This window comes from Elgaria multicarinata, chromosome 5 (genome assembly GCF_023053635.1).
Source record: "Elgaria multicarinata webbii isolate HBS135686 ecotype San Diego chromosome 5, rElgMul1.1.pri, whole genome shotgun sequence".
Taxonomy (NCBI): Eukaryota; Metazoa; Chordata; class Lepidosauria; order Squamata; family Anguidae; genus Elgaria; species Elgaria multicarinata.
Window position 1 is genome coordinate 93024098 of NC_086175.1, and position 288358 is coordinate 93312455.

The following is a 288358-nucleotide window of genomic DNA, read 5'->3' on the forward strand; positions in this document are numbered from 1 at the left end:
ATATACATTTCAGAAGCAAATGTTATAAAAAATGGGTGTCTCCATTTATACTCTTCTTTGGAGATGTATTTTCTCTTTTTCAGCAATGTGTAAATAACCAACCTAGATCCAGGTCTGGATCCAAGGTCACTCATTTGGCATGCAAAATATTTCCACCATGTCATGGCGCATTCTCTGAAAGATCCCCAAACTTGGGGGTGGGTATGGTGTGGATGCAGAGGGCATTCACCAGAAGCAAGAGCTGAAACCCACCCACCCCACAACGTGCACACAGAATATTTCATGCAGTACTTTGGATCCTGACCATTAACATTGGTTTGGTTTTCATAAACTGAAGAACAATTATCTGGAAAACTGATAACATGATCTTTCTAAAAACATGTCTTCTAATTTTGAATACTGTATTTGGATTCCTTTCTGGTTCTCATCTGTATACTTTAGGAACATATTTGTACCATCTGTTTCTAGTATTATCATGAATACAATATGATTCACATATAGGATACTTCTAAAAAGCCAAATAAGAAATTTAATGGAAATTTAATTCAACAATTAATGTTTTAGAAATAGAAAAGAATGAAAGAGAAAGGAGTAGATAAAGAAAAGCCTAAAAGGCAAGTGTTTATTAAAATATTCTGTAAAATAATCATGAGATGTAGATAATACAAAATGTAACAAAATTAATTGGGTTGGTGTATTGGATCCTATACAGATTGTATAAAAAAGCTAGGAGAGTAATTAAATCTTTTTGGAATTGTGATAAAGGGTTGGACTCATTCATTCATATCTTTTGTCTTGTCCAGTAATAAATTTGCTATGACAATTTGATGCTGAAGCATAGAATCTATGGAGTGGCCAGTTAGCACTTCTAGAGTATATTGCATTGGTTACTTGCTGAAATATTCATTTATAAAGCTGTATTACAAATTGGAAAGACATGTCTGCCCTAAAACCTAAGACCTATCTGGACTGGCTATCTGAAAGGAAGTTATGCACAATCCCAGAATGAAGTCAGAAATACTTACTCTTCCAATTGGACTATATATAACCATTTCCCCAATCACCATAATGTGTTTCTTATTGTTCACTGTAGGGATGAACAAATCCATCTATCCATTTTTGCCTGATTTTATCAATAATTCCATTCCATTTCACTAATAAGCTGTGATTTAAAAATAAATCCTCTCAAACTATATATTTAAATGTGTATATTTGCTCAAGATAAGTATTCACATGGTTATTTTGATACATTTAAACTGCTGAGAACTTTGCTGCAACATTTGGAGAAGTGCCAAATCTGCTAATAAATAAGTTTGAATCTGCACGTTAGACTGAGGCCTTAGCTAGACCTACCGTTTAGCTCGCAACAGAGGAGGGAAGATCCCATGATGTTTTTATCACGAGATCCCTTTTCTGTTTACATGCGATGTGCAATGACCTCAGAAGGAGAGGCATCACGCCCGCCATTTTTTAAAAAGAAAATAAAGTTGCAGCAGCACACGAATGCTCATGCACTAAAGGTAAGTGTTTTTTTAAAAAAATTAAATTAGTTTCCCCGCTCCCCACCCCCACCCCCAACAGGCGCAGCAGAGCCAGGTCAACCTGCAGAGCCGGGTCAACCAATGGCATGCGGCCACACATTCCGTGGTCTCGGGCTCAGCCCAGGACCGTGGAAAAAGGGGAGGGCAAGATCCCGGGGCAAGGGAGGGATCATCCCTCCCTGATCTCAGGATCCCCTGTGCATCATGTGGACACACAGGGATGATCCCGGGGATCACCACGGGATTTTGCCCAGTCTAGCTATGGCCTGAGAGGTTTAGATCAGACCATTTCATTATACGACTTCACAAAGAACAAATTCTTTAAACATCCAAAGTTCAAAGCTTATTAAAAAAGAAAAGATATTCAGGAATAGACACAGACAGCTTTTGCACAGCTACCTTGGACTCATGATTGTGTCCTTCTTGTTTCTTTGTCTCTCCTTCCATTGTTTTTCTTTTCATGCTTTCTCCATCTTTTTCCTCCTGGGTATTTTTTTTAACCTAGCAAACTTTTGTAGCTTGTGCCCTTTTTTATCTAATATTTCTTGCTTTCTCCAATTGTACTGTTGTTTGTTCATTCGCTTGTTCAATGGCTGAACCAAATACACAATGAAATATGACTAAAAGTAGAGAAATTCAAAGGTTAACATCTGTAATCATTACACAAGCACATAGTACAATTAATCAAGGTGAATTACCTCTGGAAGTCACCAGAGAGAAATAGCCCAATGCAGAAAGCCAGCAAGAGAAAGTGACATGTAAACAGGCATTTATGTGGATCCTTCTTCTGAATCAGGATCTATGCATGTGCAGTTCTGTGCTACAGACACACAACCTCTGGCTTGATGTCTTCATCCAGTTATCAAGGTTGTGCATCCAGTGCCTGATGCTCATTCAGGAGCCATGCATGTAACCTCTATGCAATGGAGTATTAAGATTGTATACAGACATGTGTGGTGTGCCTGGTATAATGCACCTTGCCTTGCACTGCAGATAAAAATATGCACCCCCATCTACAGTTTAGGACCAGAACACTCAGTTATTAGGACCACTATCCATAGTTATTGGACCAAGTACTGCTAGTTGTTCAGAACACTTTGTTGCATATTACTGTCTCTAGAACAGGGCCAACTTGTACCTGAAATATCCTTATCTGTTCACTGGGTGCATTCAACTCCACTGCTTAGCACCCCATATGTATGTATTTACTAGTATTATGGGAGAAAGAGGGAGAGTAGAAGGCAAACGTTTGGTGATTCCTGGTACCATTTAATATGGGGTTTTCATATGCAAAATTCAGTCCCAGCTCCTCATCCTCTCTTTTCCCTGGCTATGGGCAGTATCTAGGCCTGCTTGTGACAGAAGGGACCACTGCATTTTTCTTCCATCTCTGTGATTTAACTAAATTTAACACCAGAACAGCAACTGTGGAAAAGAAACCCTCAATACCAGAGAGAAAAGTTCATTGCTATTGCCATTCACAGTCAATACTTCCAATTTTCCTTTGAGTGATGGATGCCACCATGTGGTTGAGCCAGGTAACGTTCCATCAGCCTTCGGCTTGGCCAGCTTAACGCTTCTGCAATTAGTAAACACCCCCTGATGGTGGGGAATACATGTTTTGGCACAGGCCAGAAATCACAATGCTTTCGCTCCATGAGGAGCTCTTGCTTCACTGGCAATAATAGCTCCTACTCTACTTTAAAGCTACCGACAGACTTAATAACAGGCATCATGTTAGCTTCTCCCGATAATGATATTGCCTGTGCTACAAAAATAGAATCCTGAATGCCTCCACTGTATTTTTCAGCCAGTTCTATATTTCTAATATATTCCCTTAAAAAGAACCAGGCAGTATTATATCCCCATGAGTCAGAGAAGAACTCAATCCTGTTTATAACTGCAGAGAGAGGGAGCTTACTGCCCACATCGCCAAATGAATCAACCTGATTAGCTGTCGAGTGGAGAGCTGCTGAGGGTCTAACATGGAGCGGTCACCTTTACACATAACAGCACAGGAAAATTACAATTTCAGAAAACATTTAGACACTTACACCAAAGGAGCAAATCCAGTCATTTCCTTGAGCATTGCTTAACACAATTTCATGCCCTCCAGCCTGGCTGAACAGCATTATCTGCTGCTGTCTCATGATGATGAAGCCAAAGTTAGCGATTAAAGCTGGCTGAACTAGAAAGTCTTGAACATCACTGGCTTGGAGATGTGAAAAGCCACTGGTAGGAGACTGTGTTGGAGAAAGCAGTGATAGCTCATGTTTAATTTGAGAGGAACGTGTTCGTCTCTTGGTTCCAGGACCCATGAACAGCCAATAAGGAGCAAAGGCTGCTCAGCACTAAGCCCCATCTAGAACTCTTGCAAGGCCATTTTTTATTTTAACTATTAAGGAGAGGGAACTACTAGGTTTGTTGTCTCACCAAGCTTCTAAAAAATGTACACCTTAATAACAAGGTCTTACAGGAAGGCCAAGTTGAGGAAAGGATGGAGAGTGGTGGATCAGCCTTCCATCCTCAGTACCACACAGGGGTCTGCCCGACATCTCATTGGGCTTGTTCAGTCAATATGCTAAGCCATGGTTAGCCCACTAATCCTTTTGCAGCAAATTGTTAGTGAGCATTTTTAAACCATGTTTTATATGGCCACATCATGGTTAGGAACCACATCACGGTTATTCTGCTAACCACAGCATGGTTATTTCTGTTAAGCCTGAGCTACATTTTCTTTGTAGCAAAGAGATTTCACCAAAAGCTTAGATTGTAGATGGAGTCAACATTGCTAAACCCATTTTTGTTAAAGTTTTGGTGAGCTGGCTCTAACTAAAATGTATTAGGAATATTGAATAGAGACCTCAGGTTTGTTTGTGTCTCCTGTAGTTACAGAGTCTCTCTTCCTGGATTATCTATTTTTCATTTTGTTTCACCCACCACCACCTTCCCCAAGGAGGGGAAACTTGTACAGCAGGGATGTTGAACCTCAGGCCCATGGGCCAAATCAAGCCCTCTGAGGTTTCCCAGGTGACTACGCCCCCTTCCTCTGCCCCCACCCCTTTTCCTATGACTTCTGATCGTTTGATGGTTTTCTAGCTTTTACACTTTCCCCACCCACCCCATTCTAAAAGGTTTAACCCTAAGGATAAGTTACTGGTGATAAGAGCTTTAAACTAAAATATGCCAGGTAATTTTGGCACCACCTCTTTTGCTTTTGGCCATGCCCATCACTGGAGTGCCACCACAAAAAGCTTCTCCCAAATTGAATGCAGCCCTTAAGTGGAGGGCTCCTCTCACTCCTCAGATGTGTGTCAAATAGTCATAGAATCATAGAATAGTAGAGTTGGAAGGGGCCTATAAGGCCACCGAGTCCAACCCCCTGCTCATGTGGATCAAGGTAAATTTCAAGTGAGCTTTAGACAAAGGATCACCTAATTACTCTTAAGTCTCCATTGTTTCCCATTGACAAGATGGACCCAAATTTAAGGGAAGAACCATTTAATATGTGGCAGAATAGCATGGCCCAAAACATTATTTTTCATGGAGATTCATATAGTCAGTAAGGGTTCCATATATCTCTTAATGCATCTATTTTATTCTATAGCCTATATTTTATATTGCCTTTCAGAATGTTATTGTCTGCATTATTGTCACGGTCCATGTTGCTTCAGAAGATGATAATTTATCCCTCCGTTGCCTTTAATATGAAACAGTAGGGACATTAATCAGCTGTCTATTAGTCAGTGCTCTCCTACTGCTCAGTTCTACTGGATTTTCACTTAAAAGGAAAATACAACTGCAGTACATTAATTTTAATAATTCTGAGAATGTTTTCACACCTTAACAATGTGTTTGTTAGTATAGGAAATTATTGCCATATTAAGGTCCAAAAGACCACAAAATAGAGGGTTATCTTTTACAACTACCTTCTACTGGCATTGGTATATATCAACTTTTGAAGGACACAGCATTCTTCTTCAGACACAGCATTCTTCTTCACCTCTACACTCCTCCCGCTCTGCATAGGATGCCTGTCAGCCTCCAAGTTCAGAGGGTGATGGGCAGCCTTATAGGACTGCGATCTAAATCTGGATCCAACTCATAAAGACTGCATAATAGGCCTACCCTCAAAGGTTAATCTATACCGAGTCTTAGGGTGATGGTCTTATTCAAAGGGTTAGTAAGCCAATTCAATTAACCAGAAATTATGTGGCAAGGCAAAATTAAGAACTTAATATTACTAAATAGAGATGTAATAAAAACATTACAGATTAATAATATATACTCTGAGCTATATATGTAGCATATGTTCCTGTCTCTTCAGATAACTCTCTCTCTCTCTCCCTCTCTCTCTCTCTCTCTGTGTGTGTGTGTGTGTGTGTGTGTGTGTGTTAAGAGAGAGAGAGAGAGAGAGAGAGAGAGAGAGAGAGAGAGAGAGAGAGAGAGAGAGAGGAGTCATAGTTTGGGAGAATAGCACCAATCCTGGATACAGGAAGCAAAGATGTTACCATATTATCTATTGCAAGGGACAAGCTTCTCTGTCCAGATAGCAGCAGAAGGAAGCCAACTTATAGAAGAGAGATGGACTTCCACTTCAGGTTTGACTGGGTCACTGTCCAAGCATCAGCCATAGTTGGGAGGTTGCTCACAGGGCAGTTGGATGGAAAAGCCTCTGTGAGGGGTTTCCCATTGACAAGGGGCCCACTTATAAAGCAGCAGCAGCAGGTGGAGTAAGCAATGGTGGCAGGTCACATGGCCCATCTCACCTTAGTCTTCATTGTGGACTTTGCATAGTGGATGCCCTCTTAGTAAGTGCAGTTCATCTTCCTTCAGGATGCCACCATATTTTTACATTGACACATTACACAGACAGGTAGAGTTGCTATCTATGTAATAACACATAATGAAATTCATAATGTTATCCTTACACAGGATCTAATCCAGCCCATCTGCATGTGGAGCACACCACTCCTTTCATTCCGCATGTGGCCAGCTCCACCAATCCCATTGTGCAAGCAGACCCAACCACTTGCGCAATGGCAATTTAGAACTTCCAGGGCAGAAATGGTTGTTTCTGGAACAGGGCTGGCCATCACTGGACACTGACCATCATGATATATATTTTTTCTTTCACTCACCCCAGACACATGAAGCGTTCTGCATATCCACAACCACGACCATCTCACCTGCACACTTGAAAGGTTTGCCATGTATTGAGCAGCTGACATTTTTGTATTCTTTATATACATCCTGCCCTAACTAGGGCAGCTTTTCCAACTTCCATCCATTCAACGAAAAGGCTGAATAGCGTCACAACCTAAAAGACTATCATTTTATTGACTGAATCTCGTTCACTACACAGGAAGAGCTGGTTAACGGTTTAAGGATACAAAGTGGGTCATGCTAAACTTTTGTCCCTGATGTACAAGTCTACTACATATTTTTTTTAATGTGGGGGAGCATTCAGAGATATTACTTCCACGTTGAAAAATATTACATTCCAATTCTCCAGTTTCACATGTCTAGAGTTCTGCCATCTAAGGTCCCAAACAAACTTAACTTTACAGACGTAGCTTTCATTTTTTACTCTAGAGTAGAAGCAGGGGGACTGATCTGAATTAGGACTCTAGCATGGGGTTGGGGAGGTTAATCTCCCCCCTTGCTATGAGCTCAGATTTTGAAATAGTGATCCATAAAGCATATGTCAACCATCTCATTCTGCAAAGTGTGTAGAATGTTTTTCAGTGGGAGGGATTCTCCAAGATGGCTCTCAAATCCACCAGAGATTTTCTGATAACCTGACATACCTTTGCCAATGTAACATAGGTTGCTGGTTTTTTACACAAAACAAAACCTTAGAAAGCCTCTGCACTGCAGAAATCCTTGAGTTCAGTGAATGTGCACTTAATCGTGTGTGCCTATTTTCTGCTTAGAAGTTCTATGCAAGTGATTTGTTGTCCCAAGAGCAGAGTACCACATGCTCAATGGGCTCTGTTGCAGGACAGGAAAGCTAGGATCCGTGCAGTAGGCCTAATGTGTTTGGCTCTGTAGCCGTTTTGCTCAACACAAAGGTCCAATTTCCTTGACAAATGATGGATGCTGCCTCCAGAATTGGAACTCTGGTCCCAATGGAGACTGTGTTATTATAACATAAAAAATGGTTATTAAGTTGTCAAAAGGTTAATAGTTTCATCTTAATAATCATGATAGATGGCACACATTTTACTTGCACTCCAATGTCCCACAATGAGGTTTAAAACATTTTACTATTGGCTTGCCTTTCATTTCCCAAGGAAATAGGAGAACGCTTCATGCTAATAAATAAACTCCTTATCACAACAGCTGCTTTTCTTGCTATACATCCTATGCTCACTCTGGCTGATTAATTTATCTAATTTTATCAACAAAATTATATTCTCTCCTTTCTCTACAAAGTTATTTTAAAAAGCCACTGGGAGACCTTGGTGCCTAAACTTGCTTACAGTTCTGTCTCACAGTCAGCCTTACTATTTTTGAAATGGTTCCCCTTTGAAGGATTCTCCTTAGATATTGAGAGCATTTATCTTTCCTGAAGAATTTTAGAAAGATGAATGAGATGACTTCATGGCAGACCTCACAAGATGGTGGGGAATCACCATTATACCTAAGGGACTCTGTCCAACTGGACAGTATAAAGGAGTTGTGATCATTTAGATCACACTTTGTAACACTTGCAGTTTGATCCTATGCATGTTAGAAAGACACCCCATTGCACCCAGTGGGATTTAATTTCAAGCAAACATAACTAGGTTCAGGCTGTTTAACTAGAGTATAATTCTGAGACTGCAATCCTATATCCAACTAACTAGGGTAAGCCACATTGAACGCAGTGAGACTTACTTCTGAGTACAGATGTATAGTGCAAGACATTGGAAGTACATCCAGTTGAACTCACAGGGTTTCTAAGTGTAAACATGGGCTGTTTCTACACTAGCCTGAAAATGCAGGCTGGTCATGGCTGAGTCCCTGTGCATCCAAATGATGCACAGGGATTCCCAGGAGGAAAGAGGGATGAGAATGGGTTTTCCCAAGGATAAGTACTCCCTGTTACAATCCGATTCTTCCCACAGTCTCGGGTGGTTCATCCCGAGACTGCAGGATGTGTGGCTGCCCGTCCTGGATTCTTCTCTCCTCCCCACAAGCAGTGGGGAGCAGTAAAGGGAAAGAACCAGGCTGGGAGAAATTGGGTGTGGGGGAAGAGCCTTTAAAAAAGAAACTCACTTTTCATTGGAGCGCACGTGATCCTCACAAGATCCTCCCCCCTTCCTCCCTCTACACCGGGCTGGGGTAGAAATGGCCATACATGCATACGTGCATACAGCTATAACAGTTCAACCTTGGTAGGATTATTTGCTAGGGGAAAAAAATCCAGTTCAGAATTGAAAGAGCACTGCTAGATCAGCCAAAAAGCCTATCTACTCCAGCATTCTGTTCTCACGGTGGCCACCCAGATGCCTGTGGGAAACCACTAAACAGAGCTAAGCACAATAGAACCCAAAACATACTACCTTGGATAGTAGATGTAGCATATAGCCATCATGACTTGTAGCTATTGACAGCCTTATCCTACATGGATTTGTCTGATCTCCTTTACCAGATGATGATGCTTTTCCAAAGGAACAGATTTGCCAGTTAATAACTTTAAGGGGAAATTTCAAGCATCCTTATGTCACAGGGTTGAAGCTGCCTGCATATTTTATCTATGGAAGCTGGAAGGCTAAAACCTGTGCCCTTGATCCATGAAATTTGAGCCATCTGGATATGGCATAACCGTACTAAAGAACAACCCTGAGTAATTTGCAAAATATCACATAATTAGGAATTGAAATAAAACCAGAAAACAGGGCGCCAGATTATCCAAAAATTGCCTGGTCAGTTCTTGTCTAAGACATTATATCATCACCTACAGAACTGGGTCAGGAGTGTGAAATCATGAGTTGTCCATCTTGGTCTATGGAAGGACTACTGAAATGATGATGATGATGATGATGATGATGATGATGATGATGATGATGATGTTTATAGCTGTAAAGAATTGGCATACTACAACAATGACTGCAAATAAAATACAGTAACGTCACAGGCTGCTCCCGAAGGATAACTGTTCAGATTATACTTCCAAATTTCACCACTGTGAGAAATGATCAGGCTTCAAGCATTTATTCATCTGCTGCTCGCTTACATGCCAGCTACTCAATTATCCATGTGCCTGGCAGCATCGTTGTTACTAACATAATTAATCGCATGCTATTATCTAACTTACAGCATCAAGAATTTAGGAGGTACAGTATAGAGGGCATAATTATATATTTGTGTCTCTTTCCTTCATAGTGTTTACAGAACTTTTCATATACTATCTTTTTCAGGCCAGGCCAATGTCTTGCCAAGATCTGTACAACAGAAAGATAGTTAAATAGGATATAACTACAAGTTAGGGAGCAAAGCTATGTCCACTAGAAAGCATCTGGAGGACAGGGAATTGTTCAGTTTCATGACTCCAAGCTTTGAGAAAAGACTCTGAGCTTGGACCTGGGAAACCATGCTCCCTGCCACTGGCTCCCTCTCCACATTCAGAAAATGGAGCACAGAGATGGGGGAAAGGGGGGCATTCCCAGGATCGGGGAGAGGAGAAGACCATGACAGCTGCATTACATTGTTTCCTATGAACCGCCCCAGCATCCTTCCCTCCCTCTCTGAGCACCACTGCTAGATGGGCATAATTTCTCATCTATCAGAATTGCAGGGTGGGCTGGAGCAATTCTTCATAGGATTCCCATCAGCCTCTGAGAACCATAATAGGATTGTGCCCTTAAGATCTTCATTCCCATTGATTTCAATGGAGACAAAGTATGCTCAATGTTTAGTGTGTTGGGCTCAGACCCCATTTCTAACTTGTACTCTGTCTTTTGGGCAAGTTACTTATCTTTTGCCACACCTCCTATGGCAGTCATTTTACAGTAGTGCCCAAGACATTTTTGTCAAAATGCCAAATATGCCCATGGGCCCAAAAAAGGTTGCTTAACCCTGATTATGGTTTAATGAAGCACTACTAACCTTGCATGAGGGTGGGTGGGTGTTCATGTGCATGTGTTCAGTCACACAACAATGAACAAGGGTGGGGAGAAAATCTTTGTTAGAAACGTTCCAAACTTAGGGATGTCCATTGCAGGAAAATCTGTTCCTTTTTTTAATTCAACAGAGGTCTGCAGTGTGTACTTGATGGAGTTCTGCAATTTGCATTTGTGAACTGAGTTGTGGGCTTTTGCCCAAATTCCAGGAACTTTTTGAGCATTTTTGGCAGGTTCTGCCATTTTTGCACATTTTTGGCAGGTTCTGCAATTTGTGTGAATTATGGCCAAATTTGTACAAATTAAGTTGTAATTTGTGCAAATTGCAGGAGCTGCGAGGGGGGAATGTGCAAAAAGCCCCCTGCAGTCAGAGTCCAGGGGTCCAAACCTTGGAAATCTCATCAAACTCCACTCCCCAAATGGATATCTGTGACATCCCTACCTAACCATCAGTTGAATATGGCCCTTGATAACTGTCCCAAAGTCCTGTTCTGACTGCCCTGCTATCCATGTGTTTTTATAACACCTGAACAGGGCTTGTACCAAACAAGTGAACAGGGAAGGACTAGGAGACTCTTGAGAAATGATCATATTTCTGAAACATGTGGCTGGGTGGTGGTGGGGGGGACAGGGTACTTTATTTGTACTCTCAAAGTGACCAAAGAGGTTCCCTGAAGGAATGGAGGGTAAACAACAGCATCACTATCTCACTCAGCAAGACTACCTCTGTGATGTCTAAAATCTAGATGGCCTATTACATTGACCCTGGAAAAAGGGATTTACGTGGTTGGGGCATGCTGTGTTGGGGCATGCTGTGACTGAGCATACTGAAAGGCCCTTTGCCTAATTAGCTTTCAAGGATATATATTAATATCACTGATCCTTCAAATATAGATCTGTTTCAAGTTGGATAATCAGACACCACAGTGTTTCTGCTATCGAATTAGATTTTCTTCAGGAAGCCTCTACTTCTTCAAAGTGAATGTATCGATTGTAAATGTGAGAGTGATAACCCTGGAGATGCAAGCTTTCTGATGATTTAGGGAACGGCTGGCAACACACACCATGACAAAGTACAAACTTCCTTATTCCACTTTGGCAGTCTGCCTCCATCAAGCCAGGTCTAGGAGTTAAAATGATAATTCAGTCATAAAGCCCTGTCAGGCCTCAGCCTTCCCTGCTGAGCTTACCAACAAGTGAACCAATTTGTTGAATCTGTGGCTGAGTTGGCTATTGTGAGTTGGACAATTGTTCAGTATGAACTGGAGCAAAGTAACTAAGTCAGTTGGCACTAGTGTTTGACTACTAGGCAGACAGTAATTACTTTCAGTTACTGTTGATGTGAACAGAATATAAATTCCATCTCACATTGAAGACTCTTTCTTGTTTTATTTACCAGATCTGGGAAACAGCCATTCCCGGATAGCCTTAAATATGCCCAGGCACTATAAGATTTGTGTTTATCTATTTTAGATAGTATAAGCAAAATGTGGTGTAAATAGTATAAATAAATAAAAGTTTTGATCAAATCCAAACCATTCCAAATTTGGTTGAATAGAACTCGTTTGCCACCAAGGTAGCAGAACTTGCTCTTTTGGGTGATTCCCATTTAAAAGAAATAACTATATTTAGTAAGGCTGTGCTTTGGATTTGGCCAAATCCCGAAAAGTATCAGACGGTTTTGGGGGATGTCCAAATTGAAGTGAGACTCTTCTGAAGCAGACCAAATCCAAATCTGTACCAGTACACACTCCTAATATTTAGTAAATATACAGTGGGTTGTTTCAGACTTGTGTGTTGTGCATTTGAGTGTTCAAAATCCTTCACATACATCATGCAACTAATCCTCACCTAAATATTTCAGGTTAGGGGCTAATGCTAACATAAGGTGAGAGGTGAGATTTGAACTGGGGATTTCCTGCATAATTCAGTCTCTTATCCAGTACATTGAACTATTGCTGCCTGAGCTGCTGTCTATGCATTTTTGCTGGTAGTGACAAAGAGACCGTCTTTCTCCGCAGTGGCGCCTGCTATGTGGAATGATCTCCCCTCTGAGGACTGTCAGGCTTCAATGCTGGCATGCTTTAGGCATTTACTGAAAACGTATCTGTTTATGTTCTGCCAGCCATAAACCAACCTCATGATACTACTGTATGTGTGTGGGTTATGAGTCTGCATAAACAAATAGCACTAATTATCAAAAGTAAACAAATCCAGCAAAGCTCTCTAGAACAGTTATGGGGCACAAACATCTAAAAGCTACTAGACTCAAATAAGAAATGTCAGAGAGTTCTGATGCTATCAAATCAGAGTTAAGCAGAAATCTTTCCTGTGTAAAGAGGCATCAAAGAGATAGGAAAAGGTTTGCTAATTTTCTGGGCTAGGGAACCTGGGTTTTAATCATGGTCTAAACTGAATTTTTTGGGGAAGGTGGGTATATAAAACCTCTCCAGTCTTATAAACTTGATATTTTCAGTACTGCAATTACAGCTACTACCTGGATGTGCTTGCATGCCTTAGGATGGCAGGGAGATGTCCATCCCATCACAGTGCAGCCATTAGAAACCTACCAGCAAGAAACAATGGATATCACTTGGACTGTGTGAAACATTTCCATACTTCTTATAGCTATTTTTCTTTAAAATAAATAAATAGATTATTTTTTATACTTAGAATAAGCCTGCACAGTTTTTCAGTGACCCACCAAGCCAAATGCAACCCACTGGCCAAACGTGGTAGCTCAACAGGGGCTCACTGCTGTTTTCATAGGACTGCAGAATCAATGGATCAGGAACAGTAAAGCTCTTAGCACAATAGATGGCTGGTAAGCTGTGCTGGACATGGTAGCAATGTTTTCGAGGGCCTCAGGGCAAGAGGTCCACCATGCCCCCCTTTTTCATGTCCTCCTCGCTTCTCTCTTTCCTGCATAATCACAGATTGGGCACTCTCAACACCCAATCTGTACCACTGCCCAAAGGGAGAGCCCAAGGCAAGTGAAGGAAGCTATTGTATCTCTTCACACTTGCCACTGCTTGTGGGGCAGGTGAATAAAAGACAGTAAGGAGGAAGAGCAGAACCAGCATGCTCCAGGTTGCATTTAAAGTGGGCCCCCCGGGGCCTAAGCATGTGCCCAGCAATACCTACCTTGATGCCAACCCTGGTTGGTGGATTACATGTTGTGTATGTTGGGAAAATATAGCCGTCTGCAAAATATAGCCAGTGTTGCAGTTAGTTATGGGCATAACTAGGCTTAGGATCTCCACAGCCTACATCACACATGGCGCTCTCTCTCTCTCTCTCGCTCTCTCTCTCTCTCTCTCTCTCTCTCTCTCGTTCCTGCCTGTGTAATGGGACAGAAAATGGACTGAACAAACTGTTCTTGAAATTCTACACTGTACCTGCATGCTATGTGCAAGAGTACTTTGAGTAAACCGTCTTTCTTTCTTCACTAAAAAAAACAAAAAAAACTGTGGTCTTTTTGTTTTCGCCTTGTGTGGATGTGGGACTGGTAAATGCTCATTGCCTTTTAGTTTTTCTCTGCTAACTGCCTTTCTAACAAGAGGCAGCAGTGCCAAGTAATTCCCATCAGTACAGCCAGTAGGTAGGGCAATATCTACAAAATGGATTGCCAACAATCCTGGAAAAAACTAGTACTACTACTACAGCAGCAGCAGCAGCAACAACAGTCTGGTCTCCTCCTTGAACAATAGGTGATCATGCTTATCTCCATGCCATGAAAAGTTTTCCCTGCTAATTCCTGCACATCATACTATTTCTAAAGGTACAGCTGCAGGGGATGGATGAGAAGGTGGCAACCCCGTGGCCTATGCAATGATAAGAACAGATTTAACTGATCCTTTCCTGTATCCTTCTTCCCCCTACCTTTTTCTTTTTCAGATGTGTGATTTGACACATAACAAGTGGAATAATCAGCCCACCTCCTCATTTTCTTGGACAGTTTCATGCGATGCTGCCTCAAAGAATATGAGTCATCATTGAGCAACCTTTTCAAATCGGCAGAGAGGGAACATATAGTTCACATAAAATCCTTGTCTGCTGGCAGGTGGCCTAGTTTGGATACCATGCACAAGAGATATAGAGCAAGTTTTTTCCAAGAAGCATTTTCCCTCTATAGTCTGTAGCTGAGGAGATAAAGAATGCTTTTGTAGATCCAAGAAGGAGAGAAATATGAGCTGCCGATTGATCTTATTCACTAGAGACCAGGTGTGGCATTGTGCTCTCTCACTCTTTTGTGCGGGAAGTCAAGCAAGAAAACTACAGTGATTTCTTAGTATCTTAAAATAATATCAGTCTGAAAATATGGTGGGTGATTTTCTTTTTACAGTACCAGAAGATTTTAAAAACGACCACAACAAATCTAATACCTCTTGGAGGTACAACAGTAAGATTAAATAATATGCTCGCCAATCCTACATATGTTTATGGTGAAGGAAATATGGTGTGTCTCTACAGTAAATGGAATCACGTTGCTTTCCTGGGGCTTCTATTTCCTCGTTCTTTGACATGACTGTTATGGGCTGCATTACACAGACAGAGAGGGCAACCACTTGCTTTGAATTGAATATGTCCCCTCCTTTCACTGCTATTGAGACAGCACCATCTGGTGGCACAAGATCCCACTTTTCCCAGCTATTACCACTTTAAAAGTGGTCCTTTTCACACTGGAATTTCCAGAGGATACCACAGATGTCCTGATCATTGGCGACATCATGTAACGAACCTGAAAACTTCTGTGAGTGGCCAGTCATGAAAGTGCAATAAATCACTCATTTAGATTGTAGCCTTAAGGATAGCCTGGGTGTCAGCAGCAACATGTTGGGTGTGTCCTTAGTATTCTGACATTTCCTGGAATCTGCATTGGAAAGGAAAAAATGTGACTGCTTTCCCCTTTTTGCTGTGATTTTGAATAGCTTGAAGAACATACAGGATTATGTTCCCACTGTTTCCAAGGCATGAAATCATGAGAATGTGTTGAGGTAAATTACAAGGTGATTTAATATACTTTGCACAGCATATTACATTCACAAGAACATCCTGGCCAATGCAATGCAGGAATCCTTGGGAAATTAACAGCCAACATGGATTGAAAGACTTTTGGGGCTAACATGCACTTTTTAAAAGAAAGGGAAGAGGACATAGAAGAATAAGTGGTCAAAATGTTATTGGGGTTGAAATGCAGTTTCACTTTGATTTACCTGTAGAACTGGGCAGGTTATAACAACTGTTTAAGAATTGCCTTCCTGGACCAGTTCAAATTTTACTTAGTGTCAGCTTCCTGTTTCCTCAGCAGTTTGCTCTGGACCCTTCTAAATAGGGGGTAAGTAGGTAGCCAGGTGGCCCACTTTACAGAGAACAGGCCTTTATTCTAGAGAACTGGCAGAGGACAGCACTCGATTTGAAGGAGTCCTTTGTTTGAAGGTGTCCTCTATTTCAGTGGTCTCTCACCAGTGGGTCACAACCCAAAAGTGGGTCATGAGATCAGGGCAGATGGGTCATGGCAAAGCTGTTGGACAATTGTGAAATTGTGAAAGTGGATCCCAGGTTGCAGGCTGGGAATGTGAGGTGGGTTTCGGGTCTGAGCCAGGTGAAGACCACTGCTCTATTTAATGCACTGTTCAGCCTAAGTATGGTTTAAAGTCAAAGAACCATAAGGAGGGAGAGCCACCAGAAACCTTGAAGTGGTCCAACAACATTTAACACCTGGACAGCAGACTGAGCAAGCTCACAGGTCACCTGGTCAGTCTTCGCCACTATGGTGAGATGTCTTGCATTTCTATTTTAATAATAGTTATTATTTCTACATTTCCACCTGTACATATACATTTGCAAATTGGGGTCCTCTTTTTTGATTATGCAATTCCTCTTTTTCATGTAAGTGGCCATGAAACCACTACGGGTAACACATTGCTAACAGTACAGTCCTGCGCAGAAGTGAGGTCCATTGAATCCCAACTTAAATATGTATATAGCACTGCAGGCTATGTGCACTGCTGCAGTTTCATAGCCCTTAAAAAAAGTGACATTTCAAGACTTTTCCAGAATCTTGTTTGTTTTGCCAGAAATACAGAGAGGAAGGAGGTGGTGATGGAATTAGCCATGGCTGCTGATACCCATCACAATGGAAAAAGCCAAGGAAAAGTGTAAGGGAACTGCACCTGTTAGGAGTGGCCAAAAATACAATTCAAACGGAGAAAAGGTTTAAAAGGATTATCTGAATGACTGTCTGCACCGCTATGAACCTGCCTGGGCCGTGCAGTCAACCTCAGATCAATTATTTTAGCAGATACCAGAGACAGGACTTTTTTGGTGGTGGGCCCATATTTGTGAAACTTACCCCCAAAGAAATTGGCCCCATCTTCATTGGCTCTTAAATAGGCCTTGAAAGCCCATTTGTTTCCACTGAATTTTCGTTGAAATTTTAGGCTATTTGATTATTTAATGGTCTAAGTGGCTATTTCCACTAAATTGCTTTAAAATGATTTTATATGAACACTGTGCTGGTTTCTATAATGGTTTGTTTTCAATTGTAAGAAGGGACGGTATGTGAGTTGCCTTGGCAGGGCCTCAGCCCAAAGGACGACATGTAAATATTTGAAATTAATAAATAAACAAATAATATGTGTAAAAGGCTATTCCCAAATATGTTCAACTCAATGGGTGAGGGCATGGTGGGTGGACGATTAGACACATGCATCAGAAAGAATGCATCTGTTCACAAAGGACACAAAAATTACAAGAAGGTTGTGAAAGGTTGTGAAGTGACTGTCTTCCTTAGAATCATAGAATCATAGAATAGCAGAGTTGGAAGGGGCCTACAAGGCCATCGAGTCCAACCGCCTGCTCAATGCAGGAATCCACCCTAAAGCATTCCTGACATATGGTTGTCCAGCTGCCTCTTGAAGGCCTCTAGTGTGGGAGAGCCCACAACCTCCCTAGGTAACTGATTCCATTGTCATACTTCTCTAACAGTCAGGAAGTTTTTCCTGATGTCCAGCTGGAATCTGGCTTCCTTTAACTTGAGCCCGTTATTCCATGTCCTGCACTCTGGGAGGATCGAGAAGAGATCCTGGCCCTCCTCTGTGTGACAACCTTTTAAGTATTTGAAGAGTGCTATCATGTCTCCCCTCAATCTTCTCTTCTCCAGGCTAAACATGCCCAGTTCTTTCAGTCTCTCTTCATAGGGCTTTGTTTCCAGACCCCTGATCATCATGGGCCCGATCTACACCAAGCAGGATATAACACTTTTAAAACGTTATGAAAACAGTATAAGTAATGTGTCCTGGGCCTGAACAGTTGTCATAACCATTATAAACCGTTATAAGTAGTGGTGTAGATCCTGGTCTGGTTGCCCTCCTCTGAACATGCTCCAGCTTGTCTACGTCCTTCTTGAATTGTGGAGCCCAGAACTGGACGCAATACTCTAGATGAGGCCTAACCAGGGCCGAATAGAGATTCTATTATAGAGTAGAATATAAAGAATGTATAGTAGAATATAGAATATATTCTATAACGAATAGAGATTCTTTATAGGCATCCATCAGTTGAGCCAAGTGTTTTCAAAACTGCATGCCAGTTTTTTGTATATAGACACCAATAGCAGCTCAAAAACACTTCAACTGGTACGTGGTAGAACTGAAGCATTTCAGAGAGAAATGAAGCAGTGGAGAGGGAAGTTAACCAAGAGTATCTCCAAATAAGTTCACTTCGGATAGCTGCCTGAGCTGATCAGATGACACTGATGAAGTTAACCTTCTGCTTAAGAGCTTTGCCAAACAGACGTTGGTTTCAGTGAATTCTTAAAAGCTTTCCAGCCTCAGGGCTTTGGAGAACACTTGTTGAGAATGGGAATAGATTTGCATTTCTTTCTTTCTTTCCCCATATCCCCCCAGAACTTAATAGATTTTACTTCTGCTGCTAAACAACCCCAAAACGTTACATTCTCTTTCCCAGTTTCCCCATCTACCCAGTACATTTTCTTTTGAATAGCCTTTTAGAAATGAGGAAATGAAAAACACATTAGAAATAGGAAATACATCTCATGAAAAGTATAGCACATTAGAGAAAGAGAAAGGATACTCCTGGGAGAGACAGTACTAGGAAAAGCATGTACTCTTATTAATTCTTACTATTAAAGCTGAAGCGCTTGTGACAGTTCCAGGTAAAATTGCTGTAGAATTTCTGTTCTGAAGACTTTTCTCAATTTTTACTTATAACTTTTGAAGCTTTTATAGTTCTACAGCCCAACTTCTAACAAAACTTTTGCTTTGCTGAGTAAAAAAAAAAAAAACAGAGAAAAGTTCAAGATTATAAGTACTGGAAGACAATAATATAAGCTTATAAGTTCAGATAGAAATTTTAAAAACACATGTAAAGAGGATTTTTAAAAAAGAAAAGAAAAAAAGAACAAAGATTCCAGTCCTTAAGATTTTAATGTGAAACGAAGCAATGGAATGTGTAGTACTTTAGAAACCAGTGGTGGCCTTTGAATGGGACTATCCAAAATCTTTAACCAGAAATCCGTTATCCGCCCAGCTGGCACGGCTTAGGCAAGAAAAACAGCCATTGCAGGTGGGGAGGAAGGAAATAAAGGCCTCGCATGTCCGATGCACGTGCGCCACGTGAGGCAAGGGTGAGGGCAGAGCCTATAAACCCTGGCCCCACCTTCACTCACCCTCTCTGGCTTTCCGGCTCCAACCCTCCCTCTCTTCATCTAGTATTGGATTTAGCCAGTTGCTCCCTTTGGAGGGAGGTCTGAGTAGGAATTTTTTCCTCTAAGTAAATGATGGAGAGGTTTTTGCCTATCCATACTTGAGGTTATATGAGAAGGGTGGATAAATTGGTTGATTTGCTGTAGGGATGTGCAGGAATTTGCTATAGCAGAATATGGACAGTGACCACTCTGGCACCTTCTGGCAATTGGCATGTCCAGAGGTCCTGCTATTTGTGAGTTTTATGTCTCCCATGTCAGGATATGGTATGCCTGTGGAGAACTTCCTGCCTCATCTACTCAGAGTTTTACAGCTCCAAGTGGGGGTGACATGGAGTGGTCTCCCCACACTTTCAAAGTGTTGCATAAGAGAGGGTCTGGGTTTACCCAACTCCGAGCTTAGGAGAGTGGATTGTCCATAAAGACAGGCAAGTGGCCTGAGATAAGGACATAAGCTCTTTCTACAACTAAGGGTTATCCCAGGATAACCCTTAGGGGATCCCCTGTGTGGCATTTGGATGCACAGGAATGATCCCAGGATGTTATTTTAAGTCTTTTCACATGTGAAACATTTCAGGTAGGCACAATTAGAAATGAGAAATTATTGTTCAGTAGCCTTATGTGCACTGAAGACCCAAAAAATGAATATATACCAAGGCTTGAAACTTTAAAATGGTCAAATAACACTGGACAATTTAAATACCTTGTTTCCTCCCCGAATATCCACTGACCTATTAGTAGAAGAGCTAGGACAGACTATCCTTCAATCAAGGGATTCTCCAGTTTTGGCTAGTATCAACACCTGTCATGTAGTGTATTGAGTGGGCACTTCCTTGGGGCAGATACTTTCACCCTACTCTCACTTTACAAGACCATTCCAAGGAAAAAGTGGGGTGATTTATATCCTTGTGTGTCACCCTTAACTAAAGCTTCCAAGTCTCTTTAAGTCTGTGGGCACATCTAGAATTTTGCGTAAGTGTCATGACTGCCCATAAAATGGCTGCCATGGTGGGTGTGGCCAGTCACAAAACACTAATTTTCCAGTAGGCAACTGAGAATACTAAAAGAAAATTAACTTCACCAGGAACCTAAGCACAAGTCAGAGATAGGGACTGAGCTAGCACAAAACAACTCTCTTGAACCCAAGTCAAGACAGTGTTGGAAGGTAGTCCTGCACTTCTCAGCATGCCAGTCTCCCAATTTAAAAAATAGCGAACACGGTGGATGCTAAGAGAGGTGTCTGTGGGCACATTGTTGCCCGTGGATACCACACTGTGGTCCCCAGCCCTAAGCTTAAAAGAGGAAGGGAAGGATATAAATGTGAAAAAAGTGACTGCAGCTTGAGCAAATATTCAACAAATGGGTCCATCTTTTGTTCCCAATTGTGTTCAGGTCCCAATCCTGAATGAAGTGCTAATTAGCTCTTGCAAACATCTTAGTAGGAGAGGGGTTGTTGTTGTTGTTGTTGTTGTTGTTGTTTTAAAAAAGATCTTGCTTTCTGATGCTAGCCTCAACCTGTAGCATGTCTACACCATCCATTTATCCTGGGGTCATCTCGAGGTCATCCCTGTGCATCCAAATGATGACCTCTCACTTTCCCCTGGATAAAATTGATGACACTTATCACGGTATTTCCCACAGTCTTCGGACAACCCTGAGAACCATGGGTGATGTGTTGCAGGCTCTCCCTCCTTCCCGTGAGTAGTGGGACTTTGCAAACAGGCACAGAGCTGTGTGAGGGGGTGCTCCATGCTCGTGGGGGTGGGGAGCAGTTTCACCATCACCAGGATGGCTGCTGATGCTTTTTGGAGGTTTGTTTTACTTACATTTTGCGCAGGATCACTCCCCCACAGTTGCACAACTGGCTCCTGTCTTTTTTTAAAAAAAGTGGCACGGCGCATCCCTCCTGACTTCCGGGATGTCATGGGATCTTCCCCCCACCATCTCGGATAGCCAGTAGGTATAGACATGCCTGCCACACAACACATTCTCTGATATTTGCCATACAAGAATCGTGTAAATATTAACTACAGAGAATATTTTCTTCTGTTGCCCCTTATGCCTGGAACGCTCTTCCAGAACACTTGAGAACTACAAACTCAATCACAGCTTTTAAAACTCAGCTAAAAACTTTTCTGTTCCCTATAGCTTTTAAATATTGAGTTCGTTCTGACTCTATACTGTTTAGCTTCACCCTACCCAGTGCCTGTTTACACTTCCCTGTGCCTGTTTGCATTCTCTTTCCCTCCTTATTGTTTACTACAACTTTATTAGATTGTAAGCCTATGCGGCAGGGTCTTGCTATTTACTGTGTATAATCTGTACAGCACCATGTACATTGATGGTGCTATATAAATAAATAATAAATAATAAATAAAAAAGAATCTTCACACAACGAGACAAAGGATTTTAGGAGAATAATTTTCTCTGCTCTCCTCATCTAAAAGCTTCCCCAGCTATTTCTTGCTATCAATTTAAGCAAACCAAAAGAAAAAAAGGGGGGGAACCAAGCCCATTACAGAGTCCTTGACAGATGGAAAACCCTGTTGTCTTGTTGGCCTCTGAAACACTTCAAATAATTCAGATGGGGTGGGAGGGATAAATCATATTGAGCAATATGGTGCTTGAAATGATCAGCAGGAATACGAGGCAGATCAAATTAGTGATGCTTTCCCAAGTGCTACTGTGCAACTAACTTCATCAAAGCATACTTTTTTTCCTATAAAAAAAACCCTTTCAAATAGCCCAGAGGCATTCTTTGACCAGCTGTACGCTACATCCGTAAAAACGAGCTCCAAGTGGAAGAGATTCCCTTAACAGAGGCACCTGTAGGATGAGCTGCTTTTCACTTCTGCTTCACAGATTTCTTCTGTGCATCCATGCACCACCACAGGCTCATCACTTTCATTCACAATGGACAGCTGGTGCTGGCTAAATGAAACACTCCACTTATTTGTGTTGTCCATACTTTAAAAGAAAGGCCATCTTAAGGTATTTTTCCATATTTGAAAATGTTTAATTGCACTCCACAAATGCAAATCCTCCTCCTCCTCCTCCTCCTCCAAAAGCAACCCTGTTTCCATGTATAATAAGGACTAAGAAAAGCAACCCTTTGAATTTGCCAGAATAGTGATGCATCAACTTGCCAAATCAGAGGCTTAGAAAAGGAAGTGTTATTGTTGCAAGAATCCACTTCATTAAGATAGCAAGATTCTATGGAGAGCTGGTGTAAGAGACTGAGCTACAAGTCAGGAAATCCCAAATTCATTTCCTGCTTCTGTTGTGAACTCACTAGGTAGCCTTAGGCAAACCACTCTTTCTAAGCCTCAGTTCCCATCTGCAATCTGAGGAATGGTGATATTGACTTAATGGCAATGAGAACTTTAAAGTAACATATGCCAGTATGGGCAGGGTATCTTGGTCGTCATCCTTTTATTTATTTATTTATTTAAAACATTTGTATCCTGCCCTATATCACTAGGATCTCAGGACGGGAGATCTTTGCCTTTGACCCAGCCCAACAAAGGAATGTAACCACCACCAAGAGCTTCTCCAAATCAGAATACAGTCCTTTGGCTGAAAGTTTCAACATCCCCACCCTAATGAGAGACTTCCTTAATCCTTCATGCATTCTCTGCACCAGAAGGATTAGGGCTTGCACTGGCTCCAAGGCTTGGCTTGGCAGACTTTTCAATATCCACAGATTCAACCACACTGTAGAACTGCCAACATGTGATCTTAAAAAAACCTGGCAAATGGGGTAAACAGGTTGGGAAAGGGCTGTAGTCTGCTGCTTGGGGCGGGGGTGGGGAGAGAGACTAGTCAGAGGAAGTAGCCTGCTGAGATGGTTGTCTTCAGTTCCCATCACCACCAGGTGACATGGTCTGGCCAATGGTCAAGAATGCTGAGAGTTGTAAACCAAAACATCTGGAGGGCACCAAGTTGAGAAGGCTCAGTTAGGGGATAGAGTATGATGGATTTTGGCAGTTCAGGCATGAGCTTCCTTGTCTGAAATTTATTTATTTATTTATTTATTTATTACATTTTTATACTGCCCAATAGCCGAAGCTCTCTGGGCAGTTCACAAAAATTAAAACCATAATAAAACAACCAACAGGTTAAAAACACAAATACAAAATACAATATAAAAAGCACAACCAGGATAAAACCACGCAACAAAATTGATATAAGATTAAAATAGAGTTAGAACTGTAAAATTTAAATTTAAGTTAAAATTAAGTGTTAAAATACTGAGAAAATAAAAAGGTCTTCAGCTGGCGACGAAAAGAGAGCGCCATACGGACAGAAAGTCCTCCTCCTAGTAGCCACCTTCAGTAGCTACTGAAGCTACTGTTATTCAACAAAGGAACTGAAACAGAGTTAAACTATATATTACCAAATGGGCAGGTTAACGTACCTGATAGTTGGCAAGCTTCCTTTACTTTTTTCTAGTTTAGATCATAAATTCCCCAGTATGGTGGCTATTCCTTTTCAAACAACAACTCTGTTCTTTTACAGTAAAAAGTCCCATGTCTTTGTGCTGAATGAAGAATGAGTAAGTAATAAACCCCTGCACAATGTGCATCACACCGTATCTTTATGGACTGGTTCAAGCAGCATCTTATATGCACTGGGACAACAGGGAGGAGGGAGGGAAAGCCAGTTTGCAGAAAATATAGATAATACCATGTCTTGTTCTGAAAAGTGTCTACACTTGGTTTACATAAGCTGCAAAAAAGTATGAGTATGAAACAAGGCTCTAAATGAATTTGTATAAATGGCCGCTCTCACAGTGAAGTATGCTGCGGCAGGGTTATGATCTTTAAGTCATGCCTTCCCTCTTCCATCAAGTATTGCTACCCTCGGCTCTCTGTCATATCTGAAGTGAAAAGTGGTGCTGAAAAAGAAGAAGATTGGAACAATTTGGGCATCTGCTATCAAACTCAACACAAAAGAGAATCTTCTCAGTGACAAAAAGCAAAGAGAATGGAATGGACTTACTTTGCCTTGAAAGCAAACCGAGTCAATGATTTATTTATTTTTAGCTTTTCACTATTTAGTTGAAGAGTAAAAAAAAAAAAAGTGTGTTCTTACAGACGACAGGAATACTTAACAAATTGCTGAATGACATTTTAGACTCTCTTACAGGCCGATTTTGTGAGTGCATTTGCTAAAACACACACACACACACAAATAGAGTAGTTGTTTGTAAACGGTAGGAGCTACATTTTAATGAAGAATATTGACTGGCAAAAGTTAGCTAATCCCAATTAACAAACAAGCTAAGCCAGTGTATTTGTAATTAAGGCAATTTAACCTAATACATAGGGTTCTATCTTTCAGTAATTTCTCGTAATAGGGTACTGAATACTATATTGACATAAACTGCTGTATTACCAAATTACCAATGTATTGTTAACCCATGCTATGAAATGAAGGGATATATATATATATATATATATATATATATATATATATATATATGTATGTATTATGTATGTGTCTAAATATAAAGATGCCATGTATGCAACAGCTGTGCCCTGCTTTATTTGTACTCACCCCAACCCAGCAGCAGAGATGAAATAGCCATGCAAATGTAATAGAGAGAGTGGTCTCACTGCAGTGGGAAAAGCCTGTTTGCACTTCAAAAAAACAAAGTATGCAAACACCCAAGGACCTTGATGGGAAAGAGGAAGAAGGGCTAGAGCACCCTGGGATCCTGTGCGGGATCCTGTGCGGGATCCTGTGCTCCCTCTGGTATTTGTTTGGAATAAGAAACCTGAATGCACAACTCTAAGACAATAATCTCCTAAAACTCCAAAAGGGAAAGCATGGAAGTACACACAGGGTGAGGCTCATTACTGTAATGGAAGTCAGGGTCCACCTGACATCCCTGCAAGGTAGGCTCCTGGACCAAACGTCCTAAACTTCCAGGCAAGCCGCCTCCCTAGCCCTGTCCACAACCGGGATGAGCCAGATGTTCCAAGAATAAAGCAAAAACACACATTAGGGACCAAAGCAAGTTTATTAACACCACTAAGACTAACATGTAAGGCCTTGGTCAGTAAAAGCTAAGCAAAAGAGAAGAGGGAACGTTGGGGAAGGGAGTGGGGGGAAAGGAGTGAGAAACGAAGCTGAGGGAAGAAAGCTAGCAATTACTCCAATAAAACCATCAGTCATTCCACCAGCCAGCCGCAGCGGCGGCTGACCTTGTCCACAATACCCCAATACTTAACATAAGAAAAGCCTAACTAACTCCAAGCAGTCCCCACCCCCTGACTGCCCGGACCTGATCTTCCCTTGACATGTGTGTCATCCAGCAAAGAAGATGGAGATGCTTCCACACTAGGCACTTAATCCCTTTTTGGTCCCATGATCTATCCCAACCAACCACTGCCCTTCCCGGGCCTCTGGCGATCCCTCACAATAGGAGCGAGACCCACATTCTTTCCCACAGCTGAAACGAGTTGACTTCTAAGCACTTCTGATAATCCCCAGGTGCTACAGGGGGAGTTGGAAAGGCCTGGCAAAGATTACCTTGGCAGGCGCTCCCAGCTCCTTCCCTCCCACATGAGCCTGGGACAGCGAAGCTCAAACCACATTAATGTACACATTTTGGCAGACACAAAAAAGCAACATTGAATTAAAGCAAAACCCAGGTCAGAACCCTTGTCCTTCACAATTACAATACACAACATGGCTTTAGAGCAGGGCTGGGCAATTGGTGGTCCTCCAAATTGGCCTACAACTCTTATCATCCCTCACTATTGGCCATGGTGGCTAGGGTAGATGGGAATTGCAGGCCAAAACATCTGAAGCCCACCCCTGCTTTAGAATTTCAACAAGTGTAATAAGCAAAGTAAGGACTTGGAAAATCTCCACTGTGGAGCAATGCATGATTGTAGGATAAAGGTCTATACCCCGAAGCTGAATCATGCACACACAACCATTTGGTCTAATAAAGAAATAATTGAATGGATTGGAACTTCTGTGGATGATAGAGGGATTGCAAGATATTTGCTCCATTAACTGCATATTCACCCATGGTGTGTTCTACTCACTCCCTCTGCTTATAGAGCACAACTCTTTATCTGATAGACCAGAGATGCAACAACTACACTGCAGCACGTCTCTGTATCTTGTGACGGCCATCACATAGACAAGCAAGGCTAACATGAGGTTGGTCAACTTGCAGCCCTCCAGATGTTTTGGCCTACAACATGCAGCATCCCTCACCATTTGTTGTACTAAGTAGGGCTGATGGAAGTTGTAGACCAAACCATCTGGGAGTGGGTAGGAGAAGTTACCTACCCCTGTGGCAATGGAAAGGGTTTATGAATTAAATGAAGTTACCTGGTCCTATTCTATTCTCAATCTTCACTCAATTGCTATTTGCAGCAGGTTAGCCAGACATAAACACAGTATACATAGAATCATAGATTAGCAGAGTTGGAAGGGGCCTACAAGGCCATCGAGTCCAACCCCCTGCTCAATGCAGGAATCCACCCTAAAGCATCCCTGACAGATGCTTGTCCAGCTGCCTCTTGAAGGCCTCTAGTGTGGGAGAGCCCACAACCTCACCAGGCAACTGATTCCATTGTCATACTGCTCTAACAGTCAGGAAGTTTTTCCTGATGTCCAGCCGGAATCTGGCTTCCTTTAACTTGAGCCCGTTATTCCATGTCCTGCACTCTGGGAGGATCGAGAAGAGATCCTGGCCCTTCTCTGTGTGACAACCTTTTAAGTATTTGAAGAGTGCTATCATGTCTGCCCTCAATCTTCTCTTCTTCAGGCTAAACATGCCCAGTTGTTTCAGTCTCTCTTCATAGGGCTTTGTTTCCAGACCCCTGATCATCCTGGTTGCCCTCCTCTGAACACGCTCCAGCTTGTCTGCATCCTTCTTGAATTGTGGAGCCCAGAACTGGACGCAATACTCTAGATGAGGCCTAACCAGGGCCGAATAGAGAGGAACCAGTACCTCATAAACCTAGCCTCCTAGTACCTTGTCATGTCACTTGATGAAAAACATGGTAATATTTCTTTAGGCTATATATGCCCAATTTCCTACTAACTCAGTAAACGCCCTAGCCTTCCTTTCTGCATGGTCCTCTTGAATTGAGCTCACAAAGGAGAAAAGAGGGGAATACGTTCACATACACTGAGCTCCACAAATCTCTCCCCCACAATATAGCTACATGGGTCCACACTTTGCACATTAAACAGGAAGTGTGAGATGCCCACTCATAGGCCATGGATAGACCAGGCCTATATCTTGGGATCATCCCGGGACCATCCCTGTACATCCAAATGACACACAGGGGATCCCAGGAGCAGGCAGGAACGACCCCTCCATTTGCTTGGGATTATCCTTAGGTCTAGCTAAGGCCTTAATCTGTTGCATGAATGTCTGACACCATCATTTGTTTTCTTGCAGTGGAATGTATAAATTGATCAACCAAAAATAGCTGTAACATGAAAAAACAATGGGCTGGATCCAAAGGTGACCTTCCATGAACAGAAATGGGAGCGAGCCTTTTTTCCCCCAATTTACATTTTTCCCTGCATGCACCCATGACACCTTACACACTGTTCCAGAGGATCACCCAGACCTATAGAGATTTTCAAGGGGCACTGAAGGTTGCTATGGGAAGAGAGAGACAAGAACATCAGATTCTGTGACCAGAGCAATCATAGAACTCTGGATCTAGCCATAAAAGAATGACATTAACATTGGGAAGATTTTATCTACCCTATTAATCTGGTTTACAGATTACAGTGGCAATTTCTGGGTTATTTAATAAAGGAATTGTGGGGATGAATGGAGTGTATGAGCCATACACTCGTATTTTCCACTGTAAATTAAGCACCTAGGCATGCACCATTACTTAGTTGTTTCATGACAGGCAAACCCAAGATCTCTCAATTGGTTAGGCATCCAACAACCCAGAGATAACCTAACAATTGCCCATGGTTTGTTGTTGGGTTAAATCTGGGTTCTTTAATCCATAAACAACCCAAAATCTCTAGGTTCACACAGCATGAAATCACCCATTCCTGGGTTATTAATTAAAAGCTTTTGCTAATCCCTGCAATTCCTGAGTTACAACTACCCAGAAATAGATTGTGATGTGCAAACTGGTTCAGTTTCTGCTGTTATTAGCAATGCTTCTGATTTGCCACATGATTGATGTTTGTGTTCTAACTTCATAGATTTTGCTTTGAAGTGGGATTGTAGTACAGTGGGAGAGCACGTGCTTGGTATGCAGAAGGGCCAGGGTAGGGCTACAAAGAATCCTACCTGAAACCCTGGAGAGCCCTTGTTATGATAGTACTGGGCTAGATAGACTAATAGCCTGACTCAGTGTATGGAAGCTTCTTATGTTCCTATAATACTAACGGAAATGAAGAACGTATGGAGGTGGCTTGCATTTTGTATGGGCTGGCTTCTTTTCCCTAACACCCAGCAGTGCCTTTTCCACCTGTGTTCCATCTATAATCAAATTGTTTGTTTGCTTTCCTTTTACTCGAACAATGTTCCTCATGTATCTTGTTAAACAAGAATGTATAGCTACAAACATTCCCGCTGTAGGAGACCAGAGGAAAATAAATGTGATAGATACAGAAATGCTAAGCAAGGCATGCTCCTGCAAAGCTTTTCCTAACCATGTAGATGTGCATAACACATTGCTCATGTTCTTTATGCCCTTAAAGAGCCAGAGAGACGTTGCAAACCTATGAGTCCCTGCAAATATATAAAACATTAAAGAAATAGCTGTGCTCTCAGAGCAGGAAAAGGTGGCTTGGGCTGATCATCTGGCTGTAAATATGATCAACCTGCAACAGCATTGAAAGAACTTGAGCAGAGATGAATGACCCTGGCCGTTGCTAGACCAGGAGCTAACACGGTGCGAGGCCCGTGCTCGTCCCTGTGCGTCCAGATGATGCACAGGGGATCCCGGCCTCAGCCAGGACTCGAGCCGCCCTGGCACCGCGCTAACAGGAACCGCTTGTAGCATGGTTCTTCCCGTGGTCCCGGCCTCAGGTCGGGCTGAAGCCGGGACCGCGGGCATGTGGACCGTTCCACCACTTTTTCCGGCTACTGCACTTACGCGCAAGTAGCCAGGAAAAGCGGTGGGTGGGCTGCAGCCCTCCCACCCCCCTGCCCCCAATTCCCCCCCACAACTTCCCCTGCCCCTGATTCCCCCCCCCCAACTTCCCCTGGCCTCCGATCCCCACCTGCTGTGTCCTGCTGCCGCCGATGTCCCCAGCCGCCCTGTCCCGCTGCCGCTGCTGCTGCCACTGTCCCCAGCTGGCTTTTCCTGTTGTCACTATGGCCTGTGACAGGGTGGCTGGAGACATTGGTGGCAGCAGGACACAGCAGGTGGGGACAGGGTGGGATCGGAAGCCAGGGGAAGTCGTGGGGGGGAATTGGGAGTTTGTGGGGGGAATCGGAGGCAGGGGTCCCTATTTATTGTTTTTTTAAAAAAACCTTACCTTGGCCATTGGTGCGCTCCTGCGCACACGGCCGCTTTAAGGCAGGGGGGAAATGGCGGAGGCGACGGGGCTTCCCTCTGCCCCGTCGCGTCTCACGTGTGGACAGGGCCTACAGGCCACGTTACTTCTAGTGCGGCTTGGCCCCTCCTCCCACACGGATTCTAAGGTAGGTCTAATAAGGCCCCCAGGCCAGATCTACACTAAACAGGATATAACACTTTGAAAACGCTTTGAAGACTGTATACGGAGTGTGTCCTGGGCTTCAACTGTTGTCACTACTGTTATAAACCATTTTAAAGCAGTAGTGTAGATCCTACCCCACTCAGACATTAGTAATACGGCCTATAGCAGCTGATGTTATCTTTACGGAAGTGTATTATTCTCTCTGTGTATCATGCATATGGGTATACATATACACATTGCAGAACAGAGAACATCCAACTTGCATATCACCATTGATGAACACCTGCTCTGATCACAAAGTGTTCCATACTTCAGGCTTCTCCAGCCATAAGCTGTTTAAACAGGCCCCTTGCGAATTAGAAGGGTGGGAAAGAAATTCTTCAACCAATAAATGAATAAAATTAAGATGTTGCTCCTTTCCCCAAAGCAGATATGGCAGTGCTGCTGTGATATGGGCAGTATTCATAGGAAAATAGGAACATGTCCTGAGTCATATCATTGGTTCATCTAGTCCTGTGTTGTCAACACTGACTGGCAGCTTTCAGGTGGACAGTTTTGCAGCCCTACCTGGAGATGCCGGCAATCAAACCTCGGCCCTTCTGTGTGCAAAGTGTGTGCTTTACCACTGAGCTATGGCCCTTCCCATGGTTATGTACTTAATTTAAGCATTTCAACTCTGCTGTTCACTGACAAGAAGATTCAGTTCAGATCCTGCCTCATTCCTCAGAAAGCAAGTTGAATGTGCCTGGATATGAAGCTTCAGAATCTAAGCTTTGGTACGATCCTATTAACTATAATGGGAATATCAACAAATGGCTATAGAGTTTTTGTTTTTGGCGTAAATTGATGATATTTGCATCAGCTTCCTCAGACTTCAGCCAAATTGAAGACAAATAGGTTTGGGGTGGTAGTGGTTTATTTGTGCTAAGTCTGCTTTTACACTTTCCCTTTTCTGCTGTTTTTATTGTTTATTTGTTTGTTTTAAATGTGTTTACACTCCCAACCTGGGATTCGTAACAGGAAGGGGAAGGGTGTATTTAAAAAAAGAAATGTTTGCACTGAGAGATGACTCAAATGCCTGCTGTGGATATGGCGGCCACCATTTTCTTCAGCCTGTGGCTATGTGGCATCATCATGGCCATCCATAGGGGAGGGTCAAGTGGGCAGATGAACTACCACAAAGACCTATCTTTTTAAAACCTTAGAGCAGGTGTGAGGACTTCTTGGCCCTCCAGATGCATTGGCCTACAATTCCCCTCAGCTCTAGCAAGGATGGCCAATGGTTAGCAATCATGGCAGCTGTAGGCCAAAACAACTGGAAGGACAGCAGTGGCCCAACCCTGCTTTAGAGCAACACCATCGCCAACAAAAGAGCTCCAAAATATTTTTTATGATCTTCAGAAGTAGGCTAGCTGTTATTGTTATAAATGACACAGAGACACAAATGTATTGCCTGTAGAATAAGGTTAAGAACTAGGGGTGGGGGTGGGATGTTAAAGACATCAAGGAACAGAAGTCAGGTTCTAAATGAGCAGTGTACAAAAATCTATCAAGCTCCACAGTCTCCTCACGCCTCACCTACTTAATAAAAGGCATGCAATCAAGCCACCATTCTGAGCTGAATGCCTCTAACTTATTAATTCCTCACAGACAAGATAAGGAGAAAGAAAACCTCTGAAGCATGTAAATTCCATTGTTTTAAAGCACAATCACTTTTAACCCTCTGTAGTCTTGCCAAATCTTTGAAGCCTGTTCCATCATCCCCTGAAAGTCAAATGTGATAGTGTGATGGGTATCTCAATGTACTTGGTACTGAGGCAAAGAAATCAGAACAGGATGATAAAGAATATGAAGTAAAGAAAGGTTTATGGGACAAAGATTGAAAGGGCACTGGGAAACCACAGTTTGACAAAACAAGAAGAATATATATATATATATATATATATATATATATATATATATATATAGCCAAGTAAATATGAGTTTGGATATTGTGCAAGGTAGATTGATACTTTTAAAGGCTATGGTCATTGCTGCTTTTCTGTTTAGCACACAGGTCTTAGTTTTAGCACCAGTGTCAAGGGAATTGCGATATTTGGCATCAAATAGGAGACTTTTATTTTTCCAGGTCAGACTAACAGATCATTTTTAGCCATGATACCTAAATGAAAAATTATAATTTATTATAATATAATTAAATAATTTATATAATTTATTTAATGTCGTGCTCTTCTGCCAAAAATGGCACTCAAGCCAGCTAACAATAAAATACAGATTTTTAAAAAATCTTAAAACATAACATAAAAACAGATCCATTAAAATAGATCACAAGCTGAATATTAGCCAACAGTGTGTTGTAGCTGCAAAAAAAGCAAATGCTATTTTGGCCTGCATTAATAGAAGTCTAGCTTCCAAATCACGCGAGGTATTGGTTCCCCTCTATTTGGCACTCATCTAGAGTATTGCATCCAGTTATAGGCACCACACTTCAAGTAGGATGCAGACAAGCTGGAGTGTGTTCAGAGGAGCGCAACCAGGATGATCAGGGGTCTGGAAACAAAACCCTATGATGAGAGACTGAAAGAACTGGGCATGTCTAGTCTGGAGAAGATTGAGGGCAGACATGATAGCACTCTTCAAATATTTAAAAGGTTATCACACAGAGGAGGGCCAGGATCTCTTCTCGATCCTCCCAGAGTGCAGGACATGGAATAATGGGCTCAAGTTACAGGAAGCCAGATTCTGGCTGGTCAACAGGAAAAATGTCCTGACTGTTAGAGCAGTATGACAATGGAACCAATTGCCTAGGGAGGTTGTGGGGCTCTCCCACACTAGAGACATTCAAGAGGCAGCTGGACAGCCATCTGTCAGGTATGCTTTAAGGTAGATTCCTGCAATGAGCAGGGGGTTAGACTTGATGGCCTTATAGGCCTCTTCCAACTCTACTATTCTGTTTCTATGATTCTATGACAATAAAAGAAATAGCATCTCAGCAATTAAAAAACCACCTTCAGCAATAAACTAGCTTTCATGTCAAAGGCCTGTCTGATTAAAAATGTTGTTACAGAAGGACAACAGAGAAATAGTCAAACTAGCCACCCATGGCAAGGAGTTCCAGGGGTTGGGAGCTGCCACCGAGAATCATGTTATTGTGGAACTCTCTCTCTAGAGGGTTTCAATTCCTACCCCCCAACTTTTAAACTTTAGCTGTTTAAACATACGCTAACGCTAACCCATATCTAGAGGTTCAGTGTAGTTTGTTGTTGAACCGTGTTTTTTGAACCATGGGTTAGTATGTTGTCTGAACCCAGGACATTTTTCTGTAGGATGGCTTGTTAACCACCGTGAACATCCCAACAACAAACCATGGTTTCTTAAGGTGGCTTGTTTGAGAAAAATAAGCTATGCTGCATGGTTAACAACCACATTTTGGAAAATGTCCTCAGTTTGGACAACACGCTAACCCATGATTCAGCAACAACCTATACTCAACCACTGAGTGTAGGTTAGCATGTTGTCTGAACCCAATCACATCTGGGGTTGTGTGTATATAGATGGGACACACAGAGAGAGAGAGAGAGAGAGAGAGAAAGAAAGAGTTCTTTTAAAAAAATCTTAGCTATAAAATGTTTGTGAAGTGGCACTGGATTTGGTCCCTACCATTCCCTCTTCCTTGTCAAACAGCAGTACTTTTATAAGGGATTCTTTGCAGACCAGCTCTGGATCAGGGTGATGCATTTTCCTCACTTTGTTAGCTGCCAGAAGGAATGGAAAGCATGTAGAATGGACTTACATTTGGTGCAAGTGTGCACCATTATTACATTACTTAAAATAGCAGAGAATTCCCTAAACTAATATTGATTTACTGCAAATAGTAGCAGAACTAGGCAAGATTAATTTGGTGGAGCTGAGCTGTATTTTATGACAAGGGGGCGGGGGGGGAGCAGAGGGAGACTGTTCAATGAATCCAAAAGGTATTTTGATCAAACTAAAAAAGCAAGAATTGCTACAGCAAAAAAAATACAACATTTCCTGTCCCATCTCAAATGACAGATTTATTTATTCATGTTTATGTATGTAGTCATCCCTGCCATAGAACTTTCAGAGAGAACAGCACTTCAGATGAATACATGACTATGACCCACTGCCTAACCTCTTCTGCCTTTAGGGTATTCATTCATTAGTGCATGGGGTTTCAGTTCCTACTCCTGTAAAGAGACTCTCAGCAGGGGCAAGAACAAATTAATTTCCCAGAGTATTTGCAACGGCATGCAGCCACACAGTCCACTTTTCAAACAAGGCCTGGCCATGCTCAAAGAGCCCTAACTGTTTGCAGGGAACAACATTCCAAATTATCAACCCCTACAGGGGTCACTTTTGTTTTTAGCATGCTGCATAGTGGAACTATTTATTAACAGCAAGCCTGAAAGAAAACACATGTGCCCCAATCCAGCAATCTATCATGGACTCATATGGCTGTAACCTCATTCAGTACCCTTAAAAGTAAAGGCATGGTCTTCAAGCAAGGACCACTGGAAAACCTACTCTTATCAGGAAGATGTGTAAGTAAACAAGGAATGCAGTTGTTACAGGGACATAAAACCCTGGATAAACCAGATTATCATGTTGATAATAGGGTAACATAAGAACATAAAAAGAGCCTTACTGGAGGAGACCAAACCCCCATATAGTTCCGCATTCTATTCCGCAGTAGCCAACCAGATACCTATGGAAAGCCCACAAGCAGGATATGAGGGCAATTGCCCTCTCCTACTGTTCTTTCCCAATGACTGGCATACTGAGGAATACTCCTCTGATCCTAGAGATAGCATATAGCCATCAAGACTAGTAGCCATCTATAGCCTTGGCCTCCATGAATTTGTCTAATCCCCTTTTAAAACCATCTACGTTGGTGGCCATTTCTACATCTTATGCTAGAGAGTTCCATAATTTAATTATGCTCTGTGTGAAAGAGTACTTCCATTAGTCTGCCTTGAATATTCCACCATTCAGCTTTTTGGGTGACATTGGTTCCTGGTATTATGAGAAAGGGAGAAAATGACTCTCTATTCAGTTTCTCCATACCATGTATCATTTTATACACCTCTACCATGTCCCCTTTGATTTACCCTTTTTCTAAGATCAAACCCCCTAAACATTGCAACCTTTCCACATAGTTGCTCCAGTCCAGTGGTGGATTAGCCCTGCAGTGGAAATAATCTACCTACAATCCTCTTCCTCATCCAAGGTAGTGATGGAATTCACTACCACAAGATGTGATAATGGCCACCAATTTGAATGGCTTTAAAAGGGGGTTGGATAAATTTCTGGAAGAGAAGGCTATCAATGGCTACTATCCTGATGGCTATGTGCTACCTCCATTATCTGAAGCAGCATGTCTATATGCACCAGTTGAAGGGGAACATGGGTGGGAGGGTGCTATTGCACCATGTCCTGCTTTTCAACAGCTGGTTGGCCACTGTGAGAACAGAGTGCTAGAGTAGATGGACCCTTGGTCTGACCCAACATGGCTCTTCTTGTGTTCTTACGTGTTGTCATTTGAACATATAATAGCATCTGGAACTGCTCTTACGCATAACACCTACAGTGTCCTGGTTCGGACAACACGCTAAACCATGCTGTTTAGCCACAAAATGGTAATGCATTCCCTTAACTATTTTGTGGTTAAGCAGCATAGTTTAGCGTGTTTTCTGAACCAGGTCATTCTATTCTGTAGGTTGTATATTACTTTTTGACAAAAGCATAATCTTACTGTTCATTGTGGTATTCAGTTCTGATTTAAAGAATGTTGATTATTTGGATAATAAGTACTGGAACCACACTGCCTGGCGCCTACACTGTACTCCTTTCGTCGCCAGCTGAAGACCTTTTTATTCACTCAGTATTTTAAAACTTAATTTTAACTTAAATTTAAATTATACTGTTTTAACTCTGTATTTTAACCTTATATCAATTTTGCTGCGTGGTTTTATCCTGGTTGTGCTTTTTATATTGTATTTTGCATTTGTGTTTTTAACTTGTTGGTTGTTTTATGATGGTTTTAATTTTTGTGAACCGCCCAGAGAGCTTCGGCTATTGGGCAGTATAAAAATGTAATAAATAAATAAATAAATAAATAATAAATACACTGAACCAGTTATCATCTCAAATGAAATTTAGTTCCATCAGCCTATAGCATCACCCAAAATAATGTATTTAGTTGTTGACAAAGGAAATGCTGAGGACTCTTCACCTCCACTTTGAAAGTGTGGAGTCTTAATGGACTGATTGTACATCCCAGATAAGTGTTTATATCCTATAAAAGCACTTAACATTCAAAGAAAGAAAAGAGAAACAATTTAACTTGTCTTCAAGCTTAAAAATAGTCTATTGACAAGTTAAATGCATCTGACCTAAATCAAACATTTGAACTTCAGATGTTTGGTGGCAATTACACTTAGCTCCCCCACCCCCACGCTTATGACATACCATTTCAATAAGAAGAAAAAAACTCTCCACAAAAACATCAATTACTTCCAGCTATCTAAAGCAGGACTTGGGTGAACAATCAGAAGGCATTTAATGCTTTCTGGATTTTGAAGTCCTCCTTTAACTGAAGACTTGGTATGGGAAATGAAAATATAGAAATTTTAAACTTTGCTGAAGTGGTGCTTTTTTCCTTAAGAAGTTGATATGTAAACAATGGAGAGAAAGAGCAATAAAATATTCTGAGCCACAAGGAATGGGAGGGATAGGTGGAATAGAACCCTGGCTTGATGGAACGTGGAAGGCATATATATATCTAGTTTCCTTTTTGAACACTCTGTTTTATTCCAGTATCAATTAAGGGTGCAATCCTAGACCCACTTACCAGATAGTAATCCTCATTGAAATCAAGTAGACATGTATAGGATTGCACGGTAAGAAATTGTAGAGCTGTCAATTAAATGAAGAATATATAGCTGAGTAATCATCTACCTTTTAATTCACTCATTTCATTATATTTAAATATATGTGAACATTATGTAAGTGCTGGTGACTGAGACACAGAAGAAAGTTTAAAAAGAAAACTGTTAGAAGAAAAGGCCATCTTTATTATTTCATTCCTCATTACAGTTACATAGACGTTTGGAAATAAATAATAGATGTTTGGAAATAAATAAGAGTATGTAGATATGTCCACAGAATTACAAAAGCAATTAATGACCCTGTTCAGATGACACACTAAGTCATGGTGGTTAAGCATTTTGAGCTAAACATTGGGCCTGCTCAGATGACACTACTGGCTCTGTGGTTAGCCAAACTGTGGTTCTCTGGGGTTAGCACTAACCACAAGCTGTGCTGTCGCACACAACATTTTAAGCCATGGTTAGAGCCACTAACCCTGCTGCAGATGGTCTAACTGGTTAGTAAGTGAGCAGGGTTTAGCAAAATACATTGCGCAAGACACCTTAAATCCTACTGCTTAACCAAAAGCCTTAACCAGCAGGGTTTAATGTGTCTTCTGAACAGGCTCATTATGGCTTTGTGGACCATTGTGAACCATTCTTAACCATGGTGGCTACATAAACTCAGTTTAAACATGCTCACTAACCATTTGCTGCCAAAGAGTTAGTGGCCTAACCATAGCTTAATGTGTTGTCTGAACAGGCCCAATGTATTGGGAATCCTGCTTATTAAAAACATTGAGAGTTTTCGGGAAGTTTAAGAGTTTTGTTGTTATTTTTTACCAGATGTGTATTCAGAAGAAAAAACACACACAATAGAAGAATCACAAAGATTGTGGCTGCAATCCAATGCACACTTACCTTTGAGAAAGTCCCACTGAACATAGTGGGAATTAGTTCTGAGTGACTTTATACATGGGATTGTTCTGTAAATCACTGCTTACATATCACACCAAAGCTGCTGAATATATGTGGGGCTCTGAGAACAGAATAAGATCCTGGTTATTTAATTAAAAGAAAATGGAATCTTCCTAGAGAAAATGGATCATTCTCAGATGGCTTGTAAAATAAAAATAAGATCAGTAGTCCCAAAGATACAATCTTACTGGAAGCCGTTATCAATCCGCTCTATAGCTTTTCTTAAGATGTGTACTATACAGAGAGATACATTTGGGCAACTCTTTGCTTCAACTACTTGGGATGCTCTCCTTATGCTACTCTGAAACCAAACCCTTGGAATTGTAGGTCTGCCTTCCTGTTTTATGACACCCATTACCAGCAACTTAGCAGTCATCTAGCCAAGCTCTTATGACCCTAGTGGGTCTCAACTTTCCATATGGGAATATAATTGACTTAGCATGCCACATCTCTGCCACATTTAATTTCTACATTACTAGTGCTACTGGACATATAATGTCTCTGATTTTGTTGCGGTATCAATGCAAAGATGCCTGAAAGCCAGAATCACCTAACAATAGAATACAACTAACTCTATGGAATTCAATGGAAATTATTCATATCCTGCTGGGAGAAGGGAAGGCCTTGGTATCAACCTCTGACATTGCATCTTTAAATCTTCTTGACAAGTACAATATACCCATCTGTGCTGCTGTCCCGAAGATGAACCTGACTGGCCTAATTGACTCTCAATCTTTTGCAAAGAGCAGTTGAAAATAACTTTATCTCATGTAACTTTTTTGTTACAACTCTAAAACATTTTCCAAGAGGCATAGGGGAGGCTGCTTAAGAAATAGCATGCATATAATAGCCAGTGTGAGAGATCTAGGGCAGTGTCATATTTCCAGAGTCTGAGGCTAGCGGTTGCAGGCTCAAGCGTCCAAGAGATCCAAGGTGGTCAGCACAAAAAGGAATCAGGCAAAAGGCAAAGTATCAGTAGTCCAGGTAACAGGCAACAAGGTTCCAAGGCAACCCAGCAGACAAGGGTAGTCAGTTCAGTCCAAAAGTACTCACAGTTAAGACAGCAGTCTGGAGTCAAAGGGCATGTCTACATCATACTTTTATCCTGGGGTTATCCCTAGAACATCCCTGGGTGTCCAAATGACAGTTCTTCAAACACCTCAGACGTAGCTCAGGCGTGGGCAACTTCTGGAGTTGGAAGGACACATTCGGCCCTGGTTAGGCCTCATCTAGAGTATTGCGTCCAGTTCTGGGCTCCACAATTCAAGAAGGACGCAGACAAGCTGGAGCGTGTTCAGAAGAGGGCAACCAGAATGATCAGAGGTCTAGAAACAAAGCCCTATGAAGAGAGACTGAAAGAACTGGGCATGTTTAGATGTTTAGCCTGGAGAAGAGAAGATTGAGGGCAGACATGATAGCACTCTTCAAATACTTAAAAGGTTGTCACACAGAGGAGGGCCAGGATCTCTTCTCGATCCTCCCAGAGTGCAGGACACAGAATAACGGGCTCAAGTTAAAGGAAGCCAGATTCCGGCTGGACATCAGGAAAAACTTCCTGACTGTTAGAGCAGTGCGACGGTGGAATCAGCTACCTAGGGAGGTGATGGGCTCTCCCACACTAGAGGCCTTCAAGAGGCAGCTGGACAACAATCTGTCAGGGATGCTTTAGGGTGGATTCCTGCATTGAGCAGGGGGTTGGACTCGATGGCCTTGTAGGCCCCTTCCAACTCTGCTATTCTATGATTCTATGATTCTATGATCCCCCTCACCTCGAACTCACTGTAGGCTCCACCCCATCATTTAATTTGCCAGGATAGCCAAAATTGTGGCAATTTCCCATTAAAACAAGGCACATGGTGTGTATGTGTGTGTGCCTTGTATACAATCACACTTCCAGATACTTCCTGGAAGTGTAATTTACTTGTACAGAAGCCACATGCACCCTATGTGCCTAGTTTCAATGGAAAATTGCCAGGATTTTATGCGCTGCAGTTTTGGTAGCAAATTCTGTGGTGGTAAGGGAAAAGGCAATGCCTGCAAAAATAGCTGGGAGGCACATGCAGTCCATAGACCATGGGCTGCCCTGCCCACCCCTGACCTAGATCATTAAGGGTATAATGTATATTTAGACGGAAGAAGTCTAACAACTCCCAGCATCCCTCACAGAGCCAGTCTTTTATCTATTTATTTATTTATCACATTTTTATACTGCCCAATAGCTGAAGCTCTCTGGGCTGTTCACAAAAATTAAAACCATGAAGAACAAAATAAAACAACCAACAATCTAAAAACACAAATACAAAATACAGTATAAAAAGCACAACCAGGATAAAACCACGCAGCAAAATTGATATAAGATTAAAATACAGAATTAAAACAGTAAAATGTAAATGTAAGTTAAAATTAGTTGTTAAAATACTGAGAGAATAAAAAGGTCTTCAGCTGGCGACGAAAGGAATACAGTGCAGGCGCCAGGCGGACCTCTCTGGCAGACCTCTCTGGGGAGCTCATTCCACAGCCGGGGTGCCACAGCGTAGAAAGCCCTCCTGCTAGTAGCCAGTCTGGGAATTGTAGGGTTTTTTTCTGTTTAAATATGCATAGGACTGCATCTTAAGAGACATTTGGATTGCAACTGAGCATGTCAGTCTTCTTATTGATGCTTTTACCATCAGATTTGGGTTGTGATCTGGAAACAAGTCTAACCAGAAATGTATTCAACATGCCAAATCCACTGAGAAAGTGAACATGTTCTCTTCAACGCACTAAAAATGGTGGCATGAATGAGGCTTTAATCATAAAGGAATGCAACAAGAACTAAAGACAATTATCTGAAAATTTGGTCCCCCATAATGTGAGGGAGGAGGGATTTATGAACCAAAAAAACCCCAGCTATACTGTTACATTTCATAATGAAATGAGTAATTACTCTTCTGTTTCAAATTCAGCACATCTTCTATCTTCTTTATTTTTTTAATTGAAAACCTATAAATACTAGCATGATATCGCTAATCTGTGAACCTCTGAACCTCTCAAAAGTATCTAATTGGTGCCATTTTGTATCAGTCAATATGTTACAAGACCTAATATGCAGCCCTCCTAATCACTGAAAACAATCCATGCCAAGAAAATACGACTGCATTGAATATTCATATGTGAGTGCAAAGGTTAATTCATGCTGTACTTGTGTTATACTGGTCTAATTATCTACTGAAGGAATCCTTTCAAGCTACATTGTCAATTCTACAACCTAGGTTCAATGGAGTGAAACTCAATTGCATGTCTTTCTTTCTTTCTTTCTTTCTTTCTTTTAACTAAATGCAAAAATCCACCTTCACTTGCTTTTAAAAGTGGATAGGAAAAATAAGCCTCAGGCCTTAGCTAGACCTAAGGTTTATCCCAGGATCGTCCCTGCCTGCTCCCGGGATATCCTGTGTGTCATTTACATGAACAGGAATGACCCCGGGATGATCCAGGATAAACCTTAGGTCTAGCTAAGGCCATAGACACAGGCTGCTAAACAAGGCGAGGCTTGTGCAGTTGCTATCATTTCAAGAGGCAACTTCTATATCCCCCCAAGTCTTTTACAACATGGCATATGAAAGGGTTACTGCTAAAATAATTGTTTCCTCTTTTCTAAGCAAGGGCTACTTCTTCAGAAGGATTGCTGTTATGCAATAATGAAAACCCGAATGAAGGGACAGGAGTCCCCTAACATCAGAGAGAATATTGTGAAAATTTTAACCCTCCATTGATAAGAGAAAATCATCATACCAACACAGTCCCAGGGTCAAATGTATCCCAAGAAAGCCATATAAATAAAATACCTGATAAAAGTGATTAAGCATGGCACCATTTGCAAATTTAAACAAATCATGCCTTTCTTGAGACCTTTCCATTTCCAGTGAAACAATAGCGCTGCACAAAAGTAATTGGGGTCAATAATTGAACAAAATGTAACATACAAAAACCTACATGAATGGTATGTGGGGTCTAATTGACCCCTCTGTTTTTTAAACATATAAACACATGTCCCATTAACATACATAGAGAATAACTATAACTGTTTCACAACAGTGCAATAATCATGAGTTGTGAATTACCAGTAGTAACAATAAATAGCAAACCCAACCTGAGTATCCTATGCACAATTGCCACATTTCACAACTTCATGTGTAGGACAAACCAAATAGTCATATGAAGCACATCATTACTGTGATCGCATTAATTGCAGATACTTTCCCCTTCTCTTGGTGACAGGTAAGCAGTAGCATGTTCTAGCTGCCTTTCTTGATATCCCAGGTAAGCTGGGATATGTCCCTCAACCCAATCCAGGGTTTGATCACCTATGTAGACTCAAATCTACTAGGAAGCAACATATTTTGGGATGTTGACACCATCATGGGTTGTTCAGCTGCCAAACAATATAGGCTTTTAAACAGATGATGTCTACTATCTTTGAAGGGAAAACAAACACTAACGGCCTCCATTTGTTTTTTATATTTACCAAGTTGTATTGCCAAAAGGCAATGGTTCTTTTAGACATATTCAGAGGCAATGAACACACCAATGGGACAGAGCTACAGATGTTATGGAATGGCAAACTGAAGGTTAAACAAAGACTTTCACTAGAACTGTGCTCCGCTTCTCCTCGGACCGGAGAAGCAGAAGCAGATTGGAGTGCTTCACCTCCCCTTAAGGCAGAGGCGAAGAGGATCGGGGGAGCAGCGAAGCATCGCGGATCGAGGTGAAGGCAGATCCTTCGCCTCAATCCGGAGCTCTGCAAAAAAGTAAGGGGGGGTTACTTGGCCCTGCCGCCACCGCCCGTGCGGCGACAGTGGCAGAGCCAGGTAAGGGGGCAATGGGGAGGGGGCTCTTACCTGCATCCATCCGCAGCGCCGCGGCTGCTTCACTAGAGCCTGAGGACTCAAACAGGAAGACCAGGCCGCAACTGCGGCTTGGTCTTCCTGTTTGAGTCCTCAGGCTCAGTTGAAGCAGCTGCGGGGCCGCGGATGGATGCAGGTAAGGGGGAGGAAGGAGGGGGTGGTTAACTGGCCCTGCCGCCACTACCTGTGTGGTGACAGTGGCAGAGTCAGGTAAGGGGGCAAGGGGGAGGGGGATCTTACCTGTGTCCATCGCGGCCCGTCGCTGGCTTCACTAGAGCCTGCAGCTCAACCCAGAAGTGTAGGCCGCAAGTGGGGCCTACAGTTCCTGGTTGAGCCGCAGGCTCTAGTGAAGCTGGCGGCGGACTGGGATGGAAGCAGGTAAGGGGGAAGAGGGAGGGGGCCTTACCTGGCACCGCTGCTGCAGAGCTCTGATTCAGAGCCGGAGCTCTGCAGCGGAGAAGACCCTAGGCGGATCAGGGCGGGGCGGACCCAATCCACAATTCGCGGATTGGGAGCGGGGCGGAGCGGGGAGTCCATGCACAGCCCTAACTTTCACATATCAAGAATTATGGGTTATCTCCCACTTCTGATTTCAGGAACCCCATGAGAACAACAGAGATGGACCGAGGTCTGCATCCAGGTTCTCCTGGGGCAACTTTATTTTATTTATTTATTTATTTACAATATTTATATACCACTCCCCATTCAAGAATTTTGGAACAGTGGACAAATCGAATAAAAGAATAAAAACACAATTAAAAATATGTTTTTAAAAGAAACAAAAATGCAATACAGCCACAGCTGGTCATTAGGGGAAGGCTTCCTGGAACAACAACATTTTCAGGAGGCTTGAAAAGGAATACAAAGTTGCCGCCTGCCTGACCTCCAGAGGCAGGGAATTCCATAGGATGGGGGCTACTACAATGAAGGCTCTGTTGGACTCCAATCGGACAGTAGGTCTATGTGGGACCGCCAGGAGCATGCCCTCCGATGGCCTCAGTGATTGGGCAGGTTGATAGGGGAGAGGGCACTCTCTCAGGTATCCTGGTCTCAAGTTGTTTAGGGCTTTGTACGCTCATACAAACTCCTAGGGACTTAGATAAGTGAGTCCAACACAAGCTACATGCTGTGCTTGAGAGCAGTGATATTAATCACACCTATTGTTTTGGTAATACTCCCATAGCCTTAACTACTGTATGTTTATACATATGGCAACGTCAGAAGATAAATGAATATCTGGCACACAGCCAATATAGATAATGGTGCGATCATCTCAATACTCCCTAAACAGGTGGTTAACTTTGAGATTCTTTCTCCAGCACATGCCATCTTGGACAGATAGAGACATAGCTAGCCCTAAAAAAATAATGAAGACAGCAACATGAAAAAGATTCAACTCCATGAAGAAAGCTGGGCATGAAAAGAGCCATTGCTATGTATGCCTCCTTGCTTATGTTGGTTATTTTAGCCAAATAACCAACTGCTGGTTAAAAAAAACTCCTGCCACACAACACAATTGTGGTTTAAATAGTCTACCATTAGTTATTTAACCTACTGCAGGTTATCGTGTTCTGTGGGGAGGGAGTTTTTTAACCAATGGTTGGTTATTTGGCTGAAATAACCCACACGAAGAACCAATGCTGTGCAGAGTTGGCTATCTGAGCCACCATTGATTATTGTGTCATGTGGAGGGTATTGCTGGTTATTTCCTCAGCTATCATTGGCTATTTTGTTAGCCACAGAATCACAAGGCAAGAGTGGTCAAAGTGGTGCCTGTCTCTCTAGCCAGCAGGATAGATTTTTTTAAGCAATGCTATGGAAGAGTTGTCAACTCCTCGACTATGTATGCGTGTGAGTGGTATGTTGTGCATGTGATAGTAGTAGTATATATGAATATTGTGTAAGTACTGTCTGTCTGCATGTGTAAATCTCTTTCTCTTTGAGCATGATATATTTATCATAAATTCTGTAAAACTGGTCAAAACCACAATTTTCTGTTAATAGGATTTTTTTTTTAAAAAAAAAATCAAGACAAGTTCAGTGCCCAAGGTGATCATAGTGACATTACTATACATGACATGTACACCTCTTTCTATGCTCTGAAGTGTTTTAGTAGCAAATCCTATTTTCCCAGCAGCCAAGTAATACTAGCGGCATTACACTGCAAGACAGCTTATAACACGTATTTAATGGGCTCATTTCCACAAGTGGATGACACAGCAAAAAGTATTCATAACTTATGGACTGATTTTGAAAAGCCACATTAAAACACTGCACTTTGTCTAAGGCTAAACTTATTAAGTTTAGGTGGCAGAGCAAACCACTGATAGAAATTGGCAATGACCGACCAGCAATATCTAGAGAGAATATTGGGGGGTTGGCGAAGGAAGGAACTAAAATATAGCCAAAATGTAGATGAAAAGTAAGAACAGGAGAATATTAAATCATATCCAGTGAAGTAAATCAAAGCCTCTTAAATAGTAATGAAAATATGTGGGAATATAATACCAGAACTTAAACAAGGTCATTTATAAGAAAATATCTGTAGCATATTTTCAACCTAGTGCAGTAGGGAAAATTCATGAATAATATTAGAGGTATTTACATGATCCACTTTCTTCTGGTACAGTGTTTGCTTAATGTAATGAGATCTGCATTGCTCGAATAAAATACAAATTTCAGAGTGATATACCTGAATCTTACAGTGCACACTTTTTATTATTTAAAAGGTAAACAGGAAGCATTTATGCATCTAATACTGAATGTTAATATTGACACTTGCCTGCATTAATATTACAGATTATTGTGAGTGAATTAGCAAACCTTCCAAATTAACAAATTTGTAGATTACATGATCCCCTTCAGGATACTCTGCAGGATTAGTTTTTATTCAAGGCAAGGCCTTGCCATTCTAATTTCATTTGTGAATTCAAGTTTTATTTTGGGAAGCAGAGAGTGTATAGATCGCATTTGCAAAGTTGAGAGGCAGATTTGCCTTATTCACATAAATGTCAAGTAAAAAAAATATTTTTGAGTCCTGGCCTTCAAAGTCATATTTCTTTAGCTCTACATTTATGCTTGCAGAGAGAGAATTTTAATCCATCCCATTCCAAAACTTTCACATCTTCTCTTTTTAAAATAGTGGTTCTACTTCCATGGTGACTATCCACGTTCCATGGTGACTATCCACATTGTGCTATCCACGTTGCCACAGGTTTTGGGGAAATGCCATAGATATGCTAGGGATTCTGTCCTGTGCCTGCCGATTTGTATATCCATTAATGGCCCTCCAATGTATACCGTAGGGGTGTGCACGGACCCCCCGCTCCGCTTCACTTGCAGATCCGCCATTTTTCGGAGCGGGTCGCTCCGCCCCGCCCCCGCTCCGCCCACTTCCGCTCCGCTCCGCCCGGAGCTCCGGATCGGATCCGGAGCTCCGTTTTTGCCCCCCCATAGGCTTGCATTGAAAGCTAAAAAAGTAAACAACTTTTTTTCCGTTGAAGTTAGAAACCTCACGTTTGGCACCATGACACCTCATGGGCGTATACACACACACGCCAAGTTTCAAGGCAATCCCATCATCCCCTGATTTTTGGCGAATTTTTGAAAATCGGGCACCCCATTCACACCCCTTGGGATAGCTCCGTCAATTTGCATGTTACAAACCTCAAACTCGGCACCAGGGCAGCTTATCCATGTGTCCACATGCACGCCAAGTTGCAAGCAAATCCCATCATCCCCTGATTTTTGGCGCGGCTCTACCCTCTAACGCACCTCCCATAACCCTAATTCACACCCCTTTAGATAGCTCCGTCAATTTGCACGTTAGAAACCTCAAACTCAGCACCATGATAGCTTATCCACGTGTCCACATGCACGCCAAGTTTCAAGGCAATCCCATCATCCCCTGATTTTTGGGGAATTTATGAAAATCGGGCACCCCATTCACACCCCTTGGGATAGCTCCGTCAATTTGCATGTTAGAAACCTCAAACTCGGCACCAGGAGAGCTTATCCATGTGTCCACATGCACGCCAAGTTGCAAGCAAATCCCATCATCCCCTGATTTTTGGCATGGCTTAACTCACCCCAAATTGTCCCATTCTACAACTACGTCAATTTGCACGTTAGAAACCTCAAACTCAGCACCATGATAGCTTATCCACGTGTCCACATGCACGCCAAGTTTCAAGGCAATCCCATCATCCCCTGATTTTTGGGGAATTTATGAAAATCGGGCACCCCATTCACACCCCTTGGGATAGCTCCGTCAATTTGCATGTTAGAAACCTCAAACTCGGCACCAGGAGAGCTTATCCATGTGTCCACATGCACGCCAAGTTGCAAGCAAATCCCATCATCCCCTGATTTTTGGCGCGGCTTAAACTTTTTAACTCACCCCAAATCAAGTCCCATTCTACAACTACGTCAATTTGCACGTTAGAAACCTATCCTTTGGTCCCATGACAGCTTACCCATGTGTCCCCATGGACACCAAGTTTCAAGGCAATCCCATCATCCCCTGATGTTAGGGGAACTTTTGAAATTTGAACACTCCAGTATGTCAGGGATTTAAAGTTGCAATTGCAGACAGCTCAATGGGGCCAGTTCCAAGGCAATCCCAACATGCCACGAGATAACCCTAAATCTTCTGGCACATTTGAAAAAGGGATTATTGAATTTGATAAAGTCTAAGTGAGCGCAGGAAGGACTTCTCCCCTTAGTCAAAGCAAGACACATACACCATCGCTGCAAGGCGGGAAGGGGAGAATTATTATTATTATTATTATTTATTTATATAGCACCATCAATGGAAAGCAGGCAGGCAGCATGCATTGTAGTGCCGCAAGGATGGCTTGAGCACTAACGCATAGCAAACCAACCCATAAGTGGGCGCAAAGTGAGGCAAAGATGGCTGGTTGTTTCTTTCTAAGCCAGCAGTTACGCCTTGAGGGGCACAGAGGAGGACGATTGGGAGCAAACCAGGCACCAGGCGGGCAGAGAGGCAGGCAGAGTAGGCGAGGAGTCAGTCCTGGCAGATGCCCCACCACAGCAGCACCCCGGGGGAGGCGGGCAGGCAGGCAGGCAGGCTGCGGGCATTTCTGGGGGCACAAGGAAGTGATGGCTGGTTTCTAAGCCAGCATTGCAGTTAGTCACGCATTGCAAACGCAAACCATCCCAGCGAGTCGGTCACCGAGGAGGACAGGCTAGCAGAGGGGCAGGCAGAGTGACATGTCATAGATCTAGTATTGGGGAGGAGTCAGTCCCGGCAGATGCCCCAACACAGTAGCACCCTGGGTGGGCATTGGAAAACGCCATCTTGTGGGTCAATACTTCCCCCACCCCATGTCCTGCAGGGTTGCCTGCCTAACCCTTGTGGGGATGGGAGATGGAGAGCTTAGAGTGGCAGTGCCAGCAGCAGCCTTCGGCTTTCCCCTGGAACCAGTCGCCTTGCCCGCCTCTTTCCCCAGCAAGATCGCCTGGTGCTGCCTATGAAGATGCATCTTCATGCTGCTGGTTCCATAATGCCCTGTCGATGAACCCCTGCTTAGGCTGAGTTTGCAGTGGCGACAGACAGCAAAGCGGGGATCCGCTCCCAACTCAAAGTGGTCCCACACGATGCTTGTCTTTCGTTTCTGTGGTGACACCACCAATTGCCCGCCTGAGCTCTCTGGTGTTGCCACAGAAACAGGGGTGTGGGATGAGACTGGGGAGAGAGCCTCGGCCTGCTGCTGCTCCTCCTCAGCCCCCACATCCTGGAGGCCCACCGCCTCCTCCTCCTCCCCCCCCTCCACTGTGCTGAGGACCTCGTCTAGGTCCATCAGCGGGCTCGTGGGCTGAAAGGAGAATGAAGGAGTTGGGGATACTCCTCCTCCTCTAATGGCACTGCTGCCACGTGCCTCTTGCAAACGGGCACTTTTCCCATTCCCACCCTCAAAAAGAGAACGCCGGGCACAAGTTGCAGAAGAGAGTGGCTCTGCCTGCTGCTTGTCCTGCTTCTGTTTTGGAGCAGTCAGCCAAGGAGTTGCCCGTTTGAGTTTCACAGGAGGAGAGGAAGCCCTGCTGGCAGACTGAGCCTTGCTGCTTTCAGCACGCCTGCTTTCTCTTTTCATGATGACTAACAAAATATTAATACTACTAATACTATGTATAAGGTACTACTAAGAATATGTATAAGAAGAATATAATATGTTTAAATGTAGGGAAATGGGACAAGAACAATAAAATATACTACTACTAATATGTATGAGAATATACTACTAAGAATATCTACAAGAATATAATAATATGTTTTAGAATATTACTAATAAATGTAGGGAAATGGGACAAGAAATGGGACAACCACTACTATAAGAAGAACAAAATATGAATACTACTACTAATATGTATGAGAATGTATACTAATAGACTACTAAGACTATGTCAAAGAATATAATAATAATATGTTTAAGAATAGGGAAATGGTGTGCGTATGCTTTCCCCAAAATGCTCAATCTGTGGCTGCCTGTTGAACTTGACAAAAGCAGCCCACTCCGTCGAAGTTACACAGAGAAGAAAAAGAGAATCCAATTTTTTTGGTATATTTGGTATATAGAAGATAGAAGGAAACACAATCAGGATTTAAGAGAGGGGAGGGGGAAAAAGAACCAACCACTACTATAAGAAGAACAAAATATGAATACTAATATAATATGTATGAGAATATATACTAATGGACTATGTGAAAGAATATAATAAAATATGTTTAAGAATATAAATGTAGGGAAATGGGACAAAAAGTGTGTGTATGCTTTCAAAAGAAAGCTTTCACAAAAGCAGAACAGTCAGGCTTTAATACAGGGAAGGGGGGGGGCAACCAACCCAACCACACACTCCAAAATTCAAAAATAAAGTTTATATTAAATCAAAGTAAGGGGAAAACACAGGGCAAACTAAGCTACAAGTCAGAAAGAAGCAAACAAACACACACACGCGCCAAACTAAACCTATATTAAATTAATCTATCTCCAAAGCAGGAGCACTAGCTAAGTAAGTGTTCCCTCCACGAACGCCAACCCACAAAGAGACACAAAACAGAAAGTTCTCAGGGTGGGTCTGCCTTAGTCCCCCCTCCAACGCTGGGATTGGAGGAGGATGCTTTCTGAGGAGATGAATTCTCATCAGGATTGGGAGTTGAATGTGCCTGTCATCGCTTCCAAAAAAATAATAATAATAATAAAAAAAAACCCAAACCCCGATTTTTAAAAAAATATTGCACGTGAACCACAGCACGCAGAAAGTTGAGAGTGGTCTCAAAATGACCCCCATCCACGACTCTCTGTGCACAAGAATTTTCAGAACGATAGCTTAAACCCCCCCCCAGTTATCCCCGATTCTTTCCCTCAATGCAATCCTATGGGCGAAAAGCCGAAACGGAGCCCCGCGGTTGACCCTATTTTTAAAAAACTTCTAGCCCGCGACCCGTACGATGCAGAAAGTTGAGAGTGGTCTCAAAATGACCCCCATCCACGACTCTCTGTGCACAAGAATTTTCAGAACGATAGCTTAAACCCCCCCCCCAGTTATCCCCGATTCTTTCCCTCAATGCAATCCTATGGGCGAAAAGCCGAAACGGAGCCCCGCGGTTGACCCTATTTTTAAAAAACTTCTAGCCCGCGACCCGTACGATGCAGAAAGTTGAGAGTGGTCTCAAAATGACCCCCATCCACGACTCTCTGTGCACAAGAATTTTCAGAACGATAGCTTAAACCCCCCCCCAGTTATCCCCGATTCTTTCCCTCAATGCAATCCTATGGGCGAAAAGCCGAAACGCAGTTTGAGCCCCGCGGTTGACCCGATTTTTAAAAAAATATTGCACGTGAACCACAGCACGCAGAGAGGTGAGAGTGGTCTCAAAATGACCCCCATCCACGACTCTCTGTGCACAAGAATTTCCAGAACGATAGCTTCAAAAACAACGTAGTTATGCGCGATTATTTGCCGCAATGCAATCCTATGGCGAAATGTTTTCAAGATGGCGACCGGAGCGCTCCGACTGAACTCGGAGCTCCGAAAAATGGTCGCTTCTCTTCGCCTTGCTTCTAGGGGGTCCGCGGTCCGCTCCTACTCCGCCTCTGGGTAAGGCGGAGCAGGCCAATCCGCTACTGCTTCTACGCTCCTAATCGGAGCGGAGCACATCCCTAGTATACCGTGTGATGTACATGTACATTATGTAGACTTGTCTAATATGATTATGTTGTCTAATATGATTATGTTGGAAGGATAAATGTTCACCTGCTACAATAAAATGGACTGAGGAACTAACAAAATTATCAATGGTTGAATAGGTGTATATTTGGTCTGCTTTTCTGGAAACCTATGCATAACTCTCTTTTTAAAGAAATGCCTTACTTCCACACCCGCCGCAGCCTGGGCATGGCGAGGCTATTCTGGGCGGGGATGGGAGTCAAGGCATGGAGGCAAGCCATTTGCAGCCTCCACGTGGTGCCACCAGAGGGGGGAGGGGGAATCCAAACCCATAAATTGACTCTCACCCCTCCCCTCATCATCATCTTTGAAACATGGCTCCCTCCCTTTGTTTTATAGTTTGAATGGTTTTCATGGTTTTAATTTTTGAAAATCGCCCAGAGTGAGCTTTGGCTATTCAGCAGTATAAAAATACAGTAAATACATAAATAATAAACGATTACACTAATTCTGTGGCTACTGGCTATGCTCAGTACTCATGTGGTTATTAGAGAGTGTTGTTGCTTTTGCTGTTTTTAAAAAACACCTTCCTTGTAATGTGTAAAAAGGAGCATTATTTTATGGGTGTCAGCCACATTGTGAGGGCTTCTGCCCTGAAAGGCGGCCAAGAAATGTTTTTAGCTGATAAATTTATTAATTCTGCAAACCTTGAGGTTCCCCTGAGCATGCTGATATTTCCCTTTTGTTTCTCAGTGGTCATGTTTTGGCAATAATCCCATCAGCACACACTATTTGAGAAGGAATGAGGTGTTCCCCCACCACCACATTTTTAGAATTTCTAGATAATTTTTCTAGTTCAAAGAGTCCAAGATGATGTACAAAAGTAAGAAATATCACATCCTTAAAATCCAATCACCATAATTATGTTTCTATATTTTAGAAATATTCTAAAACTCAGAAAGAAGGGAAACCGAGGGCCTTGCTAGGCCCCTGTCGAAAATCTGGGGGAGAGGAGGGGAGAACTCGCGTTATGACTAACAAGAGATCTCGCCCTTATGCACACGTGAGCTGCAACGAGCTCTGGAGGAGAGCCGTTGCGGCCGCCATTTTTTTTTTAAAAAAAAAAAGCACCACCAGCAGCGCAGGAGCCAGAAAAGCTAAGTGGTGTTTTTATTTTTTAGAAAATTATTCTTCCCCCCCACATTCCCGATCTGGTCACCCTGTCCCCATTCTCCTTCCCCCACCCCTGTCCCCGATCTGGTTGCCCTGTCCCCATTCTCCTTCCCCCCCCATCCCCGATCTGGTTGCCCTGTCCCCATTCTCCTTCCCCCCATCCACCATGTCCGATGCCCTCTCCGCCCTTCCAGTCCGTGATCGCCCCACCCTGGCTCCGCTCTTCCCCCCATCTCTCCCGCCGGGTCCGTTCTTTCCCCCCTGGCCCCCATCTCCCCCCCATGTGATTTTCCCCCGCCAGCCTGATGGGCACAATGCTATGGAGCGCTGTGGCCCGTCCGCTGCTTTTCCCGGCTACTCGCATGTAAGTGAGCAGCTGGGAAAAGCCACAGAACTAACTAGACCTTCCGCCGCTCTGGGCTCAGCCCGGGGGCTGCTGAAAAGCCGGGCCACAAGCGGATCTGGTTATCCCGGGTCAAGGGAGGGTTTAGCCCAGCCTGACCCCGGGATCCTCTGTGCGTCGTCTGCACGCACAGCAGTGAGCCCGGGCCTTGCACCGGGCTAAACCCTCGTCTAGGAAGGCCCTGAGGGTGTACATTGGAAAGACTACTTCCAATGATCCATAATAAAAGAATAAACAAAATCAGATGTCACTTCCCACGGTCTAATTCCAAATATTCAAAAGAAGCCCATGGGAAGTGACATCTGATTTCATTTATTCTTTTATTATTTGGAACTTTTAAGTCAGTCCCGTGAAAAAATAGCGCTTGGTCCCAATCAGCTTGGCACACTGGCCACTGAAGAAGATCTTGAGTTGAAACGCGTTTGGCCAAAGGGAAAAACTCCACTGAGCAGTTTCTGTATAGTAGTTTGATTGTTTGATTGTATTATTGTACGTGTGATAGAATGCTCTGTATATGTTTTTTTAATATTATATTTTAATTTATAAAATTGTATTTTTATCCTCTTTCCTTAACTTCCTTGTTTGCATTTATATTGTGTTAGGTTAAGGTCATCACCTTTTTGTTGCATTTATTTGGCCTTAGACCTTGGCCGTTGAGTCCAATCCTGGTTGTCAGTGGGGCAGAGCAGCACCTATCCCAGTGATGAGTTGCTCAGACAAAGTAGCTGATATAGGGCTTTCATGGCCTGTCAAGCCTGAATGGACCAGTTAGGTCAGCTGACCATGTGATTATGTTACTTTTTATTTGCATGCCTGGTTTGCTGATGAACTACAGTACTGGTGGTAAAGGTGCTGGAGTTGAAGGTTGCACTCTTAGGTCGGGACTCTTCCCCACATCCCCCACATTCATTTTATCTAGCAAAAATTTAGAAAACAGTTTCATGGAAACCCTGTTCATGTAGCCGATTCAGTATACTGAAAGGGAGCTGGATAAGGAATTAAAATGGCGGTGTTAGGCTCCACACCTAGAGTCCATGTGTTAACTGACCCTTCTGAACAGAGCTCACTTTATACCCAGGTGGTCTCCTAAATAGGGCTTATGGAAGTGCAGAGAATGGAGGGATTTTTTTTATTTATTTACTTTTTTTGACAATCATTGAATGCTCTAGCTATTAAGACATTGTGTTTCACATTTTTACTTTCTGGAACTGATCTTATGCTATCTTATTTTGTAACAAAAACCTCCAGTCTGCTCAGTTTATTTTTGTCAGACACAACAGTCTCTGGGTAATTTCTTAACAAATTCTTTACAAGTGTTGTACCATACCTGCCAACCTTGATAATGGAAATATGGGATATGCAGTACAATACATCTCCAGAGAAAGCAACAGGGAGTAGGAAAGACCTCCCGGCATAGAAAGGCGATAATGTTTTCAATGTGACTTTGGAGCAATGGGAGTCAGCACAGAGAGAGAAGCCGTTAGGTAGAGTTCTACTCTATCATTTGTATTGACATTTCTTAATAGAACAGGGTAGCAAGATAAAATATATTATAATATGGATTCTAGGACACCATTGCATGAACTGAAATGAGAAAGTTGACAAGTGTGCATTGAGAATCTTGTAGTTCCTTCCCCACCCCCAGGAAATGGAACAGAAAGTGAAAGACAAGACTAAAGGTGGTTTGATATGCTATCTATTCCATATGTGTGTGTGTGTGTGAGTGTGTAGCAAGTTGCAACTGTCTAGAGACTAGCTGAAGCTTGAACTGATTTTATGCAACACAGGGCCTTGCTAGATCTGGTGGAAAATCCTGGGGAGAGGAGAGGAGACCTCGTGTTATAAATAACGTGAGATCTCACCCTTATTAACACGCAAGCCGTGATGAGCTCTGGAGGAGAGCCGTCGCTGCTGCCATTTTTATTTAGTTTTAAAGCGGCAGCAGCAGTGCAGGAGCCAGGAAAGGTATGTAGGTATTTTTTGTTTGTTTTTAATTCTCCTTCCTCCCCATTCATGATCTCCCCCCCAGGCCAGTTCTCCCTCCCCCCCTGCCCCCCTCCCACAATGTCTTATCCCCCACCCCGCCAATGATGTTTGATCCCTGCCTGCCCCGCCCGCGATGTCCAATCCCCCGCACACCTCCCTGCCCATGATGTCCAATCCCCCGCCTGTGATGTCTGATCCCCCGCCCAACCCCCCGCCCGCGATGTCCAATCCCCCACCAGATGTCCCCCATCCGCAATTCCCCCGATGTCCTCTAGGCCGCGATTCCCCCGATCTCCCCGGCCTCCGTTTCCAGCCCCCCATGTCCCCACCGTAGCTCTGATGGCCGCAGCACTCCTGTGGAGCTCTGTGGCCCGTCCGCCGCTTTTCCCAGCTACTCAGGAGTAAATCCGGTAGCCGGGAAAAGCAGCGGACCTGGCTACATGCCTGTGGTCTTGGGCTCAGCCCGAGACCACAAGAAAAAACGGGCCTCAAATGGTGCCGGTTACCCCGGGCACAGGGAGGGTTCACCCCTGCCTGAGCCTGGGATACCCTGTGCATCATCTGGACGCACAGGGGCGAGCCCGGGGCTCGCACCGGGCTAAAGCCCCATCTAGCAAGGCCCACAGTCACATTTCTCTAAATTGGGGAAACCAGTTAAAAGAAAGCTGAAAGAAGGGGTGTCAAAAGTTAAATCTCTTCAAAATGCTTGGAGGTTACTCAAAACCACAATAATAGAAGCTCACCTAGTATGTAAACCGCAGGTTAGGAAAGGTTGTACCAAGCCCAAGAGGTCACCAGCATGGTTAACAAGCAATGCCTAATAGACAATGTTCTACTAGAGAAAAGAAGGCTTCCTTTGAGAAAATGGAAGTCTTGGCCAAATAAGAAAAAAAGGAATGCAAACTTGCACAAAGGAAGTACAAGCAAACAATAAGCGATGCAAACAACAACAACAACCTACACATACATTTTGAGGAGCAGCATATCACTAACAGCATCAAGGCCAACAATGAAGAATTCTTTAAAAAAATCAGAAGCAGGAAACCAGCTAGGGAGGTAGCTGGACCATTGGCTGACAATGGAATTAAAGTAGTATTAATTAGGGGTGTCCACTCTGCCCTGGAATTATACAGTAACCGCGAATATCCGCAGAGCATTCAATCTTCCAGAGTGGAGATTGGCAGCTTCCAAACCCATTGATTAATATCAGAGTGGAGACGTGCCCAAGCGGAGCTCTAAAGTCTCCAAAATTATCCTGCTGTGTGTGTCTAAATTGAATATGTCCATATTTGGAAGATGCTGAGTGGGGTGAGGGGTAGCTTTGATATTGACTTCTGTGGCTAACCAATTAGGAAATGCTGATGGCTTTAAAAGCGAATTCTACAAATTCATGGAGGAGAAGTCTATCAATGGCTACTAATTTTGATGGCTATATGCTACCTCCAGTATCAGAGGCAGTATGTACACCAGTAATGGGAAACATGTGTGATAAAATACTTTTGCATGTGTGAGAAAATCCTACTTGTGTTTTTTCCACCAGAAGCTGTGATAACAGAATGCTGGACTAGATGTACCTTTGGCCTAATTCAGCATGGCTGTTTTTCTTAGCAAAACATTACACAAGACATTTCTTGTGCTCACTTTGGCAGCACATATGTTTTTTTAAAAAAATTGAATAAGCTGTTTCTTTTTGTCAAACCTTTTCTTTTCTTTTTGCTTTTGATGAAGCATATTTTGGCACAATTATATTCAATTATATACTCCAAAAATATATATTAAAGTTATATAAGTGTTTTGAATTTTACTAGGGGAACCTTCCCCTACCTGGGGCCTTGCAAATATTTTGGGCTACAACTTCCAACATTCCTCATCATTGTCCATGCTGCCTAGGACCAATGGGAGTTGTAGTCCAAAACTTCTGGAGGATACCAGTTTGTGGAATGTTGTAGTAGGCTAATGCCACTTCACAGAGTATCAAGCCTTCATGATGCCCCACAATCCTTCTGTTATTGGATGCTATTTATTTACTTACTGCATTTTTATACCGCCCAATAGCTGAAGCTCCCTGAGTGGGTTCACAAAAATGCTGAGTGACCTACATTATTTCCCTCTTCTTCCTTAATGGCTCCTTTAACTCTCTAATCTGAACTCTGATTTATTCCTTGCCTTGACAAAAAACTGTCCCTCAAGACGTTATTTCCTCACCTTCTTCCTCCTCTTTTCCTATTTCCCCTTCACACATTTCTTCATTGCCCTTTCTGTCTTGCGAACGTGAGCACTTTATAACTCTACTCTTCTTGGCATTGCTATTGATTGCAGAGGTTAAATTTGCCATGGGGATTCCACCACAATGGAAGCCGTGAGGCATGTGTTGCCACAATCAGGTCACCTCCTACTGTATTTCTGACAGCAACTGCCAGAAACAGAGTAGGAAATAACAATTAATCAAAACTTAAATACTTAAAACCTAAAACTAAAAGAACAGAAATAGATTTCTCTCTAACCCAACCCCATTTTTGCATAAATTAATCATCACATTTAGTATACTTCTTTGGATAAAGTTTGTTTCTTTGTTTATTGTATTTCTATAGTACCCAATAGCCAAAGCTAAACTTGTTTTAGTCAGAGATAATAATATGTTGGAAATGTTCTAAAAGGTCCCCAATGAAGGTGAACTTCTCCTGACAGTTCATAAAGACCAAACAGGAGAAAGGAATCATAGAATAGTAGAGTTGGAAGGGTCCTGTGAGGACAGCAAGTCCAACCCCCTGCTCAATGCAGGAATCCACCTTAAAGCATCCCTGACAGGTGGCTGTCCTTGTCGATCAATTTTATTTCATTACATGCATTGCATGTGTGCAGAGAAACTTACAATATAATGAGATTTTAATAAAGCTGGATCAAAATCTCTGTAGAACACTTGCATTGGTAGTGTCTACATATAGTTAATAAACGAGCTACCTCTGGAATAAGAATGAAGACAGGCCGTGGCATGTGATTGTTTGTTCTGCAAACTTGTAAGTTCTTTAGCATAAACAGACTTACACATACACAAATAGAAAATTCACAAGGGGAAGATGAAAGGGCCTGCATAGCAGAAGAGATTTTAAAAGCAGCATTCTGATTTATTCTTAGAAAACATTAAAACGAAACACTGTTACAGAACTGTTAAAAAATCTGGACCTGTTGAGCAGCAATTATTTTGCAATCTGATTTGCATTCTTTTTTTTTTTAACAAAATAATTTATGCGTAATAATTCTATTTATGTTACTTCACATCCATTAAAAGCCATGTGATTTCTTCTCATGTATTGAATGAGGCTGCAAAGAACAGAGAGCTGAATTTTGACAAGGGAGAATTTTGACCCAAAGTCTTGAGTGGCCCGCATTCTAGAACACCAGAATGAAGTAAAAAAAGAAATGCTTTGAGGCTTGAGACACAACATATCTTAATTCCAATACTGGTAGAAAAAGGAAAGGAAACAATGAACAAAACTTCAAACAATTTACACAATAAACTAGATTAATAGCAGAGCTAATTTAAAAACCAAGAGTGCTTCCAGACGAGGCATTTATTGTGTAATCTCACTGCCTTGTTCATGGAGTTTTACAAGGGACCAAACGACAGTATCTTCTATTTGTTGCCTTCCCCTTTATTTTCCACTGCTTATTCTGCCTTTTTTCTTAGTAGAAAAGAATCTATTTATGAAGAAAAGATGAAATAGCTGCACGATGCCTTTTGAATGTTAGCAACAGGACCCCTTCATCTGGAAGCACCATAAGAAAATGAAATTACAAGCCACTAATAGCCACATTGAATAAACGTGTTATTTAATCACATGTACATGAGAATAAAGTGAATAATGAGCTCCATCAGATGAGTGTTTTATTGCATGCTAGTTACTGGGCACTCATGGAATTTCGCAGGTCCCTCTCACGACATTGTCTACCTCCCGTGCGCTTCCTGCCCCTTCTAGCCTTCTTCATGCCACAAAAAAAAAAAAAAAAAAAACACCCCAGTAAGTCCAACTTAAAATAAAAATGGAAGTTGCCACTATCTCCTGAAATGTGCAGGAGCAGCAGCGGAATCAAAATGGTCCATTGAATGGCCCAGTTTCAAAAGAGGAAGTAATGAGGGACGAATGCGCGGGCGGAGAAGCGACGGTAAGGAAACGAGATTTTCCCCTGTGTGATGACACTGAATATTTCTCAAACCACAAGAAAATTATTTGGCTTTAGGGAAAAATAGGGTAGCTCCTGTTCACACAGTTTTCAAGCCATTGGATTGGGTATTGAAATTGTCAAACAGATAATTGCTATTGTTGTTGAATAGTAAGGAGGAGGAGAGCATCTATCACAACTGATATTTGCTGCCCAACCTTCAACCCAGTTAAATTCTCATACTGAAGGAACAGTAACTGGGAGGAGGGAAGTGAAAAAACACTGTTGCTATATTCCAAGCAGCTGTGAGTAAGACTTGCCTATAGATATAGCTATTCTATAACACCATTCTATATGTTTACTCAGAAATAAATCCCACACGGTTCAATGGGTCTTGCTTCCAAGTATGTTTGCAAAATATTGCAGTCCTAATTTCCCTGCCCCTTCCCTCATGCATCTTGATAATGATGATGATCCCACTTTCCCCCCCCCCCCCCAATACTGGGACTCAAGTTGGTTTACAAGATTACAACATATACAATTAAAACATTAATAAAGAATTATAAAAATTAAATAGAATTAAACTCCAGTAATATTAAAACATTTTTTAAAAATTAGAAAGCAAATCTCAATTAAAAAAATCCAATTCATTAACACAGGTTCACAGTATTCCCAAAGGTCTGCCGGAACAAAAAAGGATTTTGCCGGCCTCCAAAAGTGTAACAAGGAGGGAGCCTGTCTAGCTTCCCTGGGAAGGGAATTCCAAAGCCTTGGAGCAGCCATTGAGAAGGCCCTGTCTCACTTACCCATTTGGCATGCCGAAGATGATGGTGGGACTGAGAGAAAGGCCTCCCATGAAGATCTCAAGGCATGGGTAGGCTCATATGGCATATGGACTTTCAGATAACCTGGTCCTGAACCACATAGGGCTTTATAGGGCATAACCAGCACTTTGAATTGTGCCCAGAAACCAACTGAAAGCCAGTGAAGCTGTTATAACAGCGGAGTTGTATGCTGGCTGTAACCAGTCCCAGTCAACAATCTGGCTGCAACTCTTTGAGGCGCCAGCTGAAGTTTCCGAACACTTTTCAAAGGCAGCCCCACATAGAGCATGTTACAGTAATCCAATCGGGATGTAACTAAGGCATATGTCACCATGGCCAGGTCAGACATCTCTAGGAACAGGCACAGCTGATGCACTAGCTTTAACTGTGCAAATGCACTCCTGGCCACCGCCGAAACCTGGGCATCCAGGCACAGGGCTGAATCTAGGAGTACACCCGAGCTGCGAACCTGTGTCTTCAGAGAGAGTGTATCCCCATCCAGTACAAGCTGAATCCCTATTCCCTGATTTGCCTTTTGACTAACCAGGAGCACCTCTGACTTGTCTGGATTAAACTTCTATTTGTTTGCCCTCATTCAGTCCACTACTGCCAACAGACAACGGGCTCCATCCGACGAGCATTTGCACACTAGTTACTGGGCACTCACAGATTTTTTTGCAGGCCCCTCACATGACATCATCTACCTCCCACACCCCTTTCACCCCTTCTGCCCTTCCTTGCACCACAAGAAAACCCCCAGAAAGTCCGAAATATTTTTAAAACCAGAAGTTGCTGCTCTCTCCTGCTGTGTGCAGGAGAAGCAGCGTGATTAGAACAGCCAACTGAATGGGTCTCATGCTTGTTGTTTACTTCCTGTTTTGAAACAGGAAGTAACTGAGCAATGAAACCAGGGGCCTTGATAGACCTGCCGGCTTACGCCGGCAGGGAGGCGGGGCCGAGGTGCGCTGAAGTTAGCGCGCCTCCCCCAGGCTACTAGACGCACGACGCGCAGGGACGTCGCGTCCCTGCGGCGTCCGGCATTTTTTTTTTTAATTTTAAAGGGGCCGGGTGCGGCCCGAAGACTCCGGAGAGGTAAGTGCTTTTTTGGGGGTTTTTTTTACCGGGGGGGGGAAGGCTGGGAGGGTGGGTGCCAGGGTGGGTGGCACGGGGGGAGGGCGGGTGCGATCGCGCCGTGCGCCGCCCGAGCCCGGGCATTGCCCGGGCTCGGGCGGCGCGCGGCACGATCGCACCCGCCCTCCCCCCGTGCCACCCACCCTGGCACCCACCCTCCCAGCCTTCGCCCCCCCCCGCCAATGGGCACAGCGCTACTATAGGCGCTGTGCCAGGTCCGCGGCTTTTCGTGGCTCCTCGCGAGTAAGCGAGGAGCCACGAAAAGCTGCGGAAGTCCCTAGACGTTCCCCAGCTCCGGCCTGAGGCCGGAGCTGGGGAAAAGGCGCGCCATAAGCGAATTCTCTTATAGCGCGTTGGAGGAGGCCTCAGCGCGGCCTGTCTCCGGATTCCCCTGTGCGTCATCTGGACGCACAGCAGGGAAGCCGGGACAGAAGGCGCGCTAAGGCCTCGTCTAGGAAGGCCCCAGGAGTGGAGAAGCGATGGTAAGGAGCATATTTTCCCACGTGTGATGGAGCCCAACATAGATTGTGAGCCCTCCCACAGGAGATCATCTTTTTATCTTAGTTTATATTTCAGGTGCTATTCAAATAATGATAACCCTATGGAAAAAGCCACACCTCAGAATAGAAAAACTGATCTTATGGTGTATTTGCCCTGTTGCCTTTCTGCAGTGAACCATCAAGTCTCACCACTTCTCTCTCTCTCTCTCTCTCTCTTTCTGCACAGCACTTTCCCTTCTCTGTGATGATATTCCTTCTTTGGGCAACTGTACTCCATTTATTTGTGCTGCGAGGCAGCCTGTGCAGGATTTCAGCAAGGGGAACAAAGAACTGCAATGAAAATAATCTTTTCGTTTATTGGAAGAACTGAATTGGCTCATGTCAGAAGATATTGAAACTTAAAGCTGTTGGTAAGAGGAAAAGGCAGAACAGAACGGGTATTTGTTACAGGACCAACCATTCCCTTAATATAAAAATAACTTTGTTTTTTTAATTTATTTACAGCTTTGAGTTTTGCTAGTTTAAATCTCTGAAATCTCTAGAGCTCACAATATTTTACAGCCACCACTGTGGCATCTGCTACTGAAGGTAGAAAAATTAATTTGGAGACTACCAGCAGTTGCTCTGCATTGCCAAATAGAGTACAAGATGAAATGCCATAACCATTCCCTTGATGCTGGATTTCAACTACCTCATGCAAAAATAATCATTTTCTCAATTAGCAGCAAAACATGCCATCTAATAAAAATATACTGTCACAGTTATTCTAGTTTTAACTGACAGGCATGTGATCAGAGTGGGATTTTAAAAATGCTGTTACATCCAAGGGGCACGTTGGTTTCAAAGAGTATCTTTCAAACACTCCACAATCTGGTCCAACTAAAGTTAGTTTGGGAAGGATAAACTAAGTCCAATGACATCATTGGCATTAGTCAAGAACATTCATTACATTTATTTGTCTGAAAGTGGAGGGGAAGGCAGAGTGGAAATTGCATTTACCCAGCAATAGTGGCATATCATTTGCATAAATATAAATTCCTTGCAACTGAGGCACTAACTGGGGCAACATTTCTATATCCTCAACCAGCTTACTATTCTAGGGAATATTGTATAGCTGCTGTACATATCTTGTGAGCACAGTGCATTCCTAGCTAAAGAAACCCTAATCTGAATATATATATATATATATATATATATATATATATATATATATATATATATTTGAACACTTTCCCTCAAACAGCAGCACTGAAGGCATCACTGCCCAAATCACATAGACTTTCTCAGGGAACACTCTTTGCCAGGCGAACTGGATCCGTTTTACAAATAGCATCCCCATCTGCTCCAGCCAACATACATAGTACCCAAGACCAGTCAAGTCATTTTGGCACCTCAAGCAGAAAATCCCATAATAACCCCTACCACCACCCACCACCACCACTATCCCATCAGTAAAACTACAATGATAATAAATAAAATAACTAACAATTTGCTCTGACTTGTTATTATGAAGGTTATCTGAACCTTTAATAAACATATTTGTGAACTTATCAATATGACACTTCTTATATAGGCTTCATCTCTCTAATTTGTGAAAATATCCAAATTGATTTTTGAAAGTTTGTTTCCTGCATGAGTACAGCACTGAGATAGTACAAAGGTAGTGAATTAGTATAAAATCATGTAAAGTTAATTCTTGTTAGCAAGAACTTGTTAACTGCTGCCAGCAGTCACCATAAATCCCAATCCAGGCTCTGGACACTTTTCAACTACAATTCCCAGCCAGCACGGTCAAATGTTGGGAATGATGGAAATTATAGCCCATAATATCTAGTTCACCTAGGTTGGGAAAGCTTCTAAATATAATTTCCACTTATCTGTCAGGCATATATTCTCCAAGGGGAACTCAGCTAGGTGGTGGCAATCAGTGCCCCATTACATGTGGATGGATACCTAAGAGCTTAAACATGTAGGGATCATCTACACCAAGCAGGATATTCCACTGTGAAAGTGGTATGAAAGCAGTATATAAAAGGCAGGAGCCACACTACTGCTTTATAGTGGTACTGATGACACATCTACACCAAGCAGGATATAATACTATGAAAGCAGTATGGACGTGGTATATGGTATGTGTCAATGGGCCCCAACAGTTGTCAGTGCACTTCAATACCACTATAAAGCAGTAGTGTGGCTCCTGCCTCATATATACCGCTTTCATACTGCTTTCATAGTGGAATATCCTGCTTGGTGTAGATGAGCCTGTAGACTACCTTTCAGAGGTCAACTCACAAGATTAAGCTGCTGGCCATCACTAAAAGTTAACATCATCTCTGTGGGAGGCTGCCACAGAGCACATCTATGTTAAAGCCCTACATGGTTTGGGTCCAGGTTACCTGCGGGATAGCCTTCTCCCATATAGTCCGACCCGCACACTCTGGTCCTCTGGGAAGAACTTACTTCAGTCAGCCAAAACTAGGCTGACATCAGTTTCCCAGAGGACCTTTTCTTCTGTTGCCCCCAGATTGTGGAATGGCCTGCCAGAGGAGTTTCGTAAAATTAACACTCTCTGTGATTTTAAGACAGCTTTGAAGACTAGCCTTTTCTGGCAGGCCTACCCAGATCAATGTAAAATCAAGAATTTTTTAGATGTGTTGATTCTTGTACTAATGTTGTTCCCCGCCTCGATCCAAAGGGAGAGGTAGGTAAGAAATTATTATTATTAATATTAATATTATCATCTATCCTGGCTTGCCTTTTGGAACCTTCGACCATGTAATAAGAGCCACGTGTAAAAAGAGCCACATAGCAAGCTAGAATAGGTGTTGCAGTAATGGAAAGTATAAGCAGTTCCTACAGGGATACGGTCCTATCTAGACCAGCAAGGAAGCCATAGAGAAGCTAACATCTTCAACAGACAGCCGTCAGTTTTCAAACCCTTGAGCTTGCGAATTTCCATCCCATGGTTATTCCTGGAATGCTGAACTGCTGGCCACAAATAACACGAGTGTTCAGAATTTAATACTGAATATTTAATGACTATGAAATATTAATAATAAATATCCAAATTGAATATTAAATTCTGAATAAGATAAGTGTACAATTAAATATCGCCTCTCTCTTTGTTGCACGTTAACGGGGAGGCTGCAACGCAGAGCAAAAACATCTACCAAAAATAAGTTCCGTGCACATGCATATGAATAATGAAAGCTATGCCAAGCTCAGTTTTATCATTTGACACTAGCCCCTCCCCTTGAGAATGGTTTCACAGCTACTCATCCATGAAAGAGAGTTATGACATTTTTGCGGAAGAAGGGAGTCGTTTTATTTTAGTTACTACCTACAATGCATTTTAAATAGGGCCCTGTGAGGTGGTTGCCACACTCAGCATGTGGCTCTGTAAGCTGAGTGTACATAAGCAGGGTGTGTGGAAATATTGCTAGGCCTACTGTCCGACCCCAGCCAACCCCCACCACCCTCCCGGCTCCACAGGCAAGTCGAGAAGGCTGGAAAACTAGCCGATGAAAGCACTTTTTGACAGATGTCTCTTCACTGTTAAGCAACAGTTTATACAAAATTATCTCCAGTCAAAATCATGTATGGGAGAGACACAACACCACTTTCAAAGATAAGAGGAGCGAGCGTCTACTCCCTATGCTTGCCATCTCAGCTTGACAACCTGATTACTGAATAGGTAAATAAATTTCACATTTACCTTCATTTGTATTTAACAATGAGAAGCTGTCAGAATTTCATGCATCCCTGCTGCAAGCAAGACATGGGATATTAGAAAACGAGGCCAGATGGACCGTTTTGTGGTCAGTAATACTTTGTGGAGCTCTGGTGAGCTGCAACTTGGCCAGCTCCTTTGTTTTCAACAGAAATCCAAAAATACCTGTTGGGGCATAGCAAACTTTTTAGGATGCTTTCAGATGACAAATTTATACACATTGGCAATAATGGTACTTAAAGGTGTGGTGGATTTATGTGCAGTGGGTGTTCAGACATTCTTTTTATCAGCTGGCCTCATGGTAGCTGTGGAGAGGCTTGTTGATATTTCCAGCTCCAAGGTGGAAGACAGGTATGGAGCATAATTATAGGCAGTTTTACCAGATTGGGGAGGGGGTGGCTCTGGCATTAGGTAGATTGATGTAGAGCAGCTTATGTGCTGGTCAGAGTGAGCAGCAGCCAGGAAGATGGTAGTACACATTTATTTAGTTAGTTAGTTATTTCTCACATTTATAAACCGCCCCACAGCTGAAGCTCTCTGGGCGGATCAGAACAGTTAAAAATAGTAATCATTAAAAAGTATACAAGATTTAAAAAACCATCAGAAACATAAAAACAATAGTATAAAAACTACAGTATAAAAACAACAATATAAAAACACATTGTGGGCAAGAAGAAAATATTTGGATTGTCTGTGCCGGGAAAGAGCAAGGGAGATAGAGAACTAGTGACTATCCCTAGTTCCTTTCCTTTTCTGAACTGATAAAACTAAGGAATTGACATCAATCACACCTTTTCTCTCAGATGCTGCTATCTGATGCTTCATTTGGCATAAATAGTTCTGAGTGAAAATATGCCTGAGTGAAAATCTAACTGAAGGGGTGCCACTTTCCTCCAGAAGCTCCCTCCCCAAAGAACACTACATCAACATGTAAATTGTTCCCCAGGTGATTTTATGAAAAGAAAATGGCAGCCATGAGGTGTTGGTGGCATTGAATTTTGCACCCACACTTGGCATTTGAACACCACCCTTCAAATTAAAAGTAGGCTTCAGGACTAATCAGCACCAAGCAGGATATTGCACTATGAAAATGGTATAGAGTCACACTACATCTTTATAGCAGTATTGAAGTGCATTGACAACTGTTGGGGCCCATTGACACATACCATATACTGCTTTCATACAGCTTTCATAATGCAATATCCCCCTTGGTGTAGATTAGGCCATAGTCTCCATTTTGTCTACCATGCTCCCCCTCCCCTCAAACAAACTTCAAATTTCATTTGTGAACTTTTGGATCAGCACTAGTAATAAAATAGCTGTCCTGGACACTCAAGTAGAATGTAAAACTGAATCAGGTGACGGGGGCTATCCTGTCTGAAATGTCCATATGACAAAATGAGCAAAGCTACAGAATTTCATGCATCCCTGCTGCAAGCAAGACATGGGATATTAGAAAACGAGGCCAGATGGACCGTTTTGTGGTCAGTAATACTTTGTGGAGCTCTGGTGAGCTGCAACTTGGCCAGCTCCCCCTCCCCTCAAACAAACTTCAAATTTCATTTGTGAACTTTTGGATCAGCACTAGTAATAAAATAGCTGTCCTGGACACTCAAGTAGAATGTAAAACTGAATCAGGTGACGGGGGCTATCCTGTCTGAAATGTCCATATGACAAAATGAGCAAAGCTACATTTTCAGACGTACATTATTTATTTATTTTCTTTCCTGGAGGGCCTTTCCCCTTCTAGAACAATATGTGAGTTAACTGTGTTGTGGCCCAAACATTACGAAGACACTTCTTATGATCCAACACATCTTTAATAGAAAGGAAGGCGTTCACATTGCAATGGAGAGAAGACATACCTCTGCCAAGTAATATACTTCTCTGAGGATTGCTGGGTGTGCCAGCTGTTTTTATTAGTCAGTTTGGCAGACACAACTAGAGCATGTGCAGAAAGCTTGTTTTCAAAGATATAAATTCTAGTTGACCATAACCTTCCGGAGGCAAGACAAGCAACCAAGAAAAGCAGGAAATCTGGCCCAGCTACTTAGGAAAAAAAGAGGAAACCTTGGCCCGGCAAATAAGAAAAGCAGGAAGTCTTTTATTTATTTATTTATTTATTTATTTATTTATTTATTACATTTCTATACCGCTCAATAGCCGGAGCTCTCTGTAAGTCTAACTTATAGTTTTTGCATACGCAAGGTATTTTTATTTATTTATTGAAGTTACTGCTATTAATACAATGCCCGGTGCCTGACTTTTCCATCTTGATTGATCAGATTGATCAAACATGGCTTCGCTTATAGATATGCTTAAAGCCATTACAACTGGTTGCTGTGTATCTATTTTTTATTGATTTTATGCTGCTGAGATGGTTCTTGCTTCACTTACTTTATATGTTGTGTTTGCTGGCTTGTTGTTTTATGATATAATTTGTTCTTTTATTGGTTACATTTTGAAAAAACAATTAATTTTATTGTCACGTTAAAGATATATGAATTGTGTGGGAAGATGTGGCACCAAGTGCATGTCTGTTTACACGTGAATTTTTAGGATTATCTTAGAACATGCTTTATATTTTTCTGGGAACATAGAAAAGACAAGTGGCTTGTTGGGTACCAGTACTGCCTTAAGGTATTTTGGCACCCTAAACAAGGTGGTACTTTGGCCCCCAAAAGCAGACACTGCCGCCCCCCACCTCGCATTCCAGCTGCTGCACTCCTACACACATTCCCCTCCTACCCACCTCTGGGCAGGCTCGCCAGAGAGATTTCCTGCTCTGGCATTTATCTCTAGTTCAGTGTTCCTAGAATTTAGTGCTCCTAAAACTTGACACCCAGGCAGCCGCCTGGTTTGCCTCCCCTGAGACAGCCCTGCTAGCTACAGTGTAGCCCAATATATCCACTTCTTTGTGGCCATGGAGTAATTTGGTAATGGGAAATGCAGATGGGAAAGAAACAGTTTGGTTATGTATGCAATTAATAGATGTCAGCATGATTAACAACCTTGAAGGAAAGATAGAGAAGACTTATGGAACATTAATTCAACTACTGAGGCTGTGTACCACCCAATACTAATATATTTATTTACTGTATTTATATAAGGCCATCCAACAACATTGGGCTTCTTTAAACGAGTGATTTATAACATGCTGGTGACTGGCCACTCATGGAAGTTCATGGGTCATTTTGACAATGTCAGGAGCCTCCTTCACGTCTCCCACTCGTTCCCTCAGTTATTCCGTTTGAAAATAAACCTTGGAAAACCCGATTCTTCTGAAATATATTGGGATTTCCTGACGTGTGTAGTCGAAGTTATGCTAGAAAACACCTACTAGGAGGTGCTGTCCCATTGAACTATATGAGCTAGGTGATTTTAATTTACAGACCACATGGTCACTGCTCTCCTCCCATGTAATTCAGCTCAGTTCAAATATGGGAAAAAAGCAGGAAGTAAAGCGATGGAAAGCAAATGTGATTCCACTTTAATCTAAAGGGTTTCATTGTTTTTTGAGCAGATCACAATGTGAAATGATTTAATACCATATCATAACAGAGCAGTCGGAAGCATTACGATTTTCCAGGCAGAGGATGCATTAGTGTATTCTGTATGATCGCCCGCTCCTTTATTTCTACTTGTATAACCTCCTGCTTCATTTTTTCTAGCCAGGTAGGAGAAACAGTGAATTACTCCACATTAGTTGCCATTACCTACTTTTTTCTCTTTCTCACCTTCACCATGTGTCAGGAGACAGAGGGGAGGTCATGTACAAAAAAGGAAAAGAAAAACATCTACCTCAAGAAACTATGGGGAAACTGTGGTAGAGGAACAGGCTGCAGATCATAAAAGGGTGCAGCAGCTAATGCATGGTATTTTTCTTGGACCTATATTTGGGGCATTGCTGTTCCAACTGATTTTCCCATCTCTTAAGATGTTTCTACACAATGCACTATTGGACTCTAATGGGTGTGCGTGCACGTGTGTGCCCATGTGCGTTGTGAATGATTAATGGCGTTTGTAACATGGAAGAAAGCCCTAGAAATGTGCTTATTAAACACAAGATAGAGAGAGACAGGCCTTTAAAAAATCTGCTCCATTGATACCATACAAAAGACATAGCAAAGAAGTATCTGCCCTTCCATATATCCAAGTCTTTCCAGTTACCCTGACAGAAATAGCAGCCTGGCATTCCCTGTGATGCTTCTGATGTTGCTGTATTAGTCCTCCCCTTCTCAAAGGCAAGGCTAAGAGTGCAGCCTGGCAGCTCAGCAAAAATCTCTGCTTTGTATTAAGAAGATCAATCATTTTTCTGTCTCCCTGACAGGATCACTTTAGACTGGGAACTAGAAACTGTTCCTAGGTCTGAATAGGATGCCAACTGACTAGATTTGTTCCTGACCTGGCCAGGATTGTTTTTGTTCTGTTGTTTTCCTGCCAGTTGTCAGAATTTTGTTGTTTCCCTGGCTTTAAGTACATATGCCAGGTTTCCCAACCTGGGCCAGAGCAGGATATAACCACGCAGGGTATAACACGTTGAAAGCAGTTTGAATATGTTCTATGGCATATGTCCTGGGCCCCAGCAGTTCTCAATACCATTATAAACAGTGATAAAGCAGTAATGTAGGTCCTGCCTTGGTGTTTGGAATATTGCAACCTTGTCTGCAAGTTACTGGAAGGGGTAACTGCTGTACTTAGTTAATGCATGGGAATTTAGACCACAGCTAGTGTTAGGATCTTTATAGACTACAATGTGGTTTCCTTTGCTTGTCTTATTCCTACCCACTCTCTCACTCTCTCTCTCTTTCTCTTTGAATTCCACCATTACTGGGAGAACATGTGTTTACTTCCTCACTTTTGCTAGTGTAATAAAACACAAAATAACTCGAACGAGCTCTTTTGAAACTCTAAGCTGTACATGCAATGTATATGCAAGTCTATTTGTGAATAAAATGGTTATCTTTTATTTACCGAAGTAGGGTGTGGTCTCCTTTATTGTGATAAGATAGCCTGTGGGCATGTGGGACTGGTAAACACTCTTTCTATATTGTCTTTTTGTTTTTTCCTCTGCTGCTTGCTTTCTAACAGGAGGCCTGATTACTAAATAATCACATCACCTGGTTCTTTCCAAGTGTCATTGGCTATGTTGGCTTGCGAAGGTGGGAATTCCCATCCAACGCGTCTGGAGAGCACCAGGTGTGAGAGGGCTGCCATTTGTACACATGGTTATAACACACATGCACATTAATGACATAGCATAAATGGCATAGTTTCTACAGCCATGGTATATGCCCATACAATTTGAGACAACACATCACCTGCTTATAGATGGCATGCTGGTGACACCCATAATACCTGTGGAAATATGGTACATAGCCATTGATCTCCCCAAATTCCATGGGTGGGATATAAAGCGCTAATGCTACAAGTCAGAACAACTGCCATTCAAAGCATGAGCACTCAAATGCCTATGGGATTTTGTCCACCTACCTGTTCACATCTGCAAGACTCTGCCAAGGCTTCCATGATTTTTGTAATCAAAAGTTAGCAGCCTTAGTTCCAAATCTGCCTCTCATTGCACCACAAAATCTGCCTATTGACTATGCTATTTCCTTTTCTGTGCTCCTTTCTTTAGCCTAGATGGACCAGAATGTAGCTCTTCATTTCCAGGTGTGGGCAACTTCAGATGGTCCAAGGGCCAACTTCCACCCAAAATTGCCAGTTTGCTGCTGACAAAAAATTGCTGGTTTGTTTCCAAAATTCAATGGCAAAACATGACAGAGACTGAAAAGGACACTTTTAGCTTGAAAACAAGACAGCTGGTGTGATGTAGTGGTTAGAGTATTAGAATGGGAGTTGGGAGATCCAGGTTCTAGAACCCACTCAGCCAACCACTGGGTGTCATTGGGCCAGTCACACTCTCAGCCTAAACTACCTCACAGGGTTGTTGTGAGGATAAAAATGGAAAGGAGAAGATTTATGTATACTGCCTTGAATTCCTTAGAGGAAAAAAGGTGGGATGTAAATTCATAAAATAAATCAATGAATTTAGCATTTCTGGGTCTCCATAGCAGTTTGCAGTTGAATTTTGGCTGCAATCAACTATTCCCCTTTCCACCACCACATTTTGGTGTCGGGGTGACAGTGGGAGTGGAAATAGCCACAAGGCGAGCCATATGTTGCCCACCCCGGTCTAGCTAATCAGAGCTGATGGGTCTTGTCCAATCACTGTTGTTCTACACAGGTGTCCTGTCTCCACTGTCCTTCAATTCTGTCAAATATCAACAGCCTAGATGAGAAGCTATGGATCATGAAACACAACAACACACATGCACACTCAGAAGTACCAGAATGAATGCAAACCATAACTCAAAATCTAAGTACAGACCAACAGCCCCTCCGTTCTCCTCTTTCTATTCTATATTTATCACTACTTAACCATTTTGTGGTTAAGCAGCATGGTTTAGAATATTGTCTGAACCAGGCCATTTGGTACAGTCCACTACTTTAAATCTGTGTCTAGCAGCAGTGCATTTTGCTTACATTTACTGCAGAGTAAGTATAGGCCCCCCAATCCAGATCTTTAAAAAATAAAACCCTATATACCCACCGCCATGCTAAAATCCTAATCTGAAGCAGTGTGTTGGTGGTGTTGGTGTTTGTAGCTAATCTGTAGTAAAATGAGAGAGAAAACCAACAACTAGATACAGATTTAAAGTAATGTATGTTTTGACCCAAAGTACATCACTTCTATAGGATTTTATCCTCCTATTGTTTCTTTACCTTTGAGGTAGATTATTAAGTAGAGCACATGTTTTGCATGCAGAAAGTCCCAGGTTCAATTCCTGGCATCTTCAGGTAGGACTGGGAAAGAAGCCCTGGAGATTGCTACAGTTTAGTCTAGTCAATAGTAGGGTGACCAACTGTCAGGATTTCCCTGGATTTGTCCTGGTTTTTGTTCTTTCCATGGTGTCAGGGGGGATTTTCTATAATTTTCAAAAATGTCCTGGAATTACACAACTTCCTCTTTAAGGCTGCCATTAGCATGGCAGGAGGGAATGACATGCTTTCTTGAGGCACATCATTCCCGCACCCCGAGCTCCAATTGAGGTATTAAAGGGCAAAGTGGGTCATTCCTGGACATTATAGAAAAGGCCCCAATTGGAGTGGATGGTGGTGGTGCAGAATGAAATCCTTTCCCCTCCTCCACTCCAATCGGGTTCTTTAAGGTGGCAGGGGAATAACGTACTTTCTGCAGGACTCAGAAAGCTGCTTACCCACACACACACTAGGTGTCCTCTTTTTTGGTTTCCCAAATATAGTCACCCTAGTCAATAGTGAACGAGAAGGACCAATGGTTGGAGGGTTTATACGTAAGTCCATTTTGGCTGTAGCTCACTGATCCCTCAGAGCAATATAGAATCTGCAGAACTATCCTTGAAACCTGAAGAATAACCACATGAAGCAACACAGTTACTAATGCATTCTGATGACATTCTGAAAAGTAGCAACATCACTAATCCCCAAAATATTACATGTAATATCAGGATTTGGAATCATCTCAAGATATACATTCAGCTGGGTGAAATCACAATATCCTGGCTGCAACACTTTCCATCGGTTTTATTTACCATGTAGAAAGTGTAGGAAAAAAGCATGAATATATTTTATTCAGAACGCAAATCAAACATGGATAAAGTATACAGCTGAAAATAACTTGAAGCAGTGTAGTCCAAAGTACATCTGAAGAATGCCTGAGAAGCTGGTATTCATTATAGAATAAGGCTGCATTCCTAGCTGCACTTAACGTGGGAGTAAGCCCCATTGAACTCAATGGGATTTCAGAACATATATGGGCTGGAATTGTACTAAGGAATTGCACTTCCTCAGCAAGTAAACTATGCGTACTGCACAATTAGGCCTATAAATGAATTATTTTGGTTGCTGAATATATAAATTGCATTCACAATCTTTTCTGAGCACTACCGAGGAGCGGCGGTTGGGACAGGTGTGCATTTTAAGTCCCTCGGTAGTTTGTGACAAAAAAATTATTATTATTATTATTATCATCATCATAGAATCATAGAATAGCAGAGTTGGAAGGGTCCTACAAGGCCATCTAGTCCAACCCCCTGCTCAATGCAGGAATCAACCCTAAAGCATCCCTGACAGATGCTTGTCCAGCTGCCTCTTGAATGCCACTAGTGTGGGAGAGCCCACAACCTCCCTAGGTAACTGATTCCACCGTCACACTGCTCTAACAGTCAGGAAGTTTTTCCTGATGTCCAGCCGGAATCTGGCTTCCTTTAACTTCATCATCATCATCATCATCATCATCATCATCATCATCATCATCATCATCATCCTTATTCATCAGTTTTATGTTAATGTGATTTCTCTATCTCTGTCTTGTGTTTAAAAATATTTTGCGGCTTGATGGTTGCTTCTAATTGTTTCAGAGTTGTTATGTGGGCTAAGAGAGCTTTTAAAACATGCTGTTACTGAATACTGTTACCTTGGAGACCTGCCCAGTCCATTGGAGTCCAGTACAGAGGAGTTGTCAGTCTGAAACAACAATGGGAAATGACACTTTTACTTGGGAGTAAGTCCCTTTGAACTTAGTGGGATTTACTTCTAAGCAAATATGGTTAGTATTATGCAAAATGTCACACCTTAAATATGAACAAATGAATTGTGGCCAGCAATGCAGGGAGGCAAATTTTCCAAAACCATTTCCCCCCCAGTGCTTTATTTTTTTTTCTGCAGAAAATTTTGTTTCCTCAGTTCATTAATAGAAATGACTGTATGCCAAGATTAGGCAAGCTTGATAAGTTTCAAAGTTGTAATCAGTGTTTTTCAGGAGATTATCCCTAGCATACATATATGTCATTGAAATACTTATATGTCTCAGAGTGAAATGGAACTAAGAGATAGTGACAGCAAAACTGAAGGTGCCCCAACAACTTCAGTGGAAGAGAGTCAAACTCAGTTTTAGATGAGTGGTTGTCAGTAGGGGTGTGTGCTTCGCTCCGCAAAACTGAGGGTCCGTTGGAAGTCCAATCTCACGGAGTGGATATTGGATGGTTTTAAAAATGGCAGATCCTCGTGGTGTGGAGCAAAGGTCATTCGGAACTCTGAAGTATCCAGAGGTTTTTAGGCTTTGTGAGGGGTTGTTTTAATTGAACACTATTAGGAACATGCTGATGGGGGAGGGAGGGGTAGTTTTGAGATTGACATCTATGGTTAACCAATAGCCACAGTGTCCTCCCTGTCCCCTCCTCCAATTACAGTGCTTAGCGAGAGGGATTGCAAATGATATAACCCAGTGGTTCCCAAAGTGGGAAGTACTGCCCCCTTGGGGGAGGTGGGATTGCATAGGGGGGCGTTAAGAGGCAAAGGGATGGCAGGGGGGCACTGGCAGGGGGCAGTAAAAGGCAAAGGGGCGGCAGGGGGGCACTCGAGGTGGTCTCTCCAGAAGGTCCTAAAACCCAGGGACCGAGCAGGAAAGAGCAGCAAATTCAGCTGCTCTCCCCACACCGCTCCTGCTCAGGAAGGACTTTCTCACTCACGCAGCCGCTCTCTCCTCCGATCTCAAGCCCACAGCGGCCTCACCAGAAGTAGGGGGTGGGGGAAGCGCCCACAGGAGGCAGCAGAGCAGGAAAGAGCGGCGAATTCAGCTGCTCTGCCCACTCTTCCCCTGCCTAGGAGGGCCCAGGGCTTCTTTCCTGCTGGAGCCACCGCCGCCTGCACGCTTGCTCGCTCCCTCGGCCAGAGCTGCTCCCTCCTACAAGCTGCCCCGGCAGACCTCTCGTGATAGTTGCTGCACAAGGCGGGGGCAGCATCCATGTGGTGGAGAGGAAGGAGCATGTGGAGGATGGCGGGTGGCAGACAGCTGCCAAGAACAGCAGTCAGCTGGCAGGCTGGGTGGGTGGGGAGCAGGACTGCTTGTGCTGCTGCAAGGTATCACCAGGCTCCCTTCCCCTGTCTGGAGTTGTAGATTGGGGGCATCTTCCCTCTGAGCTGCTGCCCTCCTGTCGTAATCAGCCCGGCAGCTATTGTGAGGCTTGTGGGGAGGGGGGGGTTGGAGAGAGAGGGAGAGGGGGGGCTTGGAGAAAGGGGGGTTGGAGAGAGAGAGAGAGAGATGCTGTGTGTCTGTGTGTGCTCCCACCCCCAAAAAATCTGGACTACAACAGGATTGGGAGAGAAAAGAAAAGGGGGTGGGAGAGGGAATTGGAATTCCCCAGGTCCTCCTGGCTAAAGAAGATTCAGCAGCACCTTTTTCCAGAACGCTTGCTGAAACCATTCCTATCTGCCCTTGCTTATTTCAGGGTGTCCAACCCCCTTTTTTCAAGCGTTCTTTTGGTAAACATGGTGTGTGTGTATCTTGTGTCACCATAAAAACAGAGCTGCAACACAATCCTAAGTATGTCTACTCAGAAGTAAGCCCCACTGAGATCAATAGAACTTACTCTGAGGTAAATGTGCATAGGATTCAGCCTGAAAACGAAGAGAGGGTGAAGAAAAGACAGGAGAAAATGAATTGTAGAAATAGAATAGCAAGGTAACTGTGGGATATTTAACCATATTTAAAGACAATAAGTACAGTAAAATTAGTGCCCCTCTACTTCATTCCCAGCCAGATTTTCCATAGGAAAACTCTGTACCAGGTGGCAGATAATTATTTTAAAATTTTAATTAAAATACATTATCCTTTCCTATAACAAAATGGTGCTTACTCCTAAGTAAGTGTGTTCCACTGAAGAAGGAAATCCTATTTGATTCCTGTATTCATGCTAGTGTGACATGATAAGTTAAAGGCACAATTTTATGCATGTTTAGACAGAAAAAAGCCCTTCAACTCCTAGAATCTCCTCTAAATGGGAAGCACCTGCCCCAGGCTTGCTGAGGGAGGGAGGGAAAAGAGAGCGAACGCCTCTGTTTGCAGCCAGCGTGGCAGGGCACACCAATTGGATTTTGAATAAAGTATTCAATTAATTGTTACTGTTTTGAATTTTATTGTTATTATCTTCCTTGGTGGATCATTGAAAACCACTATTCTGAATAATGATTTTTATGGTGTAGGGTAGGGGGCGGTGACCTGAAAAAGTTTGGGAACCACTGATATAACCCATTTTTCCCACCCTGGAACTCATTCGTTTGCTAGCTCATGGAGTGGTAGGAAGGAAGCAGGAAAGAGAATAATTGCGACAGATCTCCTGCTTGCTTTGCTGTTTGCAGTCTCTTTCTGATTCTTTCTGCTTTACTTTGGTTCTTGTATGTGCTAGTTCTTGTTTTCTCTGTTCCAAGTTCCACTTCCCATATGCACTTATTTATTTATTACATTTTTATACCGCCCAATAGCCGAAGCTCTCTGGGCGGTTCACTTCATCTTCTCTCAAGAGGGCTTGCAGAACTTTGAGAAACTAGAATCTCCTACAAAGGTCAAAGTCTCCATCCATGTGTGTCGACCTGATACCATGTACCACATGTTTAAATTATGTCTGAACTAGAATGAAACTACAACCAATTTTCTTCACTTCTTGAAAAACTGATGTTGGCTGAAATGAAGGATTTAGGAAAAATGGCTCACATTATAATGAAAACCATTCCATGTAAATGAGTTGTCCCAGGAAGTGATGCATGCTTTTTAGCAGGCTTTTGGAGCTACTCTGGACCTGTGTTAATGTACTAGATCCCCCCTTTTTAATCTGTTACTGTTTTTAATTTTTTTAAAACATGTTTTTAATTTTACTGTTGGTTTAATTCTATTTTAACTTTTGTAAATGTATATATTTTAATTGTACATGTTTTAATCCTATAAACCGCCTTGAGTCCCAGTACTGGGAAAAAGGTGGAATAATAATAATAGGTTTCAAACAATGGATTGTGTTGGGTTACAACAGCAAAGGTACATAAAATGAAGCCTTCATAGCACTTCTTCAGTTGAGAATACAGAGCTTTTCAAAGCTGGACTTTGGACAGGAAACTGCTTTAAAAATGATAAGCTACTCCATACAACAAAGTTACAAGCAATTTCACAATATTATATTAATTAATAAACCAACTGCTACTGTAATGTGTACTGGAAGAATAAATTCCATTATTGTATTTAAAGTAAGTTGGCAGCCATTTGATAAAGGAATGTGTCCCCCAATAGTGTCAACACCTTTAGGGTATATTCTGAAGAAAATCATGGAAAGTTTTCTGTATCATGATTTACTAAGACGTAAGATACACATTTTTAAAAAAGTATGTTTGTAATGTCTTGCAAGAATAATTCATAACAATTCAGTCTAGTAAAGAAGAGTGACTGAATGGACATTTGCTTGAGAGCATCATTTCTTTGCTTGAGAGCATCGTATTCAGCATAGAATTGACATCATTTTGCTCAAATCATTTGTTCAGATTGTTTATACCAGCAATTATGGCTGCATTTATGTAGAAATGCTCTTGTAATACTGTACTGACAATAGGTGAATCCAAATGGAAGGTCCCTAGCACTACAAATCAATTGACATTGTGCATCTAATCCATCGTTCCCTGCTAAATGATCTTTTTTTCTGGTAAGAAAAAAGAAATAGTGGGAAAACACAGATTACAAATGAAATAAGCTGTCACCTGTACCGCCTGTAAAATTTGAGGCAGGGTGGTTGCAGAATCAAAGCCTTTCAAGGAAACAGTCTATACTATAGCTATTTATCATCGTAGTTTCATTTCAAAAATTTGTTTTGCAACTGCCAGATAAAATGCATTTATGTCCCAAAACTGCATACTAAAGCACCCCATATGTTTGGCAATCAGCTGTTAATAAGGGCCTTTTGACACAATCAACTCTTTTATTGTATATATCTGACACAATAACAGTAAAATGGCTTCAATCTAATCTAATCTGTGACCTTCAAGAGTGACAGAAAGCAATCCTTTGTAGGAACAACAGAGAGAGAGAGAGAGAGAGAGAGAGAGAGAGAGAGAGAGAGAGAGAGAGAGAGAGAGAGGGAAACTTATTCTCTTGGAGCATAGCGTAGCTTCACAATAAAAGGAAAGCTTCTGCATATATAAATTTGTCCCTGACTTTTAAAACGTGCCTGATGTGATGCATAACTTGCAGTTGTGGTTAAAAAATATAATTCTGGAATTGTTCTGCCAAAATTTTAGTAACATTAGCTTAGAAACATGGGATTTGGACAACCACAAAACCAAGTCACTTTGGTTGTGTGACAGAAACACTATCAAGTGGTTAGACCTGGGCCCTTTCTACATCTAAGGGTTATCCCAGGAAAATGGAGGGATCGTCCCTGCCTGCTCCCGGGACCCCTGTGAGGCATTTGGATGCACAGGAACGATCCCGAGACAATCCTGGGATACAGGGCTAGTGTAGACATGCCCCTGGTGTCTAAGTGTTTGCTAAAGAGCAATGGTGTTTTAGCTGATGTTTCCAAAGAAGAGGTGGAGAACGTGTGGTGCTCCAGATGTTCTTGGACTTTAACTAATTTACCTTGTTTACTGGCTGGATTTGTCAAACAAAGATGGCAAGGACCTAACAGAAACAGAAGAGATCAAGAAAAGGTGGCAAGAATATACGGAAGATCTGTATAGGAAGGATAATAATATCGGGGATAGCTCAGACGGTGTGGTCAGTGAGTTAGAGCCAGACATCCTGAAGAGTGAGGTCGAATGGGCCTTAAGAAGCATTGCTAATAACAAGGCAGCAGGAGACGACGGTATCCCAGCTGAACTGTTTAAAATATTGCAAGATGATGCTGTCAAGGTGATGCATGCCATATGCCAGCAAATCTGGAAAACACAAGAATGGCCATCAGACTGGAAAAAATCAACTTATATCCCCATACCAAAAAAGGGAAACACTAAAGAATGTTCCAACTATCGTACAGTGGCACTTATTTCACATGCCAGCAAGGTAATGCTCAAGATCCTGCAAGGTAGACTCCAGCAATTCATGGAGCGAGAATTGCCAGATGTACAAGCTGGGTTTAGAAAAGGCAGAGGAACTAGAGACCAAATTGCCAATATCCGCTGGATAATGGAGAAAGCCAGGGAGTTCCAGAAAAACATCTATTTCTGTTTTATTGACTATTCTAAAGCCTTTGACTGTGTGGATCATAACAAATTGTGGCAAGTTCTTGGTGGTATGGGGATACCAAGTCATCTTGTCTGCCTCCTGAGGAATCTGTATAACGAACAAGTAGCAACGGTAAGAACAGACCACGGAACAACGGACTGGTTTAAGATTGGGAAAGGAGTACGGCAGGGTTGTATACTCTCACCTTATCTATTTAACTTGTATGCAGAACACATCATGCGACATGCTGGGCTTGACGAATCCAAGGCTGGAGTTAAAATTGCAGGAAGAAACATTAACAACCTCAGATATGCAGATGACACCACTTTGATGGCTGAAAGCAAGGAGGAGCTGAGGAGCCTTATGACAAAGGTGAAAGAAGAAAGTGCAAAAGCTGGGTTGCAGTTAAACCTCAAAAAAACCAAGATTATGGCAACTAGCTTGATTGATAACTGGCAAATCGAGGCAGTGACAGACTTTGTATTTCTGGGCGCAAAGATTACTGCAGACGCTGACTGCAGCCAGGAAATCAGAAGACGTTGATTTCTTGGGAGGAGAGCAATGACAAATCTTGATAAAATAGTTAAGAGCAGAGACACCACACTGACAACAAAGGTCCGCATAGTTAAAGCAATGGTATTCCCCGTAGTAACCTATGGCTGCGAGAGCTGGACCATAAGGAAGGCTGAGCGAAGGAAGATAGATGCTTTTGAACTGTGGTGTTGGAGGAAAATTCTGAGAGTGCCGTGGACTGCAAGAAGATCAAACCAGTCCATACTCCAGGAAATAAAGCCAGACTGCTCACTTGAGGGAATGGTATTAAAGGCAAAACTGAAGTACTTTGGCCACATAATGAGAAGACAGGATACACTGGAGAAGAGGCTGATGCTAGGGAAAGTGGAAGGCAAAAGGAAGAGGGGCCGACCAAGGGCAAGATGGATGGATGATATTCTGGAGGTGACAGACTTGACCTTGGGGAAGCTGGGGGTGGCGACAGCCGACAGAAAGCTCTGGCGTGGGCTGGTCCATGAAGTCACGAAGAGTCGGAAACGACTGAACGAATAAACAACAACAAAAGCCACCACTGAGTGCCAAAACGGTCCAACTTAGCTAGCAGACAAACTACAGGTATCCCTTTAAGCACAATTGAGCAGCTTGCTACTGAAGTTTGGCAGCAAACCGGCTATTTCCCCACCCCTTTGCATTGTGGCCCACAGCAGGTAGGATCTGGGTGTGTGTGTGAAAGTGGCCCTTGGACATCCTGCAATTGCTCACCTCTGACTTACAAGAACTAGACAAGAGTCATGTCAATCATATTTTCTTTAATTTAGATATATACATTGGTCCCCATGCTTTCCCCCTTTCTGGAAGTACTAGAAGTTCATGCTGCTGGACACCTGAAGCAAAAGTGAACTCGTGGGATGCAGAACTGGCCAGGGTGTGCAGGTCCATGGGCAGAACGTTGTTGCAGGAGTCAAGGATGTGAGTTACAACGTCACTGTTCTCTGCCTTGGAAAGAGTGCATGTGGAATAAACCAGGGATCCGCCAGGACGCAAGGCTTTAATCGCAGACCTGTAAGTAACAGGAACCAAATAGGTTGACTTCGATTTCCTCAACATACATAGTTAACACTAGCAGACAGCCTTGCAGCAGAAGGCAATTGTTTTGTGAATTAGGTATTATCCAGCATTTTAGCAAGAAGTCTTATACTTATTAACATAAAACCATTGAATGTCAAAGTTGTTTTACATTACACTACAGAATCCATTAGTGTATTATTTGCAAACAAATATTTTAAAGTCTTATTTCATTATTTTTTGCATTAACGTCCTGCCTTTTTTGCTCCAAGGAACCTAAGACACCATTTTATCCTCACAACAACAAGCCTTTGAGGTAGGTTGGCCTGAGAGTCAGTGACTGGGCCCAAGGTCACCCAGTGAGCTTCTATGGTTGAATGGGGAGCAGAACCTGGATCTCCCGACTCCCAGTCCAACAGTCTAATTACTATACCACACTCAGTTAAAAGCCATTTTATATATAGTCTTCATATAGAGGACATATCAGATATTAAACTGATAAGAACCGATACTACACTTGATCTTAGCCAAAAGGCCAAGAAGTAATCCTAATCGTTTTGAAGTCTTAATTATTTTAGTATCAATAAGACCTCTGTTTGAACAGAACTTTGGGGTACTTATTAATTTATAATATCCTGCTATGGTTGTAATTCTGATTTTGTACACCAAAATCTGTACAGCGTATGTGTTACAACCACATGTTCAGAGAAAAAAGAGAGATTTCCCGTTTTTGTGTGCAATGGCTGCAGTAGAGCAGAAGCAACGACTCACACCTTTACAAAATTTACACCCTTTGTCACTTTTCACTTGAAAGATGCCCTTTTATAATCTGGCTATTAGGAACTCACCAACTTGATCAGACATATAGTATTTGGGGGCTCAGTTGGCAGGCTGTCAGTATGCACTGCTTTTGTAGGAATACTATTACCTAAGCAATTACTATTTAAATTCTGTTCTAGAATAGGCTGGGCAAGGTAAGATTGCCCATTGGTTTTGTGTGTGTGTGTTTTTAAAGAATTTAGCCAAAATGTTAACCCATCAATGAAGTATGATACAATGCATTTGAAAGAGATCTCATCCTGTTGAAGATCTATACTGAATCAATTTAAGCATTCTAGGTTCAATTAATTGCAACTTTAGCACATGTTCAAAGAACCACAGTTGAACAGGATACTAAGTCGATCTAGCTGCACCCCAGGGAAGTTGAAGAATGTGGATTAAAACCATTGGATATCAGTAGGGCAATAAATAGATTTTATTCTAAGGATGAAAGCTGTTGAGACATTCTGAATTTCCTTTAAAAGCTTCCATTCGCAGGAGCTGAAAAGGAAACTTTAAAAATGGGACGAAACAAAGAATACAGAATATGGGAGCAATAAGTATTGCTTCACGTTCTCAACAACTATGAAAAACTCAGACATCTTAAATGTCACCTCCTTCCACCCAATAGACTCTTGCTGCTACAAAATGCCAAAAAAAGCAAGTATTTCACATTGCGATAAATTGAACTTCGTGATAGGTTGCAATTTTTGCTTGTTGTAACATCTTGGTGTTCCAGGCCCTGTTCTTTATCTCACTCACTCCTATAGAGACCTGGGTGTAAAGAGCTATAGGCATACATAGAGATAAGGAAATAATACTGGTACAATAATTCATGTTACAAACTCCACTTCCTCAGCCCACTCCTTCAGAGACTAATTACATGTACTTCATCCTGTTAGAAGGGCCGGCATTAATTATCCCACTAATTTATCCATTCTTTGTATTTTAAAAAAAGAAGAGCAGCAAAAATTTCAGGACAAATTATGAGGACGCCGTGCTGTATTTCAACACTGCCATCTTGTGTTCACTCTTAGAAGTCATTTTCTGGGCATGCTGAGCTATTTCTGATCAGCAGGAAAGCAATCCTCTCTAAGCCACTCAAGCAGCTGAAATCACATTTGCTTTCATCCCCGCATTCCTTCTTATGAAGGTGATCATAGATTTTGTTTTCCTTTTAAAGATCAACCTGGCCTAGCCACATCATAGTCACTCCACTTATATTCCTCAATTGTTTCATACAAAATCAATCTGGGAAAGGCCAGAAAATCCCTCCTGTATCAACAATACACAATTTATCATATGCCTGCAAAGTGAGGCAACATGCTGGCACTGGGGATATTCAGCAGTAGCACCAGAAAGCTAAGTACGTGTTTCTCCTCTCATTAGAGAGTGGGGGCATTTTTGTTGTAGAGAAATACGACAGCATAGAACAACATTCTGGTTTTAAAATGGAATTGCGTCCAGTTTTTTTAATAGGAAAACAGCAACTGAACTGTTTATTCATAAGGAGAGCCATGATGGATCAGATCAAAGGTCCATCTAGTCCAGTACTCTGTTCACACAGGGGCCAACCATTTGCCGACACACAAGGAGGACATGGTGCAACAGCACACTCCCACCCAGGTTCCCCAGCAACTGGTGTATATTGGCTTTCTAACTCTGACACTGGAGGTAGCGCATAGCCAGCAGGAAAAGTACCCATTGATAGCCTTCTCCTCCAGGAATTTAGCCATCCACCTTTTAAAGCCATCTATATTGGTGGCCATCACTATACCTTGTAACAGCGAATCCCATAGTTTAACTATGTGCTGTGTCCTTTTATCTGTCCTGAATCTCCCACCAATCAGCTTCATGGGATTACCCCGGCTTGTAGTATTATGGGAGAGGGAGAAAAATGTCTCCCTATCCACTTTTTCCTCACTATGCATAATTTTTTACACCTCTATCAGGTTTCCCCTTAGCCTCCCCAAGATACTACTTTTGGTGGGATAGTTTAATTTTCATTCATTTCATGTTTTCGCTATACAGGTATTTCCCTCATAACTGCAATATTGCAAAAACCTTGCTGACTTTTATTCCAACAAAATTAGGTGAGGCCCTCTGTCCCTAGGGCAGTTATCAAGCTACAATGAAAACAAAAGCTTTCCTGGCAGCTGGAGCATTGGCAAAAAAAAGGATATAAGGTGACAATGTCCCTTCCTATGACCAGTAGCAGAGGAGCGAGTGTGCATGGCAAGTGGACATACGAATATACATGAGAACATACAGGGCCAGAATTTGAAATACTTTGGGGGGACACTACAATGTGTAAAACCTGAAACTCAATTGAAGAAATTTTAACTGATTAATAGTATGAGTGAGTTGGTTCATTGATTATATCTGCATATTGGTAATGCACCCAGGTTTGGATCCGAGCACTTTGTCGGCAGAAGTGTCCCCTCAGTGGAGTTCTGCTTGTGGGACTCTCACCAGTGGAAGATTCTTTCTTTCCCGGCACTTCCACTTCCATCCCCAGAAATCTGTTCTACAGGCTTGGAGAACCCCCAGGAACACTGCTGTGTTTGGACAGTTGTGTTGGTAAAAGAAGCCAACGTGGCTTCTCCCTCTGCCCCCATAGGTGTCACACGTGCACCCACTATTTGCATAATCCCGTAGAATACAGTGGGGGTTGGTGTATTGTCCAGACCAGGTGCACAGCGTGATGGGAGTAACTTCATAGCCACTCTAAAATCCTTGATGTGCAGCAGAGATTGTAGGGTGGGTATGAAGCTACCCCTGCTGTGTTGTGCACTCAGTTCGGACAACATGCCAAACTGTGTGGCATTGCAAGGTTGCGTGCGCACATGGCACAGAGAAACCGTTATGATTGTCTAAACCTTTTCATTGTGAGAGTGTGCAGGAGCCTGCAGAGGGGAGAAAAAATAATTGGAAACTGCCTCCCCATCTCTTCCTGCAGCAGAACTCAGTGCTAGACTGAAGTACCTTCCACAGATGGAAGGAGATCTTTCTGCAAAAGAAGGTTCAGGATCGAACCTCAAATACTTCCGAAGCAAGGAGCACATTTTGTTTCTAGAGGATGCACACGTGTCATAAGTGACATCATCTTAGAAGAGTCATTCTTCCTCTCTGTGTGAGAAGGGAGGATGCCTTTTCTAAGATGGTGTCTGGGATTTGCGGTTTGAATAAGCAATTGTATTAAAAACAACATTTAAAAATATGTGGACAAATTACATTTTTAGTCATTTAGATGTTTTAAAATTGACTAATCTAACCTATTCTGTACATCACCTGGAGAACAAATATTATTGAATGACTAAAAAATATAATAAATACCTAGAATATTAGTTGATTAAATGCTGCAGCCTGAATTATGATCCCAGTAACCTTTGTATTCCAGGCATACATTCAGTCCCAATCCTGAAGTCCAGCACAGTATTTCAGTGTTTTTATCTCTTGGAGCCTCTTCTGGCAGTATACTGGAGGGAAACTAGACCAGGGGAGGGCTACTTGTGGCCCTTCATCTCTTGTTGGACTGCAACTCCCATCAGCCCTAGCTGAATTGTAACTCAACTAGAGCTCATGGGAGTTGCAGTCCAACATCTGGGAGTGGGGGATGTTGACCATCCCTGAACTAGAAGCTGAAGTTTTATTGGAGGCTGAGCTTCAATAAGGCAAGTAAATAGATAGGAAACAGGAAATGGTAGCCACAAATTGATATACTTGTTATGAGATATATTTGCAGCCTTCAATCTGTAAGCAAGAACGGTTGGGTTCACACGATCGGTATGACTCACTGTAGTTTATTTAAACCACGACGAGCTATGGAGTACAATGGCATTCAAGCTATGACAGGAACTGATGGTGTCATCCGAAATTGGAGGGGGAGGGTTGTTTTCGAGTTATGCGAGGGTTGTTTAGCCCTAACACAATCCATCACCCTCAGGTTTGAATGACACAAGTCACGGTTGCAGCTTGAATAATCAAAATGGCTGCCGGCACATACACGTGCCAGCGGCCATTTTCATTATTCAAGCCACAACGGCAGCTTGCTGTGGCTTAAGCCACCATGGGCTGTTTGATCATCCATATCACCCCCCTCATTATTTTGACAGTTGTTCAAGAGCCACCTTCACAATCTCGTTTAATATGTGCTCTTTAGTCTGCATTAGCATGACATAACTGCTGGTACAGATTTTGATTTATCTATACCAGCCCTCTTACTTCATTTTACTTTAATGCCTCATATATTTCTTACACTCCTGTGATTGCAAGCTTGCCCTCCCTTAATAAACACCAAATTTGAACAGTTGTGTCCATAAAAATCCAATGAATTTAATAACAGGTGGCAAAGCGGGAGGATGGAACTTGAGATATGTTTGTAAAAAAGCAGGGTCTGGGCTCATGAATTTTAATTTCTTCTTGCAGACAAAAACAGTGCGGCATCCAAGCTAAATAGAATTTAGGTACCATGGTGGAAGGTGCACTGGTGATGATAAAACAGGGAGGGGGATTGAAATGGGCAAGATCCAGTAAACTGTAGGTAATTTCCCACTTGTGCAACAGACCTTTCCTTCATCTTCCTTCCCACTGCAAATCCTTGTATCCCTCTTAAAAGCCACTCTCCATAGAGGCATGGGCTGTGTTACTGGAGGTAGTCATGGGGGCTGTTGCAACCCAGATGTGGGGTGGAAATCGGCAGAAATTGGAGAAGAAATGCCTTCTTGTGGAAGTGGCTTTCTGGGTGCAGCCCAAAGGCTGCAATAGGAAAGGGGGATGAATGGAGCACATTGGCCAAGAAGAAGGACAATGAGATACTTTAGTCCAAAACAATTGTTCTAGAGAAGGGGTGAGGAATCAGAGATGCTTTAAGGTGGATTCCTGCATTGAGCAGGGGGGTGGATTCGGTGGCCTTATAGGCCCCTTCCAACTCTACTATTCTATGAAGGGATGTCAACCCATGGGCAACGTCAATGGGGCACCAAAGCCAATGATGGAGACAGTTCCAATGGTGGTTGAAGCCACCACTGGGTGGTGTTTGCAGCACATCATGGCTCTCACATCTCTCTGTGCTATCCCATCCTCTCTTTATATGTTCGCCACCTCCCTTCCCTCTTTCCATTTTGCCCCCCTTCTCTGCCTCTGGGCTCCCTCCACTCTAAGGCTCACTGCAAGGCTTCCTATCTTCCCTGCCCCATATTCACCCCGTAGCAGCTACATCTCCTCCCTCCCTCCACCTCTGTCTCACACACACACAAAGCAGAAGAGGAAGTGATTCCCAGAGGGGTCTGAAAAACAAGAGGGGTTCCCCAGAACTTGAGCTTGCACTTCCTTTCATGAGCTATACAATTTTACATGAGAAAAACAGGAAATGGATTACAGCGATAGGTCACACACTGCCATATGAGGTGCACCTTCCTATCACAAACATCTCACTGCACTAAAAACAAAGCCAGTCTGGATCCTTAAGGCTCAGTTCAACCTATTTATTTTCCCCACATAGTCAGACATTTATCTCTACAGGCTCTAAAACTCTGCACATCAATGGTGCATGTAGACCAGAAATATCTCTTGATGGTTCAGCAACTGCTCATGTAGCCCCATGCCCATTTTACACTATCCCTCCCATCTTTGGCCATGCCTGTATTTATAGAGATACAGACAACTTATGCTTATGCAATATATATTAACATTCAGGTGTTCAACTACCCCCACCCATCGATTAAAATTGAGTGTGGAAGCAAGCAGAGCCACGTTCACTGGCCCACGCCACCTTCTGTAGCCTTGTAGGCCTTCCACACTGCCTTCCATGTGTTGGAAAGGCAATATCTGAAACAGAGATAGGCCTCCTGTGTAGGCCTAATGTCATTTAGAATCTTGATTGTGCAGGGTTCCTGCACAGGTAGAAAAGACTCTCCATTTCCCCCTCCAACGCCTGGAAGGCAGTGGATCTGGGTCATTGGGGATGCAACAGAGAGAGAGAAGGCCAACAAGCAGAGCCCCACTCCCCTTTTCCCCATGCAATTGGAATCATGTAGTGGGGTTGAGTGCCTAAACCGGGCTATTGTTTTCATAACTCCAAACCACACAGAAAATGGTGCCATATTTCACCCGAACCCTACATAAAATGGTGCCCAAACAAAGGCAAAAAAGTCTGAAAGATTATAGGAGGACTTCTGACTGCAATGTGCATCATTCACATTCACTACTGTACATCCCATCCTTGAAACTACTCAGAAAATGTGAGAAGAGTCAATTTAAGGTCACTGTGATCCTTTGAATAAAATACAGTGTGCTTGGCTCAGTTCATGCCTCCTGGGCAACTCTTGCTGTGTCTCTTCTTGCCATGCCTCAGACTTGAATGCTCTCTCCCTTTTTCCCTCACATGCTCCAATTCCCTTCCCCACTTCCTGGTTTGCAATAACTATAGTTTGCCATGACATCTGAATAAGGCAAACTATAGTTATGGCAAACCATACTTTGCCTCCATATCACAACTGGACACCCACTGAGAACAGTTCAATTTTAGTTTGAAAAAAAGTTATGGTTTGTGGCAACCATAGTTTGCTGGATTCAGATGTAACATGAAACTACCGTTATCATGAACCAGGAAATATGGGACAGAATTATAATGTGCAAGGGGAGGAGAGAATGGGTGAGCCTGAGAGTCGAACTACACATTACATGTCTTTACTTTAAGAGCCATAGCAAAAAAAGTGAAATATTATAGTTGTTTTACTACAAATGTTATAGTGTTGATAACTTACTTTAATGTGTTTTAGCCAGGGAGTGCATTAAAAAAGGGGATAAATAATGGATTACTCATGGACCACTGAATGAATATTCAAAACCATGATGGAAAAGTTATTGTTTTGCAGCTGCTACTGTTGCATCATTCACCTAGTTGAAATGCTTTCAACCAACACACAATTTTTCTCTCTTCTAGATCACAGACCCAATTGGATTAAATGTGCTTTTGGGAGATGGGCAATTTTGGGTTGTTTGGATTTTTCTCTACCAACAAGGTTCTTTCCATCAAGAATGTTCCACTTCAGGATTATAATCTAGAATGATTTATACAAATCCCCCCCACGCACACACGCACGCACACACTCAATGATGTATGCTTCTTTGAGCCAGGAGTTCACAAATTGGATTCCACATGTCAAATATTGGAAAGAGAACACTGAGGGAGGTCAGTGTTTTAAATGTGATTGATTTCTCCAAAGGAAACGGGTGACATGATGCATTACTGCAATAAGACACTCATATTTCGGTTATAAATCACATACTTCCTTTAGACCTTTTCCTGAGGAAGTCATGCAAAACACACACTGCACACACACCTCACCTTCTTTTGCACTGCCATTATAAGAGTGTTCCATAAAGAACACTACTTTTAGGAAAACAAACTATTTTATTTCTCTCTCAATTCATCCTGACAGCTGGGATACTTCTGAGGTGAAACACAGCATTACGTTAAAGCGCTTTAGTATTTCATCAATAGCCATAAAGCAATATATAGCAGGAGAAAATGGCTGAGGAAGAGAAAGACAAAACAAAACAAAACAACTTGCTTAACTTACTGCCCTCTTCTCGCTCCACTATTCTTATCATATTATATGGTTCTACATTTAAACTTCCTAAACTTTCCTGCTTGTCTCTATAAAATATAATGCAATGGCTGCAATTTAAGCAATAGTAAACCAAAGCTATAAGTTTTCCTGAGGACAGATGTAAAACAAGATAAGTTATTTAGGTACTATGTTTAGGGCATAAACCTCTGCATATTTAGACAGAAAAAGTCCTACAACTCCCAGCATTCCCCAGCTAGAGGAATAGGGTTAAGCCCTTAATTGTAAAGATTTGGCCAGTGGTGACCAATTGCTTAGCAAAGCTGCAATTCCAAAAGATGTAAATAAGGATATGCCACTCTCAGGGATTGCGGCTTGTTAAGCCATCTGAATCTGACAAACTGTGGTTAATGTTTATTATGGGTGGTTTGAAACAAGATAAATTCAAACTTTGGTTTACAAAGCTGATTTGTTTCAATAAACCATAGTTAATATTAACCACAGTTTAGGTTTCAGATGCAACACTAAACTGTGGTTAACTGGAACTGGAAAACAAAAGCTTCTGATCTTCTCCTCTTTACTGTGGAGGAGGGGCAGGCTAAGCTCATTATCCTGGATTACTGTGACATCTAACCACAGCGATTGACTCAATATTACTTGCTTTGCATGAAGAAGGTCCCAGGTTCAATCCAGCATCTCCAGATAGGACTAGAAAACCTCCTACCTTAACCCCGAAGAGCCACTGCCAGTCAGTGTTGACAATATTGGGCTAAATGGACCAAATGCCCTGACTCAGTCTAAAGCAGCTTCCTATGTTCCTTTACAGCTGAAAGGGATTTGAAAATTAATCTCCCTGGCCAAAGTGTGAACTTCTGTCCATTACATCATACTGTAGGGAAATGTAAAATTGTGGTAGCCTTCAAATCCCGAATGAAGTGAACACTATCCACCTCTATTTACTTTCATTTCCTATAGCAGCATAATTTGTTCTGGACCCTTCAGTTTGTTTCCTTATTCTGAATTAGGCTTAGATCAATAGGTATCTGGTATTTTCTAACTTTCACATTTGCCAAACTGTTAATTATTTGCTACAGCTAAACAATTCAGAGATTTTTAGGGTTTAAGGAAAAGCGGTTCTTAAAGATTTCAGAAATTGTATTTTTATCAAAGTACATTAAAACTCCCCTGGTTTTCTGTTCCTCCACCCTCTGCGAATGTCCTAGTTACAAGCTTATTGCTCAGCATGAAAGGGAAATGGCCCTTTCTATACACAACGGCAGTTATCGGGAAAAGGCAGTATAGCTCTATGCCTTTTAAAATGATGACTGGCTCAGTGCGAGTGCCTATGGAGAGGAGAGTATATGGGTCAGAACAGATGCAGAGCTTTAGAATATGATTTAGCATGTCTTTCAATCCAGGGCCTAGCATTATTGAATTTCAGTCGGTTTCCCTTTGTACTTCTTACCTTAGCAGCTCTATCTGTACAGCAGATAACACCTTCCTTTGTGCTAATCGCAGAGTAGCCTGCTGAGTATTAGAAGAAAATAACCAACTTCTATCATTTGAGCAAGGAGCATCCACTAGTACCTGAATGACCAATAATAAAAATGAAATGAATATAGAAACTGCCAGCATATATCCAGAAAAAATATATTATGTCTATATAAGAGTGGACCTGTTAACAATATATTATAAAACAATGGCACCTGCCTGTTAATGAAAGTCAGCCTACTTCATTTCAAGCGATACATATATTTTACACAAATGCAAAAGTCACAAACCTCTTGTTTAACAAACATCTATAGAAGTATCTATTCTTGGGGTAAAACACTTGCTTTGCATGCAGAAGGTTCCAGGTTCCATCTCAAGCATCTACAGGTAGGGCTGGAAAAGAACCCTGGAGAACCATGTCCAAGTTGGAGGGCTCAATGGCCTGATTGGGTGTAACAACTTTCTATGACCCTCTTACAAAAATTAACGGGCAATGGCCATTTATCTGCATCTGATGAAGTGGGCTATACTCCACAAAACCTTATGCCAGAATAAATTTGTTAGTCTTTAAACTGCCGTAAGACTCTTTGCTGCTTTTATTGTAAGAGGCTAACATGGCCACACTCCAGAAATGACCATTTAGTTGTTACTTATCCTCCCATTTCTAGTTCTCACTAGGATACGTAGTTTCCAACATGACATATGAAATACTGTGGAAATAGGTCATGCTGGAAACTACGTATCCTAGTTTTTAACCCTGATTTATTAGTTATTGCTTCCTAAATAAATTTTCTGCATACGAGCTTGTATTTCTGTGGTGTCAACATTAAAATAGAATAGTTTAATGATAACACTGATAATCATTTTGTGGGTCCAGAGCACAATGGGATCTAGCTAAAACGCTAATGCAATCTTAGCTTGCATAGACAGAAGCATAGGGTAGTATCCAACGTTAGTCCTATGTAGAATAGACCCATTGAAATGCATGGGACTGAAGTTGGTCATGACTAACTTAAGTTTCAGTCATTTCAATGGGTATGTAGGACTAACATTGGATACTACTCCAGATCTTGAGAAGTAATAGTTCTACAATGCATTCTGTGTTGGTAACGCCCCTTCTGGAGTACTCTGTCCAATTCTGAATGCCACCTTTTAAGGATATTTACAAACTGGACTGTGTCTAGAGGATGGCAAGTGGGATGGTGAGGGATTTGGGCAGATCCCAACAGATCATTCCACAAATTCAAATAATGCTAGTGGAAATCCACCTAATCTTTCAGTTACGCAAGCGATTGCACATTACGCTTGCAGAACTGGTTTTGCAAGTGTAATGCACAACCAGCTTCACAACCACACTTGCACAAACGTAACTTTAGTTGGATTTTCCCCATGGCCATATTTCAGAACCCAGTTTCTGTTAGTGCAAGGTCATTTGCGCTGGTGGAGTAACAGAATTGGATGTTCCCAAGTCCTATGAGAAATGGTTGAAAGAGCCAGGTATGTTTAGCTTGGAGAAGAGAAAATTAAAGGGAGATATGATAGCAGTCTTGAAATCTCTGAAGGGCTGTCATGCAAAAGATGGAGCAATTTTGTTCTCTGTTGCTCCAGAGGGAAGGACTAATACCAAGGGATGGAAATTGCAAGCAAGCAGATTTTGGCTAAACTAGGGTGACCATATGAAAAGGAGGAGAGGGCTCCTGTATCTTTAACAGTTGCATAGAAAAAGGAATTTCTACAGGTGTCATTTGTATATATGGAGAACCTGATGAAATTCCCTCTTCATCACAACAGTTAAAGCTGCAGGAGCTATACTAGAGTGACCAGATTTAAAAGAGGGCAGGGTACCTGAAGCTTTAACTGTTGTGATGAAGAGGGAATTTCACCAGGTTCCCCATATATACAAATGACACCTGCTCCTTTTCAAAACAACTGCTAAAGATACAGGAGCCCTCTCCTCCTTTTCATATGGTCACCCTAGCTAAACATATGGGAGAAACATCCTAATGGCAAGAGCAGTTCGCAGTGGAAGAGATTGCTTTGGGAAGTGGTGGGTTTTCCTTCACGGGAGGTATTTAAGCAGAGGCTGGATAACCATCTGTCAGAGATCCTGCACTGAGCAGGGGATTGGTCCAGATGACCTCCAAGGTACCTTATCCTTCCCTGGATGGGAGCCCCAGCGGAATGCCCCGTGAGCTTTCTAAGTGGAGGATAAACTTATAACTAATAAATAACATTGTTTGTATACTCTTATTTACTTCAGTTTTCACAGGGCAAAGTAAGAACTACCACTGAGAATTGTGATGAGCTTGATTTATAAAGGCTGGAGTGAGGGTGGGGGTGGGGAGTACATTAGAGACCCATGAAGTTATAGGGCCATTATAAAGGTACCTTGTCAAATCCTCCAGGCTGCAGGTTTCCAATTTGTCTTCCGTCCAACTGAGAAAGAGTGACCAGGTGCATCAATGATTCTGGGATGAAGGATTCTAGGGTCTGCTTCAGCCATCGTGATCTCAAATGATCGTATTCATTGCAATGCAAAAGCCCTAAACAAAAATGAACTCAGACAAATAAATACGTTACATTAATTTGCCACCTGTCCAATGCATTTTCCAAGGTGCTATGCAAACCAATGAGAGGGGCTTTTCAGTGGTGGCACCCTGGTTGTGGTCATTTTTGCATCAGGTGAAGACTTTATTTTAATTTTCTCAGACTTTTTAGTCCTTCAGTTTTGTTTTTAAATGTGCTGTTGTAGTTTTAGAACCAGCGGAGGCTGGTGGCTCTGATTTTGGTAGAGCAGTGATTCTATTCTGGGTTTTAGCCAAACCCCTAAAGGAGCTATCCAAGGTGCTGGAGCCTATTCCCCCCCCCCCAAAAAAAGTGTTCAACACCTTGGATAGCTCTGAATTTGAAGCCACCAACCCAGCTGTTTAGAACTTCATACTGCTGCTGGCTTTTACTATGGTTTTTCATTTGGCTTTATTCTCTTTTAAACTCTTAAAGGAGTTATATTTTATCTAGTTGTATGGGTGGTGGTGGTTTGTGAACCATCAAAACAGGTTTTTCCCCCCTACTGGGTGTATAGAAATGTAGTATATAATAAATAAATAAATAAATAAACAAATAAATGAAACTTTAAAATATACAATCAAAACAATTTCCATGAAATGAAAAGCAACAGAGAACCGCCCAGAGAGCTTCGGCTATTGGGCAGTATAGAAATGCAATAAATAAATAAATAAATAAATAAGCTAGGGGCAGCAACATTATGGCAATAGTTAGGGCCAGTTCAAATGTCCCTTTGCATGTGCAGACATGATCAGCTGCATGCTATGGGTTGCTCCAGAGCCAGATAGTTTGCCAGTCCACAATGAGCGGAGTCAAAATAATTAGCTGGCAAATGATCCGGCGAGATGGTGATCTGGTTTTGAACACATATAGTCCATGGGGGGGTGGGGGGAAGGGAACATAAAAATGGCATCACAGGGGAAAACTACATATTATACTACAGCCATGTGTAATGAAGCAACGCAACCTTGGGAAGGGATGGTTTCTTTTGAATAGGGATGAAAATAGTTCAGGGGAAAATCAGGGAAGGGATAATCACACATTTCCCACCTAAGCCCTCGGCAAAACACCTTCTCTCAAAAGTGCTTTGAAACAAAGAACAGGGCTGTCGGGAGTTCATTGCACATGGCTGCAGTTTGCTCTTTAGACCCAGCCTAAATCCATCAGGGACTATCTTACGGTGTACATAATTTTCCTCCGAGTTCAGGGATGGGCAGCCTTTTCTCTCTCAAGGGCTAAAATCCCTCGTGGGTAATCTGTTGGTTAGGTGGGTGGGGGTGCATGTTAGCGGTGAGTGGGGCCGAAGCCAGCAGTAGGCAGGTCCAGAACCAAAAGAGTGTGGGGGGGGTATCACCCCTTTCTACCACCACCTTTCCTCTACCTCTGGCCATCTTCCTTCCCACGCAGCATATGTTGCTAGAGAAGGGGCAGGTCCTTTTTACAAGAAGTCCGGATTGATCGCATGCAGAGGTCTTTTGAAATGAGGCTGAGGACTGCACAGAGTCCTAGGACTGGAGGTTGACCACTCCTGTCTTAGTTTCATGAACTCCGCAATGCCCTGAGGCCCACTGCATTTTCTCCAACTTCACTGAAGCACATTCACGCCCATGATGGATAATCTAATCTCCGTAGAATCTTCGCGCCTTTCCTTTCCGTGTATCTGCGCCGCACCTCGTGAGCACGCTGAGATTGCTTTGTTTTTTCGCTCTAGCTGACCTTGCAAAATTAGAGCATCTCTGTGATGATATGAAAATACCAGAGGGCCGCAGAAACCTTCTTTTCATGTGCCTTCAACTAATGCACAGGAAAATTGGTGCCGGGCAGCAAGGGCATAATATGCAGATTGCATTCGAAACAGAAATGAGTTCCTGATGTGCTGGCTTTTGACTGCAATAGGGTAAAGGGATGCCACAAGAGTTTTCTTAATGAATGCCTCTGAATAACCCACCTAATGGGCTATTTGAGCAATCTACAAGCCAATTTGTGTGTGTGTTCTAATTGGTTTAAGAGTGCAGCGGTTTACCTGGCCAAGCATACTGAAGCGTTGCTATCGATTTACCCCCCGGAGCAGAGCACATATCCAAAACCTTCTCTCCTTTCTCTACTTCCAGGGCCAGCACTGAAAGCACTGATGCCGCATTCAGCAGGTAATATTCCTTCAGTTTACCAGCTCTGTGTTTCTGAGCAGGGAATCTACCAGGAGTCCTACTGACGTAGCACTTGAATGACTGCTGAAAACAGGACGTGCTTCTTGGGAAAAGGAGGTGATAGCCCTTCGAACGCAAATCATTCTCCACTTCAGAGGAAAAATTGAATTTATTAAGGAGGACGGCGTACTGCCACCACTGGGGAGTCGTAAGCACTTCCCTGGAGGTGAAAAAAAGTAATATACGTGTTATTGTACACATTTTGCACGTAGCCATGCACTGACATATAGCAAAAAGGGCAGTAGCATCAGTTAAAAAGGGAAGGAAAACAGTACAGCACCTGAAGGCCTGCAGATAAGATTTATACCAACTGATGAGCCACAGTTAGTTTGTAGATTGAGTTACATATAAATACCATTTCATTGCCATCATTTCAATCAGTGCACCTAATAAAAGGTTAGAACACAACAGCATATTGCACCTAGAAATGTGACCCCCCCCACACAAAAAAGCCAGACATTTTTTTTTGGGGGGGGACAGTCTCCCCCCCCCCCCACATTTTGTTCCCAAGGTCTGTTTTGTTTTTTTCCTGAAAAATTGGAAAAACTGAACAGCTTTGAATTATGAAATATTTTCTTTTAGAATTTAACTCAAAGTATTTATATATTATTACCCAACCTTTGTTACCCACAAAATTATTTCTAAAATCTATGTTATAAAAACATCTTTATAGAAACACTAGAGATATAAAATGTCTGGAAATAATGAAGCCATGGGGAAAATGTATTTTTAATCCTCTTTGTAAGCTTCCCAGCATAGTGTTTTCTTTCATTCCTTATTAAAATTATTGATCTAAAGTATATTTTTGATAGACATTTATGCTGAATTTCCCAACATGTGAACAGAGTCACCATTGTGCATTCTTGACAGTAAATGTACATTTCTGACAGTTTGGGTTTTGTTCTATAGTCTTCTGTTTCTGATGCTGTAGCAGTCATTTAATGTAGTTCTAATTTATTCAGATAATAATTTCAAATTTACTGAGTTTACTTTTAAAGGTTTTGAAAAATAATGATAATTTTATGAGCAAACTCAGTTATACATAATATAACTTTAGGAAGAGAACTTCATAATGCAGCCTGCCCTCCAGATGTTTCACTATAATGTCCAGCATTCTGACCATTGGCCATGCTGCCTGAGGCTGATGGGAGCTGAAGTCCAAAACATCTGGACAGCACCAGGTTGGGGAATGCTGTCATAAATCAACCAAGAGACTTTACATCTGTAAAAACCACACACACACACACACACACACACACACACACACACACACACACACGTATAGCTTATTTTTCCATTTCCCCCCAGATGTCCATGTTTTTCCCCACCATGTTTGTGTTCCCCCCCCCCCACACACACACACACCAGCCTCAAAATTTCTGGAAGTTTTACATCTCCAATTGCACCTAATTTTTATTCTGAAATGAGTCACTGTTAGTGTGGGAGGGAAAACCTCAGCCAGATTCTGGAAACTGGGATCACCATCCGGGGGGAATCATGGCATATTTATTGACTCGCCACCTGATTCCTTGCCCTTTCACTGTGGTTTCATAAGAGACCCTTTGTGGCGTAGTAGTGAAGTCGCAGGAAACCCTCCAGATATTTCAGTCTTCAACTCCTATAAATCTCAGTCAGCCTAACCAAAGGCCAGGGATTATGGTAGTGGTAATCCAAAACATCTGGAGGGCACCAGGTTGCCTGCCCCTGGTAAAAGATTTTGGACTAGGATGGGGGAGACCCGGGTTGAAGTCCTCACTCAGCCACAAAGCTCACCGGGTGACCTTGGGCCAACCACTACCTCTCAGCCTAGCCAGTCTCAGGGTTATTGTGAAGATAAAAGGGAGCAGTGGGGACACCACATATATCGCCTTTGAAAAAAGCAGGGGAATAAATTTAATAAATAAATGCAGGACACAATGCTGGAACAACAAAACAAAGAATCATTTTCCATGGGTCCCTTTGCCAGGCTCACATGGTTTTTCCTATTATTTAATAGGAAAAATAACCTTATTTTCCAGAGATATTCGGCAATTTATGATGAAACCTGACCGGTCATGAGGTCAAATTTCACAGCAAATTATCCTTCCAGCCCTGGACCACTGACTAGAGATGAGAGCAGGAGTGGATAACCTTTTTCTGTCGAGGGCCACATTTCCTCATGGGCAATCTGTCGGGGCGGCACTTTGGCAGTAGGCAGGGCCAAAGCCAGTGGAAAGCAGAGCCAGAGCCAAGAGTACGTGGGTCAGATCTTTTCTCTCTCTCTTTCTGTCATTTCTCTCTCTCTCTCTCTTCCTACCCTGCCAGGGAAAGAACTGATGGCTCTTGCCAAAGGTCTGAACTGATTGCATACAGAGGGCATTTGAAATTAGGCTGAGGATCACATGGGGCTCTAAAGCCACAAGATGCCCACTTCTGTATGGACCCTAGGAATACAGAAGTTAGCCATTCCTGGTTCTCAGATTCTTTTTTCTCTGACCTTCCCTTTTTATACTGAGAGGAAAAAAGCCATTCAGAGAACAATCTTCTGGCCCCTATACAATGTCATGGGGGTGGGGTGGGGGAGATAGGATAGCTCGGATTCCTGGATCCAAATTCACAGACAGCGCTCTGACCTCACACCCAGGAATCTGAGCTCCCCGCCCCCTCCCTCTCAGAGCCAGCGTGGAGAGAACCGTGTCAGCTGCCTCTCCGAGGTCATAAAGGCAACCTCAGAGGGAAGGGAAAGGGGATGTGCCAGTGGGTGGGGAGGAAACGGGATGGTTTACGCTGTATCCCCAGGCATCCCCAGCATCCTTCCCTCCCCATTCCTGACACTTAAGCTAGATGGGCAAAAACACTCATCTAGCAAAATATAGAGCGGGAGGAGGGCAGAAACAAAGAATGCATCTGCCATGCCTCCTGCTCTACTTCGGATGGCGTCAGCCATCACCATAGGATTGTGCCCATAGACAGAAAAAGTCCTACAACTCATGGCTAGCTGAGGAACGCTGGGCACTGTGGGGCTTGCATGCATAGGATTGCCGTCTAAAAGTTTTACATTCGTTTGCATTTTGTGGAGCTGTTTCTACTGTATTATTTTTTGAAGCATCGAAACAGAGGGATGTGGGGGGAGAACAGGAGAGAAAGAAACAAAAATTGACCTGACTGAGTTCCATTCTTCTCCCAACTCCTTGGAGTATTCTTTCTCAAAATGTTCGAGAACAACTTGGCATATTTGCTTTTGAAGCTTTGCTTCTGATTCTGTTTCCAACTTGGAGAGAAGATGACAAAAAAGGCATACATGAATACCAATTAGCCAAATGCTGTACTCAGTTATACTTTAGCCGTATGTAGTGCAGTTCGAAGGCTCTCGTCTCAGCAAACAACAGATGTTTCTAAGATTGCATGGCTTCTTGAGGGAGGGGTACAAAAGGTGTGCGAAGCAGGTCCTTTGCACCTCACCTAAAAATAGTAACAACTTGGTCAAGTTCTGCTTCTTATAGTAATTGACCAATATTGCTTGGAAATGCAAAATAAAAAAAATCGCTCTAAAGTGTCTTGGATAATCTGGGACACCCTTGATTTTGACATAATCCTTTGTGGTATGGCGGTTAAGGGTATTGGTTTCTGGAAGGCCCAGATTCAAAGCGTCCAGATCACGATCAGAGTGAAAATCATAAGAATAAGACCCCTTCACATGAAGAACCACAATGTGTAGTAAGGGGCTGTGGGGGCATGCTTCTAGCCCCACCTGACAACATGACATGCTCTCCAAACTCACTGTGTGTTGAACACTATATATGGCGTCTTTCTTGGGTCCTGCACCCAGGCAGGCCTCCACACAGAGGTCTATATGCAAAGGCACCCTCAACTCAAACATCCATGTTAACGCATGGACGGGAACCATGCATTGTCAGGAGAGGGGCCGATGTGCCCCTTTCTGCACATTTTGCCCCTTCACGCCCCCCACATTGAATGCGGGAGAGACGTCTCACTGGTCAGGATGCATCTGTTATTATGTCTAGTTCTGGGCACTACATTTTAAGGACACTGACAAACTGGACCATATCCAGAGGGCAACCGTGAGGGTGAGGTGTCTACTTAGCCATGACTAAATTAAGTCTCACTGATTTTAATCAGTCTACTGTACACATGACTAAGTCTGGATTCAATGCTATGATTATCCTGTAGAAGAGAACGTTAAGGGGCAGGATAGCTGACTTCAAGTCTCTGAGGGGCATTGTTCCATCATGTCGAAGACAGAGGAGCATTGCTCTCTGTTGCTCCAGAAGGCAGGAATAGAACCAACGGGAGACATTTTTTGAAGATTTTGGATAAACATTAGGAGAAACTTCCAAACAGTAAAAGCTACTTGATGAAGGGACAGACTGCTTAAGGAGATAGTGGCCTCTCCTTCACTGGAAGTATTTTTTTCATTACATTTCTATACTGCCCAATAGCTGAGCTCTCTGGGCAATTCAGCCAAGGGTGGATGGCTATCCATCAGGGATGCTGTAGCTGCATCTGGCATTGTAGATCCTTCATTGAACAGGACGTTGGACTACATCAGTGGTTCTCAACCTTCCTAATGCCGCGACCCTTTAATACAGTTCCTCATGTTGTGGTGACCCCCAACCATAAAATTATTTTCATTCTTCTCTACACGATCCATTGTCATGGGATGGTTTGCTAATGAAAATAATACATAACAATAGCTTTAATAATACAAAAGATGATACATGACATAGTTCAGTCAATACAGTTTCCTAAGACCATCGGAAATATGTGTTTTCCGATGGTCTTAGGCGACCCCTGTGAAAGGGTCATTCGACCCCCAAAGGGGTCCCAACCCACAGGTTGAGAACCGCTGGACTACATGATCTTTAAGGTCTGTTCCAACAATATGATTCTATGGAATTCCCACTCAGCTCTGTGGGTGATTCTGGGTTAATTTTACTCTCTCTCAATTTAACTTACATGGGAATGGATAAAAACATATGTGGGGGGTAGATGGAACCAGGATAAATATGTGATTTAAAACTCATTAAAATCAAATAGCTTTTTTATGCTGCCCTTTATTTAAAAAGTCTCCTGCTCTTTTTATAGGAGACTTTTCTAGAAAGAGGGATGGAAGGAAACTTTGTTAAGCACATCGTTCACATCTATAATGAATGGTGAATGATGTGCTTAACACAGGGCCCCATAGTCTGTTTGGGTTGTGGACGCTGTCCCACAGACCGTGCATTTACACAGCACACACGAGTACAATTTCCCAAGGGGATGGAGGTGTAGAAGGCAGCGTTGAATTCACAGGGTCCATGAAAAGGATGTCTTTATTACGACTACCCAATGTTTACAATATTGTATGCAAACTTTCAGATTACACAGATGGCTTGTGGGCTACAAAAGATGCATTCAGTTTGATGGCCTACACAAATAAAAAAAAGTTTATTTATGTCTCTGAGGTTATCGCAAACTCTATAAGAAAAGGACAGACTTTACATTATTACTTGCACACCCATAACTTTTGTAATGGTAATCTAAGATTGTATAAATCATGATGGGTTTTATTGTTGCTTTTGCATTTGTATTGGTTACCTCTCCAGGATTATTGTTGTTGTTAAAACAGCTTTACATTAAATGGGAAAGAGTTCTGTGTCATTTGTGATTAAAGTTCACTGACCTTGTTGAATTTTGTCCTAAAAGACTGGAACAATGCCCTAATTTTTGATTAAAATGAGACCTTTTCTCCCTCATCCACACTCTTTTAGCCCAGTGTGATTTCCCAGGTCTCCCACTTTAAGGAGCCTATTTGCACTCTAATGTCTAGCAGCAGGAATAAAAAATGGCCACAGAAAGCGTGTTTTCTACAACATCTCAGTTAGAAGCACAACGAAACAGCTGCAAAGTAGCCGGGGAAGGAGGAAACAAGCTAGTATCTCGGAAAAATCCTGAAGCTTCTCCATTCTTTTCTATGGGCATCCTTTACTTCCGCCCCAGGGAAAGGAGGGGGTGGAGGGGGGAAATCGATCGAAACAGGAAACGAGTCTTGAATCTAGTTAATTACAAGCTTATGGTTGCAGCTATGCAGGACTTTGAGGAGAACTTCGGGCAGAGGCCACATCGAAGCCGGCCTCCGCCGGGGCAGGGTCCGGCTGCGACAGCCGATCCTTCGCCAAGCTCGTTAGAAAAGGGCGGCATGGAGGATTCTTCCTGCCGCTGCCCGGAAAAGCCCGAGCAAATGCTCCCTCCGGGTCGCGCTCACCTGGCCCTTGACCGAGGAGTGCGTCTTCCGTAGCCGGCAGGCGGCCGCTGCCGCCGCCCAACCCTCCAGCCGAGGGAGCCGCTCCAAGCGCCGGAGCAAAGGCATGGCGCCTTCCGCAGGCCGCTGGGCCGGCGCTCGGGAGCGGAAGCGGCTTAGCCCAGCACACAGGGTTGAAAAAGAAAACGCGAGGCGGGCGAGAGCAGCCCCGTCCAGCCGATGCACGAGGCTGTGTGGGAGAGGTTTGGTGGAGGGGCTGCGTCAGAGAACGCAAGGGGCTAGAATTCGGGGTAGTGCGGGTTCAGAATGCAGGCGGGGCACGGCTTTTGAATGTGCCCCCCTTTTCAATAAAACCTAAATTTAAAAAACCTGCCGCGCCATTAAAAAGCTAGCACCTCAAGATACTAGTTCAGCCCGTTTCCTGCTGGGTTAACATTCTTTAGGGAGGAAAGGGAGCATTAATCCCCGTTTGTCTTGGCGGCCTGTAGGTTTCTGAGGTCAAGTCAAGGTGCTGCTTTTAACCTATGAAATCTTACAGGCTGGGACCGCAATACCTGACGGGGTGACCTGGGACGCTACGATCAGCGTTTTTCTATCTTTTATTGTTCACAGCTCTGGAATCTGTCTAAATGTGGAGTGGTATATAAATGTTGTAAATAAATAAACATCTCGGGACTTCCTCTGAGTGCCGCCTCCAAGGGAGGCTTGGAAGGTGGCAACAAGGGAGAGGGCCTTCTCAGTGGTGACCCCCCTCCCGCGAACTATACAGTAGAATGAGTTCCCCACCGAGGCCTGCCTGATGCGGACACTAATCTTTTCAGCCCTTAGTTAATACTGCCCTCTACTCCAAAGCATTTAATTACATATGGGGCGTTTATGCAAGCTGTCTTGAACAAGACTTTTCTCCGGGGCATGTAACAGCATATGTTGAGCTTTAACTGACTCCAGAACTGTCTTTGGCCTCGCTGAGAGTTTAAAAAATTGTTTTAAATGTTAGCTGTTTCTTTGGTTTTAAATTTTGTATATTGATTTTGAATGTTTAGTCTTTTAATCTTTGTAAACTGCCCAGAGAGCTTCAGCTATGGGGTGATATATAAATGTAAATAAATAAATAATAATTTTTAGCTATTTAAATTATTTTAAATTTTGTATCTTACATTTTTTAGACTATGTTTTATCATGAGGTTTGTGTGTGTGTGTGCAAATTGCCAAAAAAACTTGTGCTGTTGGGCGGTTGAGAAATTAAATTATAATAATAGGGTAAGCCTTTAAGTGCCAGCTAAAGAGTTGCAAGTTTACTCTGCTTCCTCATACTGTTGCCTGAGCAGAGCAGACAGAACTGCAGGGTTGCATGTGCATTACAAGGGCAGGCAATTCGTGGCTATCCAGTTTTCTTTGGCCTATAGCTCTTATCCCTAACTGTAACCTATGTTGATGGGAGTTGTAGTCCAAAACATCTGGCAGGCCACAAGTTGCCCAGCTTGATAAGAGTACCTTGTTCTCTGTGAGTGCGCTGCTGAGGAAAGGCCAGGGCAGCTTGGATCCCCACATGAAGGGATCCGGGCTGCCTTCTTGTAGCAGCCATACAGTACCGGTGGTGGTGGTGGTTCATGTAGAATGCCAGGAGAGCAAACACCCTCACCTCTATAGCGATGAGCACATTCAAGATCATCTACCAGTACCCTGCTCCAGCTACCATCTGTATTGGAGTTAAGGTATGTCGTAACAAAAGAGAACACTTTTTTGGCAATGTCAGTTCAATTGTGTAATGCTCCCTTTGCTGTCTGATAGATGCCAGGCAAACTATTTTAAAAAAATAAATCACCCAGGCATTTTGACTATTTTAAACACTGATTATATCTGCCGCTTTCATGCTTTTGTTTGTATTGATTTATTTTGTGGTTGTAACTTTAGTAAACCACCAGGGTTTTATCTTCATGTATGTGTAGAAATATTTTTAACACCCCCATTATTGGCTCTGATCCGACCTGAGTCATGGGAGCCTGAACACAATGGACTATGGTTGCATATCTGCTTATTCGTTTTTTTTAAAAAAAATTCTGGCCAGCAGTTTGCCTGCCTCCCCTCTGCACTGTTTCTCCTCATATCAGCCCTGAGTGGTAGGATCAACTAAGTGAGGTCACTCAGTGAGATTTGAACCTGGGCCTCCCTGCTCAACGTGTGAATCTTCCTCTTTGCCAAAGCTTGGAAAACCGTAGTCCTTGAACATTAGGAGAGGCGGATTTGCCATGCAGGAAATTGAAGGTGCTTGAATATTTGTGCTTCAGGCGTCCTATAAAGTTGATTAAATCTGATTAAAGCTTCTGTGAATTGTCCTTGCTGTTTGTTACACCAAGTACTGATTAGCAGTTATGGGAACATATAGGTCAAATCTATTTCCTAAGCAAGAGCTAATTTCATTGCCTTGTCCCAACATAGCAGTAAAAGATCTTCAAAAGGACAGTGCCTCTCCAATGGATGAGCTCTAATGAACCTGAAGTATGTCTGCTTCAAGTAATATAAAGAGAATCCATCTTTGTAGCATGGGCAGACAGATTTACACCAATGTCTTACTGAATTCTGTGAGACTTGCACCCAAATAAGCATGCCTAGAAGTGCAGCTTTAATAACCAAGTTGTTTCATCCTCTTGAAGGAGATCCTTACTGAAAGTAGATTCAGTGTGGTAGGCAGGCTGTACCCTGTAATGTCTGGCCCAGGTGCCTTAAGCAATCCCTGAATTCCATCCAACTTCATCTGGACTCTTGGCTAGTTCTTAGATGTCCCAACCTTTATGCGTTGGGCCCATGGGCATATTTAGAATTTTGAGAAAGTGTGTCATGGACGCTACCATGAAATGACAGTTGGAGAGTGCACCCAGTCACAAAATGTGACTTCTCTGTGTGCATACATACAGCCAGCCTCTGCTCACACTTTTTCACTCATCTTTGGCTGCTATCTATCTCCCTTGCTGCTTGTTCTCTGGTTGTTTGCTTAACTGGTTGCTTTCACTCACAGTTCTCCTGTTTTCACTGCTACTGGCAGTTCCCCTAACAGCTGCAGTGAGATCTTGTGATTTTGCGAAGTCTTGCAGTGTCTGCTTCTTTGCTCAAAATTATAGGCAGCAGTAATGAGCCAGGGCCCTCACAAGCACCCTACCACAAGAGGAACCTATTTTAAAAAAATATTTACCTAAAAATATACTACAAACCTAAATAATTAAGCCACATATTTCTAGAAGTCTTCAAAATCATTTAGATGTGATGCTATTGTTATATAGAGAAATAAGTTATGAAATATTCCTTATAGCTTAGTCCCATAAAATATATATTTAACATCTGTAAACAACTGTGAAATATCTATAGGGTAGTGTGGGGTGGGGGACAAGGAATTTAGGATTGTTGTCTTAATAATCCTTTTGACTGTAGTGTTTACTAGCTGAGCAGAAAACAAAACTTATGATCAGAAGAAAAATTAAGACTCTCAGTGTACAGTACAAGATTTTGTCCAAATCCAGAAAAGTGTTCAAATATGTACAAAACAATTCTGAACTAGTATCAATTGAGGGAATGGTATTAAAGGCAAAACTGAAGTACTTTGGCCACATAATGAGAAGAGGCTGATGCTAGGGAAAGTGGAAGGCAAAAGGAAGAGGGGTCGACCAAGGGCAAGATGGATGATATTCTGGAGGTGACAGACTTGACCTTGGGGGAGCTAGGGGTGGCAACAGCCGACAGAAAGCTCTGGCATGGGCTGGTCCATGAAGTCACGAAGAGTCGGAAGCGACTGAACAAATAAACAACAAATCAAAACCTAATACTCATGCAGCTTTTAAACATTTAATCAGTTTACACCCATCTGCTGAAAAGGAAATATTGGAGTCTGGTTTTCACACAAACTTGGATTTCCTTACACAATGGTGTAAAATAACGAATCTATAGTCAAGCATGTGATTTCAAATGAGTTGGTTTTTATTCATGGTGTAAAAGGTGTGTTTAAATGAAATTTGCACATACAAACATACAGTCCATAACAAAGGAGCTCTAACAACACATTGTTAAAATGTGACAATTTGCAAAGTTCCAGAATGCTCTGTTGCACATCTGTAGCTTCCTCGGTTTTTCTTTAATACAAGGGCTGCTTTGTAGCTACAATGGGCAAGGGCATTCAGAACTGCCCCTGATTTAATAGTATTGGGAAGCCTCTGATTTGTATAGATAATCTTCTATGTGCACAAATTCTGAGCAAAGAAGTGTAAAAAGTCAGATCTTACTGTTACAAGAAACGTATATAAACTCAATGGGAAAATCTTCGCATACATTTTCTTTAAATTACATTCAGACTTTAATTTCTTGCAGTTTTTGATCTTGGAATAAATAATTCATTTGATATTACTATGGATTCAAACAAAGTATTCCATGAAGAAAACCACCATAATTTTGGATACAATTCCATTTAAAACATGAGACCAAAACACAGATGCCCCAATCTAACAGGAAGAAATGCATGTTCAAATGATGTGTTCTCGTTTTCTCAAACTCTGAAATTCATTCTAGGAATTGTGGCTGTGCACATGAAACCCCAGAGTCCATGGATTATTACTAATAATTTGTTGTGGGGGGTGTTAGTTCAGTCCCGCTCTGCCCTGCCACATGGAAACATAATTAGTACAGAACTATTCCAAAGACTGGCTGCAGTTCACTACACAAAGCAAGCTTCTGGAATTCTTTTCCCACTTGGGGAAACACGAATACAGCACCCATATGCATGTATGTCTTCCTGGTCGATCAGGGCAAAACACAATATCAACATTTTAACAGCTAGGCAATTTGTGAGGCAAGTAACATGCAAAGTGTATTGCTGTTGCAAAAAGATGACATTCGTAAGTATGTCCTGCTTAGGAATATAGCTATGAGCTTTAATATTTCAAAATAGTTTTGTTAACCAAATAGTTCTGTTAAAAACAAACAAGATGCTAGAAAAATATAAAAATAGTTAAAATGTATAGTTTGTACTTTCCCCCCATTTGAACATGCATATATTTTACAAAAAACAACAAAAGAACCCTTGAAGTATTGAATATAGAAATACATGAAGTCAAACTGAAAAACAGTCCGTAGGTCTGCACAGTTAAGTTGCATTTGGTCTTGAAAGTGTTCTTCAGGGTTATAACTTTCATTTCCAGCAAGGAAACCAAGTGAGAAGCCTTGCTCTTATTTCCCAAGAGTTCTACTTAAACAAGTTTTCTCATTCCACATTAACCCTGAAGAGCAGCTGGTGAGTCAAGAAGGAAATAGGATAGGTATGTTCATGAGGACCGTCTTCGCTGCTAAGATCCCAAGGCAATTGTAGTGTCCTTGCCTATCATGTGTCTCTTCAAATAAGAAAAAGAGTATCTAATATAGGTCTTCCATTTACATGGCTCGTGCTTTATTAAAGCTGCCACATGACTGCTAGTTAAGAAATGACATCGTGGGTATCGCTGTTAGGTCTTTGTCGTATAGTCAGTGGAGGCAGTGGCTTTCCGTAGAAATCTAACACACACATTAGAAAAGAAGCCAAGTTAAGCATATATTACACCATCTCCCTAGCTATTCTTTTGGAGAAGAGCAATAGTAGTATGGAATTGTCTGCTAATTTAACAAGTGTGGGGAAACTTGGGAGTTCTGATATTACAATTTTCCTTCACTGGAGTAGAAATACAATCCACATTATCTCAAAACAGAATATTGGGCCTGTTCAGACAACACACTAAGCCATGGTTAGACCGCTAACCCTTTTGCAGCAGTGAGCGTGTTTAAACCATGGTTATGTAGCCACCATGGTTAGGAATGGTTCACATGGCACACTAAGCCATAATGTTTACCTCAAAATGCTTAACTACCGTGGCTTAGCATAGAATAAACAGGGTCACTGGAAGCTGTACGTCTGCCTGATTTAGAATGTAATTTATGCTTTTATCTGTCTTTAACACTTTCTGATAGTACATGATTTTATCATGGGAATAACTTGCAGAAGGAAAAGGCTAACACCTGAAACAGTTCTAGAATTTCAGAACAGCTCAACCCACAGGGACTCTATCCATGCATAAAAGCTAACTCAGTGAACGGAACCCTTGACTTCACTATAATTGAATGTGTCAGCAGAAAATCATAATGTATTAAAAGACATCTAATAATGTATAGTCAAATTAATTTGAAGAAAGGAGAGGAGAAATATCTAAATGTATCTAAATCCAAATGGGTGAGATGCTATATTCTTATTATAAGTACTCTACCAAACTACTATTGCTGCCACCACTATCACCTTCTCCTCCTTCACAGACAGGAGAAGAGCTCTTCATAGTATGAAGAGCCCAAGTTCACCAGAGGCAATATGGAAACGGAAAGGGAACATTTCAGGAGGTCATTGCCTAACAAGCAGCTACCCTCTTCTCTTCTTTCCACAATACCCCAGCCAACTATGAAGCAGCAGTAAAGCATATTAGGGATCTAAAATGGATTCCCTTGACAGTGGTGTGGTTTAGTGGTGCTGGTGCCAGAACTGTTTGTACTCTTCTAAATCAGGTATTTGGGACAACACAATGTGTTTCCTGACAAGAAAAGAAGACACCAGTGCCAAATTACTAATTATTGCTAGGTGAAAATCTAAACATCCGTCTTAAACAAAACACTTAAAAAACAGAGGCATAATACATGCAGGCTTAGTACATGCAAAATTATAAAGTTAGAAAAAGAAAAATATTGGTTCATATGCTCAGCAGGAAACAGATAGAGAACAGGAAAAGTGAATGCAAGCAGCGTTAAGGATCTTTTTTTTTTGACTGTCCGTGACACTGAAAATAGATCAAGCTATATATCTCTCACCGCTTCAACTTTGATTTAGTTTGACAAGACCATTAAATATTTTTTCCATACAATAGCTCTATGTGTAAATATAATTGACACTGTTAAGGCTGTCTGGACCTCTTCAGCTGAGAAAAGCTAATACATTTTGGTCTATTGCATGAAGTAAAGTATTTTCATAAATATTTGCTATATTTTCCCCCCAAGTGCAAAACACATATGAAGCCAGTGGCTAAACCTTTTGGGTTAATTAATAAAACTATACTGATACATAAAGCCCAACTCTTTCTTCTTCTTTTTCATTGAAAGGGCAGAATTGTGAAATGGCCTGACTGAAAGTTATCATTTTTGTTTAAAAGGAATGTGAAGTATGTAAAGTTGACACAATAATTTAGTCATTATGTCAAGCATTTCATTTTGTGTGTGTGTGTGATTCTTTTTAAGTGCCTAGACCATAGGGAAACTAGCTCCTAAAGCTGAAATGTCCTAGAATGCCCACTTTATAGCAGTAGTTCCTAAGCTGTGGTTAGTGGCCCATAGTAGTGCCATTAAAGCTATGTTAAATTACTCTCAAGTGGCATGCAGATTCTATTGCATCCTCTGAGATCCAAGTCCTGGCATTTCCAAGTGAAATGCAGGCAAGAATGCAAGGAGCTCCATACAAGATTATGAGCATTATTAACTGTATTCCTTGAGTCAATCTGGGAATCAAACCTACAAGGACAGGGCTAGGCAACCTAGTTCCTTCAAGATGGTTTGGACTACAATGCCCATCATCTCTGACCACTGGCCATGTTGGCTGGGAGTGGGAGCGGGGCTGAGGCTATAGGGGTGAATGACACCTGTATTTTTATGTTAGCAAATTTACCAACTTGAGTTACTATGTGGAATAAGGAATATTTTTGCACCAGAAAATTTCCATTTCACTTTTTACATGTGAAAAAGTGAGAGACAGTAACTTAGGGATCATGTCCAAGGATAGACATCTTTTGATTCTCATTCCTTTGCTCCAGCCACAAATCAGGCTGCCTTGCTATGAGCAAAGAGAACGTAATCACAAACACAAGCCCTTCCCTCTCCTCCCTACCTCTTTAGTTCTGCCTTTCTCTTGCTTTCTTCTCGTTATACGCCTTAAAAAGAAAGATGGATTTTATTAAACAAATTTGTTGAAAGCCATACTACACATTTGTTATATTAGAATACATAACAGTTGTGCTTACCAACACAACTATCTTAAAATTTTTTTATATATATATATATATATATATATATATATATATATATATATATATATTTTTTCAAAAAAACCCAACTAATTTTGCAAACATAAAGCAAATTGCCTTCATATACAAATCTAACTAGCCCAGTATTATATACTCTGCCTGGCAGCTCAGTCTAGGGTCTCTCGGCATGGATTTTTCTCAGTCTTTTCTGCCAGAGATCCGTTAACTAGACGTTCTAGAGAGTGAGTAGAACCTTATGCATGCAAAGCATGTGCTCAACCACTGAACTATGGACCACAGAGCTCTTAGAAATACTGCCAAACAGGAAGGCTCCTTCAAGCAATTTTGACATACTACAGTACAGCAGCATGTAAATGCCTTGCAATAATGACCTTGAATTAATTTTCCCTAGTACCCACTTAGGAATAAGAGGAGGGCAGGGAGGCAGCTAGAGAGAACTTTGTATATTTTGAAAAGAATTGGATCCTTTCATGTACTGTCAATAAGATTCACAGCAAAACTCTATTTTAAATACATAAGGTTCTGTGGTAAAAATATACACTATTTGCACGTAGCAATTTCTCCTTTGTCTCAGAAAAATAGCTGCAGACTATGCATACAAGGTTCCTCTGCCTTTCTAACTAAAACAGGTTTTTTTTCTACACTCCACCTTGTAAAATTTAGCAATTGGTTTACCTAACCTTTAGGATTTTATTGATATTTGTGGATATAAAACTTACTTCTAATTTTCCTCTAAACTGTACCAAACTAAGCCATTTTTAGTATTACATGGAATCTGTTACAATAAGGGGGTTGTTGTTTAATCGTAAATCATGGTAAAGTTAAATCATGATAAATCTGTATTGGAGCAAACAGAATGAAGCAAATAGTTAATAAGCAAGACAAAGCCTATGCTTTGCTTCAAATAGAAAAAGACTAGGAAAAAGCATTGATCTTTTTAAACATTTGAAGCAGGATTAGTGGAAATGAAAGAAATAGCCAACATGCAGAATGGAATAAGTTTCTGAGGACAATTGTGATTTCCTCTGAAATTACCATTACGACGAGTTTCACCAAGAGGTTCAAGTTTTCGAATTCTGTTAACTTTAGGAGTTTCCCATCCAACTACAGGGGGAAAAAAATCAAAGAGCAACACCATATTGTCAAACAGAAAATCTAGTGATGCAGACATTCATCTTTGTAAAGATGGATGAAAACATCTAGGCTTTTGGGGAGAAATTCACAATATAAAAGCAAGTGGATTGAAAATTCCATTTTAAAACAAATTGCCCAGCGTGAGAAAGAACGTTTAAAGGGCCATTTAGTCCAGCTCTGTCTCCAACAGAAGCCAGTGAAATTTACCAGGGAAACTCAAAGCAGGGTATGAAGGAAACATTCCTGTTTTCTCACAGACATCTGATGAACACATAAGAGTTGATATTCAAATGTAATCAGACATGTAACATCTTTAAAGATGGAGGCTTCCTTCTTAATGATCATGGTTAGTGATAGAAATTAATTATCTCTTAATTATGTCCTGCATTATTATTTCCTTTGTACACAGTAATATATTCATATGTACTACAAATCAATTTGATTAAGTGATCCCCAAATTCTAGCATTTTGACAGAGAAAGGAAAAACAAACACCCTCTTGGTCTCTGAACATTATTCCTAATGTTGTGAACCTCTTTTTTTATAGATCCCTTTAGTTGTTATTGTTGGGATGTTTTTTGAAAATGAAAAAAAATATCAGTACAGGTTACAATCCTATGCACACTTAATTGGGAGTAAGTCCACCTCACATCAGTGAGTTGTACTTTTGATTAAGCATTCATAAGATTGGGCATTTCATGCACTGATTTAAAAACTGAATCCCCTCCACCCCTACGTATACAAACTCTGATACAATAAATGTTATGAGTTATCAGTACTTTGTTTGGCAGTATATAATTTTAAAAGATCCAGTAGGTATGGCATGTTTTTAATAATATCAATTTAAATGTTTATTTTAATGAAACCCACAGCAAAAGCTACCTCCTTCTTATTTTAAAATGGATCCCAGTTAGAAATGTAGGTGATGATTCAGGTTGTTACCCCATATGATTCAAGATCTGTAAAGCCATGTTTATATAGTACAAGAGTGATATATTGAATGGGAACGGTATAGAAAAAAAGCAATTAATGGACTTATGATACATATTTGGGTTATTCACCTGCTTTTGTCACAACTTTGTTCCAAACAAGAAGGAAGTACAATCTGTTTGAATAAACCTGGGAAGCTGAATCCTTTTCTGTAAGGTAGCTACTCAAAAGAAAGCAAGGAGTACTAGCTCAAGATTTTATAGGAACCTCATCAAGGAATAAAGCATCAGAACAGCACATAGTCACCTTAAACCCGAAAATGGAGACACCATTTGGCAGAATGTAGAAAGTATTTTATTTACAATAGATGTTTCTAGTTCTAGAACATCTATCTGGTCTACCATACCTGGGGAATAAAATCTCCCATGAGACGACTTAGCTTTCCTTAGTAAACAAAAAGACTTGAAGGAATTCTAATGTAACAGAAATACTACCAGAGTATTTTTTACTGTGTACAAGGAAATCCAAAAGCAGCTGCTTTATACTTGTATCTGTTTATTATAAAATATCTGTTTATTATGAAGAAAGCCATGTGAAATCTACTTTTTCTATGCTCGAAAATTCACTACAGCGTGCAGAAACTGACATACAGGTAGTTCTAATGATTTTTTTATTCACCTGGTGCAAGAGGTGCTACTGGCGTAGGATGCGGGGAAACAGTCTCTTCGGTATTGGCTGGTTCTACTCGATGACTCCTTTTTAATTTCAGTTTCTTTGCTTTCTTTTTACTGTTTTCTACAGGAAACATAAATAACACTGGTCATAAAGCATCTAGCATTTGAACAACAAACTTTATTTATTTATTTAATGAATTTTTATCCTGCCTTCTCAATATAAACATTTCCAGGGTGGCTTACTGTATCAAATATTAAACGTAATAAAATCTTTAAAACTACAATAAAATAGGAAAACACAAACTGTAGCATTAAAACAATTATATCAGCAGTTAAAATACATTTTTGGTTGACACTGAAAGGATATCAGCACGAGGACTAGGTAAGCCTCCCGAGGGAGAACATTTCACAAGAAGATGTCACAATCAAGAAGACCATCTACACACAGCCGTTACTTGCTTCATGGACGTGGCCCTGATAGAGCAAATGAAGAGAAATTCCAGACTTCTAGCCCAATCATTCTGAGACTGCCAAGAGATTTGGAGAAGTGGGACGGGCTAGTATTTATAGATTCTTACATTTAGGGCCATGAAACTCAACCTACCTGTCCCCAAATTCAAGGTAGCATTATCACCAGAGTCAAGACTTTCTGAGATTTGCTGGTCATTCTCATCTTCATGTTCCAACCGTTGCGTTAGGGCAGATTTATAGTTTTCTACCAGTCTGCAGTCATTTGATTGCTGGCTGTTCAGGCTCTGAGCATCCATTCGCTCCTGATCTATTTTAGGTTTCAAGGCAATAGCATCCTTCTCATTCTCTTCCCGCTGCCTCTTCTTCTCCTTTTCAATTTTCTTTTCATTCTAACAATGCACAGAAAAAAATGTAATTTTAGTGAAGCAGTGTGGCAGGCTGAATATTTTTGGAGGAGCAGGAGGGGAGAGAACATGGGAAATCAACAAGGAAACCTAGAGAAGATACTCTACAAGGATTATTGAAACAGATTTTGCATATGAAATGTTTTACAAGTTGTTTTTACAAGTCATCGTTCATTTTTACAGCACATAGTAAGCACAGTATTTTATTGTTATCTCATTCATTTTCACAATAAGCATGTGGATAAAGGGGGAAAACTCTACTCCAAGCCAGTTCACAGTCAGCTTGGGATTTGTATTCTGGTCTCCACACCGTCTTTCCCACTAGACCAGAGATCATCAATATTATAAACTGAATTAAGCCTCAGATATAGAAGGTTTAAATCTTGAATTAATATTCAGTTTCTCTACTCTTAGGAAGGATCTGCTATATACAACTTTACATTTTAATTGTGTTTAAATGTCAGGTATTTTAAAGCTCAGCTGTACAAATATTTTCTGTGTCCCTAATTCAGTCCTCCTATATGTACATACAGATTACTGGGTGATTCCATCAACAAATCACTGTGTATAATGTACTCAGCATATGTAATATAGCTTCTCCCATGCTGGGAATGCTAAGCCTTTAATCACTTACATTGATTTGGGAAGCCTAGCAGCTGACATCCCCCTCTCCCCAATATATGCTTCTTACTCCAAAAAAGTTGAGCTAAAAGATATCACAGATATGAAGCCAGTTACATCTCTCCCTAAGATCTATGCTTTTACTAAGGCCTTTGGCTCCTGGAGGAGGGAAGAATCCAGAACAGTTTAAGGAAGCTGGTTTTAATGCAGCTCTTTCCTTGTTTTGTCGAGGCTTTTGTGATATAGCTCATGTGATTACCTTGAACAAACTTGGAAAGACAGGAGTACAGATATATTTAATCAAACAAATAGAAATAAAGTATATCCAAAATTGTATTAATTTAAAACAGGAATGGGGAACATGTGATCCTTCAGATGTTATTGGACTGCAACTCCAATCACCCCTTACCATTGGCTATGCTGGCTAGGGCTCATGGAAGTTGCAGTCCAACATCTGCAGGGCCACACATTCCCTGCTCCAATTTTAAGTATTTACAGGCTCTCTCAAGGCAGTTTCCAAAAACGAATGTGCAATATAAATTTGGTGGCTAACCTGTTTAATGGGTAGCACAACTGGTGTGGCAGCAGAGGTTGATGGCACTCTTGGAAAGGCAGCAGAGTCTACGGTTCTAACCACTGCATAAAGCTGATTGTGTGCTTTTGTTTGTGTTACCTGAATGAGGCTGATCTCCAGCTCAATGTATGGGCTGGGAGGAGGGCAGCATATGTATTGTAATGTGACATATTTAACAGTTTAGGCGTAACTCTTGGAACATTTGTCAAACAAACTGGCCACCATTGTCTTAACAAATTACTGAAAATATTATATTAACTACACTTTCAAAATCTGAAGCATGGGTATCAGGAAACAAATCCTGTTGAAAATCAAAGAGAATGACTTCAGAGTAAACATGGTGAGAATCATTTTGCAAGTTCCTCCCTGAAAATTCTGTATACCAGAATCTATTTATTTTAAGATTAGCTTAGGTAAATGCTGATTTAATATTGGCAAAGACAGCTGCTGATCTGTAACTCCACAGATGTTGCCTATTAAAGGGAAGAATGAGCTGGAAGAATTATTTTTAATTAACTGTGACTCTAAATCTATTATACTCAGACTATTATTATTATTATTATTATTATTATTATTATTATTATTATTATTATATCCTGCCTTTTGTCCAATGCTGGGCCTCAAGGCAGCATTACAAAATTTAAAATATATACATTTAAAACCTATAAATAGTAATATACGAAGTTAAAAATATATTAAATATATTCCAATACATTTAAAACGACAGTTTAATAGTCCTTGGCACAGACAGAGGTCCCAATTATTCACCAAAGGCCTGTCTCCTAACACATTGGAACAAAAAAGTCTTTGCCTGTCTCCTAACACATCAAGGAGGGAGCCAGTCTAGCTTGCCTGGGAAGAGAGTTCCAGAGCACTGGAGCAGCCACCAAGAAGGCTCTCTCCCGCGTTCACACCAGGCATGCCTGTGATGGTGGTGGGACTGAGAGAAGGGTTTCCCCTGAAGATCTGAAAGCACGGGCAGGCTTGTAAGGGAGAATACGATCTTTCAGATAACCTGGACCTGAGCTGTATAGGGCTTTATAGGTCATAACCAGCACTTTGAATTGTGCCCAGAAACAAACTGGAAGCCAGAGGAGCTGTTTTAACAGGGGAGTTGTATGCTCCCTGTAACTAGCCCCAGTCAACACTCTGGCTGCAGCTCTTTGAACCAGCTGAAGTTTCGGAGCACTCTTTAAAGGCAGTCCCACATAGAGCACGTTACAATAATCCAATCGGGATGTAACTAAGGCATGTGTCACTGTGGCCAGGTCCAACATCTCTAGGAACGGGCACAGTTGATGCACTAACTTTAACTGTGTAAATGCACTCCTGGCCACTGCCGAAACCTGGGCATCCAGGCTCAGGGCTGAATCCAGGATTACACCCAAGCTGCGGATCTGTGTCTTCAGGGGGAGTGTAACCACATCCAGCACAAGCTGAATCTCAGATCTACTACCAAATAGTCGCAAACTGTGGTTTACCAGAAACATTTTTTTATATACACCTGAGTGTTCCAATACCTCAGTGATTACAGTTGAGATAGGTTGGAATGGGTTGCCAATTACTAGGTCAGAATCCGCTTCATCCAAAATGCTCCTTCCTTCACGGTCAGCTTCTTCTTTTTCCTTCTGTTCCCTTTGTTATAGTTTATAAAAAAAGAGGAAAAGAGGATGGAAAATTTGAGATGAACACAAATTCAAAGGCAATGCTTTTTAGGTTATTGTTCCTTAGCATACTACAAGTGTTTAAAGTACTCCACATACATTAAGGCAATAATCCTTACAACTCCCTTGCAATGTAGGCAAGTGCAGGCATGGAACACTTACTCACTGTAACATCATACAGACCGAGCTGCTTGGCTTATTAGTTTTGTTAAATAGTGTATTATTTATTAAACTTTATTGCATATTAGCTGCATGGGCCATTCGCAAACAGATGAGACAATAACATACCCACCGTGAGCTTGCCACTAGCCAGCAAAAGTGCTACAAAAAAGAGAGTTAATAGGATAACAATCATCCAGGTTATAATTACAATGTTAATCAACATATAATATTGGTTATTAGAGTTTAATCGTTTGAGTCAATCAATAGTTTCTGGACCTCCATCGCCCGGTGTACAAACGTGGCAGTCCTAAATGATGTATAGTAGTCTGTACCAACCAAAAGTGTTTGAACTACACCTTTAGATGACATGAAGTTAAACCTGGGAATTAAAGGCTCAAGGTAATGTTTCCTCAGCTCCGCATACCTTGGGCACTCAACTAGGAGATGAATCATATCCTCAGCTTTAGGGCAGCCTGCTGGGCAATCTACATTGGTGCTAGGGTGGTTTTTATAGCGCGCCTTCACCTCCATCAGCTGGAGTGAATTTAACCTGCACCGAGTAAATAGCCATCTCAGCTCTTGTGGCATTTCAGAAGTTAAATATAGGGGAGCCTTTCCCGGAGCAGTAATGATACTTTTATAGAGCTCATTTGAACGGCTCACATCGACCGCTGCCATAGATGTCTGAATATTACAGTCATACAGCCTTCTAGAAATCTCATCTTTGGCCCCGTCAAACCCCCTCGTAAGGAGGAATGCTTGCGAGAAGCCCAATTTGGAGACAGAGTGTCTCATCCTGTCTGCCCATGAATCCTTCCCCATATCGTCATATGTGGACAGCACCAATAATGAGGCCAACTGAAACACTATCTTTAACCAGAAGGATATTGCTGCTTTTAGAGTCAATGTATGGATTGAATGGCATGCAGTTTCCAGTCGGACAATATCCTTAGATGTAGATCTGGGAACTCCGAGGGCCCTAGGTAGAAATTTATGCTGTACTACTGCTAATGGTGTGATATCTGCATGGGCCCAAATGGGCGCTCCATACAGAATCTCAGGGAATAAGTTGCTTTTAAACAGTTGTCCGCCTGCACCAGCTGTGAAGCGGAAAACAGCGTTAGCTGTTAAATTGGCCGCTGAGGCTGCTGCACCCAAATGCTCAGACCAGGATCCGGAGCTTGAAATGTTACTCCTAAGCATTTATATTTATTCACCTGATCAATCGGGTGACTATCTAGCTGCCAATGGTATACTTTCCTCCTTTTCCCAAAACCAAGATTTTGGTTTTATTGTAATTGACCTGAAGGGCTTCATTCTTACAATATACGCTTAGCGCTCTCAACATTCTACACATTCCCACTTGCGTATGTGAAAAGAGAATAGCGTCATCTGCATACAGTAGCACCGAAATGTTCCTATCCTTTAAGCGGGGTGGATAGAAGTCACGACTAGTTAGGGTAGGGATAATATTGTTTAAATATAGATTGAATAAAAGGGGAGCTGGCAGACATCCCTGACAAATTCCTTTATTGGTAGGGATGGGGTCTGATAGATCACCATCCGTGGAGGTTCTCACGCATAAGCTAGAGTTTTGGTGCAGCCCCTGTATTCTCCTGAGTAACCTCTGGTCAATGTTTAAGAGTGATAGCCTCCGCCAAAGGTGGGGACGGGGTATAGAGTCAGAAGCCGCTCTGAAGTCTACAAATGTTGCAAAAAGTGAGTGATAAGGAGGGGCTGTATATTTCCCTACTAGGTGTTTTAGTAAGAAGCAGTGGTCTATTGTAGATCTGCCACTTTGAAAGCCTGCTTGTTCTTCAGCCAGGAGGTTTTCTCCAGCCACCCATAATTCCAGCTTATCTAGAAGATGTCTTGCATATAGTTATTAGTTTTATTTTTTAAATATTTTACAAGGGCTTTCCAATACATTATCTACATAGATTAGATACATGACCTACATTCCTGGACACCAGAACAAGAATGGTAATCAGAAAAAGAAAACACAAAGGTCCCATAAATTCTTTACACATGTTACCTTTAAAAAAAAGCCTTCTACCCAAGAGAGAGTAACTATGGCCATAGCTAGACCTAAGGTTTATTCCTGGATCGTTCAGGGGTCAAACCTGTTCATCTAGGTGACACACAGGGGATCCAGTGCTCAGGCAGGGGCGAACCCTGGATGATCCCAGAATAAACCTTAGGTCTAGCTGTGGCCTCTATCTAAGGAAATTTGGGGAGGGGCGAAGGGGGAAAGACAGGGGTAAAATGATTTGAGAAGGAATTCATACTATTATCAAAATCTTATTCTCTCTCTTATAATCTTAAAAGCCTCTTCAAATTCTCTACAAAGCCTTCCTCAAAGCAAGCAAAGTGGTCCCAAACGTATGCAGTCATGGAAATAATTTGATATTGTGCAATCTTACCAAAACAGACTTTATCTACAAGGTTACCCAGTTAAAACAGATAAATGCCATGCCCATTCATTAGAGAAACCTATCAAGACAGATGGTTGAGCACCCAACAACAGATTCTCTACACTGAGCCCCATAAATGCAATGTTTATGCACTGCTTTTGAAAGCTTAGAAATTGTACTGCAGTATACTGATTAAGTGTAACTGAAACTCTATACTTCATAATGGTATTTCAATCTAACGCATGAACAGTACACCCTGTGCTGGATAAAATGCAAAACAATGGAATAAACAGACATGCCAAGGAACTGTGGATTAAAAACATTGAGAAATTAAAATTAAAATAATCTCGTGAGTCAGTCCATGAAGTCATTTATGCTTGTTTTTATTCTGGAATGAGGTACACATCTATCAAAACAACAAGGAGTGTTAGACGGTGACAGTGAATCTGAATCCAGCCCTCCATTCCTGCATGAGAAAGCAAGTACAACTCTTGCCCCAGAATAACAGCTTCAGCTCAAAGATAATTTTGAGTTTTGTTGAAGCCAAATTCATTTTGATGACTTCCACCACAATTTATTCTGAAAAAGTATACTGACCAAAAGTCCAATATTACAAGCATATTTATTTTCTAGTTCAGTAAAAAAAAAAAAGTAACTTTAACACAATGAGTAAAGATTCATCAATAGATCCTTCCCTGCAGGAAGATCATAAAAGCAGTGTGCACAGTGTGCATTTGGCTGTGCACATTCCACTTGTCTGAGATGTGATATTGCTGCAAAATTCCCATCCTGAGATTTTGAACCAGTTTATTTAGGGACATCTCAAAGCCAGAGGGGGCTATGCAGGGCTCCAGAAAGGGGTCAGCACAGTTCTTTATCCATCCCACAGGACTACTATTTCCTGGCCTATAGCCCTACACAACCAAAGTAGTTTGGTTGTGCAAACTGGCCCTGTCTAGGTTTCCAGATAGCTTGGCACTGGATGTAGAGTCTGCTGATAGCCACTGATAGCCACTCAAGCCACTGAAATTTATGTCACACCTCAAATTTGTGTGACACCCTGCCTGGCTGTATGTAGACTGGAGAGAACAACCACCAGTATTTAGAGCTTTGCCAGGATCTGCCCAAAAATGCTAGACTGATGTTGTTTGGAAAATTATACTGCTTGCTTCCATCTGCTAAACATACACTTTTTCTTTTCTTTTTAATGAAAGTTTCCATTTACCTCTAAGTAATCTCTCCTTCTAAATGGGACCTACTGCTTAGATAAGTGGGGAGAATAATACAACACTTTTTTCATTCCCAGGTTCCTGCCAAAATTACAAAACCTTTAAAAATCTGGATCCTGAAAGCAAAATTAGGCAAAACAAATTCCAAAAGCTGTTTAAAATCTCAATCTTACAAATAAATGTGTGCAAAATAAACAGATGTAATTCTATTTTTGTCATCATAAACTGATATTCTGGTGTAGAGGGCAGACAAACCATAATTGTTCTTTCTGTAGGCCACACAGAACTGTGTGGCGAATTCTGCATATCCAGCAATACTTTGGAACTTGTATTTCCGGGACAGAGTACATACCATACCAAATGGCAAACAGTTTTTGAAAATCAGTGGAGTTTCACAAACTGCTTGTGCTATGAAATAAAAAGGGGTGCATATGTTGTCCCTGCAAGTACTTGCAAGCCCTTGAGAGCATCTAAAGTATTTTCTTGGATCCAGACATTGTTTACCTTGAATGAATACTACCCAGGGCTGTATCCAATATTAGTTCTACTTACTAGTAGATGCATTGAAACAGATGGGAGCTAAATTTGGAAAGGCCATGCTTAGTAAAAGCAACTTCATACAGGCAAATGAAAGACTGAATATTTTGTTGCTTGCTATTCTGCAACATTTGTCTTTTAGCATGCACTATTAATCATATTTGATAATGTACCAAACATAATACATTATAAGATAAAACATGTTTTTAATTTAAATCAAGAAAGTTTTAGTTTGTTTTATGGTTTTCTCTACTATATTCCTGTTTTTCTATGTTTTGTGTTTGTTTTGTGCTATATGCTTTTGTAAACCGCCCAGAGAGCTTCGGCTATGGGGCCGTATATAAATTTAATAAATAAATAAATATGCCAGCCTCATATGTAATATGAGGGGCAGTATAAAAATGTTTAAAATAAATAAAGATTAAAACTTGATAATATTGGTCTCTCATTCAGACCCTTCTTATAAAGGAAAGAGAAGGTACCTTTCTTCCCGTATCTTCCTCACTCGTTCTGCCCGTTCCTGTTTCTCTTGTTCTTCAGCTGCTTTTTGTTCTGTGGTGTCCTTCTGGATTCGTTCATGTAAGGCATCAAAATCTTTGGCTATAATATGTAACAGCCAAAATAAACCTTTCTTTATAGATTTGTCAATTTTTTTCCCATAGCCCATGATAGCTGAACAAGGCTCCTATAAGCAAGAGAAAAATCAGCTGCGTCATCATCATATTGTTAACTTATAATATGAATGTGAACAATGCATTCTTAACTCACTAACAAGTAATTTCTCAAAATAACTGTACAGGTGATGGGCTGCTTGGTTGTCAATACACATTCTGATCCATCTCTGTTGTTAACACCACACGTAACAGTAAAGGCTGCAATCCAAAGGGATACAGGCACAGGTTTACCTACAACAACCTGAAAATTGCTTTTTCAGAAACTGCTCCTGTAAATCCCCCAAACATTCTTTTTAACACTGAGTCTGAGGGATCAGTTTGGTGATTTGGTACAAGAGTTACTTAAATGAGGATTTAGGCTCCCAAAAATTGACCGTGGAGTGCTCCTGCTCAGTTTTCTACCCTATCAGCAATGCCTTTTTTTAGGATACTCCATTCTCTCTCTCTCTCCCCCCCCCCTTGGCTTTCCCTTTCACCACTCCCACTGTAACAGATGTTCAGCATTCTGCAGCCACTAACATGCTCAGTCCTTGTTGAGATGTTTTGCAGGGGGGTCCCCTTAAGATTTATTTTTGTAGTTCTGCAAACCTCTGGGATCCCTTGAGCATTCTGATATTGCTCCTCCTGTTTCTCAGCAGCCCTGGTTTTTTGCTTCCAATTCACTTCAGAATCCAATATAAGCTTCTTCTGTTGACCTTTAAAGCTTTTCACGGTCTAGCTCCTTCCTATCTCTCCTCTCTCCTCTCAAACTATTGCCCCGCTCGTGCTCTTCGTTCCTCTGATGCCATGTTTCTCACCTGCCCAAGGGTCTCTACTTCCCTTGCTCGGCTTCGTCCATTTTCTTCTGCTGCCCCTTACGCCTGGAACGCTCTTCCAGAACATCTGAGATCCACAAGTTCAATCGCAGCTTTTAAAGCTCAGCTAAAAACTTTTCTTTTTCCTAAAGCTTTTAAAACCTGATGTTGTTTGGACTCTATACTGTTAGTTTTACTCTACCCTGTGCCTGTTTACCCTACCCAGTGCCTGTTTGCATTCTCTTCCCCTCCTTATTGCTTTACTATGATTTTATTAGAATGTAAGCCTATGCAGCAGGGTCCTGCTATTTACTGTTTTACTCTGTACAGCACCATGTACATTGATGGTGCTATATAAATAAATAACAATAATAATAATAACTCAGCCCCTGGGTTCGCTATATATTAGCATATATAACTAAAAAGCACTACAGAGATTATATCATCGGATTTTAAAAGGAAAGAATTTTTAATTTTCCTTAAACAAAATGAATTATGGGCACATTATAGGATCGCTGGCTTAAGTAAAGAATACCTACAAACCACAAGGCTGCAATACACTTAATCCAAAACTGGCTATATTTTAAAGTTTGCAGACTGTGACTATCTAGAAAGAGAAAAAAAAAAACAATATGTGCTATAACATGAATTCAATTTGTAATCATGCTATGCAGCTATCAAAAGTGAAATAGTCCCAAGAGTCACAGAATCACAGAATCACAGAGTTGGAAGGAGGCTATAAGGCCATCAAGTCCAACCCCCTAGACTAGCATGGGAGAAAGATCGATGTTCAGAGAATTCCACCACAGCTTCAAGGATTGCAGAGCCACACAGGCTAGCCCTGATATGCCCAGAAGTCCTGTCCCTGCACCACTGTACTCATGTGGAGGATCTCTCCATGCACATAATCCTTTTGCACACTGGCCTAACATGTGGCTGGTGTGAGCACAGCGGGTGGGGTGGGTGGGGGGATGAGGCTGCCAGACCTAACTGTGTTTCCCCGTCAATGTGTATGTAATGTTCAAAGGAACACCTCTTAGGAGATAAAAATGTCAACTGCTAGCAGAAAGTGTTAAGTAGAACTGTCTACTCTAACCCTCCATAATATTAGACATTTCAAGACAAAAAACAAGAATCAAAAGGTACTCAAGTCTATAGCTGCATTTATTAGGAAGGATTGCACTGTGAGCAATTCATTTGAGAAACTAGTAAGAAACCAGGGGAGGGGAAACTGGACAGTATTTTTCATCAGGAAATTTGGTCCATCAGAAGAGAAAAACTTGCAACATTCTAGGATGATAATGAGGAAGAAAGGAACTAGTGACAATATCGCAATGCTGGCCATGTTGTATGTGTATTAATATTTATATGTGTTTGCTGTGTTAAATAGAACCCAGGTAAGTTAGGGTTAATTGTATGGTAGAGAGTGAGTGAAGGTGGGAGGGGCTTGTGCGTGTATATGTGAGGAGACTGAGTTTATATAAGGGGAGAGCAGGCAGTTAGACAACTGGATTGGACCTTAGGGATTGATGAAGCTGCATCTACTTAGTGGAAGTTAGATGGGGTAGAGTAGGTAAGGGAAGACCAAGAACTGAGTGATTAATCATAAGAAATAACACCTCATGAATTAAATAAACTTCAATCCCACGTGTTGTTCATCTTTCTACACTATCGATAGTGTACATATTTACTGGTACTTCTCCTGTTTGGGTAAAGGGAAACAATTGGGCATATTGGGTGTCTCTTATACCTAGGGCTAAATCTTGTGAGTCAGTGAGGACACCTGAACCAAAGTGGAAGCAGACAGACCTGAGGGTAGGCTGCGTTATGTTTTTGAGAAACCAAATTCTGCAGACCCAAAGAGAAAATCTGACCCTTAAACTTTTGCTAAGGATAAGCAGATAGAAACGTTTTAGTGAAATGCCAACAAATACCAAGTTCTAGTGCCTTCAGAAAGAAATTATTCAAGGGCTATGGAGTAAAAGTCCTCTTCTCTTCTTTTTACTACAGCCTTAGAATAAAAGTTATGGTGAAAGATATTTCAACATTTGCTGTTGCTTAAATTATTTCATTGTCCTGCAATGAAAACTATTGATTTTTTTTCCTGTACTGACATTTGCATTTAATAAATCATTTAATAGATCTCAAGATCAGAGCATTCCAAAAAATTGAATTTGTTGTAAAATTGACACTACACTGGAATAGTATCCTAAAGAATCTAAGCAGAGCCAAAGAGTAGAATGGGTTTGTTCTGTCTTCCTTATGGTCTGGGTATTAAGCAAATGAACTACCAAGTCTTCATCTGCTATATTAAAACACTTTCAGCTTGGCACAGCAAACACAGCCAGAATTCAGGATCGTGGAGACAAGAAGGGAACATAGCTACAGAGCAGATGGAAACAATAGGATTACAAAATTCTAGTTTCAAAGTTCTGTCCAATCATCAGATTTAAGGATGTTAATCTTATTAAAATACACTTACAATCTGACAGAGGCATTTGTGCTCGTTGACAAGCTTTTCAAGAGATAAGCATTCAATTACATCTGCTTCTGCCAAGGCACCTTCTTTGTCTTGCTTATTTGCTAACCTAAGGAAAAGATAGAACTGTGCTGATTACATTGGTAAAATTCAGTTTCAACTCAAGTCAACAAGCAATAGCATTAGAATATAGAAGATCTGAACCCATATCAGCAATAGACAAGAGAAATAACATTATGCCATGGTGTGGTATTTGACTTGAAAATGGGCCAGTTTGTGGCTTGTTTGCGCCATGGTGCGTTGCGATGCATGCCAACGGCTATTTTTAATGTTCAAGCCACAGTCCTATCATCCAAACCCGGCCAGCAGGGGTTGTGCGAGAGTTAAACAAGTCTTGCATAACCCATGGCCACAATGTCTACTGTTTGTTTGGTGACTGGTGTTGAGAATATACATGCTGGGGTGGGTGATATAAATAAAAAAATCAGAAGGATTACCTCACCTTTAACCCACTAACGAAGGAGGCTATTTTGCCTTTATCTTGATCAGTATGCCACTGTAAGAAATTGTCCATTCAGGAAGTATAACATTATTTTGCAATGTTGTTATTGTAATTTTTTACTAAACATGTAAGGTCTATGGGAGTACCTGATGAAGGCTTTATAGAGTCAAAACAGAAATACACCGGAGTTCTGTAGATATAACTGATACAGTTGTTTTTAAATAGACCAGCATGACAGATATACCGTATTTTCCGGCGTATAAGACGACTGGGCGTATAAGACGACCCCCAACTTTTGAGAAGATTTTCCTGGGTTAAAAAGTAGTCTTATACGCCAGAAAATACAGTAGTTGTTTTGAAATTCTGACTGTTTTGTAAACAATTGGCACAATTGTACCTCTTATTGTTTTTGGGTTTTTTAACTAACTGGCCAGGTAATGTGTTGTAGGTCTCTTCACACCTGGAGTGTTTGTATTGATATAGTTTACAAAGTCTGCCTTGCTTGAACCATAGCATATTGCTATGTCTGAACCCAGAACCATGGCTTCTTTGCACTGCTGTCAATTCTGAAACGGAGGTGCCGGCAAGACCAGCCTGAAAATAAAACCACTCTAAAGGTTGGCAAAGTGGGTTGGGAAAAACACACACACACCAGAAATAGAGAAAAGAAGCTGGAGTTAGTTTGCTCATCTCCAAGACAATTCATGGCCAAAGCAACAACCAATGGTTAGCATTAAAAAAAATGGCTTAGTATTTTGTACAAACACAGGCTTTTTTACTAATGTCAATCAGTCTCTGATATTGCCTATTTAGTAATAATTACTCCTCGAAAGAATATTTTATTTATTTATTAAAACATTTGCATCCCGCCCTATAATACTAGGATCTCAGGGCGGCATACAGATAAAATCATACTAACAATAAAAAACAATAAATATACACAGCTAAAAACAAATCAAACCATTAATCAAGCTAAAACCAGTATAGAATTTAAAAGCAGTAAAAACCAATTAAAACAATGTGCACACTTGGTGAATTTAGCCATCAAAGGCTTTGTTAAAAAGCCATGTCTTAATTGGTGTCGAAATGAAGCCAGCACTGGCACCAGTTGGGCCTCCAAGGGGAGCGTATTCCACAGCTGGGGTGCCACAACAGAGAAAGCCCTCTCCCATGGGACGCAGAGGAGAGCTCCTCCAACAGATCTCAATCTCAGGCAGAGATATATAGGGAGAGGCACTCCCTCAAGAATCAAGGTCCCAAGCCGTTTAGGGCTTTAAAAGTCATTACCAATACCTTGAATTCTGCCCAGAAGCGTATAGGCAGCCATTGCAATTCCTTTAAGACTGGTGTTATACGGTCTTTGTAAGATGTACTGGTCAGCAGTCTAGCTGCTACACTTTGCACCAGCTACAACTTTCAAGTCGTCTTCAAGGGCAGCCCCATGTACGTGCATTGCAGAGTCTAATCAGGAAATTACCAGTGCATGCACTACTGTGGCTAGGTTATCCCTGTCCATGAAAGTCTGTATTTGGCGGATTAAAAAGTTCATTGTTTATCTATACACGGCACCAGAGCTCGTCTCTCTTTCTTCTACCTTCCTACTGGTGCCAATTCCCTTCATTTGCCAGTGCCTAAGTACTCCAGGCCATGAAGTCCACCTGGGCCTCCAGTGACAAGGATGGTTCTAGGAGTACTCCCAAGGTACGCACCTCCCAAGCTACGCATCCCATCCAGAACAGGTCGCTTACCCAATTCCTGTACTCGGGAACCACCAATCCACAGAGCTTTCTATTTATCAGGATCCACCTTCAGTTTATTAGCCCTCATCCAGCCCATTACAGCCTCCAGGCACTGGTCCAGCACCTTCACTGCTCCAGCTGACTCCGATGACAAGGAGAAGTAGAACTGAGTATCATCAGCATACTGATGGCACCCAACCCCAAAACTCCTAATGACCTCTCCCAGCGGCTTCATATTGATGTTTAACAGCATGGGAGATAGAATAGAGTCCTGTGGCACCCCACAGCTTAATAGCCATGGGGTGGAACAGAAATCCCCCAATACCACTCTCTGGAATTGGCCTTGCAAGTAGGAGTGGAACCACTGTAACACAATGCCTCTTACTCCCATCTTGCAGAGCAGATCCAGTAAGATACCATGATCAATGGTATCAAAAGCTGTTGAGAGATCCAGTAAGATCAACAGGATAGCACTTCCTGTAGGTTGTTGGTCAGAGCAACCAAGGCTGTTTCAGTGCCATGCCCTGGCCTGAAACCAGACTGAAATGGGTCCAGATAATCAATTTCCTCCAAGAATGTCTGAAGCTGCCCAGCCACCATATGCTCAAACACCTTGCCCCAAAAGGAGATATTAGCGATGGGGTAGGTGTTCTCAAACACCTCTGGAACCAGAGAAGGCCTCTTCAGGAGAGGCTGTACTACAGCCTCTTTCAAGGCAGCAGGCACCACCCCCTGACAGAGTGAGGCATTTACCACCCAATCAATCAACATCTGCTGGATATTAGCTAAGATGGGCAAGGGTCAAGCTTACATGTGGTGGGACTGGAACTGATGCCAGGAAACATGACTAGACAGGCCACTGGACACCTCCCCAGACTCTGCGATAATTGTGGCATCAAGTTTTGAGTTAATACAAGCAACTTTCTCCTCGAAAAGCCTAGTGAATTTATTACACCAGATGACCAAGGTTTCCAATCCCGGTTTATCTAAGCTCTTCACCACTTGGAATAATTCTGCTGGGCGGCATTTTTTGGATGAAACAGAATAGGCATAATAAGATTTTTTTGCCATCTTCACTGCTGCATAATAGGCACAACGGGGAGTCTTTGCTAATCTTTGATTGTACTCACTCCGAGACCTGCACCACCTGCAATGTAGCCGTTGTCCAGCCTGTTTCATTGCCCGTAAACCTTCTGTAAACTAAGGTGAATTACATTACTCAGGTTGGTTCAGTCTCAGAAAATGCAATTCAGAATCTCATATTAATTATCCTTTGTGGGCTGAGTGCAGATATCCATCTGTGGGAGGAGTTGGGCAGAAGCTGATTTAAATCTTAGTCAATACATTAAGAATAACCAAGTCAGAAAGTCTTCCCTGTGACAGTGCTCATGCTGGGCCTGGGTACAGATACAAAGAATTATGTTCCAAGATTAATCTTCTGTACACCAAATCGGGAGAAAATTTCACTGGATTCAGTGGGATAAGCATGCTTAGGATTGTGCTTTAAATGTTTTTGTAAATAGTCTCTAAGCCATGTCATAATAAAAGGGCTATGATGGAATGGAAAAGTCACATCCCAAATATAAGAATGTTAACATGTTATTGTATTTTTGCACTGTATGTTCATTAATCTTAAGACAAAAACCTGCCAGATGTCTGAAAGGAAAAAGGCGTGTGACTTATCTATTTAGTGAGATTCTATTAGTTGTCTGATGTGTACAGAGTGGCAGATAACTCAGTGGAGGATAAATATTTGAAAAACATATTTTTAAAAATATATAGTAGAAATCTGATATAAGATCCCACAGATAAAGCAGCTGACACAACTGTTTTTCCTATTTTTGTACTTTCCTAGGGGAAACACCGATCCTCGTTTGCAAGAACTTCAGTTCTCTTGAAAGCTTTTGAGTAATGACCATAACACGGCTAGAATAATATTTCCATTTCTTAGATGCCAAACTCCACACAGGGGTGGGGGTGGAGGGGAATGTCGAAGTTTTTAGGCGAAAGCATCAAAAGGTGCCTACACAACCAGCTGACAAGGGTTTTTCCAGCCTATGCTATAAACGCATACATAAGCAGCACTGAAAACGTATTAATAATATCAATGGGTTGGTGTATGTGGAACTGGAAGGGCTGATTTATGCCTTGCCCTGAAACATTATGCAAGAAAAGTGAAACTAAATTCAAAGATGTGCAAACAGAAAAACAGCTTCTTGCACAAGCTCTTGCATAAGCAGAACTTACCTATAATACCACTAGACAATTATTGAGGTCATATGCAAGAGATAGCAGAATAGTGCAAATGGCCCAATACATTTTAAAACAAAAATATGTTTGAATTTGACTTGTAAATTTCATAGTACTAGTCAAAATGGAAAGAAATTTTCACAATTATTTATTAGTATCTTTATCCTGCCCTTCTTCCAAGGAGCTGAGGGTAGCATATATTGTTCTTTCCCCCAGTTTATCTCCAGAACAACGCTCTGAGGTAGGCCAGGCTGAGAGCACACAACAGGTCCAAGGTCACCCAGTGAGCTTAATAGTAGAGGGAATTTGAGGGGGAAATGACAGAGAGGGAATTGGAATCCAGCCTTTCCAGTCCATGTCTAACTTTCTCATTGCCCTGGTTCTTACAACTGATTAATTTCCTTCTTTGATTAATTTGGATAATGCATTCCTAAATAGCATACTAGAATATTTCAACAACAAAAAGGTGCTTTGGTCTAATGGAACTTATACAAACTCACCTATTGATGACCAACTTCATTTAATTTTTCCCACTGACAGACCTAGTTGGGATGTATGGCCACGTGGACCTTAACCATGCCCAGCAGTTCCACTAACATTATTACATTACTACCACATCTTTCCACCACATTGCTCAAAGTGTCATGTTGTTGTTTATTCGTTCAGTCGTTTCCGACTCTTCGTGACTTCATGGACCAGCCCACGCCAGAGCTTTCTGTCGGCCCAAAACCCATTTTATTTTAAGAAAAGTATACTTTAAAAAATTCAAACTTGTGAATATTCAATGAGAAGGATCCCAAGTGTTGTGCATGGTCTTCTGTGACTACATGGTGGCTTTTCAGCAGCCTCTATATCACCACCACCACCACCCCTTCCAGGTCACCCACATCCCTTATAGTAACATCCCATGGAGGTGAGAAGAAATTGGAATGGAAGCAAAAAGTTGTCTATTGCATGTACACAGAAGCATTTTACGTGTGCTTATGGGCCTCTCGAGATCCCAGTCAATAATTTGGAAACACATCTTTCCCTCCATATTTTCTGCAACTCCTTACGTCACACATTCTCCAAAAATTTCTCTAGTTTGCATGCCAAGTATCTGACGTTCAGGGAATTTATTTTTAGGAGTGGAATCGTATTAGGCAACAGGCATTTGCAATGTAAGCCAGCAAGTACAGTAAGGAGGCAGCCAGGCAAAGGCACTTCCTGGCTAATTAGAATAGAATGGCCCGCCTTGAAAGCAAGGCTGGGTCTCCAACAGGCAGAACCAGATTCCCCAAGCGTAAAGTAACCAATTTGCTCTTCTACGGTAGTACATCGTAACCAGTCAAGACTCTCACACTCCATAGCTTTCCAAGATGCACTTTCCAAGCGATTATTAAAGTCCAGGAGAATTAAGCAAGCAGAAACTGTTTTAATGGGAATCATACTCCAGCTCTATTATTTATGCTCACAAGGATATTGCAAATTACCTTAGAGCATCGGATCCTAAAGCAGAAGTAAAAGAGGTGTCCGGAACGTTAGGATTTTATTTTTAAAAAAAGGTAAGTAAATTACTCTTAGTTTAAATCAGGTAATAAAAACATGACACTTTTCAATTTAACAGCCTCAAATGTCAAGGTATCTTTTAAAATAGTGGTTGTTTGCCCTCTGCAAAAAAGAAGTGAGTTTCCGATAGAGATTTGTAGAAGGTTATTACTTACGTATATGAATACTAATTTGCTAGCCACATTTTATGCACCCAAACTAGTTTCTTTTGGAAGAGTGCCAAGAGTAGCTTAAAGACGAGAGCTCACTTTTAATTTTCCAAGTCAATAGAACCTTTCTTTGCACAAACTTCTCATTTTAAAACTGAGGAAGGCTTATAGCAAAACGTATACTTGTAAAGTTAAGAATACCAAGTTAAACACTGTGTGAACAAGGGAGGTTTGTTTTATTTCTATGAGAACTATAAATCATGTCTTGATTCGAGAATGGTTGATGTTTCTTATACGTAGTACTTGAAAGCAGTATGAAATGAAGGAGGGGGGGGGACAGAAATCGTTTACGAAGTGCCTCAGGGAACTTTATTATAGCCAGAGAACTTCTGCACTTTTATTTTAGGAATCATGGGAAAAGGGAGTGTATGTGTACACTGGAAAGAAATGACATCATCCCACATTTATGAAAAAATATTAGTACTCTGTGTGGAAAGTCCTTCCAGTCAAAGCTCACACTCACTGATAACAGAAGGGTCCAAACCATCTTTAAATGCAAGTTTACTCCAGAATTTCCCCAGTCCTCAAAAGGATGGGCTATTTGAACAAAAAATGTTCAAGATATGAGCAATATTTTTATTACTTTTTAAGTTAAGCTTCATCTTACAGCTGCAGATTTAGCACAATACTATGTGTTATTTACACCTAACAACCGCCGCCTCCCTCACTAAAGTCTATTTTAAAATTGCTTGCAAAATATTTTGGCACTGAATTCATATAGGGCAATAAGGAAATATTAATCAGTCTGTTTGATAGTGTGCCCTGAATCCCGTACCACAAATCAATAGTTTTCAAGCTTGCACACTGACATAGCTCTTTTTAAATCAATTTGTCTGTCACCAAACCCTTCAAACCTGCCATGGAATCCTTGCGTGTTACAGAGGATTCTATAATATTCAGAACACATACTCAGTTCACATGAGGTGCCCTGGCAAGATCTGTTGAGCTTCACTATCATACTCTAGAGCTGGGGTGGCCAGCCTGCAACCCACAGTATTATTTCAAAAGCCCTCTACAAGCAATCTTGGACCTTGGGCAAGAGTGATCTGCCCTTCTCCAGTAGTCTGCTGTTTCAGCAGTAATGGAGAATGGGGGTGGAAGAGAGAGGAAAAAAGGAGAAAGAGAGGAGCAGAGGTCTTGTCTACTTTTGCCTCTGTCCATGCCCACTGCTGTATTTGGAAAGCACCAAACCACTGGCATGGGCCCCTGACTTAGCCACTCGAGAGAATTTTCCCCTCACCAGAAAAAGGGGAAAAAGCATTCCCACCCATTCTAGAACACTGGGCCCAGGCCAATAGTTTCAGGCCGCTCTAGTGGTCACAGCCTCACTGAAGCAGCCATGCCACCAAATGTAAGAGGAAAACAAATTAAGTAGACCCCCAAAGGTACTTTGGAGCTAAAAGTATGCCGACCTGAGATCTTAATGATATAGGGCAGGATATAAATGTTTTAAATAAATAAATAAATAAATGTAAATCCTGGGTCTAAAAAAATTGATGATTATTGCTCTGGAATACATATAACACTTCACCAATGCTATGCATAGCAGGAAAGAGTGGTAGTAACTGCCTTTCAGGGAGGATTTTTTTTTACCATTATTGTTTATCCAAAACTCTCTGGGCAGTTCACAAAAATTGAAACCATTCATAGTATAAAACCAACAGTATAAAAGCATGATATAAAATACAAGCATGATAAAAAATAAAAGCATGATATAAAATACAAGCATGATAAAAAATAAAAGCATGATATAAAATTATTGTTCTCCTCATGGAAGATGGCCTTCAAAAGAATCACAGGGTCCCCCAGAACATAGTCTGGAAACTCTGCTTTAGATTAATGCTACAATATTAACACTGCAAGTACTCAAAGGAAGTTAAATAAGAATATTAGAAAATGCTGAATCTCTCTTAGCTTTTTTCAATGCTCACTACAATTCCCAATATTTCAGTGATTCACTCAGTTGCAGGAATATTAATTGCATGGGTCAGGGTACTTTGGCAACATAGAGGCATGTCTGTCCTCTGAAACGTGCAACCCAAAATATATCTCATAATACCAGCCAAAACACCTGCAGAGTACAAGCCGAATCTCCAACAGTATTGGTGCAACTCGTAAGAAACTGTTCCTATTTTTAACTTTATCCAACAAATAGTACAAGGTGCAAATATTACAAGGTGCAATTAAATGGCTTACAAATACACTTGACTGCTCAGCCACCAACATTATTTTACTTTATAGGTCTTTCAAAGCACTGTATAGTGCTATTTTGTTCAAGTTCATTGCTGCAGATTGACAACTGCAACTGGAGTTTCATTGAGAGCAATTTTGTATTATGAACACCTCATTTCTGAATCACATACTGCCTTTCCCTGGGAGTGTTAACTCAGTGTCCTCTGCCCTGTATCATTTGGATCATGCATCTGGAATAATTAAACCCTTATCCAAAGCCTTTCCAGATGATGAAGTGGCCATAAGAACTATACTTATGGCTAACCCTGACCCAGCACCCTTAGTAGAAGTGAAATGCTAAGCTTGACATAGGCATATTCTAGATCTCAATCTTCCCAACCTGGTACCCTCCAAATGTGCTGAGCTATAGTTCCCATTATCCCCAGCCAGCATGGTCCAACAAATCTGGAGAGCATCAGGTTGGAGAAGACTGCTACCTCTATGTGATTCTTAAACGCGACAGGGGAGAAATTGTACACTACTGCTTTGGTGAGGACAGTGAAGAATCCTCACCAAGACTGAAAAGTAGTAAAACTGTCAGGTAGCAAAATGATAAAATACCAGGTAAAACAGCAAAGTAGCACAGAAAAATAAAAATTGTCCTGTATTTAAAAAGACTGGGAGAATAAGAGGTTTTGACCTGGTGTCTAAAACAGTAACCCAGTTTGCATGTAAAGCTGGAAAATTCCTGAGTTGTTTATCCCAGGAATTGTAGGACGAGAGGAGTGCACGAGCCTCATACTCAACACTTTCACTTTGACATCATCTTCACATGCCCTTGTTTGAGTGTCTCCCCCCTTTTCAGAGGTGAGGTAGGTAGCAACTGAAGATGGGGCCTTTTCAGTCATAATACCATGTTTCTAGAATAGGACAAAGAGGTCTGCCTATTACTTTTTTTTTTTGACGTGATTCACATGTAACATTGGGTGATTCCTGGGTTATTTAACCCAAGAATTGCGGGGATGAACTGAGTGTGCTTGTTGCTTCTACTCTGAATCAACAATCCAGGAATGCTCCATGACATCTGAACTCGGAAACTTAAACAACCCAGAAGTAATCCAACAATTGTTCATGGTTTGTTGTTGGGTTAACTCTGGATTATGTAATCCGTAACTCAGTATCTGAGTTCAGACATCATGAAACATTCCTGGGTTGTTGATTCAGAGTAGAAGCAACAAGCACACTCAGTTCATCCCCGCAATTCTTGGGTTAAATAATCCAGGAATCACCCAATGTTACATGTGAATCACGTCAAAAAAAAAAGTAATAGGCAGACCTCTTTGTCCTATTCTAGAAACATGGTATTATGACTGAAAAGGCCCCATCTTCAGTTGCTACCTACCTCACCTCTGAAAAGGGGGGAGACACTCAAACAAGGGCATGTGAAGATGATGTCAATACTCAGGCAGGTTTATATGGTGACAGGCAATCCTTCAGATATTCTAGTCCCCAAACTGTTAGGGCTTTCAAAGCCAGTGCCTAGAATTCTGCTTGGAAACAAAAGGAGGCCAGTGAGTAGTTTACTGATGTCTGCTGCTTTCTCTTGTTGTTGCATACAAGTGTTTCCCGGCTACAGTAGTGGAGTATTCTGTCTCTTTAAAAATCTTATGGAATAATGGTGGCTTTTAAAACTTTTATTTTTAATTGTAAGAATAAGGATTCATAAATTTGTTTTTCAGTAATTCAACTTAATAAATCCAAGATAGCTCTATTTTATCACCAGCTGAAAACACCAGTAACTTGCCATTTAATTACACAGCTGTTAAACATACTAAATTAATGTTCGTAAAAGATGCATTAGACTGTGCTAAAAGATTTTCGGGTCACTAACCTGAAGTCTTACTTCAGTATTCCTGATCACATTCACATGCCCAAATGGAACTTTCCAAAGAATATTCTAAACTGTGCCAAGCAGTTTTGTAACATTACTAAAGACTTCTATCATTAAATCACATCTTCTGCTATGGAATACCTATGCTAAGGTATTATCAGAATAAAAATTATTCACACAGCTTATGTTTATTTTTCATAAAGCACAGTTTCTAATAGTTGGCACTGAAATATGTTTGCCTAATAAGTTCCAGAACACTCACAATTTTCTAAAGAAATGGGATTTGAGTCTGTACTTTAGGAGACTGTTACAAGTAGATACTGAAAATTATTTCTCAATATTAAGTTGGGGGAAACCACTTCAGGGAAGGACTAGCAGAACACTGTAAGCAATTGTATAAATGAATTTAGGTGTTTCGTAACTTACATTAAAATCCCTATGTACATCAGACCCCAGATCAGAAACCATATTTGTATAATTTTCAGGTGCTTAAGCTATTTCATCAATATGCATACATGGTACTGTGCATCACTTGTATTAAGTCATTCTCCTTTAAACATATACAAGTCAGACAAAGACTACTGCCAATCCTAATTTATTAATTCAAATATAATTCCCATTTTAACCAAGCAGAGTTTTATGCCATACATTAATTTGAGGGCTAACTTTCCTTAGAGACCTAGTCTTGAATAAAACAACTTAGGAAAGTTCCATTGATTACAGTCACCAACTGTGGAAGCCAAAAACTGCTTCAGCATGGCAGAATTCCATATCTATGCTGTAACATATGTAAGCCCCTTACCATGTGTGTCTGCCCAAGTGGGTGGAGAATCTCCGTGCTAGTGCTGCACATGTCTTTTGGCAATTAGTGTGGCCACATGCGATCCTGCCAATAATAAGTGCCTTATGAGCATGGAGCCTATTGCGTGAATGGTCTCCGTACAAAAGGAGTATGGAGACACGTGTTGGGGGCACTAATGTATGAAATATCCCTCAGATTGTGCAGTGCATAGCCTACAAATCTGGTCACGCACAATCCTTTCCCAGTTTCTACAAATAATCCCAACAGCATCTGGATAGAGGATATAGTTTTAATCAAGGGGAACAACTAAATAGATAAAACAACACAAATGTGCAGCAAGCAACAGACACACAGTAAGCCCAAAGAGCAAACATGTTCTTAATATGCAAACTATATACAGACCAATAGAGCTGGTTTTATATTTCTCTCTAAAACCAAGGTCAAAAGCCTTTTGTCCCTATTCTTCACAAAAACAAAAAACAAAACTCCAGTGAAAACATCAGCATAATAAGAGACAATATTTGGAGAAACGTGCCATTTTTATCAAAAGGGCACAGGATTTTATGTCAGGGAACACTCTACTCAGAACAATTTGCAAATTTCATAAACATGACTAGATGATTTCCCCAGGAGACGATGTTTAGCCAGCAATCAAGCAGCCATTTACTCTGTAGGAAGTAGCAACTCAGTGGTTTCAGAGAGACATTAGTATTACTTATCTGAATCCTATACAGTATAAAGTGCTTGAGGATGAGTCTGTATTCGCAGCCGGCAAAAGTTATTCAGAAAAGCTATGCAAGATCCTTCAAAGCACTGTACAGACTGTACAACCTATTTGTGGCAAAAATTCCTACCCACGTTCTTGCATTGTCTTTGGTCATTCCTGAACCCCTGTACAGGGTATGCTAGATACTTTTCTCCAAATGAATTCTTCAAACTGGGAGTGGTGTGTATATATACATAAAACCATTTACAGTTCTGAAACAAGAATTCCTACTATTTAGATTTCCAATAAAACTGGCTGTTTTATAGGCGTTTTTTACCTGCTCATTTTATATTTTATAGGATTGTTTTATATTGTATTTCATCTTAGTTGTTGTTACTCACCTAGGGCACCATTTTGTGAAAAGGCAGGATAAAAATTATAAACCCATTTTAAAATTCTGGCCTTTCTAAATCAGTATAATGGCACTTTCCCGCACATATTTTAGGATTTAGAAGAAACAGCTGTGTCTTCTTTTAGGCAGTTCTTTAATAACTATTTCAAGCTCAAAAAAGGGGCAATTTTGTCAAATGTTTCATATTTTTAAGAAGCTCTAAGTTACAGATTTCCTTTCGCATGGACTCGTTTCCAGTCTCATCATCCTGATTAGGATGCACCTTGATTGCCATCAAGGTGCATGCATTGCCCACTCTTCCTCCTCCTTTCCTCTCTTGCCCAAATTCTCTCTTCCATTTCCTTCCTTTTTCAAATGCAATTACATATGCACAAATGTAAATACCAACCATAGTTTCAAATCAAGTGTTAGAAACCAAACACGATTAGTGTTTTTAGCTCAGTACCATTTATATTATTTTATTTTATTTATTCATTTTTAAAATTTAGTGCCCACTTTTCATTATAAAATAATCCTAAAGCAGGGTACAAGACTGCTAAAACACAGTAAAATCATACAAATATACACAGATGAAACAATAAAACAGAGGAGAACAGACACACAGATAAACAACAGCTTACAAGATAGAGCAACACAGACCCAATCAAAAGCATGGCTGAACAAATAAGTCTTCAGTTGGTCCCGAAAGCTTTTATGACCATACGTGAGAGAGGAGTGAATTCTATAGTTGGTGCCTGTAGCAAGATCACTGTGTCTCGGATTACCTCATATCAAATTCCAGGCAAATGTGGCACCATCAAGAGGATGTCCCTACTGAATCTTACTATCTGGGCAGTTGCATAAGGGAGAAGATGCTCCATCACATATTCTTGTTCTAAGCTGTGCAGGAATTTATATGTCAGTGAAAGCACCTTGAACTTGGCTCAGTAGCTTATTGGCAGCCAGTGCAACTTCTTTCAGAACTGGTGTAATATGTTCCTGGTACGCTGTCCCACATTTTGCACTAGCTGCAGCTTCTGGGCCAACCTCAAAGGCAGCACATTGCAAAAGGCCAACCTTGTTAAACACTGTGCTATGGTTAACTTTGCAAAAAAGATAGGAAGGAGGAGGAGGAGGAGGAGGAGAAGGGAGACAAACATTGCAAGCACACAGCAATGTTGTGGCACAACATCCTCCCATGAAAATTAGAAAATTAAAAATGCCACACATGTACTGCACCAAGGTATCTCCTATAGGCTGATGACTTCAGCTTGCCCAAAGAGGGCAAAAATGATTATTGTGCCAATATTAGGCTGTCAAACATAATGTGTACTTCACTCCCATGCATAATTCAAAGCAATTTCTTAAGGTAGTCACTGACCAAATTTGCTACTATATGTAGCATATTTACATATCTCGGGGTGCTGCATTTTGCTGACTTGTTTTCTACATTGCTGTAATATGTCAGTGGATAAATAACAACTAACTAAAGTGGTTTTTAATCCTTAGATTTACACCACTGTCTGAATTTAATATAACAGAACCAGAATAAATTTGGCAAAAGATGAAAGACCGCCTACAAGAGTTTAAATTGCGAGCAAAAGAACTACAACTACTTGAAGAAAATAGCCGTGTTCCTAGTGCTGTGGCAGAGGAACCTGGAGAACTTGACCAAGCAGCTGTTATTTTTGAAAAGGAGCCTATAACAGAAAGGTATTTGAATGAAATCCAGCGGATTCACAATGATATTAACAACTTGGCAGCGGATGTTCAAAAGTTTAGTCAGCAGCAAAAGAGCCTGATAGCTTCCATGAGAAGATTCAGCGTGCTTAAAAAGGAGTGCAGTGCCACAAGAGAGATAAAAATTCAAGCAGAACACATTAGCAAGTGCTTGGATGACTTGTCAAAAACAGTGAAGAAGGCAGAAAAAGAACATGGTTCATCATCTGCCATTGGAAGGGTTCTTAGTTCTCAGCGGGCAGTCCTGTTCCGTCGCTTCCAAAATATCATGTTTCTGTACAATGATGCTATAACAGCCAAGCAAGAAAAATGCAAGAATTTTATCGTGCGCCAACTTGATGTGGCTGGAAAAGAGGTATCCGAGGAAGAAGTGAACAATATGGTTCAGCAAGGGAAATGGGAAATCTTCAACGAAAATCTGCTTACTGAAGTCAAGATCACTAAAACTCAGTTGTCAGAGATTGAACAAAGACACAGAGAATTGGTTAATCTAGAGAACCAAGTGAAAGACTTAAAAGGCCTCTTCATACAAATCTCCCTTTTGGTAGAAGAGCAAGGTGAAATGATCAACAGCATTGAAATGGAAGTCGTTAATACTCAGGACTACATTCAGTCATCCAGAGAAAAGTTCAGGCTGGCAACCAAGTATCGAAAGAAGAATCCTTGCAGGGTGTTATGTTGTTGGTGCTGCCCCTGCTGCAAATAAAGGGACTTCTGGGCAATTTAATCTTCTTTGCAATGGCCCTGGTCCAGCATGTAATGAACAGGGGTAGCCTTGATTCAGGGGGGAAATAGCTCCACTGCCAGGCATAGGAAGTTCTTTTCATTTTCTTCCTCTCAAGTCACACGCCCTGTGTGCTGCAGAGCTAGCAGGGGAAGTGTACATAATTAAAGACAAGGAACTGAAGAAGAAAAGGGGTTACTTTCAAGGGAATGGATGGTATCGCCAATGCTCATCATATGCCACCATTTCTAAGAGCTAGATGAGGGTTCCTTTGCTACAACAGTGAAGAATAATACTCTCTTTTTAAGTATTATTACTTTAAAAACGCATAGAATGGTGCTGGATGTGACAGGAAGGAGTTACGTTACCACTTCACCAATGATGTCACAGGACTAGTCAAACAGGTGGTTGAAACACAAGCACTCACTGTCATATTTGATTCACTTCCTTGGGAAATGATTTATGCTCCTAGCAATTCCATTCAGCAGTTTGGATGAAGGAAAACTGCAAACCTACTGTAATGGAAGCTAGGACAATATTATCTGGAAGGTGCGCAGCAAATTAGTAAAAACTGTGAAAAATAGGTTGTCTGAGAAAAAAACATTTGAAACAATTTGTGACACTGGTATTTTTTCAGAACATTTCAAGTTGTTAAGTAAGAACATTCATACTGAAATAGCTTAAACGACAGAGAAAAAAACAATGTTAGAGAGCATAACACTCATAAAATCTTCAAGAACACAGTGAAAGCTATAACTGTTTTATATGTTGCACCTTTTCTTCCATGCCATTTGTTGAGTCAAAAGTAGCAATTCTCAGGGTATTTTGGAAAATGGGCATCTGTAACTGAGCTGGTGTATTGTGTGTGAAAAAAGAAGTTGGTGTAAATTCATAATGTGCTTCCCCCGAAATAGATTATTTGTTAGTCCAAAAGAGGTATTATTCTATCAGAGCTTCTTTGTGTTTGTTAAACATATGTTAGCAGGGTAAGTTAATTAATTTTGTCTTAGAGAAGAGGGCCAAAAAGCAAGGTACAAGAAAAAATAAAACAGGGCGTCATACAATGGCAAACATGGCAGGACTTTCTGCCAATCCCAGATCTATGGCACAACTGCCTGTGTAAGCAATCAAGCCATTGGCACTGTGTAAAAGCCAGGATCCAAGGATCTATTTTAGGCATGCCCAAAGCCCTCAGAAAGCTCAGTGGGATTTTTATGCTTTTTCTCCCCTTAAACACCCCACCCCAAGCCATTCAAAACAATGCATTTGAAAGTCTCCTCAGATTCAAAATTATTTTACTATGGAACATATAGGGAAGCAAGGGCTACTGTTTGAGAAACATCATTCAAAGCAATCTTGGCCTCACAAAAATAGTTATGGAGTGCTTTGGATCCCAGCCACATATGTGTGTGTGCGCACGCACGCATGCATGCATTACAACAATTATGCATGAAGCAGGTCATATAACAAAGATAAAAATATCAGATATTTCTGGTCACTTTTCCTCCCAAATAAATCAGAACACTAGAATCCTGGCAGATAGACATCAAATATCCAAAACATAGACTGTAACTTTCTTAGCAGTCTTGTGATAGACTGCCTTGCACTGAGGTGGCCTAAACTTGAAACCCAAAAGATCAAGAGCTAAGAGCCAGTTCGCACCTAGCAAGAAGCCACCATGGTTGAAGTTCCAGGCTAGGGTTCTCTTTGCAGTTCCAGCCACCATTTTGAAAATTCAAGGTACAGCAGGAGCGTGCCACAGCTTGTCATTATGTGTGAACCCATTGCCAAGCCACCCACAACCATTAAACAGGCCATGGTTTCTGAGTGCCATGTTAACCAGCTGAACAGCCCATCCTCTCTGGGTTCACACATAATGACAAGTTGCAACAATGTGAAACAACAAGCCCTGTGGAGGAAATCAACGCAGTGGCTTGCAGTTACATGTGAATCAAGTCATAGTCATAATTATTCAAAAACTAACAGCTTTTGCCTGTAAGACAACTTTATGCTATTAGAAATCTTAGCTATCCATAGTTCTCAAATAACATTTCACAAATGCAAATTAAATTTCTTTAAAAAGCTAATTTATTTTAACGGTGGAAACAAGACTGAAAAGACTATTACCATATCTACTGTTTGTTATGTAAAGTGCAGATCTATCACTAGTGTGAGACAAGTATGAATGTATGTGTGGAAAAGATTAAATTAAAAAATGTTGGCAATTTACATATTAGAGACTACAAAGAAATCATGCTTTGTTGTAAACTCAAGGGAGGAAAGGCAGTAACAGACCTAAAATGTGTAGCTGAAACAAAGTTAAGCAAGTCCAAAACTGGAACCAAATGTTTGGCCTAACTACCTGGGAAGCCAGTGGACACTGAAAGGCAGAAAGGAAAATATTTCTACTTTGCTCCAGGCTGACTTTATTGTGTGGAATATAACTGGTAACAATTTCATGCATATTATGTATGTAAAAATGGCTTTCTTACTTTTTTAAAAAATGACTTAATATGGATTACACTCAGATTCAAACTTTGTATTTCTAATTTGGGTACAAAATAATGATTTGAGGCATGTGTGCCAGTGCCAAGCAAGTTTCCTCCACAATTAACATGGAAGCAGCAACTTAGAAAGGAGCTAGAAAGGTTTGGATAGTCTTTCTCGGCTTCATAAACCTTGGTCATATGAAGCCAGGAAAAAGCATTGGAATGCTCCTAGCCCCCACCACTCACATGTCAGATTTGGAGCTTCATTCCTGGCTTGTAAAAAACTAGAGCTCTGTTACATCCAAACTAAGGAGGCTCCTGCATTAAATTAAGAAGTTTCTGCTTTAACAAGCCAAATTAAGATCCTAGCATATTATCCCGGGTTGTTCAAACGTAACTGGGAACTCCTGCCTTATCCAAGCCAGAAATGAAGACCGGAAGCTGGTGCATGAGCTCTTTACGTGGACAACCACTCCCAGCTTCAAAAACTAGTTTATGAACCTGGGGAAGGCAATCTGAACCCAGGGTTTATGCAGGGAAATCAAACCATTTAAAACCACTCACAATGCACAATCGACTCCAACACCATGTGTAACTTGCCATTTAAATTTGAGAACAGTTTGTACCAGAGGTTGAAAATCTTTCCCTCCAGTAGTTGATGCTATTATTTTGCTGTAATATTTAGGGTAATTCTTTTTCTGGTTCTTTCCATTTTACAAGAATAGTCCTTGCCAAGCCAGTCAGGTTTTTCAGACCAAGCCTGTCCAGTTAAAATCTCATATTACTTTTTCTTAAAACAACAGCTTCTGCAAATTCATGTTGCCTTGCAATTTAAAAGTCATCTGAAGGAACAGCTATGGCAAAAATGCACAGTACAATAGAGAAGATTTTGCATTTTCCAAAGGATAGATGTTTGAACTAAAAGTGAAGGCTCTTCATCTAATTGCGCCTGAAAAATGGCCACCTAAAAATGATTTTTATGGCATGAGTTGGATACTAGAACAGAGTTTCTCCAAACTATTTGTTGCAACATCATGGTTTGCCCCCAATTCAGGTGCATAGTATCATCACCATATTCTCTCCCCACACTGACACAAATGCTATTATGGGACTCTCAAACATTGTTTATAGGTGGGAAAGGTAATCCCAGGGTGAGTCAATGAAGGCAAGTGTCAGAAAACACCTGAAGTAGAGTGTTGCATTACTGACATTAATTCTCTCCTAGCCATACTACTTCTCTAATGGGTCTTTGATCTGCCTCCAACTACACTGCAAGAAAAGAAAAAAACAAGTGTGATGGAGAGAAATGTTCAGTTCTGTAGAACAGGCATACACAAAAGCAAGGATCCACAAAAGGCCATTTTTGATTCACTGCAACATTAATAGTCTATGTAAAGTGCGGAACAGTGTCAGTGATGAGGGGAAAAAATCCATCCCAATCCAGGGACAAATAATGACCATGTCAGAATTTGCCTTCCTGTTGACTGACTGAAGAGACCCAGAATAGGTAACTGAACAAGTTTAAGATGGCTAAAAGAGGTATGTTATAGTATATGTTCCATCAGAATATACATTGTTTTACATAATTTATTAAGTACATTCTCCTGTGACAGGATACGTTACTAATCTAGCTCTTCCTGACTGCATGACAATGTTGACTAAAACAAAGCTTCAAAGGGGAAAACACTTACTGAACATAAAAAAGGTTCAAACTAGGTTTATTTTTACAAATATTGGGGGACAAGGATTTTTCATTTTGAAGTAAACAGTAGACTTCTTTAGTTGGCAAGAATATGTAAGCAGCTGAGAATTCATAAATAGATCTTTGAGCAGCAGCACCAAATATCCTCCTTGCTTCTGTGTTGTTTTTTTCCTTTTTAAACTAGGGCCAACAATGACAAAGTCACAAAAGTGCCTGTTCTATTGTGTGCTTGCCCAGGGTTTCAGAGAGACAGCCTCTTTCTTCAGGGGCTGCCTGCAACATAACAAAATTTGACAACATTCTTACTTAAAACCCAAAAGGGACAGATAAAATACAAATAAATATTCACATCTACAAATTCATGTAAGAATAACAACATTATATTATCGAAATGTAAAACTGCCCTCCAACGTTAGAAATGCAAAACCACCAAAAAGTGTCTACCTATACTATCTGCATCAACTTCAACAGCTGATCATTAAGCCATCCCAGGTGGTCTTTATATCTCACTCCCACAAGTACATATAATCAACATCCAGGGCTCTTCTCAAGTGTCAAAACACCACATTTTTCACACACAGTTTCCCAGGGCTATCTCTAAATGCGCTTTAGACTAACAATATACACTGAAGGGGGGGGGACCATGACAAAGGGAGGAGTTGTAACTCCTCATTCAACCCACCAGGAGATAAGCTAGTCAATTTCAAAATCTACTTAATTTCTTTTCTGGACAGCATTTTTTTTCATTTTTGCAATCTATCCTTTCCACTGTCCAAAATTTCATATCAGAGACTGTATGATTTTTCTCAAGATAATGTTGAACCAAGGATGACCCTTCCTGTTGCTCAAATGTCCACCCACTCTTCGTCTGAGGGCTCTCAAGGTTTTTCCCCACATACATTTTCTTGCAAGGACACTGAATTAAATAAACCATATTACTGTTGCTGCAGGTTGTAAAAAGTTCTAAACTATCCTCTTTCCAATCTGTTCGTTAACAAACATTCCATCTTGTTTGCATGTTTACAGTATATACATCTGCCAAATGGATGTATTAGGGAGACTTACATATACCTGCAGGAAAATATGCAGATTACAGGTTACCTAGCACAGCAGGGGAAAGGTTGAGTGAGAGATGTGAAAGAGAGAGAGAAAAGTGTCCTTTATATCTTTTCCACTCCTGAAACTAATCCCACCCACCCCCATCCCAAAAGTTCTGAACAACTCTGCCAGGCTGTCTGGGGCCCTAACAAAAGCACTTCCTGGGGTGAGGCTGGGGATACACTGCAAAAATGTGTTGAAAGTTTCACTTGTTCATACACTATGGGCCAGTTCATGTTATTATTATTATTATTTATTTATATAGCACCATCAATGTACATGGTGCTGTACAGAGTAAAACAGTAAATAGCAAGGCCCTGCCGCATAGGCTTACAATCTAATAAAATCATAGTAAAACAATAAGGAGGGGAAGAGAATGCCAACAGGCACAGGGTAGGGTAAGCAGGCACAGGGTAGGGTAAAACTAACAGTAGAAAGTCCGCACAACATCAAGTTTTAAAAGCTTTAGGAAAAAGAAAAGTTTTTAGTTGAGCTTTAAAAGCTGCGATTGAACTTGTAGTTCTCAAATGTTCTGGAAGAGCGTTCCAGGCGTAAGGGGCAGCAGACGAAAATGGACGAAGCCGAGCAAGGGAAGTAGAGGCCCTTGGGCAGGCGAGAAACATGGCATCAGAGGAGCGAAGAGCACGAGCGGGGCGATAGTATGAGATGAGAGAGGAGAGAGAGGAAGGAGCTAGACCGTGAAAAGCTTTGAAGGTTAACAGGAGAAGTTTATATTGGATTCTGAAGCGAATTGGAAGCCAATGAAGAGATTTCAGAAGCGGAGTAACATGGTCAGAGCGGCGAGCCAAGAAGATGATCTTTGCGGCAGAGTGGTGAACAGAAACCAACGGACTGATGTGAGAAGAAGGAAGGCCAGAGAGAAGAAGGTTGCAGTAGTCCAACTGTGAAATAACCAGCGCATGAACAAGCGTCTTGGCAGAAGAGACAGACAAAAATGATCGAATCCTGGCAATATTATACAGGAAAAAAACGACAAGATTTAGCTACTGCCTCAATATGAGGAATAAAGGAGAGCGAGGAGTCAAATATAAAGCCAAGGCTATGTGCAGATACCAGTTTAAACATCTGATCGGCTCAATCTGGGTTGCATCATGTCGTGCAAGGTTGGCCATCATGGGTTATTCAAGGGTTGAACAACCCTCACATAGCCCCAAAACTAATAGATGGCTGTGTTTGCACGACATGGCAAAAGCGCTGATAGGGGTTGCATATTCAAAATGGTGGCTGCATACATTGTGGCTCATTGTGGGTTAATTAACACATGATAAGCTGGCCATGTCATGCAAACCAGGCCTATATGTAAACAGCAGCAACAGGACAGACATATCAGAATGCTGGAATTTGTTACACCCCCAAACAAGTACCCACTTTGAAGCAAATACAGATTTTCTGCCATCTAATATGTGATTGATGTTCCATCCTCCAACACCCACTCAAGGCAGTTCTTTTCAATTTGCAAAGCTGTAGCTCAAGCAGGGCTTTACAAGCTATATATTTTTATTTATTTATTATGCTTATATGCTGCCCTATAACAAAAAGTTCTCAGAGCAAGCTCAATCAATAAAACAGCTTAAAAACAATACAATAAAGTTTTTTTTAAAGGAAGGCCTAGGAAAACGTTAATAATAAACTAAAATAGAAATAAATAATAGGATGACATGAAGTAGAAATGGGTGGTGGGTGCATTAGGGCCAGTGCATACTTTATGCTTACCACAACAATTCCAACCAAGACTTCCTTCCCCATGCTCAATTCTATGTATACCCTTTACTTAAAATATCAAATGGCTTAGTATGCTAAAGGCTACCATCACCTGGACAATTCCTACACCTAAGATTTAGGTTTCTGATAGCTGCTAGTAGGGATTTTCAGTGTATTTATTTGTTAAAATATTTACGATCATGTTCAAGGTGGCTTATGATAACACAATTACAATAGTTTAATAGTGACTACGCACATAGGAAGCAATTCTAAACGTTACAGCTGGGAGTGGAGAGCTTACCTGAAGATTATTATTTTTGCTAGCATCCCACAGTCATTATTATTATTATTATTATTATTATTATTATTTATTTATATAGCACCATCAATGTACATGGTGCTGTACAGAGTAAAACAGTAAATAGCAAGACCCTGCCGCATAGGCTTACAATCTAATAAAATCATAGTAAAACAATAAGGAGGGGAAGAGAATGCAAACAGGTACAGGGTAGGGTAAGCAGGCACAGGGTAGGGAAAAACTAACAGTAGAAAGTAACCGTAGAAGTCTGCACAACATCAAGTTTTAAAAGCTTTAGGAAAAAGAAAAGTTTTTAGTTGAGCTTTAAAAGCTGCGGTTGAACTTGTAGTTCTCAAATGTTCTGGAAGAGCGTTCCAGGCGTAAGGGGCAGCAGACGAAAATGGACGAAGCCGAGCAAGGGAAGTAGAGGCCCTTGGGCAGGCGAGAAACATGGCATCAGAGGAGCGAAGAGCACGAGCGGGGCAATAGTGTGAGATGAGAGAGGAGAGATAGGAAGGAGCTAGACCGTGAAAAGCTTTGAAGGTTAACAGGAGAAGTTTATATTGGATTCTGAAGTGAATTGGAAGCCAATGAAGAGATTTCAGAAGCGGAGTAACATGGTCGGAGCGGCGAGCTAAGAAGATGATCTTTGCGGCAGAGTGGTGAACAGAAACCAACGGACTGATGTGAGAAGAAGGAAGGCCAGAGAGAAGAAGGTTGCAGTAGTCCAACCGTGAAATAACCAGTGCATGAACAAGCGTCTTGGCAGAAGAGACAGACAAAAATGATCGAATCCTGGCAATATTATACAGGAAAAATCGACAAGATTTAGCTACTGCCTCAATATGAGGAATAAAGGAGAGCGAGGAGTCGAAGATAAAGTCATAGCAACATATGCTCCTACCTAAACTTTATTGGAAGAATCTAGATGTTGGGACGTTCTCTTCTAAAACATCTGGATCTAAATAACTGATTGCGGTCCCAATGTAGTATCCCTTATCCCCATAAAAGATATTGGGACTCTTAATAGATCTGACTAATTCAATAGCAAGAATACTCCTTGGGGATTTCTTTGCTTTTAATACTTATTGCTTCAGATTTCAGTAATCAGATGCTCTCATCCCTCTAAAGTAGTTTATGCTGATATATAATGCCAAAAGTAATCCACTGCCCTTTATGGCCAAACAGGTATTTGAAACTAGGCCTTCCATTTCTAATCCCTATGCTCTACAACAGAATGGCCTTTTTCTTGTTTTACTAGGATTGTGTTCACAAATGTCAATTGCTGTAAAAAGGGATTGTACGATGAAGTGTACTTAGTCCCTGTGAATGTCTAGGCTTCATATAGGCAATAACTCTTTAGTATACCTGAGGCTTTACAGCTTAGAAGAACGTACTTTTATGATATAAGGCACCCTTCCCCAAACTGGTGTCCTCCAGATGTGTTGGGACTGCAATTCCAATCACCCCAGTCAACATTATTATTATTATTATTATTTATTTATATAGCACCATCAATGTACATGACCAGGTTGGAGAAGATTTATGTAAAGGAATATAGGCAGGGCTGTGAGGTATCATGCATACAAAATACTATCTACCAACAGTGTGGTCACTTGATACTGGTGCTTACGCTACCTACAAGGAACCATTTACCACAGATGCCAAGGATTAAAGCCACTGTGAAAGTAACCAGCATGGCAAAATGATTTGGTTATAGTGCATACTGAATGGGCAAAGAAAAACTTAAACATAATCAGTATTAATTTAACTAAGGCTTCTGTCCTAAACACGCTTACTAAGAAGTAAATTATCTATAGCTTCTGTTTTCAGAATTCAAGTTCCAACATTCCATAGCTTAAACTGAAGTAGAGGAACTAAGCATTCCATGTCTAAAACCCCAACATCTATTCAACACAGTGAGACATGCTTTTGAATAAATATGCAGAAGGCTGCAGTGCACATCACAGACATTTATGTTGAGAAATAGATTATTTGTTCTTTTCCCTGGACTTAATTTGTTTCCTGTTACTCTTCAGCACAAGTTGAAAAAAATATAGAATAGATCTTGGCTGCATTTTCAACATGCTCGTTCAGTTCTCTCCATTAGCTGTGACACTTGTTGGGTGTGTTTTAAGCTGTAATTAGTACCATGTCAATTACCAACATAAAAATAAATTGAGTGCATGTACTTTACAGGTTAGAGAAGTCTAATAAATAATAAAAAATATTAATTAGTCATTTAAATATGGATTTAGAAGAGCAGCAGAGCTGGTGACTGATTAGGTGAAGTCACCATGAGGCATTAATAGACATAAGGTGAGCTGTGGTTACTTATTTAAAAAACATAAGAAATCTGATCATGCCATGCATCTCTGGCAGGTCAAACTTCAAGTCACAAAACACTTTGTCAAAATGTCACCCATGAACATTTTATTATCAGGATGGATAATACCTTTCCATGGGTTTAAGCAATCCATGTGATAGCAACTGCCAGAACAATTTTTAAGAATTTCCTTCACCAAAACACAATTTTCCAACAAATTATTGCTAACTGATTACTATTTTCAGCGTGCATACCCTGCCTTTATAACAAATATTCAAGGCTGACAATAAACCATCACTAAGCACAGAGGTAGTTCTGCAAATATGAATTTATTCAAGATCTATTAGAAGGAGCCAGTACATACACAAGGAAAAATGCTCTTCAACTAGTTGATCAGGATGCACAGGCTGGTCCTGACCTAAGGGTGTGTGTGTTGGAGGCAATAGTACCACTACTTTGTGGGAAGGTGTTTCTGCAAGCATAGTTCCACCACCATTTTGTTGATGTCTTGGCTCAAAATGTTCCATTTTGCCTGGGAAGATGAGCTAGAAGAGACATAGTTAACCATGGCAAATTAAGCATGAAAATTTCATGCTCATTCTATTGAAATGGACAAAGGACTAGCCCCATCTACTATTCAGATAGCATGGGACCTCCTGTGATCATTAAATGCCAAACCTTCCACTGTTTTTAATCTAATCAAAACCTCACTCTACCACCCAGCTACAGAACGCCCTGAGATTGTAAGCGGCTTTTCAAAGAAGTACTACAACCGTATTAGAAGTCCAGATGCCTTTCTTTTATGAGACAATAATTTCTTTTGGGTTCACCTGGAGAATAACCTTCCAGAAACCACTCAAACTTGTGTTGTTGTTGTTTTGGACATCCAGCCCTAGATGGTTAGGACACCCAAGTTGCCTTGAGTCTCGAGAAGGCATGCTAAGGAGAATCCCTGTTGTTATCTCTGATCACTAACAGCAGAGATCCCTCTAGGTGGCCGGGCTTGGACTCCAAGCTTTGCCTCCTGGAAGAATCCAAGGGGTCCTGCAGGCTAGATGGGGAACTTCTGCAGGATGGATTAGATCCATGAGCTGGAGTTTACGCAGAGATTACACAGGAATTATTTTCTAATGTTATACATTTGTCTCACGGAAACATCTTCATACTGAATATAATTGTAATTCTCTGGGGAAAAACAACAACTCTGATCTCATTCTTCTGCTCCCTAAGACCTTACATGGGCACTACCTTGACCAAACAATTCCAGTTATGCACACCTGCCTCCCTTCTGTTTGGCTAGAGTGCTGGCTAGAGTGCTCGTTTCTGGGCCAAGTTTACAGATTGCACACCCTGTCTTCTGGCAGAAAATAGCCTTAATCACAGCGAGAAACAGTTCCCTTAACAAATTGGAGCTAAATCTGCCCCCTATTCCTTCTTCCAAGTCATTCATGTTCTAGGATAGCTTATTTCCTAATCGTGGAAAAGAATTCTGTAGACATGCTCACAGATGCGTTTTGACCAAGCATGTTAACAGGCTGGGTTTGTTTGTTTCTTAACAACAGTAGACAGATAAAAAAAAAGAGTGCAAGACAGGGAACTAGATGCCAAGGAGAACAGGGTTCTTTCTTTATAAACAGTGTATGAGCAGGGGAATTTCAGCCTATTAAGCTGCATCCCCCAAAATTCCTGCATTTGTTGTTAAATCAACCTCCACCAACCTGGCACCCTCCAGATATGATGGACTGCAACTCCGAGCATGCCCTGTCATGCTGGGAGTTGTAGGACAATATATCTGAAGTCCACCAAGTTGGGGCAGGCTGATCTAGATAGACATATACAGCAAGTAAAAGTGGTTTCCATGATTGCTGTACTAGACAATTAGAACAAACACTATACTTTTGTAAACTTGATGTTTAGAACATGTTTACATTGAAGAAAACTATAATCTTGTTGCATTTATTCATCTTTGAAGATTTTATTCCTCATACATGGCACTCACTAATAGATGTGTACATTTTCAAGATATGTTCAAGCTACAAGATGGCACAGTCGGCTGGAAACCATTACTCTCTGTTTCACAACATTACTAAGGAACTGAAGGCATTGAGAAGTATGACGGGAAGCCACGTAACCCCCCGCCCCCATTTTAAATCCCTGTGATATGTCGCTAACAGTGGTTTACTTTTCTTTCATGACATGCCATCTTTAAAAAAAAATTGGACAAAGAAAAAAATGCTGCTGATCCAGTATTGCTGTATACATAGAATGATGGCAAGAGGCCTGCATGTGCCCCCACTGCTTCTACAAGTTACAATAAAAACTCTCAAAATTGTTACACCTCAAAATATGGTGGGAAATATCTAGGACATCACACATGCATATGAATGTACAACGTATACAAGTATTGCTGTATGTTTTGTGGAAAGTTAAGAGGAGCACATGAGAGTACACATGGACCTACCACCCCACTGCAAATTTAGCATTTCCAGATTAGAGAGTACGCATAAGCCAACCTATAACTCTCACTTTCTCCGAGTTAATATAGCTTATTAAAAAGGCAGAACACAACACCTAATCATTTATGCTAGAGAAATAAACCAAATGTTTAAGGATAAGATTTAAAACAAGAATTTAGTGATAAGATGCAACTATCTGTTGCTCATCACACACACACACTGACTAAAACATCAATGACAATAAAAACTCTGCTGTACATTCTTCTGCAGAATCATTCATCTAAATGCTACAACTTTGTGCTACATTAAGGGATAATGCAAAGAAATGTAACTTTGTTTTATTCTAATTGTTTTAGAATAAAACTCTGTGATCTGATTAAGAGAGATCAAGTTTTCTCAAACATATGCTTTTAAGAAATAAAAGCTGACAACTAGCAGTTATAGCTAATCATTCTAAACAAAACCCTGAACAATTTTGACTATAACCCAACAAACTTTGTCCTTTTTCAATTAATTGAAAAAATCTTCACCTATAGGAAACCAGTTATAGGAAACAAGCAAGTTCTAGAAAGAAATGTAGGATGAGCTTAATCAAAATATATTTGTCAAGTAAGAAGCAAATGCAACATACAGGAAACAGCATATTACATTTAAAAAAGAAGAAAAGAACAAATATACAGGACATGATGCAGTCAAAGTTAAGCATGTTTAAATTCAAAATGCATCAATGAGAGAATTAAGCATGTGCTTAAACTCTTTCACTTTAAAATCAATGGATTTAGAAGAGCATAGATTTAGCTGGATCATGGCCATATTGTTCTTCAGTCACCTACACAGTCCAAGTGGTATTTTTCTCTGCAAGTGTATCAACTGCAGCATATTTAGCTTCTGTTACACCAAGCATATTTCTAGGTTATAAGGTAAGACCTTCACACATGCCTAATTTATGAGAAATCTGTTGGATAATATAAGTTCCCAGGAACGAGGTCCTTTAGATAATGCATCACTTGCACCCTCTTGTGTTGAACATGCATACCTCATTAATATTAAAAATTTGCTAATAACATACTTATGCTAGACTTATGAAAGGGTCATATTATTTGTGTTTCAACATCATATTAATCAAAACAATTAGAGTTACCACTACAGGTAATATTGGAATATAAAAAACAACATATGGGAACATTATATACCTCATTTCTGTAGAACTTGCACAGACATCAATCCTGCCAAACTGAAAACATCATTTCTAATGACTTCAGTAGCACCACAATACAGTTTAAGTTCCCTGCTCTGTTATGCTTGGAAAGAAAATATTCTGCTTTAAAGACAGTTTATGAAGGAAGTACCACAAGCTCTGAATGTGTTAAGAAATATGTTTATTAAGTTATAGATCAGTACTTAAACACACTTTGATTTATGTTACTTACACTAATACAGGTTTTCCTGATATCTTGGGATGCCTTAAAACTTCTGACATCGTCTCTTTCGTCTCTTCCATTCTCTCCACATCACTAGAATCCACAACAAATATAATTCCATATGATTCAGCGTAGTAATTCTTCCAGATACCCCGGATTCTCTTTCCACCTCCCAAGTCAAAGATTGTGACTTCAAAACGGCCTTGCTTAAGGTCAATCTTAGAAAAACCAACTGTTGGCGCCACATCCTCAGGGGACTCTAAGAAAACATGAAAGCATTATGAGAGACAGCTGTGATGTAGTTTGAATAATTAAGAATTCCTACATTTACATGATTATTATTGTTTTGTATGCTTACATTTACTATACCCCATTGTCCTAATTATCTATTATAGAGGCTGGCCACTTTAAATGAAAAGGGTGGGGTATTGTATTTTAAAATTTTACAGTATTTTACTAATATTTTGAGTTTTTCTTGAAATAGCATCTACTACCTATATAAAACAGACAGTTCCCAGCATTCATTCTGTCACCCTAAAATCATGTCTGAGAAAAGCCAGACAACTAATTGAGAGGAAGGGAGCAACATCTTCCATCCCAGGATAAAGTTTTGAGAGGGGGCAATGTGCTTCAACTTTTTATCCCTCCCCCAAACCTGAGCAAAGGAAATTACGCTAGGCGAGAAATGTAGGCCTTTTAGGACAAAAGTAAAAGGAGGAGAAAGGCCTGAAAGCCCTTTTGCCAAAACACCATCTACCCATGAATTTCAGAGACTTTTTACTGACTCTTTTATAATAGCTACATATATTACAGCATGGACTGAAAAATGTCTGGTTGACATATAAGGACACCCAAGCCGCTGTGTTTATGCATTTCCAATACTGGGGACACTGAACACAAATAAAATTTATGATGGCCTGACCTACTATGAATTCTGACGTGATGGATTGCAGCCTATTAATTTCAGCATTTAGAATAAAACAGGAAAATTCCTAAGTGTTTAAAGAGTATTGTATAGTAAAATAACTCAACAATCATGTTAACGACACCTAGCTCACATGCAAACCAAAGCCAGTGTACAGAAGATCTGAAAGAGCTAAGTAGTATGTCTAGAGCTCAATGATTCTGAAGCATAAGTATATAAAAGGGAGGAGAAATGTTTGAAAATATTTTATTTATTTGACTTCATATTTCTAACGAAATTTCAATCAAGACTAAAAGAAAATAAGAGCCAGTATGGTGTAGTGGTTAGAGTGTTGGACTGGGAGGTGGGAGATCTGGCTTCTAGTCCCCACTCGGCCATGGAAACCCACAGGGTGACTTTGGGCCAGTCACAGACTTTCAGCCCAACCCTGTGAGATAGGGTTGCTCTTGTGGGGATAAAATGGAGGAAGAGAATTATGTACGCCGCCTTGGGGTCTTAAGGAAGAAAAAAGGTGCGATATAAATGTGATACATAAATAAAAATAAATTAATAAGTATATTTGTTATTGGTCATCTGCCTGCCAGAGCTGAACTACCTAAGAATAATGAGATTATAAATTTATTTGAGTTATAGGCTGATATTAGAGAGGCACATGCAAAGTGCTTCCACACATACTGCCAGGGGGCAGATTGAGTGATTTTCCTCTTCTGGTTTAGCCACTTGCATTTAATGGAATGTTGATCCAGGGATTACCCTAACCTCCAGGGGTGGCTTTTCAGAATATGTGGGAAGCTGCCACTGAAATGGGAAAAGTGAAAAGTCTTGTGCGTACATGAGGCTTTTGAAGCAGGGTCACACTGAAATCACATAAAGTCCAGGGTAAAAGGTTTTGAAGAAGAGAGTGATCAAAGTTTCTTTCACTAGCCTGGAATAGATTCATCCATAAATAATGCCTTTAGGTACATCAGTAAATTGCCGAGTAACCATCTAAAAGAGGCAGTTCAGCAGCTTTCCCACAGCTCAGTTTTATTCAATTCAGAGCATGTATACATGTGTGCTATTTTAGTGAAATTGAAAGACAGAAAAAATGATGCTAATATGGATTTTTATGGCTAAGGGAATAAATGAGAAGTGGAAAATTACAGGTACCTTCCCAATTATAAATGAGAATATAAAAAAATATCATTAAAGTCACACTTTGTTATGGACACACAATTTCCTTCTTTGGGTTTTTCCTAATTATAGTCTGAGTCAATATCATAAAAGAGGTTATACCTACAACATTGATTTTTATGTAAAATTTACTGATATGTGCTCATTGCTGTGTTTCAGCAAACAGGAGTTATTGTACATTCAAAAGAAAAAAAGAGAGGGAGAGAGGAGAACAATTGACTTTCTAGCCTAAACCAAAAACGCATCCTATAATGAAATGCCTCATTAACCTGAAGACATATTTTCCATATTTCCTACAATTAAAACAAATTTATGTCAGCAATTCCTTAAATGACCAAAACAACCACCAAAGATATTTTCCTTCTATTTTATGAAATACAGTGCTAGGACATGACATTCTGCTTCCCTACAAAGAGTGCTTTCTTCTGAAGGATATATGCACTAGTTCTGATCTAACTTCGCAAGTGCAGGACTTCTGATTCCAGCAACGGCTTTATAGCTCTCTCCCATGTCAGGAGGAGCATGTAATGAGGATGCATGCATTGAAGTGCTTCTGACATTCAGTAGAAGCAAAAGCCCTTTGACAGTATCCCGTGCCGACCCTGTACCTCAGCCAATTGTGTTGCACCAGCAAGAGCCACCGCTGACGCGACAGAAAGCTAGTGCTTCCTAGAGCAATCCCAGAAATGAGCCAAAACACTTGTTTCTAGAAATAAACAGGTCAGTGGTGCTCCCCGATGGGAACTCTGGAAATGGCTTGTTTCTGCGGTTTCTTTAGGAAGCACTGTTGCACTGGTGGTGGGTCCTGCTGATGGGGGAGTGTTAGATAATGTCCTTGGTTTACATCTATATTGTTCCAAACACTCTAACACTATCAGAAGCTTTATGCAAGTGCGATAAATTCAAATTTGTGCCGTGTTTAAACAATAAAGAAGCTTGTTTTAATATTGAATAAGACAATTTCTCTAAGAATGATTGGATCAAACTAAAGAGATTACTTACCTCCTTGGATTCCTTTCACTGTTGCAGTTTTCCCAGCATTATCAAGACCCACCATGATTAATGTCACTTTCCTTTGAATTATAGAAGAAGAAGAAATAGTATTTTTAGGCTTTTTTCCTGAAACAAGTGTCATATTCCTTTTTAGATGACATCTTTAAATGTATGCTTGGGAATCATCATCAAAGTACCTATTTTTATTTATATAGCACAATCTATATAAGATGGCACCTTACAAAAAACAGGCTTGACAAGTGCCTAAACCAAACGGCTTACAAAAAAAATCTAAAACAGATGAAGGGGAAACAGAATAAGGGGGCAGGAACAAACAGAGGCAGAATATGCTATTACTTCAGCTGTATACATATAATAGGGTATTGGGACTAGTGGGAATATTCTAAAGGCTTCCCAGAAAAGGTGACTTGAGAAGACGTGACAGAAATAAGGGAGGTGGCCCCACTGAGACATTCTGAAAGCAGTACCAGGCATATGGAAAAGCAAGGGCGGAGTCATTTCAGGATGGCTAACGGTGGTAGAATCCCACCTCCTGACAAAAGGTGAGAGGGCTCTGTTGGCACTTATTTCTCCAGCGATGGCCATGGCAGTGGCCATTGGTGGAGAAAGAAGCCCCGGCAGTGCTCTCTCTCCTATTGACAGGAGGGGGGTTTCTTCTCCCCCACCCACCCGAAATGGCCCTCGCTCAGCAACAGGCATTGCGCGTCTCCTATCATGGGAGGCGACGCACCTGGCACAGAAGGACAGGTGATGGGGACGTCGCTCGGCACTGATGCATCCTTTGCCAAAGACTGGATTGCACACCCTAACATACGAAGAGACCGTTCCATAGCCTCTTACTTCTGTGGTGGCAGCCTGCAGAGAAACATGCGCTGTCCCCACCACAGAACCAAGGGGTTTGAAATGGACTCTTCGTTTGTCAGGGTGCACAATCCAGTCTCCAGTAAAGGACGTATCAGCGTTGAGCGGCGTCTTCCCTCACAGGAGATCACATGGCTTGGCGCCGACACGTTCTTCTCTGTTGGGACCATGGCAACAGGGAAGGGGTGGCTCTAGCAACGCCATGGCCCCGACAGGGAAGGATGCATCAGTGCGGAGAGAACTTCTCTGCTGAGAGGGCATCATCTGTCTTGGTGGCGCCTCTTCTGTCGCAATCTAGTTTCAAGGCAGAGAGAGGGAAATCTGACAATCACAGGTCTCCCCACTCTCTGCATCGAAACTAGATGGGGACGAAAGAAGCGTCGCCAAGACAAATGATGCCCTCTCAGCAGAGTAGTTCTTCCCATGCTGACACATATTCACCCTCATCTCAACAGTAGCAGGGGTGGCTGCAACACCGCCTCCTACTCCCCCATTGCTATGGAAATGATGGCGATGGAGGGGTGCACAAGGATCCGAGCTGCTACTATGACAAACAGCACAGATTCTTCTGTGTTGCACCCCATCCCCATTCACGAGAACGGAAGGACAATCCTTGGCTGAGGCAGGAGGGATGCAGGGGAATTTTGCCTGACAGACAAAACGTTAGTCAACACGGGACTATTTAATCAAATAGTCCACCATTGTGTAACGTGTCATCCGAACTGAACCAGAATTAGACAAGTCAAAGTGGATGGATTGTATTTAATTTTGATAGAGGTGGCAAAAGCTTGAGCACAGCACAAGATGGAGAGGCAAGCCTTGGCACAGGGAAGGCAATGCAGAGCCTGCAGACACCAATGTGCCACCAGATACCTTTCTTGGTGCCCACCAAAATAAATCAGTCAACTAGTATTCCATATTGCTCTGGCAATACCTTTGACCTGCAATATACAAGTACTGTGGTGATCAGCAACTGCATCTCTATTTTGTTTTCCAAGCCTGGTATGACTGACATTCATTTTTAGAGCAATGTTTGATTTTATATTCTTGTTTTAAGAGGTGTTGTAAACCACCTTGAAAAGCAACACAGGAAAGTTAAATAGATGGGGAAACAGAACGAGGGAAAGAGTAATAAACAACCACCAGCAAAGGAATACAGGGAGTCTCTTTTTCCACTACATCTCTAGCATAATAGTAACTCAAACTGGAAAACATTGTTCCAATACAACAGCTAGTTTTTAGTCAAACTTGCAAAAATGCAATTTCCTCTCTGGCCTAGAGCAAGGTAGGCATCATCACTATGCAACCAACAGAGCTTCCAATTTGAAGCAGATCACTAGTATGCATGTTTGTGTACGCGCAGAATGTTAGAACATAAACAAAGACACACACATAAGGATGGTACATGGAAAAATAGATTATATAGTCAGCTTTCCACCTAGAGTACTCCCTGCTTGTAGCTCCATGTTTTGTTTTGTGAGTAGCAACCCTTGCATTTGATTCCAACTCCTTCAATTAACTGTAGCAGCTTAATTTGATCTGCTCTTATTTCCCATTGTTTAATGTGTCCTGCTTGCCCTGCAGCTAATTCAATGGGTGAGTTCACATGATCATGGAGAGAAAATAAGTCACAGCAATTTATTTTCCCTCTCTGTGCGGGTGCTGCCTAGTTAGCATAATTACCCTTGGCAGGCACAAGGTGTCATGGTGTCTGAATATGGGAAGGCTTGGTGGGTGGGGTGGTTTACAAACCACCCTGAAAACCATGGCTTGTTGTTGAGTTGTTGACAGGTGGCTTGTTCTCATGGTAGCTTGTGGTGAGATCAGAACCTGGCACGATGGCTTGGCCCAAGCGGCTACACTACCGCCCAGCAAGAGTGACAAAAAGCCCAACCACGCCTCGAGATCTTGCTAGTGCCGCCTCCAGCCTCCTTCATCAATAATATCTGCCCCTCCACTGATACAGAACGACACTTGGGGAATGTCCTGAATGTGTTCACCACCCTTTTTTTCACTGCTTCAAAAATACACATTTTTCATTCAGTCTTCGCAGGTGCACAGATTGGTTTCCCCGCTATATACGGACTGCAGTAGTGCATTTGCCTTGTAAATCAACTTGTCCACTTCGGGGCTTCCATTGACAGCTTTCGGAGTCAATGTAAGCGCTGAAGTAGACTTCTGAAAGACAGGAAAAATGCATTTCCAAACGACGGACTAAACTAACCAACCCATTCTTGCAGTAAGTACAACCATACTCCTAGAGTAATTACATTATTTACATTACAGAGTAATTACTATAGAGTCAGCAGTAACTACACTGACCCACACCTGTTCAGCTGCCACTTTAATTCAGGGCCAAAGGAAGTGGGCAAGCAAGGGAGGAAACTGACAAGTGCCAGTTCAAGACTTAATACAATGAAAGGATGAAATTGACAAGTGGGGTTTTAACACCTACAGAGGGGATATTGATCTATACTGCTGATAAGACAAAAGGAAGTAAATAGCAGACAGACTAAAGCAGACAGACAAAAGTGTGCTCTTAAGTACCTGCGAACCACAGAAAAATTAAAAAACGAACCTATTTGCACACCTCCAAACACCAGGGGTGGAGGTGTGAACTGAAAAACTGCACAGAAAAGGGGTAGCAATCAGAGAAGGATGGGAAGCCAAAAAGGTTTCACTCCATAGGGACAAGATTATGAGAGGGCTTGTGCCACAAATGTCCATGGGATATATGCTGGGAGAACGAGGGGGGAAACAAGCCACAGCAAGTTCAATCATCTGTCAGGAGTAACATGATTTTTCTTTTCATTTTAAAAGTCTGGAATTTCAAAGTAATTGTACTTGGGGTTGATTATTTAAAAACATTAAAGATTAATTTAACATGTTTTTGTGGGCTAGTATCTTTTATAGATCTATTGCCAAGGGCTAGTTCTTTATTATATAAAAATATACTTTCAATGAATCTCAGAATAATAGGAAATATACATCTTTTTGACCAAATGTGATCAAAAAGGTACAAATATCTTTGATTTTACCTATATGAATTTATAAACGAAACCTGTACAATACATTGTTCATTTTAACACAAAGACATCCATTCATCAGGTTTTATTGCTGCTTCTTTATTCTATATAAGTAGGAATTGGGCAGCAATTCCAACCATCAGTGGAATCAGCTAAATGAATAAGAAACTCACTAGGAAAGAAAAGTTTAATGTTACATCTGAACCAGGATTCCTGGCTTTTTGTTCTCAGACAAGCCAGGAATCATATGGGAAGATATCCCGTCTCCAGACTTTGTCTTGTTAGGGGAGCAATATGCCAGGAAGTCTGGATTAGACACAACACTAAACAAACCCTTCCTGATGAGATTCTGATTAGTTTAGTCACTCCTGCTGACAGGAGGAGACAAGTAGGTATGATCAGGCAGCATGCACCAACACTCTGCTTGTAAACGCTAAGCCAGAATTCTCCAGAACCCTGGAATAGCAATTCTATGCAAACACTGACATTGAGTAACTATGGAACGCCAGTAAAAAAAATCTATCTTTGCCTTAGTGCCAACAGGATAGGAAGTGGAGAGGAATCTGGTGTAAAGTCAGTTCAGTACTGGCTGTACTTTCTATCTTTCATTTTCCTCTCAGTTCACGTTTGCTTCCCCCCACACCATATGTGTGTGGATATATATAAGCACACAATTGTAACTAAGGATAACAGTCCATGCATCTGAAAAAGTGTACTGCAGCCCATGTAAGCTTATGCCACTTTAGATTTAAATTGCCTTAGAACTCCTTGCTATATTTCAGTTAATAATTTACCTTGGTCAGATCTCTTGTGAAAGGTTAATAACCTTAAGCTTATACAAATTTGTGACATCTGTTGCACACAGTGCAATCTTCAGACCTATATATTGGGGAAAAAAGACTATTCTACATGTCTAGTTGTAGTTGTTTTACCTGACAGGTTCTCGCCACCGCTTTAGCCAGTTGCAGCAATTGGCCATCAGACTATACATCCCTATCCAATAGCCATTCAGAGCACCAAATGAATTGACAAATGCAGCTTGTAGACGGATCCTGGAATTCCAATCAAAGACACCCCACAGTGGAATAGATCGACGTAGATGCTGTCTTATTGCTACAATTATAGGAGAGAGAGAAAGAGTAGAGTTAAGACTACTGCCAAACTTCCTTCTTTCTCCACCAGCTTAATAAAGAGCTCCTTCTGTAAAGCTGACCACCAAGCACTGTCTGTGTTGCAATGACCTTTTATTTCACACAGATAGATGGCTACCCCTTTGAAAAATGTTATTCTGGAAAATATTTTTTACAGTGTAGAAAACAACAAGTGTGGCACCATATGTTTTATCTGAACCAAAAACATATTTCCGTACCACACTAGATCACTAGCCTTCCCCCAAAAAATATAGAATGTGGATATGATATATTCTCAGAGGTTGTATTTGTAGAGACTGTACTTAATAGAGGCAGAGAGATGCTCAGGATTCTTATCTTGAATATGAGATTTAACACCACTATGCTTCCAGAACACACCAGATCCATTAGTTCGATTAATCTGTTTCTGTCAGTTACAAGTTTATTTCAAAATATGCATCTTGCCACACCACTAACACAAGATCTTAGGGTGGCCTACAAATGTTATAGAGAATCAAAGGAGTTTGCTGATTGGGGGTGTTGGGGGAGAGAGCGGGAATCCCCCAAGATCAAGCAGAAACACTTTCTATCAGCATAGCCCTTATGCCAGCCTTCCCAAACCCGGTGCCCTCTGGATGTTTTTGACTACAACTCCCAGAACTCCTGGCCATGCTGCTTGGGAATGATGGAACTTGAAGTCCAAAATATCTGGATAGCACCAGGTTGGGGAATGCTGCCTCACACCCACAGAAGGTAGATATCCTGGATCCAACCCATGGTGATTATTTCCCCACTATACCACATATCCTCACAATAACTTGTGAAGGAGGTTGGACCGAGTGCATGCCACTGGCCCAAGATGGGGCCACTGTTGTGACTTGAACTCAGGTCTCGCTGGTCTAAACCTCTTGCTACGACACCGCCCAGACCGACTGTTATTCCCATTATTGTTCTGACTGTTGTTATTATTATTAATGACAGTGCCAGCCCCAAAGTAAGCAGGAACTGAGCCACCAAAGGGGCAAGAGCCTGAGAAGTGAGTGAGGAGCCCCTCTCTTACCAGTGCTTTATCACCGTGGCCGCAGAGAAGAAAGGAGGACATAAACACGCGAAGCCGGGTACCAGTCACAGCTTTCGGCCATAAACCGCGGCCCAGGGACTCTCATCCCCCACATCACAGCCAGTCCGAGGACGAGGCCTGCACAATTTCCCTCACAGTCGCCACGCAACCGCCACGCCAACCACCCCCCTCCCCCGCGACGGTCCAGTCGCCGCGCCCGTTGCTCAAAACCCCCCCGAAGCGACCACAGATTCCCAGACCAGCCCTTTCACCGAGCCACGTGACAGTGTTTCTTTCTCCTGCAGGCCCCCTCCAGCACGTGACGCCGGCGCTGCTCGCTTATTGGTCGGCTCCCCGAGTAGTTCGATAACAACGGGACGCAGAAGGGACGCGTAACCAAGCTGGTTTCTAATGGTTACAGAAGAACGAGAGAAGGGCGTGGGGGAGGGAGAACCCGGAAAAGCGAGAGCCAATGGGAAGTGAAAGATAGCTTGATTGATGGATTCTTCTCCACCATTGGTTCCCGAGAAGGCGGGGATAGGTTTCTAAGTTGAGCAGAGGAGCTGGGCAAAGAGTTCTTGCCTTGGGCTGTTGGTTTTCTTTTGCTCCTGGCGAGCAAGGAGAAACCGCCGTATTAAGGATTGAAGCGGATGTACCGTGGGAGTCTATGCCGGCCTTAGGGTTTGGCACCACTTGTACCATAATACAACTCTTATAGCCCAATTCTATACTGTCTACTCCTTGAGTAGTCCCATTAAATGCAATGGGGCTTGTTCCCAGGTAAATTACTATAGATGTGCACCATTACAATGCAATGCATGTCTCCTCAGAAATCTCACTGAATTCAATGGGACTTACTTACAGCTAAAGGCTTGCAACCTGAGTCTTTATGATACCACTGTTGTTATACAATACTCTTTTTCATCTATGAGCTGAACCTAGAGTACAGTTTCATGGTAGCAGGTAATACGGCTAGAGCTGTGCTATTTATGTGGAATATTTTCTGCCCCAACAGTTCAGGATATTGGCTTTCTTAGGCTATTCTTCAAGTGCACTCTGACTCGTTCATTATAAGAACTTAAGATGTGTCATGCTGGATCAGACCAAGCCCAGCACTCTCTTCACAGAATGGCCAACCAGCCATCGGCCATCGGATGAACAAGCAAGACATGGTGCAACAGCACCTTCCCACCCATGTTCCCCAGCCACTGGGAGTCATCTAAAAGTTACATTAAAAGATACAATTTTACAAAATGTCTGCCACTTAACAATTTGAATTCAGGCCAATACAAAAGTTTTGAGATAGCAGCAATGTCTGTAAGAAGCATAATGTGAATTAACTTCAAATCCAGTAAAAAGGCTCAACCTATAACAAGTGAAAGCCTTTGATTTTTGTAAGAGAAGCATTTTTAAAAAGTGAGATATCATGATCTATGTTATGGGAATGAAACGAGGGAAATACAATCGAAAGGCAACTTAAGTTTCACCCACCAACCCACCCACTAGTCTTTTTCAGTGAGCTGCTGGAAATCAACAGCATAGGAGTTTTAGCAACCTCAGGGCTATGGACACAAGGTCCCCCTCCCAAGCATCCTGTTTATCCACCATGAGAAACACACAGGAATGTTTCCTGGAAATATCCTCTGTTAATGTCCATCCCCCAATCAGCCTCCCCTCCCCCTCAGCGGGAGGAGGACTGGAACCTGGCAGAACATTTCCCTGCTGCATCACTCCCAGGCACCGTATAAACAGAGACGCGACAGCAAGAAGGTTGTCTGAGCAGATGCCAACATCCCCCTCCCCTTCCTAGCCCCCAACAGATGCACCCAGCCCACTTAACCTACCGCAGCTACTCCCCCTAAGGATGAGGCTTCACTGCGTGGTTTGCCTGTTTATTTCCTGCCTGTTTATTACAGCAGTCGCTCTTTCTGAGCCTAGGACATGTAAGTAAAATTGGATTGCTTTTCAACTTTTGAAATACTTCCTTTTTCCTTTTCTTTTTTTTTTTCTTGTTAATTCATATTTGTGTTCTGTCCTTATGTTCCAGTGAATTGCTTGTGACGTGCAATGAACAAAACCATTATCATGACACTGGCACAATTTAAAGAACAAAAAGGGTGGAAAGACTGTACATTGCATGGCTTTTTCAATGAACAAAATCTGCAATCTCTTGAAGTAGTAAAGATGCAGCCTCATTCTTTGCATGTTTACTCAGGGGCAAATCCTGTTGAGTTTAATGGGATTTACTTCCAGGTAACTGTGCACAGGACTGCAGAAATAGACTGATTTGGTTTGTTTGTGACAGGTATGATTGAGAAATGCTGAGCTGACTCATAAAGCCAGATCAGTTTCTGAAAAAGTGACCCTGATTTCTGCTTAAGCAAGCTTTCATTCCCCCTCCCTAAACAGTAAGTTTTGTGAAAAGCTGAGCTAAGGGCTGGGCACTCCTCAGTGTACTAAACAAGAAGTAATTAATAACATTAGCAAGTAAGCATGTTGCTGGCCATTGTGAAACAACCAGTACACAGTTTTTGAAAAGTGTTCTGTGCTGTGATGAAGCATCTGTATGCAATATTTTATGCCAGATGAAAACTCACCAGATTTCTTTTCTGATCAAGAACCAGTTCTCTTCTCCAGGTTGTTGTGTCCAACTATTACTTTTTAAACTTCTTTTCCTACTATATTCTCCTTACCACAAATAAGCCTATTTTCATGTGTCAGCTACATTGGACATGAGGCCCACTAGCCTGTCACAGGAGAATGAGGAGCTAAAGCTGGCATCCATGGTTCTTGCCCCCCATTTTGTTCTCACAACAACGGTTCTCCCCAGATCCAAGCCTGATACTGAAACCATTATGCCATAAGAGATCCCAGGATGAGGCAAGATTTTGGAATGTGCATAGAGCCTGAATGTGTCCCACGAAGAAGCAATCTCAAATCTTTCACCAATCACACCCAGGCACTTCATCCCATAATTATCACTTTGTCACTGAGCTGTCTAGAAACCCCAGATACCAAAGACAGGATCTAGCTCACCACCTACTTTAGAACTACCTGACACATGGTATATACAAACCAAGATTGAGGCCCACTGATGTCAAATTGCTCAGGTGTTGGCCATTTAACTATCCACAGTAGCACTGTAGAGGGGCCTTGAGCTTAAAATATTGATTTATATCAGGCTGGTGTAACATCTGGGTTGCTAGGTTCTGAATATTGTGCCTGGTGCTATATGGACTCAACTGCCAGTGTGGGAGCAATCCTGGGCTTTCTTTTACTGTGACTACCTTACACAAGGTCATGTGAATATATCTTGAGAAAATATTCTCCTTCATCACCGAAAGAATGCAGTGTATGACCGTCTAGATTCTACCATGATACAAACAGATTAACAAGTGATACTAACATGTACCATGTCCGGAAAGGTTCCTGAACCTTTAAGAGATATATAAATGGAAAGATTGTGGTTTCTGGCTTCTCCTGTCATGTTATCACCATGACAGAAAACTCCAGCTGGTGAAGTCTCTTTTCTTGAAACTTTTAAATGTAAAAGAGTACTCTCAGGATCTGGACTTGGCAACCCTAAATCCCCTGGAGGGATTATTTGTGCATTTAAATTCAGATGCTTTGCGATGAACTTTAGAATCAAAAGGATTAATTTCCCTGTTGTTTATTGAGTCTTTAAAACAGCCCCAAATGAGTTTATTTTTACTTTTTCTTAGGGCCACTTTCATTACCTTCAGTATAAAAGAAGTCTGTTTTGTATAGCAAAGAAGCTCCTGTGCACCAACATGTTAAATATTCTATTCTTATTTATTTGAGAAATGCACATTCTACTTCTGATGAAACTAGTCTAAAACGAACAGTAAACAAATCTTAATAGACAAAACAGAACTATGCAACAAATCAGGCAACTTTTTTTAATATATGAAGACCACAGTCCTACACACACTAACGATGGAGTTTTATTTCTGAGTAATCATGTCCAGAATTGTACTGTCAGTTAAATTAAAATGCAGGAAGATGCACAATTGCTTCCCAGTCATCTGCCTGGTTACTTCACAAGTAAATCCTACTGAGTTCAATGGGGCTTACTCTGAAGTAGTGCAGCCAGATGCAAGAGGGCAGGACTCTTACACCTGAATCAAAACATTTTACCTAGAAGCAAGATCAGACGATGTTGTCTTTCCCTCAAAGTGAAACCATTATTTGTAAACTCCTATACAGTAATTTTAAATTCTATTTTCCAAGCAGAGCTTGTTTATGCAGAAGTAAATGAAACTTTATTTCCAAGTTAGTATACTTATAGTGCAATCCTACTCCCCAAAACCACTGGCTGGCAGGGGTGGGGGAGATTAGCATCCCATGTGTGCAAATCTTCTGGTGATGTTCCTGCTGGCAGTATGTCCTGAAATGGGTGGAGAAGCAGCAGCCTGGGATTTGGTAAAACTAAGGCCTCTCTGTTCCCCTGTAAAGACAAGGGCCGAATCTACACTACTGCTTTAAAGCACTTTATAACAGTTTTGACAACTGTATATGGAGTGTATCCTGGGCCCCAACAGTTGTCAAAACTGTTATAAAGCACTTTAAAGCAGTAGTGTAGATCCTGCCTAGGATTGGGCCCTTTGCTTACACCAGCCTCAGCCTGGCACAGATAGTTTCCTTCCTGCTAGAAGCAATGGGAAGGAAAAAGAAGAAGAAAAACTGCTGGAGACAGAGGGGAAAAATAAGGCCCCTTTCTGACTCCGTGCCCACCCTAGACACCACCAGCTTGTTGGTCTTTGGGATTGTCTGATGATCTATCATTTCACTGCTCCCCCACCCCTTACAATTGGTCTTCCTGCATTGCAGCCTTGCTTATCCAAATTCACTGCCTTTCCTGTTGCCTGAATCATTTTCCTGTTCTGATTGTAGGCAAATGTTTTGCTTCTGGCAACCTGGATTAGCAAAGCTGTATTTTATAGGAGCAGTTCCTATATATTTTATGCACTAATAATGAACTCATTCTCTGAGTGCTGATCTTTATGTAGCCAAAATGGTACCATTCATACATAAAGAGGGGTATGTCAGCAGGCTTGGGGGTAAGGGTTGTCTAGCTACCCTTAAGACAAGGTTGTACAATACTAAGCCATTTCAACATGTTGGTATTTCAACATATACCTAGTCACCCAGTTAGAAATACTTAGGAACACTCACTGATCTTATCCAGGAGGGAGAAGCTGAGCCTAGTTAAGCTGGAGTGTCCTTGTTCTCCTACTAGAATGATTTTCAGGTCAATCAGTCTTTGCTATCTTGTGCCTCTTAGATCCTGCCCAGCAGTCACAGTGCTTTGAAAACTGTGTTTGTCTGTTCCTGCTCTATGGGCTTTGTTGTTTTGCATGAGTCTCTCAGAAGCAAACAAGTAAAGCAATCTCAAAATTCCCCCCTCTATTTTTAAAATATAATTCAAAATATAATAGTATTCAATATAATGTTATCAAGTAACTACTTAATAACAATTGATGTGGGAGGGGTGGCTGCAGAGGAATAGCTGAGCTGCTCTTCATTCCACGGCCCTCTCTCTGGTCTTCTATGTTTTATTTTTCAGTGGACCCCCACAATTCTATGGCTAGTGAGTATGGGCTGTCTTTTGAGGGGGGGTTGGGGGGGAAGGGATGGGGAGGTGGCCCCTTAGGTTTGTTTATGTAAACTGCTCAGAGAGCTTTGGCTTTAGTAAAAGCAAGTAAAAATTACACTCCACTCAACCTAGCACTACAAAACAAAAACCAAACACAACCACTCACAGAGAAAAAAGAAAACTGGGCACAAAAAGCACTACATGGGAAGCACTACAACATAATACAAAAGCCAAATAAATGAAGAAAAATCATATGAATGGCTTAGGAAGGGTAAGCTATTTCCTGAAACAGAAGATTTCCTGATAGCCATATAATATCAAGTTATAGCAACCAAGAACTACAAAAATACATAATAAAAGATAACAGTGTAACAACAGATTTATGTAGGAAATGCCATCAATTCCAAGAAACAATAGACCATGTAACAGGAGGATGTAAAATTCTAGAAGGAACATACTATGTGGACAGACACAATACAGCTGCAAAAATAATTCATCGACAACTGGCCATCAAATTCAACCTCATCAAACAACCTACACCATACTATACATACACACCTGAAACAATCTTGGAAAATGCAGATCATAAAATGTACTGGGACAGAACTATTCATATGGACAAAACAACACCCTGCAACTGACCAGACATAACAGTTATAGACAAAAAAGAAAAACGCACTTGCCTCATCGACATTGCAATACCTAATGACAAAAATGTTGTGGAAAAGGAAGAGGAAAAGAGAAGAAAATATACACTGCTGGCTATCGAAGTTAAAGAACTATGGCGACAGGAAAAGGTCATAGTTATTCCGTTAGTCACATCAGTCACTGGCATCACACACAAAAACTATGCAGAAAACTTTCAAAAACTGGGACTACCAAAAGACATCCATGCCAACATCCAGAAAGCAGTCATATTTAAAACATGCTCAATAGTCAGGAAATTCCTGAGTCAGTAAAAGACAGCATGACTTGGCAAAGCCCATCATGTCCATCTAGAAAAACCACCACAAGCAAGAAAAGAGATGATGATGATGATGATGATGATGATAATAATAATAATAATAATAATAATAATAATAATAATAATAATAATGTACTTCTTCAAATCTCAGGGCTCTCCCAAACAGGCTGGTACCAATCTCTTTTTCCTCACTTGTCTCATTTTAGCTCCATTTCTGTCAGTACTCACCACCTCCATTCACTATTGGAGTGATTACTTTGTTAAAGAGATATGTATTTCTATAATATTCCTTGGAGTGTCTGAATATACATCACATGAGGAACATTGTTACTGTGAAATTTAGGACATAATCCTATGCATGTTTAGACAGAAAAAAACTCCCACATCTCCCAGCATTCCCCAGCCAGTCAATAGGATTGCCCCCTTATTGTGTAAAATGATATGCTAGGGTGTCTGCTTATGAGTTTGAAACTCATCAGGCTGCCGGGAGCCCATTTTGCCAGAAAATCTGCTCAAGAGGGAAGGCTATAGCTTGCCAGTTAAAGCTGGAGAGTTAAATGCAAGCAGATTCTGGCAAGTGTTGTTGGGTTTAGTTAATTTCACTTCCAAGGGGAGAGGGGAATTCTATAGCCATATTCACTTTTCAGAGTGAAATTGTCTAGACCAAAACCTAACTGCTTGTGAGGAAAATTCCAGCCTTTATGGCATAAGTTCATTCTTAATCATTCCAATTAATGTGGTTTTATAGGGAGGTGGGGGGGGGGTTGGGTTGTCTGTTTGTTTTTTGGTTCCTTTATGTTTATCAGGTTCTTGTTGGTTCAGGATTTTTGCATAGCAAAACAAAGCAGTCATGGCATTTCATTTCTGCTCTTTATACTGATCTAACAATTGTCCACAAGGTCTCCCAAACCTTGACTTTTGCTCTTTGTTCTCTGGCATTGTTTGGTTGCACAACAGAGCCCTTTTAAATGCAAAATACTTGTTTTTTTCAGTTTTATCTCAGCACCATGCCTCAGCGTTTCTGGTCAGAAAACGTCGAGCAAATTCCTTTATGGAAGAAAGTAAGAAGGGGAATATGGAACGTGAATGTATTGAAGAATATTGCAATAAAGAAGAAGCCAGGGAAATATTTGAAAATGACCCCGAAACGGTAAGCACTTGTAGCCTTATAATCAGTCTCAAGTTACTTAGGATTGAAGCAATCTTGATAGGGCAAGGCCTGGTTCTTTGACTGTTTGTTCATTTACATCCCAGTGTCCAAGATACACATACACAGGCATCTATTAGTTCATACCGTATTTTTTCGATTGTAAGACGCCATCGATTGTAAGACGCACACTAATTTCAGTACCACAAACAGAAAAAAAAACACCTAAGACATCCGCGATTCTAAGACGCACCCCATTTTTAGAGAAGTTTATTTGGGGGGAAAAGTGTGTCTTAGAATCGAAGAAATAGGGTAGTTTAATATGATTATAAATTCCCAAGCAAACCTAAATACCCATGCTTTGGGCTGAATTCCTGTATTACTAGGTGCACTCTTGGTACATTAGATGACTGACACTATGGCACATGGGAATTTCCAATTTCTGCTTTTAGTAAATGTTTATATTTAAACCTGAGCTTGCGCTTGTTTAATGTATTTATTTCACTCTTACTCTGTCTTACTCTGAGTTGCTCAGAGCTACTAACATGCAACTCCTAGGTGGTCTCCAGGGCCAAACATGCATAGTTTCAGCACAGAACTTTGTAATCTGCCTTCAGGCCATTTTCATTTTCATTTAGTGGCATAAAGTAGTGGTAAAGAAGAGCATAGGACATGAACTCGGAAGTCCTTCATTCAAGTCTCATCTCAGCTATGACTTATTGGGAGAGCTTTAGGCAAACCACTGGCTCAGTTCAGACAACACGTTACTCAACGGTGGTTTTAGAACTCTACGGTGGAGTTTTTACACCACCGTTGAGAAATATGTTGTCTGGCAGTAGAACTACACAGAACAGTGGATTTTTTGTTAGGGGGAATACTCCATGCAGAATATCCACACTGCAGAGTTCCTGCACAACTGTTGTGTTGTGGGGAAGGGTCCATGGAGTTTTCCCGTTGTGCTGAGTTGACTTTTCCCACTGGCTACAGAGTTCCCTGGCAAGAGTGGTGAAAGAAGCGAGTGCCGCTCTAGGAGATGCACCGGAATTGGTTTTTTGCAGCAATGGCTGATGGGATAGCAACAGAGGACCAAGGGAGGAAAGTGGGTGGAGGAACTGTCAATCAAATGCCGCAATGGATTTGACTCAATTCCATGGTAGCCCACAGTCACACAATGGTGGAGTTAGAACATGTTGTGTGGGGTGTACCTCCTAAAAATTCAACCGTTGAGTGGAGTTTTCACACTGCATTGACTAATGTATTGTCTGAACTGAGCCACTGTCTTTTGGATTCACCTTCGTGTTCTACTTGTAATACAGAGATAACAATACTATTATTCAGGGGCGAGTGAGATAATGTATAGGTAGAATGGAACACTGAAAAATCACTGTATAACTTCTAAGGTTGCAATTCTGAACACACTTACTTGAGAGTATGTTCCTTTGAACTCAGTGGGGCTTAATTCCAAGTAAACATACATGTATAGAGAATGTGTTGCTATCAAACAGGCAAAACTAAAAGGAACAGTTGCTTTACATTAATAAATACAATACGACATCCCAGTCTTAAACCCATTATATGTGAATACATTCCACTGAAATCTGTGGAAGTAGTACTCAAAGTAGATACTCAAAGTGGAAGTAGTAACGGTTATATTGATAACCCATGGTTTGTTGCCCTACCTAGGGATTGTCTGGCAGATGATGGAACAAACTGCGGTCTGTTTTCTCACACCCTGGGTTGTTTGTTTCCCTTCTTCTGCTACCTCCCTGTATCCCGACTAACTTTGCAGAACTGCAGTGCTGGCACATAGAAAGGCTGGGTTTATTTAAAGCATGGGTTAGGTTACATGCGAACCAGGCCAATGTGTAGCCTCCTAATGTGGTGCCAGCACTTTTCAGGCAGTAACAGCAGCACTGCAGTAGTGATGCCTTCAGGATTTTGGAAGCCTGTGAGGGCCCCTTTAACATGGAAGATATGGGATACGCACATTGAAGATTCTCCACACTGGCTTTGAACTTCTTGGCTGTCCGTGGAAAGTGAGAATACAACATATGAATATAGGAAACTGCCTTGTACAGAGTCAAACTATTGGTCCATCTAGCCCAGTATTGTTGACACTGACTGGAAACAGCTTTCTGGGGTTTCAGGCAGGATTCTTTCCTATCCATAAGAACATAAGAGCCATGCTAGATCAGACCAAGAGTCCATCTAGTCTAGCACTCTGTTCACAAAGTGGCCAACCCACAAGCAGAACACAATGCAACAGCACCCTCCTGGCCATGTTCCCCAGAAACTGGTATATATAGGCTTACTGCCTCTGATACTGGAGGTAGCACATAGCCATCACAATGAGTATTTATTTATTTAAAACATTTATATCCCGCCCTATATCATTAAGATCTCAGGGTGACGTACAGATAAAAGCATACAGTATAAAACAGTAAATATACACAACTAAAACCAAATTAAACCATAAACCAAGTTAAAACAAGATATAATTTAAAAGCAATGAAACAGTTAAAACAGTAAAACAGTTAAAACAATGTGCCCTCTTAGTGAATTTAGTAGCCATTGATAGCCTTCTCCAGGAGAAGCTAGGGATTGAACCTCGGACCTTTCGCATACGAAGGAATGCCCCCTCCCCCCTTGCACTGTTGAGACAGTTGACTGTCAGTCTTCGGCCACTCTCTACAGTCTGGAGGTAGCCCTGTCTAGCATCTGCAGATATTAGTGGTCGACAAGAATAAGAAGAATTTACATATTTCTATGGAGAACCAGTATGCAACTGAGCTTTTGGTAGCACTTATGTGGGATGGTATGATCTAAATTAGCCCATGGGCATCTGAGCGTGATCTCCTGAGTGTGCATAGCATACATTTATGGCATGTCTCACCATAAAATATGAAGCCTCCCGATTCTAGTGTGGATGAGCAAAGACACCCAATCTGTTTCTCAAAAATTAGGAATGAGATTAAATACAGAGCTCAGTTATAGGCTTTTAGCAGCATAACTGGAAAGGATAATCTGCACTTAATTTCGGGGATTTCTAGAGGAACATTTTCGAAATCGGGCTTTTTGGCCCCCTGTATTAATAAATATTCTGAGAGTTACATTAAAAACAAAAACAAAATTTAATTAAATTTGTAAGTTAGCATTATCAAATTAGAAGCAAATACTAAATAAAATATTTTTCTTTATGAGCTATTATAGTTACAGCACAAGTAATTTTTAATTATCCTGCTAAGCAATGCAAACAATTAAGCTCTGTCTCCTATTGGATTATCATTTTAATTTTGATTTTTCTTTTCTTTTTTTTAACACAGGAATATTTCTTCCCCCTATATTTACGTAAGTTTTATAAAAATAATAATAATGCAAGCTTATTTTTTTTCACAGTTTAGGTGATAACATTTTGTGCTTTAACCTCTGAAGGATTTTAAGAGAAAATTGGAAGGCGACTGAAATGAAATGATACTCAGTCAATGAGACCCCTTAGAGCATAGTGATACTATCCTTTCCTCAGTACAGCCAGCATTATCCTATGCAATATCTTACTGGTCTCATGTCTGTCTGTCTCTCTGATTGCAATTCTATAGACAAACAAATACCATCTGGAAGTATCCTTGGGAGCAAGTCTGCAATTGAAAGGTGGCGGCCTAGAGAGTTTATTGTATCAAGCCACATGGGTACTTCTTCCCTGTAGCACTCTCTTCATACCTGCAGTGATATGTGTGAATACCACTGCACATGTGGCTGTGGTGGTATTCACACATATAACTGCTGCCACAGATAGAGCACTACATGGAAGTGGCTGGATGTGCAATAAAAGGTCTCTAGACAGCTACCTTTCTGTGGCAGAATTGCTCCCTTGTGGGTTTTCTCCCTGCCTGATTGTTGCCTCATATCCTTGTGGGTGGCAGATGGGTGGGAAAGACCCATAAAAGCAATCCCTTGGGTTGAAGTACTGACATCCATACCATGCCCAATGGAATAGCACTATAAAGAAAGCACACCTCTGCACTGTATGGTAGACCCACACAGAAGGTCAGCAGGGAAGGCCCTGCTCTGTGCCCCACCTTGAAAGGAAGTGAGGTGAATGGGTATACAGCGAAGGGGCTGCTCAGTGACTCTGGAGCACCTTGCCCCTGGAAATCTGGTTGGCTTTTTCTCTCCCTGCCTCCTGTAGAAAGGTAAGAATTCTGGTCTTTCAACGGGCCTTTCTTTTAGCTACTGGCTTAGTTTTAGTTTTTATGAGATGATATTGTAGCCATTGGGTTTTCCTTGCTACTATTTGTATTGTTTGTTGTTGACTTGTTCTTGTATTATTTTATGATGGTTTTGTTATGGCTGTTAGCCACCCTGAATAGAAGGGATAGAAGAGCACATCCTGGGATAGAAGGGCACATGCCCTTGAATTTGCCCTGCACCCTAAAATGCAACATTGCATCCAACACACACAATGACAGCCCTAACTTCTGTAGCCTGATTCTGTGAATGATTAGGAATAGGTCCAACTAGGTTCCATGGGTCGTACTCCCAGGTACATGTGCATGGGATTGTTGCAGACCTAGTCTAACTCATTTGGATGAAATAGTTGATGCCACTGAGATTTCTCCCTCTTTCCTTTCTTGTAGAGTGTGAAACGGTCATTGAACAATCTTATTTCTCATCTACACCCACCCTAGTTCATGTACACAGGAGACTTCTTTGGCTCTTTGTTGGTGGGGTCACTGTAACTTTGCATAGTCATAATATTTTTATTTATTTTTAATATTTATATACCACTTAACCTAATAAAGTCCTTACATATAACAATATGCATTTTTCTTCAACATGGGCTAATTATATTTTTGGAATGTTTGGCATATTGTGTTTTGCAGGGTGGAGCTGTTATTAGTGTGAATAGAAATAGACAGATATGAAGTACCAAAGCAAAATTAGCTGCATTTATCACTAAAATTGGAGTATAATATTATGTTAGCTCTGCCAAAATATATAAGTCATTCTTGAGGGAACTTAGTTTGAAGATCTTGATGGCCCTCAGATGATCTGTTTTAACATGCTTTTCCCCCTGCCCCTTCAGAATCTGATAGGGCTGATCTGTACAAACAGCAGAACCACATGGTATAGTCCTTCTTTGCTCTACAAGGTCATACTACATTTTTCATTTCTCTGCCCTGTACATGGAAAGCTAGCATGAAAGGGAGAAAGCTGCCTAAAACCGACATCATTGACATATTAATTTGTTACATGGGAGAGCTTTAAAAATGCATCCTGCCCTCACCTGCAGTCTGAAGGAATATGGTACAGGAAGGACTGTGCCTTATAATTTCACTGAATATCTAGCTCAGCTCTTAGTTCTTTAGAATATGACATTGTGATTGTAGCAATTATTTTATGTCAATAAGCAGCTTTTTTATGCTTTCATAGGCTGCCTGGTTTCACACCGAAGAGCAGATCCGAGGGAGAGAACTCAGAATTCAGATTCTCCAGCTGACCTGCGGTCCTGTGTAAAAGGTAAAAATCTGCAAACCTGTACTATACTTCTGGAAGTAAGTCAGAAATACAGTTTATGTAGCAGGAATACTGATTGCAGTTAATACATGGACAAAGCAATCCTATAGTTAGCCACTATAGGACATAATGGATACTCTCTCCACAACCTTGGGAGAAAAGTCTAAGGTAGGCCACTTCCTCTTCCCCTGCCCACTAACAGCTGCCATGGAAAGCATCATGGGAGATGCTTTTCCAAGGTTGCACCAACAACCTTGTTCAACCTCAGTGAGGTCAAGAAATGGGCAGGGAGAGGAGTGGCATGGATCTAAAGGTGTGGGCTAGTTTTTCTTTTGAGGAGGACAAGGAACAGAAAGCCAAATCATAAGGAGAGTAAGGGCTCTCTGTCTGTCTTAGTCAGTTTCCATAGTGCAGCTGCTCACCTTGTAGGAAGAGAATTGGATTTTTAGTTCAGTTGATTATAGAATCATAGAATAGCAGAGTTGGAAGGGGCCTACAAGGCCATCGAGTCCAACCCCCTGCTCAATGCAGGAATCCACCCTACAGCATCCCTGACAGATGGTTGTCCAGCTGCCTCTTGAAGGCCTCTAGTGTGGGAGAGCCCACAACCTCCCTAGGTAGCTGATTCCACCGTTGCACTGCTCTAACAGTTAGGAAGTTTTTCCTGATGTCCAGCCGGAATCTGGCTTCCTTTAACTTGAGCCTGTTATTCCGTGTCCTGCACTCTGGGAGGATCGAGAAGAGATCCTGTCCCTCCTCTGTGTGACAACCTTTTAAGTATTTGAAGAGTGCTATCATGTCTCCCCTCAATCTTCTCTTCTCCAGGCTAAACATGCCCAGTTCTTTCAGTCTCTCTTCATAGGGCTTTGTTTCTAGACCTCTGATCATCCTGGTTGCCCTCTTCTGAACATGCTCCAGCTTGTCTGCGTCCTTCTTGAATTGTGGAGCCCAGAACTGGACACAATACTCTAGATGAGGCCTAACCAGGGCCGAATAGAGAGGAACCAGTACCTCATGTGATTTGGAAGCTATACTTCTATTAATGCAGCCCAAAATAGCATTTGCCTTTCTTGCAGCCATATCGCACTGTTGGCTCATATTCAGCTTGTGATCTACAACAATTCCAAGATCTTTCTCGTTTGTAGTATTGCTGAGCCAAGTGTCCCCCATCTTGTAACTGTGCATTTGGTTTCTATTCCCTAAATGTAGAACTTGGCATTTATCCCTATTAAATTTCATTCTGTTGTTTTCAGCCCAGCACTCCAGCCTATCAAGATCACATTGAAGTTTGTTTCTGTCTTCCAGGGTATTAGCTATCCCACCCAATTTTGTGTCATCTACAAATTTGATCAGCGTTCCCTGCACCTCCTCATCCAAATCATTAATAAAAATGTTAAAGAGCACTGGGCCCAGGACTGAGCCCTGCGGCACCCCACTCGTTGCCTCTCCCCAGTTTGAGAAGGTTCCATTGATAAGTACTCTTTGAGTCCGATTCTGTAGCCAACTGTGGATCCACCTAATAGTTGTTCCATCTAGCCCACTTTTAGCTAGTTTGTTAATCAGAATGTCATGTGGTACTTTGTCAAAAGCTTTGCTGAAGTCAAGATATATGACGTCCACAGCATTCCCACAGTCCACAAGGGCGGTTATCTTATCAAAAAATGAGATCAAATTAGTGTGACAGGATTTGTTCCTGACAAATCCATGTTGGCTTCTAGTAATCACTGCATTGATTTCAAGGTGTTTACAGATTGACTTCTTTATAATCTGCTCCAGAATTTTCCCAGGGATGGATGTCAGACTGACTGGTCTGTAGTTCCCAGGTTCCTCCTTTTTGCCCTTTTTGAAGATAGGGACAACGTTAGCCCTCCTCCAGTCGTCCGGCACCTCACCCGTCTTCCATGATTTTGCAAAGATAATAGACAAAGGTTCTGAGAGTTCTTCTGCTAGCTCCTTCATTACTCTTGGATACTATGCAGCCACTTTTCAAGGAGTTGTTCCTGGTTTGGTAAAATGGACTTAATTCAGAATGTAGGCTAACATAATTTCTGTTTCTGAACAAATGGTCGAAACTCAGTGTTAAAGGGCTTATCTTCAAGTAGACCAAATAGTAGGCTGTACTTGCATATAACCAGGTCATGTCTGTTAATTGCCATTTCAAATAGCTCTTAGGCCCAGACACCATATGATATTATTCATGCATGTAAACAAGCCAGCTTATTTCGGGGGGAAAGCTGCCATGGTCCCCTAGTCCAGAATGTAATTCTAGTCAAAATCGGGGCCCATGGTAGTTGTGTGTGCAGAAAATTGCTCCCACCTGGTTGTTTTTGCCTCCAGAAGGACTGTTTATTTGTAAACTGTATGTTTGGGACCAAATAGCAGTCTGGGAGGGGTGAATTACAGCAGAAAATCAGTGTGTGTTTTTCCTCAGAATAAAAATGGCCAGATTAATCATGTTTGTTGAAAAGCATGAATAACATCTTGTATAGTTCAGCCCTGAGTCAGCACAGCAACCCTTCAGCAAGGTGGCTGGTTCAATTTCCCTTAAGCCTGATTTAGCTTGAAATGAGAGGGCAGTTGTGTTGTTGTTGTTTTGTTCTTTATTCCCCAAACATAGATGTTGTCATCTAACTCTTTTATCTCTTTCGCGTCTCAGTGTTAAACCATTAGGCAAAGAACGTGTATCTTACTTTACAGAAACACAAACATAAATATGCCTTTATAAATAACAGAAAAAATATTTATCCAGCCTGGACCCTAATTGTATCAGTGCTATAAACACTAGCTCTGGCCAATAAATAATAATTCATTTTCCTTCTATTCATTCCAAGTTCCTGGTAATCTCAAAGCATGAGAGTACAGCAACCTGATTATCTTGGCTAGTTGTTCTTAATAATGTCTACATTTTGTGAATTTGCATGGTACCTTCTTTGAAATTGCATGCTTTGCCAGCACTACATCGTGTATAGTAAAATGAAATGATACAGTAGGCTAAACCATAGGTCGTCAACTGGTGGGTTAAATCAGTTGGCGCTATTGCCATTTTTATCTTCTCACTGACGAAATAACATCTGATAACGTGGTCTGATAACACAGGCTCTAGTTCATGAATTCTAATAACACAATACATTTGTTAGTCTTTAAGGTTGTTTTTGTTGCATCAGAGTAATACAGCTTCCCCTCTGGAAATTGAGAAAAAAGAGAGAAGGAGAAAGTAAGAAAGAGAGGGAGAGGGGAAAAGAGAGGAGAAAAATAGGCATGTACAGATATATATTTGAAAGTGGCAAGGATGTTATAGATTGGGTTTAAAGGTTAAAGGTCTGAAAAAGTTGGAGGCTACTGAACTAAGCCATCTTAGACTTCTCTCTTCTCCCAGGCATTTAACAGCATTTAACAACACATGCTAAGTTTGTTTGTTTTTAATGGACCCCAGATTTCTTGTTAAAAATGGATACTGTTGTTTTTATATTTTCGATGTTTTTAAATTTTGTATACTTTTTAATGTTCAGTGTTTTTAACTTTTGTAAATTGCCCAGAGCACTTCAGCTATGGGGAGTTATAGAAATTTAATAAATAAATAAATAAATCTTAAATCCTTGATTATTTCAGTAGATTGGATCCAGACCCTAGACATGACTAAATTAAGCCCCATTGATTTAAATGGGTCTACTCTATGGGTTGGATTCAACCCTCACATGAACAGATGTCCACTTGTACAACGGGACTTCTGCTCATGCAATGGAAATTCCCCGTCTTTGCCTCCACCTGCAGTCCCCTTTTTGCACCTCCAGTTTGCTCCAGAGGGTTCCCCAACCCCCCAGAGCAGATTTGGGGAAGTGTGGGGGGCTATAGGGGGAAAAAAGGAAATCTGTTGCACCAGTGATTTCCTTCCACAAGTGGAACAACACTACTGGATGCAACCCTATGTATGATTAAGTCTGGATTCAACACAGTTCTTATTTTCTTTTTATGCTTAAAACTTAAGACTGCCTACTTTATAATTTAGTCAGTCTGTTTGATCAGACACAAACCATATAGAGAACCAATATAGCAGAAAAGCAAAATACAGATATTCCAAATAAATAAACACATTCAAAATATATGAAAGAAGTAGGAAACAATCTGTGTGAAGCACCTTCTTTCATTAGTTGGAAGTGCTTCTTCTTGTTGCTCTTCTAAAAAAATTGTCTAGGTGTTTAGAAAGAAATCCCATGTGGAACATACATTTTTACCCTTAAGCATCTGTCCCTGTTTTTTTGTCCTTGAGAACAGATGAGGGCAAAATGGAATCCTTGATAATTATCCTGCCTGCAGTCAGAGATGGAGCACAGTTCCCAGACTGCTGTGCTAGCGTGCTTGCAGTCACAAATTAAAGTGTGTTCTTATTCATCTCTCCTCTCTTTTTCTTACTCTCATTAGAGGCTCTTGGAGGGTGGCAGGGATGAGTGAGCATATTATCTTGCTGAGTAGTCTCTAGTGGGGAATGCTGCTGTTCTTGACTTTAATTTTATTCCTCGTATATGCTTGTGTCATAAAGTGGTTGTCACAGATTACCCACTAGAGAAGCATTGACAATACTACAAGTAACAACTAAAAAGTGTTGTAACTGCAAGTTGATTTCCTGACAATCCCCTCCTCAAAATTCTGCAGTGGCTCAGGGTAATCTGAATTGAATGGAGCATGCAGCCACAGCAAAACACCTGGAGGATCAGAGCCTCCTGTCCTGTAGAAAGTGCTTTTAAGACTCAGGATTGCCAGCAGTTAACATTTTCTCAGGAAAGTTTCTAAGTCATAACTTGATGTTCCTTCTGTTGTTGTTGTTGTTGTTGTTGTTAATTACATTTGTATACCGCCCCATAGCCAAGGCTCTCTGGGCAGTTTACATAGTAGATCACCTGATCTCATGGATCAGTGGATCTTGAGGTAAAGTGACACAGTGCGGTTGTTTGCACAACATGCTAACCACTCTCAGCGGTTGAGTGTGGGTTGTTGTTGAACCATGGTTGTTTGTTGAACCATGGGTTAGCATATGGTCCATGCCCAGGACATTTCCCACAGGGTGGCTGAACAATGCAGTGTGGCTTATTAACCAACCGGAATAGCCCAACAATAAATTGTGGGTCCCAAGGGTTGCTTGTTCGAGGAAAAAATAAACCACACTAGCAAGCTACCCTGGAGAAAAAGTCCTGGGTTCAGACAATATACTAACCCGTGGTTCAGCAACAACCCACATTCAACCACCGACTGTGGGTTAGTATTTTGTGTGAGCCCAGTCAATGTTTTATCAACTCTGAAGCATCATCATTCCTCATACAGAACCTATTAGTTCCTGAAAAACTTTGGGCCTGATTTGTTCCTTGAACTGTATGTCTAAGTGTGGGAAGCTTTATTTGAAGGTCACTGCAGCCCTATTCAGGCATTCACCTAAACGCACGAGAGCTTAAACTGTATGCTCAGATGAGGCCTTATGTTTGTGGGCTGCCTGCACCCACACCCCCAGTCTCTGGGCTGACCGCCCTACATCAACTGCACAGGGAGTTCTGTTAAAGCAAACACAAGTAGAACTTCCTTTAAAACCAGTCTGAACTGAGGGGGAGGAGGCCAACGTGCATGGCATCCTCCAGATACACACATTTAAGACATTCAAGCGAACACCTGAACAGGGCTTTAAAGGATGTTGTTGCTGCCTGGTAACATGGTCATCCCAAAAAGAATCCTGAAACAGACGCCTTGGGAAAGGTGCAGGTTAAAAGACTCATGTAGAAAAGACCACACTGAAGTCAAACATAGTTCTAAAATGCATTGCCCTTAAGGTCTCTCTGTTAATATTTGATCAGTTTTTCTTGCACGTGCCACTTAAAAGAAGAATGTATACCACTTTATCAGAGATAGGAAGCTTATAGTTGTTTGAGCTAGAGGAATAAAATTGGATTGGTAGAGGCATATTGTCTTCGTTGTCAATAGCTCTCATATAGTATGGTTCCCCCCTTAGGGAGAAAACAAGCAAGTAAGATTAGGAGAAGGCTGATCATAGGTCACTTTTTCTGCTTTTTTGTCTTCCTCTGCAGTAATATCCAACCAGTGTATTCCTCTCCCATGCAATGAAGATGGTTATACAGAATGCAGAGATGGACAAGCCATGTTCACATGTATCTGTAAACCTGGATGGCAAGGACCGACATGTGGAGAAGGTACAGTCTGTTCTGTAACAAGTCATTACTGTTCTGCAGTCATTTCCATTTTTCCTATGCCAGAGAACATAGTATTGGATCACATCGTGTCATTCTGACAGCAGAAGGGAAACTGTGATGTAAAGTCTCTTTAAGAGACATTCCAGCGCAGCTGAAGAGTGTTTAACTACTCAAGGTTTGTGGGGTAGTTAGTTCTTAGTATGGGGAGTATGCTGATACATATTTGCTTCTAGATTAAAGAATATACCTTTTGTCTGCTATATGATAGCCTTGGTTATTTGAGCCTATGTCAATGGAACCTTTAAAGAGCCACACATTGTAGAAACCTCTGTGGGGTGGACTTCCCAAAACCCATTCAAACCCCCAATTCTGCACCCGAACAGTTGGGAGATTCTCTAGAGAGCAGATTTGGGAGGAGCATGGAGGGCTGAAGGGGAGAAGGAGAAGACATTACACAAGTGGATGTCCACTTGTGCGACATTGGATCTAACACAGAGCTGACTCACTTTTAAACATACGTTTCAATATCAAAGCCTTGTGCGGCGCGGAGCAGTAAAGCAGCAGTTTCTGCAGCTGAAACTCTCCCCACGGCCTGAGTTCGATCCCAGCGGAAGCTGGTTCTCAGGCAGACGGCTCGGCTCGACTCAGCCTTCCATCCTCCCGAGGTCGGTAAAATGAGTACCCAGTTAGCTGGGGGAAAAGTAATAATGGCCGGGGAAGGCAACGGCAAACCACCCCGCTATAAGGCCTGCCAAGAAAACGTCAGTGAAAGCTGGCGTCCCTCCAAGAGTCAGTAATGACTCAGTGCTTGCACGAGAGGTTCCTTTCCTTTTTCCTTCAATATCAAATGAACAGTATAGATGTTCAGCAAAGGACCAGTCGATGATTAAGGTTTTGTTTTCATATATATCTATATCTATATGAACACACACATGCAAACACACAAATATATATCTATATATTTTCCTAGATATAAATGAATGTGAAGATCCGACAAATAGAAATGGAGGATGTAATCAAAATTGTGTTAATTTTCCTGGAAGTTACCGCTGTACCTGTGAAGATGGTTATTACATACAGCCAGATAAATTGGTCTGTGAAGGTAAGGAAATAGCCCCAAATAAAAATGCCAACACCACATAAAACAAAAACAGAACTTAGAGTGCAATCCTATTCTGATAATTGCAAGTTCCCAACCTCAGAGACTTATGATCATCCTATGCAGGGCAAGAAGAGTGGTGAAAACTATCCTTGCTTCCCTGTCCTTATGCCCTGCATTTTCACCAAATGGGCTTTTTTTCTGTCTAGTGAAAGCATTTAAGAGGGGGAAGAGGCTGGAAGGGGCACCAGAACAGCTCAAATCCTGGCCTCTCCTGTCTCTCCCCCTCCCTGCTCACCCAAACACTCCTGTCCCCCCCACCCTCCAAGGTTGCATTCCCAACCTTGGAGAGGCAGCAGGCATGGTTCCTTCCACACTAGCTGTGAGGGGGGATGAATCGAAGATTCGGCCCTCTGAGTTTGGAGCTCTGTCTCTGATCTTGGATCTGAGAATCTGAAATATCCTATGACCCCTCAGAAGTTACCTATGGGCCTTAGGGTTCTTCCCTTATACCAAGCAATAGGATTAAAAGGCCAAATTATGGCAGTTGGTCACAATGGCAAGATCTGTACAGACCTATTCCTGCATTCCTATCCTATACCTTATATAGAATTGTGCATATCAGAACCTCAGCCCAAGGTGTAGCCGTTAACATGAAGGGGGAAACTAGTGTTTTAGCGCATGCACACCCTGTCCCAGTCAACCTACTAGCCTTGTTAACAAACGTAGCTTGCACTTGAACAGATGGGACTGAGTCAAAAGCAAAGGGCGGGGGGGAAGGATGATGCTACACTAATGCCTACTGAGACCCATGTGCTCGCAAAGCACCATCTGTCTGGCTTGCCAGTGAATCATCCACCCCATGCAGGGCTCTGGATGGTAATGATAGTGCATAATTCAAAGAAAATGGGGAATATGTTTTTCCAGTACCAAAACGTAACTGCTTAGCCTGATCACGTGGAGGGAACCTTACCACCTGGGTAACTGCATGGGAGATAAATACATTGTGCAAACATGGAAAGTCAAAGATTATTTCTTAAATTCTATGTTCATATGACTATCAACTATTAAAAATTAGTAAAATACCCATATTCTGTTTACTTTCCTGTGGATTTTTGGCTTAGAATTTACATGTCCACATTTTGCAAATTTCTTTGGGGACTAACTCGTGTTTCCAAAACTGCCCTGTTATCTCCTGAGATCATCTCTATGCCAGGGGCAAATGCCAGAAGTCAGCTGCAACAGAAATGAAAAGTAACCCCTTTCATTTTGTGGGAAATTAATACACGTTCCATGTGTGCAGACCGGAATGAATGCATGTTAAACCAGAACATTTGTGGGACAGCACAATGCAGGAATACCCCTGGAAAGTACGAGTGTGAATGTGCAGCAGGCTACATCTACAACTCAACTGCAATGAAATGTGAAGGTAGAAATCTTGTTTTAACTTCTTTTTTTTAAAGTAGATTCCTAAATTGTAAACTTACTTTTCTTGGAGTACTCACCATTGTTTTCAATAACTTCTACATTGTTTTATTTAGGGATTTGCATGCAATTCAGATTATTTTTTTATACAAATTGCATATATAATAATGTGACTATGCCATCCAAATATGCCATCTCTATTTTCTATTGTCTTTTAGTATGGGAATGCTGTTTGACCATAATCACTCCATCTTGCGCTGGAGCTTAAATGAACCTGGAAGGAAGGCTTTTCGATATATATTAAAATTCATTAGCTCTTGAGTCAATAATTTTAGAAGAATAAGCATCTGGAATATAATATCTGTATATTGGGGGGGGTGTTAGTGTGCAGTTGGACACAAAATGTGCAGTTGGGCAAAAATGTGCAGTTGAAAATCTGTTAATGTGCAGTTGAAAAAAGTGGTGAAAAAAATAAGACATGTTATGTGGATGTGTTTATTAAGAACTTAACAATAGACAAAGTCAGGGATGGCATGTAACAAATTATATAAGTATGCAGGTGAAAGAGCCCTTGATGGCGTGACTGATGTTGTTGGGTCCTGTGATAGTGTTGCCTGAATATACGTGGGGGCAGACTTGGCACTTGGGTCTGTTGCATGGTCTGGTCCCTCTGTCTATGTCTCTGTCCTGTGTACTGTTGCTGGTTAGCACCCGCTTCTGGTTGGGAGGTTGTCTGTAGGCCAGGACTGGTCTGGCTCCCAAGGCTTGTGAGAGAGAAGTGTCTGTGCTGATGATGGGTTGGAGTTCACTGATGATCCATTGCAGTGGTTTCAGTTGGGGGCTGTAGATGACAGCCAGTGGTGTACTTATCTTGGTTTGTTGTCCTTCCTGGGTATCTGTATGGCCCTGTCAATCTGTCTTTAAGTTTAATGTGCTACTAGTGTTGGTGATAACCTGTCCAGTCATGAAGAGAAAATGTGTTTCGCTTGGGTGGCAGGGGGTGGGGAAGAGCCTGACAGGCCATTTTTGCAATTGGAAAATTTGTTCAGACAACATGCTAAACCATGATGGTTAAGCATTTTGAGCTAAATAGTATGGCTTAGTGTGTTATGTGAACCATTCCAGCTATGGTTTAAACATGCTCATTAACCACTTGCTGCAAAAGAGTTAGCAGCCTAACCATGGCTTAGCGTGCTGACTGAACAAGCCCTTTTATGTGGCCATTTAAATCTGGCACAGAATACATTTTTAATCCACTATTTTGGGGTTAATAATTGTCTAGGTCTACTCTCAATTTGTTTGTACTCCACCATTGTTTGTACTCCACCATGTATGTAGCCCTGAGATCCTAATGAGGGTGGGATACAAATGTTTTAAATAAATAAATAAATCCTTCAAGAGGCTCATGCTGCATTTTAGCTTCATGACAACTCTATGATAAGGGTTAGGCATAGAGAAACTTGCTGTTCTTTTTAGCATCAGGCAAAGATTGTACTAACCTTTTAAAGGACCTTTAAAAGGTATTTTAAAGGACCTTTAGGGCTGTTTTTTATGTTCCTTTTAAGTGCAACTTTTTATGTTTTGATTGACTTTTTGTATTGATATCTTTTACCATTTCATTGATAAAGTATGTTGAAATGTGATCTTGAAAGGCTGTATATACATTCCTTAATAAGTACATAAGAAGAACCATGCTAGATCAGACCAAGAGTCCATCTAGTCCAGCACTCTGTTCACACCATGGCTAACCAGCTGTTGGCCAGAAATATACAAGCAAGAAATGAGTGCAAAAGCACACACACACCAAGTTCCCCAGCAATTGCTGTATATAAGCTTAGTGCCTCTGATACTGGTGGTAACACATGGCCATCAGGACCAGTAGCCATTGATAGCCTTCTCCAGGAATTTATCCAACCCCCTTTTAAAGCCATCCAAATTGGTGGCCATCACTGCATCTTGTGGTAGTGAATTCCATAGTTTCACTATGCACTGTGTGAAGATGTGTTTCCTTTTATCTATCCTGAATCACCCATCAATCAGCTTCATGGGATGACCCCAAGTTTTAGTATTATGAAAGAGAGAGAAAAATGTCTCCCTATCCACATTCTACACACCATAGGTAATTTTGTACACCTCTATTATGTCTCCTCTTACCCTCATTTTTTCCATGCTAAACAATCCCAGCTGTTGTAACCTTCATAGGGGAGATGCACCAGTGCCGTGATCATTTTAGTTGCCTTTTTCTGCACTTTTTCCAGCTCTATAATATCTTTTTTAGGTGTGATGACCAGAACTCTGCACAGTATTCTACGTGTGGTTTCACCATAGTTTTGTATAAAGGCAGTATGATACTGACATTTTTCTAATAATGCTTAACATAGAGTTTGCCTTCTGCGCAGCAGACGCATACTAGGTTGACATTTTCATTGAGCTGTCCACCACAACCCTCGGATCTCTTCCTTGGTCAGTCACAGCTAGCTCAGATCCCATCACGTTATACTTGCAATAGGATTTTTTGCCCCAGTGTGCACCACTTTACACTTGCTTACATTGAACTGCATTTGCTATTTGGATGCCCATTCTCCCAGTTGGATGCCCATTCTCCTTTCCTGAGCCTGCACTCATCCCAGTAGAATCTTCTCAGTGAGTTAATGTCTGTTTACTCACAAAGAAGACAAGTTACTAATGCTGTCTTTCACACAGCCTTGCGCTTCTAAATTATTTCTTGTGCTTAGCCAACAAAGCAGAGAATGTAGTCGGCTGTCTTTTCCCCTGGTCAGCCCACATTTACTTTCTGAATGATTGCTTTCCAAGCCCCCCAGGCTTTGGAATTTGGCACACATGCATATCTCCCAATGCAGTTGTATTGAACTGATTTGTACTGTATAGAGTGGCTATACGCTGTGCATTTATTTATTTATTTCATTTCTATACCGCCCAATAGCCGAAGTTCTCTAGGCGGTTCACAAAACTTTAAACCATGAAGAGCATAATAAAACAACCAACAATTTAAAAACACAAATACAAAATACAATATAAAAAGCACGACCAGGATAAAACCACACAACAAAAATTGATATAAGTTAAAACATGAGATTAAAACAGCAGAGTTTAAATTTAAGTTAAAATACTGAGAAAATAAAAAGATCTTCAGCTGGCGACGAAAGGAAAACAATGTAGGCGCCAAGAGAACCTCTCTGGGGAGCTCGTGCATAGTGTTGTTTAGCTTGGAAAAAGGAGGCTAAGGGGAGACATGATAGAGGTGTACAAAATTATGCATGGTATGGAGAATGAGGATAGGGAGACATTTTTCTGCCTCTCTCAAAATACTACAACCCGGGGTTCATCCCATGAAGCTGATTGGTGGGAGATTCAGGACAAATAAAAGGAAATACTTCTTCACACAGTGCATAGTTAAATTATGGAACTCACTACCACAAGATGTAGAGATGGCCACCAATTTGGGTGGCTTTAAAGGGGGTTGGATAAATTCCTGGAGGAGAGAGCTATCAATGGCTACTAGCCCTGATGGTTATGTGCTACCTCCAGTATCCGAGGCAGTTTCTGGGGAACTCATTTCCTGCTTTGTTGTCCCTGGTTGTCCTTGTGAACAGAGTGTTGGACTAGATGGACCCTTGTTCTGATCCAGCATGACACTTCTTTTATTCTTATGTTTTTATGAACATGCAATAAGGACTCTACTATACTACTTTCCTTTTAACTTTAACTAACTTTGTTTTAGCTATATAGTTCAATTCTGTGAAAATTTTGGTCATGCAATTAGTCCTTCCCACAGTGTCACTTGGTTTACAAACTCCATAGATATTTTCTAGTGGCTTACAGATTGATATTGGTAGAGTGTTTTAGGCTGGGAAAATTCTTCAGAGTTACTGTGATTCAGAAATGCAATCAGAGGCTAGATCTGTATCCATCAGTAAGAGTTTGCATGTGCTAATATATTTATGTGTAGATGCAAATTTAGAAATAATGATAATTTGAATAAAAATACAGTATATATCACCATAGTATGGAAACTGTAGCTAGGTGACCTGTATGCTTTCCTGGGACTGCTGTCCAGGTGCTGTTGATTGGCAATTTCCTTCTGATGGTTCTTTATCATTAAACCTGACTTAGATTGGACAATCCTTCAAATAGAGGATGCTTTCAAAATATGAGGCAGTCCTCTGGCAGCCCCTCCAATCCAAGACTGTCCTTTTTCAATGAGGGCATTGGCTACTCTAGTCTACGATATCTGACTGGTAGGCCAGATTTGGCTTTACTTGTCACACTGTCACAGGCTGTTCAAGCCTTCAGTAGTGGCATTCCTGCATCCGTTTTTAAAAGAAAGAATGAAGACTGGGGAGTTACTACTAGGAACCCCTCTTATCTGCATCTTAAATATATGTATGTTTCTACTCTATTACCACTGCACCTTCATGCCACTTAAAACCAGTTTGATACCCAAGAGTTCTGTCATTTGACAACCAGGTCAAGGTGCAAGTATCAACCTGCATTTTCCCATTTCACTGTAGATGTGGATGAATGTGCTGAAAACACTTGTTCTCAAATGTGCATCAATTCTCCGGGAAGTTACTCCTGCTATTGTGATGGCACAAAAGGCTTCAAGCTTTCCAGGGACATGAGAACTTGTGAGGTAAAGTATCAAAATAATCACATCCTTATTTTTTGAGTTTTTTCTTAACAGTAGAGTTAAATGTCATTCTCCAGTGCAGCAGGAAAAACACGCTATGAAACTACTTATTTATTTCATTTATTGATCTGTTTACATATTTCTTCCTCCACATGTTCATGGCAGTGTATAATAAAACACATATAATACAATGGTGGTCTAGGAGACTTTGCTGGACTAAGTGGCTGGGGGCTTGTAAGCCTTGCTAGTCCAATTTGGTTTTAAGCTTCAGAGTTTGGACCATTATGATTCAAAATCTAAACTGACAAAACTATTTGATTTGATTTGATTTATACCCTGCCTTTCTACCAAGAAAATGTCACTCAAGATGGCTTACAATCATAGATAAATAAAAACTAGGTCACAACAATAATAAAACAAATATATTAAAAACAGAATTAAAAACACAACTGTAACAGAATAAAAACAGCACCCAACCCAACAGACCTGTTTACATGCCAAAGGCCTGCTTGAGTAAAAGTCTTTACCTGCTGACAGAAGGACAGCAGAGATCGAGCCACCTCGCTTCCCTTAGCAGGGAGTTCCACAGTCTGTGAGCAGCTAAAGAGAAGGCCCTGTCTCATGTTGCCACTAAATGTGCCTCTGAAGGCTGCAGTACCAAAAGAAGGGCTTCTCCCGAAGATCTTAAAACCTTTGCAGGCTAGATGCAATGCCACTATTGCAATTAGGAATTGCATAAATAGCTTTTGAAAAGTCAAGTGTGAAGGTCCTGATCTGGATCGATACACTGGTGTGGAGTTTGGTGGGTGAATCATAGAATAGGAGAGTTGGAAGGGCCACCGAGTCCAAACCCCTGTTCATTGCAGGCATCTACCTCAAAGCATCTTGAATGCTTCTAGTGTGGGAGAGCCCACTACATCCTTGATAATTGGTTCCATTGTCGTACTGCTCTAACAGTCAGGAAGTTTTTCCTGATGTCCAGCCGGAATCTGGCTTCCTGTAACTTGAGCTCATTATTCTGTGTCCTGCACTCTGGGATGATTGATAAGAGATCCTGGCCCTCCTTTGTGTAACAACCTTTTAAGTACTTGAAGAGAGCTATCATGTCTCCCCTCAGTCTTCTCTTCTCCAGGCTAAATGTCTATGAGGAGTGCTTTCAGTCTCTCCTCATAGGGCTTTGTTTCCAGACCCCTGATCATCCTCATTGCCCTCCTCTGAACCTCCTCCAGCTTGTCTGCATCCCTTTTGAAGTGTGGTGCCCAGAACTGGACGCAATACTCAAGATGAGGCCTAACCAGTGCCAAATAGAGGGGAACCAGTACCTCGTGCAATTTGGAAGATATACTTCTATTAATGCAACCCAAAATAGCATTTGCATTTTTTGCAGCCACATCACACTGTTGGCTCATATTCAACTGATGATCTACAACAATTCCAAGATCCTTCTTGCTTGTATTATTGCTGAGCCAAGTATCCCCCATCTCATAACTGTGCATTTGGTTTCTTTTTCCTAAGTCTAGAACTTAGCATTTATCTCTATTAAATTTCATTCTGTTGTTTTCAGCCCAGCACTCCAGCCTATCAAGATCACTTTGAAGTTTGTTTCTGTTTTCCAGGGTATTAGCTATCCTTCTCAATTTTGTGTCATCTGCAAATTTGATAAGCGTTCCCTGCACCTCCTCATCCAAATCATTAATCAAAATGTTGAAGAGCACTGGGCCCAGGACTGAGCCCTGCGGTACCCCACTTGTTGCCTCTCCCCAGTTTGAGAAGGTTCCATTGATAAGTACTCTTTGAGTCCGATTCTGTAGCCAACTGTGAATCCACCTAATAGTTGTTCCATGTAGCCCACTTTTAGCTAGTTTGCTGATCAGAATGGGCACTTTGTCAAAAGCTTTACTGAAGTCAAGATATATTGTGTCCACAGCCTTCCCCTAGTCCACAAGGGAGGTTACCCAATCAAAAAATGAAATCAAATTAGTCTGGCAGGATTTGTTCTTGACAAATCCATGCTGGTTTCTAGTAATCACTGCATTGTTTTCAAGGTGCTTACAGATTGACTTCTTTATATACTGCTCCAAAAATTTCCCAGGGGTTGATGTCAGACTAACTGGTCTATACTTCCCAAGTTCTTCCTTTTTGAAGATAGGGACAACATTAGCCCTCCTTCAGTCGTCTGTCACTTCACCCGTCTTCCATGATTTTGCAAAGGTAATAGACTTCTGAGAGTTCTTTTGCCAGATCCCTTATTACTCTAGGATGCAGATCATCGGGCCCTGGAGATCTGAACTCATTCAACACAAATAGGTGTTCCTTGACCATTTATTTATCAATCTCAAGCTTCAATCCTGCTCCTGCTCTTTGTACTTCATTTTTCCCAGTGTGTGTGTGTCTGTGATAGACCCACTTTTGAGAGAAGACTGTGCCAATACAAATAGGTACAAGGGCATGATCTGGGTTGGGACCACAGTGGGGGCAAGATTCACTACCTCCTTTTTTTCTTTTATAGCCGCCCTTGCAATTGTTAATTGCATGAATGGTGTCTTTCATCTAGTTTGGTCTTAGGGGGTTAATGTGGATTTGGTTGCAGGAGCTGTTTGTATGACTCTTATCCCATACTCTTCTGCTGCTTAGTCATATTTCTTTCTTTTTTTAAAGTAAATCTTTATTTATCACGTGTTTTATCCTACTCCTTCCCAACTTTTTAAATCTTTCTGAATCGAGGTTCTCCTCTTCCTCCACTAGCATTAGCGGTGTCTGTCCATTTTCTGATTACCTGGGAGAAGACAGGCTATCATTTTGTTCAAAGAACAGAAGGTGGCATGACAAGAGCCATCATTGCCCATGGTGTGTGATCTGGGCAATATCCCACTATCTTCTCTGTTCAGAAGTTTTGTAGCGCTTTAGAAACCTGAAAATCGTTTTTGACCAGAGACAACAGAGTGACAAAACAAATAACTGTGTATACTTTGGGAAACAATGCCCATTGTCTGTGTCTAAGTCTGTTTTTGAGGAAGAAAGAAAAACCCTCTCCTAATCTTCTTGTTTTTATCATCGTAATCATGAAAAAGCTCAAAGCTTGAGTTTGTATCATCCAAGTATTTTGTGTAACTCTGTTCCCTAACTTTAACACGAGACTCTGCTTTTTTTAAAAAAAATAACATAGTAATTCCCTCACTACAAGCTAAACATTCATAAGAGGTATATTATGCGATCAAAGCATTTAACATATACATTTTTATCTGGAGAAACTGTGAGCCTATGCAGGATTTCAATGAAAACATTTCTCTGTGAATGGCTTCCTTTATACTGGTCTGGCAAGACTGGGCATGTTGAAGTGTATTCAGACAGCTACCACTTAAAACAAGCTTTGACACAGTTCTCTGTAATGGGGCTTAAATAGTTCACAGATCAAAGGTTGCTATTGTACTTGAACATACTTATGAGGACCTAGTGAGTTGTAGTTAACTGTGATTTAATGATTAGGCAACCTAGGGTGTAATTCCATTCCCTAAAGATAATGGAAGCCACAAGTAGGCCATTTATCCTCCAAGTAAATATTGCCCTAGAGGATTTCAGCTTCGGAGGTTTATTAACTTAATACTACACAGAGTCCCAACTAGCACATGGAAATGAGTTCCAAGTCTAATGCCTGAAAGAATTCATTACCAGAAATGAACCTCTTCAAAAAGAAATATGTAGTATAACCAAGCACGCACTTTGGTTCTGATACCTGTTATCATAGTCAGTATTTTCTGAATTTCTCATTTCATTCTGACTTCACTGCTTACTAACTCCCCCCCCCCCGCCCACATATATATCTGTCGACTTAGGGTAATACTTTGTGTATCTGACAAATCAGACTCTACTCCATGAAAGCTTATGGCATAATGAATTTGTTCATCTTTTCTCTAATTTTCAAAACATATCTGTACAGTTCAAAAACAAAAGGTTCACATTGTAGAAATAAGTTCTTGTCAAGTTTTTTATGCCACAATGTATATTCCAATAACATGTGAAACAAGCCCTTTTCAGCAAAATTATTTGTTAATTGTTAATTAACAAAATTATTTGTTAATTGTTAATCGTTATGTATTATGTATCAGTCAACTTGTCCATTTTTGCTAATTCAGTACATTTCAACACCGTGTTGCTGTGTGTGTGTGTGTGTGTGTGTGTGTGTGTGTGATTTTTGTCAGTTTCTGGCCCACAAAAAGTTTAAAGATTATTAATTATTTCCAAATATTTGCTGCTGTTTCTATTAAATTAATTTAAATTAATAATGGGCTTAACCCTCTTGTTCTATCCATCTGTTTCTAATATAATGCTTATAACCTGTGTTCAATAATTATAAGCTGTCTGACAACCCCACCACATAGGAATAATATTCACACAAGTAACCTTACTCTTCTAACACTTACATCATGTTACTGAATATATCTTAGGAAGCCTAGCGGGTGCCAAATATCAATGAAATAATTTATATTGTGCCTCACTCACTAATAGTTTTAATGATAGCATTCTAAATGAACGACATATAATATTCCATTTTTGTTCTAAGACTGTTATTCTAAAATCTTTTCCCCATTGTATCTTAAATGTTTGCTTCTTTCTTCCCAGATTTCTAATTAAATCAGCAAGCTTTGTCATTAATCCCTTCACTATTAATTAGTATTTCACAAGTTGCCAATTTTTGTAAGTGAAAAATTTGGACCCAAGATTTTAAAAAGTGAATCCTAAGTTGAAAGTATTGAAACCAAGCTGGAGTTCAGCCTCCTGCCATCTGAACGATTTATTGTCTGGTTAATAGATGACTATTCACATTCTAGAAATCACCCTTTTTAAAATCTTTGATTTGTTGAGGTGATTATTTCAGTGAAATAACCAACTCTTGGTTAAAAAAACTCCTTTCACACAACACGATAACCCATGATGGGTTAAATAACCAACCATTAACTATTTAAACCACCATTGGTTATTGTGTGGTCTGAGTCCAATCATAGACTGGGTTCAGACAACACAATAACCAACGGTTGGTTAAATAGTCAATGGGGGGTTATTGAGTCATCTGTTGGGACTTTTTCACACCACAGTTGGTTATTTGGCTGTGCATAGTTGATTATTTCAACACTGTGCAGAGTTGATTATTTGAGCAGACATTTGTTATTGTGTCGTGTGTCGGGCACCATTGACTATTTTGGCACAAACAGTTGGTTATTTTCGGTGACTACTGAGTCCCCTGGCTAGACTGACAAAAGCGACAGCTGCTGTTCTAATCCAGCCAGCAGAACTCGCAATGGCTGGTGGGATACCAGCAAGAGGACTGTGTGGGGAAGAGGGCAGGGGCCTTAATCCACACCACAGTTGATTATAATCATGTCATGTGGGGAGTACCTCCTCAGTAATCAACCGTGGAGTTGACTATTAACCCACCATTGACTATTGTGTGGTCTGATAGTCTCAATCATCTGCTCTTTAGTATGTCGCTTTGGAGATTTCCAATTACATTATATACATGACTTTGCAGCTGTATACAGTAGTTTAAGAAGATCTTCATGCAGGAATCCAGAATCATTAGTTCAAAAAGATGAAGCACCATTGCTTTAAAAGTTAGCAGTGGTCTAATATGAAGACATTCCTAGCAATAATCAACAACTCATACACTGTAGAACTTTCCCAGCAAAGATGAAAGTATGAACCAATGTGACCACACACCTTCCAACAATATTGATTATGATTTGGATGTATTAGGAAGAACCTTGCAAGAGTAATCTACCACCTACTCAAAACTTTAGTTTGTGCTTCCATTATATTAGTGTTGATTGATAAAAATGTAAATAAAGTCCAAATACAGTGCCAAACCTCTTATTCCAAAGACTCACCTAAGTCAGTCTCCCATGCCTGCTCATAGGATGGCTTGTCATCCAATAGCGACATTTGCAGGATTTTATAAATAAATGATATCAAAACTTTATTTAAAGTAATTTTATTTAAAGCATTTTTATTTAAATTTAAAACTTTATTTAAAGTACCATAAAAGATTCAAAAGAAGTAAGTGGGATTAGGGCTGCCTTCTTAATGTGATTCAGGCTAAGAAAGTGATGCAGTTGCAAATACTGATAAAGAGATAGAACAGTTGGTTCAGTTCTTTTCAAAACATCTGTGTAGAAGAGAAGTTCCCCTTTTATTATTATTATTATTATTATTATTATTATTATTATTATTATTTATTTATTTGTTTATATAGCACCATCAATGTACATGGTGTTGTACAGAGTAAAACAATAAACAGCAAGACCCTGCCGCACAGGCTTACATTCTAATAAAATAATAATAAAACATAAATTTAAAAAATTATAAATTTTTGCTGCTGACCAAGCACAAAATCCTTGGGATTGTTATGTGCTGCAAATTCTGGATGATGCAGCTCTAACATACAACACTGACACTGACGAGAGTTTGACATTAATGGAGCGAGAATAGAGCCAGGTTTTTTTTTCTGTCAGTGTTCTCATGTAAGTATAGTGTCTCTAATCATTGGATGCTCAAAGATACACTTAACTCTATCACAGTGGCCTGGTTCAGACAACACGCTAAACCATGCTGCTTAACCACAAAATGGTTAAGGGAATTCCCTTAACCATTTTGTGGTTAAGCAGCATGGTTTAGTGTGTTGTCTGAACCAGGCCAATGTCTGGCCCGCATTGAGGCATCAAGAGGGTAACCCACTGCTTGTTGTTCTATGAGTATCCACTGGGGCTCTGAAGGGCTCTGCATACATCTATCCTACAAGAAATCATATTCTTACTATAGCTATTCCAGCTGACCACGATAACTTGTGCATGTTATTTTGCATTGTCCATATGGTGGGAATCTAAGTGGAACTAATTTATTTGGAGGAGGCTACTGAATGATGGTCTTCATAGCCAACACTTGTTAATCAAGCTGTAGAGATCTAGTTTGTCCAGAAGTGTTGGGTGTGGATACCATCATTCATTGAGGATCCCTCCCATTGCCATTGCATAGTGATTGGTGAGGTACCTAATGAGGTAATAAAGTCAATGTCAACTACTTACCTGTGGAGGATCTCATTCTTTTCATGTCAAAGTATGAATAATGGGGTTTTAGATGTGTTCCTCCCCAGTAAAACAATGACACCATCCTATCGGTTAGAAATAAGCTGCTAAATCTGATAAAGAACAGAAACGTGGCCTCACTTGATTAAATTATAATAAAATGCTTCTTCTCTTATTTCTAGATGGTACCAAATTGTCTTGCTCTATATCTTGAAACGAATTATGAATTGCTTTACCTGGGAGAGCAATTTGTAGGGCTTCCTGTTTTGTATTTAAGGTTTAGATTGCCAGAGGTTACAAGGTAAGTAGATAACAATATACATGCACATTCATTCCTAGTGTTATGTGTGGCTGTTGCATTGTGCTTTTTGAGTAGCTTATTATTAATTTTATTTCATTCTGTAACAAAATTCTTAATGTGCAAATCCAGTCTCCACACTGTGTCATACTCCCCCCCCCCTTTCTCAATCCAGATTTTCTGCAGACTTCGACTTCCGGACTTTCGATAATGAGGGTGTTATATTGTATGCTGAATCCCCTGACAACACAGCATGGTTTTTGCTTGCACTGCGTGATGGAAAGATTGAAATTCAGTTCAAGAATGAACTTGGAACCAAAGTAACAAGCGGTGGCAAAGCCATTAATGATGGCTTATGGCGCATGGTAAGCCTTTTTTTCCAGTGAGTTAGGAACTGAAAATTGTATTCTTATCGAAGAAGCCACTTTTAAAGTCACTTGATAGCTATATAACAGTAGCATCAATTTGTCATTTAATTTTCACAGAATACTTTGATGCCTACATAATAATTTAAGGTGTAGACTCTATACTGCAGATAGAGACCTCTAATGGAGCTCTGAGCCTAGGATCAAGGAAGTTCTTATTCGTTCAGGCTATAGTAGCTTATTTTAGGTGTACAGAGGTAAAAAAAAAAAGCTTGAAATTTAGTTGCTAGGAGAGTGGGCAGATGTGTTATATGGCTTTTGTTTCACATTTGAGATTTCAGTGCAAGGGAAATTCATTCTTCATTCAGGTGAAAGGCAGCTCTCTTGACTGGGTTTGTCAAGCTGACCAAGCAACCATTTGCTAGGGCAAAGGCAAATGGATCTAGTCCACCAACTATTACTGGACACAGCCATAGATGCTGGATATAGTGTTTTTACCAACCCACTTTTGTTTGTGCCAATCACTTCTAGAAAATCAAAACCATATCTGCACACAGATCACCCTAGTGGCTGTCCTCAACATTTATAAATATGTCTGTTAAATGTAGATCGCCGTAGAAGAACTAGAGCACAGCATCAGTGTAAAAATTGAAAAAGAAGCAGTGATGAATATTAACAGCCCAAGAAATCTTTTTAAACCATCCAATGGCTTTCTGGAAACAAAGGTGTTTATTGCAGGGCTACCTCGCAAAGTGGACAGCATTCTCATTAAACCGGTAATATTTTCAATGTTGAATGTGACCTATGAATTAGTGTTTTCTCTCAATTGAAATTAATGCCTGCTCCCTCTTTTCCTTTCAAAAGTGTCATTTAGGGCCATTGTTTCTGAGATTGTTATGAGGCTTTGCATAATTTAGTTTAATGTGTGGGGCCAGTGAGAAATTATCTTTTTCTTGTATATTTTCAAGTTTAGTTATTTAATTTTACTCTTAGAAGACAGGACATTCTTTTGAAGACGAATCTACATATCTGGCCTTTCTGATGTCAGATTATAGCAGATACAGAAAGTCAACACATTGTTAGCTTGAAAGGCATTCAAGGTACAGACTGTGAATAGAATCAGTTTTTAGTAGAAATTTTATCTACTACTGCAGACACATGTGGTCACTTCAGTAAAAATGGAGACCATTCTCAATGAAGGAACAGGTGGGGAGTGCAGTCAAGAGTTGCAAAAAGGAAATCTGCGGACGCTGAATTTTCACTAGCAGTTTAGTGCTGAAACTTGTTTTGGATTTTCCTGAGCAGCTGTTGAACTTGTATTTGACCTGCAAATAAGAGCTGAAAGAACCAGCTTTAATTTCAAGTATCCCAAGAGAAGCACTTGGTAAAAAGACATTGGCTGGGTTCACATAACACACTAACCAACACACAATGGTGGAGTGTGAGTTGTTGTTGAACTGTGGGTTGTTTGTTGAACTGTGGGTTAGTGTGATGTCCGAACCCAGGACATTTTCTGCAGGATGGCTTTTTAACCATGCAGTGTGGCTTTTTAACCACCTTAAACAACCCAAAAGCAAATTAGGGGTTCTCAAGGTGCTCATTCATTGCATAGTATCTAGAGACCTTCCCTTAAAGAAACATTTCCATGCTGGAACAGGTAGGGTGATTGGTGGTATCTCTGTCACTTGGGGATCAATGGCCTCTGTGGCACAGAGTGCCTTCTATTAGCCTCACCCCCCAGGGGTCTTGTGGAAGTGTGCAAGATTGTTTGTCTGTTATTTAGACAAACATAACCATATCCCCTCCTTGTCAATGTCCTTGCCAATTTCATCCCCACTTCCAGAGTGAAACTCCACCCCCACCCCCATTGTGCATCAGATCACAAAAAGAAACTGATTTCCTGAGCACTTATGAATATTCACAACTCAAAACAAAACAGGGTCTTTCCACTGCAAATACTAGCTTCAGAGGAAGGTTTTCCCTCAGGGTTTCAGCAAGAGAGGAAAGGACTCAATTCCTTCTGTGTGTCTGCTCTGATTCTCTTTATTATCCATCCCTCCAGCTGATGCAATGCACATTTTTAAAAACCTGCATGTTAAATGCAGAAACGCATTTTACATCATGTTTACATTTCCCCCTAAGCTACTTTGCTTTTTAAAAGATGTTTTGGGGCCTCAGTTGCATATGTTTTTTGTAATGTGTAGCTTAGCTCTTATATTGAATCATATGTTGCTGCACTTGGTATCCCAGAAATAAGGTGTCTTGTGGAATAACCTGATCTGCATTGACTGACAATGTTCCACATCCCTACTGCAACTTCTTCTGCAGATCAACCCCCGTCTGGATGGGTGTATTCGTGCTTGGAACTTGTTGAATCAGGGAAATTCTGGTGTAAAAGACATCATTCAGCAGAAACAAAGCAAACATTGCTTAATACGTGTTGGAAAGGGATCTTACTATCCTGGCACTGGAGTGGCAAAGTTTCATATTAACTACAGTAAGTATTTCCCCTCTTTCCCTTGACAATATTTTGATGCTGCACTGATTACTAAATTTGAGGGTGGGCTTGGTGGTGGAGAATGACATTGTTATTGACGTACAATGCAGGTTGTCGTCCCTGTATTCAGTTGAACTGTTGAAATGCTCTCAATCTAAACGTTTAGGATGTAAGCTTGATGCAGTACCAAAATTCTCAAAGTAAGAGGCAGTGTCCCCAAACGAGCTTCAACACTTTCCCAGGCCTCAGCCCTACTTTTGTTTATGGCATGCTAAAATGCAAGAGCGCACCTTGCAGTTGCCATATTGTGCCTCTAAATATGGTCTCTCCATAGTAAGTGATCTCTTTCTAAGCTGTAGCATGTTAGGACTACTTGCCATGTGGATCAGCATAGTTATGTTCTCATTTCCCTGCCTCTGCTTGTGGCCACTGGGCACATTCCTGGTTCAGCCTAATTTTACTCATTTCCTGATTATTTTAGGAGCATCATACCACTTTTCCTTACTGTCAAGGTAGAGTATGACAAACAATCAAATGCGTTAACATTATAAAGTCGTAATTTCTCACAATAAACATAAAACATAGTTAGCTAAAAAATCTTACCCCTGCAGTACAAACAAAAACATCTGACATTGCTCCTGAAATAGAACCAGACAAACAACAATGATCAAAACAAGAGCTTCAAAACCTAAAAGCTACCACTGAGAATCTTCTTGGGTGCACTTGGTCCTTTCTTCCAAAGTCCATCATGGACCATGGTTGGATTTATGTTAAGGAGCACTTCCTTCAGATTCAGAAGGCCCACATTATTGTCATGATCTGACTCTACCCAGATTATTAATTGAAAAGCTTTTTGTGGTGTGCTATGGATCAACAGCTACCGATTTTCTGTGAGCATTGCAATCATACAGTTTGGCAAATAACCAAATAGAAATATTTCAGGGCACATTGGAGATACTTACTATGTCCTTTATCAATAATCTGGGAAAGTGCCTAAGCTTGCTGGGTAGCCTATAAACCTTCCAAAAGCATCTTTATAGAAGTGCTAGTATTTGGTCATAGTTTCAAGTTTTAAAGAAGTTATTCTTTTGTGATGTGCAAATTAATTCTCTTGCTTTTCAATTTATCAAACAGACAGCAACCTAACTAATACAGAAGATTGGTTAATAAATGTGACCATGTCCATCCGTCCATCCACAGGCACTGGTGTAATGCTTGCCTTGGTTTCTGGTGGAACAGTGCCTCTTGCTTTATCTATAGTCAACTCAACCGATGTTCCGGTAGGCCTTTGCTCCCACTACATGCTTGCCTGCATAGGGAAGGGAACTGGCCAGTTATTCATCATCACCCTAGGATGAGTGAGGAATAATTTGTAGTGAAAAGTGTGAATACCACTTTAGCCTTTACCTTTGCCATGGAAATTGAATCTGACTGAAATTCAATATCTCCACCATCACCACCACAGGCTTAAAGCAATATAAGGACTTGAAGGGTAGTTAAAGATGTTTAGACATGTGGATGACTAGTTTGATTTTGAAAGGCATGGATTAGCCTTTTCCCTTGACAGCAGTGGACTTAGAGCTGGTTCAAATAGGCATCTTCTAAGGTATGTTTTCCTTTCTCCACCACACCACTTCAGAATGCTCATGTGGGACTGCATGTTTGAAAGAGCTCTGTGGAAAATCTCTCTAAAGAAAGATTCTCCCTCTCACACTAGCTTTTATTCTTTAAAGAAAACAATTTAAAGCAAACTACTTGCTGTAAGGTAGTTCCTGCAGAAGTGTTTTACCACATCAGAAATAGCATGTTTTCATTGGCTTGTAAGAGACTAAGCTTGAATTCTTTTGAAAATATTGGCACTAATGATTCCTTTAGTGTGAAAATAAAATGTGTTAAAAACTTAAACGTAATAGATCTCTATAGCTTCTCCCAACCCAGAAATGTGTCATCAGCACCTTGTATTCACACTCCATGCTGGGCTATATTCATAGCCACTCCTTAAAGCGGTTGCCTCCGGTAGGTCACATTTTCAGTTGCCATTTCTAGAAGTAGGGATGGTTGCCTCCCTTTTTTCTGGCTCTGTTTTAACCTGTACTGAGAGGTCAGTTTTTAAATGAGAGGGTTTGTTTGTTTGTTAAGGTATGTATTGTGTTTAATTATATCCTTTTTATTTATTTAAGTTTTAGTACTGTAGAAATGCATTGATTTAGTGTTTATGAATGGCATATTGTATATCAATTGAATTGCTGTTTTTTCCTTAGATATTGAAATGTTAGTGATAGGTTAGTGTAGCATAATATGCTTTAATTGTATATGTTTTTAATTTTGTAAAGCTTCCTTGAGTCCCAGTATTGGGGGGAAAGGCAGGATACAAATAAATATAATAAATAATAGCATTTTGTGTTAAGATTCTTCCCTCTGCCCCATATTGTGTCATTGTTGCTTTTGTTTTAGTATTCTATGGTTAGCTTCTTTGGGCTTTCTTGTGGATTGAAAAGTAAAGTACAAACATCATTATTTTATATTATTATTTTATTATTAAACTTTATTTACTGCTTTCCTCATGAAATGTAGTACTATCAAAAACAACAATAAAATATAACAATAAAGCAACATAATTCAAAATGTTAAACAGCAAGAAAACTACATATGCTACGGACTACTTATGGCTAAAGCACACTTCAGGGAAAGCCTGCGTAAGGAGATGGGCCTTGAGAAGTCATCTAAACATTAGAACTGTGGGGACCTGTCTGAGTACAGTTGGTGAAGCATTCCAGAGGGTGGGTTATTGCAACACTAAACACTCTACTGAAGTGCTCCTGAGGCTCTGAAATGAAATAAATATGGTTATCCCCTCTTTTTTTCTCTTCTTTTTTTGCACCTGGCCCATAGGAAATCATTGTATCTATTGAGAATGTCATTGTTGCCCGCTTGGAGTCAGAGGACTTGTGTACCTCAAGAAGAGTGCAGCTGGGTCTCAGAGTAACTAAACAGTTGCTTGAACTTACATCTGAATCACATTCCGAGGTTACCTACATCGGTCAGCTCTCCGTCCTTGACCAAGCACTGAAAGCACTGAATGGAACTATTGATACCTACTTGGGTGGCGTTCCTGGTAAATCTTGTTACTTTTCATTAATTTAATTGATTAGCTTAGTTTAGTCATCCAGAAATTCTTCCTCCCTTTCAATTGTGTCTTTTCTTTTAAAGTAATTTTGTGCAGTTTCTAATGAAACCTTGTATTGCAATAATCGTTAAAATTGCATTAGCCTAACACTAATAGAAGCAGAGTTTCTCTAAAAATGTCTATTTTGGGATGTGACCCTGGAGAACCTCTATTTCCTCTTCCCCTGCCAGTTCCTCTTCTCTTTTTTTTCCCTCTGTGATCCTATGAAGCCTTAGCTTATAGTATACCTTAAGTGTCCTCTGCTGGCAAATCTGAAGAATTGCAATCCCAAGTCATGTATCTGCTCCTTTTTGCAAACCGTTATTGTTAAATTGACAATGTATGAGGAAGACAAAGCATGTTTATAAGAACCCACTTAAACGATTATCTGCTATTATGATTTCATGGACTACCTTGAAAACATGAATGTATGTAAAAATCACAGCTAATTCCTGAATAGCTAAAATTCTCTCTTCTTTCCCAGCAAAGCAAAAAATGTTAAACTGTTTATTTCCCATTCACTGCTGCTAAGCTTTGTGTCTTCACAGCTCTCAGTAGAATCAGCTTGGTAGTCCTTGAATATCATAGGCTGTAATGGCTAGCGCATTATAAGGGTTTCACACTCTTCGCTGTCTAATATCCAGTACCCTATTTGGGCATTACCCCCTATATGATTAACATCATGTGAGAGGAAAAGCAGGTTTGCAGCCACCCTCACTGCTGCATCTTTAAAAACATAAGAAGGGTCTGTTCCAGTTGAGCATTCTGATCATACAATGGCCAACCATGGGAAAACCACAAATAGAACAAGAGTGCAACAGCACCCTCCCGCCCATGTTCCTCAGCAACTGGTGTACATTGGCATACTGCCTCTGATACTGTAGTATATAGACATCAGGACCAGGAGCCATTCATAGCCGTATCCTCCATGAATTTGTCCAATCCCTCTTTAAAGCAATCCAAATTGATGGCCATCACTATGCCTTGTGGCAGTGAATTGTATAGTTTAAACTATGTGCTGTGTGAATTGGCTCTGGCCACTCCCCCATCCCCATCCATGTGTTGGGGCATAGGTCTGAAGAGGGAAGCCTGCTCTATGCATGTAGACTCCTCCTGTGCAATAGAAACCTGATCAGCAGGCTCCCTTCTTCAGACTTCCATTCCAATGCATGGATGGGGCAGTGCCAGTGGACATAGCTTCGGTCTCCCCCTCAACAGGCAAGGGATAACATTGTATTCCCAAATAGGGATTGTCCTGTCATTTCAACTATGTGATCTTCCCAACCAGAAGTATAAGTATCTCTATTGCTCAAGTGACACTCCATCGTTGACAAAGAAAAGCCTCTTAAATTTGCCAAAGACACATCTGGCTCCTCAGTGTCTGGCTGCTGGTGCCTTTGGGCATGTTGATAAGGTACTTTTAATTACAGTGACTAGAAAACAAAATATTAGTCTCTCAGTTAAAGTGATTTTGTATCCAAAAAACCGATATACATTTATGGATTGTATCCATATTTAAACATATACTCACACACAATTCCTAGATTGAAGCTGCCAGTCATTCAGATCTGTGAAAGCTACTGAGACTATGGTGTCTTGTTGCTGTAGAAATACAAGTTTTTAATACAAGTTCTTTTTGCCAAGGCCATAGTTTGTCATAACAAGAAGAGCTAAAACAGTTTCCCCCTCTAAAGATCTAGATAGAAGAAGGTGTGTGACAAATACTCCAGCTTCAACCTACTACAATTCCCCAAAATCACTTTGCTTCGTAGAAAGTGCTAGTGAAAGTGTGAGTCATAATAGTGCTCAGGAAATGGAAAAATACTTTGTAAGGCCTTCTCCAAGGTTAACAAAGACAAAGCAAGAAGAGCAAGACCAGCTGATAGCAATGATGCTGACCTAAGCCTTGGCAATAAAAGTAATGGAAAAAGCAAATAGGAATGGCATGTATCTACCACGTGCTTCAAAGTCCTCAAGGACCAGGAAAACAATTAGCGTGCACATACGGATAATCCAAGCACATTAGTCAAAGCAACAAAAATAATTGCCCATTGACAAAAATGGGTCTGGGGAAAGATATCAGGAGAATACGTAGGCTGCCATTATGCAGTGCAGCTGTGAGATGTATTCAGTAAAGAAAAATGGGAGGGGTGGATAAAGAGAGGGAGGATTTTGAAGAGAAAGAAGCACAACTTCTTTTGCATTGGTCCCCTACTTGTGAAGTGTCCTAGAAGTTCAAGGACCTTTTTGTGAGAAATGAGACATAACAACATCCATGACAACAATAAAATGTGAAGAGAAATTTGTGAATGGCAGGAAATGTGCAGCAGTGCACTCTTAACAAAAGTTGAAATAGCGTCTTCTATTCTGTCGGGAGTTTTATTCAATTACGATGTGTGAACTTCCCATCTCTTGTTTTCTTTGTTATACCTGCAAACTTATTATTTATAACACACACACACGCACACACACACACACACACACACACACACACACGTTATATATAATACAATAATTATTATATATGGTGGGAAATTGCTATTAAAAGATTCACAGATCAAGAATTCAAGAATATTGATTTTATATTATGTTTTATGTAGATGTTCCAGTTGAGGCAACTCCAGTAACAGTTTTTTACAATGGCTGCATGGAGGTGGAAATCAATGATAAGCAGCTGGATCTGGATGAAGCCATCTTCAAAAAGAATGACATTAGATCACATTCATGCCCGTTGCTTATTAAGGAAATGCCAAGTCCTCAAGCCACTGTTCTCCCTTCTGTTCATTAATCTCTCATAGGAAAATCCAGATTGCTTTGCACAAAATGGGTAAGGACAGGAATTGAACTATAAAGGTTCACTTTTCTAATGATCTGTTTTGAGAACAAATAAATTTCATCCTTTTCCAATATAAAGGGACCATACCAAGATTAATATTCTGTCAAAATAGTGTCATTTATAGCATTTGAAGACTTTTAGTTGAATAGTTTACTTGTCAACATTTATACAGTTCACATTTTATATTTTACTTACTTTGGAGAATAAAACCAGAAAACATATGTCTGCATTCAAGTTTACGTCTTGATTCTAATGTACTGTGGCAACAGCAACAACAAAAATACTATTGAATAGACTAAATCAAGATATTTCATTTTTAATAGACTAAATCAAGATATTTCATTTTTCTAAAGAACAATATTATACCAAGATCCTATGAAAATGGTCTTAAAGCTCTACACAGGTGGAAGATAACAACTGTTATGTGAACAGTCTTTGACACAAAAATCTTGCAACAGTGTTTCAAGAGATAATGGTCACATCTAGATAATGGTGTCACAAGCATTTAGGAACAAAGCACCAATAAGATAAACCTAACAAACTGTATATTTTTTTAAAGAATTCTGTTAAATATGAATAGTCACTTTCACATAGCAAAACTATCAGTAGCAGCAACCACACTACAATTTCTAGTCTCAAATACATACCGTAATATAGTAAATTAGTATTCTATTTATATAACCTGCTGTGCTGAGAAGATCACCTTCCATTGAATATTTCAACATGTCATACCTACAGTAGAAAATGATGAAAGGGATGTATGTGACTTGTTGGGCTGTTTAAAAGTCTACATACTTATTTGTTGTGTGTTCCCCATGGGGGGTCCCAGCATTGTACTTCAGTTCTAGGAACAATTATATGCATATGAATTAGTGTGGTATCATGTACAATTGGATACCAGCATTATGGACATACCATTTGTATTTTGTCACAGCATAACATACATTTCTTTTGGTTAAATGAGTATGTTCAGCTTATTTCTAAAGACTTGTATATAGCTTGAAAACAACAATTTCTCATCAGTGATAATGAACCATGGCTTGAAAATAGCTCAAAAAATGCAACATAATATTGCCACTTAAAGAGCTTTGGATGCTATTAGGATTTACAAACATGCTAAAGAATTTTGTTGAATTGATAATAGGCACACTTAAGTAGCACCATTGAAATCAACCGAAGTTCTAGATAAATCATGATGTGAAGTTGCTTATATGAACAAATCAAGACAGAGGAAAGTATATGTATCTTGACACACAAGGAGCTTATATGAAAACATGGCTAGGATCTCAGTTTTAATGACCTGCCCAACCCTTATTTTGACACTTGATGCTAACAACAAGTCTCGACTTCAGCCAAGAGAAATGACTTCCAAGTGAGTGTGCTGAAGATCATATTCTTAAACCGAAGGTAAACCTCAAATCAGCTAACATCCTGATCCTAAAACACATGCAACTACGTCCAAGTGGGTATTAATGGAACTTAGTTTTGCATGATGGATATTGCAATTCTGAAGAGCCAAGTAAGGTTCCTTTACCTTAATGAAGTAAGAACATGAATAAGGTAGTAAGCTTGTGTAAGAAATATAAAAGACACACAGTTATGCTGCGTACTTCTTTGTAGGAGCTTGCCACACTAAAACATTGTTTAAGTGATTTGGCCGTTTGGCACTGACCTCCCAGGGGAACACAGAACAGACAGAGTTGATTGGATATGCAGATAGATTGTATGCACCTGTTCACACTTACTCGATTGCTGCCATAGTTTCCCAGGATTGGAATGTATCTTACGCAGCATACAATAAGGATGCACGTTGTTAATTTGTGCCATGAGCAGAGATTAGATTTTGTTCTGTTTTATTTTTAAAGGACTCCTGCATAAGAAAGCAAAGTATGACAAGGATTATGTAAATCTAAAAAGATTAAACAATACCTACCAAATGATCTCGTCCCTTTAAAGCATCTGTAGTCTTAATAGCAGTACTTACAAGAAGCAGGAAAGAGTTTAGAAATATGCACAATTATTTTTCAGAATAAAATTACTATAAAGAGATATTTTGTCAAGAAATTTACCAAATGATATCAATTGTTCTATTTCATGTCCTGTATGAATATTGTAATGCACTCTGGTTCTAATGTGAAATACAAGGTTGGATTTTTTACAAAGTGTAAAGGCTGCTTTTTTTTAACAAGCAAAAAATAATAAAGAAGAATCTACAGTCCCCTCCCCCCCCCCCGCAATTCTGTGCACTTGGTATTGTTAATAATAATAAATGTAGGGCCATCCATATACATGGCACTTTATAAAGAAAGGACAGATTGACAGGTGGGGGTTGGAGGTGTTACAATCTAGAACCTGTGCAAATACGAAACCATATTTTCCATTTTGAATTTAATGTTTCCAAATCTGATTTTTAGCAGGAATTCACCACTGACACCACAGTGTTTTGAAACAACTGGATGGAGATGTAACGTCTGCACTGTGTCTGTATCTAGCTGCTCAATGTATCTAAACACCCAGCACTAGAAGACAACTTCCCTCAAAGTATCCAGTACTTTGAACAATAGGTCAATAAAAGATTTCACTTTTTAGTTGCCTTATTTTGTATACAACTATGAAGCCATGCCTGTTGAGAAAGGTAGCTAGGTCAATTATTATTATTATTATTATTATTTATATAGCGCCATCAATGTACATGGTGCTGTACAGAGTAAAACAATAAAATAGCAAAACCCTGCCGCATAGGCTTACATTCTAATAAAATCATAATAAAACAATAGGAAGGGGAAGAGAATGCACCAAACAGGCACAGGGTAGAGTAAAACTAACAGTATAAAAGTCAGAGCAAAATCAAGTTTTAAAAGCTTTAGGAAAAAGAAAAGTTTTTAGCTGAGCTTTAAAAGCTGCGATTGAATTTGTAGTTCTCAAATGTTCAAGCATCCTTTCTATGGGCCCAAACCCCATTTGATTTCCAGGCCTTAATGCATTACAGCGGACAGGGCTGGCTTGAGCAATTATGCTGCCTGTGGAGAAGAACAAAAATGCAGTACAAAGGCTGACCCTATTGGCACTTAACTTCAACACTGACACTCTGAGGGCAGGAAGCTAGTTTATGGGGCACACAGCTTTGACCACTCCCATGTGCTTCACCATCTCCTGTCTGAGGCAGCTGCCTTGCTCTGGCTAATGGTAGGGCCAGCCCTGACCCAATTTCCTTTCAAACCAAAATATTTGATCTACATGAAAGATAGTAAGATGTCTTCTTTCTCTTCCCTTATTCATGAACCCATACACACTTATTTTAAATTCTTAAAGCCCAAACCAAACCTTGCTTACTCAGAAGTAGTCCTAAGGGCTTTTTCTGCAGTAGAACCCACAATTCTGGAATAAGTTGCCATTGGGGGTGTCTGCCAGACCCCATCATTGCAGACTTTTAGGAAGGTCCTGAAAACCTACTGCTTTGCTCTGCCCTTGCCCTGATAGTGATTATATGTTATCAGACTGGATTATAGCTCCAGTTGTAAGTTCTAGATTTTGTTTCATGCTGGTGTTTGCTGATTTTTTTAAATAAAAATATTTGCTGCTGTTTGTACTGTTTTTAAAACCATATCCATTTTTATTATATCATTTTTACTGTTGGGAGGGCTCCTGTCCTGACAGATGGACAAGAAATACTTTAAATAAATAAATAAGATAAAAATAAAGTAAATGGGACTCGATTTCCAGGTAAGCATACATAGCATTGCAGCCTTGGTTGTCCAATTTCTTTGCCTTTCTCTGTTACTTGAATCATGGTCTTGTTCTGATTATTGTCAAATGTTTTGCATCAGGCTGCCTGGACCAATGAAGCATTTATTTATTTATTTATTTATTTATTACATTTCTATACCGCTCAATAGCCGGAGCTCTCTCTTTATAGCAGCACTTGCTATATTACAGCCTATATACAAATAACAAACTCATTCTCTTAGTGCAACCTTCCTGTAGCCAAAACCACACCCTTCACACACAAGAGGGAGTTATAGGCAGGCTTGGGAGAATACCAAGGTTTGTAGAGATGCAAAAGTTAGGGGTGGGGAACTGAAAAGAGGTCATTGAGGACTTGTCTCAGTAGCCACAGAATGTTGAGTGATTATTGGGGGGCTGGAATAGGGGAGGGGGAGGGAATGGAGTGTCTGGAAAAGTGTATGGATGGTTAGATGAACCCTAAGCAGGACACACTGAGGAATTTAGTTTGGTAACTTTTGAGATAATAACACGATTTGCAAATTTCTTCATAAACAAGACAAAAAGAAGTTGAGGCAGGAATGTCGTAGAAACCTGTACTGGATTCAAATGAGTTTGGATTTCTATGAATCTCGCCTGCAGATTCCACAGTAGACCGGCTTTTTCTGGGTCACGTGGATTCCGCAGTTGATTTGAGGATTGGTTTTTCACGGGGGGGGGGGGGCGCGAATTTGCACTAATTAACATTGATGCAGTTGGCACAAGTACGCATTAGAGCAAATGCACTAAATTTACATTAGTTAATGCACATTAGCAAGAATTACTGCAAGTAGAATGAAGTTCTGGTTAAAAAAAAAGATTCCATCCAAGATGGAAAGACAATCCATGAAACACAGGCAGAGTGGGCTTAACAAGGTTTGTATATCCCTACTTGAGAGTAAAAAATAATAATCCACATGTGGGCAAAAGTGAAACTGACAGATTTGTCCAGCCAGGCAGAGAGCTTTAGGTACTTCACTCTTATAAGCCTGGGTTTCAGTGCTTGTGTATTGAACTATGTTTGTAATGCTGACTTGCTCTTCACCTTTACCAGCTACATGGCAGGCAGTACAACATGGACCTCTCCATGCCGGGTATAACTTTGAATTTGGCCCATCAGTGCAGATGTGCAAGAATTTTGTTTCAGGGGGAAAAAGAAAACAAACGCTTACCAAAACTCTTGAAAAGTCTTCATAAAAGGAACTAGACATTTTAGAATAGTTGAATGTGGGAGAAAGCAAAACCAGCAGATTTGTTTATCCATGCTCCAGACTAAAGCATTTTGTTGCAGGTCCCACTTCTATTAAAATATTACAAAGCATCAAACACAGAAGAACAAGCCAGAGATTTGTCAAAGAACCTTCTGGGGGTGTTAACTATTTTTATGAAATTGAATTCTTATTGTAGGACGATGGGGGGGAAAATATCATGCATGTCATTGCATTCTAGGATAGGTATTGTCCTAGGTATCTTAAGACCATAAGAAGAGCCATGTGGGATCAGACCATGGGTCCATCTAGTCCACCATTCTGTTCACACAGTGGCCAACCACTGTGGATACACTCTCTCCCTCCCTCTCTCTCTCTCTCTGCATTATACTTGCTCTTATGTAAAACAGGGCACCATAGTGATTTCAAGCTGACAAGATCCACTGAGAATTTTAATCAGGGAAGACAAAAGAAGCAGGTGATTCTGTCATTTGTCTACAGCCTGAAATAGAGATGTCACTTTGACAGGAAAGCATGTGTTAGCCAATACTGGCTGCTAAAATTCTAGCTCAAATATCGTCAGGGGGTCTTTTTAATAGTTCAACTATGAACTCTTTATAATACACAACTGAGGAATATAAACTCAAAACCATGCAGTTTACAGGGGAAGAGAAGAACAGCTGCTAAACAACTAAGTTTTAACATCTTACTTAGATTGTGAAACAAGTTATTTGGGATGTACATTTGGATTTGTTCATTTTAGTGCAAGATGTGTTCTGCCTTTTAAGAATGGTTGGTTTTGCAGTGCTATGTATGAAGAGCTTCGGCTATTGGGCGGTATAAAAATGTAATAAATAAATAAATAAAAATAAATAAATAAATAAGACTAGAGAGGCATATTTTTTAGTGCTGTGCCAAAAATTATCCCACATTATTTTCGACCAATCACATTCAATTTAATAGAAAAGAAATTGCTTTTGAAAATTTTGGAGAAATTTTCATAGGTTGTGTTCAGGATTCTTATGTTTCCTTTACATAGGAGGTGGCGGAGGAGTGTGTACGAATTATTATTATTATTATTTATTTATTTATTTATATAGCACCATCAATGTACATGGTGCTGTACAGAGTAAAACAGTAAATAGCAAGGCCCTGCCGCATAGGCTTACAATCTAATAAAATCATAGTAAAACAATAAGGAGGTCCTGTCTTTCACTGTACAATCATCTTTCAGCACCTGCATTAGAGATAAGATATATCTACAATCACCCCTCACAAATGTAACCTTTGGGAAATCCTGGGGAAAATGTTAACCCCAAAAGAACGACAACTAGAGCTGAGACAAAATTTCTCAAAGGATGTTTTTCTCGGAGCAGTTTTAAGATTTTTCTTTTTCTTGAGGTGATACTGCTTGTTCTAACTCTTGCCATAGAGCAGTTGTGGGAAAATTGTACCCCCACAAATGTTGCTTTGCTACAACTCCCATCATCCCTGCTATCTGGGGATGATGGTAGCTGGAATTCAACAATATTTGGAAGGCCACAGGTTTGCCACCCCTGCCATAGTGAGTAGGACATATCGTCATTTCTTGCTTAGAGCCAAGGAGTTCTTAGTTCTGAACTGGTTGGAATGCTAATCCAATTGGACCTTTTCCATGTGGAATTGTTCCAATTAAAGAAATACAAAAAACAACAGGAATGCTTCATTTAGTTTCTATGGCAGTAATCCTATACACACTCAGAAATAAGCCACATTGATCTCAGTTGTAGGAGTTACAATGGGGCTGTGAAGCCATGTGTTTTTCTGCACACTGGAGGTCGTGCATCACAAGCTGACACATAACTCCTGCCGCAGGGAGACCTTTGTTACTGTGGAGGCCTCCCACTGCAGGAGTTATCCCTGGATATGTGAGGGGCCAGGAGTCAGGTGATCTTGGGGGTGGGCCTAAGCACACACACACACCCCGTGCCCCATGTCTATGTTGCTGCTTGGAGTGAATAATGACTGAATAGGGCTTCTACGGTTGGCTCCCTCAGTTGCAAATGACCCCCCTCCCCTACTTAAAGATAGTTAAGAACTGACACCAATGTTAGCTGTAGTTAGGGGTCATCACTTTCTTGCTTGACCACATTTGCTAACTAGTTTCAAATCCTTGTAAGGTGATGAAGAAGAGATGTTAACCTTAATTGCTTTAATAAAATGCTAATCATGCTTAAGGCAGGCAGGGGGGATTTGTGATGGGAAAGGAAGCAGGTGAGGGGAAAGATTGTGCAGTCCCTCTCCCAACTTCTTCCTCACCATGATGAAGGAATTGCATCCATTACGACACACCAGCCTTAAGAACGAACTGTAGAAGAACTACTGCAATCCTGTATTCACTTACCTGGTAGTAAGTCCCATTGAACTTATTGGCGCTGTCCTCTGAGTAGACATGCATAGGGTTGCACTGAAGCCACCATGTGAAAGAGGGTTTTGCTCTTGTTCTGGATAAGGAGATGGGAATGGAACAGACTGGTCTATATTTTTTTCAGCTTGCCTGGATGAGTCACAGGAACTCTGTGTATTGAGTTCCTGATCTCTCCTCTTTGCTTTTCTCCCATGGACCTTTTTGAACAATTTGGAAGGAGGGGCTTTGTGCTGATCCTCCAATTTAAATAATCTCCCTGAAGTTTCTATTGCTGTTATCCATGGAGGGGGAAAGGTCCATGATGATTATAACCTTCCGGAAAAAGAGATTTGGATTTGGGCTGTGATGCAGTCGGAGTCCCAATCCAAATCAGCCAGCTCTACCACCACTGTTTGAGAATGGAAAAGGCAAAAAGCAAAGAGCTCCTTGCACATGTGTGCGGACACACAGACAGGCTAGATGCTAATATAAATTAATTTATGGGCACAACCCTGCACATTTAAGCAGAAAAAAAGTCTTACAACTCCCAGCATTCCTTGGCTGGCTAGCTGGGGAATGCCGGGAGCTGTAGGACTTTTTCCCATCTGAATATGCATAAGATTGTCCCCTAAAGGAAGTTTATCGAAGTGAAGTTTCTCCTCCTGTCTTCCCCCTACATCCCCCACTTTTGACTAAGTCTCCCCAGAGGGCTGTGGTGGTAGTGGGGTGGGTAGGGGAGGGGGCTCCTGAACAATGTGGGATGGGGTTGCAGAGCTGCTGGGAGGAGAAGGGGACAGGAAATGTTCCTCCTGCAAACTTCCTTAAGTTAACTTATCTTGCAATACAAGTCATAAACATCAAACAGATCCTATTGATGCTTACTAAATGGTCTGAAGTGCCCGTGGTGAATCATATCCTGAAACCCCATCTGGGAGCAAAGCCTGTAAATGTTTCAACTGCCAGGAGCATCTCCCAAATGCCATTGTGATAAAAATCCTTGATAGGACAAAAGTTTCCATGCTCAGTCAGTGCTGAATTAAGGAATGTGGGTTTAGAACCATATTCTGAGGCTGATAATAACCCCTTGGGTCCATAAATCATAGTCCAGAGATTGGCAATTTGTGGCTTTCCAGATGTTTACAATTCCCATTGTCTGTGGCCAGCATAGCAAATGGTGAGAGATCATGGGAGTTGTAATTCAAAACATCTGGAGGGCCACAAGTTGCCTACCCGTAGCATAGCTTCCAGTGCAGGTATCATGAAACTGTAAGCACAGAACAGACATGGAGATGTCCACAATGACCCGGCTTCCCCACGTTGACTAGGAAGGTCAGAAGAGAGATTGTAACTTTGCTCAGTTGAAAATTCATATCCTTATGTACATTTTTCTGAGAATGATAGTAGAGATAGGGGAGAGATTTTATATTGTGAAAATGCCTGAGAGAAAAGGGAAAAAATACCACTTTCTGATGCTGCCTCTTTTCCCAGTCAAAGTTTCAGCCATCATAGAATCAACATGCTAGAGGGGCCTTTGTAGGCCATCAACTCCAATCATCCAGACAGAGCTAGAGCATCCCCAAAAGATGCCTGAGCAGCCTCTGCTGGAAAGGAGAGTCCATAGGCATGCACAAGGAGTGTGCTGGGTGTACCCAGGCACACCCTAATGTCTCAAACAATAAGTGCCAAGTTGTGGGGGGCTTTGAGTAGGGATCTAGATGCAGCAAGAAGAGACCTCTGGCTGCCCTTCAGTCCTTCTGCCATCACGCCGAAGAACTGCTGCCTCCAAGAGAGCACTGTTGCTTGCAGCAGCAGGAGAGAAAAGGAATTGCTGTGCTGGGAACGTCTCTGCCAGGATCCATGCTTCAAAGAGGCCAGGAGAAGGGACCCCAAAGGCTAATATTACCCCTCCTCCAGCCAGTGTCACCATAGTGCCCCACCAATGTTGGGGCTTGAGGAGTGTCTCCTCATCTCTACCCCCTGCAAAAGAAATGGCACTCCCACAGTCAGTCAAGCCGAACAGGAAGCGTCTACAGTGCTTAATAAATAAATGAATAAAAATAATGTCCTTTATGGCTGAGTATTCAATAAATGTTCACCTTCAAAAAAAATCCCTGGGTGCACACCCTAATGAAATGTGCTGCGCACACCTATGGGCGAGCTCACCTCCAACCCCCCTAGGCAAGTGGTGAAATTCCTCTTAACGTGTTTTCCTAACATTCAACCAAAATCGATTCTCCTGTGATTCAGCCTATTAGATCCAGTCCTGCCTGCTAGGGCATTCGGAAACATGCCTTTGCCCTCTTCTTCAACATTGCAGCCTTTCAATTTCAGATATGTCCTCACCCTTCTTCCAGTCAAAGCACATTCAGCTCCTTATAGGAGATGCAATGTGGTGTGTAGCTAGAGTTGTGGTTTTGGCTTACTGAGTAGCCTTAAACAAATCACAGCCTAACCTAGCAGGGTTGTTGTGATATTCATAAAATGATACTTTGAACCCTTTGGAGTAAAGGTGGGATAGATATTCTATCATCTAGCTAGCTTGTTATCAATCATTCATCTCTCTCTCTCTCTCTCTCTCTCTCTCTCTCTCTCTCTCTCTCTCTCTCTCTCTCTCTCTCTCTCTCTCTCTCTCTCCTCTCTCTCCATCCATCTGCCTCAGTTTTCTGTATGGGAAAGGGGTCATGTTGCACATCTAATTGCAACCCTGTATATGTCTACTCAGATATGTATACGCCAGGTGAGTATAGGGTAACATCAAAAAGTTGCTATGTAAATTATTACTAGCAATACATAAGAGAGCTGCTATGTAACTGAAAACCTAATCCATGTATATTCTAAACCCTGGTGCTGTGCATCAGGAAACCAGAAGATGGAGCTGAATGACTGGAATAATTCAGCACAAATGAAGCTAATAACATAAAAATGATAATTTCACTAAATGCTTGAGCTTTTCACTCATCCAAGTAGTAGAAAGCAATGTTTTATTTAGACTCAAAATACCTTTTTAAGCCTATGAGTATAGTTGTTCGGATATTCAGATATAATGATTTTGGGCTTCAGCCATATTACTTTTTATGCTTTTCTTTGGAATGAAGGGCCCAATCCACCGGAATGGTCTCCTGTCTATACAAACATGAACTTGTGCAGCTCATGCTCATTTCAGTGGGGCGCATGCATGAGACCTCTCTTACAGACTGATACTTGATAATAAGAAATCAAATTGTTTCTTGATATTTATTTCTGCAACGTATCTGCATTGCTGTGCTGTTTGCGTTTATGCATTCCCCCAGTTTAGGCTGCAATCCTAAACACACTAGGATACAATGTGACCTTCCTTTAAATAAACATGCCCAGGACTGCACTGTTAGGCTGGTTTGGCAGTTGCAACCCCATCTGGAGCACTAAGACTTGGCCACAGTTATACACAGGCTAGTTACATCTAGACTATACTGTAATGCTCTCTATGTAGGGATAGCTTTAAAGACAATCCAGGAACGCCGGCTGGTTCAATTTTTAGCTGCAAGAATGTTTTGGGGGGCTAGGTTCTGATCAGATTACAACAATGTTGCATCAGTTGCAATAATAACTTTTAAAGCCCTCAACTGCTTGAAGAATTGCTGAAACCCATATGAACCTGCCCTAAGATCAGCCTTGGAGGCCCAGTTCTCTAAGCCCAATCAGGTTGGCATATAAGTGTCATTAATTGCCCTCCTACCTTTCTTCCCATAATTTGAGCATTGCCTGAAACCAAAACCACAACACCAAAGCCACAAAGAACAAAATGCTTTGTTCTAGTTCTAGGGGTGTCATTCAATGGTGTCATTCAGCAAACTCAAATACTGCTAGCAGAGAACAATTGTGCAAATGGTTGCCTATTACACTTTCACAAGAGGTTGTGCAAGCGGTTCTACAACCTGTTGCACAATGGGTTGCACGAGAGTTATGCATAATTACTTGCACAACCACTTGTGAAACCATGTTTGCGCAAATGTAACCTTAGTTGGAGTTTCCTCTTGAGCATTGTTCAGAATCTAGTTTCTGCTAATGCAATATCATTTGTGCTAATGGAATGATACAGTTGGATATTGCCCTATTATTATTATTATTATTATTATTATTGTTGTTGTTGTTGTTGTTGTTGTTGTTGTTGTTGTTGTCTCTCTTTTCTCACTCGTGGTGGTTTTTCTAGATAGACATGACAGGCTTTGCCAGGTATGATGTCTTTTACTGACTCAGGAATTTCCTGACTATTGAACATGTTTTAAGAAAGACTGCTTTCTGGATCTTGGTGTAGATGTATTTTGGTAGGCTCAGTTTCTGAAGGTTTCCTGCATAGTTTTTTGGTGTGATGCCAGTGACTGATGTGACCAATGGAATAATTCTGACCTTTTCCTGTTGCCATAGTTCTTTAACTTCGATAGCCAGTGATGTATTTTTCTCTCTCTTTTCCTCTTCCTTTTCTACAACATTTTTGTCATTTGGTATTGCTATGTCAATGAGATAAGTGTATTTTTCTTGTTTGTCTATAATGGTTTGTCTGGTCAGTTGCAGCGTATTGTTTTTTCTTTATGAATTGTTCTGTCCCAGTATATTTTATGACCTGCATTTTCCAAGATTGTTTCGGGTGAGTATGTATAGTATAGTGTAGGTTGTTTGATGAGGTTGAATTTGATGGCCAGTTGTTGGTGAATTATTTTTGCAGCTCTAGTGTGTCTATTGTTTCTTGGAATTGATGACATTTCCTACACAAATCTGTTGTTACACTGTTATCTTTTATAACATATTTTTGGTAGTTCTTGTTTGCTTTAACTTGATCCTGTATGGGTATTAGAAATCATTTTGTTTCAGGAATTAGCTAGCCCTTCCTGAGCCATTTGTACGGTTGTTCTTTGTTCATTTGTGGGTTCAGTATTATGCTGTAGTGCTTCCCATGTAGTGCTTTTTGTGCCCATTTTTCTTTTTTCTCTGCAAGTGTGAGTGGCCCTGTTTGGTCTTCATTTTGTAGTGCTAGTTTGAGTGGGGTGTAATTTTTATCTGCATTTACTATGGCTTTATGAATGGGGGTGTTTTTAACATGAAAAAATTCTCTGAGTGATTTTAGTATGAATTGTGTCAATGTCCAGCAGACCTCTTTTTTTCCTACTGATTGTTATGCTTTCAATGCATGAATTGGGATTGAACATGCAGTGTTTCATGAGTTCAGTGCAATTGAGTCTGTTCATTTCTTCAAGTTCAGTGTGTGACCAGTGTATGATTCCAAATGTGTGTGTGAGGCTAGGTATTGTATAGGTGTTGATGACTTTGAAAATGTTTTTAGAGTTGAGTTTGGATTTTAGGATTTGTGATAGGTGGATTTTATATTGCATTCTTAGTTGAGTTTTTACTGTGGACTGGTTGATTTTCGTGTTTTGTTGGAATCCTAAATATTTGTATGTTTCATTTTCTTCCATATTATCTAATATTTCATTATTTAGTGTTTCTTCCATTTCTGCTTCTTTGCATTTTCCTCTTTCTATGTGTAGCATCTTACATTTTCCTATCCCAAATTCCATTTTCATGACTGTCATCAGTTCTTCGGTGATTTACAGGAGGGCTTTTATCTGCGACAATGTCGAAGCATAGACTTTGATCTAGTCCATGTATAGGTGTGATTCATTCTTCTTCATCATCTTATTATTATTATTATTATTATTATTATTATTATTATTATTGTGGCAGTTAAACTCTCAGATTCACTCCCATTAGTCTGGTTGAAAGTTATTAAGACTGCAATCTCATATATACTTTCCTGGGAGTAAGTCCTACTGAACTCAATAGGACTAAGTCGACAAGCATAAGCTTATGCTGAAAAAAGGTTATGTAATATAAATATTAATTTAGATTCAGTTCCAGAATTAAGCCAAGAGTTCGCTGATGTCAGCATGCAAATGATAAAGTAATAGTGAGAGCTGCATTTTTAAATAGGTAAAGTTATTTATATGGCTTGAAATTATACTTGACTAAAAGTTTAACTATATAAGTATGGAGAGGTCATTAATAGGTTCCATATTATAAAGATAAATCAGCTGAGTATGATAGCTAAATCATCCTCTCTTGTGTAGAGAGATAACAGCCATTTGGGATGAATATTATGGAAGAAATGAGTCATTGGCTAAGATCTTGGCCATTGCTTATCACATTGAGAGACACGGGGGTGGGGTGGGGTGGCGGGACCCATCAAGGCTGGCCAAGAAAAGCAATGTTTCTCAAGTATGTTCATGCTGGGACCCCTTTCTAAACTTACTTTTACCTTTTGGGACCTCTAACCCATCAACTCTGGGTCCGCAGTCATCTCCCTTAGCATCTGCCAAGCTCCCTGTCCCTCCTGATGTTTTAAGTGTTTTTGTTTTTAAATAAATGTAGTGTTCTTTTAAATTGGGAGGCTGGCTGCTGCAAAATGAAGTGCCTGCCGTGAACTGTGTCTTTGTTTTCGAGAATACCCTGGGCCTCACTAAAATGGTGGGTGGCTGCAGCCCAGCACTTCATTTTGAAATGAGCCCAGCAGTCCCCCATGCCAAAAGGAAAATGGTGTACGTTCACTCCACCTCAGTATTACAGGTATTGGGTCCCTCTTTCTCATCCAAGGCACTCAGTGGTAGGGTGGCCACTTGTAATATTGTATTTTATATTATGGTTTTATACTATTGTATACTGTTGTTTTATACTTTGAACGGTTTTAATTTTTGTGAACCGCCCAGAGAGCTCCGGCTATTGGGCGGTATAGAAATGTAATAAATAAATAAATAAATAAATAAATCTACAAATAAATAAATAAAATCACAAATGACACCAATTTACATAGCATTTGCAAATGTGAATATATGTGTGTATAGATGCATATTTAGAAATAGTTATTATAATTTAAATAGAAATTGAGTAGATCTCATCATAGTATGGGAGATTGCTACCAAGAAACCTGTGTGCCTTGTTGAGGTGCTGTTGATGGGTAACTTCAAAGCCCAGCTATTCCTTCTGATAGTTCTTTATATTAACATCCAACTTGGATTGGACAGACCTTAGAATAGAGGACATCTTCAGAACAGACAACTGTCCTCAGTAAAAGAGGACTTCTGGCCACCCTATGGAGCAGGGCAAGCTGATCTCCTTCTCCTCCTCCTCTTGCATATCTTCACCTCCTTCTCCTTATCAAAATCATCATCATCAGTTTATTTCTTTGCTAGGGTAAATCCATGCTCAAAATGAGAACACAAACTTTTTAAAAAGATCACTGTCAAGCTCACGTTTTCTTAGAAAACATACCTATCCAGGTATATATTTTTTGAAACAATTGTTTATTTTCCGTATTCTTATCATACAGCCTGAAAAGTCAGATGTACAGCTCATTGGCATGACAGAGGAGGAATATTGTGTCAAGAAAATCCCAGTTTCTCCCATTACCCTGTTCCTAAGGAACTGAGTCCTCATTAGCTCAGAATCGAGCTGTAAAGAAACTGTAGATGATTTGTGTTTATAGAGGGAAAGCATATATTGCTATGTAAACTCTCTAAGGATGTCTTGAAGTCATCTTCGTAATTTCGTGGCATATGCCATTCCCTAGTATTTTGCCCTTCATAAACACTTCAAAAAGTTTGCAAACAGGTTTTCCTCACAAACAGGTTTTCCTCTCCATTTGTTCTGTGATGGAAGGCTAGCTATAATATCGGGCATTGATTTTATCATCTTTCAAACCCTCTGCTTAAACATTTTTTATTGGTAGAATTGGAAGAGAGTGGAGGAAAAAAGAAGGAAACAAAGAATTTTACCTCCAACCATTAATTTTATAACATACTGATGACAAAACCTCCTTGTCTTAAGAAATGGAAGCCATTAATTCTGACTGGATATTAGAAGGGGAGAAATATTGACAGTGATCTTCAAATATTTGATTCATTTCTTGGATTCACAGTGTAGAAACCAGACTTAAAATATTTATCTGAGGAAAGAAATTGTCATGTTGTTTTTTGACTTCTGAAATTACTATTTGTTTCCATTAATGGCAGTCATTTACAGTGGACTGTGAAAGAATCTTATTGCCAGTATCCATTATAGGTCTGTAGAGTCTGCAACAGGCTAAATGCTTCTTCCATATTAAAAAGAAGTTAGGTATAGAATATCATGGGTGCACTGCTTTCCCCATCTCATGACCCGTCTTCCAATATGTATATTTGTCATTGTAAGATGCATCCCAGCTGTTCACTATTTTAGGTTGAAGAGCTTGGGACAGATCCAATGGTAACCAAGCCAATGAGGTAAGTAAATTGTATTATAAACTGTTGCTTATATAAGAATGATATTATACAATGAAAAAAAAAAGTGTGATGACATTTACAGAAGTAACAAAATCAGCAGTTGTTTACCCAAGAGCATCCACAACCACATTACCTGTCATTGGTACATAAATTGTCACTGCTGAGACATTTTCTAAAGCCATGGTTTTGGCCCTATGTTAAGGGTGGGTAGGATGAATTGCATTCCCCTGTTATAACCAGAATTCAGGGTGGAGGGTAGTAGATTCTACAGCTTATACTCAGAAAACGGCTCAGCGAATTGATCTGAAACCTGGCAGTGTAGAAGAGATCAGTTTGAGAGTGGTCTGTACTGAATGCTGATTGTGAGGAAGAAAGGAAAAGCAATGGCTTATAGGAGTTTAAAATTTGATGAGTGACTTTCATTTGACTTCATTTTTACCTCAAAACTGCTAGGCCGAAGTGCTGCTATTTGGACTTTTTACCAGCCCTCCAATCTTGTATCTCATAAATCTCAGGTCTCCATTTTTTAAAATCTCATCTTCAGGAAAATGAGTCTTTTGTAACCAGCCATGGCCACCATGGCAGCCATTTTATGAATAGGCTACTTCCCAATGACAGCCATTATCATAGATCACCTACAACACTCTCTCAAAATTTTAAATGTGTCCACTGACCCATAAAGGTTGGTGGATCCTGTCATAAAGATAAGAGGCTGCTGAATTTGCTGTAAGGAGTAGAGGGCCCAGGGCTCTTCCCAGGTACAGGTAAGGCAGAAATTCAATAGGTGCAACTTTACCTAGCATGGATGGATGCAGCACCTGTGGATATTCTGCCTCTGCTTCAGCTGCAGGGCTTCAGAAAAGGAGATGACAAACTGGCTTTATTTAGTAGCTTTTTTGTGTGTGGTTTACATCAGCATTTCACAAATTCTGGGCCTTTTAATAAAGTACAGGCTAAAAGTTAGCACATTCTGAAATGTGACTTTCCCAAATTTCCCCTGACACAGTGGCCCTTAATAGCTGTAGTTTCCCAGTGAATTAATGTAGAAAACCCCTAACAGAACATATTAAAACCAAAGTATTTTTCTTAATTTAATTTTTAACTTCTGTGAAACTCAAACTTTAGCTTGTTTTTATCAGAATGGAGTTTATGTCTTCTAATTAAAGTAGTTGTACTTTGCATTGCAACTTTCTACTACTTATGATGCAGTCAAACTGCAATCCTATACCCATTTATCTGGGAGTAAGCCCATTAAACTCAGTGGGACTTAAGTTTGAGTAAGCAATGTATATAGGATTGCACTGTCATTTAACCAGAATTCTATGCTCATTTATCTGGGTGAAAGCCCCATTGAACTTAATGAGAAGTATCTAAAGCTGCCGCTCTGCTTATGCAATTGATTTAACACAGGGGTAGGCAACCTTTTTGGGTCCAGGGCCACATTGTACATTTTGAAATAAGTGCATGAACACCACCAAAGATTGCTGTAAGGCTTGGTGGATGCACGCACTACCTCTTCCTCCTCCTCCTCCTCCTCCTCCTCCTCCTCCTCCTCCTCGCTATTTCCTTCCTCCTCTTCCTCATGCTCATGACTCCCTCCTCCTCCTCTCCACTCTTTCCCTCCCCCCACTCAGTATTTCCTCCTCCTCTTCACTCCACTCACAATTTCTTTCCCCCTCCTTGCTCATGACCCTTTCCTACTCCCCTCAACTCCTAACATGCTCACCTTATCTCCCAATCTGCAGTAAGAGGGAAGGAAAGGGCACAGTGACAGTGGAGGGGGGAAGGAGGTAAAGGAGGTAAAAGCATGCACATATGCAGGGCAACACCAACAAGGTTGTGGCAGAAAGGCTGTGGCAGCTGCATGGGGTGGGAGAGGAAAGGCTGTAGCAGAAGTGAGGCATATGTGTGTACACATAGGCAATGCATTTATGTACTGAGAAGAAGGTGGTGGAACACATACATGGGCTTAATGCACTCACATGGATTCATAATGGTGATCTGCTTTTCATACCGTTGCTGATTCCTGAAACATGTGGAGAAGCAATAAAGAAAAGTGACCCAGAATATGTGACTTTTCCTCACCGACAAGTAGTTATAGTATCCTGTCCCCACATACTTAGGTTTAGGGGGCAAAGCTTCAAAACCAGATCTCAGGCGACCTTAAATACCAGCTTGAGAGTCAGAGTGAATTTACACCACAATGTTTAGGCAGAAATTCAGACTAGTGCCTACTAGAATGGATGTTTTTTCATCACCTTTACCCAACCATTGCCTGTAAGAGGAAAGCTGTCATTAGCTACGTGAATAGCATGAAAGTTGATGTAGTAGTCTACTTGTCAAGGTAAGATGGGGTAGACCCATTCAACCATGCAGTTCATTGGGTGACCTTGGGACAGTCACTGGGCTTTTCCACACAAGGAATTTATCATATGTTTATCATTTCCTACTCATGGTTGTTTACAGGTTCTTTAGATAACATTGTGATCCTCCAGTTTTGCTTTTAGTCTGACCAACCCTTTTGGTGAGATTTTTAGAACACAAAAATGCAACATTTAATTATGAAAGGGAAAGAAAGAGCAATATCATATTGTGTATTGTGCTATTCTGCTATACCATACTGCCACCTAAAGGTTATATAGCAGAAAAGCAGGAAAGGAAATATTCCTCATATAGTGCTTTGATCTTAATTCTGTGACAAACCTGAAAGTAGATACAGGCAATTAACAGCCTCGTGTAGAAAAGCTCACTATCTCTTAGCCTAATCTGCTTCACAGGGATGTTGTGAAGATAAAATGGTGGTGAGGACAGGGTAGGGAGGAATGTTAGGATATAGACATACTACATAAAATAAATAATGGGTATATTTTTTGGCAGCTAAGAATGAATTCTGCTTGCTGTTGGTTGTATGAAGTCTCTTGAATCAACAGTACTGCAAGGGAATAGAACATTCTGAGGAGTCTATCTAATAACCGATGACATCTTTCTATCTCAGAAGGTTATTTTTGTTAAACATGAACATTGGACATCAGTTGGCACGTATGAAAAATGAATCCCATATTATGCAATGTAAGGTGTGTGTTTTTAAAGAAACATTGCCTCAGAAGGGTGTTGATAAGATGACGCTATAACGTTCAAAGTAATCCTGCAGATCTGTTTGAATGACATTCCCCACCAAAACTATCACACTCTTCCTGGATGAACATGGTTGCATACTCCTTAGCACCCATGGAATCTCTTTCATGTAGGGGGAATCCCCAAAGGAAGGAAGATTGAGCAGTGACTTCCTCCCTCCTCCTTCCAGTATGCAAATAGCCGACGTGCATGTTAGAGGGTCTTAATACGATCTGAAGAAGCGAAATAAATGAAAGAACTTTGAACATGAAAGTCCGCCGTGGAGCTTACTTTAATGTCAATATTACGAGACCCTCTGAAGAAAAGAGAATCATTCTCAAAGTGTGTGAAAAGAGTTGGCAAGGGGCCTTGTCCTTATAGCTATGGCAATGCCTGAATGTGTGATTTAGTAAAATCAGTCAAAGGCTGGTCTTTCATCTTTTGAGCTCCAGTTTTGAGCTCCAGTTCTTAAGGCATTAATTAAAAGTGTCTTGACTATCAACTCTTCATCCAATTAAACTTTCACATCCAAGAAGCATAACCCTAGGTCACCACAAAAAAAAAAAAAAAGTTTAATGGGAAAATCCAAATCCAGGCAGAAAAAGGGCAAAACAAAAGTCCACTGTCACCCACCCACCCACCCACCCTTATACGTCTGGTGTTTGTGAGATGGTGAAATAAAACTGAAAGCGAAATGGTTATGGCTATAGAAAGCCATAAGTAGATGGTGTGTTCATGTACAGGGGAGAAGATGGAGCGCTGTGTGTTTAATAAAGCTTAATGTACTCACCAGAATTCACAGCTTGCTCAAACCCAGTCATTATTTTCAATTGCGTTGAATATTATTTCCAGAAAAATTGTATCATTTTAAAATAAATAATATAATCAGTAAATAAAACAAAACAAAACATAATAAATAGGAACATAAAATAAAGAAAGCTGCATTGTCTCAGATTTTCTTACAATAACTATAAGGAATAGTATAATATTCCTTATAATAACTTCAGCTTTTTCTCAGGAAATTTGGATAACAGGGTTGGATCTCAGGGCTGAAGCCCAGGTCTCCAGATGACAGCTATCCATTCCCCCATGATCACTCAGAGAGCAGCAGGTGATGGGGGACATGGCAAACCATTCCATGGCTATAGATGCTCATTATATATATATATATATATATATATATATATATATATTTCTTACTTTAAATATATATTATCTTTTCCTGTTACATAAAATCATAGAATAGTAGAACTGGAAGGGGCCTATAAGGCCATCGAGTCCACCCCCCTGCTCAATTCATTTAGCAGCAGAAGCAAACACCATTATACTTCTATAGCATCATTGTGCTATGGTTTAAGTGAGTTTAAAATCTGAAACTGAATTTGTTCAGAATATTATTATTACTTTTTTAAAAATCAGGGCTGGCAAACAGCTTCTTTTTCTTTTTTGCTTTAACATATCAAAAATGTAGAAGCAGTTGTAAAGCATGGAAAGGCATCAGGGCAAGGGAAGAAGAGAAATGTTAGTTGTGTGCTTCACAACCAATGTAATACACATGGTCATCTAAATGGGGATCCCTATAAGACCATTAAGTCCAGGGTCTAAAATTACTGAGGTGCACCACTGGTTGGATGTTTTAGAATGGCACTCTACCCAGAACCTATATTTATCATTTGAGGCCCTGTTACATGTCCTCCTAGAGAGGTGTCATGTTTCTCAGATCTGATCTCCTCGCCAACTCTGAAGAGGACTCAGAGACAGAAAAGACTTAACCCATCCTCTGCTATGTCAGGGCCTTCCAGATCAGAAGATGTGGCTCTTCATGACACTTCAGATGTGGAGAGCACTCCCCCATTACAGCCTTCACCACCCCAACACCGTAGGAGTAGGCAGCTACAAAATCAGGCAATTTCCCTTTAAGAATCAAACAGCTTCTCTGAGGGGGCCAGGCTAACTTTAGGCCTAGATCTCCTGGCCTTTATAAGGCTTCAGGAAGCCTTTGACTGTTGATGAGGCATCAGTGCTCCCTGACGGTACTTCGACAAGCTTGGAGTTGTCCAAGGTCCTGAAAGACCTGCCTGGTCTAACCTTGCCTTGAGATTCTGCAAACCACCAGACCTGGCTTGACTTGGGGCGTTGCTAGACGTACCGGGTGTTCCGTCGTTGAGGAGCGGTGAAAGCGGCTTTTCCCGTTCAGCCGTGACGCCTCATCATCCACACCTGCCTTCGATTTGTGGCGGAAGTTTGCGCCGGTTGTGCTGCTGCCGCCGCGAGAACGGTTGCGCAGCCACACCGGCCTGATTGCCGCGGTTTTTTTTTTTCGCTCGCTGCACGGTTTGCGCACGTCCGAAAGACCGCAAACTTGCGCAGCCGTCAGCGATGCCGCCGCCGGCCCTGGCGGCGGCAGCGGCGGCAGTGCCAGTGCCAGCCGAAGTGCTGCTGGTGCTGTTGAGGGTCAACATTGATGCGCTCACTTCCTGATGGGGGTCGTGGCGGGTGTCATATGACCCGAGGTCAATCGTCTGCATGGCCACTCTGTGCCTACATCTCCCATCATGCCTCTGAGGTGTCGGCGGCGATGATCGCCTCTGTGCCCTCTGCCCCATCCCAAGGAGCCAACCCACATCTGGCAGAAACAGCTGCGCCAGCGGAAGCGCATTGTCCGGATGCAGCATATCAGGGCAGCAGAGGTGGCTGTGTGTGCGCGTCTGTGCGGGAAACGATAGCCAACCCGAGAGGGCAACTATGCTCCCTGATGAGGACCGTGACGATCTTTGCGCGGCCATAGCCATGCTGATCTTGCTTCTGTCGGAGTATCAGCGCCTCCGTGCACAGGTGGCTGCCAGGCGGCGGCAGTTGCGGGAACAACTGGGGAGGTGGCTACTCCGCCGCAGCAAGCTGCGGGCCGCCCTCTGCCGAACGAGGCTAGCCATGCTGGCCGCGTATGGCGACTACGTCCGCGAGACACGCCGCCGCTTCTGGGCCCGGCCGAGGAGCAAGGACTGGTGGGAGAACTTTGTCCTGAAGGAGTGGGACGATGAGCAATGGCTGAGCCATTTCCGCATGAGCAGGGGCACCTTTTTTGAAATCGTGGAGGAGTTGCGGCCGCATCTGGACAGGAGGTTGACTGTCATGCGTAGACCTATCCCAGTGGAGAAACGCCTAGCCATCACCCTATGGAGGCTGGCTACCCCTTGCGTCTACAGGACCACAGCAGAGCAGTTCGGGGTAGGCTGCTCTACGGCGGCACAAATAGTCCTGGAGGTGTGCTTTGCCATGGAAGTGACCCTCCTAGCTCGTACAGTCAAGATTGGGAACGTGGCAGAGGTGAGTGGGGGATGGGGGATGGGGTGGGGGAATGCGCTGGGAACAGGCACTCACTTTTGCGGAGGTCCGCAACTTCGGAACAATGGCGCTGTCACTAATATGCCCTTTGTGTTTTCTGCCCCACAGATCATGCATGGTTTTGGGGAGCTGGGGTTCCCTCATTGTGTGGGCGCGGTGGATGGCAGCCATATTCCTCTCCAAGCTCCGATACACCAAGCCTCAGAATACATAAACAGGAAGGATGAGTACTCCATGATTCTGCAGGGGACCTGCGACTACAAGGGGCGGTTCATCAATGTGGAAATAGGATGGAGCGGCAAGAACCATGATGCCTATGTCTTTGCCAACTCAGGCCTCTGTGAGACGATGGATGCAGGTGTCTTCGTGCCTACCCATCCAACAATCAGATTGCACGGCCAGCAGATTCCACCCCTCATTATTGCGGATGGCGCGTACCCTTTGCGTGAGTGGTTGATGAAACCCTATGGTGGGGCACTCACTCCACAGCAAGCCCACTTCAACCGCTGTCTTAGGCGAGCACGCCTTGTGGTGGAGCAGGCGTTCGGCCGCCTCAAGGGGAGGTGGCGGAGCATAGGCGTGCGCCTGGAGCTGGCCGAAGAAAACATCCCTTCGGTCATCAGTGCTTGCGTCATCCTGCACAACATCTGCGAAACCAAGGGGCACGCCATGCTCGTGGAGGCGGCGGAGCACAATTCTGTAGAGCTGGCTACTCTGGGCGAGCCCTACGTCAATGAGGCCAATCGCCACACCCGGGAAGGGCACAAGGTGCGGGATGCTGTCAGAGAGTTCCTGTGGGCTAACCGCCGCTGACAGCCTGCCTCATAAAATTGGACTGTGCTTCTTCCCCTGTGCAGTCCTTCCAGTCCTTTACCCCAGAGTAACAGCCGTATGCCCACTTGTGTGCAATCAACTCTAGGCTATGTACGCCCAGATGTATGCAATAATATATATGCTATGTACGCCCAGATGTATGCAATAATATATATGCTATGTACGCCCAGATGTATGCAATAATATATATGCTATGTACGCCCACATGTATGCAATAATATATATGCTATGTACGCCCACATGCATGTTATTTACTGTTTACTCTGTACAGCACCATCTACAGTGATGGTGCTATATAAATTAGTAATAATAATAAACTCCAGTCAAACTGCGCAACGTGAAATCATCCTAAATGTAGCCCGAAGGGCAAACCGTGCTTATCACCATCGTCCGCTTATTTGCGGACGTCCGCAATCTCGGAAAACGTCAACAGGGGGAGCGTATGTCTCCGAAGGGCAAACCGTGCTTATTGGCATCGGCCGCTTCTTTGCGCATGTACGCAGTTCCGAAAAACGTCAACAGGGGGCGCGTACGTCAGGCCTACCCCGGTCAAGATGGAGCCTCGGAGGGTCGCCTACTGGCAGGAGCCCGAGATGGAGATGCTCCTTGAGCTCCTCCTGCAGTCTGGAAGGTCGGAGCGCCTCATGAGGAGCTCCAGCCTCCAGACTATTGATATTTTCAGGAGGGCTGCAAGGAGCCTCTCCATCGCGGGCTACTCCCGCACTGCTGAGCAGTGCAGGAGCAAGTTTAAAGGCCTAAAGGCGGCCTTCTTTGAGGCTCTGGAGTGCTACCGGGGTAGCCCTCCTAGGAGAGCCCAGCCCCCCTTCTACACCCTCCTGCACGAGTTGTGGGATCGGGCTGGGCGACCCTCGTGGGAGGAGCGCCGCCCAACAAGTAAGTACCCTTTGTATCACTGTGCCCCATCCCCCAACACTGCAGCCATGCTGAAGCTGCCCTGCACCACCTGCTATAATCATTGCCTGCCCCTCTGTGTGGTGGTTGCACTCAGCCTCATGCCAGTGCCTTGGCCAACTTGTCATTTCTCCATCCCAGCCCATGTATAATGCATGTTGGCAGCCAGGTGCAAAGCCCATCCCCCATCCTGGTTCCATGTAGGCAGTGGCCCCTAGAACTGCTTACCATGCCCATGTAATGTGGGTTCCAATGTGGCATCTCATTGCGCAATGAATGTCCTGGCCCACTAACTGATGCATACCTGCCTATTACCTTCACAGGGCTTCAACGTGCCCGCCTCCGGGCTGTGTGCCAGGAGGAGCCTGTTGCAGCTGAGGAGGAGCAGCACCCAGCAGAGGAGGGCAGTGGGGAGGGAGGCCCCCCTCCTGAGGCGGCCCCCCCAGAGCAACCTCCCTGCAGCCCACCCACCGCACCACCTGGTAAGTCCACAGCCCTACCACAAGCAGGGGTTGGTGCTGGTTCCACGCACCTTCTGTTTGGGGGCTTGGGGAAGAGGCTGCATTCATTGGAGAGGGAGTGGTGCACATCAGTCTAGTGGCATCCAAATGAACACGTATGTGGCCTCCTCCCTGCCAGGTTGTGCACCATTCCACCTGCCCACCCACTCCCTCACTACAGTTCTGGTTGTGCACTCCCCACTCCCATCCCTCACCTCCTCAACACCCCTTCTTTTCTGTGACAGGTGATGGAGCTGCTGTGGCTGTCACTCCAGACCTCATGCGGTCGTTCAGCCGCTTAGAGGGGGCGGTGCGCAGAACAAGTAAGTAGTGACTCTAGTGTTTGGTGTGCTCATGGGGGGGTGCTGCAGCATACATCACTAATACCATCTTTCCTTTCGCAGTGCGCTCCTTGGAACGGAGGGTCACCCGCCTGGAGCGGGACGTCCGGGCCATAAAGACATCCTGCAGGCAGGATGCTCACGAGCAGCAAGGCCCCTGACTGTGGCGTTTTTATTTTTTTATTAATGTGTTTGAAAATAATGGTTTTCATAAAAATAAAGCTTTTCTTTGTTGTTGTTATAAAAAAGTACAAATTTTCTAATGTTTATAAAAAAAAAAAAATCTAATATATTTTGCTTAAAGGTGTGTGTGCGCTTCTATGCAGTGCTTGGCCAGGGTCCCTGGCAGGAGTAGGAGGAATGGTGAGCCACCCCACCCCACTCCACCCCACACTCAATACTACCTTCCCCCCTTCATGGGGAGTAGGGCTGGCGCTCCTTGGGATTACGCTTCGGCCACTCCCTGCGCTGCTGCTTGGCAGGTGGGCTGTGTGGTTCCCCAGGCACTGCAGGGGGAGGTGCTGCAGGCTCCAGGTGCCTGCTCCTGCCCTTTCCATTCCCCCCCACCGCTGCTGGGGCTGCCTTGGCCCTGGTCTCAGGCCCTCCAGCCGGTGGGGCTGCCTTGGCCCTGGTCTGAGCCCCCCCAGCCGGTGGGGCTGCCTTACCCTTGCCGTGAGTCCCCCCAGCCGGTGGGGCTGCCTTGGCCCTGGTCTCAGGCCCCCCAGCCGGTGGGGCTGCCTTGGCCCTGGTCTGAGCCCCCCCAGCCGGTGGGGCTGCCTTACCCTTGCCGTGAGTCCCCCCAGCCGGTGGGGCTGCCTTGGCCCTGGTCTCAGGCCCCCCAGCCGGTGGGGCTGCCTTGGCCCTGGTCTGAGCCCCCCCAGCCGGTGGGGCTGCCTTGCCTTTTGCCCTGCCTTTCCCCCCCTGGGATGGGGCACAAAGAGGTTGCTCCTGGGGTGGGGATGGGGTGTCCTCCCTCTGGGGTGGGGATGGGGTCTCCTCCCTCTGGGGTGGGGATGGGGTCTCCTCCCTCTGGGGTGGGGATGGGGTCTCCTCCCTCTGGGGTGGGGATGGGGTCTCCTCCCTCTGGGGTGGGGGTTCGGGAGCCTCCTCCCAGAGTGGGCCAGGGAGTAAGTGTTCCGCTGGGTCCCTGCCTCTCACTCCACCAGTTTGTGGGCCAGTAAGAGGCAGTGCCCTCACAGGGCGATCCCTATGCCTAGGGGGGCCAGTCCTCAGACCACGCATGCCACCGACCAGCTCCTCCAGACAGGTGGCTACCCTATCCACACAGCGCACCATTGCTGCCGCATTTTCAGCATCTACTTGGAGTTGCTGCCTTGCGATGTCCAGATATTCGCTGACGTTGTCAGAGTCACGCTCAAGGATTTGGAGGATGCGGGCGTTGTCTGCTGCTGCCTGGCGCATGATCTCCAGAGCAGCATCTCCTCCTCTCCTCTGGGAGCGACGGTTGCGAATCTCTGCAAGGCGAGAGGCAGGTGACAGGGTGGCCCTGGGGTTTGCCACCCCTGGATCTGTGTGGAGAAGGTTGGCTATTCAGACACATGCGGCAGCACTGAACAGGGGAGGTGAGGATCAGGTGGAGTGTGCAGTGCCATACAGATACACCACCACCTTGGGCAAGCACACTGCTGCACATCTAGCCGCCCAATTGCACAAGAGGGCACAGCAGGTGAAGTGCCCCTTCCTGCCTGGCAGCGAAAGGGTGTGGTTGTGCGCCTAGAACTGCCCTTAGCAACTAAGCAGCTGGCAGTGGTGCTGGTGGGTGGCTAACTCACAACATTGCATTCCAGCCCCAGACTTCTGCTGTTCTGTTATCTGTGAGAGCCGTTCCCATGGCTGAGGAATGCTGACTCCCACTCCCACTCCCACAGCATCGACCTTGGTGCATCTGGGGAATTGCAGGCTCCTTCCCAAGATCTTCCCCCACTGCTCCCCTCCTGTTGGTGTGATGGACTGAAGGCAGTTCAATCACACCCACCCACCACACTAACTGCACCTTCCCCCATTCAGGGCATTCAGCACAGGGCACCTGCCAGGGTGCCGTGTAGATCCTTGCCTACCTACATGTGGCCACACACCTGTGTGTTAGTGCTGCCATGTGCCCAGCATGTCTGAGTGGTTGCAGGAGCACACATGCACACCTGAGGAGTGCAGAGTACTCACCAGGAGCACGTCCTCTATCTGGGCTGTCCCTGGAGCCACCTTCAGTGGGTTGTGGGGGGCCTGTCAAGGCAAAGTCAGGCCTATGTCACACTCATACCTCACCATTTGCCAGTCCACCCTCTACCAAGGATCAATGCCCATGGTTGTGGGGATGCTGTATGGTGGGCACATACTCACAGTTCCGTCCAGTCTGGCTGCTGGTGCCTTCACCTGCTTCGCTGTCAGAGTCTGCAGCTACATTACTGGATTCTTCATCATCTGGTGGCATGTAGGAGAAATCATTGGAGGTAGGGGGAAGGGCAGCTTCCCCTCCCCAGAGATGCAGGGGCCTCAAATGCAGCCCTTCCAGGCCCCCCTCCTCCAGGCATTTTGCATGGAGAAGAGAGGATTCCCACTGGCATGGGATGCTGTGCTGGTGCCCCCACCTCCCGCCCCCTACCAGCAAGCCTTGGGGGTGGCTCTGCAGTCCCATTGCCGAAGTTGGTGGGGAGGTGTAGGGGTGGGCTTGGGGAGGCAGACGGGCACACTCACCAGCTGATGTGTCTTCGTCCACATCCCTGCTGAGTGAGGTGGTTTCGCTGGCGTCCTCACACATGTCCTGGGAGCCCACAGGAAGAGAGGGTGGTGGCTGAGTGGCTCGGGAAGTTACACGTGTGGACTGTGTCCGAGTAATTGTCAGACTGCTTGCCACGCGTTTGGGGCGCGTCGTGGTATCCCCACGGAGAATGGAATGTAATTTGTCATAGTAGGGGCACGTGGTGGCATTGTTGCCTGACCTCTCATTATGGTTCCTTACACGCCGGTACTCTGACCGCAAGCTCTTGGTTTTAGTGCGACACTCTTTGGCGGTTCGGTCATGGCCTCTCCTGGCCATCTCCCGTGCCACTTGTTCAAACACATTAAAGTTGCGGTGGCTAGCCCTCAGCTGCTGCTGAATCCTTTCTTCTCCCCAAATGTCCAGCACATCTAGGATCTCTTGGTGTCTCCATGTCATGCCCCGCCCTTTTGGCCCCATGCCTGATACCTATTCAGGGGCTAAGCAGAGAGAACGGGGCTCGTTACTTTCCGCATCGGAAGGGCAGGGGAGTGCAGTGAACCATTTTAAAGGGGCTTCCCTCACCTGCTGCCGGGTGGCCGCTGGAAGATGACCGCCCACCCTCGCTTGCTGCCCTCTGGCAGCCGGTTCCCTCCAGCTGGCTGCCCACCCACACCCACAGTAGCTCACCAGCCACTTTTCCGGTCCTCCGGTCCTGCGCGAAATGTAGTTATGGGAATAAAATAGCCGCTCCGCCGCGCTGCCCCAGCTGGCGGACTGCGCGCAAATGGCGGAGGCGGCTTGACCGAAGCCGCTGGCCACTCCCCTAAGCACGCCTTCTCCTGACCCTACATCTGCATGGGCACTCTGCATGGCCACTCTGTGCCTACATCTCCCATCATGCCTCTGAGGTGTCGGCGGCGATGACCGCCTCTGTGCCCTGTGCCCCATCCCAAGGAGCCAACCCACATCTGGCCGTAGCCATGGCAGCAGCCCACAAACAGCTCTGCCCTCTGCCAGCCTGGTACCCACACTAACAGGCAGCGTACAGCACCGCCATTATGCGGCCACGGTAGCTGCCCACCGCAAGGAGTCACCAGCCACTTTTGCGGTCCTCCGTTCCTGCGCAAACTGTCACTGGGGAAATAAAAAAAAAAAGCCGCTCCGCCGCGCTGCCCCAGCTGCCGGACTGCGCGCAAATGGCGGAGGCGGCTTGACCGAAGCCGCTGACCACTCCCCCTTAGCACGCCTTTTCCTGCCCAGTCCGGACCGCAGTGACCTCACATCCTCCCACACGTACTCCGAATTACCGCGGGACAGCAGGAAAAGGCGTCCTAAAACTCACTTTTTTAAAGTCGGGAGAAAGAGGCTTCACCGCGGGATAACGGCGGATCCTCGTGAACGTCATCTGGAAGCCTCGACGTGACTGCGGAAGGTAACGCGCGCTAGAGCCTCGTCTAGTAACGCCCTTGATTTCATGTGCCCAGATTTGACCTGATTTAATCCGACTTCACCTGATGAAACTGACTGCCTCGACTCTGCTTTCTTGTACATAACCCTGCCTTGTTCGTTTTGGCACCTTGAACTGGTGACAAGGACAAGGGCAAGAGATGAAGTTGATGGGGATCCAAGAAAACCAAATGACAATTCACAACACCATTAGTTTAGAAATTCAACACTTGCATTTTAAATCAATATAAGCAATCCATATATCTGAAAAAGCATCCAATGAGATGGATGACTATAGGCTACACATTCAAATGTAGAGCGAGCAAGCAGTAAGGTCTTTAGACCATTGCATAATCGGTAATGAGTGTTTATCTTTCCAGGCTTGGAGTCTGACTGTAATGTAAGGTGAAAAAATGTTTGAGGAAATTTTTCTAGTGCTTTATTTTTCCATGAGAAATGTTCTATTTCATAAATTCATTGGTAAAAATGAACATATGCCAATAGCAAATGCAATTTTAGTCAAGCGTTGCCATTTCAAAGTTGCAATCAGACTTTTTCAGGTGATTATCCTTAGCATACATATATGTCATTGAAGTTCATGTATATCTTGATGTGACATGGAACTAATAAGTAGTGTCAGTGAATCTGAAGATGCCCCAACAACTCAGTGGAAGAGGGATGAACTCTATCTAAATAGAGCAATTGTCAGCATATTCATATATTTTGGGTTTCTATAATTCATTTGTGTGTCAATAGTTTTCAGTAACACTGAGTTTTTCTTAAATTTAAACAATATAAAGAAAGTACTTGCTATTGTCTTTAACTTTTTTCATTATTCCAATAAAAATGTGTACATAATGTAACATTTAAATCACATTAAGTGTGCTTTAATTTTTTCTCCATAAAATATTTCAGGTCAAATACTTGTTTGATTTAATGTATTTATTTATATCATTTTTATACTGTTCTTGAGCAGTGTACTGGCACAAAAAATTAACATGGGGTACTTTTTTTTAAGTGTTGTTGTTTACTACACAAACATGCAAATTAGATCTCTCTAGGGCAGGGGTGAGCAACTTGTGGCCCTCCAGATGTTTTGACCACTGGCTCCGATCAGCCCTTAAGCAGTATAGCAAATGATGAAGTATGATGGGAATTGTAGGCCAAAGCATCTGGAGGGCCACAAGTTACCCACCCCTGCTCTGGAACATCAGAATGTTTTCTGATGCAAATTGAAAAAGATCTTATGCCAATGACCCTATCAAAATTAACCTGATTTGCATTGGAAAAATTCTGGAAGCCCCACATTTCAGGAGAATGAGTCTTTTTGCAACTGTATGGACTCTCAAAGTCCATTTTTGCTGTCCATCTCTTTATTCCCCACATCATTGCAATGTAATTTAAAAGTGCATGAACACCCACAATTATCAAAGATTTTTTTTCCAGGATCAAAACATAGATGAGCAATAACTGTTTCCGACCTTGGAGCTGGGAATTCAAAATATCCTATGGTCCTTCCAACACTGTCTAGGGGGGCAGTTGATTGGTCTGCAATTAAATAAAAGATATGTTTTATATAGTTTGGAATGCAGATTTCTTAACCAGGGGGTTTTCTGGATGGACATGCAAAATTGGGGAAGGTGTTTTTTTTCTAGCTGAATCCTGCATGTATAATAACTAAACAAAGCTGGTCTGCTATTCCCAGTATCTATGCAAACATCATTCAGCCTCTGATTTAATTCCCTTTGGAGTCAATAGAAATCTTCTCATAGAGAAAAGCTGGATCAAGATCTGATATGCATTGAAAACTGTGAAATTCTGTTAATCTCATCTTCGTACATTTTTAATGTTCGTCCACCATTATTTTCAGTTTGATTGTTTGCAAGAATTTAACTGGGCCAGATATTTATATAGGTGCTACACAATTATGCCCTTGGGAAGTGTGCTTGATGAATCACAATAAACTGCATTCCAGGCAAATTGTAATTATTGCCCAGGAGAGGGAACACCAAGAAATTGTTTCCTCCGTCATTTCTGGGAACTTGGTATTACTTTGCCCCGATGAAGTAAAGGAAAATACAAATCAAAAGAATTACAGAAATTCATATCCTTGTGCTTAGATTTTTTTATTTTTTTATTTTTTTAAAAAAAACACCACCCAGCAAGGTCAAATACAAGTCTAGGGCAGGAGTGCCTAGTGGTCTGGTAATTACGGTAACATATTCTATACAGGAAACCAGAAGTTGAATGTTTTCCAGCAACTTCTGGGCCAGCCTCTTATTTAACCTCAGTACCTTATTTCCTCTGAGTCACTCCACTCTACACTGTAGAATTAATTATTTTTCTCCCCACCCTCCAGGCAAAACCAATAGAGCAAATTGACATGGGTCTTCCTCTTGCCTAATTATGTGTCATATGGTCCTAGCAATGACATGGCAACCTCATGTTGTGATAGCAATCATTAGGTGGTTAGGCAGGGAAAGTGACTGAGTCCTCCATAAAGATCTGGACCTAACTCCTGCTACATGCACTGCTCATCACCATCACAGCAAATAGCTCATATATGTTTCTCAAATACACATTGTACACAACGGGAATACTTATTTATGATACAGCTAATTTCAGACACCCATACTCACACACCCTTTGCTGGAAAGTATGTGTCAATCTGGAGCAATCATTCAGGTTAGCTATAATTTATTCCCTTACCATTTCTGCAGCCATTTCATGTAGTGGATAAAGGCACATAAAATGCAATTGGACCCAGAACAGCCCCATGATAGGCTACTTCATGGTCAATCTGGCCTCTGCTTGAATATTTATTTATTTATTACATTTCTATACCGCCCAGTAGCCGGAGCTCTCTGGGCGGTTTCTTTGTTAGAATATCTCTAGCAAAGAAAGCCTCCCCCCCTATTTGCTCCACTGTCAAACTGCTCTTAACAGCAAGGGATTTCTCCTATTGTTCTGCAGAATCCACCGTTTTGTGAAATAAGTCCACTGGGGCAGCAGATATCAAATTCCCCCCTCTTCTTTAATGTAACAGCCCTTCAGAGCAGGGCTGTTGCTCCAACTTCAACAGGGCTGTGAATCTATTCTGTTTTTAGTCAGAACCAGATGGAATGCTAAAGGAGCTATCCAAGGTGCTGAACCCTATCTACAAAATCAATTTAGCATCTTGGATAGCTCCTTTTAGTTCTGGCTGGTTCTGACAAAACCCAAAACTAGGAAGAGAGAGAGAAAGGAGAAGGCTAGGGATGAGGAAGGGAGATAAATGGTGAGTTAAGAGGCTGAGGGAGGTCAATAGCAAGGCTATGTATAATTGCTAGAAAGTTGTATTTTCATATATAGGGATTTCATATGCATTCATTGCTATGAATACATCCAAATCCATGTTTGTATATTTTTTAAATGGGGAATGGGTTCCTGTGGACCCCTTCACAGATGCCATTGGACAACCCCATAGGTGTAGTGTCGGGAACCCCTGCTGTACATCCTAGGCAAGCCCTGCTGGCTTACTTGGTGGAGAATAAGGGTCCTTTCCCTACCAGGCATTTTGAGGAAGGGTCATAACTCCATGATAGAACATATGTGTTGCATGAAGAAGGTCCCAGGTTCAGTCCCTAACATCTCCAGGTGGGACTGGGAGAGACTCCTGTCTGAACCTATGGAGAACCCTTGCCAGTCAGTATAGACAATAATGAGCTGGACTAACCAGTGGTCTAATTCTGTATAAGGTGGCTTCTGAAGTGCTGGGCATGATCTGTTGTTCTCTAATGGGCCTGTTCAGATGACATTTCAGGCTCTGTGGTTAGCAAAACTGTAGTTCTCTGGGGTTAGCAGTAACCACAAGTCATGCTGTCACACACAACACTTTAAGCCATGGTTGGAGCTGCTAACCCTGCTGCAGGCGGTCCGACTGTGCTTAGTGAGTGAGCAGGGTATAGCCAAACTTATTGCGAAAGACACCTTAAACCCTGCTACTTAACTAAAAGCTTTAACCAGCAGGATTTAAGATGTCCTCTGAACAGGCCCACTGTGTAACTAAAATTGTTCATAGTTCTAGGTTTAGGAGACTAGTTGGCCCTCTACCATCTCTGTGAATAGACATCTCTATAGGATGTGTACCAAACTCATATACCTTTGACAGATCCTAAGAGGAAAGCATTTAATTAAAATGATGATAAAGCATGTGCCTGAGGATATAGGCACAGGTGGGGTCATTTCACATTCTGCAGTTAGCTGCACATAAACCATGAATCAATCTGCTTTCAGGATTAGGTTAATTTCGATTTGGCAGCCCTTGTCCTGTTAATTTGTTTCCCAAACACACACCAGTAGGTGAACTCATACTGAATTATAGATGAAATGGTTATTTCTTTATTAAATGAGCACACTCCATTTCATTCTAAATTGTTTTTCTTAGGAACCAACTTGGCAAAAATCCCTTTGCAAACGGAATCCTCGCCGAGTCTCTCTTTTGCAGCATATTAAATAAAACATCTTCAATTCATTACATGGGAGAAATCGTGCTTGAACAGAAATAAATATTAAAGCAGTACCTGAAAGTTACAGCAGCAAAGGGTGGAGGGACCACAAGGAAAGTTGCCATCCTGACCTTTACCAAAGAAATACCAACCTGTAAAGAATAGGGTAAGGACCAGTGATCAGGGGTAGAGCACAGCTTTGGTAGGGATGATAATGTGCCAACAGCCACACATGCTTTGTGCTGCTATCCTGTGGCAAATTCCGCAAAGCAATCTCATCTGCAGCTGCAGATTGTGCAAAATGCGGCAGCGAGATAGATAGCTGGTGCAGGGAGGTCTGAGCATATAACACCGATTCTGGCCCGCTTGCATTGGCTGCCTATATGTTTCTGAGCCCAATTCAAGGTGCTGGTTTTAACCTATAAAGCCCTACATGGCTTGGGACCGCAATACCTGATGGAACACCTCTCCTGACATGAACCTACCCGTACACTGCGCTCAACATCTAAGGTCCTCTTCCGAGTGCCTACTCTGAGGGAAGCTCAGGGGATGGCAACAAGGGAGAGGGCCTTTTCGGTGGTCCCCCCCCCCCCGACTGTGGAAAGATCTCCCGGATGAGGCTTGCCTGGCACCAACATTGTTATCTTTCAGGCACCAGGTCAAGACTTTCCTCTTCACCCAGGCATTTAACGGCATTGAACACTAAGTTTGTTTTTTAATGGACCTCAGAATTGTTTTAAATGGATGCTGCTGTTTTTATACTGTTGTTTTTATGTTTCTGATGGTTTTTAAATTTTGTATACTTTTAATGTTTACTGTTTTTAGCTTTTGTGAACCGCCCAGAGAGCTTCGGCTGTGGGGCAGTATATAAATGTAATAAAAATAAATAAATAAATAAATAAATAAATAAATAAATAAATAAATAAATAAAATCTGCAATGGATGGTGCCCACAGGAATTGTTCATATTGGTGTCAGTTCTTCTACATCATCTTGGCCTCTCAACTGCATGAAACTACAATACACACAATTATATTTAATTGTGTATTGATATTTTGGCACAAAAATTAACAACAAAAAAGATGACATCCTGACCTTTACCAATGACATGCCAACCTGTAAGGAACAGGGAAAAGACCAAAGCTTAGTGGTAGAGCATAGCTTTGCATGCAGAAGGTTCCGGATTTAATCCCTGGCATGCTCAGCCAAAGCTGGGAAAGAGTGCTGCCTGAAAACCTTGACAGCTGCTGCCAGTCAGTGTAGACAAGTTTGAATTAAATGGACCAATAACTGAATATAGAAATAGTCAGATCCCAATGTTCTGAACTCCAGCACAATATTCAGAAGGAAGGTTAATGAAATATATGTAAATATATACGTAAATGTGTGTAGAGGCAAGCTGGCCATTTGATTTTTTATGGGTTTTGCCCCCTCCCCCCACTTTTTTGTTGCAGAAAAGGGTAGCAGGCAACATGTTCATAATACAAGCCAAATTCATGTCGCTGTCTTGTCCAGATGGAAGTCAACACAAGTCGAAACGTACATATTAATTGGATCTTGTGAATGGTATCAACATATGTTACAGTCATTGTACAACATCCCTTGGGACAATTCTCTTTTTAAAATATTTTGCTGGAACTTCTTGTGTTGTAACAAAAAAAAGGCCCACATTTATGGGCAATTTATGTGAGGGAGATTGCAGGCCTTTACAAATGCAGCTCATCACATGTTATATATTAGAATATTTATGGCTTTCTTTTCAGCTCCACTTTATATCTCCCAAGGTAAAACAATAATCCAGGTAAAAGTCCAGGTAAAACAACAGCCAATCATAAAATCTGTAAACCAGAGTTATATTGTCATAAAGAGTGTTGGGCCTTAGCTAGACCTAAGGTTTATCCCGGGATCGTCCCGGGGTCATCCCTGTTCATGTAAATGACACACAGGATATCCCGGGAGCAGGCAGGGACGACCCCAGGATGATCCCGGGATAAACCTTAGGTCTAGCTAAGGCCTTGGACTAGGGAGATCCAGGTACAAATCCCCTCTCATCATGATGCTTACCAGGTGACCTTAGTCTCTCTCCTCCCTCCCTCCCTCCCTCTCTCTCTCTCTCTCTCTCTCAGCATAACTTATGTGAACCGCCCAGAGAGCTTCGGCTATGGGGCGGTATACAAATGCAATAAAATAAAAAATAAAATAAAAAACTTATCTTTCAATTTTTCAAAATAATAATAATGAAAAGGAGAAGAACCATTCATGCCACCTTGTGGTCCTTGGAGAAGAGGTACAATATAAATGTAATAAATAATATCTTACGTCAAATAAATAAAAACCACAACTATCACCACAATTTCAAACAGATGCAAAACATGAACATATAATAAGATTTTTAAAGATCTGCAGGAAAACCAAGTTTGTTTTCAGGATCTCTTCTGAGTAAATATCAATTCTCACTGAATTAAATTTTCCTATGTAAATCAGACATAGTGGCCAGGGCTGATATTGTGTCAACAGCCACAAATGCTTTGTGCTGCTATCCTGTGTCAAATGCTGTAAAACAATCTCATCTGCAATGGATGGTGTCCATAGGGATTGTTTGTATTGGGGCCTGTTCTTCTATATCATCTTGGCCTCTCGACTGCATGAGATTACAATACACAAAACTATATTCCATTGTGTATTAATATTTGCTCTATTTTCTGTTGCCTAGATTTCACTCGGTAAAATAATATGAAGAAATATTGCTTTCTGCCATTCTACTGGTCTACCATTACCATATTGAAAATACCTGATTTCTCAATGAATCATGCCATTTTATTTCAACGTATTGTATTGACTGCTTTTGTAATTTTGTGCAGGATGGATCCTCAAGTGAAATATTGAAAACAATGCAATGCATTTTTATTTATGTCTTAATTTTCAACCTCACTTCACAACCAACTTTCTTGATGTAGCTCTGAGAACTTTCACAGTGATGGAGGATTATGGTGTTTACCAGAAGGAATTCCAACTATACTTCTCAACTGTCCTTCACCGTGAAGGGCATCTCACTTTTGTAATCATGGTGTAAAGTCTTTACAACTTCCTTTGCTGTCAACCACACTGAACGTTGTATACAACCACCAAGAAGGAGACTAGACTGTCCTCTACTCCTGGGCATTTTATGGCATGTGATGGGGCATTTTTTTTTTATTGGGTCCAATATCTAACTGAAACTTTTTTGAGCTGTTTAAATTGTTTTTAAATTTTGAATGTTAAAGATTTTATATTATGTTTTTTATTATCTTTTTAATATATATATATGTGTGTGTGTGTGTGTGTGTGTGTGTGTGTATTTAAACTTTTATATTATATTTTATCTTGTATTTTTAGATTTGTAATTTTTGTGAACTGTCCAGAAATCTCTGGCTATTGGGCAGTATAGAATTATTATTATTATTATTATTATTATTATTATTATTATTATTATTATTATCGCTTTTCTTGTTCATATCAGTTTTTCTAGATGTACATGATGGGCTTTGCCAGGTCATGCTGTCTTTTACTGATTCAGGAATTTCCTGACTATTGAGCATGTTTTAAGTATGACTGCTTTCTGGATGTTGGTGTGGATATATTTTGGTAGGCCCAGTTTCTGAAGGTTTTCTGCATAGTTTTTTGATGTGATGCTAATGACTGATGTGACTAATGGAATAATTGTGACCTTTTCCTTTTGCCATAGTTCTTTAACTTCAATGGACAGTGGTGTAAACTGGTGTATATTTTTCTCTCTTCTCTTCCTTTTCTAAATCATTTTTGTCATTAGGTATTGTAATGTTGATGAGGTACATGTGTTTTTCTTTTTTGTCTATAACTGTTATGTCTGCTTGTTTGCAAGGGATTACCTAGTCTGTATGAATTCTTCTGTCCCAGGATATTTTATGATCTGCATTTTCCAAGATTGTTTTGGGTGTATATGCATAGTATGGTGTAGGTTGTTTGATGAGGTTGAATTTGATGGCCAGCTGTTGAGGAATTATTTTTGCAGCTATATTGTGTCTGCCTATATAGTCTATTCCTGCCAGAATTTTACATCCTCCTGTTACATGATCTATTGTGCCTCCCCTCCTGTGGAATTCCTTGCCTCTGGAGGTCAGGCAGGCGCCAACTCTGTACTCCTTTCAGCGCCTCCTGAAAACATCACTATTCCAGGAAGCCTTTCCTTAATGTCCAGCCATGAATCACTGTATTTTAAGTGTTTTATTCTGTTTTTATTTTTTCATTTTATCTCGTACACTGCTCTGAAATTTTCAATGGGGAGCGGTATATAAATATCGTAAATAAATAAATAAATAAATAATTCTGTTGTTACACTGTTTGCTGGGTAACATGGGTGGGAGGGTGCTGTTGCACCATGTACTGCTTGTTCATCCCTCACCGATGGCTGGTTGGCCACTGGGTGAACAGAGTGCTGGACTTGATAGACCCTTGGTCTGATCCAGCATGGCACTTCTTATGTTCTTATGATGTATTTTTTTTAGTTCTTGGTTGCTATAACTTGATCCTGCATAGCTATTAGAAGTCCTTCTGTTTCAATGAATAGCTTGCCCTTCCTGAGTTATTCGTACTGTTGTTATTTGTTTATTTATGGGTTCTGTATTATGTTGTAGTGCTTTTTGTGCCCATTTTTCTTTTTTCTCTGTATGAGTGGCCATGTTTATTCTTTGTTTTGTAGTGCTAGGTTGAGTGGGGTGTAATTTTTATCTGCCTTTACTATGGCTTTATGAACGGGGGTGTTTTTAGTATGGAAGAATTCTCTGAGTGATTTTATCTGTTTAGCATGAATTGTGTCAATGCCCAGCAGACAACTGTTATTATTATTATTATTATTCATAAACATCTGTGTGCTTGCCTCCAAAGGCGTCAAGTCATTGTGAGTGTTCCATAGGAGCAGCAGCAGTATTTTGCTGGTGGGGTGCTGTGACTCAGAACCTGACACTCTGCAATGACCTGGAATACTTGCTACTGCTTTCCCTTGCAGGGGAAGCAGCAGAAGCAGCTGGGAGTATTATTGCCCTGCTTGCAACAGGCTATTTTCACATCAATTCTACCACAAGTTTGTATTTCCAAAGGCCCTTGATCAAATTGTCACAGCAAAGGAGTTCTGGAATCAGAGAGAGATTATATAGTAACTAGAGTTGGTTGCAAGTAAATTTGGCTGGGGTGGAGATTTAGGGAACTTAGCCTGAAGTCAAAAGCCATTTAGGGTGAAATCCTAGGCATGTTTAGATAGAAAAAAAGTGCTAAAACTCCCAATAGCCATGTTAGAAATTGTAGGACTTTGTTTTATATCTAACCTTGCATGGGATTGCACCCTTAGAGAATTGTGTCAACAACAGCATCTCTTCAGTCCTTAGAATCTGCCATTAAGCTCTTTTAACACCCCAAAGAAAATTCTACTATTGCCCTATGTACAAAATAGGCCTATAATACACAGACTGATTGAATAGCTCACACTATCTCTAGTGTTGGTGTCCATCCCACATCTAAGCCTATTATGCCAACTTACTAGGAGATTTCAAAGGACAGTACTTGTTTTGAAGAGTTGTCCAGTCCACGTCCAGTATAAAGAATCATAAGAAGGGAGTGCAGGCGCCTTGAAGTTGGCCATCATCAGCAGTGAGCACCTGGACAGCAGACTGAGAAGGCACAGAGGTCACCTGGTCACTGTCCTTCCCACTTTGGTGAGATACGTTGTGTTTTTAAATTCCTTCTAAATGTGCAGCATTTACAAAATTTATGCAGGTCAGTGTCCCCTTTTGTCCTGTTTTTGAGGTGATTCATTTCCTCTTTTTTGGTGCTGTACAAATGGCCACTCTACTTCATATATAAAAACAAAAGAAGCATGGATATCTAAACACATATTTATAAAAAGTGGGATCAAGGGAAAGTTTTCCCCATAGTGCCTGATACCCATCTTATGTACTCACATACCCTAGAGAAATGTTTCCTGGGGTCCTTGGAGCCTGGAATGCTTCTTTGCAGCATCCCAAGCATCAGGAGGAAAGGAGTAAGCCTGAATCAAGATCTACTCATTGCTTCCTCTGCTGCTGGCTCCATTCAGGCCTAGCAAGAGTTGTTCAGTCGCTTCGCTGTCAACCTGCTAAGCAGGGAACAAGAGGGAGATGAAGAGATAAAGGGAGAGATAAAAGCAAGGGAGAAGAGAAAAGGGAAGAGGTGATGGCAAAGAGAGAGAGAGACACACACACAGCACTGATGGCCCCACCCACTTTTGGGTCTGGCCCTGTCCACTGACTTTAGCACCACCCACTGCTGGCATGCAGTTCTCGGCCAATTGCTCTCAATGAAACAAAGGTCCCCCAGCCCTGTGCTAAGACAAATATGGAGAACTGATACATAAACTGAAGTTATTAGGTACAAAATCAGCAAATCCCACAATCAGCATACGTAATTTGAATATAAGTGTTACAGTAGCTCGTAAAGAGGTAAAATTCTCTTTGCAGCTTTGCAAGCAAGCTCTCAGAAGAACACGTTTGAAAATCCAGCATATTCTGAGCTCCTTCGAACATCATGGCCCAAAATGAAAGTTTGAAGCTGTTCTTGATTTGTTTATTTTCGATGTACATCTACAAGGGAGACAGAAAAGCTTTTCATGTCAGTTTTTTAAAAATAAATAAATAAATCTGCTGCACATCCATGATACAAGAGGTTATATATTCTTAAGAACTTTTTCCAAGCACCAGTACTTAATGAGTTAATCCTCCCGGGCTTCACATTATGGGTTTCAAGTTAATGAACTTTTTTTTCAAGTTCCAAAGAAAATTCAGGCCGAGGCGAAAGTTCAGATCTGTTTACAGATGCCCCATATTGGGCTCAGCGGGAAGAGGAAGGTTAGAAGCTGGAGAGAAATAGCTGAGAGATGAGGTAGAGGCAGAGGCCAGGTTACAAAGAAAAGGGGCAATTTCAATTTCCAGTGTCAGAGCTAGCACTTGATGACAATAAGATGATACTTCAAAGATGAAGTGAGAGAACATTTCTGTAGCAATGCCTTGAAAAAGTTGCCATGTCTTTTCTCTCTCTCTTCACAATGGAAGGTTCATTTTCACAATGAAGATGGACAGTCTGTGATGAGAATGGCAATTCAGCCTATTTTGTGGGGGAGACTGTTTTGGTCGTGTGCCCAGGACAGCCTTCCCCAAGCTGGTGTCCTCCAGATGTGTTGGACTGCAACACCCATCATCTCAGGCTGATATAGAATGAATTGCAGTCCAACACATCTGGAGGACAGCCACCTTGTCCAGATCTTCCCCAAGCAGGATATAACTCTTTGAAAATGGTATCAGGGTCAGATCTACACCAAGCAGGATATGACACTTTGAAAATGTTTTGAAAATTGTATCTACAGTGTGTCCTGGGCCCCAAGAGTTGCCACTACAGTAGTGTAGATCCTGCCTTGGAATGTGTCCTGGGCCCAAACAGTTGCCAAAACCGTTATAAACTAGGGATGTGCTCCGCTTCTAATCGGACCGGCGAATTAGAAGTGGAGCGGGGGGCTTCGCCTGCCCTTAAGGCGAAGGCGAAGAGGATTGGGGGGCCGGCGGAGCGTGGCGAAGAGGATCGAGGTGAAGGCGGATCCTTCGCCTCTATCCGGAGCTCCGCCGGAAAGGTAAGTGGGGTTTACCGGGCCCTGCCGCTGTCGCTGTCGCCCATGCGATGACAGCGGCAGGGCCCAGTAACCCCCCCGCCCTCCTCTCCCTTACCTGCCTCCGTCCGCGGTCCGTCGGCGTCTTCAATTGAGCCCACGGTTCAACCAGGAAGTCTGGGCGGCCCAGACTTCCTGGTTGAACCGCGGGCTCAATTGAAGACACCGACGGACCGCGGATGGAGGCAGATAAGGCCCCCCTCTCCCTTGGTCCCTTACTGGGCTCTGCCGCCATTGCAGAGAGCAGAGCGGGCCGACCCGAAATTTTCGGATCGGCCCACGGGGCGGAGCGGGGCGTCCGTGCACACCCCTATTATAAACCATTATAAGGCATAAGTGTAGATATTGCCTAGGTCTTAGCCAATGACCTGATTCTCATAGTTTATTTATTTTATTTATTTAAGGATTTTTATGCCGCCATTCAGCCAAAAAAGGCTTTCACGGCGGCTTACAAAAGTATTTCTTGACAGTCCCTGCCCACAGGCTTACAATCTAAAAGACATGACACAAAAGGAAAGGGGATTGGGAGGGAGGAGGAGGAGGGGGAAAAGGAAAGCAAACTCAGGCACTACAATCTTAGTTGGAAAGTTCAGCAGTTACAGTTGGTAGCAGGAGGGAGGGGGCTCTCAGCTGGAGCTGGACCCAGGCACGGTGGAGAGGTGCCTGGCTGCTGCTTCCTCCCTCACTGGTGGCCTCTGCAGAGACAGTTGGTAGCAGGAGGGAGGGGGCTCTCAGCTGGAGCTGGACCCAGGCACGGTGGAGAGGTGCCTGGCTGCTGCTTCCTCCCTCACTGGTGGCCTCTGCAGTTACAGTTGGTAGCAGGAGGGAGGGGGCTTGTCATGACATGTGAACCTGGCAGCATGGGTTCTGCATGGCTTATTTGAAAAGGCTACAGATATGCCTGGTAAGAACAGTGAAAAACTGGGCTGCTCCTTGTAGTGCACTTGCCCCTCTTCCTCCAGTCCAGTGCTTCATTTGAAAATGGCTGGATACACACATCACATTAACCCACACTCAGTGGTTGTGTGTGGGTTGTTGCTGAACTGTGGGTTGTTGTCATATCATGGGTTAGCATGTTGTCTGAATGTAGCCCATGTTCTGAAGGGTGGCTTGATAACCATGTAGTGTGAAGAGCAGCCAAGGAGGCTTTTCAAAATAAATAAACCCTCAGCAACCTTGTCCTAACATGTAAAGGAAACCCCGCTCCATTCCAAAGATATGGCATATATGTCAATGCAGGCACTTGACAAGGCAAGAAAGTGGGAGAGCAGGACTATAGACAAGTTGGGCTGCAAAGGTCCCTGGGATACCTGTTGGGAATGGGCTTTCCATTGCAGCCTCCAAAAATAACAAAAACGGTTTGAAAAGTCCTACACAATGGCTGAGTACACACAACACATTAACCCACACTCAGTGGTTGAGTGTGGCTTGTTGCGTGTCAGGGTGTCAGCTGACATTTGGTTCTTAATATATAGAGCCAATCAGCACACTGGCTGGGAATAATGGGAGTTGTAGTCCAACATGTCTGGAGAGCACCAGGTTGGGGAAGGCTGGTTTAGAGAATGTCCACACCACCACTAGAAATTCCTAGTTGCCTCTGGCAGTAACAAGGCCAATTTCTGCATGATGGAGTATCCATATGGAGGCACAGTTAATAAACTAGGGCACACTTTTAAAAGCCCCTTAAAACTATCCTCTGTGTCATAATTTGTCCATAACTTCTCCCTAAATAAAATAAATCACATGTATCATGACACCCCAAAAGTAAAACGTTCTTAATACCTACAGGTTACCAAGTTACCTATCAAGAGCAGAAAAGAAAATTTCACCATACTTAACCCTCCCTCCTGTGCTATTTTTTCCTGCTTAAAATAAAAATAAAAATCCCTTCTTCTGTTAAAGCATGTATTGAATCCAAGAATACTATAACCCCTGTCACATACAGGATGCACTCTTGGCTCGGGTCCCTGCACCAGGCACAATGCCTGGCTTTCGCTGCAGACACCCAGGTGTTAGCAGGGTCATCTGCAGGGGGAAATCCTTCACGAGAGAGCAGCTGCTCACATGAAAGCAATTTCCATGCAGTCAGCCACACTAAAATCCCCATCACCTAGGACTTGCATGATGCCCCCTTTCTGTGAGTAGCACGTGAAGGGAGCTGATGAATTTTACACCAAATGAACTTCTTATCCAAAGCAGCAATTCTGTAATTTCCCAAGTCAATTAATATCATCTACAAAATGGCCAATGATGCTTTCTTAGTTTGGGCTATAGACGGAGAAAGTTGTGCCTGGATTCCAGGGGGCTGCCATGACCTTGTCTTTGCCCCGGGGTGGCTCTGAATCTACGCTGTGTCTTTTAGATGGCGCAGCCGCAGGTTCAAAGCCACCCTGGGCAAAGAGGTGAAAATGCGCAGCTGAAAAGTTGGGGACTCACCCCAACTTTTCCAGCCAGAGCAACATCACCCCGAGTGGAAGGCAACCTCCTATTGGTTACTGGAAGTGGCGGGAAGGAAGGCAGCAGATCCAGTGAGCTTTATGGCCACTGGAAAGCCTGGGCTGCCTCTCCTTGTTAGAACAACTTGCTGCTACCGTGCACCAGGGATAGCATGGGGTTTGGTGGCAGAGTAGTGGTGCCAACATGGCGCCTTGAAGAAAGCCCCCAAGAGTTTTACTTCTCTAATGCTGCAATGGGAACTCTGTGGGCTTGAGATCTTTAGGATAGTTACTAGGCATGTGCTCCGCTCCGATTAGAAGCACAGAAGCAGGAACAAATTGGCCTGCTCTGCCTTGCCCAGAGGCGGAGTAGAAGCGGACCGCGGACCCCTAGAAGCAAGGTGAAGAGAAGCGCCCATTTTCGGAGCGCTCCGGTTTCCGCGGTCCGCTTCTATTGCCATCTTGAAACATTTCGCCCATAGGATTGCATTGCAGAAAAGAAAGGGGGAGAACTGTGTTGTTTTTGAAGCTATCTTCCTGAAAATTCTTGTGCTTGGAGAGTCGTGGATGGGGGTCATTTTGAGACTACTCTCAGCTCTCTGCGTGGTGCGGGTCGCACGCTAGAATTTTTTAAAAAAACGGCAGGAAATATCTTTTTCGAAGGGCTGAGGGGCAGAGTCAACTCCCGGTCATGATCACATGATCCCAAAGTTGGAGGAGGGGATAGGCAAAATGGGTAACTTGGGATTCTGGGAACTTCTCTTTCTACTCTGAATGGACTTTTCCCAGTGTTTTTTAAAACAGTAGCCCCACCAAATGCACAAACACAACCTGTGAAATCATATACTAAGCTAATAATAAGAGATAGAAACACAGCACTGCTACCCACCCTAACTTTGGGGAACAACTGAAAAGATGGCACAGCCGCACCAGCAAGGGGATGAGCTCCCCTAGGGCATCCCATGTGGACGTGCCCTCACTCTCTCCTGTACTTGTAGGGCCATCAGAGCTTTCCAAAGAGAGTAACCCGGTGGAGCAATGCCTATCATGAGTTGAAGTGAGAGTTCTATTTCTCAGAGCTCTCGTGGTGGAGCAATGGCTTTCATGAGTTGAACTGACAGCCTTGCTTCTTAAAAGACTGGTTACTAGGACCAGTCAAATTGGCAGCTGCTTCCCCCTCCCCTGGGCACGTCCCCCTATTGCTGGTAAAAGACAGATATAGCTTTTTTAAAAAAAGTTCTTCTTGTTGTTTATTCAGCAACACTGCTGCTTTTAATTCCACCCGTCCTTCGTTTATTTATTTATTTATTTATTTATTCCATTTTATATGCATTACTGGCTTATCCTTGGCTCACTTCCTTATGCCCCCAGAAATGTCTGCTGCCTGCCTGCCTTCCCTCTCTCCTCCCCTGCCCGCCTCGCAGGGATGTTGTGTGTGTCTGGCTTTGACTCAGGGGAGAAGTCCTTCCTGTGCTCACTTGGAGTTTTGGAAGTTCCAAATCCATTTTTCAAGTGTGGAAGAAGATTCATATTAGGTTGATGATCTCTACTCCCTAATTCATGGCATGTTGGGATTTCCTTTGAAATGGCCCCATTGAGATGTCTGCAGGTTTAAGCCCCGCCAAAAAACAGGGGATGATGGGACTGCCTTGAGTCTGTGTGTGTCCCTGGATAAGCTATCATGGTGGCGAGTTTGAGGTTTCTAACGTGCAAATTGACAGAGCTATCGAAAGGGGTGTGAATGGGGTGTTGGATTTTCATAAATTCCCCAAAAATCAGGGGATGATGGGATTGGCTTGAAACTTGGTGTGTGTGTGTATACCTCCATGAGGTGTCATGGTGCCAAACTTGAGGTTTCTAACTTTCACAAAAAAAAAGTTGTATACTTTTTTAGCTTAATGCAAGCCTATGGGGGGGGGGGAAACGGAGCTCCGATCCGGATCCGGAGCTCCGCAGCAGAGCGGAGTGGACATGGGTGGAGCGGGGGCGGAGCGAAGTGGGCTGATCCAAAAATCGCAGATCTGGAAGTGAAGCGGAGCGGGGGGTCCGTGCACACCCCTAATAGTTACATTGGTTACAGCAGCCCTGTATTATTTAGTTGCAACACATCCCTCCCCTTAATTTGAATTGGATTTCTCCACACAGCTCTATATAGTCTTAAAGCCTTTGCCAATGTTCAAGCTGCCTAGTTTAGGATTTCTTGGCCAAACTCCTCTTGCAATCCCATTGCTCGGTTGTGCCCCATGCACACACATAAAACTATTGAGCTTTTATAATGTATTTTATATTATGGTTTTATACTGTTGTTTTATATTTTGAATGTTTTTAATTTTTGTGAACTGCCCTGAGAGCTCCAGCTATTGGGCGGTATAGAAATGTAATAAATAAATAAATAAATAAATATTGCTCACAAACGGAATGTGCAGAAATAACTTCTGTGTCCCCAACTCAGATGTTTTGGATGGCAACTCCTAGCATTTCTGATCATTGGCCATGCTGGTTTGGGCTGATGAAGTCCAAAACCTCTGAAGGGCACCAGGTTGGAGAAGACTGTTCTATGGCCTGAGAGACTCACTTTAAAAAAAAAAAAAAACTGTTTGAATTTTTGATCACTTTTCTCCCAACCAGCTACTGTGGTAGTGGACAGAATGTGGGATCTGGACAAGTGATACTTGGGTTCAAATTATTATACAGCCATGAAGCTCATCTTATTTATTTATTTATTTATTTATTTATTTATTTATTTATTTATTTTATTGCATTTTCATACTGCCCAATAGCTGAAGCTCTTGGACCACTCACTACCTCACAGTCTGATCTACAGCAGGGAGTTGTTCTGAGGATAAAAGGGGGCATGTATGTCATCATTCTGAGCTCCATGGAAGAAGGAGAGGATCAGAAAGTAAATAAATAAATTCTAGATTTATTTAACTATGCCTGGTTAGGCTCTTTCTGGCTTGTGCTTTAATTTTCAGGAATAGAGGTCATTTCAGGACATGGAAAAGGCAGCCTCAGGTTTGATATTAACCCCTTATTACTGTTTTGAAGTTGTTGGCTTGAAATGTAGAATTTTGTCTTGCTTATTTTAGTACAATTCAGTGGCCAGAGTGGCTGCGTTGCTCACTAGCTTACCCACTGTTCAAAAATAAATATAACAGCATTGGAACAATTGTTTTTCAAATATGTAACTTATTAGTGAGCTCATTCCTAAACAACAGCTGTCCCTGCTATCCAAGCTTTTTCTTCAAGGGCCATGCCCCCTGGTTAAAATAATTGGGATCAAAGTTACAAGAACAAACTAAATATACAGTATATGTATAATAAATTATTTTTTTTACAAAGTTCACAAGGGACCATGGACTTCCTGCCTTACATTAGCATATTAAGACCATGTAAAGTGCAAAATATACTAGCCAATGAAAAGTATGACAGTTCTAATTTGAAGTGTTATTTAGGAAAACACTCATGGTTCAATGAGCAGTAGGATGAGGAGGTAGCTCTACTAACATTATTTATTAAAGCTATTAACTATGGATCCATGCTTAATAACGTGTTTAAGAAGATGCTGGTGTCTTATTTGTCCAATGGGCTACTGTAGTATGCAAACTGGAAGATGAGAGCTGACCTTGAAAAATAGAAATTATCCTGAATATAGAGTAGGTGGCCCTCCTGATGTTGTAGGAGTATAATTCCCACCTTTCTTGACCATTGGCCATGCTGGTTGAGGCTGACGGGAGTTTGAATCCACCAATATCTGGAGCACCATAGTTTCCCTATCCCTGTTAGAAATAATTATGGGAGTTTTGTCTCAGCAAACCTTTCCAAACACAACTCATTTAATAAGGCTAGGAGTCCTGCCAGCAGAAATAGTAATGACTGATAAATGGCCGCTTCTACTCTCAGCTGGCTGATAAGGAGTTATCCCAGAAACAGTCCAAAAGACATGCCATGCAAAGTTCTGAACATGGTATCCAAGTAAGAGTGAGACAAAAGGTAAGTCAGGTCCAGCCTGAATGTCGAAAAAGGTCCTGTTTCCAAGACAGAAGGCAGGATCACAGAGGAATTGGAGAGGAGAGGTCCCTCTCGGGCATTCCAGATGGTCCTGCCTCTTCTTCAGCCGCATGACCTCTATCCTCCCATGATGCTGCCTCTGGAACATTGTCAGAAAAAGGGGAGCTTGGATAACTCATTTAGCGTTCTGACTGGTTCTGACTGAAACCTGGAGTGGATTCAATACCCCACTGACATCGGAGCCACCAGCCTCCACTGCTGGAAGCCACCAGTGCTCTGTTAGGAGCACGGAGAATCAAATGGGCCCAGCATGGATAAGAACATGAGAATCATAGAACAGTAGCGTTGGAAGGGGCCTATAATGCCATCGAGTCCAACCCCCTTCTCAAGGAAGGAAAGGTTTAAAAGGGGGGGAAGTTCAGGTGTCAGCCATGGACTTATCGGGATACTGGAGCCCCTTCGGTTTTCTAAAGATGCTGTATGCTGCTACCAGCCTTACTACAGCAAGGATAAATACCAATATTTTATCCACATTTATTTATTTATTTATTTATTAAGACATTTGTATCCCGCCCTATATCACAAGGATCTTTTGAAGAGCATCATTTCTACTAAGTGGAAATAGAAACAAGCCTTAAAACTGCATTTGTGATACTGAACAAATATAACGAAGTAGCAGCTAAAATACTAAATAGAATTTAACTATAAAACTATTTATGGGCACAATACCACAATGTACGGGGGGTGAGGGGTGGACAAACACACACGCACACACACACACACACACACACCAAAAGAAGAAATGTATAGAATATAGCCGAAGTCAAAGGGTCTGAATCAGCAACATCTGTAAGTATTGCCTCAGCCATTCCCTGATGAGTTCATTTCCAATGGATGAGAACAAAGAGTTATCTGGGAGACCAAATTTTGAGGGGACAATCCCCTCCCCCCCCTCCCCGGGCTGCATTTGAAGTATTTCTTTTCAGTGTGAGATGCCACATCCTGCTCGCAAGTGTCCTCATGGGGCAGGTGATGGATAGGACTGCTTTGCTTCAGAGATCCCTTGCGAAGGCCCAGATGGAAAACTCCCCTTGCCCTCCCTCTTTCCCCCTTTCCAAAGTCAGGGAGACCAAAAATAATAGTGAAAAGGTTAAAAGGAAGTATGCAAGTCCACATTTTACTCTAATAAAGCTGTCCAGTACGTGGCCAGCTAAAAGAACCACAGCCAAAATTTTTTTTAAAAAAAAAAACCAAATGGTGACTGCTCAGCCATTATAACAGACTGCTTCAGATAGACGCTAATCAAACTCTAATAAATAATAGTGCTTCAGCTTACATAGATATACAAACAAGACAAGATTTTGGATCCGGTGTTGAATTGAGAATGCTCTAAAAGTTTGAATAATGAGATTTATGGAAGACGGGAGATGTTTTAAATGTTTGCATAGAGATGGGGATGATTTTGATGATTTGTACATTTGGATAATTAAGGCTGCAATCCTCCATGCTCTTACACAGGTGTAGACTCCATGAAACAGACTTTCTTCTGAGTAGTGTGTGTGTGTGTGTGTGTGTGTGTGTGTGTGTGTGTGTGTGTATTGTTTATCAATTTGCTTGTTTACACAGCTGTAATGTGGGAAATATCAGGAGAAGAAAGGCTTAAGGTTATTGGAGACACTTCAGTGCTTAGATGAATGGCAATTTGAAAGAGTTTAGCCACACTTACATTCACATTAAGTTTAAGAGGTTGTGTAGGTGTGGCTACCAATTTGTTGTTAGAAGCTTATGGAAATTCCCACTTTAAATGCCTTTTCTATTCCTGGACCTCTGCTCTACTTGAATTGACTAGTCTGTAAAATGCTTGAACACAGAGATATAAGTTAAAAGGTATTATGAAATGTTTCCACGTCTATTAATGCAGAATTTCATTTCATTTCATTTCATTGCTGCAGGACCCATGTCATTGGTATTTTTAGTTTAGGGTTTAGTTTAGGGTTCTAAAGCTCCCTGATTTTGTTATGTGTCCATTCCTGAGCGCTAACATGCTATCGCCCTCTTTACATTAAGCAGAAACCTTGCATTCTTACCAGGCTTTGTTCATCCAGAGCCTTTCAAGGTTTATGATGGGCTCCTTTAGACAGTGAACATGTGATTTGGAATTGAAAACTTCCCTTCTCAGTAATGCTCTTTATATTCAATGAAACAGCACCATCTAGTGGTTGTATTATAGAGCTATGCGGACATTACACACTGCAGATATGGCGCAGTTAACATTTATTACAGTTTATCACCAATTTTCTTGAAAGATGGATAATGAGGGAAAGGCATGGGAGATGTCCTGGAGGTTGGTGACATCATGTAAAGGATCTGCAAACTTCCTTGATTGACAAATCTCGAGCATGCAATAAATTGCTCATGTAGGGGAGTTCTCAGAGAGATAGTAAGAGAGAGAGAGAACAGTAATGAGAGTGAGAAGAATGGACTACATTTCAGTAGAAGTAGGGTCTTTATGATTGTAAACGGGAGTCTCATTGACCTTGTTCAGACAACACACTAAGCCACAGTGGTTAAGCATTTTGAGCAAAGCATGTCATGTGAACCATGACTTACCATGTTGTGTAAACCATTCCTAACCTTCATGGCAACATAACCGTGGTTTAAACACGCTCACTAACCATTTGTTGCAAAAGGGTTGGCAGCCTAACCATGGCTTAGCATGTTGTCTGAACAGGCCCTTTGAAGTTAAAGGTGCTTACTTCTGTGTAAACAGGCTTAAGATAGATTCCATTGCTTGACCATCAGATCTGACCTGAGCGTAAGTAAAGGCCTTCCATTCCTTTCTGCAGTATACCTTTGAATGTACCAGCTTACATTTTAACACTCTAGAAACAGACTAATGTTAAGGCACCAACAATTTACAGGCTGTGGCTTTACCTTTGACATAATAAATGTTTTCACTGTGTCGTTTCATTGCTGGACACTGATTTAAGATACCTCGACCCTGTTAATCTTTGGCTTTCAATTTTAGGAGAGCAAATTGATTAAAAAGGTAAATAAATGCTGCAGGAGTAACCAAAGGGTTAGCACTTACTTTCCAAGTCAGCATTTACGTGACTTGGGTTCATTTTGATGAGAATAATTTATAGCAACATGAATAAATAATAGCAGCCAGTTCTCACTGTCTAAACACGATACATAATACCCTGGGAATTTTTTTTACTCTGTTCTAATGACTGATTGTCGTCTTTTATGTTGTGAGCAACTGTGACAAGTAAATCATCTGAAAATAACAGACATGCTCAGGTTTGTTTAAGCCACACTTGTCAAACTGCATCCCAAGTCAATTTGGAGTGACATTGGACTGCAGCAAAAGAGTGCGGTCTCTTTTTTCCTCTCTTTATCAATAGCTATGCAGATGGTTTGGTGGGCTTAACATCAGCAATTTATTTTGCCAAAGTACATTGTTATATCAGTCTCCTCCTAATCAATGTGTATGGACAGTGAAGGAATTTGGTTCAAAGTAAAATAGAAAGTACAGCGTTAAGCCATTTTGAGGAGCAGGACTGGCAGAAGAACAACATGGCATCCTTGAAGAACAGTCATGCCCTCAGTATCCCCACAGGATCTACCACTGTGTGCACACCTGCCCGCCCCCCCCCACTCCTAGAGGCCTAGAGCTACCATTTAACATTTCCCACAATGCCTTGGAATGATGATACATCAGTGCATTGGGGAAATTTTAATTGATGCTTCCAAGGCGCTTGCTGCTGATTCAAGTGCTGTTGCCATTGTCAGATACACCTTACAGTGTGGGAGGGGCACCACTCTTTGCCATGAGATCCCTCTGACCTCGGAACTAGCCCTGTGGAGAAGTTCACATAATGCACTGTGCTTCTTAAACTTTGGCTTCTGAAGGACAACATTGGTGCTGTTGCTGGTGGTGATGGTAGATCTTGAACCAGGACGCCTGGTACATTTTAGTCTGATGAAAATGCAATTGTGCAGCAACAGACTTAGGGCATCTCTACATGAGGCTTTTATTATAGGCTCTTGATTGGTCACTCACAGAAGTTTGTGGGTCCTTTACAGAACATTGTCAACCTCCAGGGCCTCTTCCGCATTTTATAACCTGTATCTCACTCCCCCTTTTTTTTAAGATCAGGGAAAGTCCAGCATTTTTTCTGGAAGCTTGATGAAGGATTGAAACAGCTGTGTGTACGTCTAAATTCTGCTATACCACAGTGCCATCTAGTGGCTATATAATGGAACATATAGAACTTGCAGAGAAAGGAATCCTTCCCCCCCTCCCTCCACTGCAAAAGCATGTATAAGTATATGAAAAGGAGTTGATCTTAATCCCACAAAGAATCCGGAAGCCAAAGCCCTATGAAAGATGCAGGATAAAACCCTGGTGTGGAGAAGCCTTTAGAGCCTTTATACAAGAGCCTCATAGTAATTTACAGGTCCTTTACATGATGTTGACATCCTCCAGGTCCTCTCCTCTGCTTTGCAACCATTTTAGCAGGAGGGTTTCTAACAAGTAAAGTCTAGTATTATTTCAAATGGCATAATGAGAGTCTCATAAAATTATGCAATTCCACTACACCACAACTCCATCTAGTGGTGGTATGATGAAACATATAGAACGGCAGAGAAAGAGAACCCTCAGAAAAAAGGACATAAAAAGGAGATGTCAATCTTGCAAAGAATCTGGAAGGAGAAGCTTCAGTAAAGGTGCAGGATAAAAGCCTCATGCAGAAATGCCCTTAGCCTTTCTCAACTTAAGTGTTTTTATTAAAAAATTAGAAGAGAGCCCCCTGAACATACAGATGTGCAACCCAGGGTTGTAATCAACTGCTCTAATGAATGCAGAGAGGTTGATGGTGGTGCCTGCTGCTAAGATGTGCATTCATTATCCCTGGATGGACTGAACACCTGAAAGGAGCTCTGATGCTCCTGGCAAAAAGGTGTTCATGCTGTATCTCAGTGGCAGGAGTATGCTGAGCAGTGTATTCCTGTATCTTCATCGTGATTTATACTGACACTAATGAATTCCATTCCATTATGCATTCTCCAATTTCCAGAATTCCCTATAAATACATTTTCAGTTGGACACTTCATCTGTCCTAAATGGACCCAACTGGACTGGCAGAAGCAGAATTCCCCACTCCCTCCTCCTCATGGTAGGTCTTCCAGCCCCTTGAAAACACTACACAGAGGGTGAGCTGCGGTCCAGGAGGGCCTCCCTGAAAATCCATTGGAGACACCTTCCCTGATTACAGTTCTTCAATCCATGAAGAGCAGACCCTGGATCCAACCCCAATTGCAAAGGAGAGGGATTTCTTGGTGATGGTGGTGCCCCAAATTTGGAAGATAGCCCTCCTTCATGAAATTAAATCGTTTTGTTCCCAGGTTAATTCATCTTTATTTGCCCATCTTTATTTATTTTTGTCATCTCTCAGTTTCATTGTTTCTATGACTGTTATTTATTGTTTCTATTGCGTTATCTTTACAATTTTATACTCTTCATGTAATCCACCCCAGTATTCATTTAGATAAAGGGCAGTTTAGTAAAGCAAATAAAGGAATAATTTATTTATTTATTTATTTATTTATTTATTTAGAATATTTATATACTGCTCCCCATTGAAAATTTTTGGAGCGGTGTACAATATAAAATGAAAAAGAAAAAAAAACAGAATAAAACAGTTAAAACAAAATTTAAAAGAAGCAAAAACAGAGATTCAAGGCTGCATATTAAGGAAAGGCTTCTTGGAATAAAGATGTTTTCAGGAGGCACCGAAAGGAGTACAAGGTTGGAGCCTGCCTGTACAAAGGCTTCACATGTATTATTTTGATAAACGTTATACTTCACTACTATAAGGTAGGTAGGTAGGCCAATACTGTTAATCCCGTAGGAATGAATGCTAAGCCTGCCTAATGAGTTGGTAGCTGACGTGACAATTTGAACCATGTACTTTTCCGTTGAGCATTCATGAGCTGGTTTGCACTTCATAATAAGCCACGCTGAAAACAAGCCATGGTGAGTTAGTTAATCGCTTGTTAAGTCACACTGCTATCAACAGTCAACCAAACACTTGCTGGCTTGCCATGGTTTGTTTCTCCAGTTTCTGCCCACTCCCAAAATCAGGTGCAGATGTCTAAAAGAATGCTTGGTAAAAATTTCATCTGTAACCAAATGGGAGACCATTAAAAAAAATAGCTAAGATCAAACAAAGGCAAGGAAATGTACCTGTGGTGACTGAAAAATAAAAAATAAATGTTACATGACATTGCAAGCAATGGCTTTTCTTTCCCTGCTAGGAATTGTCACAACTTTTCTGCCCTCATCTCCCCCTTTATGTGTTATGAACGTCCCACGGAAAGCTGCTCCTGCACTGGTGAAGTGTGTGGAGGTGAGTTTCAAGCAACTTCACATATTGGTCATAATAACTTGCAGAGTGGCCTGTGAAAGAGACTGCAGTGGACTAGATGGAGTCCAACTTATCCAGAGGGCAACTGGTTGGGGAAGGCAGTAGTAGGCTATTGAGCCAGGACAAATTTGATGAGCAGAGTTCATCAGCCCAACAACTCCAAGTTGTTGTTGGGTGGTGGTTGGAGGCAGGGGGAGGAGTATTACTTTGCCTAGGCCATCCAAATGCCCAGGCCAGTGTCTGTGCCTGGCGTCCTTGGACAGCTGCCAGGGCCAAACAGGGTCCACTGGTGTTAACACTTACCCTGACACCTATATGCTGAGTCACCCATTTTAATTTCCCATAATGCTTCTGAGGTGGCGTTGCTCTGGGTCATGGTGAGAAATTTAAATGGTGGAGTGATGCTACAACAGCAGTATTGTGAGAAAAGTAAAATGGTGGCTCCGGTAAGCCTGCAGCTGAGGGCTGAGCAAGGAGGGAGGGAACCCACCAGAGAGCATGGTGCCAAAGATCCCCCTCTCACTAGAGGCATTCAAGAGGCAGCTGGACAGCCATCTGTCAGGGATGCTTTAAGGTGGACTCCTGCACTGAGCAGGGGGTTGGACTCGATGGCCTTATAGGCCCCTTCCAATTCTATGATTCTAAGCTTGAATCCAGTCCTTCAAATGTTTATGTTAATTGCCTTTATTATTTTATAAAATGGGAGTCCAGTCTAACCTATTTTTCCCCCATAGCACGTTCTATCTGGAGGACAGGGGAGCCCTTTGGACACATTCAGGAAAAAAAGAATGTAGCTGTACTTTGCATTTCCTCACTATAGTCTGACAGTGAATCTCTCCAAGGGCTTCTGGACTCAGCCTCTCACACTTTACTTTTCCCTCGTCGCTCTGCCATGTCTCTGTCTGATGTCAGTTCTGAAGCTTTGTCTAATTTCACATGCAAGTGCAAGGAAAGAGACTGGCTGACAAAAGGTATGGAATGAAAACATAAAATAGATGTGGAAAGGAGGAAGGCTGCACATTCCTGTTGACAGGAGGACTGACAGGTTCCATCCTATGAAAGAAAGAGAAAGAAATGTAAGTGCAACAATGATGCTTCACAATGTTGCCAATAGAGAAGTTGCAGATTTATCTAGACAGTTTCATAATCATAACAATACTTAGTGATTATATCGTACTATTTTAAAAAGCACTTCTCACAAAAGTATTTTTTACAACAGCCCTGTAAAGTAGATCATCATCATCATCATCATCATCATCTTACTAATAGGGCTGCTGGAAGTAAGAGATAGTGGGTTGTCTAAGCCCCCCTAGTGACAAGATTCACAACAGATTAAAAAGCAATATAATAGGCCAACTAACCTTAAATCATCTCCAGTAAAGAAAAGAAAAAGTTTTTACTTTTCCTGAACTTTTTTCAGTGTAATACATAATAAAAAGATTCCATTTGATCCTCTACTGATCTCCGTGAGCAGGTATTATTGTATCTTGGGTATCATAATATTATGTAAAGTCATCACCATCATCATTTATTTCGTTTAAAAAGATCACCTAGTGAGTTCATAGTACAAATATAGTTCATTGCCCAAACCATATTAAAACAACTTCTTTTGGACTGTAACCTCCTCCTTTTCCCCTTCATCTTCAGGCAGGAAATGTTTCATCGCATCTTTGTAAATGCCCTTATACTACTGTTCTTGAACCTTAGGCTCATTTCACACCCTATGGTCCTCCTGCACCAATGCAAAACAGCTGGTCTGGGGTTCCAGTTGGCCAATGGTGGCATATTATAATGGATGTACAGACAGAGGATTTCTGTTTCCACATATAGTCTGGCCCGGCTTTTATTTATGATCCTCTATGGGGTTTGGCAGCAACTATGTGGGCAAGGATCCTAGTGATGTTCTTGAAATTCAGTGACCCTGCAAAGAATGTGACCTTGTCCCTCAAAGCCATTGTGTGCCCACTCTCAACACCAGCCCCAGCCCAAGGTACCTTGCCATCTCAAGTATGATGGCAGTGCCGTCCTCCCTCCCACCCACCCACCCAGCCTACCACTATTCTTGGCATCATGTTCCATCATGCATGTGTTCCTTCTTCCCTGCTGGCTGGCTTCTCCCTCATTGCTTGGCTGGCCAGCTCAGTTGGTTGCTTGCTCCTGCTGGCATGGCCACAGCTCCCGCCCTGTGCATCAAGTATTGCGAGAGGTCCAGTGAACTCTTGGGAAAGGTCAGCCAGAGCCAGCCTCTCAGGATAGCTTGTAGGAGCCTTGTGTGTGGCTATGGCACAAGTTAGGAGAAACCAGGCAGGATGGAGCAAATGTCCAGCTGGCTGTCACATCCACTTGTGATAGAAACAAGTGACTGGCCAAGCAAGCGGATGGGCAGTGGTGGCTTCAGCCACCTGCCCCACTGCCTAATGCAGGCACTCGTCCCTGCATAATGGTGAGGATGGCTTTGCTCAGTGCCAAATATTTCTTCATACTCCATCCCCAGATCTGTGCATTTCAAGTCAGTGCCCAATGTGTTGAATGCCTTCTTGAGATCTACATCTAGGGAGAGGGTAGAGAATCATTTGGCGACACTGATACGTCTGTTCTCAATGCCGATTTCATCTTGGAGGAAGTTGCTGAGGGACTCACACAATTCAATGCAAATAGCCTCAACATCTCAGGTATCAGTCACAAACTAGTGGTGCTCCTTACACCTCTGCAATCTCTTTGTAATTAGGAGCACTGCTTTTAATTGCTTAGGGCTGAATCCAAAGGGATGCTGATGTCCCTGCTGATTCCTTTCTACCCCACCAATGTCCTTCTGCAAGGGAGATTTAGCACTTTCTAGGGGAGGCCCCAATCAACAGAAACACTCATTCCTGGATGGAGGTAGGTCCTAAATTGCCTTTGCACAAACAGTGGGTGGCACTTGTGCAATTGAGTTGGTGGTGCAGAAGAGAATTGGCGGCAGTGGAAACATCCTACTGGAATTCTGCCCTCTGCCTCAGCATGTACAGGATGGTAGTGGCATCTGCTTGAAGCTGTTTTTGGTACTTGCTGAACACACAAAGGATGTCTGCCAGAAAAGCTGCGAGTTCCAGGTTTTACTCTGTGACAAGCTAAGCAAAGAATCCCTTGCTACTGTCCTTCAATCATTGGAAGTACATAACAAGCCATGCCAGGAACAAAGAATTGTAACCATGAGGGCGTAGGAGTATTCTGCCCATCATACCTCAAAGATGGTTGGGAGTGACAGCATGCAAAGTCTGTTTATTTCAGCCAACTCCTTCAGTTCTTATGTATGTATGGGGCCTGGGAGCTCAACTCTGCCTAGCTTCCCATCTGATTGCAGACTGAAGGAGGGTGAAACTTTTTATCAGCCACAGCTGCAAGATTCATCCTTGAGGTCTCTGATTTACAGCCTGGGATTGTAAGAATCAAGCAGGAGGAGGACACCACAGGGGAGATGTCTCCCAGGTTATGGAATTAACCAAAGAGACCCCCTCTTAGCCGTAGTGCTCACTTACAGTCCGGATTCCCCAGAAAGGATAAGTTGTCAGAAGGGAAGCTAAAGAATAGTGCAGGGGACATCTTAATTTCCCAGAATACTTTCTTACGTTTAGGCTAGATCTACACTATATCTACACTACTGCTTTAGAGAGTATTGAAGTGCACTGATAACTGTTAGAGAACATTACATATTGCACATACTGCTTTCATAGTGTTATTTCCTGCTTTTTATTCCACGTTATCCAAAATACTGCAATAAATATACCCCTACAAGGTATAAACGCTCAAGAGGGATATAGCATGACCATGATACAATTGTAATGATTTAACCTGGACTTTAGACTCTTGTCTGCCTTGAATCCTGTATCATTCGACTCTGACTTGGAATCTGTTGCTGTGCTTGAACTCTGACTGTGACTCTGTGTGGATTCTAGCCTTGGAACAAAGCAACATGCTGATAATGTCTGCCTTGGCTATCTGATTTATTGGGTAAGCTTTACCAAAAACTCTGGAAAGCTGGTCTGTGCAACCTGATCTGCTGCAATAAAGTGTTTAGTTGTAATTTGTATCCTGTGTTGGGTTGCCTGAATGTGTCACAAAGCTGAGCCTGACACCCAAACTGTCAAGAATACACATTTTGGTGGGTTTAGTCACATGTTGAGCATGAACTGGAGCATCCCTAAATGCTTATCGTATATATATATATATATATATATATATATATATATATATATATTCATTAATTTAAATATGATATGAAAGAAATAGCTATGCTGGGAAACTTTACAAAGAGGATTTTAAAAAAGCAATTCCCCATGGCTTCCAAATTTCCAGAAGTTTTACTTGTCTTATCTTACCTAAAATTCTTCTTATTATATAGTTTTTAGAAATTATTTAGGGGGAATAACGATCAGGTAGCAATATATGAACACCTTGTCTTAAACATTTTATTCATCATTCTAAAAGAAAATATTTCATTATTCAAAATTTTCAGTTTTGACTTGCTTTCGCAACTCTATCCCTTCCCTAACCTATAGATGGGTACTATCTCCCAACACAAAAAACATAACTGATGGGCAGATCCCCCCACCCCAAATTATCATTGAAGTGACATGGATTTATTACCTGTGACAAAATGTAAATTGTCCCTGTAGAATGTGATGGATGTTTTGCTTATATTTATGATTATGGTATACTAGAGCTGGGGGGTTCATAACAGCATAAGAACATAAGAAGCACCATGCTGGATCAGACCAAGGGTCCATCTAGTCCAGCACTCTGTTCACACAGTGGCCAACCAGCTGTCGACCAAGGACCAACAACAAGTAACAACAACAACAACAATAATAAAAAGCACACTCCCACCCAGGTCCCCCAGCAACTGGTGCACACAGGCTTACTGCCTCAGATACTGGAGGTAGCACATAGCCATCAGGGCTAGTATCCATTGGTAGCCTTCTCGCCCAGGAATTTATCCAACCCCCTTTTAAAGCCATCCAATTTGGTGGCCATCACTACATCTTGTGGTAGTGAATTCCATAGTTTAACTATCTGCTGTGTGAAGAAGTACTTCTGCTTATTTGTCCTGAGTCTCCCACCAATCAGCTTCATGGGATGACCCCGGGTTCTAGTATTGTGGGAGAGGGAGAAAAATGTTTCTCCATCATGGGGAGCACACCATGGCTGCTCAAAACCCACACACTTATTGCCTCTAATAGCAAATTATTGCCTCTAATTATTGCCTCTAATAACAAATTAAGGCGTCATCTACTAGGCCCAAGAGACTGCAAGGGTTTACAGACTGAACTAGGTAGGCATCAAGGTTTCCAGGCCAATTGAAGGAAAATCAGGTGTATTAATATTAGTAGATTGGTGCTCTGGACCTTATTTCAGACAGTGCTGCAAATCATGTCCCTGTTTTGTACAGCACCCAGGGTGCCATGGTTACTAAATAACCGCAGAAGGAGTACCTAGAGAAAATGCTAGAAACAGAAAGTTAGTTTAGAGTTTGAGGTTGTTGACCATTTTAGTTCAAAAAAAGAGACCAGAATCAGATTAGAATAAAGCAGGAGTAAGAAGGACACACATTTGCTTCGTGATTTTGTTAAAATCCGTGTGCATAGCCATGTTTTTGCAATTGACATAATGGGAACATTTTCCCTGTTCTGTTCCTAGCAATACATCTAAGTCACCGCATTCTACCGAGCCCCCGCGTTCTAATAAGCATTGCCTTCCAAGTGGCAATTCCACTCTCCCTGTGAATTTTGACAAGTCTGTGTCATATCAAAGGATAAGCATTTGCCAGTACTTTTCTCCAGCCACAAAGGAGGAAGTTTGTTTGAAGAATGTCAAGTTGCACCTGCTGGCACACACACACACACACACGGGAAAGATGAAAAGGAAGAACGGGAATGGTTAACAGCGGATTGTTCCCCCTGCCTCCTCTCCTCCACACACACATACACTCAAATGAAACAAAAGTACTTGGTTTTGACATAAAAGACTTGTTGCCTTTCAAATGATACAGTTGCCAGGAGTTCACTTTTGCTTCAGATGGAGAAGCGATGAAATAACAAGAGCTGTCCTTACCTCTTATGCAAGAGTTTGTGATTGGCTTACATAAAATGCATAAGGTGATCACTTATTGAATCAGGACCCCTTAGTGTATGGCTATCCAGGGAAATTTAGGGCCACTGCACTTGCAGAACAGCCCTGCCATTTCCATGGTGGGTGGTCTTCGAAGGTCCTGCATGCTTCACATGCAGAAGGTCCCCGGTTCAATCCTCGGTTTCTCCAGGTAGTGCTGGAAAAAATCCTGCCTGGAATCTTGGAGAACTGCTGCCAGTCAGTGTTGACAAATGCTGAGCTAGATGGACCAGTGGTCTAAGGCAGCTTCCAATGTTCCTTTGTGTCTGGGAGTTCTGGCGATGGCTGAATCTGTCAGTTTCAGTTCCTCATTTTTCTGATCTTAAACCTGGTTCATCTTGAGCTTTCAAACAAACAAACAAAAAATTGTATGAAAATGCATAAGGATTTTTATTAATTTATCAATCAATCAATCAGTCACAAATTTATACTGCCCAACAGCCTAAGCTCTCTGGGCAATTTACAACTAAAACCATAAAATCCAGTTTAAAACTTTAAAATCACATAAAACCAGAATAAATTACAGTCCAGGGAAGGCTTGTTTAAAAAGATATGCTTTTGTGCACATTTCTCCCAATACATGGATTTTTGCGTTTTTGTATGCATTTTTGCCTAATACACATATTTTTGTAAACAGTACATATTTGAACATTAGTTTTTCTAATATACACACTTCTGCTTGCATTTTTTGTTGTTGCTGTTGTTGAAATCTCCATTGTAAAATTTGGGAAAGTGTGAATTTTGAAGGATAAATTATTTTTTAGTTTGGATTGCATAGTGGTTTGGAAATGTGAAATTAGGTAAATTCACATTAATATGTGACCTAAATAAATTTCTCTACAAGCCTTGTCTGGGAGTATGGTTACTGCTTGCTTCCAGATATGCAAATTACAGAAATGGGTCAAATCATGGCAGAGATGCACGGTCCCATATATGCTCAAGTCTTGAACATTGAAGGCTGAAGGGCCAGGCTGCACATTTTCCATAGCAGAGCTGTGTGTGATTGGTTTGTTTACCTCAATGTAAGCATGCATGGCCCCAATTTGATTGGAATCATGCTGCTCTGGGAGGGAGGATTTAAACATTACCCCTTCCATTTTATCCAAAAATTCTACACAGACACACTCTGTGTATAGTTTGGTGCTAAGATCCCACAAGGCTCTTTATTGCTTTGCTGCAAGAGACCAAAAAACCCCCCCAAAAACCCCTAAAGATTAAAAAAAAAACCCGCACCTTCAGGGGTTGAACAGTGCATTTCAGTGGTTCCTGTTCTTGTTATTCATGTCATTCTTGTGAATTAATTTTAGGTGAATTTATTCAAAGCCAGATCTTAAAGGCTGGTTCATCCCCATAGTTGCCACTGGAACATCTGGTATATTGTGTTTAACTACTCTGCATGCGAAGACTAATGAGTTCTGAATTGCTTGTTAGCAAGATGTTAATAGTCATCATAACGCTGATGTGTCTCATGTAGACCAATGCTATGTATGTTTACTCATAAGTAAGTCTCTCTCAATGAGACAATTCCAATATAAGTGTTTATACAATTGTAGCCCTGGTTTGTGCCAACCACAAGATAACTTCACTAGTTTTGGACCATCCAGTCTTAAACATTCTTGAAAGGAGGTTTCAAATTGCAGAGAACACATCTTCAGGTCCATAGATAGATAGATAGATAGATAGATAGATAGATAGATAGATAGGTTCATTACATTAATAGGCTGATGATTGCTGGTATAGCATAGCTTCTAAAATTCTGAAGTCTCTGGTTTGAATCTTACCTCTGTCATGAACTGAGTAGGTGGACTCTGGCAAACTGCTCTCTCTCAGCCTCACTCCTTCCATCTGCAATATGGAGATAATACTACTACTTGGCCTTAAAGTTTTGTTGTGAGAATTATAATTAGATGATGCATGTGAAGTGATTTGAAAACTTGAAAGAGCTATATACAAATTAAGTATCATGATGATTATGTTAACCCAGTAAGATTGAGCATTCTTTTACAGTTAAGTGGCATAAATGATTAAACTGATCTATAACATAATCCAGTAAAGTTATCCCCTATCAAGACTTTGGAAACATAGAATTCTCATAAATCAATTAAAAAGGCCTGGAGATAGGTGAAAATGCATAAATGTAAAGTAATGGGATAGTTACATGAGTATAAGAAGCAAAAGAGTCCCAGCATTGGGAAAAAGGTGGGAATAATAATAATAATAATAATAATAATAATAATACATCAATTCTCTATTTATGAATGAATTTGCACACAGATTTATTGGTGGCAATTGTATTTTACTTAAACTTTAAAAAATGCAAATCTTGCATAAGTGCTTCAGTATATAATTACAGAGCTGATGTCAAGGGTTGATGGTGAACCTCTGCAGTGGGGAGCATTTCTATCCATGGATGCTGCCAGTGCAATTTACAACCCTGATTCCCATTGCATGGAAAGCTTCCACAGATTTCAAAAATAGAAATGAATAAAATAAAATAAAAGGCACAATCATGGAGGAAGAGGATGGGAGGAGCACTATGATGTTGGAGCTACGGTTGAACCTGCAACTCCACAGCCCTGCTGCCATGTTGCTTGTTTGGGTGAGTAATGCTTGAATAGGGTTATTGAAACAACAAGGAAGTGGCTATGCTGAGAAGATAATTTTGGCAAAGTTGAGACCATGTATATAATGAGCAGAAAATATATGAACTGGATGTGCCTTTTGCACATATTCCAGCTCCTAAATTACAGGGACGGCATTGAATTTGTATTTACAAAGTCTCATTCGGAGGGGTGCATTAGCCCCAGGAGGGAGATGGAATAGACCAGCAGGAGCTCATTTGATTAGGGGCAGGATTTGGAAATAGATGGTAGGAAACAGATCTTTGCATGGGGTTGTTGGCACAACTTTAAAGTTTCCTTAGTTTAAGGACACATTTCAGTTTTGGAAAAGCCATGTATCTTTGAATATCATGTGCAGTGCATATGTACTCTCTTTCTTTCACCCTCTCTCACCCACTCTCTCGTTCTCTCTGCTTTTGTGGTTGTGTCATTCTGCCTCCACCCTACCCCACCCGATATGATAATGAATAACTACAAAAGCCCATAAAAATAACTTCAGGGGGAAAGGATTTCCTTTCATCACACTCTGGTTGTTGTTTTTTATTTGGTATGGATTCTGCTGTAGCAGTGTAAATTTCAAAGCACACCCCTGTTCAGTTTGCAGCTTGTTCTACCTCCCATTCTCACTTAAAAGACCAGTGGCATATAAGTGCACTGTATAGGTATGTGGATGAGTTTGGAGCAAACCTACCATTTGGAACAATGATGTGTTTCCCTTATTCATGCTTTGCACCTTCATGGCTCCATAAAGTTAATTACATCTGCAAAACGGGTATGTCACAGGGTGTGCCATCAGACAGGGGGATCGTGTTCCCTTATCATCACTTTCCCTCTGCTTCTGTCCCACAATACTCTCTCTTTCTTCACATGGGGAAGAAAGAGGCAGTAAACAATTACCACATGGATCATTCAGTGGGTGTTTTTATCATGCTGCTTTTCCTGCACACAGCAGGAAATGGCGGCACATTTTGCTTCCCCCACTGCCAAATTGGATTTATGAAGGCCAGAAGGAGCAGGAGACATGTGGGAGGTGGACGGTGTTGTCAAAAGGACCCACAAAAAACCATGAGTGAGCAGTAACGAGCTCATCTGATAATGCTCAGAGACTTGATGAGGAGACAAAAAGTATATCCTAGGGACTTGAAATATAACAACACAAACAATCACAGCTGTGAAAACATTGGGAGAGGAGGACAGAGAAAAATAAAGACTCTCTAAACTGCACAAACAGTTGTCATATTAGAGATAAGTGGATTAGATCCAAAGTTAATTAGACTTAGGTAACATGGAACTCAATGGTTAAGTCATGACTAAGTTTTTCCATTAATTTCCATGACTATGTTCACATGACACACCAACCCATGATGTCTGAAACAATCCACGTTGGGTTAGCTCATCTTCCAAACCTGGAATAGTTTTATCAGGGTGACCCATGGTCTGTATTAGGGGTTGTTTTCCTCAAGATAGGTTGCTGTTTTGTCTCAACCTGGACGTGTCAACTCATCCCGAGTAAAAGGCATCTGGCAGTGAGCCATTTGGCAAGAGTGGCAGAACCCCCTGCTGTTCTTCCTGAACACGTCTGTGATTGCTTTTCGTCACCACAGCCGAACTGCTGCCACTACCCTTTGCCAGAGCCAGCCCCTCCAAATTGCCCCAGCCAACCATCTCTTGCCAAGACCCCCCCCATGCCTGCCCTGAGCACAATCCCAATTGCAGTCAAAGCTCCCCCCCCCTTTTTAAAAGATTTTTTTGTGTGTGCACAAAAACGGACCTTGGAAAAGTGTTTTTGCATTTTCCCAGCCCCATTTTATGTGAGCAAATGGGTCCTTTATTAGTGGAGACTGGTAGCTCTGATTTTTTGTGGGGCTGTGAATCCATTCCGGGTTTCAGCCAGAACCAGCCAGAACTCTAAAGGAGCTGTCCAAGGTGCTGAACCTACTTTGGAGATAGGGTTCAACTCCTATTGAACTATTTTTAGCAGAGAATCATAGACAAAAATGCTGGCCAAAGGAAGTTGGTGAAATGGCATTTTCTTGACTGTCCTCTCTCTAGAGCCCCCTGAGGATCAGGAAAGGAGGAGGCACTGGGCCTGCAGGGGAAGGAGGTGGCAGAAAAGTCTCTTTCTGGCAACTTCCTTCAGCAAGTAGATCTTAAGATCCAGCTGATAGCGTCGCTGAGCTTTAATTCCATGATACATTTTGCTTTTTAACACAGTTTGGAATGAAATCATGTAACTATTTCTCCCAATGTGAACATCTTTCTCCATTTTTCTAATAGTGAAATGAAAAGGCTACCATGTAGTAACCTTGTTTAGATACTCCCATCTTGTTGGCAGAGCAAGCTAGAAAGAGGGGTATTGATCCTTCCCTTAACATTTTAACCCAAGAGAGCAAGAAGAAACGTAATGAATGCACTTAACAATGCAATCCTATGTCTACTCATAAGTAAATCTGCATTAGGATTCACTCCCAGGTAAGTAAGTATAAACTTGCAGCCTAAATGTAAAATGTTTCTGAAAAGCAACTGAGCATTTCTATTAACGTTTGGAGACTTTCAGGTGCTATGCTGATAAATGTGTCAAAATGCTGAAATGGGGCTGACTGATTAATTAGATAGGGGGGGAAATAGTGTTGTTCCCCTCAAGGGCCTGGTGTTTTTGATACAGAGTTTGAGAATTGCCAGGGCTCTGAAAAATGCTGTTTTACAGATGAAAGGATTCTCTGGTGCCAGATGGATAGTGAGGATTTAGGCAGCTTGGTCATTTTCTGATTCTTCCGTGGAGACATCAGAGGGCAACAACTAAAGAGAGTCTGTTTGGTCTTGAATAAAGATATATTATTTCTACAAATGTTGAAGTTATGAAAGTTTCTCTATCGATGCCAGATTTGGTGTTTTATGCATGTGTGTGTGTGTGTGATATGACATTTCAAACTCACAGTTGCAAGAAGCCTTGGGCAGTATATTAATATTGACACATTTATCAATATTAACTACAGCTTTGTTAAATTTTCTTTCAGGTAAGGTTCATTCCAGTTTCACTTTATTTTGAAAGTTTAGGCTGCATCTTAGCTACAGAAGTGATAAGCCTGCATAATTATTCAGTTGTTTTGTTTGAATTGCTCCAGAAACAAAATTGCTCTCTCTCTTTCTCTCTCTCTGTGTTCCCTGTCACATTCAGTTATTATTAGAAGTATGTTTAATAATGTGAGGTTAAAAGAGGTTAATGATACATCTTGCTTTAACTCAGTTTAGCCATAGCTGATGCAGTTAAGTGTTCGCACCTGTTAAGGTCAGCTATGCTGCTATCTTAACATGGAATTAACAGCCTGCATTCTCTACTGTATCTTGCTCATACACCAGATTCCCCACACCTTCTTTATGACAACTACATTTTAGAAACAACTGCAGCTAAAGAATTTAAAGACATCTGAAATAACCCTGATATCAAAAGAAAGAGAGATTAAGTTACACCTTTGACCTTCAGAATGAAAACTGCAAAACTAGATTAGATGCTACAGATTCAAGGTACAAAGATTCTGGATTTCAGTTCATTTAATTTATTCTTCCATTAAACTCTCAAGGTAACCTCCTTTGGTGCTGTCTATGAAAATAAAGGATTTTATGATGGGAAAGGGAAAGATTTCAAGAGCAAAGAAAGCTACTTAGCTCCATGCCCCCCCACTTTCGAATGTACATATTTTATTTATGTCAGTCTTTTTCTCCACCACCTTTGCTTTTTCTGACATTTAATTAACCAGATGCCTCTGATGTCAAAACAAACATAAAATATGGCTGCTTGCAGGGAATATGAACCTAATTAAGATGAAGTTTTGGACAAAACGTAAGACAAGTTTTGAATTCTCATCAGGTTCTAATCCACTTTATAAAATGTTCCCAGATGTTTGCGAGCCTCGAAGACCATCTTTGTATCTGGTGAAGTTAATGCTTATATTGAAAATTGCAATATTAATCATCTTTGGAAGAGGTGATTTTATTTGGAACATCAGGACATACTCATTGCTGGCATGAGTCCATTGCTTCAGTATCGCTTAGGGTGGTATGAGTTTGGCCCACCATTTTGCAAACTGTCCGTCAGTAGTAAATAACCCTGATAAATTTTAGCTTAGTTTTCATTCGCTAGCTGTTTTTGTCTTCTTCTTTTTAAATATGCATGATGTTATTTTCACTGGAGAATGAAACATTCAAATATGACTTGGTAGATTTCGGGAGAACTTTATGGACTGTCCTGTTTTATTCTCTGCATGGATGAGGGAATAAGAGGTTGTGAGGAGAGGAAGATGCTCAGGGAGGAGGATTTTAGCAATGGAGCAAGAGATGGGTGGAAGGAGGAATTTGAGTAAAGGCCAAGGATGGAAATGGGGCAGTGGGTGGCACATGAGAAGGAAATACTGCTGTGCTTTTCCTTCCAATTCCTGCAGATATGTTTTTGTTAAATACCTACTTATTATACCCCCATTAACCAGTATAAGTAATGAAAAAAGGCACTATATTTGGTGCTGTGTGGCCAAGTGCATATAAGAATCCTGTTTTAGAACACTCCCACTTAGTATTCAGAAAATCTCTCCTCTGCATATCGCTAAAATAGAGTTATTCAATAAAGCAATGGGGTGAGCAGGGGTGAAAGTGGGGAGATCTGAAACTAATAAGTAGGTAGGTCATGCCATGTAAGACCACCTTGTAGATCAGTTGTAAGGGCCTATTGTTGTTATGAGACTATTTCTGGGAAAACCAACTCATGAAAAGTTCTTTTTATTGAATTCTTAAACCTAAAGAGTTCCATACACACACAAATACATTCCATAATCAAAACCCTGTTGGTTTAAGACCAGAGTTAAGGCTATCTCATGTTGCTGCAAATATGTTGAATTGTAATACTTGCTTTAGCCGTAATAGAAAAGAGAAAAAATATTGTTGATGTATCACATGACCCAGATTCAGAAGGATGCTCTGTCTGCAAATTCCTGTTATACGTTCAGTACATGTCCCAATACCAAAAGGAACTGTCCAGATATTAAGACTGAGTGGGGATGCCCTCTTGATGGTGCCACATTTGCCTGGAATTTGTTAATTTGCAGCAACCCAAGAGAGACATTATCAGTAGACGCCCCCAAGCTTGGAACTTCTTCCCAACCCAACTTGTAAACCATGGATAAATGATGAGTTACAGGTCTGAGTCATTTCTCCGTCAACAACCCACAATTCTGCATTTGGACACCACAACAAACAACCCAGGGTTGGATCATCTCTGGGCTGTTTAGATTAGCAGCCAGATGGCAGCTGGGAGCCAAAACTTTCACTCCCTCCCACTTGTTCATGATAACCCAGAGTTGAAATAAGTCCTGGGAGCTGTGATGCCTGAACAAGTCATAGTCTAGATTCCAGCCTCTTTCTCTTTTCTCTCTCTCTCTCTCTAAAAGGTAGGACAGAATGTACTGCAGATAGGGGCTGGCTGATGGTAATGATGCCAGTCCAAAGAAACAGCCCATGCATTGATCTGCAGAGATATCTGGTCCCTGGCAGATGATGTCACAGTCCTGGTTCCAGGTTCTTTCCCTTGGGAAGAGCAAATCATGTTGTAGTGGGAAGAAAAGTAACCAGTAGCATACTTCCTTGGTGTTTGGGTTCTTAAAGCAGTCTTTAAATCCTGTCCATTCCATTTTAAAAAAACAAACATCTGCATGCCCCTTTTATGCACATGCAACAAATGGATCCTGTGTAATGGGGTCTAGCTTTTATCTACTTCTTGTCAAACTCTCTGAATGGCACAAGCACACTATCTTAGGACTTCCAGTATAACATCCTAGGACGAATCCTATGCATGATGAGGGCTAACAAACTGAGACTCAATCCAGACAAGACGGAGGTACTGTTAGTGGGTGGTTCATCTGTCCGGCGAGGTGATGTTTGCCCTGTCCTGGATGGGGTTGCACTCTCCCTAAAGGATCGGGTCCGTAGTTTGGGGGTGCTCTTGGATCCAGAACTGTCACTTGAGGCACAGGTGAACTCAGTGGCAAAGAGCACCTTTTATCAGCTTAGGCTGATATACCAACTACGCCCTTATGTGGACAGAGATAGCCTAGCTACAGTTATCCATGCTCTGATAACCTCTCGCTTGGATTACTGCAATGCGTTATACATGGGACTGCCTTTGAAAACGGTCCGGAAGCTTCAGCTGGTACAAAATAGGGCAGCCCGTTTACTAACAGGGACTGGCCGGCGAGATCACATTACGCCAGTCCTTTTCCAGCTTCATTGGCTGCCAGTCCAGGTCCGGGCCCGATTCAAAGTGCTGGTATTGACATTTAAAGCCCTAAACGGTTTGGGGCCAGGTTATTTGAAGGAACGCCTCCTCCCATATGTACCTACCCGGACCTTAAGATCATCTACAGGGGCCCTTCTCCGTGAGCCCCTGCCAAAGGAAGTGAGGCAGGTGGCTACTAAGAGGAGGGCTTTCTCTGCTGTGGCACCCCGGTTGTGGAATGAGCTCCCCAGAGAGGTCCGCCTGGCACCTACACTGTACTGCTTTCGTCGCCAGCTGAAGACCTTTTTATTCTCTCAGTATTTTAACACTTAATTTTAACTTAAATTTAAATTTTACTGTTTTAACTCTGTATTTTAATCTTATAATCAACTTTGCTGTGTGGTTTTATTCTGGTTGCGCTTTTTATACTGTATTTCGTAATTGTGTTTTTAACCTGTTGGATGTTTTCTGTGGTTTTAATTTTTGTGAACCGCCCAGAGAGCTTCGGCTATTGGGCGGTATAAAAATGTAATAAATAAATAAATAAAAAATAAATGTTTAAACAGGACTTTTTCTATCTCAGCATGCATAGGATTGTACCCTCAGTTTATTAAACATTTCCCACCAATTGGCTGTGTTAAACTTCTAAAGCCACTGCTTCATATGTAGGCACTTCCACACGATAACCGGGACCCACCCAAAGACCTGCACAGTGAACTCCACATGCACAGTGGGGTTTCCTTCTTTCCAAAAATAGCCTCCAATCTGTCTGATATCATCCCCTAAAACGTGAGAAGCCCCGTTTGCATACCCCTTTTAGGCCCCTTAAAAGGCCTTTCTGTCTTAGAATCAATATGTTTTGGATCATATGACAGCATCTGAAGACAGATGACACTTCAAAGATGTTGACTTCATATAATACTTTGATCCTGAAACCCACCCACCCCCAAGCATTTAATAGTTGGGAAATCAACTTTTACAAGGGCCAGAATCAAGAAATGTACTCTTTTTTTTTAAAGGCACATTTCACAAAACATGAACAACCTTATATGGCAAAAATGGATGAAATCGGTGAGCCCTTGCTTCACCCTAGAAATGGGGGATCAAAAGCACAAGGCTTTTACATTGTTTGAAGCTTCTCTTCTCCTGAGTGTCCAAATTAGTCGTAACTCCCATTACTTTCAATTAGACATAAGTGCTTAACTCTGTGTAAAGCTTCCTTTGATTTCTATGAGACTAAAATGCATGTAAATGTATTCTCTTGATTGCATGTGAATTGTTTGCAACTGTACCATGAGCACCTAGTTGAAATCTGCCAAAAACAACCTCTTTTAAAACCATGAGTATTATATTAATGGATTAATTGCAATATTTCCTCCAGCACATTTATTTATCCATTCAGTTATGTATCAGTAAACATATGATGAATTTGTTACTTTCCCCTACATTAAGAAATGTGAAGACTAATTAAAATGTTTAAAGATGACAATTCTATAGCTAATTTTTATTATACGCTTTTAAAAACACAATTTTCCGGTATCGTTTGCTGTCCAGGTAAAAGTGCAACTCCTCTGACATAGCGAAATATTCCAACCAGCTCTCTGTTAAATGACTTCAGTGTCAGCATATCTGGGAACTACTCATAAGAGCTATATGTAGCCTTGGTCAGAACTTGATCTATCTAGTTTCCATGTATTAACTTTCCTACATTCCCTGCTAATGCTGGCTAAGATTAAGCTATGGAGAATCCAATTAATGCTGCAGAAATATTTATTTCATGGAGGGGCTCATTCATCAGCAGTGCACATGCATGCTTTGTTATGCCTTTATTTTTCATAAGCTGCACATATATTCCACAAAGAGAATCAAAATATCAAACAGGTTGCAGCTATAACGATCCGGTCATGTTTTTACAGATTCGTTTTTTAAAAAATGTCAGACTGAGAGATTAACTAGTTGTAAGGATATTAATTGTTTGGTTACAGCTAAAGACAAATGCATCAATGGGCAAGTCAGACTTAGTCGGAAGCAATAAATCATTGTGGAATTTTATGAATGTCTTTAGCTGAAAAAATACAATTGACTTTGGGCTCGAGAAAGAAATAATGAAGCTACTGTGATCCATCATTCTAACACAACAAAATTTACTGATCTTGTTTTGCTTTGTATTTATTTAGGACCCAATCCTCAGTTCATTTGGGGATGCAGAGAAGACAGTCACTTCATCAACAAAGCACCCCACCAATTTCAACGCCAGGTATTTCAGCATGTACTCAACTCTTTCACTGAAATCAACTGGTGTCAAGACCCGTTCAGATGTTTCTCCAAGTGAAAGGGCTACAGTTGTGGTTAAAGGATAGCAGAGGTGCCTGCCTGGTCACCCAGCTCTGCCTCCAAGCTCCATATATTGAGAGAAGGCCTGCAGGGAGAGCCAGCTGTACTCCTGGAGGTTCCTCCACTCTGATTGGAGCCCAAGTTGCACAGAGCTCCTGCTTGAATAGAGCCTCCATAAGTACACCTGGCTCTCACTTCAGATCTTCCCTCAATGTGTAGTCCTCAGGACTATTTAGCAGGGTGTACGGGGCAACACCAGGGACAGGGAATAACATGTGAAGAGCTTTGGAAAGGAAAGGAACCTCTCGTACAAGCACTGACTCTTGGAGGGATGCCAGCTTTCGCTGACGTTTTCTTGGCAGGCCTTATAGCGGGGTGGTTTGCCGTTGCCTTCCCCGGCCGTGATTACCTTTCCCCCAGCTAACTGGGTACTCATTTTACCGACCTCGGAAGGATGGAAGGCTGAGTCAACCCGAGCCGGCTGCCTGAAACCAGCTTCCACTGGGATCGAACTCAGGCTGTGGGGAGAGTTTCAGCTGCAGAAACTGCTGCTTTACTGCTCTGCGCCACACGAGGCATGTGAAGAACTTTAGAAGGGCTTAAATATGGATGTTTGCAGCATCTGGTCCTAGCAAACAGGGCTCCTGTATGCTAGGCATTTAAATGCTAGGCATTTAAAAAATTGGGAGCCCAGGCTCGTAGCATGCCAATCTGCATAAAATGCACATATATAAACATTTATCTTTATATGCAAATGTAGAAATTATTTTTAGGATTTGTTCAATTTCACAGGAGGCAAAGCTAACCAATTTAATTCTCATCCATATAATCTCAAATAAAGTGAATTCTTTTAATTTTCACCCTGCCCCAGATCATCCCAAGCCAATTGGATTCCACCCCCAAGCTTAATTGCCATGCAGGTAGAGATCAGGGGAAGGGGGCTGCAGTATTTGGGAAGGGGAGAGTTAACCCTTCCCACCCCAGCTGCAACCCCCTCTGAAAATCACCCCCAACATGGCAATTAAGCTAAGCGACAACAACAAAACTTCCACCGGCACTAATGGACACTCAGGGCTGGGGTCCCATGGCCTCAGACCTAGCAATGCCTCTGTGTCTCATGCATGCTTACTTCAGAGTATGTTCTGTTGACTTCAGTGGGGCTACTTCTGAATAAATAAGAATAGACTCATGCTTCAAAGACATTGACTGGGTTCACACAACATGCTAACCCATACTCAGTGGTTTAGTGTGGGTTGTGGTTGAATCCCATGGGTTGTTTGTTGAACATGGGTTAACATGTTCTGAACCCATGACATTTTCTGCAGGGTGGCTTGTTAACCATGCAGTGTGGTTTATTTTTCTTGAACAAGCCACCTTAAGAACCCATGGTTTGTTGTTGGGCTGTTCAGAGTGTTTAACAAGCCACCCTGCATGCTTAACAAGGCACCCTGCGTAAAATGCACTCTGTTCAGACAATACGATAACCTGCAGTTCAACAACAACCCATGGTTCAACTGCTGGGTGTGGGTTAGTGTGTTGTGTGAATCAAATTGCCTTCTTGTGATGTATTCTCCAATTTTCACAGAGGGGGACTTGCAAACAAGTGACCCCTTATGTGAAAATGGAAATGGAGCACTTTTCTGCAGCAGCAAACCTGGCTCAACCGAAAACTAAAGCTGATCTGGCTCCCTCAGGAGTGTCCCTGTAGGACACATGTGTTGCAAGCTAACACATTTATTGCATTCATACTTTTCTTTGTTTTGCCTTATTTCTTTCACTTTTAGACCTTCCAGTAACCAAAGTAACAGGTAAATGACATTCAAAATAACAATAAAATAATTATATTAATACAGCACATCATAAAACCAGGATAAAACCAGCAGCTTGGAGTAAAAGCCTCATCTTCACGTCATAACATCAGAGTAACAATACCAGCAAAAAGAACCATGCAATAATCAAAAAGCTCTAAAAGAGCTCTTAAATTTTTTAAGGGTTTACATCTAAGCGATGTAATGTATGAAGCAGCAGTGCACAGTCACACTGGAAGATTGTACCATTCCTGTGCCAGAGTATTTGAACTACTCTTTCAAACAGCAAAAATTATATTTCATTGGACCAAGTAGTTGTAATATTTTAATTAAACTGATGTTATGATGTGGAACAAAACTATGTAGATAGGTTCCTCTGGGACTCTCAAAAGAGGTGATGTCCCTTTATTATACAATTCCATTTTTCTCCCAAGTGATGAGCATTGTTTACTTCATTGTTTTTACATACTTAAATGAAACTCAATTCCTCAGCCATTTCTCTGGACAAGGGCTAAGCCTCTGTCAGAAGGAATTCTCTGCTGTGTTTTCATTAATTTAAGAATGGTCTAGACATAAAACAAAATCTGTTCTGTTTTTCCTCTGAGCACCTATGATTAGAGTTCTCCTATTTCAGGTCTCAGGTCTCAGATAATGCGTGTTTGTGTTTGTATGTCTCTGTATAGTGTGTGTGTGTGTGTGTGTGTGTGTGTGTGTGTGTGAGAGAGAGAGAGAGAGAGAGAGAGAGAGAGAGAGAGAGAGAGAGAGATTGTTTGTTTGTGGAGTGATTGTAAGACTATTCACTTTCTTTCTTGTTCAAAAACAGGATCCTAAAACTAGAGGAAGATTATTTGTCTACCACTTGATCGGACTTTACTTTTTGAGGGTTACAATCTTACAAACACCGGTTTGTTACTTTTGTTGACTTATTTTACCTAGTACAGCACCTAAAATTAAATTCCAACTTTGCTAATATGAAACATGCACTAAATGATTTGCTTAATGCTGGAGGCAGATCCGGGTAACTGCTGGATTTTACTTTTTCAAAACTGGAGGATTGGCCATTACTTATTATTATTATTATTATTATTATTTATTTATTTATTTATTTATTTATATAGCACCATCAGTGTACATGGTGCTGTACAGAGTACAGAGCACTTTCTTTGCCTCAGAACCAGAAAAAGTTTGTTCTCTGATTTTAATCTGTCAAACAGAGAAGCAGCACACAGGATGAGGGATACAATTCTGTCATCTTCCCATGATGACTGGTCCTTTAGTAAATGTAGCACTGACAGGGGTGCAGTTAAAGCCAGGTCCTGGGACATTCGAATCAGGACATTCGAATCAGGACTTAATAAAAGTAGCCATTGGGTTAGACTGTAAGACAGACTGCTTTTCTTCATCTTTTCTTCAAAAGAAGAGTCCATTGAGATCAAAATTATGGAAACCTCATTGTACTGAGTGTAGGACGATAGACAAGTTAGCCACAGATCTGGTGAGTCATTGCTTTTTCCTTGACAATAAATTGTAGGCATTTGTATTGTACCCAGTGTATTTGATTTATCACTAGTTCTAGAAAGGTCACGAAATGAGAGAATATCCTGAGTTATTAAATTGCATATCTGTTCAGTTTTATGAAACCACTCGGGCCTCCAAATGACAATTGGGTATTGGTAGAAAGTATTTAAGGTTGAAATTTGCATTGAAATAAGCTTTGAAGTATGGCAAAAAGAGCCTGCAATTTCCCCAATAAATCTCTGTCCTGGTGTAGAATGAAAATTCTGAAGGACCCAGCCTCTGCAAATTAGCAAATGATTGTCAGAAACAGTTTTCTTTTCTTATCTTAGCCAAGAGATAAAATGCCACTTGTTAAACAGATGTTGGGAAGGGAAGAAAGTCAACAAATAAGTTGCTCTCCTAGCTTTTGGGATGTTAAATAAGATTTTGAGCCCTCTCCTCCTTTCTGATTCTTTTGTCCTGCCTGCCATATTAAGGTTGCATTCCACTTATTTTTGGAATGCATTCTCAATGAACACAGTGGGACTTGCTTCAGCCCACTTGTGCATAGGATCAGGCTGTATGAGCAAATTCAGATGTGCCTTTGATATACTGGGTGATCCAGATGTGCACCTATAGTACACTTGCAGTGGCACTGAAATTCTGCAAAATTGTTTGACATGCACAAATTTAAAGCTGGCCTTGAAGCAAGACAGCCAAATTGCGTAAGAACCTAGCACTTACAAAACCTGGTGTGCTGGATCAGGATCCTCACAGGGGTGCAGAGCTTCTAGTCACGGGGCTTATCTGGCATGTGGGACACCCAATCCAGCTTGCGTGTAACCTTTTGAGGTTCCTTCGGGGGCAGATTTTAGGTTCCAAGCCCTGGCCCTTGGAGGAATCCACCCAGAGGGCATCCCCTTGCTGTTATCTCTGAACTGAGGGCATGCCAGCAGAGGAAGCCCTGCCCTTATCTCCAATTGGACGTAGCAGTGAGGATGTGGGGTGGCCTAGGTTCCTTCCTCCATGCTGGGAGAAATGTGCCTTCTTCTAGCATGCAGAAGAAAAATGAAAAAAAAATGTAAAAAAGGGGCTGAGATCTGAATCCTTTTTCCTCCCTGTGCATTTCAGGGCATAGTCCACATCTGCTATATGCAGAGGGTGCATAACGTCAGCAATAACACACCACTGAAAAATACTAAAGTTTTGTTACTGCTGACATATGACATGGTTGGACATGTTCCGTGCATGGGATGAGCAGAAGCAGCTTTCAAATGGTAAATATATACCCAAAGCCCTTAGTCTGTGGTTGTATGAGGCTGAAGCTACTCCCACTCTCACAAACCTTTTCAAAATAGTTAGATATTGGACCAGGTGATCATCTTCTGTCTTTGTTCGTGTCAAACCCTGAACTCAAGGTCAGACCTACGTAGCTGAAGTAACATGTAGTTTAGACCTTAGATTCCAAGCTATATTAGGATAGTGTTCACCTTAAGTGCCATTTTGGGACAGAAAGGCAGGTTACCAATAAAAGAAATATATAAAATAAATACATTGCAGATAGGTGTGGAGGATGTGGTGCACTAAGACTCCTCCTATGCCATCATCTGTTTCACATTCATCAAATATTTATTGTAAAATTGTCCAACCACTCAGAAAAAAACAAACATAAAAATTGTCTTGTAAACTGGCCAGAGAGCTTCAGCTATAGAAACCTAATAAATAAATAAAACAAAATAAAATAAAGTGACACAAATATAGCTAAGAGAAGTTATTTTAAGTTATGAATGAATATGAGGAGCTCTGTTTTATACTTTTAACATCATTCTAATGATTTCATGTACTTATGAATGCAGTATGTTTTCTGCAGTGCTTTCTCAGTAGTTAACATTTTGCCATTATTCATTTCCATCAGCCTGAAGAGGTAAGACAACAATTTTGCTGTCTGAAATGATTTATGAACTCACTTTGGTTATGCAAATCTTCCATTTTCAACTGTGAATCAAGCTACTGTGGCAACGTATCAAACAATTCGCAAAGTGTTTAAGCAGCTGACTACACCTGTTTCCACTTTGCCAGTCCTTTTAAGTCCATGCTACTTTGATTCAAAGCAGTGTGTGCGAGGTTCAAGTGATACAATTTACTCTGAAAATTAAAACTGCCTTCAAAGTATTAATAATACAATGAAACATAACTGTCAAAAAGTTGGCATTAAACACCTTCAGATGTGTTAATCATAGAGACAGAGAAATGGGAAGCAAAAAATAAAGCTTGATGATTTGGTGAGAATGATGCTGAGCATGTGTAAGTAAGCATGGAGATGACGAAGTATCTGAGCAGAGGTAACTTTCGCAGGTACTCTGTAAAAATTACATTCAAATGCTTTGGAGCAATAACCAGGCTCTTGACACTCTGTAGCAGTGTCAGTGAAGATGGTCATAAAATATGCCACACATCAACTTGGTTAGAGGGAATAGCAAAATTCTGAGAAAGGAGAAACTACTGTAAATTCTTCATGCTGCTAGGATATGGAGGCTGGAGGGTTTTGTTTGGCCTGCATTTTTAAGCAAATTTGCCCTAATTCACACTCTGTGGATGAATACATGATTTGGAAATCAGTTATCTTCAGATTGCCTACTTTCCAAATGTTGTGATGCAGTTCTTGCTTCAAAATGCATGATTTGTTGAGGGGGGGGGGAAGCATCTGAAAAGTTATATTTTAGAAGGAAGTGTGTGTGTGTAATATATATATGTAAATATCAGATTAATGCGGAAATGGAATGGACTTAAGATTGACCACAAATGAAAGTGTCATGAACCAGAAATAGATTGATCCATCCATCTCTCCCTATAAAGACATAATGCATAGAAACTCTTATGATATGGTGCGGTCTCATCTCTTCACAAGTATCCTCATCCCATGTCAATGGTAGCCTCTAATTGGGAGCGTCATCAACATGATAATGCCATGTCACATAGTAGCAGCTTGAAACGCTCTGGCTGGGCATTGGCAATGCCAACATATGGCCCAGCCATGTGGAACCTCAGGCCTGTTGGCCAAATATGGCCTGCCTGGGGTCCCAATCCAGCTCTCAGGGTTCCCTGGATGGCCAAAACCCCTTCCCTTGCCCCACTCTTTTCCTTGACACTAATCATTTGGTGGTTTCCCAATTTTTGTGGAGTTTTCCCCACCCCACCCCATCCCACCCTAAAAGGTCAAAGTGCCTGTCCTAAGGCTTAGTCGCTGGCAGTAAGAGCTTTAAGCTAAATTATTGCTGGCATTTGGAGGCCTTTTGCCTTTGGCTCTATTCACCTCAGGAATGTGGTCCCCGAGAGCTTCTCTTAAATGGAATTCGGCCCTTGGGCTGAAAGAGGTTCAACACCCATGATGCAGAGCCATCCTTAGTTTAGGAAGGAAAATTGAATAATGAAATCCAATTTACATATGCAGATTGGATCCTCACCCTAGAATTGCTAGATAAACTATAACAGATGTAAATACCATGTTTCTGTCCAATGGCGTTTGCCCATATGCAACTTCTGGATCAAGACAATCACCTGAAAGTAAACTTAAGCTGAATTTTCATTTGTTCAGTGAAATCTCAAAACAATATCCCCCCCCCCCCCCACATGAGGCATTTATCATGCGCTTGTCATTCCCTGCTCATGGTTATTTATTTTATTTTATTTTATTTACAATATTTATATACCACCCCATCCAAAAGATTTCAAAACAGTGAATAACATTAGAATAAAAGAATACAAATTTACTATTTTTTAAAGAACAAAGATAAAACCTGAGTTCTGATAAAACCATGGTCGGTTATTCAAGAAAAGCTTCCTGAAACAATGATGTTTTCAGGAGGTGATGGAAGTAATACAGTGTTGGTGCCTGTCTGTCCTCCAAAGGCAGGGAATTCTATAGGAAGGGGGCCGCTACACTAAAGGCTCTTCTCCTGGTGGACTCCAATCAGATTACCAGGAACATGCCCTCAGATGACCTCAATGACCAGGGAGGTTGCTAAGGGTGAAGGCTCTCTCTCAGGTATCCTGGTCCCAATTTGTTTAGGGCTTTTCATGCTAGTACTAGAATCTTACTTGTTCTGGTAGCAAATAGGCAGCCAGTGCAGTTCCCTCAGCAAGGGGGTTGCATGCTTAAAAGGGGTTCTTTAGACGATAGGTTCTTTAAATGATGACATGACACTCCAGTTTTACTTCTGTATCTAAAGAGCACTTTTGGCAAGACTTTTTTTAGACCAGGGAAAATTCAGCATTTAATGATAAAAGTGAAAGAAATCACTTTTTTCGTTTGTGTATTTCCACTATTCCACTATATCACAGTGCCACCTAGAGGTTATGTAGTGGGAAATCAGGAGTGGAGATCCCTTCATGTACTGCTGGGATCTCTATTCTGTGACGAAACTGAAATTAAGTACAGCAGATTAACATGAAGAAGAGCTTAATGTGTTTTGAGATTTAGGGCAAAGCCAAAGAAATGAGAAGTAAGCCAACTAACATTGGAATAATGGGTGGGGAATCACATGGTCCGATTTATATTTCTAAGCTTTGTTCAAAGGCTTTATGGTGCAGTCCTATACATGTCTACTCCGAAATAAGTCCCATTAAAGCCAATGGGGCTTACTTCTATGTTAGTGCATATAGGACTGAAGCCTTAATTAAACAAGAAGAGTCTGTAAGACATTTTTATTATTGGGAATTTATTTACCTCTTTGCACTTTTCCCCAGCTGAATGAACTGAAGTGATTTAGAAGAAAGGGTTTTTATAGTTTGATTTAAAGCAAAGCTCTGGATTGAAGTATATTCACTTTATGACACATTTTTCCCGTTATATTTGTGAAGACCTCAGCAATAATATGTTTCCATCCTTCCTAGCTCTGCTAGTGCCAGAAGAATAGTTCTCAAGCAAGGTCCAAAACTATTGGATTCCCTTTCATATGTTGATATTCCCGGTTGTGTGGGAGGGAAAATGGGGAGCCAGAGGGAGCAGGTGGTGCCTGGCCCAGCAGAAAATGAGCTGTGGATTTGAAGAGAACAACGTAGGTTGAAGCAATTAATTTTCCATTGCAGTGTTCTATTCCTCCCACTAATCACAGCTGTTTAAGGGGTGCTCTGAAGGGGGGAGGGAGAAAAGATGTCCTGGAGAGCAGATAGCTTCAATGTTAGGAACAAATACCCACCTAGCCTATAAGTATAAAGGTCCTGTTAATAAAAGTCATTTAAATTCTAGCTCCAGGGGCACATTTTCTTCCTATAATATGTATGTTAATAAAGGACTCAAAGACTACTTCAACCTAAGCTTGTCAATCTAATACTTTGTCAAAGCTATGAATTTCCTTTCCTTTCCTTCCAGTTTTACATGTTCCATGCAGAAGGATATGACAGCAGAGGCCTATGATATATTATATCCTTGGAATGGAACAGACCAGTTTCTCCTCTGATAGTTGCCTGGATGTGGCCCTTATTGGTTCTAGCTCTGTGGATGAGCATGTTGGAGCATGTAGGAGGCTTTAAGTGCCTTGCTACAAGATGGTTGTGCTTCTATGTATTGTTTTTAATAAAAAATGGAGGCTGTTTATGAACTACCTATCTCTCCTGAGTGCTGATTTAAGAGCAGAATCTATTAAGTATGTATTCCACCACAGGGACCCACATCCAGCAAAGAGGGAAATTTATAGACCAGAGGGTAATCCTGGTATAGATTTGTGTACTGATGTGAGGCTGCAGTCTTCTAGAAAAGGACATATATTTCAGTCGACTAAATAAGCAAATGTTCATGGATCAGAAGAATATGCATGGAAAAAGATGGAGGTGCTTTTAGACAGTGGCCCTGTTCAGATGACATGTGTGGTTAAATCCTTTTGAGCTAAACATTATGGCTTAGCATATTTTCTGAACCATGACTTAGTGTGTTGTGTGAACCATTCCTAACCATGGTGGCTACATAATCACAGTTTAAACATGTTCACTAACCATTTTCTGCAAAAGGGTTAGCGGCCTAACCATGTTTTAGTGTGTTGTCTGAACAGGCCAAAAGTCAGTTCAACTGAACTATATTCCATAACTAGTACTATAGGGGAAATTATAGATATAACCTTTTTCTTGAGAGGTACTGAACATAGACTGCCTGGAAGTATAGATTCCTGCAATACCTTTCATCAATACTTCTCAAGATTGCTCCCCACAATAGTAGATGAAACCTCTAGCGATAAGTACCAGAATGATTGACTTCACTAAGGCTAGACCAAGCCTATATCCTGGGATTATCCCGGGATCATCCCTGTGTATCCAAATGACACACAGGGGATCCCGGGAGCAGGCAGGGATGACCCCTCTATTTGCCTGGGATAATCCTTAGGTCATGAACCTCCATTCAGCAAAACAAATTAAGTGAATATACTCACAAGTCTGGCAGATCTTTGCTACGACAAAACATGCAGTCACACACCATCACACCCAAGAACACCGGTGTTGTAGTCCTCCCACTTCTCAAGAAAGACCATGGTCTTAGGCCGAGCAACTAGGCTCAAGCCACTGCTGAAAAATCAGCTTAGGTCTTGATAGTTTGAAAGTGGAAAGAAGAGTATCTGTCATCACTCATACTGACTCTGCAAAGGAGCTCTGCTCTGCAGAGGGACTTCCAAGTCTCCCAGGCAAGAACAAGGAGTCACTGAGGCCTACATGCTAGGCTCAGAGCAACATCCCGGATGTAACACATGAGGGAAAGGAAAGACATCTTTTTCCTCTGTATTCAGACTTAAATACCCTTCTGAAAGACAAAGACCTCCCTCTCTCCTAATGCATATTAATTTATTCTAAAATAGCTAATTCTATTGGTCCACATCATCAATTTAGATCACCCTCTTCCCAGAACGTTCCATCCCTTCTGACGTAGTTGTTTATCCCTATTTCTGCTTTTCATGTGGTCAGCTGTTTGGTTTACTTCTCTGTTCTTATGAATTTCGTAAACCACAACTCTACCTATCATCACCCTAGACCTTTGATGTAGTTCCTTTAACAGGAATACATACAGTTGATACAAGTCACAAGTTCTTATGACTAATGTCTTTGAGCAATATCAAATCATATTGCTTCAGGCCTTATCTAAACCAAAGCATCTAACCCTTGATACAGTGCTTGTAGTCCTACTTGGCGCCTTAATATTAAAGCATGACCCCATCACTTGTACACCCATTTAAACCCATTCTATACCCCCCAAAAGCTTCTTTCTCTATGCTATGCCAATAAACTCTTACAACCCCACTCTCTTGCACATATTCTGTGAAATTTCAAATGAAGAAAATTCCTTCACACACACACCCAAACCTATCCTAGAATTATTTTGTGATATCTGAAATCTCTTGCATCTCAAGAAAAGGAGTGAGTCTGCTCAGCTGAGTGTGGGCAATCAATTCTCCTTTTCCCTGGAAACTGAATAACCAACAAATAATCCTCCAGCATTAACAGGTGCTCTATAGCAGGGGTGGGCAAAAAGGAGATGTCCAGACTTTTTGGATTTCAACTCTCAGCATTCCTGACCACTGGCCATGATGGGCAGGGACTTCCTACCCCTCATCTAGAGGTATTGTTTATTTCCTGAGCCTCATTTGTTATTTTGCAGTTTCCAGGATCTGTCACATGGTGAACTGCTAAACTATTAAAACATAGCTTAAATCAAGGCCTGATCTTTTTCGACACTTACTTGATATGGATGATCAGGGTTAACTTTACCGCAGCTGCAGTATATAGGATTGCTAGAATGCCTGAATTGAAAGCTGCTACAAAGAGTTTGAACTTTGAAGTTTAACTGGAATTGAAAGTCAAGGTCAATAATTCCTAGTTTGGAAATAAAAGCAACATTTTAATGTTGAGGTTAATTAGAACAGATTTTAAAGAGATGTGATAAATTCAGATCTACAAAGCAATAAGTCTGAATGAATTTTGAAAGAAATCACTCCAGCAATAAGTTTGTAGGCAGACTGAAAGTTTCCTAGGAGAACAATTCAGGCCATTATTATCATGTATCTGACCCGATTAAATTGGCAAAATGGTAGCAGTTAGTTGATACTTAAGGGTGCAAGCCTATGCATGTTTAGACAGAAAATCTTTCTAACCCCCAACGTTCCCCAGCCAGCCATGCTGGGAATTTCTCTCTCTCTAAGCACCCTAAATAGTTACTTCTTAACAACTGAACCCCATTAAGCAACAAGATACACACATCTCATGGAAGAAGCACAGTTTCTTAAATATTTATACAGTTGTTCCTTATATTTAGCAACTATAGTGACACTTTAAAAAAAGCAGGCATCTGTACCCCAAATTGTGTATTGCTTTTGTGATAAGGATCCCCAAATCTGCAGAGCACGGGTGCCTTTCTCATTAGCTGCGGCAAGATGTAGATCTAAATAGTTAAAATAAAAATTGTCACATCTAATTACAACTGAAACAGGATGAGCTGCAATCAGTTGCCAATTTCTGCCTTTGGATGGCTCTGATGATTTGTTATAATGTGTTTGTTTTAACATGTTGTTATGTTTTATTCAATTTGTCATGTGCTATGTATTATGCATTTTTGTTTTCTGCCATAGCCTTTGGCTAGTGCAGTTAAATTAATCTAAATCTATTCTAGCAGCATATAACAAGCACGCACCAACACTATGCAGAATGCTTAGATGTAGAATTTATGTTTATAACGTGACCCTTGTAATGTGACAGGCACCCTTTCCCCTCCATGGCTCCATATGGCTCCATCCATATAGGCCAGTACTATAGGGCACCTACATGGAGCTGTAGCATACTGGATTCATTTCCTGGCTATGGTGTCCCAGGGAAAAAGTAGACCCTAGTAAGACAGAGCAATGTGATAGCAAGAGTGACAAGCAAGTGGGCCAATGGCTCCACTCAGGTAATGTTTTGACCCATTCAAGTAGGGATCTCCCTTCATGTCAAGAGGGAACCTGGCCCACCAGTGCACCTTGCACATGTGCATTGGGTCCAACCTTTGAAACGAAAAGAGAAGCTCTTAAGGGTTGGGGGATTCGTTCATTAGCAGGACTGGGACAATGAGATACAAAACTTTTGCACATTACTGCTTGTGCACCCACCATTTCCCTAATTACCTTAATGGTGGTGTGGATTGCCATGTCAACCAAAGTCAGCAAGGTGTGCAGCCGGAGGTGCTTTCAAACCACTCCTACAACAAGACATGGGTCGTGGGGTG

The 288358-nt window shown here is 41.5% G+C and overlaps 5 protein-coding genes and 1 pseudogene across 7 annotated transcripts; 3 read left to right on the top strand and 3 right to left on the bottom strand.

Annotated features, from left to right (window-relative positions):
* Window positions 1-80287: 80287 nt before the first annotated feature.
* NSUN3 (NOP2/Sun RNA methyltransferase 3) lies at window positions 80288-104212 on the bottom strand. The gene is made up of 7 exons (XM_063127707.1): window positions 104157-104212; window positions 101461-101713; window positions 98357-98466; window positions 95033-95376; window positions 92829-92987; window positions 90419-90536; window positions 80288-80555 (listed from the first exon to the last, which is right to left on the bottom strand). The coding sequence occupies exons 1-7, from the start codon at window positions 104210-104212 to the stop codon at window positions 80294-80296; spliced, it is 1302 nt and encodes a 433-aa protein (XP_062983777.1). The 3' UTR covers window positions 80288-80293.
* On the bottom strand, window positions 80929-81107 carry LOC134399824 (U2 spliceosomal RNA; annotated as a pseudogene).
* A 1193-nt stretch (window positions 104213-105405) lies between the features above and the next one.
* Window positions 105406-161856, bottom strand: ARL13B (ADP ribosylation factor like GTPase 13B). Of its 2 annotated transcripts, XM_063126822.1 has the most exons (12): window positions 161680-161856; window positions 160422-160602; window positions 155591-155661; window positions 152500-152749; window positions 124308-124413; window positions 120840-121042; window positions 115872-115986; window positions 112886-113141; window positions 112286-112402; window positions 110580-110648; window positions 109388-109430; window positions 106903-106989 (listed from the first exon to the last, which is right to left on the bottom strand). In XM_063126822.1, exons 2-11 carry the CDS (start codon window positions 160478-160480, stop codon window positions 109423-109425), a joined length of 1254 nt encoding a protein of 417 aa, XP_062982892.1. In that variant the 5' UTR covers window positions 160481-160602; window positions 161680-161856; the 3' UTR covers window positions 106903-106989; window positions 109388-109422. The 2 variants fall into 2 exon arrangements, with proteins under 2 accessions (XP_062982891.1, XP_062982892.1); XM_063126821.1 differs by lacking the exon at window positions 109388-109430 and having other exon boundaries at window positions 105406-106989; window positions 161680-161855.
* STX19 (syntaxin 19) lies at window positions 138028-139078 on the top strand. The gene has a single exon (XM_063127612.1). The coding sequence runs from the start codon at window positions 138079-138081 to the stop codon at window positions 138958-138960; it is 882 nt and encodes a 293-aa protein (XP_062983682.1). The 5' UTR covers window positions 138028-138078; the 3' UTR covers window positions 138961-139078.
* Window positions 161857-163371: 1515 nt separating the features above from the next.
* On the top strand, window positions 163372-206762 carry PROS1 (protein S). Its single transcript, XM_063126820.1, has 15 exons — window positions 163372-163622; window positions 169253-169410; window positions 172731-172755; window positions 174838-174924; window positions 180990-181112; window positions 182083-182214; window positions 183515-183640; window positions 188169-188290; window positions 195546-195664; window positions 195837-196026; window positions 196635-196802; window positions 198355-198523; window positions 199658-199803; window positions 201416-201638; window positions 204290-206762. The coding sequence occupies exons 1-15, from the start codon at window positions 163544-163546 to the stop codon at window positions 204475-204477; spliced, it is 2055 nt and encodes a 684-aa protein (XP_062982890.1). The 5' UTR covers window positions 163372-163543; the 3' UTR covers window positions 204478-206762.
* A 19284-nt stretch (window positions 206763-226046) lies between these two features.
* On the top strand, window positions 226047-229123 carry LOC134399540 (uncharacterized). Of its 2 annotated transcripts, none has more exons than XM_063127613.1 (3): window positions 226047-226610; window positions 226737-227396; window positions 228698-229123. In XM_063127613.1, the coding sequence occupies exons 1-3, from the start codon at window positions 226074-226076 to the stop codon at window positions 229121-229123; spliced, it is 1623 nt and encodes a 540-aa protein (XP_062983683.1). In that variant the 5' UTR covers window positions 226047-226073. The 2 variants fall into 2 exon arrangements, with proteins under 2 accessions (XP_062983683.1, XP_062983684.1); XM_063127614.1 differs by having other exon boundaries at window positions 226737-227552; window positions 228698-229111.
* The last annotated feature ends 59235 nt before the right edge of the window (window positions 229124-288358 follow it).

Excerpts from the sequence above, each read along its gene's own strand:
- PROS1 (XM_063126820.1), top strand. The coding sequence starts at position 163,544 with ATGAGGCTTCACTGCGTGGTTTGCCTGTTTATTTCCTGCCTGTTTATT. Across the intron at positions 199,804-201,415 it reads TCAACTCAACCGATGTTCCG|GAAATCATTGTATCTATTGA; the intron begins GTAGGCCTTTGC and ends CCTGGCCCATAG. Across the intron at positions 201,639-204,289 it reads CTACTTGGGTGGCGTTCCTG|ATGTTCCAGTTGAGGCAACT; the intron begins GTAAATCTTGTT and ends TGTTTTATGTAG.
- NSUN3 (XM_063127707.1), bottom strand. The coding sequence starts at position 104,212 with ATGAAGTTGGATGGAATTCAGGGATTGCTTAAGGCACCTGGGCCAGAC. Across the intron at positions 98,467-101,460 it reads ACTCCTCGGTCAAGGGCCAG|TTGGAAACAGAATCAGAAGC; the intron begins GTGAGCGCGACC and ends CTTCTCTCCAAG. Across the intron at positions 90,537-92,828 it reads TGGAGGATTTGACAAGGTAC|TAGTGGATGCTCCTTGCTCA; the intron begins CTTTATAATGGC and ends TCATTCAGGTAC.
- STX19 (XM_063127612.1), top strand. The coding sequence starts at position 138,079 with ATGAAAGACCGCCTACAAGAGTTTAAATTGCGAGCAAAAGAACTACAA.
- LOC134399540 (XM_063127613.1), top strand. The coding sequence starts at position 226,074 with ATGCTGATCTTGCTTCTGTCGGAGTATCAGCGCCTCCGTGCACAGGTG. Across the intron at positions 226,611-226,736 it reads AGATTGGGAACGTGGCAGAG|ATCATGCATGGTTTTGGGGA; the intron begins GTGAGTGGGGGA and ends TCTGCCCCACAG. Across the intron at positions 227,397-228,697 it reads ACACCCGGGAAGGGCACAAG|GGCTTCAACGTGCCCGCCTC; the intron begins GTGCGGGATGCT and ends TTACCTTCACAG.
- ARL13B (XM_063126821.1), bottom strand. The coding sequence starts at position 160,480 with ATGTATAGTCTGATGGCCAATTGCTGCAACTGGCTAAAGCGGTGGCGA. Across the intron at positions 124,414-152,499 it reads TCAGGAAAACCTGTATTAGT|GTTAGCAAATAAGCAAGACA; the intron begins GTAAGTAACATA and ends TCTTTTCCTTAG. Across the intron at positions 110,649-112,285 it reads AGTAGCACCTCTTGCACCAG|TTGGATGGGAAACTCCTAAA; the intron begins GTGAATAAAAAA and ends TTCCCCCTGTAG.